Source organism: Chelon labrosus (assembly GCF_963514085.1).
Source record: "Chelon labrosus genome assembly, chromosome: 3".
Taxonomy (NCBI): Eukaryota; Metazoa; Chordata; class Actinopteri; order Mugiliformes; family Mugilidae; genus Chelon; species Chelon labrosus.
This window is the reverse complement of record NC_140339.1, coordinates 19,830,877-20,116,508: the sequence shown is the minus strand read 5'-3', so window position 1 is coordinate 20,116,508 and position 285,632 is coordinate 19,830,877. Positions and strand designations below refer to the sequence as shown.

Here is a 285,632-nt window from a genome sequence, read left to right as displayed (position 1 = left end):
AAGTTAGCATAACCCTGAATATTAACACCTCAGCAAACCACTCTATTTTGGTACAGTGTACTGTGAAATACCTGTGATGTTGCGCTGACAAATGCAGTGATGATAGTCGCACGCATTTATTTACACGTATTATATTAGCACACATTAAAGATGGAATAACGTACCTATGCCAAGCAACGTTTAGGGATAAAAAAATTAAATATCTAGATCACTTTGCCTCGAACATCAAGGATAGAATTAATTAACAGTTTGCAAATACACACCTTTACGTTCCTGCAGCAAGTTGGGCGAGAATATCAACATTCAGGTACTACTGCCAGAGGCTACCAGCAGCTTAGCAGACATATGCTATCACGTCACAAAAAATGACTCCATACAAACTGTTGAACCATCAAGTTCTTGTAACATACATATATACAGTTATCCTTTTTTTTGTATATATTGTGTATTGCTGCTCACATGCGCCTTAAATAAATAAAGTTTTCTGAATCTGAGTCTTTGAGACTTTTTGAACATTTAACTTTGTTACTTTTCCACAAAGCCACGTTAGCTGGTCACCTCCGTACCTTCCTGCTGACCACGTAGTAGCAGTAGCATTTTGCTTGAGTCTCTCTTGCAAGAAAGACACTGAGCATATTTCTGCAAAACAATTGCTATTTTTTGTTAAAAAAAAACAAAACACAGGTGCAACATGTTCTTCTTGCTTGTGCATCGTCTGCACGTGGTTCTTCTCCAAAGGTTACATGCGTTTGATGAGTTGCAGTGACAAAAGAAACTTGGGGGGGAGTGTCTTGAGGAAAAAAGCAGAAAAGTCTCCATTGATTCTCCAAATTTGTGGGATAAATTAAAGGATTATCTTATTTTCGACAGAGGAGCACCTCAAGAGAAACTGCTGTGGTGTTCACAATTAAACAGCATCAGTTTATCTGTGGTAGAAAAGGAGACAGAGGAAGAAGGAGGAGGAGGAGAAGAAGAAGTGTGCAGTTTATGATGAGCAACGGATGTGACATGGTAGTATTAACAGTGGAACATGATTCAGCTAATCTTGATAAAGCTCCCATTAAATAAGAACACATGATGTCTGACCATTGTAAATTTAGATGAATCCATTCATATTGTCTAATCAGGCCACAGAATAAAACCAATAAGGATGATGTTTATAATGGCTGGTTTGTAAATATATGTACTTATACATAACACTTAATAAATACATATCGTACTTATAGATCTGTATTCATGGTGCCTGCAATAGCATTGAGTTTATACGTCACATGACCTTGTGCCTTATATAGTCTAATTCTGCTAATGCATATTCTGCACATCTGACCTCGATGTGGTGGCTGTACATCGCCATCTGTCAGTGCTGTGAATATCCAAGATAGCAGCGCTGTATGCTTTCAAATTCTCCTTCAGACACCAGCACAGCTGAGGACCACCGGCTAAACTCCTTCACAGTGGCATGAAGGAGGACCCAGGTCAAAATGGAATGACCTCTGACCTGGCACAGGCTTATCTCCGCCGCATCCACCTTTACCTCGCCAACGCAAATCCAACCCAGAAGCCTTTTAGAGGGGATTTTCCGAGAAGAGCAGTCTGTTGGCTTTTCTAAAACTGCAAGAGTGGAGCAGACAAGGACCTTGACCTTTTGCACTCCAGGCCATCCACTTGGGTTGTAATGTACGCTTGTGATGTGCACGTTCAATAGCAAAATGCTTGCATAATGAGCGTTAAAAATAATCAGCCAAGCCACTACTACAGTGTTGCCTTTGTCAGCTGTACAAAGATCCTGCTGGAGTGGAGTTGAATGTCTTTTGAAAGCCTGGTGAAGGACATCTTTTTAATGCACCCGTTGTTTGGTCCGTTCACCGCGCTGTCCTGTTTTCTGCGAAAAGGCACAGGTACAATAGCTACATTGAGTCCTCAGAGAGAGGAGCCAACAGACAAAGCTGAGCAGACTAGGTGATTTTAATGTGTTTTTATGAATAAAGACTGACAGTGGCTGATACTAAGCAAACGTTGCCAGACTGATTCAAAAGAGCAACATGCGAAGCAAACAGGATGCATCTTATCCTGCTGTGCTTCTCTTATTCCCCAAACATATCACCTTTTTACGCCTACCAAACCTCCCCTGGGTTTTCTGAAGTTTACCTCGATGTGATAGGATTAGCGCTAAGCCCAGACTCCGTGGATGCCATGGATCCTTGTGGCTCATCTCAGCTGGGCATGGAAAGCATACTGTGTACTATAGCACACTAGAGAGGCTTATTCTCCACTCTGCTTAAAAACACACACACACAAACAGACAAGTGCGTGTGTGTGTGTGTGTGTGTGTGTGTATCATACAAGCCGCTACATCACTATTCCATGTCGAGGCTCATTTATTTTCTCAGTGTCAGGGCCTTAAATAATTCAAAGGAAGTTTGCTTTTTTGCTTCCTTATGGAGATCAATACCACTCCGATGTTTGTGTGTTAGGGCGATGGCCAGTAGCCTGTTAGCTTAGCTTAGCAGGAAGACTGGAAATAGGGAGAAACAGCCTTTCGGACTTTGTCAAGCAGTAAATAAATTTGAGTACCAGCATCTCTGTAATGTACTGATTAATATATCTGATCAGTAAAAATAACATGTTTGGATGATTTATTGGGAGTTACATGCCAGACTATTCAGTGTGTTTGGTTAGTCCAGGGCGGCACAGTGGAGAGGTGGTTAGCACTCTCGAGTTCGTATCCATGCAACCCCGCGACTCTTAACAGGAATAAGCGGTTACAGAAGATGAATGAATGAATGGTTAGTCCAAAAATTATTTACTGCATTAAGTAGAATCGAGTGAATCTAGTTTTTAGGAACATATTTGCAGAGATCAGCTTGTAGACGTGGTTTTAACAGCGGTGCATGATACTGAAATAAAATAAAGGCTTTAATATTTTGCCAACTAGGGCGGCACAGTGGAAAGGAGGTTAGCACTGATGCCTCACAGCAAGAAGGTTGCGGGTTCGAATCCATGGACCGACTGGGCCTGTCTGTGGGGAGTTTGCATGTTCTCCCTGTGTCTGCGTGGGTTCTTTCCGGGTACTCCGACTTCCTCCCACCGTCCAAAGACATGCTGGTTAGGTTAACTGGTGATTCTATATTGGCCGTAGGTGTGCATGTGAGTGTGAATGGTTGTCTGTCTCTCTGTGTTAGCCCTGTGATAGACTGGTGACCTGACCAGGGTGTACCCCCGCCTCTCGCCCGTTGACGGCTGGGATAGGCTCCAGCAGACCCCGCGACCCTTCACAGGACAAGTGGTTACAGAAGATGAATGAATAAATCAATGAATTTTGCCAACGAAACAAGAAGTTTCTACCTGTCTTTGAAAAATCCAGAAGTTTATACAGAGTTTAATTTGCAGTTGTTGAATCAAGTGATGCGAACGATATTAAGCAGTGAGCGTAACTGTAGTATAGCTACATATAAAACGTTGTGTTTTCTTCATTCAGGGTCAGTCATGTTTTGTGCCTCAAATTTCAGACCCGTTTTGTTTGTGGCTGCTGTGACTGTAAAGGTTAAAGACCTCTACCATGACTCATTATCCTAAGCTTAGCCACTGCAACTGAGTGCCTAACCCTAAGCCTAAGTCTAACCCTAACCCAAAGCCTACCCTAAAGTCTAACATGAACCATAAAACCAAGTCCTGACCCTCATAAGGCCCCCACATGGCCAAAATATCCTCACCATCATGGCCAACACACAAACTGATCTTGATGAAGATAAACATACACACACAACTCACTCACACACATTACACACCCCACCTTTGCTGAGTGCTGCATCACATTTGCCACGATCAATACAAAGTTTATATGAGGGCTTTTAAGGTAAGCTAAGCTTTTTCATTTCATAGGGAGTCGAGGGAGTACATATATATATATATATATTTATTTATTTATTTATTTTCAGAAGTGGTGAATATAGACGTGTGCAAGTCTAGGTTGAGTAGAGCTGCTCCTCGGTCCAGACCTTCATGGAGCTGAGGCGTGACTCACAGTTCCCCACGCTGCAGCACACTGTGTAAGAGACCACATAGTGGCTGAGGTCCATCAATAATTCAAAAAGGATAGACTTCCTCTTTCTCTGGTTTTCCCTACCTCTCCCCCCTCTGCGTTCTGCCTCTGTTTCCAGCCAGCCGAATCTTCCTAATACTTTCACAAACAGCTCCCATCTCTGGTCTCCCTCATCCGCCTGTATCTGCGCTGACCCGGGCATCACAAACCACTTAAAACGAGCACTTTCAAATCTAAATCTGAGGCCGAGGGATCTTTGGCTTTTAGGGGATTTTTCTTCTCCGTGGGTAACAAGACATCAAGTCAGCTTTTCGTGATGATCTAAGATTAGAGCTACACAGACTGCTAATCCTGTTGAGGACATTTTATCTCTGATGTGGGCATTGCTGGGTCAAACTTAGAGGTGTGAAATGAGCTGTGTTTCAGTGGATTTCATGAGATGATAGTTTGACCACATGGTAGCTTGGAGGTTAGTGGTTACTATTAACTTACAGTACCTCATTCAGCATGACTGGGGCTTTAATATTATTATTATTTTTTTCTCAGAAATTGATTTTGTCCTTTGCTTAATGTTGATTTTTTATATTCATACATTTTGTAGCAGCACAGCGTTATGGTGACTGCAGCATAACTTGTCAGTGCCGGAGCTTTTTACTGGGATTATCAAGAGGGCTGGCGGAGGTTATTAAAGACTCTCCTAATGTGTTTGCTCAGAGCATTATTCTGCTTTGAGTGAAAGCATCTTCATGTCTGTCCCCTTTTGACCTTTATCTCACATGGTGGCTCCATTTACTGCCTAAAACCATTGATTCCATATGATGAAGAAGGCAGTGGAGACACATGACAGCCTCCATTAAAAGATACATTAGAGGGCATTACACTCCTAATCCTAGGACCTTTAGGAACCTGCTTATCTGGATTATACAGTTTGTATTATTTTATGGCATCAGTTCTCCCCTCAATACCAAGTTATTTAGCTCTCTTTTGCTTTCCTCTTCATCTTAACATTTTGAACCCATGGAAGTGTTTGCTCAGCTCTTGGGTATTGTCACGCCATGTCGTGCCATCACACCAAGTGTGTTCCGATTTCAGGTCAGTCTCGTCTTTCTAATGTTGGCATCATTCGTGTGGTGTCATATACTATAATCCATTTTCTGTAAAAAAGTATTTTGTTGCAGTTTGTAGTTTGAGCTGGGGTTCCGAATGTAAATAGAAACATGCTTCTCCTCAAAGCAGGCAATGTTTTAAAATGCAAATGAGCGTTTGGCTGCCCATCATGACCACGGACATACAGCATCTGGTCCTCTGGTGCCAAACAACAGTCACAAATGCCACGTCAACTTTACTTTAAATGGACGAAGCATTTATAAAGCTATTTGCTAACTTTCTTTGCCGAAATATTCACATCCTTCTGGGCGGTAAGCTTAGAAAGTCAGACACTTGTGTACAATTCACTCAGCATTCAAGGACAAAAACCATGCCATCAAAGGAACACAATGTAGATGTCTATTTTTAAAGTGTTGAGTGCTCCCAGTGGCCTCAGTGACTGGATGGAAGTGAAAAATATAAATGGAGCCAACTGACCATTCACCTAAACTGAAAGGAAATAGGTTGCTGGACAGGCAGGTGACCAGGAACCCAACAGTCACTCCAACAGAGGCCCAGGAGAAGTCCTCTTCAGAGGTGTGAGAAGCTGCTGAAAGGACGACCATCCCAGCAGCACTTGGTCAGTAAAGCCTTATTAAAAGAGCAGCTAGACGGAAGACACATGATAAAAAAGCCAGGAATGCGCCTTAAGAGACAGAGAGCATGAGGAAAACATCCTGATCTGATGAGACAAAACACTGGCAGTTAAATACAGAGAGGACCTGGAAGAAAGTCTCCTCATGAGTCTAACCCGTACCCTAACTCTAGACCGGGTTAACGGTTCATCTTTTAGCACAGCAATGACCAAGTGTACACGTCTTCTTGCCAAAGCCCAGATCAACACCACACACCATCTGTGGATAGACACACGTCATCCAGTCTGAAGATCAGCCACAGTATACAGTATGCAAAAATTGGAAGGGTCTAAATTTCCATTTGTTTAGACAAAAAAGAAAGAAAGAGAGAAAACAGAGACTTCCAGGGAGTCAGCGTAGAAGCAACATTCACATCTCGAGCCTCGCTTCTTACTACTCTTGTGCGTAGCAGCGAACCACGGCAGCCTCTGCACAGGAAATCAGAAATTGAGTTTTCCATGATGTGTTTCACTCTGAGAGCAATCAGACTGCAGCATCTCTGACTCATCCTGACACTTGAACCAAACAGACCAGCTTATCAGAAATCTTATTACAGGACAGCAGACAGACAGACAGGCAGACAGACGGACACCACGGGGCAATTTTACACTCCTGAAATTCTGCTTTCCTACTGTCAGCAGTTCAATGGAAAGGCGATAACGCTGAGAATGACCAGATATAAAGTTGTTTTCTAGAGGCCGTGGGGCTTGTTTGACTGATTGTTGCCATACTTTAAATGCGGGAGAGACTCGCTAAAACTGTGTGAACTTGTGTGAATTCAGTTATCTGTGGGAAGAATGCAGTTAAGCTGTACCTTATCTCTATTTTCGGAAGGAATACACATAATACTCAAAGATCCTCACAAAACTAAACTAATTGTAAATTTTCTTGTGTATCTGTTCTCCAAAATATATATATTTTTTTTTAATTTAAAGGATTTTTTTAATCCAGATGTGAAGATTATCCCGATGATTGGTGGGGATCTGTGATGGGTCTTTTCTTCCCTTCTTTAGGCATAGTTGCTGAACTGAAGGACTCAGCGTTTGTATGTGCGAGCTCCAGCTTGTGTTAGAGTCCCTGCTCTATTTTTACCTTGCAGGACCAGTACACCTTAGCCCTGACCCGAGAGAGACCGCGGTAGCGTAATTGGACAAGGACAGACAAGGTAAGGTGTGTACAAATACACCCCAGTGACTTAAGGTTGTCACGTCGGTCCCTCTCAACCTCATCGAGCCGTTCCAGTAAATGTTGTTGAAGTCCGGCCGCCATTCACGAGCACTGACAAAAGGTGAACTGTTAACTGTGAACGCAAACAATGGTGAGAGATATCTGACAGTAATTGAATACCTTGTGGAAAAATAACTGTGGGGTGCTTGCCAGGAGGTGAGAAGTTGCCATGGAAACATATTTATCAAAGGGAAGAAAATCCATTTGCCAGATCATCTGACTCAACCATGGTGTTTGTTATTAGTCAGACATCACTGGTTTGGCCATCATGGGTTCAAATATATCAACCAGTACAGTATGCATCACAACTCATTTAAAAATGGGACATGAGCAAGGAAGTTTGTTTTCTTCAAATTAGGAATAAATGGAATAGCAATCCCCATACCACAGGAGATGTGACCTACGTAAAGCCAACAATGAATCTCTGCCTCCTCGGGCATCCTCTTCAGTCCATTAGCTTCACACTGTAGTCACTGGATCATTAGGCCCCATCCGCTTCAATAATGCAAAAAGAGCAAAGCAGGCAAACACCACAGGGCCGTATCTGCCTCTCAACACAGCAGGAGCCAAGTAGGTAAACAACACATTATCCTCCAATTCTGTGCGCAACAACTGCCATTAAACTGTGGCCTTAAAGTGTTTCGCAAGCAGGTGTTACGACAGCCCACAAATTATCCCCTTTCACCACACCAATAAAATCGAATGAAGTGAAAAGGGGAAGCACTGAGAACCTGTAGCTCACGGTCACATGGACTCGGTGATCTTGTCATTCATCGCTTCTCTTGTCTCCGAAAACGGTCGCTGACAATAGGCAGGGGATCCTGATGACAAGCAGCACATCGATTAAGGCTTCGTGATTTGACATCCCCGCTGATAGACATCGCAGGTCTGCCCACGCTGCGGGCGGAGCAGCCAATGACGGGACGCATTTAAACCAGACGCCCGTGGGCTCGGACCAATGGGAGCGCTGCTGCTTTGTTTTCCTGTCTGTGTCTGCGCCCGTCCCCGGACCGTGGCTTGTGTTTTGTGCGCACATGTGACCACAGAAGGCGCTTACTGGTGTTTAAAACATCATCGATCGGGTGCTGAAGTGGACAGCTCCCCGCCCAGATAAACAGCCCCAGACCAAAACACAATGGCTCGTCGGTTTTCCCATTGTCCAGGACGGCTCTGAAGCCATTCCTCTTTGTAGCACTCAATGAGGATCTCCGTTTCCCCAGCCGCGCGTCATCTTTGAACATTGACGGACTCCTTTTAAGCCGCCGGAGAGAAACCCTCGGTGTTTTCTGTGCAGTTAGACGGATGTTGTGGCACATGTAGCTGAACCTAGATCACAATCTCTCTCTCTTTTTTCTTTTTTTCTTTTAAAAAAGCGGAGGTTGGGTTGTTTCAGATTTATTCGCACCAGTGCTGCCGGAGAAGCGCTCCGGGGCCGTTTGATCTCCTGAGGGGAAGCGCAAAGGTAACCTAAAGCCATTTAGGCTGTGGACGCATTAATGTCTAAGCCGCTCTCTGTGCCTGCTTGCACACAGGAAGGAGCATGGATAGAGAGGAATTTTCTCTGACTAGTACGTTGAGTGGATTTGTAGAGCGAGGGGTGAGCTCCTGTGGAAACTAAACTGAGGACAGTGGCTAACGCGCCGTCACCAAAAGCTCGCCATTTCTCTCCAAGCTCCCGCTGTGTATTATTTCTTATTTTCTGACGTGGATGCAGATTCTCTTTTAGTCAGTCATGGGGAAAGAGGAGTGCAAAACTATGCTGGACGCTTTGAACAAAGTGACCGCCTGCTACAGGCATTTGGTCATCGCGCTGGGAAGCACCTCGGATTCGCAGAACCTGCGAGAGGAGCTGAAGAGGACCCGCAAAAAGGCCCAGGAGCTGGCCGTGGCCAACAGGACTAAACTGACCACTCTGCTCAAAGACAAGACCATCAGCAAAGAAGACCGGGCCGAGTACGAGCGCCTATGGGTGCTGTTCTCGAGCAGCATGGAGGTCCTGGAGGTGGACATGAAAAGGTCCCTGGAGATAGGGCAGGATTTCCCCCTCAAGGTGCCGACAAGACACCTCATCCAGACAGGGATGACAGGCAGCACCACCGCGGTGGCGGCCCGGGCTATGAGCGTGCAGAACATGAAGTACGAGGCGGACAGCAACATCGACACGGCGGACCTCCGAGAACTGCAGACCGAGATCACCCAGGTGAGCCAGATGATGGAGGAGATGGAGATGAAGGTGCAGGTGGCGCCGTGGGCCGTGGAGGCGAAGCAGGAGGCGGGCGCCGAGCTCAAGTCCAACATGAGCGTGGGGAATTCCTCCGTGGGTGTCATCTCCATCTGCGAAGAGGAGCCCAAAGAGGAAGAAAGTGGAGGAACCAGGGATACTGGTTTCGCGTCCATCTGCGCTGTGGCTGGATTCTTTGTCATCATTACAGTCGCAGTGGTTCTCGGATATTTGGTCGTCAATATGTCCTGAACACCCAGAAGCCCACCCTAATGGACATCCTGCGAGGCTGCCCACGGGAGCGTCAACGTGGGTAAGAGCCAGCAGCTCCACGAGAGAGAGAGAGAGAAAGAAAAGCGTTTTTGGTGGCTTGAGGGGGCTGAAAATATTGTGGACACACGAAGTTGTTAATCTTTCTCGGATCCGTGAATGTATTCAATGGAGTTGAAGAGTTGCACTAGATAAAATGTACTAGAACAATATAGACAGTGTGTGTGAGGATGGATGTGGGGTACAAACAGTATTTTTGAGGGGCCAATGGGTCATGTATTTTTGGAAGAGGGGGAAAAAAAAGTCATAAAATTACGTGACAGTGTCTGGCCATCAGGATGATATAAACTACACGTAATCCAAGTGGATTAGTGGAAAAGCTCAAGCGTAAATGTAGCCTACTGCTAAGTATTCCCCTTGATGGTCTCCTGACTGATGCTTTAAATTCATCATTTCAGTCCTGGGAAGGAAAGCTGTGTTCCAGTGAGCAGGGGGCCATCTAGTCAGAAAGTTAGGGCCATGTCGTTTGGACACAAATAGTGAAGCCTGTTAGTCTTTGCTCTTCAGCACACTGATGGGATGTAATCAAATCTGCACTGTTCTACTCCTGATAGCACAGTTATAATGCATCATAATAACATGTATAGCCAGAGTGTAGTAGGCCTGCATCTAAGTTCACTGCATCAAATCACTACGTGCTTCATGAGAGCCTTGGGACCTATAAGAGACGTCCAGTCTTTTAATAATGCACCCGTTCACTGTAAGCCTGTTCTTGTTCCTTTCAGGGTTTTCTTGCAAACACTATTGAATGTATACACTGCAACATGTGAATAGATGGTTTGTACATACAGTGTACTGCTGTGTCAGATAATGTACATACAATCAAGTATATTTATTATAATAAAACTTTTAAACACACTCGAAAACATGACTGTAGTTTGAAGACACAGCTCCTCGGCTGCGTTTCCACATTGGTTTAAGGAGTCTTTCTGTTACGTGTGAGTGTTTGAGACATTTAATTTCTCCTTATAAATCTGCCGCTATTAGATAAACCAGACCTAGCAGGCCTGCAAAGATATACACAGAGGCATTTTAAGTAGAGGATTATTGTCTTCCACTTAACCACCTTGGCGTTAAAATAGAATTTAAAATGGAACGGAGACTAACGCAGGTGCTTTAACTACTTAATGGTTTTAGTTGTAAGAGTCTTTAAAGGTATTCTGAGAACGGCACATCGGGTGAGCTGGAGGCTGTTAAGTCTGGGTGATAGGACAGCTATCCTCAGCCCTGAGTGAACAAATCAGGATTCAAAAGAATGTGGAACAAATTGAGGGCAGATCAAAAACTAAAAGCAAAAATTAAAAGCATTATCTGAACTGATGATCATTCACACCACAGGAGTGTTATTTAGTGTTCTTTGTAATTTCTTTAAAAAGATTTGTCAGAGGGCAAAAGTATGGATGTTGTGTTTCATACCTCCCTCCCTCCCCTTCATTCAATTTAACTGAATTTAGTTAAACCTCATTTGTGTAGCATCAATTACAGTCCAGATTGTCTCAAGATGCTGAACAGAACCCGGAGCCTGAAAACCTCAGAGCAAGCACCAAGGTGACGGTGACAAGGAAAAACTATTTTTATTTCTTTTTACAGGAAGCAACCTTGAGCACAACTCAGCTCATATGGGGGGTCCTATCTGCTTCAGGCCAGCTTCAAGCGACAGATAAAATACAACCATTTCTTTTTCCTTTGTGTCCGTTAACAAGAAAACAGCTCCAACTGAGATCCAACTGAACAACATTGTTAAACAATATTGTCCAACATCCTGGTAAATTATATTGTTTACACTATTGTATGCGACATTATTAAAAAAAGTGACTAGGAAATGGTGTTCGCTGATGCCAAAGAATTAGGTTGTAGAAATGCAGTGTGAAGCGAAATATTGACCCGAGGATGAACACATTCACCTGTCTATGGGTCACAGATGCATGACATCGACTAGTCCTCCTTTCTCCTCACTGTACAAATACATATATTGATTTAGTGCTTTCACGTTAATTCTGATGACAAGTCAGTTTAATTGCCTGGAGCTCAAGAGTTTCACATCAAATGAGCTGTGAATTGATTCTAATGATCACCTCTCCTCCTCTCAAAGAGGTGGTCCAGTAATTGTATATGGTAAGTAGACCCCTGGCATTTAAAGTCCATTCAGCTTTAGTTGCAGGCTGGAGGTGGTAATCTCAAAGGATCAAATTTAATTACAGCTACCCTCCTCTTCTAAGCAGAGGCCTGACTCCTTGTGGGAGTAATGGATTGTGAGCGGCAAAATTACATTTTGCTCATCTTTTAAAGGCAGAGTATTCAAGATGCAGATTAAAATTGCAGTCTTATGGGACATTAAATGTTAATTTAGAATTCATTTTTGCTGTTTTCCTGCGATTTATCTTTTATTCTGTCTTTCTGTTCTCAACCTATTGAGACTGAAATCATGTAGAGAAACATTAAGAAGACATTGTGCAAGAAAAAAAAGAAAGAAAGAAAGAAAGAAAGAAAGCTAAATAACTTGGCTTCTGAAAGTGCCGTCACAGAACCGGGAGCATTTTTTGGCAGGACCTGGATGCATGAAAATCAGTGGCATGCTTTTCTCTCAGCCGATTCACAGAAGGCTTTCTGACATCTTGTTTATCCTTGCTGTCATTTTTAGCAGAGGCACTAAGCTCTGCTAACAGTGAGTCATGAACCTCGAATCTCTTGAAATTCGTGACGGACTCACATTGTCATCCAGAGATCCCAAAATAAAAAAAGTGATCAATTAATCATGAAGAATGAGAGCAGATTTAAATAGCGGACGACGTACCAGTCTCCTCCAATGCTGCACTATAAAATTTGTCCCCCTATTTATCCAAGGCGAAGAGGGCTGTTCGTGCAACTCAAAGACTCATGTTTCAGGCATCCTGAAATGATTTTGTTGCAATTACAACACAGCAACAACATCAGCATTTTAGACCGCTCCTTTCGGTATTAACACTGACCCTTTGCAGGTGATTAAACTGACTTTCTCTATAGCAGTTTGTAGTTTTTTATTTTTTTATTTGAACCTATGGATGACAGGATCATTTATATCTTTCACTCTGTCGCTTGGAAACAAACCAACTGGTTCTCAGTGAGGTGAGCTACACGCTTGGCACAGGCAGACCACGGCATCATCACTTCAGCTGGACTTAGATGGTGGGTTTCCAAGGCTGTGAGTTGCCATAGAAACCCTCAACAGACTGCAAACAGCACAGAAGGTTGAGCAGCGTTATTTCAACTCGCCCCCTTTCTGCCACCGCCATCCTACTCACACACTGCACAGTGAAGCAGAAGGAGATGCGGTGTGAGGGCGGCGCTGAAAACCAGACAAAAACCTCAGCATCTTTCATCGCGCTGACAGATGAAATATGTCAGAAAGATGAGAATCATATCGAAAGAGACTGACCTGTTTCAGTGTGTCACGTCATTTTAGGAGCGAGGCCAAAGTCACTCAATGCTACCGTTCCTGGCTAAAAAGAGGTAAACAACATCCTGGTGCAAAGATTGTTTAGTGAAGGCTGAGACATGTCAACGGATTTAATCTATAGAACTATCTACAGTTTTATTAAAATAACAAAATAAAAAAAGGATTTTAACACACTGTGAACTATGCTACCTAGTCTGTTGAAGACCGTTGGCCAGATGGATAGAATGTAAATGCACACCACCCATCTGGTGTGCATTTACACAACAGATGGGTGGTGTGCGTCAACACCTACTGCATTTATACATTTAACTTTTAAGGGACAGAGCTTTAGATAGAGCTTCAAATGTGTAAAGCAGCCTCCGACTCTTTATTCTACTTATTTCAACACACTGGCACTGCACAAAACTACTATATGTAGCACAAATCACATCCAGGCAGGGTGAGACGGCACCAGTGAAAAGTTCAGATTAATAATGAATAAACTAATCTGTTTAATAATTAATTGATTTATAAATGGCAGACATAGGCTACAAGCCATTTGACAGAGATTATTTCTAATGATTCATTAATTTGCCATGAAGGACACTGCAGAGAGCAAGGAAGACACCCAAAGGAGAAGGGTGGAAGGCCCACTGAGCCTCCACCATGGACACATTAACTCCTACTGAGGGGGACCACCATAACACGCAGGTCACGTTTCCATCACCACAAAGTACAGACGTACTGTACCCTTAACCCACGACTAAGCCAAGTCTAAATGGCAAATTTAGACTTGGCTTGGTCTTAATAAAAAAAAAAAAAAAAAAACGAATATATAATAGCACACAAAGGCAGCTATAGCCGTCTCCTCCTCCTCCTTTGATATGTTTGTCAGTAAATCTGTGTTACAAGCTAGATCTCGTCAAAAGAAATTGGTTCATTAGTTATTTTTCTTTAATTGCAGGGAAAACTGAAATTTAAAGGTTAAGTCAGACTAAGAAGTTCTTGGAGTAAACTATTTTTTAATTTATTAACATGTTGCACTGCAACAGGTTTGACACAAAAAAAAAACAATAACAAAAAAAGCCACACTATAATCAAATTATTTTATAAATAGAATAATCTGAATGAATCAAATATAGCCCAGCAGTTTAACCTTTCAACAGCAATGAGTGTCTGGCTGAAACCTAAAAAACATATTCCTCTGCATAATAAGGCTTTCATCAATCAATTCATCTTCATCAATTATACATTTATTATATAAAACCAGGGGCAATTCCACAAGTAAACCAGTCCATGCTTATCAAGCAAAAAAGAATATGCTACTGTCATGGGTGGTACATTAGACTGATGTTACAAATAAAACCGTTTTCTGATAAAATAGTTAACAAACCTTGATCTGTGAATTTTCATTACAGGGACACAGGATCAGGGGGAGTTTCTGGTTAAAGCTGACTTTTTGAGTCACGTGACACAGGTGGCTCCACAACAGGGAGCAGGTGTTTGTACTTGGGCATGATGGTGACTTGTAGATTTGTAGTATACGGATCTGAGACTACAATGCGGTGCAGTGCCGAATCCTCCGGAGGATCCTTCAGCTGAGCGTCTGTGCCCTTACCAACCTCACCAGTCTCTCCTGCAGTGTCCACTGGATATAGTTTGTCACCTGTAATAAAGAGAGAGTCCAAGAGAGCAGGAGAAAGCAGGAGAGAGGGTGCATGAGTGATGAAAACTCAATAAGTCCAGTTGTTTTAGTTTTGTTCTTTTAGATATAACATGACCTGGTATATCTTTCTAAAAAAGAGACACTTCACAGACATGTTGACTTTTTGTGAATGTACTATTATCATTTTCAGTTTTCAGTTGCAGTTTGATTGGGTTTTTGAAAATGAATAAAACATCATAACGTATAGATTCACTACAGATAGAATTTAGTTTGAATGTGCATGAGATGAGATCCAGTCAACAATCAGCACCTGGCAGAACTGATACGTAGCGTTCATCTTGTAAGACAACTACGGGCAGCCACTGTTCACAGCCCTCTGTGGCGCGCTGGCGGGAGAAGCTGTGGAGCTCATTCAGCAGAGGGAACTGGCACATGCGGCTGAGCTCGTAGAACTGTGGAGGCGCGATCCATAACTCCCGTGCCTGATAGCTCTGCAGGACCTCTGAGGGTGTGGACCACTGAAACACACAGAGGAGGGGCAAAGTTTAACAACGCTACAAGGGTGTTTTTCTTCGGGTCTCGTACATCAAGCTGCACTAAATGCTGCACTGTCCCTACATTTGACATGCTTTTATAGAAAAGACACCAGCAATTAGGACCATCACAGTTAATTAATTAAAGAAATATCACTCTTTCCATATTGCTTTACATCACTTCATCTTTTCTTCTGCTTTAATTTAATGACAAAAGCGTGATTTAGACAATTGCAATTATTAATCAGATCACCATTCTGACAGCCCTACCAGCACTTTTTAAAATTAGTCTGATTTATTCAAGTTGAGTTATGCACACAGCCTTACACCTTGGTTTTCATGGTCAATGAACCGTGTTTTTAATAATTTTTTTTCCAAATAATTTTTTTTTGCTTAATGTTTGTGTTTGACATCACTGTACAAATACATCTATTGATTTAGTGCTTTCATGTTAATTCTGATGACAAGTCAGTTTAATTGCCTGGAGCTCCAGAGTTTCACATCAAATGAGCTGTAAATTGTTTCTAATGATCACCTCCCCTCCTCTCCAAGAGGTGGTCCAGTAATTGTATATGGTAAGTAGACCCCTGGTATTTAAAGTCCATTCAGCTTTAGTTGCAGGCTGGAGGTGGTAATCTCAAAGGATCAAATTTAATTACAGCTACCCTCCTCTTCTAAGCAGAGGCCTGACTCCTCGTGGGAGTTAATGGATTGTCAGCGGCAAAATTAGTTTTATTCTGTCTATCTGTTCTCAGCCTCTTGAAGATTGAAATCACTGAAATCATTTTTTTTGTGCGTTTCTAAATTATTATTGTTATTTAAATCATTTATTTGCTTAATGTTTGTACTTGTTATGGAAACAAGACGGTTGTGTTGAAATTGTGTGTCTGTCTCTCCACGACCAGCCTCAGATGGGTAAGTCCTTAGGAGCAGGATTCTGGTCAGGATTTCTTCCTGTTTAAAGGGAGTTTTATCCTTTTTTTAACATTGCGTTAGCGCTTTCTCTGGGGATTTGGGGATCTGGGTTCTGTAAAGTGTCTTGAGCCAACTGAACTGTTATCATTCATTCATTCATTCATCTTCTGTAACCGCTTGTTCCTGTTAAGGGCTGCGGGGTCTGCTGGAGCCCATCCCAGCTGTTATCAGGCGAGAGGCGGGGGACACCCTGGACAGGTCGCCAGTGTATCACAGGGCTAACACAGAGACAGACAACCATTCACACTCACATTAACACCTATGGCCAAGTTAGAAACACCAATTAACCTAATGAGCATGTCTTTGGACGGTGGGAGGAAGCCGGAGTACCTGGAGAGAACCCACGCAGACACAGGGAGAACATGCAAACTCCACACAGAAAGGCCCAGTCTGAACTGTTATCTACAATATATAAATAAAATTAAATTGAAATATTGAATTGAGTAATCTCACAGGAAGACTGAACTTGGGAAATTATTGCACAAGTTTTCAGTCGACTATTCAGCAAACCGACCTATTTGTTTACCCTAAAACAAAGCAAAACAAGGCAGTGGACATCTTTTAGAGAGCAAACACAGAGGCTAACGTGGCAAGGAAAAGCAGAGCTCAGCTTAAATGAGGGGGGACCCATCTACTTGAGGTGTCCTGGGTAGAAAGAATGAAAAGAGGGAGGTGGGACAGAAGAGAAGGAGAAATAAACGGATACAGACTCATTCATGCATCTGGATAAATCATGCAAGATTACATGATGGCGATGCATGAAACAATGAAGATTGATAACGGATAAAAAGGATTGATAAACCCAGTAATCAAATGTAGAAAAGCTTAGCAGGTGCACAGTGTGCTCAAAAAGAGGAGCACCGGGGCAGAAAACTATGTCAGTGCATTTAGCGGTTTATACTACATGTGAATAGGTCAGACCTGAATCACTTTCTCTGTGTAAATATCATAACATGACTTATGTGATCACCTGAAAGCGCACAATTTCCTTTTCATCCTGGAGGGTGTGCGGGGTCTCCTGCAAGCAGCAGATGAAGAAAGCTGTGTCAAACCTCGTCACACCGTATCTGCCCGCCGGGGTCAGCCAGTTGCCCCACTCATGCAAAGCCCAGATGTTGGGCAACACCTGCAGCTCTCTGCACATCCTGACGAAGTTGGAGGGGTTCTGGTTCACCAGAGCCCTCCACTTGGAGAGCTCATCTCTGCACAGGTCGTTCACTTTGTAGTGCTCATCACTGACACGCTCACCCTCTAAGCTTTTTAACAGACTCCTCTCCTCCAGTTTAGACACAGCCAGCAGCACACCAGACTCCTCAAAGGTCTCCCTCAGGGCGCATATCCGGAGGGCGACCTCTCCCGGGATAGGGGAGCCCAGTTTCAGCCGGTCTGTGGCAAAGATTGGGGGTCTGGTCTGCACCGGCTGTTTGACACTCCTTAAACCAAAGTTAGGGGAGCTGCTGAAAGATTTGAAAATGTCCAACCAGTCACTCGAAAAGTCCGAAGAGTCCAACATACCGCCAGGAAACACATACGCGTTGGGCATGAATCCGCTTTTACTGCTTCTTTTGAGCAGCAACACGTCGTAATCAAAGCAGGACGCGTGCGGCAGGTGTGAGCGTCCATCGCCGCCGCTGCCCCTCAGTGAACCTGAAGCGGCTGTCTGCGGTGTCCTTGACAACAAAGTGTCCGGGCCGAGGCGGTGTCCCGCGGCTAAAATGAGGGTGGCCGCCTCCTTCCAGTGCTTCAGAGCGGTGTTCATGCTGAACAGACCTGCCTGTTGTCTCAGTTTTCATTCGTGTATGTTTCTGAAAGTTTCTGATACAGCTGCCTCCTCGCGATATTTGTTTTTGATGGAAGTGACGTGATTCCCAAGCGACGCGGGCTGCAGCGCCACCTACAGGCTGGACGTCCTAAAGACACGCTGAGAGCATTGGCTGAGAGGCAGGTGTTTCTCTGAGGTTTCTCTCTCATTTGTTGGTTTCTGTCACAGAAAGTTTTATTGAACAAAAATTAGATAGATTAGTCGATAAACACAGACATATTTTTTTTTTCTGAGTTAACATCTATTTTCTATCTATCCATCCATCCATCCATCCATCAATCAGCCCCATTAAAAGATGTGTTTCATTTCTAAGTTCTGTTTTAGGACTAGGTGAAACAATCCCTTAATGAACCCATATACCTGAGTGGTGCCGATGCAGAGTGCGGAGTGGTTTCAAGGCTGTGTTGTTGTATGGGGTGGTGGGGGAGGGGTGAACAAAAATGAAAAGACAATAAACAACACAGGCATGATATTTGATTTATTGAAATCATTGTTAGTTAGTTTTTACAGTGGAAATAAAAGGTCTTCCTTTCCATTTCCTCAAAATTAAAATTCACCCTAAATTATAACCTGTCCCTCCACATACCAGGGCAACAACAGTAGGAGTGTCCAGGGAATATTTTCAAAATTGATAAATTAAAATGTGATGCTTTCTCTGTTATCTGACATTTCTTTTTAATCATCATCTTGATAAGTCTCCATGATATACTCCATGGATGTCCACTGTATTATTAGATTTATTATTATTATTTCATTTTGTGTTCTACAACCCCACCAATCTCTTGAACATTTGAATTTCAAATCTTCCTGGTGTCTGATAATTCAGTCATATGTGGCTGATTTGTGCTCATGATCAGGTCTATTATTTAGTCTATAATGTTATGTATACAGTCTTTGGGCAGATCTGTTAAACTGAAGGGTATTTTCCTCATTTTTTGGCAGAATATTTTCTTCACTGGTGAACCAAGACAAAATCATGTTGCTGTAAATGCACTTGGTCCAATCTTTAGCCGCCCTGAATACGTCTTATGAATCTTGGTCATAAGTTCTCAGGGTTACTGAGTTCATATGGCAATGTGTTCTTGTGTTAGCAGATTATAACTGTGTCTGCAGCAACTGTTCAAATTCTCCTCCAAGCTTTATAAAAAACATGTCCTTTGTATTTCAGCAAGTGAGCTGCAAAGCAGGAATTCAGAGTTAGAAATCAATAGTGGCTTAGAAAGTTAAACTAAGAGAGTGCCTAAATAAAACAAAACTCAACTGTTATAACAAACATCTACAGTAACCTCTGGCCTGATTAGAGCAATACAACACAGTATTATAAATAGTGCTCTGTGAAAATCTTATTTCTGTTTATTACTGAGGATATATAGAGCTGAAATTTGCATAGTCAGCAAAATATTTGACGTTGAGGTCATTCTTATGTTTGATTTAAAAAAAAGTCAGAGATAAAGCATGTCCTGCTTTTAGAGTACATCTCAGTTTATGCTCAAACCCATTCATTCACAAATCTGCACACTTGTTTAGTCTGAACATACAGACAAACTCCCCTCTCAGTGAGCTCGACCCTCTCATTACAGAGGATCTAACCGTCTGCCGCTTAAGCCGAAGCTTAGACAAATGTGTAGGCAGAAAGAAGTCTGGGCAAACAAAGTGTAAGCTCGACAAGTTAAGACAGGGGATGCAGATGTGGGACGTGTGTAAAATCTAACAATACAGTTAAAAAACAAAAGACTGCCCAGAATCAGAATCAGAATCAGAATCGGAATCAGAATCAGCTTTAATGGCCAAGTATGTGCACATACAAGGAATTTGACTCCGGTAACTTTACTGTCTTGTACATAAACACATAAACTTAAATAAGTGAAAGAAAGTAGTAAAGTAAGAATAACGTTGGAACTTCTGAACAGAAGAGGAAAAGTAGGGGCAGCGCAGATGGGGAATGTTACACAATACCACACAAACACACACACAAATGTACAAGCACGCAGTTTGCAAGGGTGTCATATATCCTTATCAAAGAGGCATTGTGAAGAAAGTCAGGGAAGGTACGCTCAGAGAGGAGGAAGGGTTTTATGTGTGAAACATATATATGTTATATTATATAGTACCTGGGATCTTTATGGAGTTGTTATCTGCAGCAAAATGTCTCGAAATATACTGTAGTAATAAACTGTATCACATGCTTTTCCCACTGTTATGAGGTTTAGTCATAATCTCACTCCTCCTCATTCCTCTTTTCCTCATAGTCAGTATATTTAATGTTATTGAAATTAAATCTATATATGTATGTGCTTTCATTCAGAACTTTGCCACACTCAACTTTCTTGCCTCAACCCATCCCCCTTTCATTCAGGGCTGTCCAGGATGTCCAATCGGATTTGGGAACCTCCCACCAAAGGAGTGAGCTCAGTCTCAGGGAGCCCCCAGGTTTTCATTTGCATCAGACATTCTGGCTCTCCTTCACTTCACTCGGCTTAGCATCATTTGCAGGTTCACATCATCGCACCTGGGTTTTTAAAACAGCTGCGTTTGAGATTCATGGAACATCCCCGAAGTTCTTTCAGTCCGAGCCAAACTGTATGTAAGTGAACAACCTGTTGAATTTATCATGTTTTACATTCAAGACGTTCTGTTTTAACTGCACTTAATATTTGTTACACATTAACATAACAATTTGAAGTTAAACATTATCATGGAGAGTGAGTGTGGTCAACATCCCTTACTTTCGTACTCTATTTCTTAAGGTTTGTTTACTTTCAGAGTTGCCTGTAATCAGGGCTCTATAATACTAATAGTTTTAGATCAAGAGGAGGGGCCTGAAAGTAAAATACATGTGCATGTATGTAGGTAAATCCATTCAAAAGTAATTTGACTGGATGCAATACTACGTAGTGATGTGGGTAAATAGATTGTATTAGTTTGATCCAATCATTGCTGTGATAAAAACACTAATCTGCTTCTCTTACCTAAACCTACACCTTTTAGTATTGCGGTACACATAGACTCAGACACAGACTCACTAAACAGACTCACTAAAGTTAAAAATTCACAAAAACTGAGTTAAAATTTTCCCCCTGTGGTACATTTACAGAAATGTGCAGGGACTTGACTGCGGTGATTTAAAATTTCCACACAAACAAAGATTCATACAAGGTATGTGACTTCCTGAAATTTACATTGTTCTTCTGACAATGATGACGGAAATCTACCATAAATGAGAATAAAACTGTTTTGGTTTTTTTTAGTGGACAAAGTGTTTTTTAAAATGCAAAACTTGTTGGTCTTTACTTGAGCTGCACCACGGTAGTTAGATATTTGATGAGGCTTTATGGGAATGAGGGTTTATGGCTCAGTCGCTGTCCTAGAATGTGGATCTTTGACTCTTCCAGTAATAAAATCATCACTAGATTAGCAAGTCATTCTTAATTTATTAATTTATTTTTGCTTGTGTGTGTGTGAGCCTCATTGTTGCTGCACGTCTACTGGTGGCAGCAGGGCACAGCTTTCCCTGTAAACCTTATCATACCTCCTGCCCTGTGTGATAACCTTTGATAAGGACAACACAAATAGGATTGTTGTACAAGTTAACACAACCGGTGCAAAAATCTGTGCCCTCCTTCGTCTATCCTCATACACCAGCAGACTGACATGGACGGGGACAGCATCAAGAAGAGGAAAGGGTCGCAGAATGGCCACAGTGACCAAATGCAAGACGACCAGAATGTTAAGGCCACTGTGCTTCAAAAAGATGTGAGTGCTGATCTTTTTTTGTCTGTCCATTGTGTGTGTGTGTGGGGGGAGGGGGAGTTCCTGAGAACAAGGCTCGCTAAATGTTCACACCATAGACTTCTATCATTCGTAACTTTTTACAATGTGGGGGCTGGAACTAAGTACCAGGCAGTACCACGACAAGTGTCTCTACATATTAACTCCACAATCATCCAGTTAGTGCTTCCCCCCAGAGCCCCCCTAAGCGCTAAGGTAAATTTAAGTGGACTGAGAAGGTTTCAGAGGATGAAGCTGAAATTTTATTATTTTATTGTATAAGTTTCTCTGCTAATAATAATAATTACTCCTAACTAACTTATCCAATCACCAGGTTAACTGAAAAGGGGGTACATTGTAAAATGCATGAAGTGGGTGTTGCAGGTGAGATAAGAATTTGGGAAATCTCAAGCATACATTCCACAAAAAACAAACAAAAGAACGTGAATCTAATGACATGACAACGCGCTCACAGTGGAAACGCTACACCGATGAGGCATAACATTATGACCACCTTCCTAATATTGTGTAGGTTTCCCTTGTGCCTCCAAAACAGTTGTGACTCATCAGAGAATGGACACGGGCCTTGTGAGGGTGATTTGGCAACAGAATGTTGAATGTTGTTGGTGAGATATAATTACTTTTGTCAGGAGAAAAAGTCAGGTGATTTAAGTATCTTTGGTGATTCACCATAGAAATTTAGGTTCCAATGAACGAATATGTGTTCACAATTTTGTGTCACTTCATGGTGTACATACTTAATCACTAGTGGAACATATGACCTGATGGTGACACTAAATGTCATCACAGGATACATTTCATCACAATCCATTTGATAGCATTTGAGACTTATCTAGATAAATAGACAGCTACTTCATCTTGTGGGTACCAAGAAAAAAAATCCTATTATTCAGTCAAGTAGTACTTCAAGCTGGACTAAAGATGCAGGCAAACCAAGTAATAGAGATTGCCAGAGAGAACAAAAAGTCTTGTTTACGTACAACATCTATCAGACAAGGGTTTCTCTGTCTGAGTCTTGGACTGAGATGATTGACTGAACCAGTCAAGGATATACCACCACTTTCCCCTCAAATCATTTTTTGTTCAGTTCTTTGAATGTGGATGTTAACCAACCCAAACTGAAGCTGAGAAATGTTATTTTAATGTAACGTCCACTATAGTGTTGATGTCCTGAAGAACAAGAGACTGAATTAATGAAATATATATAATATAATGACATGTAGCTTGTCTCTATTGGTTTGCTCAGGTTGGTCTGCTGAGTGGCATCTGTCTGATCGTGGGGACGATGATTGGCTCGGGCATCTTTATTTCCCCTAAGTCTGTTCTGCTGTACTCTGGAGCTGTGGGTCCATGCCTCCTCATCTGGACTGCCTGTGGCGTGTTATCCACTCTGGGTGAGACCAACATTTAAACCCATGCATCACTTTTTTCATCATCAGACTGGTGTTGTTGAATGAGGGATCCAATATCCTTTCCTACACATGTATAGTATGTACATGATGGTAAGCAAAATATAAGGAAAAGTGTTTCCACATAGCACAGACCAACATGAATCCATGAATATCAAATGGTGCGTGTAGTTTATAGAGTGGAGGTGATCAACATAGCATTTTATCAGTTTCATGCAGAACTCACAGCTATGGAGTGTTATTGAAAGGTCACAAGAACATTTATCACCACAGTATTATGAATAAGCCTGCTTTAGAAGGTAGTATTAAGACCTGGCTCTGAAGACGATCAGATCTCATCAAGACTTGCAGAAACTACTGGACACAAATGTCCCATCTAAATCAGTGCATTTCCAAGAGGCCCCGGCTGCATTTGGGTTGAAAAATTCAATTAGAAAATGCCCTTCAGAAAATCTGAAGATGGATCACCTTGTGTTTCATCAAAAAAAAAGGTGAGCACAGCAGCGAGGAATTTCAGTCCTTTTGGTAGGTGCCTCATGTTATGGTGCCACAAACAAATTAGCCATGAGGCACTGACCCTGGAGGAGCCAATGAAATACTTGATTGCCTCTTTCTCACGATAGCAACAAACTGAGTCACTATGGTGACCAAGGTCATTTATGTGGGATTTAAACAGACTTTATCAACACTGTTGACAAAGTCCATGCTTTGTTTTGATGCACAAGTTGGCACGTACATGTTTTTAGTTGACTAAATGGGATTTTAGATGAAATTGCGCAGTAAAGATTTGTCATGCCGTTGTCACTGCTTAGCATCTCCTTATGAAAACTTACCGATGACTTAAGTGTGTACATATAGTCACCACCTCTTCGGAAAACACAAGAACTAGCTCATGTGGGGTTTGATTACAGAAGGTTTTGTTACTCGTTCTTGTAAAGATACCGTAAGCCATCCTTGCAGTGCTTTGACTGAACTGCTGTGCTGGACAGAACCGTGTCTCTGAAAGTACGCACAGAGACACTGCAACAACTCCTTGATAAGAAGGGTGTGGGAGGGTGCTGATGTTAATTTAAGAACTCCTGAAGTGTTGAGTCATAGTGTTACTTATTATTTACCAAAAATAGATGTACTTGCCATAGTATGTGCTATGATGTTGTACAGTTATAAGATATGTTATGATGCTGCATAGCAAAGCAGCTCCGTTGGGACGTGGAATTTGGGGTCAGTGTGTTTGCTTTCTGCAAAAAGATTCACAGGACTTTGTCCTTCAATTTCAAAGGGTTAAATGTTAATGTTTATGGGCGGCATAAATGTTTGGATTGCAAGTTTAAGAAGCAATAGCAACAATAATCACTAACACACTAAAACGTTTAGTGTAATTAAAAATGAGGATCTGTCCTTCGATAGCAGCAGTAAGTCGCATGAATTTATCAACAGATGATGTTGATAAAAGTGGCATACCTGGAAACTGACCTCAATTATTTATATGACATAACATATAAAGACGTGATAATCTGTGGAAAAATTAAGTTTTGCCTTTGCCTCAGCATTTATTATAGCTCACTTTAACAGAAATAACCATAACATGTGAGATTCTTTCATGTGCAAGGTTTTTAAGTTAATAATCATGCTGAGAGGTTCATAGATGTGTATGTCTCCCATAATCTTGCAGCACTCTTTGATATGATGCAGAGTTCATAGTTGAATCGACGGCTGGCAGGTCCCTGAGGCAGCGACAAGTAACATCACTCCACAACATTTGATCTGTCATGTTTTTAAGTTGTATGAAGTCCTCCTGTTCTGGATTACAACTAATACGTTTACCGTTATAACTGACTCTAGACGAATGCACTAAAAAACAAACAGCTGCAAAAGTTATTAGCTGATGATGAAATTCTTTGCTCTTGGCCAGTCCTTGGCCAGACTGGCGGTCATTTGAAGTCCATGTCACCTGTAGATGATATCCCTCACAGCGTACTGATTCATATCCACGCACTTTAATTGCAAATAGAATAGCAGGCCATCACTGTCAGTGATGTTTCAAAAAGACAAGTTCCTCGTGTCACTCTCTAAGGACACTTATGGATATGGATTTTTATGGATTTGATGGTGAGATAAATGTAGCAATGTCAGTAGGTCCCACCCATCTTTTCTGTTTTTATTTATTTCACGTGTCACTGGCTTGAGTTTATGACTTTCTATCTGTAGACAACTTTTCAAAGAGGATCTAATGTTTCCAACAGTTTCAACGGGAGGCATTTTTTACATGTGAACATTAATGCCATGTAAACAAAAAACAAGAAAACAAAAAGGCTTTAAAACTCCCTTCTTATCTGTATCTATGTGTTTGTGGCTACACAGGAGCACTGTGCTATGCTGAGCTTGGCACCATGATCACCAAATCAGGAGGAGAGTATCCGTATCTAATGGAGGCCTTTGGCTCCCTGGTAGCCTACCTTTACTCCTGGACCACTATCATGGTGCTGAAGCCCTCCTCCTTCGCTATCATCACACTGAGCTTTGCAGAATACGCCTCCACTCCCTTCTACCCCGGCTGCACTCCTCCTCTTGTTGTTACCAAATGTCTGGCAGCGGCGGCTATATGTAAGTACATGCTTAAAAGCGGTACCTCAGTAGTAGTCACTGTGGTTGTCACAGATGTCAAATAAGAGAGACATTCAAGACAAAGCAACCTTCAAGCCAGTCAGCTTTTTAAAATTTGCAGTAATGGATAATATAATGATTAACAGAAGACAGATTCCATGAAATGTTACTCTGTATCTGGTTTATGTGTAAATGTGCAACGATATAAGGCAATGATGTGACAGCGTTGTGCTTACATTAAACAGGGTAACACCCATGCAAAGTCCATTGGCTAACAGCAGATTAACTTTGCAATGTGCAAAAAACATTTGCTTTGAAAAACAAAATGAAATGAACAAGAGCTTAACTAGCACTTGCACGGTTTATATTGGTGTTGTGTGAATGAAATGAGAATGAAATAAAGCCTTTCGCTACTTATATTATGATATACTGTCACACAATAATGATTTTAAGCTTATAAACGTGATCTAAGTAGTTATTCTTTAAAAGACACACATGATTTCAAAGGTGCCTTTTGCAAGAATGGGTAATTGTGAATTCCTTGTTTCCCTTTCAGTGTTAATCGTAATCGTAAACTGTTTGAGTGTCAAGCTGGCGAGCTACGTGCAGAACGTCTTCACTGCAGCCAAACTTCTCATCATTGTCGTCATCGTGGTAGCTGGCATGGTTATGTTAGCTCAAGGTGGGCCTCCTTTTTCTTGTCCATGTCTTTGATTCACAACTGCAGCTTTCATGGGTATGTCCTTTTGTATATATTTTTTATAATAACAATGAATATTGTATATTGTGTCTAATGATGTATCGATGTATATTTGTGTCCAGGAAAAACCGAGACTTTGACAAATACCTTTGAAAACGCGGCACCGTCTTTTGGAGCGATTGGACTTGCATTTTACAACGGACTTTGGGCTTATGATGGATGGTAACAGTTCACCTTCACCTCACTTAGGCCTTTTTCAGGCTGTTTTTTGACTGACCACGGGTTTCTTTAAAGTAAAGCACTAAATGGATACTCTCTAAGAGACTCTCTGCTGTAATGACTTTTAATGAGCACCGTGACCCCACTCAGCATTCAGAAGCAATAAAATCCAAACTTTTTCTTCGCGTATGTACGTGCAACAATGAGAAAAAGACCCTTCAAATGAGCTACTACCCTCTTGACCTTTCAATGAATATGTGAATTCAACCCTCAGACGATCTCACTAAGATATCCATTATAGAAACAGCTTATCAGGAGAGCTAAATTCTCTTAGAGCAGATGCCACGCCTCTGGAGCCCTAGTATCTGGGAGTGCAGCAGGCCTTAACGGTGGCGATCATTGGAATCCTTTAAGGTTTAAAGGCACCAGCACCGTCGTTTTTTCCTACAGGTCTTGTGCGAATCAGAGAAATGTAAGGGTGGTTCACCTGGATTTAAAGTAAGAATAACTCAAGCGGAGAGGCTGTGGCCGAGCATTGCTGCTTAGCTGAAATGCTTGACTTTCTGGTGTGTAAGGACAATTTGAGGGGTTCGCTGTAGGTTTGCCACGCTAATGCCTCCGTGTCAGATCTATGCCATAGGTACACCACACCCTATGCCTACCCTACATCATACCTATACCATAGCCTGACATGAACCTCCTCAGAAATATGACTACATGTCACAGTGACACAGACCGCAACAGCCGATTGCATTAGCACAGAATATTCATCCTCCCTCTTCCTCCCAAACGGCATTTACTCAGGCATCTTCTCCTTTTTTGTGCATCATAGTGATTTCAGTAAAAGCAGCTGATCAACATCTAGTAACTCCAACTCCCACATGAGTTGCTCGGATGCAGTCTCCATTGTTTGAAGTACACAGAGAAACTCAACACTGCTGATTAGCGGCTGACTAGCGGCTGACTAGCGGCTGACACAGCAGCACACAAATATAAATGCTTACAATGAAGTTTACTACTCTAGTAGGCCAGGGGATACTTGCTATGTAACCAAGCTTAAGTGTGTGGGGACCTAGAAAGGTGCCAGTTTGTTGGACTCACTGCAGGGGATGCAAGAACCAACAGTGAAGGCAAAGCCTGTGTGAAACACCATAGAAAATGCTGTCATTAACAGTAACGATGCTGAGAAGGGACACAGTGATCTCTTACAGAGGTTCAGCACAGGGTCACCGAAACTGGGCTTTTCTGGGTCACTCAGAGAATACATTTCACAGCTTTTCATGATAATATTTTAAAAAATAAATATATATTTTATTCCATCATTTCCCCAGGAATCAACTGAATTTCATCACAGAGGAGCTGAAAAACCCATTCAGGTAAAAAGCTTTAATTTAGCCGTCCTGGAGTTTAGACAATACATTTCAAAGATCGCTGGACTAGTCAAGTTTGAACTGTAACCAAAGTATATGGCTTGACATGTTGTAGTAGTAAGAATAAGAATAAAGCACCTCTAACAAGGCTGTGCTCCCTTCGAGAGCACTTGAGTTCATACAGGTAGATTGGATAAACAATATGTTCTGCTTTTTAAGATTTTTAATAGAATAAAGCAGATTTTGTTAAAATGAGTATAACATGCAGTGCAGTTTCTTCCCCCTATTAAATATTTTAACTTTAATTTAATCTCAGGAATTTGCCACTGGCAATCATCATTGGGATTCCTCTGGTTACTGTGTGCTACGTGTTGGTGAACGTCTCTTACTTCACTGTCATGTCCACCACCGAGCTGCTGTCGTCTCCAGCTGTTGCCGTGGTAAGCAGAATAGGAAGTTGCCATGGAGAAGCTGAGCACCACTGGGGGCTGAAAATAAGTGTGTAGTGATGACAAATTAAATATTGATCCTCATGAATGACAACTTTCCTAAAGGATCTAATCACCGCTTCACGTGTGACTGCAGTGTGTTTCATTTTCTCATTTATTCCAGAGAACGTTAGATCAAATTTATCCTGCTGTCTTTGCTGAAGGATTTATTTGTGCTTCCTTAGACCTTTGGAGACAGAGTTCTTTATCCTGTGTCTTGGCTCATTCCATTGTTTGTTGTCTTCTCAACATTTGGCTCTGCTAATGGAAGCTGCTTCACTGCTGGCAGGTAAAAGAGACAACTGACTATTTCTGTATGAAATGCAGTAGCTAAAGGATACATAAAAAGTGATGTGCCTCGAAAGACCTTGAGAGACACACTTTTGTTTTTGATTTTTCTCTTTCACTAGATTGGCCTATGTAGCTGGCAGAGAGGGTCACCTGGTCAAGATCTTATCCTTTATTAGTCTGAGGCGCTACACTCCTTTGCCTGCTCTTGTATTCAATGTGAGTTTTTAATGAGTTATTTGCACAATAGGGCGTCACATGATCAACCGACTTCAATTTAATACTTACCATACACCGTGTGGTTCCCTTTCAAGCAAACATGGCATTTTACTGTACACTTTCTCTCTGTTTCAGGGCGTTTTGGGTATTTTCTACATTATCCCAGCAGACATCAACACCCTCATTAACTATTTCAGCTTTGCTCAGTGGGCGTTCTATGGTCTGACATCTCTGGCCCTCATAGTCATGCGTTTCACAAGGAAGGAGTTACACAGACCAGTAAAGGTGGGCTTTTAGTGAAGATAAGATAAGATAAGACATGTTTATTAATCCCACGTACGAAATTCCCTTGTCACAGTAGCACGTAATTTGGCAAAATATATATACAGAAAACAAGTTTTCTGTATATAGTAGTTTAGTTTTAGGCTAATCTGATTTTAAAGTGCACTGAGCAAAAAGTTTTATCTCATGCATTCTAATGCCTGGAGTGGAAATCTGTGTCTTTGCACACATTCAAAAAAATAAAATAAAATACCAGACCACAGTAATGTGTTTCACAGATCGTTTCAAATCAGTGATGTGGATGAGCAGAGAAAGTCTTACAAAACTGTCAACTTGACAGAAATAAACTGTTCAGCTCACCCCAATATAGAGTTCATTTCTGAAAAAAACATTTTAGTCTTTTTGATCTCACAGTGTTTTGCAATAGATAAAGATTTAATCTTATCATTTTTTATTGGTTGTAAATGAAATACAGCCAAGTAAATGTTTGACTGGAATAGATAATGTATTATTGTTTGTTTCTGTTGGAATGGTGCCAGTAGTCTATCCAAAGCAAATACAAATAGGCCTTTGTTCTTGTGTGATCTTTCGAAGGTGCCCATTGTCCTAGCCGTCATAATGGTCATCGTGTCCTGCTACCTTGTCTTGGCCCCAATCATTGACAAGCCAGAACTGGAGTACCTCTACTGTACTATCTTCATCTTCAGTGGACTCCTCCTTTACTACCCGTTTGTCCATGTGAAAGTCAACTGGGCACGAAAAATAATGAGTAGGTTCCTTTTCTGTCATCATTATCAATGAGGAAGAAACTGAGAAATAATGTGATTACAAAATACATTTAAATTACTGAAATGCATAATGTTGTGATGACTTACGAGGACAGACTTTACTGCAGATGTGACCTTGACCTCCTTTCTCCTGTAGGGCCCATCACCCTGCATCTCCAGTTGCTAATGGAAGTTGTTCCTCCTGAAAGAACTGACTGAGAACGGACAACCAGGTTCGCTTTTTCTTTGATTTCCTTCCTATGCTGAGTGGCAAAATCTGTCCTACTTGCTTTTGGAAACAATGGGACGGCGATGAGATGGTCACAGAGGGTCAGAGTCAACAATCAGAGCTCTTTCCTGCTGAAAAGCTGCACGACAAAAGTATAAGTGCTTGTACTATGGACCTGTGTGGTAAGATGAAATCGGAATGTGAGTTTCTTGAGTGTTTCCTAAGGCTATATGTTGGTGGGACATTGTATATAATACAATCCTTGAAAGATCAAATGTAGGCATTTACTTTTTTACTTTAAGCCATTACTAACACTTACATTAAGCAACAACTTTAACACATTCTCATGTAATCAGAGTGTAAAGTTTTATTTGGCCAAAGATCACTTGATGTAGAGCTGCTAAAGGATTTATGTGTATGTGTGAATCTGCACTGCTTCACTGGAGCAAAGGGAATGGTAAAAACTTTAAATGCATTAAGGAAAGAAGCAGATATTGCAACACAATGTGGAAATGATTTTTTGTATTTAGTTTTTTTTTTTTTTTTGCTCTTGCTTCTATTACTTGTAAAAAGAACAATATTCCTTAATGGCATCTTTGCATTTTTTATTAAACCCTGTTTACTTCCCCTTACACTATAAAGATGCCGTATTGTGTCACTTGGTGTTTATTGTAGGGATTAAGTTTGTGGAGTATGAAGTGGTCATGGACAATAAACAATTTGTAATTCCAGCAACTGTGACTTCTGTTTCTTCTGTAACTGATTGCTGTTTCAACACTGTGTAAAACCCACATTCCTTATATTACTGTCCAGTGTTGATAGTATAAGAGCAACATAGTGTTAGTATTAACACTAACCCTAACCCAAATTCTTCTTTTAAAAAATGCAGTTAATGGAAATCATCACTGTTGCTAAATCAGTTAATATATTTTAGGTTTAATGAATGTCAAACAATCATAGTGAGTTTTCATAGCTCCTGGTCAAACCAGCCTTCCGTGTGCAATCTATTTCTACCTAACTGTTATGCATAATTTTCCATTCTGTACATGATACTTAATATATCCCTAAAGTATGCCACAGTGCTGCTTCTTATTCTTATAACTGTAACTTTATGTCCACCCTTTTCTTCTGTCTCAATTCGCCCTTTTTCTTTTCTTTCTCTCTCCAGCCAGCCTTAAGCAGATGGGTCCCCCCATATGAGCTGAGTTTTCCTCCTGGCCACTGTCACCTGAGTGCCTTGTGTAGGGGTATCGGGCTCTGAGCTCTGTAAAGTGTCTTGATAAATAAAATTGAGAAAAACTTACAGAGATACAGTATGGTCACATAGCCCCAGTCTGAATCACTGGTTCATCAGTCTGAAGTGATGCAAAGTTATGAAATGCAGCATTATACATTTTAAAGCATAAGTCAGTATTGCATGCTGCTTTGAGCTGCTGTTCCGTGTTCAGGGTCCAGCTTCCTGACGTCTGCGTGTGTGTGATTAACCTCTTGTCTGTTTATGTACAACCCCCTGTTTCAGCTTGGTTTTCTCCTGTGGCTCCCTGACTCCTCCCCTCAGGGCCGGTTTTTGCTATGGGCAATGTGGGCGACCGCCCAGGGCGCAATCTATGTGAGGGCGCACGAGCGCCCTAAAAAAAAAATAAAAAAAAATAAAAAAAAAAAATTAAAAAAAAATAATAAAAAAAAAAACACTCGCCAGTTTTCTAGACTACCGCTCATTTCCATGTCAAGTTAGTGTAGTGGGCGCTGGGGCGCCCTCATTGTCACGCCAACTTGCTCCTGAGAGTCATACAGGTGTGTGTGTCAGAAGAGGCAAAGGGGAAAGGGGCGGGGGATCAACTTGCGACAGCAGAGGTTGGCAAGGAGGAGGGGGCCGACGGATACTGATCCCAGGCCACACAACACAAACTGCTTCAAATAAATTGTATTTCATTCCTAAAATTAACATAGACCCATACCTACATGTAATAAATTGGGTTATGTGAAAAATGACCAAAAAATAAAGATAAAAAAATCTGTGCAGTCGCAGATGACTGCACGTAACTCCGGTTGATTGACGGGCGAACGGACGGTGTTGGCAAAAAGTAATGCAAAAGTTAATGATGTCGAGTCTTCTTCTTCATCATGGATCAAAGTAAAAGACCAAAGAAGCATCAGGTGCCCAGTTCAGAAAAACAAGAAAAGAAGAAGAGGAGAAACGGGCAAAAGATAAAGGTATGCAGATTTCTATGAGTGACGTGAATGACAGTACTATAGCTATTTATTAGCCTCTTGCTAATATGTTGCTATTATAAGACGACTGTATTTGGTTTTTAGTTTTGCTGAACTAGCAATATTAGAATTGAGGCAATTACCTATTCTCTAACATTAGACGTCTATTAAATGTCCTATACAGCCCGTCCATTAATGATATCCCAGAGGTAGTTGTTTCATTAGACGCTGAAAAAGCGTTTGACCGTGTCGAATGGGATTACCTTTTCTTTACGCTGGAGCAATTTGGTTTTGGGAGGGCGTTCAGGAAATGGATCCAACTTCTCTATTTCTCTCCCCAAGCGTCTGTGGTTACAAATCAATTGCGTTCAGAGAATTTTTCTTTATCAAGGGGCACAAGACAAGGTTGTCCACTTAGTCCACTTTTGTTTACGTTGGCAATTGAACCATTATCCCTCATTTTGAAATCTACACCGTCAATACAAGGTATAAGGAGATTTGGATTGGAAAATAAGTTATCTCTTTATGCTGATGATATGTTGCTTTATATATCTAACCCACTGGTATGCATTGATGAAATCATTGCATTGTTAAATGTTTTTGGACGAATTTCAGGCTACAAACTGAATTTGTCAAAGAGTGAATGTCTTCCAGTAAACAAACTGGCGATCCAACTCCCTGATCATGCATTGCCATTTCATATCTCTAGATCTGGGTTTAAATATTTAGGCATCAATATAACTCCTTCCTTTCAAGAGCTCTTTGATAAAAACTTTACCCCATTGATTTCTAAACTCAAATCTGACCTGCAGAGATGGGATGTCTTGCATCTGACTTTAGCTGGCAGAGTAAATTGTGTTAAAATGAATGTTTTGCCGAGGTTTTTATTTTTATTTCAATGCCTGCCTGTTTTCCTGTCAAAGTCATTTTTCTCTCAGATAGATAAATTGGTTTCAAAATTCATATGGAATGGTAAAAATCCTAGGATTTCAAAAGACTTTCTTCAACGTCAAAGAGCAGAGGGTGGGTTAGCTCTTCCTAATTTTAGAAGTTATTATTGGGCAGCTAACATACACAAACTTACATACTGGATGCAATCCCCAAATACGGATTGGTGTGTCTTCGAGGGTAGGTCATGTGTGTCAACTTCCCTACAGGCCTTAACCACATCTAGCCTCCCAGTTAGGATTTCACAATTTACATCTAACCCAGTTGTAATCTCTACTCTGAAAATATGGAGCCAATTTAGGAAACATACTGACACAAGAAAAACACTCTTACTTCAGAGTCCACTATGTAATAATCATGCTTTTTTGCCAGCTAAATTAGATCAGGCCTTTGCTGTGTGGAATAGGAAAGGGATCCTAAAATTTAGTGACCTCTATATAAATGGTATTTTTGGTAGCTTTAGTGACCTACGTTCTAAATACGATCTTCAGCAGAATGATCTTTTTCGTTATTTCCAGTCTCGCCAATTTGCCAAAAGCCATAGTCCACAATTTCCATCTCTCCCAAGTAAATCCCTTGTGGATTCACTTTTGGAAATTCCTTTTTGGGTGCAGGGGTTTACATCACATTCATACTCATTAATTCTGTCTATGAATAATGATAAGTTAGAGAAAATTAAGACTAAATGGGAAAAAGAACTAGGGATTGAAATGTCTGAAGAAATTTGGACTGAAGCCTTACAAAGGGTAAATAACAGCACCTCCTGTGCGAGATTGGGTCTCATTCAGTTCAAGGTAGTACACCGGTTGCACTGGAGTAGAGCTAAAGTGTCTTCATTCTATCCTGAGGTGGATGGCAGATCTGTTAGATGTAAAACAGATATAGCGGATTTATCTCATATGTTCTGGACATGCCATAAGCTGGCAAATTTCTGGTCAACAATTTTTGAGGTTCTGTCTAATGTTCTTGGGGTGACTATACAGCCTTGTGCTGAGATTGCTATATTTGGTGTACCAGATACAGAAATGAACCTGACAAAAAAACAACTCAATGTCATAGCTTTTGTATCTCTGTTAGCACGTAGAAGAATTTTATTACTTTGGAAATCAAGCATCCCACCTACTGCGGCACAATGGTTACAGGATGTAATGCTTTTTCTACATTTGGAAAAAATTAAATTTACTTTAAGAGGCTCTACCAAATTTTTTTCAGTTTGGGAGCCTTTATTGTCATACTTTGATGGCCTTCAAGAACTGCCCAGTTAACAGGATCATTCATGATCCAAGGAGAGGGCTCACCCCCCAACACAACATAGAAAACCCAACAGTCCATTAAACCATGTTATGCTTGACACTTCAAGGGTCATATTGTCCACATTTCTTTTCTTTTTTTTTTTTTTCATGTATATGTTTTATTTTAATTCATAATGTAATTTGAATTTGTTTTATTGAGAAATTGTATGTACTACATTTTGGGTTATCCTTTTTCAGTAAGTCCAGTCAGGGAGGGAGGGTGAAGGGTTGTTTATATGTTAAGAAAATACAATTGTAGCTGTATTCTTATGTCCTTTTTTTATTTCTATTTGTCAATAAAAAGAAGTTTAAAAAAAAAAAAAAAGAATTGAGGCAATTGCACTTCACACCAGTTGTTAATGTTAATGCCAGTTGTAAACAGGGTGAAAAACCCAGGTTGAAAAATCTGCTACAGTCTGAGCACTGAATTCAGATTATGTTAATTATCTGCGGTTTCTCTACGTACAAAACTGGTGTGTTATCATAACTGGAACTATTCAGATGGTATTAGGATGATGCAAATCAAAACTTGTATGTAAAATACGAAATAGTTGTATTAGTGCAGGAACCTTTTTTTATGTAGTTATTTATTTATTTAGCTTTCTTCAGGGATTTTTCAAGCATGGTTATTAGATCCTGTGATGAAGGATTTGTGCAATTTACATTGGTGTTTATATACTGTATGTCTTGTTACCTTTTTGTATTTAAGATTACATATAATAAAATAATACAAATAATATAATATATTGTTGTGCTGGTGGCATTTTTTATTTTTTATTTTTTTTGGGGGGGGGGGGGCGCCACGGGATGGTTTGCCCAGGGCGTAAATCTAGCCAGGACCGGCTCTGCCTCCCCTGATCCATCTCCCACCTTCATCCATTTGTCTGGAGTCATCTGCCAATCAAGCCGCTGCAATGCCTGTTTAAAGGCTAATTCAAACTGCCAGTCGCACCTTTGATTTTGTAGTGTCCTACAGTTTGTTTAGATCTGGGACAGAGCCACCGTGTTTTGGCGCCCGGGGCAGGTTACAGTTTCCTTTTGTTAGTTTCATATACCTGCCTACACTTGCACCTACACATGGTGGAGACAAAGCAGTCAGAATTATTTCTCAGGAAACAATTATTCATCTTTTGTTTCTGCTGCTTTACGACTGGACCAAATGTGTGACGCCATTGTCTCAGTACAAGTAAGAAATTGAGTGAGCATTGTCCACTAGATGTCAGCACAGCACTGATAGACTACAAAGGCATCGAGGGCCTGTACTGTCACCGTCACCATTTGATACCAATAATATCTGATAATGTTTCGTATTAGTAACTGGTATATAATAGTTTGATCAATAGCAGGCAGAAGCAAATGGTCAAGATGTGGAATAGTAGTCCCTGATCATTACAATAACTGAAAAAACATCTAATAGTGAGAACATTATCTTAGAGAACACACTGTAGAAATCTGAGTAAGGGAAATGATGTTTCTTAGTGAAGCGTGGTTTGTACGAAAGTGACCACACACTCTTACTGAAAAATCCATTTGGTCTTTGTTGCCCTCTAGTGGCAAGCAGTTATCCTACATGCGATTTCCAGGTGTAAAAGTGAAAGTTTTCTGGTGCCAGTAAATGTGAGGTGGGCACTTGCAGAGATGCTGCCAAATCAGTTTGGAACTGCCTGCAGAAGCAGCGTGCCGGTTGTGTAGCCCGCTGTATTTGGCTCTGTTTAAATGTGTGTGGCGTTTTCTTGCTGCAGAATCAACTCAATAGGTTCGTCAAGAATAGAAATACATGCAGGCAATATGCAGGGCTCTCCTGGAAACGGTAAGCCCAAATGCGAGAGATGTGCGTAGACATAAAATAACTGCCCTAGTTTATTCTATCGGTCTCTGCCTCTTAAATTTAGGGTTTTGGTGCTGAAATTCTGAGATGAGAAATTACATTCAGTTTCATCACTTTTTAATGGGCTTTGATTTTAAGTTTTTTTTTCTTTCGGTTAATGGGCAGAAAAAGTAAAACCAGTGTCTTCATGTGGTGTAGGTGCTTCTGAGGTGATGCAAAGCCAGCTCTGCATTCAAAGTAAGTGGAGTTTGACGGCATTACAGATGTAGTCAAGTGAGATTTTTGTTGTAGTTGTAAAACATAATTATTCATGTTCGGAGATCCACACTTAATTCCCTTAGATCATAAGCAGATGTGAGGTCCTGATGGATATGTGTGTAGGCCTATATCTTCTCGAATGACACTGTTCACTTGACCAGATGAAGCACTGTCCATCCGGATGCTGCTGTGTGGGAGCTGGACAGCTGAAGTAGTCAACTTATCAGTTCAGTCATGATTATACGCCTGCTAAATTGTGTTTTACTGCTCTGATACTGTCATTCTGTTGTTTTGGATCACTCATCGTGACACAAGTATTTAGATTAGGAAACAAAACCCCAATGTGAAAATGTAAAAGAAAAAGTGTTATCAACAGCATTTAAAACAAAAATACTTGTTTGACATAATGCATCAGGTAAGAGATATATTATATCCTACATACAATTACACCATCGACTATAATTTGACTGTTGGTTGAGTTGGAGCCTGTTTATCTCCTTTAGATACAATCAAATATTTTTGTCCAGCAGTTTCCAGCTCACCAGCTTGAGTGTGAGACGTCAGTAATATATTTAAACAATTAAAAGTTAATTTTTCCTTTTGTTTTTAAATATTTTGGAAATGCCATCTCTTTGGACTGATACCTAAGAGGGGAGAGGTGGACACGATGAATTGTCTTTTATAATATTAGTAAACTATATCTGTCAAGTAAGTGCAGTAGGGTAAAAGGCATAATGTTATCCACTGAAAGGTAAAAGAGTAGAAGTATTAAAGTGCCACAAAGATTTTGTCAGTCACATCATTTGATTTTGCTAGTCAACATCTATCACCAAATTAAGTAACGCAACGAGAACAGAGTCTATGAGCCTCTGATGAAATCATATGAAAGTCAAGGCATTTATAACAAACTGGGTGTCTGTGGAGACAACCCAGCGCAAAACCACAAGCGGTGCTCGGTTTTTCAGCAGTTATGTTTAGATCTCTGAATTGAGTTGAGTTTGAACCGAGTCCAAAGACACACTTGCACGAGCCACTAAAGAGAACACAACTGTGATGTTTAAAGCACGGTTTATACCTCAGCGGGACATAGGCGGTGTAACCTCTGCACGTAGCCTATGCCGTTGCGAGCCATTTGCGTCAGTCTGGCTCGCTCTGTAAAAACCACCCAAACACCAGTTGCCGCTGCATCTTTTTTGCCAGTTGGATTAATTTTTGTTTCTACTTTCTGCTTCATTTTCAACAGCAGAAACTTTGCCGAAGACAAGTCATACAAATGTTTGTTTCTCCGAACCTCCTGATTTAACCTTTCCTCGATGCGTTGCAAATTTTGGAGATGTTGAAGCAGCTGGAAATACTAAAGCATAAACACGGCACTACCAAGCGGACCAACCACAGAGTCTGCGTTGCCAGGATGCGTAGTTACATTTCCGGGGAGACGTCAGGCTATGAAGCTAGGGTCTGCATATGGCCTGGGCTGTCGCCATAGCTACGGCGTCAAATTGACGCAGAAGTCTAAACCGAGCATCAGCTTTAAGCTTTAAGCAACATGACACGGATAGACTGTATATTTGAGAGAAGTACAAGTACCTCAAAGTTCTTGAGAAAATCACCTTAGTTCTTTCAAACAAGTGCTTCAGATGCCCATTTAGAGTTTTGTTATATGATCCACTTCTAAAAGGTTAAGAGTCAGTCTACATCTAGAAAACAAACAAATGTATTGTTGAGATATTTGGACCCCTATTTGCTGACAGCAAGTAAAACTGTCCCCATAGTGTTAGCTTCCTTTGGACACGCCAACCAACTGGAACCACAGCACCAATAGAAAACTCACACCATTAAACCTCCATGCAGCTGCAGAGAACAATAATTCACCATGTCATACTCAGGTTTTTAGGATGAATATCTTCATTTAAAAACTTCTCCAAAAGGAGAGGCTCTGGTCCAGTAAGCTTGTGGTGATATAATCAAGCGCAGTTGGTTCCCTCTGTTAATTGCTGACTGTGGCATTTCTTAATCAAACTTTGCATTAGCGCAGTGGTAGATTGATTGAACATTAATATGCTAAATATTCTGATGACAGTCCATGCGCGCTCCAACATACACACATTCTCTACGTATGCATGCGGCCGAGCCAGCATGGACACACGAGCACACGCTCACGCATACAGTACGCTCAAATATCTTCTAATTAATGGATAGACAGCTCTGATGAGAACTCATCTGCATATCATTATCATCACATTACTGTGTTTTTCCAATCAGTTACTGAATTAGCATTTGGATTAGAACCTCGCAATCATTCAGCGACCTTTCCAAAAACTGCATTATAATGTGTCACTAATGAACATATGCTCCAAATGAAGTCTGGGCTTGTTCTGATTGTTTTCTGGATTATCAGAAATAATGTTTGAAGACTTCAGGGAGTAAAAAGTGTTTGGTTTCTGAATTGCATTTGAAAAAGTTTCCTGGATGGCTCAGTATCTGACTTGACTTACTCACTATGTTCTCTACTGAGAATATAGTGTTATTAAATTAAACTTAATAGTCAGAACCTAGCGTGTTTTCAGAGTTTTTTTTTTTTTTTTTCCATAAAATCCACTCAGCTCACCTATTTTGGCAGCTGAGGGCAGAGAAAAGTCACGATGACAAATAACATCTTTGTAGAGTCGGAACATAGGTGGGAAATAGAACCACGTTGCACTTGAACATCCAGCAGAGGAGTCTATATTGTCAACATGACCTGTTTTCCTCCATTGGAGGGCACACTCGAATAAGCAGTGGCAGTGAAGGGAGCCAGAGCCATTTCGTGTACATGCTGATCCTTTTACAGTCCAGGATTCACATCCATTTTTCACACATTCCCTAGATTTGTGGCTTATCCCCCACCTGGCACTGCTCCCAGAAATGTCCTGCTTTTCTTGTAAAGAATAATTTTTTAAAAAACGCTCAATTATTAAGGTTTTAAATGGCTGCTTTCTTCAAATGTTTCTTCTTTAATAACATTTGATAGCTTTACTCTTGCCAGCATGAATGTCCGTTGCTTTGTTTTCCATTCAGAAGGTAAACCTATGTCTGATTTTTCCTACTACATAACTTTTGCAATATAATTGTATACACATGGTAAAGAGTGTTAAATCCCATCCCATCCTATCAGTAATGTCATTTACACAAAAAAAGCAGACTGGACTGTGGCAGTGTAGTGAACTGTGCAAAGGTGTGTGTCATGAAAAGATGACTGTGTCCTTGTTCACCCTACAAGCAACACAGCCTGCAACTCTGTCAGCGTGGCCGGCTACTGCCACAAGTGTTGCTCAAATGCTAGTTGACGTAGTTGTTGTTGTCATCCGTTTAAATGTTAACTGGTGAAACAAATGCATATAAATGGTTGACGCGTCACCCCATCAGTGGAGCGACAAAAAAAAGTTGAGCTACCATTGAAAATGTATTGTCACTCTCTCGGCTCATGAATGCGTCGTTTTGTGTTTTAAAACATACATATACTATACTATATAGTAGGCACGCATACATTTCCAGGTAATGTGAGGGAGGAGCTTACAAAACAAAACCAGAAGTGTGAGAACAATTCTGGTGGCTAATGAACAGAGATATTCCACTAATGGAGGCCTTGCACACTCCCCATGAATGGCTGCAGACTCTTTTTTTCCCTCTTTGCTTTGCATCAGTAGCAGACTTGTTCAACCATCCCAAAACAATCTCCGTCTTTCATTCCTTTAACCACTTAAAACTTGTTGATATCAAAGACTTTCATAGTGTATAAAAGTAAAATATCATAACTGAGTATTCCAACGTAATACTCTGTTAGCATGACCCATTTCAAATTCAGGATATGGTCACATTTGTAAAATGGTTGAATATCAGTGTATATAATTTGACCTACTGGTAAAGTAAGTGCTAAATTTGACTCAAAATGACCCTCTTTGTGATTGTTTGAGGCATCTACAGTTGCTGTTTCGTGCCAAGTGTTTTTATTTGCATTATGTTTCACTCAGTTCCAGCTGTGGATGAGAATACCGTTGTTCTTAAATTGTTAATGACATGAGCTGACCTCTATCTTCTCAGCCAGAAAAACAGCGTTACACAATGAAAACACTCATGCATAACTTAGAGACAATTAATTACAACAGAAACTCTCCACCTGCACGATCTATCTCTTCCACTGTCTTCTCTTTGTTAACCTCTTCCCTGTGTTTCCCGTCTCTGCCTCCCCCGTTCTCTCTCTCTCACTCTCTCTCTCTCTCTCTCTCTCTCTCTCTCACACATACTATTCCTCTCTCTCCTGACAGGGTGTTCTCAGTATTCACTTTGATCTTCCTCTTCCTCCCCTCTCCTTGCCCCGTCGAGGATCTTCACTAACTTTAATTGAGCAACTTAGAGATCAGTGGCTGATGCCAACATCAACAGTCACTCACAGGTGAAACCACAGTTCATCAAACCTTGATGTGTACGTGTGCAAAATATTAAGTGTAAGCCGAGTTATTTGCATGATTGTGTTTATACTTCCCAAATTTGTATGCACGTCCATTCACAACTGCGCTGGTGGTGCAGAAATGTCAGAGGTCTGGAGCGGAGTTCAGCGTGTAAAAAAAGAAGTGCTTCTTACTAATTGTGTTGCTGTGCATGCTCCGCCGTTGCACTCGCTGTATCTTCTGACTGTTTAGCTGCTCTTTGATCAGCAGATAGTGAGATGGTGGGGAGGCTGTTTATGCCGGCTTCCCCGCCTGATGCATGGGTGGCTTCACTACACATTCTGCACGCATAGGAAGCCAGACTTTTGGTGTGTGTGTGAGATCTTGCCTCTAATAAGTAGTGAGGGCCAATTTCTTTCATAGAATACTAACGTTGTGGGGACATTTTGTTGCAGTTTTGGTCCTCGCAAAGTTTTAATGGTTGACTTGTTCAGACTTGGCTCGAGGGGAAATGTTACAGTTGGGTTAATGGTTAGAGTTGGGGTTGGGGTAAAGGGCTAGGGAATGCATTATGTCAATGGATGGTCCTCATACAGAACATAGAAACACGTGTGTGTGTGTGTGTGTGTGTGTGTGGAGGAAGAGGTACACAATAAAAAGGAAAAGAATGCGAAAAGTGAGAAAAAATAAGAAGAAAAGGAAGTAATGGGGGGAGGGGGTTCTTGAATGAAAGCATGCACACAGCGTTTACTTGCTGCCTGGCAGGGTCTTCTCTGATGTTTATCCCGACTGTGTGTACTTTTAAACATTGCCTACAGCCACTGCTGCTTCACAGCCAAGTTATGATCTCTCAGCTCCTTGTCAAAGACGGTTTTTCTCATCTGTCAATGAGAATTTGTGAACCTGAAAACAGCCAAAAAAGCATTTGCACTTACAATAGCTGCATTTACATGGGCACTAGTATTCCAATAATAATCCAAATAAAAATGTGTCATGTTACCACCTCAGGACAGACTGGTTGGATCAGCCCTAAGAAGAAGAAACATTCAATCAGACTGAGAGTGATGGTGTAAACCTTTTTAGCATAATTATTTCAATAGAGCCTAACAAGTTGTTTCTCTGATAGAAATAAATACTTTCTTTCTACACATTTTCCCCCCACGTGGGGTAAACATCAAGTGATGTGATGGGTTTCCCAGAGGGACAGAAAGATGGTAGTAGCAAAACGAGATGCTCAGACAAGTGTTTGAGAAGATGAACATCGTCTTCTGTCATATTATTTCGGAGTTGCCAATAAGGTTAGAGAGAAAGAAACCATGTAAATGTATATCTCTTATTGGATCATTTCATTTAGTGTCCATGTAGTCAGTTAGGTTGAAGAAATGTTGTCCATGTAAACGTAGCCAGAGTTCAATTATGCCAAGGGTTTTGTAAATGACATTAGAGTTAGGACTTGAAATTGGGTACATCAGTTTTATCAACTGGGAGAAAAGCTATTGTCTAATTATAAAATAACCCTAAACCCCAAATGTCCTGGTTAGATACATCGTAGAAGAAGCAGTATCCAAACTCCAGACAGTCTGCTTATTCAGATCAATACTGCTATTTTCACAGTTGATTAAACCAGGTAATCTTGTTTTCTGACATCCCCCCTCAGACCAAATCTACAAGCTTGACATGCTTCTTCTTGTCCTCCAGCCACTAACAGCAAGCTTTCTTGTCTGTCAGTGGCATTAAAAGATAACAAAGACTCTCATTTATGGACAAATGTGTTTGCAAAGATTTCCCATACAATCCATCTCTAGCATGTTGTAGAGGTCCTGCCTCTCATGTTAGCAGCCACGAATCAACTCGTCATCGACACATGGGCTAATTGGATGTGTAGTTGGTTAATGAGCATATTCTGTACAGATCAGGATTTGTTACTGTACCCATATAAAAATACACGACCAGACCAGGCACCCCCACCCCATAGCAATGACACTCCTTGATGGCAGCAGCCATCCCCAGCAGGATGCAGCCTGACACAGGTACACACAAATACACACAAATACGATTTAGGAACAACTCAGAAAACATGAAAAAGAGCACAAGGTGTTGATCTGGCCCCCAAATTCACTAGATATCAAACTGATCAAGTATCAAGTATCTGTGGGATGATCCACAGAGGCCCCTCCCCTCAACCCATAGGACCCACAGGCCCCCACTAACAACATTCTGTTTCCAGACACCACAGGACAGCCTCAGAAGGCCTATGTCCATTCTCTGATGAATCACAACTGTTTTGGAGGAACAAGAGAGACCTATGCAATATTAGGAAGGTGGTCATAATGTTGTATAAACTGCATAAACTACAATCAGCATCTGATTTCACTATTGTGGATATCTTGAGTGAGTTACATTTTATAACCCGTGTTTGATCCAGTGTCTAATTAATTCTTTAAGTTCTTGTGTTTATTGCTAGGGAGGGGAGAGAGGGTATACAGCAAGGAGAGGCGATCTGTCTTTGAAGTGGTGTTCGCAAATCTCCAGAGGACGACCAAGCCTGCGGCTGGACTCAGGCTGAGGGGAGGGAAGCAACAACCACTTTTCCACTGCGGGGCCAAAACTGGGGCTTGCCTTGGCCATGTTTGCTACACTGAACTGCCATTGTTATCTTTTTATTTGAAAGAATATGTCCCATCAGAAATATGATGTCTTAAGGCGGCAGAGAGTCAACAAAGAAAAGACTAAAAGTTTGCTTTGATTGAGACTGAGCAGCAAATAACAACTAATCCTTTGCTAGCATTGTTTTGCCCTGCACTGGGACAAAGACTCCTAGCAACACTAAAAAACGGGATTCTGCAATCCTCTGTGGTATACCCCTCCCCGTGTCTAACTAGCTAATGAACTATCAGCTATCTATCTTCATTCCACTCAGGGCCCACTTGTCCTTCCCTGCTGACAGAAGCTACTTCTTGGCAGGTCTTGCTGAGGGGAGTCCAAACCTCCTGGCTCTAAAGTAAAGTGTTGCATTCTTCTGAAAGTCATTTTGAGGTGAAAAACAGAATTCAGTGATGCCATTTCTCTTGTCGCAGGCAACATCATCGGTGTTTGCGAATATAAACAACCCCATTCTCAGGGTATGAAAAACAACTGGCTACTACTGAAAACTGCAGACTGATTTTGTGAAATGTTTGCTTTGGACTTCACAATCTTGGCCTTGAATTGACTTTGAATCACCCTGTACCTGTTGACTATTTTATTTTAGTAACCTTGTTAGGCCAATGTTTAGATAGATTATATCTGGAGTTCATCTCAGAAACCAATCATGGAGATACACAAGTCCTAAAGCATCACCAGTGGTCACCTTATGTCCAGGCAAGATGACAGGCGTTCATGCCCACATATATGCCTAATACATTGTAATAAACATTTTCAGTTGGTGTGGTATACATTTTAATACCAGTGACATGAATGTGGAGAGTCCCAACCATAAATGATGTAATGCATGGATTGCAGTTGCACTTTTATCCATGGTGGAATGAAATAATACTCTACATCTTTAATGAGGAAGCTAATAACAGCCTCTAAAATTAGATTTGTCACCAGGAACAAATCAGCAGACATTCATAATTTCACACTGAAGGGTTTAAAGATGTCTGCTTCTATTACTGTGGGGGGAAAGAAATCTGCTTTAAATGCTTTAAATGTTAGATATTATCAAGCTTACATACTGTATATACTACTGAGGAACAATGGTAATGTGTGATCGGGTGTGGTTCTCTAAATCTGAGAAACTGTTTGAAAGTCAATTAAAATAATTAAATAAATAAAAAACAAAGATAAAAATAGTTGCACATTTGCTAATGGTAAGCTGACTTGCTAAAAGAGACGACATACAGCAGGTACAAACACTTAAAATTAATAATTTTATTTAGGCACTAATTCAGCCTTCAAATAAACTGTATTAATTTATTACACAGCTAGTAGTTACAACATAGGAAGTGAACATAAATTGATTAGCGTTCAAGTGGTAACATCAGTCGTAAGTCGCAAGCACACTGCTGCTAGGCAACTAGCAGCAACTAGGCAACCCGGCAATTAAGTGTAAGAAATGCAAAGGGATAATGAAAGGATGAGGCAGTTGGGAATATAAACATTTTACTCAGAAATGTTATTAAATCTATTCAACTGATATATTAGCTTACCATCCACTGTCATGTCTGTATACGGTGGCAAACACATCACAGCTTGTGAACTCAGAACTTTACTGGACATTTGTAGCAAATCCAGTAAACATGACAGCATAAACAAGGCAATGTAATTGTGCCTTCAAATTAGCTCTTGAGCTTGAGATTAAGTAGACAATAAATGCTTGGTAGCATCAGCTGCAAGTCATGACAACACAGCTGCGAGGTAACTGTTGACATCTAGAAGCCTCCGAGGCTAACATTTTTGCAGGCTAATAAGCGGCTGACGTAATATAGTAAATGCAAAGGCATAATGGAATGCTAATTCTACTGTGTATATTAAAATGTTCCTCGGACATATAATACATTTATAAAGAAAATACCACATGACTCAGTTAACTTACCCACTTCTGCTAGTTCTTGGAATATCAGCACGTCAGAACTCGTGTACCCAGACCATAAACAGAGTTATGAAGTTGTGAATACCACAAGAGTGGACGGCTCATATGTAGTTTGCTCACGAACATGGTAAACATGACACCATTTGAGAGCAGCGTGAGTCTTGACATAGAGGAAGCACAGGCAATACCAGGCCCTGAAACAAGAACATGCACATAAACTGAATACAGCCTTCAAAAAAAGTTATAGACAGGCTACAGAGTTGCTTACTCTAATGTTTAGCATGCTAACAAGAGTGTTAGCATAAATCTACACGATGCTAGGGGCTTACTGAAACTACAGCTGAAACTGAGAAAAATGTAATATCAGTTTCACCTGTCAGTCATGGAGAAATCCTGTCACAGAAGGCCTTTCTCAGTGCACACATTTTGATTTGTCACAGAACTGTAAGAAAAGCAAAGGTGTTACTAATAACATCAAGTCTCTCTTGAATTCGTGAGTGTCGACACCGATCAGGCATAACATTATGACCACCTTCCTAATATTGTGTAGGTCTCCCTTGTGCCTCCAAAACAGTTGTGACTCATCAGAGAACGGACATGGGCCTCCTGAGGGTGTCCTGTGGTGTCTGGCAACAGAATGTTGTTAGTGGGGGCCTTTGGGTCCTACGGTTGGAGGGGAGGGGTCTCTGTGGATCAGGCTTGTTCTAGTGCATCCCACATATACATGATCATTTTGGGATCTAAGGGAATCTGGAGGCCAGGTCAACTTGTTTTTTTTTTTTTTTTTGCTTTTGTTTGTTTTTTTAGTTAAACCCCTTTTGTGTGTGTGCCTGTGTCAGGCAGCATCCTGGCGTGGTCTACGAGGGTGGTACATGTCTAAGTAACATCCACATGTATCCCAGGTCCAAACGTTTCCCAGCATCACAAGATGGCCAATGTTATTTACTTTTCCTGTCACTGGTTTTAATGTTGTGGCTGATTGGTGTAGTAAGCCCATACTTGCCAGTGAGGCAGCATGTACACTACCAGATCCCTAAAAGTAAAATATAAAATTAATTCAGAGGTGTTATCATTGAAATCTCAAATTATCCTACAGTGAAATACAAACATGTGTCCAATGATTAACATTGAGCTGATTAGAATAGGATTTATTTTCCAAAAACAGTCTTCTATAATGTGGGTTTCAGTTTCAAGAAGGTTTCATGAGGGTAAATTAATATGCAAAGAAGGAAGTACTGACCAATTTGCAGATTGAAGTCAGTCATTGCTCAAGGTTTACCGAAGAAAGGGAGTATTTGTATGGGTCATACCATACCATAACGCCCCGAAAACAAGTTGTTGAATTGAATCATATACTGAGTTCGGGACGCATTTTAACATGTGCGACGTTTACAATTATCATGTGTGAATTTAGAATCACTCTCTGTCGATCACAAACAAAAAAGGCTAACTTTGGTCTTTCCACTTCCCCACGCACCTCCCCCCTCCACTAGTGGTTTGGTCCTCACTCCAGCTGATCGGCCCAGGATCCCCGGTGTCTCTGTCTGTCCGTCGTTGGCTTTAACGGCCACAGTGCCTCCGCGTCGACTTAAACTGTTTTAATTTCACGGAGTCAGTGGCCGCTCGTGTCGGCAAATCGTTCATCATACACTGAAACCTCGAAGGACAATCTGCCCCGGGTATTGGCTGCATACTTGTCAAAGCCACGGGGATCTAAACGCAAATACGAGGCCCTCACTTCATCCACGGATTCACCTGCTACGCGGAGAGCCTGACACGGGAGAGCGACATGGGGGACACGGGGAGCGAGGGCAGCAAGCCTCCTAGTAACGTTAACGTTATACCCCCGCGCTGCCCCTGTGGTTTCTGGGGGTAAGCCGAAAAATAACTGTCAAGTGTCTTGCTTTCAAATGCTTTTCTTTCTCTGCCAGGAGCTAGCAGAGTCGATAGCCACTAGCATTAGCAGCTCAAACGGGGATGAGCTGCTTTTCTTGTTATTACCCCCTCCCCATTGTTTTGTAGCATTAGCTGCTAGCTAACACCAGCTGGCCGCGGTAACCTTATCCTTTAGAGGGTGAAAGCGAGGTAGAGGTGCGGGATAAGCCCTCCAGGTAACGTGACATGTGTGGCAGTGCTAATAAACTGGTTAGTTAACGTACTAAGTTCACAATGAGACAGCTGGTTAGAGATGAACTGCTTTGGAAACATGAACCAGGCTGGACGTTCAAGTCTGCTGAAATATGTACAGTATGTGTCAAGAGTGTCACAGGCTGGCTTCAAGGTGTTTACACATTGACACAGCATGTTTGCTTTTGATTTCCAAAGCACATTAAGAGCATTTCATTGTGTCCTGTGGGATACCCAAGATATCGCGAGCTTTTGTAACGTTATAGATATTTAATGGCACGTGCTAAAATAATACAAAAAAACACCCAGAATATACACATAGATATAGACATTTAATTTGTTGGCTAAATTGACGAAGTTTGCTACAAATGCCTGGCCTTACAAACATAGTACTTAAGTTAAATTGAAATAATATAAAGAAAGAAAGTATATAGCTATTCTGAACAATCTCTTTTCTAGACTTTACATTTTCTCTTCAAGGAAGTGAAGTAATGTGTACTAGGCCAGCGAAAACCATGTTCTCTTCCTCTATTATTATTATTGCTAAAGTAGGCCTACCTAAGTCACTACGTGTATATGTTTTAGGAAACGGTCTGTGTTTCCATGACAGTTTGCCCAGTGACTGGTTTGATGAGCATGGAAATGTTGTAAAATGAAAACCATTGCAGTGTCAGCCACCAGATCTCACCAGAGATGATTTTTTTTTCCATGAGTTCAACCTGCTTTTCTCATGAGGTAGTGATGCTCCGTCTGGTCAGATTTCACCGAGCTTTCAAATATCTGTGGAGTTTGCACCAAAATCATGGCATCCCTACTGTCTATGAGGCCACCGGATGGTTTGGGTACAGTTCCAAAACTAAGCACTGAGAGTTTCACATTTTACCGTTTAAATTTAGCTTTTCTCCATTAAACTTGTTTCACATTCACAACGTACAAGTGTGAACATCTGCCCCAGTTTTGCAACTATTCTGACCAAGCTCTGAAATTCCTGGCCCATATTTAATGGACTGTTCCATGGACACACGCTATTTTGTATCCTATCTTTTTCACTAGGCTTTGTCATCAGTCTATCTGACCTCTTTGTGACAAATTATTTGTTGAGGAGTCTGTATTGGGCTTGCCTAACTTTTAGATCAAGCTTTTTATCTAGCATTTTCTCAGTTTATGCTGTATACAGGAAATTTGAGGTATGCTTTTGCATTTACTGAAAATCTGTAGCAGCAAACATGAGTCAAGTTAGTCTAATTAGAGACTAATTGGAGAACTGATACCAGCAGACATGCTGCTTGTGTGCTAATGACGGTGGGTCCTTCAGCTGACACGAAGGCCAAGCTTCCCCTACAGTTTCTCCCCAAATGAGAAGGAGTTTGGTTTTTCTTGCTTATAGACATATTGTGTTTAGACAAGTGTTAGCTAAAGGAATTTGCTGGAATCACCTGAAGCTTATTTCCTCTGCTGCAGTTTCTTCTGCTTTGTGCATAACATCAGGACAGCACTCGTATGTTTCTCCCCAAACATGTCTGAAGTGGCACAATTCGCTGCACCACGAATGGCTGTGATTCGAGCTCCGTGCCTTACAATACATAACTGCATGTTACATTTAGCCAGAGATGCCTTATTAATACTTTAATATGTCTGAGAGCATCTGTCTGGGCTGAAGAAGATTTGCCTTTTTTTGTTTGCCTTTGCTCAACATTGTTGTGTTGTAAAGGTGCCTCTGCATCTGTACAGTGCTTTTGTCTTGAGTTTTAAATGTAGGCTGAGAGAAGTTTTAGTTTATATCAGATAATTCAAAAGCTTTTGGCTTCCAGTAAATACAACAGAAAACATCTGTTGGTACTTAATTTTTTCAGGCCTCAAACAGATATGAGGCAAGTATAATTTATGTTGTTGTTTCAGATGTTACATCCATTTTCCAGACTGTAGGTTATTGGGTTAGTAACTATTGCACAGTAACACATGGTTTCTCTTTATCTCTGCTGTGGTTAGCTGCTCTTGGTTGTTAAGTGATATGTGGCATGATATTTCTGGCGGTGCCTTAAATAGATATTTTTCAGTGTGTGTTATGAATGGATTTAAAAAAGAAGATTTCTAACAATCTAGAGTACTACATCACTAACCTGCTGTCGTGATTTCATATGAGCGCAGACGCTGTGTAATACTCCAAATAATGAGCATTGCTGTTGCCAAAGTTATGGAGAATTGCTGGATTAGTCAAGTAATTGCTTGATCAATTCATTTATTAATTAGTTCTGCATTGCTGTTCATAACAAAAACATTTTAGATCAATACAGGTATTTAATGCATGACTTAAAATAGGTTGCATTTCAGAATTGGCATGATGAAGAAATATAACGACTGTCTCCTTTGGGTCTCAATTTGATTTAAGAATATGTACAACCGCTGATGTTTGTTGGCTTTTCACACCGCAAGGATACAGAGCAAGGTGTGTTATGTTGCTCCGCACAATAATGGAGATATTGCCCCATGTTCAGCATTAAAGTTAACTTCCTATTTGACTTGCCTCACTTTGTGAGAGAAGCCCCTGATCCATTTATTTGTCTATGTTACATGATGACTCCTCAGCTGTATAAGCTGCAAGGATAATGCTAAGTTGCCTTTTATGAAATATCAGTTAAGCTAGTTGTTATAAAACTATTTTCTCTGCGTGTTAGAAAACATTCTGAAAACCTGCATATTTATGTAATTTAGCATGAAGCTGAACTTTAGAATTTCTTTCCAACATGTCCTTCATTGTCTTTGTATTTTTAAAGAATATTGTTTCGTTTGCGATGGTGTTTGACATGGAACTTTGAATATTTGGTGGATGCTCATACTGACCTTCCAGTTTCTATTGAAAAACATTGAGCCACATATGTGTTTCCAGCAAATGTAGAGCTGCAGGCGATTATCGCCACTTCTCCAGTAATATAAAATTCTGTTTAGCTGTTTTCTGAGAATGTTTGATCCCCAGTAACTCCAGATTGTTTTCTATCTACTTCAGCCACATGTGTGGGTGACAGCGTATCTTTGAACAATTTTTAACTGACTTCTATCTGTATCTGTGTTAGTTTTTTATTTTGCTCCTCATGTCAGTTGGATTTAATAGAACCTAATTTCTTCAAAATATTTATCACCTATCACTCTGACTGAATCACCAACCAATCTTCCTGTCTGTCCCAATCACGTATTTTCATTAGTAACAACTATGAAATAGGCAGGTTGTGTGCACTTAATTTTGCATCCACGGAGCCGTTCCTTTCCTGCATAGTTTTAGACACCCTTCCTCATCTTGTGTATTTCCGTAATGAACCTGTGTTTTGATTACCTCTGATTTGTAAGGCTAACAGCAGGATACAAGTTGTTGTTCACTCAGCCGCGGCTTCCTCGCTGCCTGTGTCTCATGATGAGGTTTCTCCTCTAACCCAACTTCTTGCTTCCTACTTTCTCTTTGTACTAAAGACGTCACACCGGCAGACTGACGGACGGCCCTCAGGTTGACTGCAGCTGACCCTACATTTAGAAATGGGGACAAAGGTGTGCAACGGAGCGCCCAAAATAAATAGAATGTGACTGATAGCGGCGACCGTCACGCTCGATGCACAGACAGTGAGGACGGGGGGCTTGAGGGGAAATGAGAGGAGCCTTAGCGGAGGAAAGCAAGTGGAGCCATCTGCTGTGAAAGAGCTGTGCCACTGAAATCAGCAAGGCTTCAATGATCAGATCCATAACAATAGCTATCTTGTATCAAAGCTCTTCATCTGTGATCAAGCTCGGTAGTTTTTCTTTTCTAATCTTCATCAGTTGAGTTGTAATGTCAGCTCAGCCTTTATGTTTTCATTTGAGTGCAACAGACTCTTCACTTAATCAAAGCGATGCTCAAGTGAACCCACACTTCACTGCACAAAACCAAAGTTTTAGTTAATTAAGATATGAAGACAGCCAACCATTGACTTGACCTTTACTTGTACCTATACAATGAATGTATTGATATTACAGATGCCATGGAGGAGAATTCCTTACGGTTAGATATATGCACATGCAAATACTCTCTAAAGAGTCTTTGACTTTTTGGGCATGAACACACAGGGACAGTATGTCATAACACTGGCTTATCAAGGTGTTACAGTTAACATTTGGGAAAATTCAATCTTATTTACTGGTGTACCTGCAGACACGTAAGTATCCATTTGGAACGATCTGTCTGGCTACCTGATGCTTTTAGTTCTAGTTTAGTGAACCAACTCTTGACAACAATAACTGGTTCGTTAGTTTGTAGCAGATGCTCGTTTTTCTTTTTCCGCCAGCCAAGAGTTTTATGTGTGTTGGTGTTTTAGAGTTGCGTTTATGTTATAGTCATAAAGTCATAAAATACATTTTTTTAATCTTTAATTGGAAATGTGTAGTTTGAAATGTGTGTATTTCTTTATGTTCCTTAATGGATTGCAAGGTTAAAAAAGCTCTTAGCAAACGTCACATCTCACCTGATTCATCGTCCTACCTGGTGTGCTACATACTGTATGCTTTGACAGCCTCATATTGTAGAAGGGGAGCTTTGGAACCTGTAAATAATTTAAAACTGTAGCTCGAATCACGTTCCTCATGTTGAATTTATCTTTTCCAGGATCGCAAATGAAAAATAAAGTCTTTGCATCTTGGTGTCATGGAAACGCGTTATTCTTGCTGTGTGGATACCCACCAGCAAAGGATGCTCGCATAATTTTGATTTATTTTTTTTCATAAACTCACAAAGTACTTTATTAACTAACATGCATTTCCTTTTTTTTTTCGTCCTCAGGTCGAGCAAAACCATGAATCTCTGCTCAAAATGTTTTGCAGGTAAGTTCTGCTGTGTGTTTCTTTGGTCGACTTATCTCAACACAGACCTGTGTGCATTTAGGGGGTGATATACTGTCTCCACTGCTGTAGCTGCTCTGGAAAAAAACTTTGACAAAAAGTTCAAGTGACAAAAAAAGGAGAAACTCTTAACAAATATCCAACCAGAATTCAACTTTTTGCTTGAGAAACTTGAGGCAATTACTGCCTCTTTTCACCACTAAGGTGGAAGATCTTTCCTTCTTAATTCATGAAGGGACCCTTGACATTTTCTCTCTCTCTTGCACAATCTCCACCATTTACATACAAATCTCACTTAATCCCTTTTCAGATCTGTCGCTGGAGAAAATGGCTCAAGGTGGTCGATTTAAGACAAATGAAAAGAAATTAAACTGTGTTCATTGCTCTTTCCTTTGCTCAAGATTAGGGTTTTTTTAGTGTAAGGTTCAGTGTCTGTGTGCTGAGCCAAGTTGTGCAACTCAGACACAAGTCTCGCCAGGATATTTTGTCCCATTTCCATCTGTATTCACATTATCTGACAACATTAGTGCTAGAAAAATGAGTCGAAAGTGACACCATTGATATAAACTATGAACAATCCTGTCTCTCTGCGTTACTCCTATCTCAAAAGTGATGGATAGACGGATTAAAAAATGTGCGTACAAATGTGCAAGAATGCAAGATTGTTTTACCGTGTCTCTTTTATTCATAGACATTCAGAAGAAACAGCCAAATGAGGACTGTGCTCCAAAGGCCTCTTCAAGCTCTAGCAACAGTCAAGCAGACATCTTCTGTAATGACACCAACAGCAGCATTAGCCAGTCCCTGATGTCGATGCCAAGCACATCAGAAGACCCTTTGCCCAGAGAGACCGTAGTGACATCTGTACCTGTTCAGGACGGTAAGACACCAGTTATTTAGTGAGTTTAATCTTTGGACCACTCTGATGTGTAGATTATAAAGTCTGTGCAAAGTGGTCTGCTTGGTTTCTAATGCTCACCCTATACGTTGAACAAACGTATGCTTAGTTGGCTGCAAAGTTAGAAGTATGCTTTAATGCACATTCATTCATTTTAGTGGTTAGAGTGAGTAGCTTTTAGTAGAGGGCATCTTCTAGAAGACTGCTACTGGTTTCTGCCTGCCGAAGCAGCACTAGCAGCAGCTGCCCTGGCTATATTTGTCCTCACGACACAGATAGAATGATAGGAAAGGGCATCTATTCAGAAGTGAAGGTTTTAAGAGGACGCCTACAATTGCCACGGCATTTGTCATCGCTGTACAGTGACAAGGTTATTTGTGGAGGCCAATTCAGGACAGGGCAATGAAGTGGCTACCAAAAAGATGTGCAGAGATGGTGAAAAATTGCCACACTAACCTGGTGCTTTGCTACAACGGGGGATATTTTAATAAAAATGCGAGCTGGCACATGATATTGTTAAATTTTAAAAGAAACACCCCATGGAACTGGCTAATTCACTCACAAACTGGCAAAGTAATTCAATAAAATGTGTCAAGAGAGAAACAGATGCTGAAATATGATTTTAATGTTACTTGCTTTATTGCTGCTTTTATTCTGGGGTCCCTGTAGTTGAAAGACAGCTAGAATGTAATTAACGTCAGCTTACTACCTAAGAAAGTAGTTAATGTCTTTCTATGAAATGTCAAAGCATGAATTACAGTATATCAGCCACACCATTAAAACCACTGACAGAAGAAGTAAATAGCATTGACCATCTTGTGACAATTCAATGTTCTGCTGGGAAACGTCTGGACCTGGCGTTCATGTGGATGTTACTTAGACATGTACCACCCACCTAGACCAGACCAGGCACCCCCACCCCATAGCATGGATACTCCTTGATGTCAGCAGCCATCCTCAGCAGGATGCAGACTGACACAGACACACACACAAAAACGGTTTAGGAACAACTCAAAAAACATGAAAAATAGCACAAGGTGTTTACCTGGCCTCCACATTCACTAGATCCCAAACTGATCAAGTATCTGTGGGATGCACTGGAACAAGCCTGATCCACAGAGACCCCTCCCCTCAACCCATAGGACCCAAAGGCCCCCACTAACAACATTCTGTTGCCAGACACCTCAGGACACCCCATGTCCATTCTCTGATGAGTCAGAACCGTTTTGGAGGCACAAAGGAGACCTACATAATACTAGGAAGGTGGTCATAATGTCGATATTTGGCTTAGTTGCATTTCTAGTCGTCCACACCTTTCACCAACTTTTAAAACTGCTTCAGGAACAGGTGGATCATATATCACATATTTGCTACAACTGTAATCCTCCCTCCCCCCACCTCCAGCTAGCCGTCTCTTGGCTGGCTTCAATCTGCACAGATGCACACTGCGATCTCCCCTCCATAGATACCTATCATAACTGCTGGGGGGTGTGGGGGGGGGCTCACAGCATAATAAAGGATTCCAAACAGCCCAGTCACAGTCTTTTCATCCTGCTGCCATGTAGGAAACGGCACCAGAGTATCTGGGCAACCGCTAGGAGATTCTCCGGCAGCTTTTGTCCTCAAGCTCTTACGATTATAAACTCTGGGCCTTTCAGGGTAACCTAACACATGACCAATATCTCAGTCTGTTGCAGCTTATCCATTTTATCCTTTTTCACACAGCTGAGTGACTTCTACATTTCTGAAGACTTTGGAAGAGTGTGGATACACGCTTTAGCACTGTTTTTTTTTAATGTACAGTTGTGTTTTGTCATTTTAACATCGTCTCTTTTTTACGCACTGTCTCTCTCTTTCAGGAGTGTCCAGCACAGACACAGTCTTGGGTTCACTCTCCACTCCTACAAAACGTTCCTTTGAGTCAGGTATGCCTCAGTCCGACGTCTGTTTTGCATTGTGAGCTTGTCATGTCGACTTAAGGAGCTCAGATTTGTGAACGTGGTAGCAATAAACAGTGCTTATTCAAAATGGGTTTGCCTAATTGTTCGAGCAGGAGGAACTGCGGAGGGAAGGATATTGGGGGCGCAATAGAGCGTGTCTGGCAGAGTGTGTGAATGTAAAGGCCAGTCATGCAATTGTTAGAGTGAATGAAGACCACGACTACACACATATACGAATGTAGTGTTTACAAAAAAAGTCACAGCTAGAGGGTCCCATGTTTGATCCTGTAGATAAATTAGACTTGAATTACAGTGACACACTTCTGACAGAGCTTAAACGGGTGCGTGTGCGGAGCTGTGTTAGACTGCACCATTATTGACAGCCTCGATCAAATTAAGCTGGGCGACGCCTAAAAAAAAACTGCAGACTAGATTTCTCTTTATTATGCTTTCACTCTCGGGTCACGCAAACTGGTGCTCTCATACACGTGCACACTCGCACACGACTTGAGACAACTGCAGAGCTCAGCAGTGGTGTGTGAACATGTTGATCCTTTGTCTAATGCAGCTGGATCATGGGAGTACAGCACCGTGGCACACATGCACACACTGCATCCTTTAAACCTTTTGCTGCTGGCTGAGTTGATGTTTGACTTGCCATTGTCTCTCCAAAGAGGAAATCTGTCTTTTGCTTTTACCTTTTTGTGTAACCTATTAATGTCTTAAAGCTCAGTTATCAGTTTATAGTACAAACTATAAAAAAAAAAAAATTGTGAGGCATTGACTCGTAGGTAAATCTAACATGTCAGTCTGTCTAAATTGGCTGCTGAGATGTAGTCGGATAACAGAAGGCAGTCAAGGAGGAAGCAGTTTTCTCACAACATGCCATTGCACATGTGCAGGCACACACACACACACAGACACACAGGGATCGATGGGCAGGCTAGGGGGGGATCTGACTGCTCAGCTTGGCCTAGTTCTCAGAGATTTATTGAGCGCTGATCTGCATTTCGGCCGGGCCAGGGAAAAAGTCTGCAGGATTGATGAGAAAAGCTGAGTCGAAATTCCAGCCGGCCGGCGGAAGCTCGCTGCGTGTTTCTACTGTCGGAGATGTCGGGCTGCTTGTAATCTAATTCAGAAGAAACTATTAATCACTTTTTAGTTTAACAAAATGAGGAGTTTTTCCCAGTGTGACAGCATCTGGTCTCTCCCGGTCACAGAGCAGACTAAATCAGAAAATATCTTGTTGGAGTTCTGAAGCTTTCTCTTGAAAATCCAGTCAGCGCTGCAATCTGGGTTATTTGGGATCATTATGTGCCTGGAGGAATAATAAAAATTGTAGAAGGGTTTTGGCTTCCAGCATATGGGTAGTTTTATTATTTTTAACCATTTGAGAAGGTTATTAGCCTTGACACATATCTGTAACAGAAAACTGATTAGTCTGTGTTGCTGTTATATATCAATTCACATGATTCTTTTTTGGAATATTTTAGAATGTGTAGTTTTTAAAGACAAGATTATGTGTATTTGGGTTGCATGGACAGGTTTAGCTCCAATAGATTAAAAAATAAAGATTCGGAATACCCACTGTTTAGCTATTAAAGTGTTAACTGTATGTCCAGGAACTGCTTAACATGTTCATTGTGAAAAAAGGAATTTAGACTCTGTTTCTTCACTGTGTATATGTGCTTATGTGTCTTCAGCCTCGGAGTCAGAAAGCGACGTTTCTCCCGAGAAGCGAGCAAGAGTGGGTGAGGTCCCCGAGGGCGAGGAGTCTTCATCATCGTCTGCATCGTCATCCTCATCTCGCAGCGGCTCTAAACAGCGGAGCCGCAAACGTTGCCATCGCTGCCAAACCAAACTGGAGCTGGTACAGCAAGAGCTGGGTTCCTGCCGCTGTGGTATGATGATACACCTCTATAAAACATACAATGCACATGAAAATGCATGCATGACCAGACCCACTCACACATAAGAGCATAAACATTGGGTTTATAAGTAGAGGTAGCTATTATTAAAGGCCTAATTTGGGTGCATGCTTATACATACGTTCACTAAATACATTATGGGTTGGTTGGTCATAGTTTTGTGAATTTTACATCCGGTGCACTGAAACGCTTCTATATCCTGGGCATGTGTTTGACAGAAACGTTGAAGACCAGAGAGCTTCTTCTCGCCTTGAGGGACCAATAGTGTTTCACATTGCCCATAAAACATAAGCCAATTACCACAAACACTAATGCAGTTTAAACCAATACTTGGCTTGCTAATCAACTTGTTTGCATACAAATTAAAGTACTTAAAAAGTCAACGCTCTTCACTGCTTAAAGACCAATCTGCTTAAACCAACGCAATAATTTTTAAATTGGAAATTGACTTGCCTTTTTCTCCAGCAGGCACTGGTTAATGCACGGGCCATCCATCCTTAATAGTCCAGCGCTTACTATGAAAACATGCTTTTCACAGACTGAAAGGGGAAATGGTGGCGATTACAGTGATTTCTGACTATTGCAGTAATTGCAGATTACTCTGCTAATGGTTCCGCAGAATGTTCCACGGTGTAAGCCAAGAAGGTCTGATAATGAGTTGAAAGCATGAATGCTTTTCAGATTGCAAATGGGGGGAGAAAGGATAGCTCTGGCAGGGAATCTGATCCAGTGTTGTCACACTCCGTACTATTCTGCTCGTAGACAGTGCCTCTAATATTCATCTTACTTGGAGTTAGAATGACACAGAGCAAAGGCACTGGAATTAAATAGCTAATGAAGTCATATCTTTTGATGTGGAGACCCAAAAGAAAGAGAATTTTTAACATTTTCATTCTCATTCACCTTGCAAGCTAGGGACCTTGAATTTCTAATTATAAAACCGTAACCTGCTTTGTAATACATGTACCTGTGTGGCTACAGATTTAGTTTGTTCCAAATCAGAAGGATCAAACATCAAGATGTAGTCAGACTTGGTCTCAAGATTAATGTTGTTGTTCTCCTCATCCTCTGAACTATCTTATGGAACATAACACAGCACACACACACACAGTGGTAGGGTTGGTGAAAACCACTTAGTGTGAAGGATTAGCCTATTAATTACTGTCTCTAACTACAATAAGTGGTGACCCACTGATTCAGCGTGCCTGCCAATGTCAGGCATAGAGGTTATATTATGAAAGACTTTCACGAGGAAGAGCAGTCGAGGGCCAAGGCTTTGTCCTGGGAGGAAACACAGCGGTGAAGGTCTTAATCCACCATTTTTAACCGCGGGTGGTTGCATGTGTAGGAGAGGGTGCTGAATGTGTCCGAACCAGCACATCAACATCCATGTGAGGACAGAAGCAGAGATGTGAGATATTATTATGTTTCAGCCGCTGGCGTGCGTTCGTATAACTAGTTAGGCTCTCTGTACTCTCTGTACGTGCGTGTGTGCTTTTTAAATTTTAGCTGCATTGGTTATTTAAGACGGCTTGGACTGAAAACTGATTTTTTATTTTAGTTTTAGATTACCCCAAAACATTGTCAATCACTGCATTTCTTCCCAGCCTGTTAATGTTTTAAATAAATAATGTCACCATTTAGTTGCATAATGTCACCAGTGAGTTTGTAGAAAGATCTCCTGTTTGCAGTGTCTGATGGTGGATGATACGTCCAACTCTCTCCCTTCCACTCCATTCATGAATGCTGTAATCATATAGGTTTTAATTGCATAGCAACCAGCCGTCAAACTGGGCTTTTAATCACCACTTATTGAACAGCAGCGGTGTTATTATGTATATTAATGAATGAATTTAAGACGATGAGAGCTAACGACCTTCTCTGAGCTTAACAAGTATCCTGCAGTGGCAGGGCCTTTTGTTGGACGTGCTACAGTATAGACTGAGAGTCAGTGAGAGTGATGAGGGTTCTCTGTTGAATGGAGTCAAAGGAGGAGGCTATCAAGTAGAACGACCTTCTTCCGGTACAAAGACCTTTTGCAAAGACTCGTCTGCAGCAGTGCACATTATTGGTTCTTCAAAAAAATATATATATTTACAGAGACGTTTATCAACCTTTATGTTCGTAGTTCATGCACCAGTGTGTTAGAGTTGGTGGCATCTAGCAGTGAGATTGCAAATTGCAACCAATACCTCAAGCCCACTGGTGGTTACTTGCTCCGTAGATACGATGGGATTATTCGAAGCTAAAAAAACAAAACGAAAACGCAACAGTAACATATTAATGAAAATATATCCTATTTCTGCCTTAATCCTAAATATTGGTCCTTTAGTATTTATTATTAAGGGTATAGATATGTTTCAATAAACTGTAATTTTTTCTTTTTTATGCTTTGAATTACCTTTGTCAGCATGTCAGTTACAACCGCAATATTTATCCATTCACTGAGCACAGCAAATTAACCACTCTCCTTATTCTATGCCCATGAATCCCCCCCACCCACCCTCCAGGTTATGTCTTCTGTATGCTCCATCGGCTTCCAGAGCAACACGACTGTCTGTTTGACCACCTGGGCCGCGGGCGCCAGGAGGCGGTCCTCAAGATGGTTAAGCTCGACCGCAAAGTGGGCCGCTCCTGCCAGCGCATCGGGGAGGAGTGCTCTTGAGCGTCCGTTCCCCCGAAAGAACCTCTGTGTTCAGACGGCGTCCCAGCACTAACAGGGATATGATTTTTTTCTTTTTCATATATATATATATATAATTTTTTTTTTTTTTAGGATTTTTGCAGATTTTTTGGATACAAACCTCCTCAGTTTTTTTTTTCTTTTTAAATAATCCTCTCTCTTTTTAAATTCTCCTTTTAAACCCACATTCTGGTTCGTTCTCGCTTCTGTTGGCTTGATCACATCCCTGCTGCTAAGATGCCTTGTGGAAAAAAAAAAAACAACAAACCCAGGAATGACGGAACAATAAGGCAGTATAAGGAAGTATACAGTTTCTTCACCTTTTTTGCAAGTTCTTGAGTACACGCAGTATGAATGGAATGGGAATAAATAAAAGGATGGAGAGAAGAAATTTAGTGCTGTATGCATACGTCTGTCTTGGAAACCAGACTGTACTCTATACCTCAGAGAAGAAAAGATGAAGAATGGAGTGATGACGATGAGGAGGAGGAGGAGGGGAAGAGGGATGAGAAAGAAATGGTTATCCTTCACGTATACTTTGACTTTGGCGCTGTATATAGACTGTGCTCTTTACCTCAAAATCAGACCAGAGCTGCTTTGTACTCTGCGCCGACGTAGGACTTTGTCAAGCAAACGAGCTAACCAGTCTCAGTTTAAATCAGTGTCTTACCCTGGCCGCCCTCCAACTATAATCCTAAACCTTCAGAAACACAAGCACCTGTTAATCATTCACCTCAGGATACTGAAGCTCAATCTTCCCTCCTCGTCCTCCGCCTCCTTCCAGCTTACATCTTCCCTTCTGCTCTAGAGGACATCATTCACCCCGTTTGTTCCAATGTTTTTGAGGAGGTGTTTCTGCCACTGTGGACGAAATCGTCAGGATACTGTTGGAAGTCCATGTTCAGAACTAGCAGTGTGTGCCGGACTCGGACACACATGCTGGTGGTGGGAACAGCGAACTAATTGTCCTCTGGATTACTCTCAGATCCGTTTTCGATGTTGGAATGTGACTGATGAAGACTTCATTTGTTGAGGATTTTCTCCGTCTTCCCCCATTTGTCTGTCTTTATCTCCTTATCCTCCACGGACCTTCTCATGCCCATAGACTTTTTCAACGAGTGCGTTCTGTCTGCGCCGGATATTTTCAAACATGGGGAGGATGACATTTACAGGACACACGGGGCAACACGTGCTCGCCATTTAAGACTGGACCTGAATGTCTGCATTGTCATATATTACTACACTTTTGCAAATACTTATTATTTGTTATTTGTCATGATATCCTATTTTATGTTCTCAGCTGTTGTTCACATTGAGCACAAACAGGTAAAATCAAGCATTCTGTATTCTTTGGACCGAGGATACAAAAGCAAACTGTTTCCACTTGGGATTACGATTGGCTGTTCAGGTCTTGTAATATTCTAGGCCTTCATTTCAGTTATCCACACTTTAAGGTGAATTTCGGAGCGAGCTTTGAAGCAAGGTTTAATGTCTTTGGTTTTCACTCTTTTTGGCCGTACTTTAATACCCCTTACTACATGTTTTGATTTCCTGCTAGCATGATGAGATCACATGAATCCTCCTTCCCTTCACTTGGGTTGTCTCATCTTTCCCTGTATTGATTGCTCTATTTTTCCTTATTTCGCCCTCTCCGTCTCCCTCCTTCCCTCCCTCCCTCCCTCACCCTTGTTACGCTGCAGATGAGGGAATGGGGCTGGGATGAGGTGAGCAGAGTGCTGAAAGTTAATATCAGCAAATAATTACCTTCCACGCATTTTCCTGGTGGACTGTGGAAGGAACAGAAAATGCATAACGAATGAGTATTGTGTATCTTAAAAAAAAAAAAAAAAAAAACCTTATTTAACCTCTTTTGCGTTTTGGACTTAAGTGTAGAGCTGCGTTTTTGGTTGTAACGTGGTTATAAAATGGAAAGGTGAATGTGGAAAATTTATTTTTGTTTCTTTTGCTTTACATTTTATTTCTCCTTTCCAACTTTTGTTTTGTTTTACTGAGAAAGAATAAACTGGATTAGAAAAAAAAATGTGAGCATCTCTGTTGTACTTACTGACATGGATGGAAAGATTGATTCTTATGTAGAGTTTGTAGCAGTTTCGTGTGTTTTTTCTTTTCTTTTTGCCCAGATTTGATTTTGACATTGGTCACAAAGACAAAACTTGGGATGAACTTTAATATGTTAAATGAAATCATGTCTAACTCTTCTTTCAACATGTTATTGGCTCTCCTGAATGTCCTAACATCCACCTACTGTTTATAGTGATGTAAACGCCTGTTTACTGCTCACAGAGGGCTGCTATAAACCCACTCTCATTAACTTAACAAAATCTGTTTGTGTGTGTGCTTGTGTGTGAACATGTGTGCTTGTTAAATGGGAAATTTTAACTAAACCGGCTTCTGATGGCAGCAGTGAGCCTTGTGGGTTTCTCAACTAATTAAATTTGTGGGGGGGAAAAAAAAAAAACCCCACATGTTGCCATGATCAAAAGATATCCTAAAAATGTTGAAGTCAGGCAGCTGCCAGCCTGAGTGGAATCTCTTAGCCTTCTCCTCACCCGAACTGAAACTGCAGGAGTAACCACTTAAATGTGAAGCCGTTGTGAGAGGTCTCTTTTTCTGTTAAAGTTAAAATCTCACAACCCTGCTGGATGCGAGACACCGTGTAGACTCAAGAAACTCATTGCGTTTTCCCTTGTACAATCTCCATTTACATTATCAGACGCTTGTGTCAGTTTTTGGATGGTATTGCAGGAGATCTCCGAGACTGATGTTTGAGTTGACATTAGTTTGATGTCATTTTTGATAGAAAAAAAAAAAATACTGTATAATCTGTTGCCGATCCAACTAGGACTCCTTCTACCGATCACTTTGCAGTCACAACATTAAAACCACCACCAACCACTAAAGTGAATAACACTCATTGCGATGTAATGTTAGTGGCATTTATGTGGCTGTTACGTTGCTTCACCTGAACATGGTAGTCCAAGCGTCCCCCATGGCACAACAGCAAGATGTATTCCCCGCATCCCGTGCCGTGTGTTCCCTAGCTAATGCTATCTATGTGATGTAATAGAAAACGTGACACCTACAGACCAGGCCACATTCTTCGATTGCTCTTTGGTCCGGTTCTGATGCTCACATGCCCATCGTACACACTCTCGTCAGTCTGCATATATACAAAACACTGTGATATGCTGTGTGTTTTATCACAATCAGCACTAGCCTTTGCTTTCCACGGGCATCAGTGTGCCTCGGTCGCCCATGACCCTGACGCTGGTTCACCCCTTTTCCTTCCACTGTACCACTTTTTAATCTGTGCCGACCACTGCAGACCAGGAACAGTCTACAAGAGCTGAAGATTCGACAATATTCTTACCCAGTTGTCAAGACAAAAGTTGGCCCCTGTCAGATTTGCTCATATCCTTCCCATTTTTCCTTTAATACATCAACTTTGAGGATAACATAATCGCCTGCTGCCTAGTACATCCAACCCACTGACAGGTGCCGTGATGGTGAGATAATCTGTTATCTCCTTAACCAGTAGTTATGACCAGGTGGTCATATTGTTGTGGCCTATCGGTGTATATTCTTTAATAAAAGTATGCCATTGGCTGACACAAAGCATGTAATCAGTGTAAATGCTAAGATCATTTGATGCCGAGTCCATATTTATCTTCAAAATTTGCCTGGAACACAAAGTTGCTTTTCATAATCCTTGAACTCCTTTTCTATGCTTTTTAAAGCCCCCTCTTTGTTTACATTGTCAGTGTTTGTACTCTCCTTTGTGTTTTATGTTTTCTTGATTATACCCTGACACCCAGGATGAAGCACAGTGCCAAGATTGGGTGGCAACAAGGAGCATGAGATCTGTATTTGCTGGAGGCTGCCTAGTGTTAGAGAGGGATTTGGAGGATAAGATGTTGTGGCCAGTGGTAAGTAATCTCCTTAGAGCTTTACAAACAAGGAAGCTTGCCATTCTCTCTGCCTTGATTGGCTTCCATCAGTCGTACACACCGTCCTTGTCTTGAATACTGCCTTGTTAAAGGCTTTGTCTCTCTTGCTCTTCTCTCTGCCGTCATGTCTCGACTGTTTCCACTTTCTCACAGAAACACTCAAACCAGTATTTTGTACCACCTAGGCGAGGGAAGCGCTGGCTTGTTAGTTCCTGCTTTACAAAGGCTTCACCAGTCTGAATCAGAGGTTACAGAGAGAATGATCTCAGACACAGCAGCCAAAATAAACGAGGGATCACTTTCACAGGCTGATGCGTCACAGCCGGTTTTCCAGGCAGAGGTGGTTTTATCCAGCGTAATGGTCAGGTCACTGATTATGTGAAAGCATGTCTGGAATTACATCTGCTTCATTAGATCTACTTCAGCACAGAGGATGTTCCCTTAATTTATCATGCAAATTACACAGACTTGAACAAATGTCACTTTTTGATAATGTCGCATAGCTAATTGATGGTTTTTAGTAATAAGCATTGTGCTTGAGTTTTGTAAGAAATTAATTTAGTCATTGATATACTGTAAAACTGAAAGGCTGTGTCACTTAATGCTTCACTTAATGCTAAATTTGTTCAAGAGAAAGGCACATTATTTCACATATTTAAAGTTGTGCAGGGAGAATTACACCCAGAGAATAAGGGATGAAATTATAAGACCACACTGGAGTTTAAATCTGACTAAATTATATTACAGCCTGCAATCATTTGTGGAAAGTCATATTACTTCAATAAAATATATTTTTTCAAAGCAGGGCTAGGAAAACAATGTATTAAAGTGGTCCTTGCATTGTTCCTTGTATTCTGGACACCAGCTAATAAGCTGTTGTGAAACCAAGTGCCCACATGCACCCTAGATGTGAGTGTAGCTTGAAGAGAAAGCCTGTCCAAGTCAAACACTGAATCAAATGTGAACAATGTGAAAGGTGTTTCTCATAGTTAAGTTTTAAAATATTTAATTGGTCTGCTGTCACTGCCCTCAGCTCAGTGCCAGTGTTGTCAGATATAGCTGATGGTGTTCAGCACCGAAGCTGTTCAAACATCACAAAAAACTCTCACAAAACTGCCCAAAATTTTAACTTTAACCCCTCAGACTACATACACTAGTGTAGTCTATCAAAAAAAGCAATGCAGTCGAAGTATAGAAATCACACATCTGCGAACCCCAGCAGCTACTCACATCTAGCTGCTACCAAGCTGTTTGATGATGTCATGTAGTTCACTGACATTAGAAACAGCAGCTTGAACAATTGTACCAAACACACATACTGTCATGGGAAGAGGAAGTACACTTTGTTTTTTTTTTGTTTGTTTTTTTTCAAATCACCATTTAAAAATGTCATGATGATCCCAAACCAGCTCAAATTCCCAACGCTATATAAATACAAGACAATTTATCATCACCAAAATAAAACCCTAAACTGACCAGTTGGATGTACAGTGTAACCTCCCGATCTGGCAATGCTGGCTAGACGTTGACGGGCTTGCTCAGCAGACCATTAAGCTGATAAAGTGACAAAAACATGTTAAAAGAAGCAAGAAAATTAAACTTTAATCCTGAGTGTCAAACTCATTTTAATCCTGCGGCCACATACAGACCAATTTGATTTCAAGCATGCCAGACCAGTAACATAATAACCTAGAAATAACGACAACTCTAAATTTATTTGCTTTGTACATTTGTACAAGGACGTACATTATGAAAATCTTTACATTTAAGGAACTATCCTTCTAGAAAACATTTTATGAATAACCTGAAAATAAGTGCAAACTCATGTCATGGACCAGATTACACTCTCTGGCGGACCGATATTGGCCCGTGACCCTTATGTTTGACACCCCTGCTTTAATCCATCAGGTATCTACAAACTTGACCTTAAATTAATGCGAATTTTGCTCCATATGTGATGGATTTATAAACTGTTTGCTAACAGATTTACCACCTCAACTAAATACAAAGCACAATGTGTGTTTACAGTATGCATGCAAACCAACTGGGCGGGGGAACTTGTGACATTTGTCCCCCATCTCCTTTGCTGTATGCTGCTACTAAATCCACCATTTATTCTACTGATCTTCAGTAGTTATTAGCATTCATCATGAGTTGAGGTGTATATTTTGATATTCTCTGAGTGTACCTCTATACCCAGAGACTCATAAGCCATAATCCCCTCTCATACCATAGCTAATGAGCACCGATCCATTACCACCCCAACCATCTTCAGCCACCACAAACCGGCACTGTTCTTTACGAGCCCCAAACAAGCGTGCTGCTGACATTTTCGGTCAGGTTTAAGAGGAAATTAGCAGCAACGGTGGAAGATTCAATCCCAATATGGCCATTACTGTCTGTTGGACATTTTTTTTGTTCATGTGACCTTTAAGCAGTGAGCTGACTGCACACTTCTCTTCAGCTGCTGGTAAAGAGTGAGAGGATGAGGCTTTAATGAGGAATTACCGGTGAATGTGGAGGTCTGTATTGCAGTGAGAGCCTGTAATGGATGACAAGCAAGATACGAATGGTTTCAGGTTTCAAATTTCAAACTGATCTCAATCTAAATCAGTCATGCTGAGCCATATATCAAACGCCAGCTTAAATGTCCATCATTGAGGTCAATATCCCAAAGCTATATTTATCCACAACCACACAACAACCTGGAATTTGTCACACGGAATCGCTAAAGAATTGTGCACCACTACTGAATATGTGGAACGGGTTGTAGAAAGACTTGTGTGGCTCCAGAGAGAGATGTATGCAGTCTCTAAATTATTTCAAGTGGTTTGTCTCAGTGTCAGTTGTGGCCAAAGACAACGAATTGGAAGTCTATATCAGCCACCGCTAACACACCCAGACCTGTGGTAGTTGCTATGCATTGTCGGTAGCTACATTCGGTACTACTGTACAGTATTTCAAAAAAGTAAACACAAAAATATATATTTAATTTCTATTTGTATTAGCTTGAAAATTAGAGAAAAGCTTCTTGTCCTTTCTGTTCTTGGGTAAGAGGTTTTTAAAACTTGCTATGCTGTGGCGCAGTGGTAGGTTGCTTAGAAACAACATCATAATAAGGTCTTCTGGATATACATTTCTTATTTATGAAGCAGACATTCTTCTACATGCCTCCTTCTGACTCCACAACTTGGCCACAGCATAACGACCTCCCCCTCCCCACAGCACTTTCTTTATTAATGTGAGGTCATCTTTTGATTTGTGCCGTTGTAAAGCCACCATTATTTGGCCGTCTGGGTGGCCGTCGCTATCGATTTCCTGTTTTCTAGTTCTCTTTAACAGCAGCCAGACTCGGTTGCTTGTCTCATCTCTTGCTCTGTGTTTGCTCGCCTCTTGTTTGTCTCCTTCACCTTTCGCCCTGAACCATCACCTCTTAGCTTTCCTCCGTCTTTCTGACTCGGTGGTGAAATGTTCTGCTCTACTTCTCGGGACTGTTTTCAGACATGCGGGTTAAAACATTTGAATCAGGTCTGGGCTGAAGCGGCCACTGTGATATCTGCAGCACAGTAAAGCATCCTGCTCTCTTTGTGCTTCATTGGATTTAAAAGACTAAAATGTCTCTCCTCCCTTTGTCAGTGTTGTTACATCATATTGCAAGGTTGGTAATTCTCTTGAAATATAAAACTAATCAAAGCTTTTTCAGAAAGCCATGTTGTTAAAAAAGCACTGTAGCCCAATTCAATTGCTAACATCGGGATATTTTGGCCTAATCCATCTAGTAGACATGGAAACATTTCACTAGATGGCAAAGCTTTAGTCAGCTAGAGGCACTAGGAGAGAAGCCCAGCTCTCCAAACTTACACAGAGACTTCATCAGGGGGGCATGGATACCTGTAAAGCATTTTCTGGCTATACAATAGTTGAGGATTGACTATATGTTCCCCTGATTAACTGATAAACACTGCAATGGCTGGAACATCAGCATCAGTATGTGTCGGCATTGGTCACAAACACGTCTAACGGCTCATGGGATCAGAAATGTGGTTTGTGAAAGGCTCTGTACTCGTCTTATCAAGTGAAAATGTGAAGATGATTTCACTTATTTGATTTCTAATGTGTTTGCTGTGCAGTAAAACTTAAAATATCATCAGTTTTCTCAACTCATTCTCTTCCTGGAGTTGCTGCTTCAGACACCAGTGAACATGCTTCACTGTTGGACGATGCGGCCGCCATACTGACTCCAGCACCGGACTCCACATTCACAACCTTGAGCACGAGAGATATTTGAAGGTAAGCTGAGCCACAGCCTTGTTAGAAGAACATTACCATCCCACACCATGTTCTCGGATGTCTCTAAAATAACACCCGTGAATGTCAATGATTTTAAGAATACATCATTCTGTAGCCAGTGTAGCTTTCTTAACTCTCCTTTGCTCATTCTGTGACACAGTAGTTTTACTGCCAAATATAATGCATCTGTTCGTGTATTGCATCTAGACATTAGTTACGGTGTAGTGAACCCAACCAAACATGTGCAATGACTACAAATGTTCTGGAGCAGCTGTTAGTCCCGTAAAGGAGATACAGTACATTTATATTAAAGTAGAGCAATTATAGATCATTACCTGTTAGTGGTAATGATCATATTTGTCATTTCAATGTTTCAATCAGAACATATTACTGTAAAAATGTTTCTCTCTGTCACTATTAATTATTTACCAAGACATGGCTCCACTTTATTTGAGTAGAAACTGTGAACTGAAAGTGTTTGTTGACTTCCAAGGAACAACTCATTCAGCAGAAACATTACTTCCCTCATATTTCACTCATTCGTGTGTGCTTTCTTTGCGAAGATAAAAGCTAGAACTGAACTTCATCTGAAAGAAGACCTTTTCATTTAATTAGTTTTCACCACTTAAGAGTTTTTTCATTTTTCTGTGTGTGTATGTTCTCTTTAGTGCGTCAGGTTTTCTATCTATGATTTACCACAGCTGCACATCAGCAGCCACTGATAAAAACGCATTGAAGTGGATAGAAAGGAATTATTTGTTGTCGTTGCTTTTCGGATGGACAAAAGTAAAACACTTTAAGTCCCCTGATGCAGTCTAGGGTCACTTCATTGTGTAACAAGAAAGACATTTTTGTGTGTTTCTTCCCGGTGTATCCTTTAATCAGTTTTCTATGCACACATGCTCTTTTTTGTCTCTATGTAAAACCTGCACCCATTCACACCTGGTTGCTGCTTCTGTCCAGCTGAGTCCTCCACTCCTCGATTGTTAGCAGCTGAGCGAAGCAGCTGGGGATTCTGCTCTTTAAAAACTCCAACAACAGCAGCTGTGAGAACAGGTAATGTTTCTCAGTCACTTTTCTTTCCTTGCACAAGAGGCAACCCCGTGACCTTTGACGATAGATGCTGTTTTTTTAAAAAAAATAACTTTCTAGTGCAGAAAACACTTATTGTGCAGAAAGATTTTGCAGACATCCAAAACACAAATGCCCTTTATGTCTAAGCTGATCTGATCAGTGTCAGGCAGTCAATGTAGCTAGAGGGACCTTGTTCCTTTTGCAGGAGCACAGAAGGATTTGAAGCTAAACTTGCTGCTGAAAAGAAACAAAGGCATCTTAGTGAAATGAAATGTCTGCATAAGTGTCACAAGCATGAATAATTCATATTCAGCCACATTCAAGTGCCGCGGTGTATTTCACAAACCTGTATTAAATGAGAGGCAGTGAATGGTGATAGATTGAGATCAAAGACCAACCCTGCCAACACTAGCGTCAAATCCAAATTTACCAGCTTTTCTAAACATCTTTCAAATAAGGTTAAAACATTCTTTCTTTCTTCTTGGCAGAACAGTACGAATTATTAGTCCTCTGGTAATTTGCTGGTTCGTGTCGGGGCCACAGCAGTCAAAGCCATGTGTTTGTGCTGCGCAAGACGCTGAAAGCTGAGAATTCTTTTATTTTCTTGTTGAATAATAGCTGTGACTGGATGTTGTTCTTTGACATGCAAGAGTCAGGAAAGTAGCATTCATACTTTTTACTTCTTAAGACAGAAGCTACTAAAGAGCTGAATTTAAGAAATTTATCTTTCACAGTTATTAAACACGGCTACGTCACGTCACGACTCCCTCGGTATCAGCTCAGTCTAAAAGACTTCCATATCCCACCATTTCACTTTCACACACACGCAAACAGAAATGCAGGGTTGGCTACAACAACCACAGACATGGTTTATCAATCAGTGGGCAGCCCTACAGTCCACTTCCTTCGCTTTCTTTCCCCAGTGAATAACCATTCCGTCTGGGGAGGGGAGCATGTCCTGAAACGGGATCTCAGAAATCCTCAATATACCAGTATACAGTGTTAATGTACTTTATGTGTCTCTACATAGCTCTATATGTGTGACTGCATCTAAAGTGCACATGTATGTATTGTATGTGTAGAAATGTCAGCTTGGGGGGGGGGGGGGTTCAATGTTTTCACTGAAGCAGATTTTAGATATTTTATTCTCTGTTAAATAGCCTTAAAAACACACCTCATAAACTTTACACACTCAATTATACACCTGCTCATACGGAGCTAATTTCTGGCCCATTTCCTAACACAAGCACGTTATAAAACTTAACACATCGACTGCAGAGGATGAAACACTCACGTAGCCGCACACACAGTCCCTCTCTCTTCTGTTTGCACTATTCCACCCTCTCCATCTATGTACCCCTTGACATTTCATGTTCACCATAATCTTTCTCACACACTGCTGTCCTTATCTGCAGCTGATCTGGCTACTTTAAAGGACTTTAAACACTAAGTGTGGTATACATTTGAAAACGTGACTCAATTTTATGGCACGGATGATGTCAGTGACATATTTTCTGTCATTAGCTGCCCACACAAGTATTTGAAAATGATTGAGAGTCATAAATATAACCCAAGGAATAAGTCAGTCTTGATGAGCAAGTACCATTTATGACCTTCCATTATCACCAGCATAATAAAGTGCTTTGGCAAAGCATCTATTATTTTCACTGCTATCTTCTAGGATATTTCTAGGATAAGTCCATTCTCTTATTGTTTTAGATCGACATGGTCCAAGTGAGGGAGACAGAGAGGACAAGTCTAACAGAGGATGTGTAAAATGTTAATAAAGGAGATTAAAACTTACTGAAATATAATGATTGGGACTGATTGATAGATTTTTGTCTGTAGTAATGGTTATTTTTATACAGGGACAGAGGAAATCATTTGTCTGTGTCACTTAGCGAACTGGTTTGATAATAGATGTTTATTTAAACATTGAGTAGTTACGACGCAATATTATCATTCACTTGGAGCTGTGTCTCTGGCACTCTGCAATATTCATGGTTTCTGGTCTCTACTAGTTCCTGAGGGAAATATCCGGTTCTCAAGCTGCTCAGTCCTCTGCCGTGCACACCAGCCAGTTGCCAACTGTGTCTGCCTGCTGTTGGGTGCTGAGCAAGTTGTGCACATTGGGGTTTTAGAGCACTTTCTCACAGCTGATTGCTGTGTTGGAACATGACAATAGAGAGCGATGGGAATGAACCAACATGGTAGAGTTGTGGACCGGAGAACTACACTGAAACTCTCTAATGGAATTAAGCAGAGTGGAGCTGATAAGGGTGAAAATCTCATTAATCACTGCAAGTGGCAACTTTTCCCACTGTAACATAGTTTTCACATTGTATTTTGATGGTAAATGGCTTGTATTTATATAGCGGTTTTCTAGCTATTGGTACCATAGACTTTATAAAGTTGGACAGTGGAAATGCTCCTCAAAACTGAAGCCAAAGCAAGTAGAGCTCCCCCTGGTGACTGGCTGCAGTACAGATCATAAACCCCTCCATGTTAGTGGATGGGCCAAATTAAAGGGGAACTACTGTTTTTTACAACCTGGACCTTATTTCTGGCATAAAATACGATCGTTTACTCACCCATATAACTTTTGTGTCATTTGTAGTTGTTAGGGAGATATTTAGATCTGCGTATATCCATATAGTGGGAGTGATTGGGGCGCCGAAACGCAGCCTGGTTTTTTGCAACATGGCTGAACATTTTTCCGATTCTGAGGTTGTGGACGAACCATAGCAGTAGCAAAGTAAACAAGCCGACCATCGCGGGTGCACGTAGCGCTCAGAGATGACGTCATCCAGGTCAGAAGACATCATCCAGGTTCTGTAGGTCAATCTGCAGAAGTTTCGCAGCAGATAATGCATTATTTAGAGGCTGCGTTTCGGTGCCCCAATCACTCCCACTATATGGATATACGCAGATCTAAATATCTCCCAAACGACTACAAATGACACAAAAGTTATATGGGTGAGTAAGCGGTCGTATTGTATGCCAGAAATAAGGTCCAGGTTGTAAAAAACAGTAGTTCCCCTTTAAAACACTAAAGTACACATCCAGTAACATTTTTTCCAGAAGGGTTTCAGTTGTTAGGTAGCTAATATACTGTGGAGTGGAGTATAGAGAAGAGTACAGCCTGAATCTCCCCTCCACTAACTAACAAACCTTCCCAACTAAATGATCAGAGAAAACTCAAGCAAACTTCAGTGCTATTAATCTTTAGAGTACTATCTAGCAGACCATTTGACCAATGGAACTAATTTAAACTGAGAAAAATATTAACTATGCATGCCAAGCACACCCTTATTATAGACTCCAATAAAGGCAAAAGAAAGTCAGTGTCAATTCTGGTCACAAAATAAAGCAGAAAAATTTGCATTTTCTGCTTCCCTGCAGAAAATATGGTAAAATAAAGATTACGTTCTCTTCTAAAATAATATGTAAATGCTAAGTTGATTCATCCTTTGACCAATTGATAATTCAATAGCTCTTTGGAGAGAAAGCTTATCAATTCCCGGAGGCAGAAAAATATATCAGTATCATGCCAGAGCCAGACAGAAAACTGTTACACTTCTCATCATAATCTGATCATTCGTTTTCTTATTAATTAGTTGTCATTTGGTTGTTCTGTTTTTTTTTTTTAAATCTTTTTTTTTTGTCCTGTTACTCACATATACAGAAATCTACACAAATGTATTCAGACAAGGTCATCATGAAACGAATTATAGGTAACTGATTACTGCAATATATTTTTTCGTGAACTTTCATACCACAGTCAAAAAGAGGGAGCAGGAGAACAGGGGATGGGATGGGATGAGGGCGAGGAGGGTCTGCAGGGAAAAGCTCCGCTCGTCTGTCAGGAAGCCCTGACAACACAATCTCTCAGGCCCCTCCCTTCTCTCTCCCAATTCCATTACCCAAGCAGTGATAAAATTTCCCAATGACATCCAGCACCATCGCATCTGCAAGAGGCGCAGACAGCAACATAAATTTAATGCACCAGTGCTGCATGGTGTCTAATTGTTAATTGTTGTAATATCACATTACAAGCAGTGGGTGCTAACAGTTTGCAGAGGCCTGTGGGGCGTGTGTGCATATGGAGAAAGGATTGAGTGATCCATAGTGTCGGACAACCCAGTCCAGGTCGGTTTTCATAGAGGCAGCCCCTATGTTTTTGTGTGTTTATAGATGTGTGTGTATAGGAAGACAGAGGGAGACTTATTTTCCAAAGCAGACGATAAACTGCAGCCAGATATGATTAAATAAATTGCCCTGCATATGTTGTAAAAAAAGAAAAAAAAGAAAACTTATCACAAAACAAAGTGGAGCTCACACACATAATCAAATAGAACAATCAGGCAAAACTGTTTCAAAGTATCATAAACATTTATTGATCCTGGGAAAGTTACCGAGCACACAAACCTTCCTACACGTACCGTATAGCTATATGCAATATCACAGCTGAGAGGTGTTCAGTCTCACCACAGCACTCTGTTGTTTCCCCACTGCAGTGCTACCTTTCAAATCCATGCTCATGGGACAGACAGGAAGAGGAATAGGTAAAGCAATTTAAAAGTTAATTTCAGGTAAACAAGTGATGTAATACCCGCAAGGCGCTTTTGTGTAATAAAACTGTTACAGTTAATCTGACAACACTTTCCCCCGTAAAGGAATTGTGTTTTAACGGGAAGCCAGTGCTGAAATAAGTGGCTAACCTGACCTGACATGCCCACACCCTTTTACATTAGTTTGATAACAATTTAACATCAGTCAGTCAACTTAAAGGCGGCAGCACATTTTCAGGTATTATCTAAATCATAATCTCTAATGCACAATATATAGTACGTTTAATAAACTGTGAAATACTTTGAAAGAAACTGTTATAAGTTGCTTTCTTTCTCTTGCACACACCACTAGTCATGACTCTTTCTGTAAATGTCCTTTCATGTTATAAAAGGAAACCTAAGGGACATACACTGATCAGGCATAACATTATGACCACCTTCCTAATATTGTGTAGGTCTCCCTTGTGCCTCCAGAACAGTTGTTCCTGCAGATCCTGCAGATACATAATACATACATGCGGGGTTTGAACTCCTCCAAACACAAATTAGTTGTGTTTTTAGTCCTTGCCCCCATGTGCATCAGGAATGATTTTGGATGTAGGGGAAGCCTCCATCCGTTTGGAAAGCACATTAATGATCACAAGGCAATGTATGTTTCCCTTACTTTGTGTTAATTTGAATAATTCCCTTTGCAAGTGTTCTCACATCTTCTCTTTTACGTCCACGTATCACACCACACAGATCCTTCCTCTGCTCCACCGCTACCCAGTCAGCTTGCAGATGCTTCTCCAAACAATCCCTCGCCCGATGTCCAATTCTGCTGCACTCAAAACAGACTTCATTACTTCCGCTGCCTCTCCCCTCCTTCTGCAGCCCCTTCCTCATCCTCGAGGACCTGTGCCATTTGCAGCCACTCTTCCATCTGGATGAGTTGAGGGTTTTTCTTTTGCTTTGCCTCTTGCGGGACCCCTTCAGCATCCACAGCCCATCTCCCAGTATCCTCAATGTTTGCACTGTTCTGTGTAAGACCCTGTCCTTTATATTAAGTACTGTAGGTGTGGGGCAGCCTCCTTTAAATAACTTAAAGTCAATAGTCTGTACATCAGCTGCCCCCCCCCCCCCCCCACCCACCCCCCCCACCCCCCCCACCCACCTTCAACCATGGGCAGTGTCGGGTGCGTCCCATAGGAAACCACTCTGTGGCAGATAGACAAGGCACCCCATTGACTTATTGCGCTGGTCTTCTGGGTGGACCTACGTCTAGATCAAGATCTAGTTTACAAAAAACAACAACTTAAAATCACTAATGGATAACACCTGACAACCTTCAGTGCTGCCCTTTACTGTAGACAGAGGAGCAAGTGGACAGTCAAGGCTTCATCTGGTTTTAATAGGTCTTTCAGAGAGGAGTGAGGGCAGTGGGTGAGAGAAATCGGCGTTACAGGCTTCGCTCAAATGCACAATGCAATACGATAAAATTATTACAGACGATGAGTCATCATTAAAAAAAAAAACATTAAAATATATGCTAATTTGATCCTAGTGATAAAGCAATGAATGTTGCCCCCCCCCTCCCCCCCCCCCCCCCCCCACACCTTCAACCATGGGCAGTGTCGGGTGCGTCCCATAGGAAACCACTCTGTGGCAGATAGACAAGGCACCCCATTGACTTATTGCGCTGGTCTTCTGGGTGGACCTACGTCTAGATCAAGATCTAGTTTACTGATACGGAGAGGAGGTTAACGTCTCTCTCCAATCCTTCTATTTCTTTTCCTGATATTTGCTTCTCGTTGCCAACTTGCGAAAATTCTCCACTCTGCCTCACTTACATTTTTGGAGGTTTTCTGACTCCTTAGAACTATAAAGCTGAAAAAGTAATGCAGATCTAGAATAATAAAAGCGTATTTCTATAGGAGAAGAGGACTGTTTTTTTCTGTTTCTTTTAAATGAATAGCCAAAATAGACATGAATTCTGGAGTATCTTTGAAAATGTTCCATTACAGGTCTGAATATTTTCTAAGACAATAGTGATTTGGATGTTTACTTGTTCTTATCTATCAACAATCTGCAGTTGTTCCTTCTGCCAAGCACCTTTGCTTCAGGCTTAAATAACCCTGGTGATCTGCACAGGGGTCATCTTACAGCAGAACACTAGCCAAAACTGAAAAGGTAGTACTTTCTGGGTTTGTGTTAACATCGAGACGCTCTTGCTCTCAACTGTTTCTCTGACATCTCAACCCTCATAAGCATGAGTGAAACTTTTGATCCAGATGCAGAAAACCACATAACCTCATATTTGGTCTTATTATATTATTATTTTTTTGGCATTATTTGTAATACTAATTTAACGTCCACCACTGTGTGATAAGACGTATGTAGATGCACACATGTTAGTCAGATTTCCATCATCCTGTCGGGAGATATGGACGGACTTTTCATTTTCATTGCCAACCGAGGCACTTTTGGATGATATCTTAGAGGAAGCAAGTTTAAGGTTACCTTGGAAACTAAATGACTACCCAAAAAAGAAATCAAGTTTATACCTGCTGCTGTGACCTGCATTTTGTTCTGTTGCTACTCTGTTTTCTTCGGCTCTCAGTGTATGTCTCTTTTTCAGGCTACACACACACACACACACACACAGACAGGCAGGCCTCCATGTTGTCATGTGAGTGTACAGTCAGCAGGGAGTGAGAGGCTGCGTTTGAAAAAAACAACAACTTAAAATCACTAATGGATAACACCTGACAACCTTCAGTGCTGCCCTTTACTGTAGACGGAGGAGCAAGTGGACAGTCGAGGCTTCATCTGGTTTTAATAGGTCTTTCAGAGAGGAGTGAGGGCAGTGGGTGAGAGAAATCGGCGTTACAGGCTTCGCTCAAATGCACAATGCAATACGATAAAATTATTACAGAACAGGACAGTGTGCTGTCCATAGCCCCACACTGACGATGAGTCATCATTAAAAAAAAAAACATTAAAATATATGCTAATTTGATCCTAGTGATAAAGCAATGAATGTTGCATTACTAACATTTGCTTATTAGCACTGCTCACATCACGTTACAACATTACGACCACCTTCAGGCTTGTGCGTCCTACAGATACTTGATCAGTTTGGGATCTAGTGAATTTGGAGGCCAGGTCAACACCTTGTGCTGTTTTTCATGTTTTTTGAGTTGTTCCTAAACTGTTTTTGTGTGTGTGTGGCTATGTCAGGCTGCATCCTGCTGGGGATGGCTGCTGCCATCAAGGAGTGTCATTGCTATAGGGTGGGTTTGCCTGGTCTGGTCTAGGAGGTGGTACATGGTGGTACAGGTGGGTGGCACAGCTTTCCCAGCAGAACATTGTATTATCACAAGATGGTCAATGATATTTACTTCTCCTGTGAGAGCTTTTAGTCTTGTGGCTGATCAGTTTATATTCTAGTACTGTACTCATTAAATCCATCCAAACTACAAGCGTTAATGATAAGGGTTAAAGGATCCTCAGGGTCAGGTTTTAACCTCTGGGGAACACAAAAATCCGTCCAAGAATTAATTTTTATCCATCTCCACTTTTCTAGATCAAAGTGATGGACTCACTGACTGATGGCAATGACATTGATAACTGTATGCAGTCAGGGAGAACCTTAGAGAGGTGTGCCTCGTCATCAACAATGTTAGGGTAAGTGGTGTCAAACTAACATCCACATCGATTCCAGGACCCAAGGTTTCCCAGCGGAATTTTTCACTGTAACAAGTCGACCAATGTTATTAATGTCACCTGTCTGTGGTTTTAATGTTGAAGCTCATTCATTATACCTCAAGATGTGACTGCTCCACCTTACCTGTCTGCCCGGTTGTATCCTCAAGTAAACCCACACATTTTACTACTGTTTCGTGTGTAAGGATTTGGGGTCTTTAAATGGAACTGTGAGACAAACACACCTGCATCTCCAGTTGATACCTACTATTCTCACAATCTCCGGCATATTGTGATCCATTAAGAGTCATCTTATTGTAATGTTTTATTGTAATATTGCTTTGTAATTGTGTCACTCAACACACAAATCAAGCAGTTATATATATCTATCATGACAACTATCCGATGGGAAATGTGTTATTTAAACGTGCAAACACTCGTGGCTCTCGCAGTGCTTGTTTAAGCACTTGTTCCCATGTGCTAATTAACCATGGTGAGATGGCAAAGCAGTTAATATTTAACTTTGGCATAAGCAAATTTTATTTTTTCTTTTAGCACCGATCTAAAAATGATACTCTACACGTAATTATCTCCAAAAGATCAGTGTTAAGGTGACATAGGCTTTGTAGGAGGTATGTAAAATATATTGCATGTACAGTTAGCTAAACATTCAAGATGAAAACCTCTACAAAGCAGCAACAGAACAGAACAGAACAGACTATTTGAGGAGTCAAACAATCAGTGACATTCACCCATTTTCTTGGTGATGTCTGTGGTCTTTATCACTACTTAGAGCGTCGACTATTTGCAGCTGTGCAGTCGTGTTACTGCTTAATATAGCATATTTCATGTGAATATAATCCTAGGAATTTTTATTTTTTAAAAACAGAACAAACGTCACAGCGACAAGACAGGAGTGAGGACAGAACAAATTCGGTCATCCTGGATGACATACACTCTCCATGGAGCCAAATTGTTTACCCTTCAAGTCAAGCAAAAGTAAGAGTTGTCTGAGAATAACACTATATGTGCTTTGTAATTCACCTAGCAGCAGACAATAGCTGCTGGCAGAATGTGTTCGTGGACTCAACGGCGTCCACATCATTTACAGGTCAACAAGAGAAAGAGAGACTATTAAAGTACACAGCAACCTATTCAAAGCAACACCGGCTCCCAGTGGATTCATTCCTCCCTCTCCACAGTCCTAATTGGAGAAGGAGATGTCACACTGTGATTGCTATTGGAAATTGAGACTCTCAGTCGATTCTCATCACTCTCCCATAGCTGATCAACGCCTGAATGGGACAGCCTCATCTGATGCGTGCTTATTCATTGTAGCGTTCAATTAACACATGCTAGCCACAATCTCCCAGGTGGATTTACATGAGTTGTATTTATATTATCCCTAGTCCATCTAGCTGGTTATCCTCTTTCTATTAGGCTTCTTTATTTTGTTTCGTTCAAATATTCACTTCATTATAGAGCAACACTTTTTCACCCGCAGGCTCCCAGAGATGGGCTTTTTAAGAAGTTAATTCAAAACCACTGTCCTAATGTGCACAAACGTAACACGGGGTCAACAAGTAACACAACAGAGCACATAAAATAGAAGCAGGTGAGTTTTGCTTCGTCTGAAATAAAAGGTTAGAGAACGACAAGATGAAAATGATGATGTAAAGAATGATGTCTTAATGGACAGTACTTAAAAACAAAAAGAGATAACTTAAAGACCATTTTAACTATTTGTAAAGCCGTGGCTCTTAATTACCTTCTCTGCTAGTGGCATGCTAACAAATTGCCAAAATATTGTTTAGTAGTGTAGAAAACTCCTTAAATTAAGCATAAGTCTCACCTTTGTGTGACTTTTCTGTGTTTTGCGGTCGTTCATCTTATGCATGTCTGATGGCACATGTAGCTTCCTGTTGTCATCAGTCAAGCTGTCCACACAGCCGGTGGTGGGTGGAGGTGGTTAGTTTTTAGATTAGTACCTTAACATTGTGTTGAGCAGCTAACTAGCTATGTTAGCTCACATTCAGAAATCCCCTAGGCGTCAATGTGACAACTGGACTGCTGCTACTCTCCTGTGCTCAGTTACTAGTGCCAAGCTACGTCGTGATTGTCAGCTTTTTTGTTGTTAGGGAACGAGGGCAGAAAGGGCATCAGAGAAAGGACATGGGTGAAAGCATGGACAGAGGAAAAGGGCATGTTTTGTTACCTCTGACTCCTCTGCTGTCAGTGTGGGCAGAAAAGCAGAAATATCATTTGAGGAGCTAAAGCCGATGCCTCTTTTAACTAGGCTAAAACAGAAATGACTATTATTTAAGAGTAGTTGTTTTTGAGATCCCGAATACGGCACAGAGGTGTTGAGATGGATTGGTCCAATTTACTCTTTCCATCTGCCATCTAAAATGTGACGACAGCCAGCTATGCAGAGGTATAATTTTTAATTACACATTACTGAAAAGGTCATAAAAACATAGTATATTCTAGTGGGTTTGCCTCTACTGTGTAATGTAAGACTGGCTCAAAAAACATGGAGAACAGCACAAGGTGTTGACCTGGCCTCCAAATTCACTAGATCCCAAACTGATGTATCTGTGGGATGCAGTGGAACAAGCCTGATTGACAGAGGCCTCTCCCCTCATCCCATAGGACCCAAAGGCCCCCACTAACTACATTGTATTGCCAGACACCACAGGACTCAGAAGGCCCATGTCTATTCTCTGATGAGTCACAACTGTTTTAGAGGCACAATATCCCACACAATATTAGGAAGGTGGTCATAATGTTACGCATGATCGGTGATAGATAGACTGGCATGATGATCTGGACCAGATGGGAGATGTATCTACAAAACGCTTACAAGCACAGTCACATGCATCTTGGTCTATTTTGATAGCTTGTCAAGGAGTGTGACGAAAGGCATGTTGAGTAGTGTGTTCAAGAAAGCATGAGATATGGTTGGCCCGTGAAGTGGGAGCAAGAAGCTCAACAGGTTTTCTGGGGTTAAGGTAAGAAAGCTTCCTTTTTTTTCCCAACATCAACAACAAAAGCTACTGAGAAATTGTTACACTAAGAGGGCTTAAAGGTAATAGGTTTTTCAAACTCGGTCCCAGGTGGGCGTGGAACAGTGTAACACTAACAGGAACAACTGATGGCTATTTCAGCATCATTTTAATGGTGCCAGTTTAAATGTCAGTGAGTCGCTCCAACCGTAGTCCAGCTGAACCAGAATGTCTTGTTTTTTAACCATACTGAACATCCAGTGGGTGTAATACATCATTTTCCAAGTGTCTCACTCAACTCAGAATATCTTTATTCAGTTTGAAACAAGGGAAAAGGGGGGGGAAATTCTGGTAAGTTGTCTAGTTTTGCTCACATTCCCACATGAAAAGCCTTCCAGAATAATAAATTAGCCAGACCCCCGGGGAAAGATTAAAAAAACTAATTTGGAGCTCCAAGTCTGCAGAAGTGTAACAACCCCTGGGTTATATTATCAACTGGCTATTGTGAGATTAAAGGCAGCCTTGCTAACTTCAATCACAGCTTTGTCCGCGGTCACATCTGATCGAGCAGCTCCAATAGATGATCACTCGTGGTGAAATTAATGGAAAACAAAACGCTCAAATAAATTTTGAATGTGTTCCAAGAGTAAAATGAAAACTTTTCTCCTCACTTGACCTCGCTTCGAGTGTCAATTGCAGACAGGCTCAATATTTGAATTCTTATTATTTCCTCAAAAAAAGAAAAGAAAAAAAAAGAGACATTTCAAGAAGGACATTTATGCCTAACAGACAATCTGGGCAAACAGCCAGCAGCGGCTCGGACTATCTGGAAGACAACCCTCCTTTCTGTGAGGTAATTGACTGTGTGGATGACTATTGCAAGGATGCCATTGACTTGACTACCATCAATAGAGGCATTTTGTGGAAAATACGTCTCCTCTAGTAACCACACACACACATGCATGCACACACACAGAGAGGCTGATGGTGACTGCACATCTAAGAGATGGGAATGTAGAGACCTAGACAGTCTTTGTGGCAAATCATTATTTATTAATGCCCGAGTCATTCGCACACAACATTTGATGTCAGAGTAACTACACTGCTTTGGGGGCGCGACTGCTTTTCAGCCTGTGACTGAGATGATACAGCCAGTGGTTTATCTGTGAGGTCAAAAGACGAGGACAGACGTGTCTCTCTGCTGATGATTTTCTGTGCAAATCCTGCTTTGTGGACGCCCTGCCCTTTAGCAAGCTTATCTCACAATCTGCTGGTTGGCCGGCCAGTCTTTCAGTGAGTCTGTGTGTGTGTGTGTATGTGTGGATGGCAGCATCACACTGGGCTAGATGGATGGAAGAATGCATAGCTAATCAGAACAATCAGTCTCTCTTCTCTCTCTTTCTCATGCTCTGCTCGTTACTATGCAGGATGCAAAGAGCTGACCCTCAACATGCCACAGAACAAGGATTATCCCCTCAGGGGTCGGCCTCTCCAATTTACTGCCTTTTCTTCTCTCCTCCTCTGCCCTGCGAACGGGCCTGTTCGGGGATAGGGAGCATCAGAATAGAACCGTAATTGAAAGGGAGTGAAGAGTGTTGACTGCTTGTTTGTTGTCAGGGGGGGAAAGGGCAAAAAGGGCATCAGAGACAAGGCAGGGGTGAGGGCATCATGAGCAGGAGAAAAGCGACTGTTTTGTTAGCCCAGACTCCTCTGCTGTCGGTGTGGGCAGGAAAACGATTTGAGGAGCTGGAGTCGATGGGGTTCCTTTAAGAATGTCTTTTATATCAACAAAAACAGACATGCTTCATATTTAGGGGTAGATGTTGTAGAGACCCCCCATTCTGTACTCAGCAGTGTTGATATGACCAGTTATCCCGCGATATCATTTTTTAAATTTCCCTTCCCGGTAAAAGTCATAATAATAAGTACTGTGTTTTCTAGTGTGGTTGCCTCTATTGTGTAATGTAAGATTGGTTAAGAACCTTGGATATACTGGCAGGATGATCTGGACTGGACAGAAGATGTATCTACATGACACACACAGACACAGTCACATGTTAATGTGTGTTAACCTAAATGAGCAGAAACTATCACTGAACTCTTGTGCAGGGACAAGAGAGCATGAAAGCTGGCTGGCCCATCCAGAGCGGGAGCAAAGAACTGAGAAATGTTTACGGGCATAAAGGTGAGAAAAGCTTCCTTCTTTTTGTCGTCCAAGACCAAAGATGCTGAGAGTGTGTTTGGTTTGTTACACCAACAAAGACTTAAAGGTAAGAGGTTTTCAAACCTGTCCCCAGGGGGGGTGTGGAACAGTGCAAACACTAACAGGAACAGCTGATGGCTAACTCAGCAATATTTTAATGGTGCCAATTCCCCAAATGAAAGCAAATATTAAACTATGTATAAGCACATCACAGCCTCTCTTGCATACACACAGATACATATACCCACACAACGCACCCTCACACACACCACACACAACCATATGTATAACCTCCTGATCAGTAGGTCTATTTGTATTTTTCCAAATTTTGAAAAAGTAATTACATTAAATAATAGCCATTTTACAAATGGTGTTTGGCATGGCAACACAGGGAAGTAGATGGGGATACTGGAAGTGGATGTAGTGGTTAGTAAGGCTTCTAATAAATACACATCATCTCTGGTAGTTCTAGTTTATGAATTAATACAAAGCCAGTGTTTCTGCATCATTTGTAACAATAACAGATCAGGCTACAGTATGCTCTCAAGCAGATGTTGTGGCATTGCCAGCGTCCTACAGTAGCTGTTCTGCGAGGAGCGTGAACAGCGTTTTGGTATGATGTGGATCTCACACATAGCTGGATTGTTATGTGGGTTGCAGGTGGCTAACACCTCGGCTCGGCTATTTTAAGCTTCAGGTAGCGGGAAAGACTTCACATCTGAGCTGATTCTTGGCCCATTTTCAAAAGGATACGTGTCAAAGAAAACAAAATGACCTCGTCTTAAAAACTGACGAGGAATTCAATTTGGGTTGGTATTCTTCAGCAAACAAGCTCTCACACGCACACACATCTAAAAGGCATCTTAGAATTGGAGTCATGGTGTAGAAACTAAACACAGAAATGAGTCCTTCAGTACTTAAAAATGAAGGCTTTGAAAGGAATAAGACATTTGATCTTCCAGTTGATAGATTGGAGCCGTTTGATGTGGCAAATTATCTTTGTCTAATAGAAACTCGAATTTGGAAAGAGTCAAGGAGAGAGTAAGGAGAGAGAGAGAGAGAGAGAGAAGACATTAGAGCTTGTCTTAGGCCTCTGTTGCAGTAATGAGAGTGTTTGCCGGTGGCCAAACACACAGAGAGCGCCGTGTGTTAGCTGCAAAGAGAGGATAATAGCACAGAGAATTATTAGACAGATCCTAGCAGTGTGTGTTTGAGTCAATTCTTTAGTCTTATTACACACTGCAGGGGTTGGGGGAAGAGGGGGAAGGAGGGAGAGAGATTTAAACAAGTAATACTGCATTACACGCATTAAAGGGTGACAGTAATTACTTATACCACTCAAACCGAGCCACTGAGACAGCAAAACACAAGCTGTGCGCCCACTTTCATCCCTTTTCCTCTTTCCCCTGATTGTTTCCTCCTTTCCCACCTCACTCCTTCCCTTCCTCCTCACTCACCCACCATTTTCCCTAATGCTTTCCTGTGCGCCCCCCTCCCCTCCCTCCCCCCGCTCCTCAGTCTCACCTCATCTCTCCGTGTCTTTCCTCTCTTCCTTATCAGTGGCGGCTGCCTGGGTAATGAGGATCAGTGTTGTTTTAAACATGAAATGGTGAGGGGGCCCGGCGGAGCGGAATCAATAAGAGCCATTACCTCGCCTCTCTAATGATGCAGCCGCCCCCTCCTCTCCTCTCGGCACACATCACCCCTTGTCTCAGCCCATTTCTACTTGCTATCCGATATCGGATGGGAGGAGGTTATGAATTATCGAATCCCAAGGGCAATGTGCCTTGCCGCCAATTACCCAGTGAAAAATGACCCTTTCTTGGATGTAAGTGTGTGTGTTTGCACGCTGATGTGTGGGTATGGGGTGGGTGGAGAGTTTGACACGGACCGGCTGGTGTCGCACAGTTGTGGACAGCCATACCTCGTCTGTCTGTCTCTGTGGCCTCCTTACATCCTGATCCTTTATTTCCTTGTTTGTTTTTCCGTAGGATATGTTGGTGCAACAAATAATCCATCCGCTTTAGAGGACTGCAGAACCTCTGTTATTACTACACACTGAGGAAATCCTTATTTCCTGGCAATTATCAGTTCTGCATAAGACATTATAGCATCAACTGGCAACAGACAAAAGATCACACCGTTCTGTTTGGTAGAAATCGGTTATTAGTCAGTGGTTAACTTTTCTTGGATAAGTTTTGTTGCTACTTTCTGCAGTTTCAAAAAATACCAGATAGTAGTTTGTATCTTCAAAATAGTTTCCCTTAAAAACTGTAATTTGTCTAATCGCCCTCAAGTAAACAGTTGTAGTGGAAGAGGAAACTGGGCCAAAAAGCAGTCAAACAGTACCATTCTCCTGCAAATGATGAATTATCCGGTGTCAATATTCAAAAGCAATGACAGAACTACGGGAGGGTGTCATTGATTTTACTCAGTGAAGTAAGACTGTGAAGGTCTCTGAAGAGTCCCTTGACTTACATAATCTTAACTGCACCGCCATGTGATCACATGTTGTTGAAGGGATCAATGGACTGCACTGGCAGTGAAGGCGCCGGCTGACTGAATGGATTCACCGTTAGCCTTGACACACACAAAACACTGAATGAAGATTATTTGTATGTACTGAACATCCTCTTGTGACAATCCAGTGTTCTGCTGGGAAACTTTTGGACCTGGCATTCATGTGGATGTTACTTAGACATGTACCACCCACCTAGACCGGACCAGGCATCCCCGACCCATAGCAATGACACTCCTTGATGGCAGCAGCCATCCCCAGCAGGATGCAGCCTGACACAGACACACACACACACACAGTTTAGGTCCAAATTCACTAGATCCCAAACTGCTCAAGTATTTGTGGGATCCACTGGAACAAGCCTGATCCACAGAGGCCCCTCCCCTCAACCCATAGGACCCAAAGGCCCCCACTAACATCATTGTGTTACCAGACACCACAGGACACCCTCAGAAGGTCCATGTCCATTCTCTGATGAGTAACAACTGTTTTGGAGGCACAAAGGAGACCTACACAATATTGGGAAGGCAGTCATAATGTTATGCCTGATCAGTGTATATTCTGAACTGAGTGGGCCTACCAATCCTGTGTATTGTGTGGTGTAGATGCAACAATTTATGTGCTTCTAAACACTACATCTTCACAGAACGTTTTATAAGGTATAAGGACAGAAGGTATAAGAACAGACAGTTCAGTCCAATCCCGAATGAATAAAAGGAAAGAAAACAAGTATACAAAAAAACACCCTTTTACAGTACAGTAAACCGAAACACATGTCCCTGTGCCCCTTTGTTGCCCGGTGCCCCAGTCTCCTGCTTTGTTGGATCTGTGCAAATGGCGTTCCTGGATCTTTTTGGCAGCTGTGATCCTATAGCAAGGCTAGTTATGTTAGTTGGTACACTCTTCCTTTTGATGGGACTGTGCTGACAAGTGTAAGATCTCACTGGGCAGTGCAGTGTGATTTGAAATAGAAAAACCCTGCTGAAGTTCCCGGCTCCCTCCTGTGATGTTACATCTCCCCCAGACTGTACTGACTGGGTAAACCTCCTTCTTTTTCTTAAAACTTTTATTCAGTCGTGACAGCCTGCAGGTGGTGTTATCCTATATACACAGTGAGAATTTTTGAAAAAATGCCCCCTTGATCTTTTAAATGTCTGATGTTAGTCTATAATTTGTAACTGAGACGTCGTGCTTCTTATCACATCTGTATTTAACAGAGTTATTTTGCTTATCTGTTGTCCGGTGACTCTGCCCCCCCCCCCCCCCCCCCACCCACCCACTCACTCCCCACCCCCTCCCCACCCCCTCACATATGCACGCACGCACACACACACACACACACACACACATACACAAAATGAAATTATCACCCGTCTCAAGTGTATCTTTTCTGTCCATTTAGCTGTTTTTATGTGGGAAAGTGCTTGGCGCTGATATACAGCACTGTGAGCTCTGATTGAATTACACTGATGGGAACATCAATTGCACAGCATGGTATCAGAAAAAAAAAATTAACCAAGCACCTCAGATCACATTACAGTCTGTGGTGCTTTGATAGGGCGCTAACATAAAAGCCTTGGCAGACAGTAAGCTACTTTTAAAGAGACCAAAAGGGATTTTACTTATTTTGAGATGGTACTAGCAGGAGATGTGTTCATAACACAAGTATTGCATATTTAAGTCCCCCATGTGTATTCCTAACATGATGCACTAGATGGTTTGTTGCACAGACACATTTGAGAAGTTGTCTTTGGAAACTGTTTGGAAAAACACAAAAAAATACTTTCTTTTTATTGTGTGGTTATGCATGACAGGCACTCTTACGTTGTCACACCTACAGCACCTGCAACTGCCGGTAGTTTCTCGCAAGGCAACGATTAGTCTGCACCTCTGTGCACCAGCCACCAACACATATATGCTGTAGATCAAAATCTAGTCCCATGAATGTCAATAAATTATACAGAGTATCAGAATAGCCACCTCCTTGTTAAGTGCTAAACTTCGGTATTCACCACGGTCCTTTTTTGTCCACTGTACAAAGATCGATCAGGCCTATCATTATGACCGGACAGGAGAAGTAAATACCATTGACCATCTTGTGACAATACAATGTTCTGCTGGGAAACTTTTGGAACTGGCATTCATGTGGATGTTACTTAGACATGTACCACCCACCTAGACCAGACCAGGCACCCCCACCCCATAGCAATGACACTCCTTGATGGCAGCAGCCATCCCCAGCAGGATGCAGCCTGACACACATACAAAAGTGGTTTAGGAACAACTAAAAAAACAAACATGAAAAACAGCACATGGTGTTGACCTGGCCTCCAAATTCACTAGATCCCAAACTGATCAAGTATCTGTGGGATGCACTGGAATAAGCCTGAAGGTGGTCATAATGTTGTAACGTGATGTGAGCAGTGCTAATAAGCAAATGTTAGTAATGCAACATTCATTGCTTTATCACTGGGATCATATTGGTGTTGACCTGGCCTCCAAATTCACTAGATCCCGACCCACAGGACCCAAAGGCCCCCACTAACAACATTGTGTTGCCAGACACCACAGGACACCCTCAGAAGCCCTATGTCCATTCTCTGATGAGTCATAACTGTTTGAGAAACCTACACAATATAAGAAGGTGGCCATAATATTATACATGATCTGTTTTATTATTGGTACCTTTCAGTAAGTATTTTTTTGTTTTGGTGCACTTATAAAATCTTGGGAGCTTGGAAATTGCAGCATGCCGACAACCCTCAATTTCCCTTGCTGCTTGTTTTTGCCCTGCACCAGAGTCCTGCAGAAGAACAAATTACACTGTAATTTGAGGCTGCAATATAAAGTTTTACCTGGTTTTATGTAATATGTTGGCTCTTAGGTTATCACTTCTGTGGATTTGTTATTACTGTATATCTGTTAGTTTTGTAGTACAGTTTTTTTGTGTCAGTGGCTGGTTGTCTCTGTATGCAGTCATCTAATGCAGCTCCAGCTTCTGCAGAATCTGAAAAAGATGACACTGTTTTTTGTTGTCACAGTGTTGACCGCGTGTCATGGGCCCCTTAAGCTATTGATTTTATTTGGTTATCCCTTGTGTAGTCGTTTCCAACTTTATGATGAAGAGGAAAATCACTTCTTTGTGCCTTTTTGGATTTCTGAGTTTCATCAGTCTTTTGTGTAAATATATTCCATCATCTTCTGTTGTCAGTCTGTTCTGTTCACTCGAGGTCTTTGCCTGAGTTTTTTTTTTTTTTGTATTATTTTTTATCTGTGCTCTTGTGCCACACATTCTTCTGCTTCCTTTTGTGCCTTGTTTCGCTGTTGGATGTTTATGCCTATCCTGGATTTATGCCTGGATCTACTCCCAGTGTTGTGTTTGCCTAACCATTATCAGCTTTCTAAATAAAGCTCGCTTTTTGTTCTTCTAACATGTGTCCCCCCCGTTTGGCTCCCCTCTGAACGGAGCACTGCGACATACAGACATTCGGCACTCTGTAATGCAACCAATGAATTTCTGAGAGATTACATTTGTTTCTATAAATAACTGGGGCAAATACTGCATTATAATAAAGGAATAATACAAGAAATGGATCAAATTTAAAGAAATATGGCTCATAAAGTGTCTGCAAGAAATAGCAGAAATCCACCAGCAGAGGACTTACTGGTAACTGGAAGACGTGTTTTCCCATAACACATTTAGCCCTTCTCGTGACAAGCTAATCATGCAGCTCCACCAAGATACTAAAAGGTGGGAATCGCATCTGGAAGAACGTGCAGTTGTCAAATTTGTGTATGTATGGCATTTGTTCACTTCTTTGTTGGCTCATTACACCCCTTGCAATTATTGCTTCTCTCAGAATCCATCTGCAGAGTTTCATGTAGTGAGAGGAACGTGTATGCAGTCCAGGAATTACTCATGTTGTGGGGACCTAAATCTTTTTAAAGTCCCCTTACTGGGTGTATTCCTTCCTTATAGAGACATAAATTAAGTTCTATAAATCACTGAATTTGAGGGTGAAGACATGTTTAACGGGGAGGCTTGTGGGCTAAGCTTAGAATATGTCTCCAGTAAATTAATATAAGTCAGGAATACACGTGTGTGTGTGTGTGTGTGTGTATGTGTGCGTTTCTGCATGGCTCCCACCCAAGGTTGTTACTACAACATGTTGTCTTTTGAGATTTATCGCCTTAAGCAGCAATGATGTGCTCTCAGCAAGACATGCCAAGACTGCTGGCTGTAGCCCAAGATGAGGGGCAAAAAGGAACGGAAGGAAAGAAAGAGACAGATACTTGAGCCAGATCCCATGGTTTTGTTTACTCTGAATAAAAGATTCATTTGAATCGAGAGTGATGAGTAATTACTGAGTGTCTTGATTCTGTTTAGGAATGTCAGATGAAAACCCCCAAATGTTTACCGCTCACCGTTGTCCAGAAATGAGTGAAGTGTACAAATGTTGCTGCCACGTTTGGCACAGAGTGATTCGCTTTAAGTTTAGTCTTCCGAAAAACTTCCCTTACCCCCCACCCCCTCAGTGATCATTATGATTCAGCTGAATAACCAGCTTACTTGAATGAACTTTTTCGTGCTGCCAAAATCAGAATCAAGACTGATTTAAAGACCAAGAAGCTTGCAAGCATAGAGAAGTTACACTTCCATTTTTGGAACTTTGTCATCATACAAGCAAGAGTTTCGGATGGCTGGTGCACTGATGCAATAGAGATTATTTGGTAGAAAACATGTTTCAAACTGTCATGTGGGATTAATTAATACTGCGTGCCTCAGCAGGATTATTCGCTGTGTAGAAGGCATTCAGAGTACAGTAGCAGAGACCACTTTGAAGTTTAACATCAGAGACCCAGAAAGACTGCAAATTAGACAGATGGACATTTGACTGGAGGGTTGCTGGTCCCAGTTCCAGATAACCTGTGCAAGTGTGGGCGCCTAAACCAAATGAGAAATGCACTTCGCTGCCTCAACTACCCATGTGCCTCTGAGCAAAACATATCCTCCGCCGCCGCATTGTGGTCCAGCCGGTCATTAAGTTATACTCAGTTACGTACAAGAAATTCAATCAGTTGCAGGGAACGCAATGCAGAAGGTGACTGTAGGCCATGACGATTCATGCTGAACATTAGGAAATCAAGCTCAGATTAGAAATGATACACCACAGACTATCCTTACATTTGACATTAGAAATATATACATATATACATAAACCCTTTTTGTTTATTGTCCCTGCTTTACATTTTCCTTCAGACGCTTACAGAGGTCAGTGGGATATAAGTGTTGAACTGAACTGTGTTTAAGAATCTGCAGTAAAAACACTCCAACACACCCGGCATCCTAAAACTGCAAAATCAACCCACTTGGTGCTTAACAGCAGACCAAAGAAAACATTAACCAAACAGATAATCTTTTGCAATGCATCTCCAAGGTCAAAGTGTGGATCTGTTTCTTTGTCGCACAGTCATTAGACTAAGCAGAGCTAGTCGCATCGTACGAGATAGAGAATCACCCCATCAGGGGCTGAAACACATTTACAGGCTCGCATGCGACTGCTTCTGAGCCTGAAGACTACACCACGACGCCGTCCTTGCCCTTGTTTTAATTGCTTCTGATGGAATCTTGTATGACCACCAAGAGAGTTTATTTTTTGCCTCAGTGTTAACGCTAAAAAAGAAAATAAACTAGAAGAAGCAGTGTCATTGCTGCATTGTATGAAGTTGCAGAAATTAAACCTCTATTGCTTTGTTTCGCTGACAGATTGCTGCTCCTCTCTGATAAGCAGGCTGTTTGATATTTTAAGTGTCTATTCCATTTTATCCAGCTGCACACAGAGGCGCCGCTAATGATAAACCAACATCCTCCGCGGGGAGGCCGGAAATATAAGGGCCCTTCAGGATGCTGATTTCAGACCCTATTACAACAAAGGCATGCACACACACACACACACACACACAAACAGGCACACACATCCTTCAAGGCGGTGTGGAGCTTAAACACGCCCTCCCGTGGCCTCACTGGGAACCTGCAAGAGCAACGCCGCTTGTGAGTGGAGAAACAGAGAGATACAAAGAGGGAGGAAATCTCTCTGTATGCGCACGGGGTTGGGTGGGTTGTTCAACAGTCGGTTTGTTTTTGCTGTCATAAATAATTGCTCCACGCAGAGGACTGCTGGTGTTCGGGGCTCCTCCATTAAGCCAAAGAAAAAACTTTCGGAGCGCCTTTCACCTCTAATTGGCATCGGTGGCACAGCAGCTGGCGAACTCCTCCAAAGAGTCGACAAGAGAGAAAAACACGAAAACCACTGCTGCCCCTGTTAAATAATGTGGTGCCCACAAAAGGAAGGAAAACCTATTTTATGGCGAATGAAAGAGGAGCAGAAAAACAGAGAGAGGGTAGTAGTGGTGTTCTTTTGACAACCTGTTCAGTGTGGCTTGAGCGCATCTATGTGTGAGCCTCTGTCCTCCCCGCCCTCCCTCTCTCCATCCCTCCATCCCTCCCTCTCTCTTCACAGACAGGGGCGGTCGTTCTCAGTCTGCGCACATATTCCACTTGGCCAGCTTCACTTGAGTCCACAGACACAGCGCTGATTGAGCGAGCGGAGGGGAGCTCATTTTCAGAGCGCATGATTGTTAGAGGGGCTTCACTAGACTGTCACCGGCCAGAAGCATAGAGGGAGGGACAGTAAAGCCGTTTCCACCACGCCTTTCAGAGTAAAAAATCTACAAAAGGGGAGTCCGGTGTGTAGGATTTTCCCCCACTAGCCTTGCTTGAGTTTTTCCAAAGGGAAAGTGGTTTGTGTTTTTCATTCTTGGAGAGACGGACTCTGTGGAAATCGACCGCAGACATTCCGCCGGCCGATTCTCTGTGCGTAAAATAAAAGTTTAACACGCCGAGGAGATCATTTAAAAGGTCTGAGAGCACGGCAAACTCCACAATAAATTCCAGGAATTGTAAAGCTCTTTTTTGGACGCCCAGTGGAGGAGGATATATAACTTTTGAACCGGTTCTGTGAAGAGGTACGAAGGCGGGTTGGTCTAACGGAGAGCGGAGGAATCCTCGCTGCAGAGCCGGGAGGAGAGCGCGCAGCGCAGGGTGTCGGACTGACCCAAAGGGCGGCACCGCGGGGATAAGGTACGCGACAGTGATTACACAGACACTCCATTTTTTATTTCTATTCTTATTCTTTTTATTTCTATTATCTATTCACTTTACAGCAGACTACGTATTTGTATAGGTTTTTTTTTAATCAAATGCGCATCCTTAAACCTGGCTGTATTTTAAATTGCACTCTTCAACAGTAGCTATCAAAGTTGACCATCCATCCTACAGCTGTAACACCCCTCACTGCAAAAAGCACTTACATTTTAGGATTACCTTTATTATTTGCACCATATTTCTATTTATGCGCTCAGTGTAATGTTGTACTTACTGCCAGTATTAGTATTAATGCAGCGAATTAACTCGCATGCATCGCGTACCAAAATAAAACTTTGATCACAGCGCACTTCATAAAGCAACCTGTCAATGCAGCCGACCCAGAGCCATCACACAAACGTCGGAGGGAAACCCTCACGTTCGGTCAGTGGAGTCATCTAAAAGAAATAAAAGAAATAATGGCGACATGTGTCGACAGAAGAAATTCAGAATCAAATTCTTTGATGCGGTTAACACGAATGAAATAAAAAAAGTGTGTTTTCCTTTTTCCCTGGCAGCCCATCTATCACCTCCTCCGGTAGACACGCTGTAGAAATAATTCTATTGATCTGAAGAGAAGCCTGTACGCGTGGGTGTTTGGCGTGTAAAGTGCATGACCTCACCTGTTGTAGATAATCCTCCATGAATACCGCAATCTAATCCTCACTTTGCTCCTGTCCTGGGTACACCTGCCCACCCCTGCGCCTCGGCCAGAGGAGGACGGAGGAAGTTTAGTCACGCTAAACGGCAGACATCCACAATCCTGTCAATATCCAATCCTCTAACACAAAGCATCGCTTGTAAGCTTTTTATAATCCACGATTCCTCATTGAATTACCCGCCCTTTAAGTTGAATGAAGCGATGTTGGCTGTGCGGTGGAGGCTAAATTGCTCTGTAATATTATTTTCGTGGCTTAGAGGGTTGGAGGAGGCATTTCGAACACGAGAAAACAATTTTAAGTACCCCTTCTACCTTTTTTTTCATGGTAATTGCTCAGCTGTTCCCCTCCATGCCTCTGTTTTCATCTCTCTCTGTCTCTCTCTCGTGCAGGTTATGAAGGAATTGAGCTGAACATGGAGCTTTTCTGGATTTTGTTATTTTCTAGTCTTTCTCCTCTCACCTGGGGCCAAGGAGTTTACGGTAAGGACTTGATATTTATCCTATAACTACATCAGTACTTAGGCTACTTTATTAGTGCAGACCGATTCAGCTCCATCATTGGCAGTGATGAGAATTAGTTCACTTATTAAACTATAAACTTAACTAATGGCTTCTCTGTGGCCCATGCTGGCCTTCTCAGCTTCTCAGCGCAACACCTTTATAGAAGGCGCTGTAATATCCGGCTTTTAAACCACTGCCAGAATAGCTTCAGGGAGATGGACAGAAAATTATCTTGAAAGGGAGATATTAGCTACTTCTTAGAAGTCACAAGAGGGAAGCTGGGAAAACATCCAACAATAGCAGAGGGGAAACCCACCTACTGTAAATCCAATTTAATTCCATTTTTAGACAGCAATAAAATGTTATTTAATTTTTATGGTCAATGTGGGGCAAGAAGCGGTCTGAATTACACACTGCTTTGTAATAACGTGTGATCAGAGCTGCTTGCGCTTTGTCATTTGAACTGAACAAAGGTCATAGTTGAGCCAGAATTGAAGTCACCGCTAGGTCCGACGCATACTGATCAGCCGCACACACACACACACACACACACACGCGCACTGAAACCCACCGGTTTCAACAAGAGGATGCAATTTGCAGAGCTCTCTGAGACGTGGCTCGCCTTTGTCAGGTTAAACAGGCCGCTCACTCAGTGCTTTTGGGGATAAGGCTGCGATCTGTCCCCTCCGAAGACTGCGGTCTCACTGTATTACAGCGGCTCGGTTTCTTTTTCCACAGGCGCCTGGCCAGATACGCATCCTCCTGTCCCTTCGGGCAAGACAAACACACAAACTGATCTGTCAGCTTTGATACTTTGATTTTGACATGTGAAGGCATGTGGCAGCCATTGAAAACAAGGCCTGTTTAGTCATAGTAGCACAGAGTGCGGTTGTCATAAGCGATCCCGCAGCCCGCCGTCACGCTGAGAAATGCTGACAGTCTGTCATTTGCTGAAGCATATAGGCCCGTGTAAAAGTCCTTGCTAACTAATCAGGCTTGTACCACTCTGATACTTCACACTGCTGCTGACAAGTCAATATTGGTATAAACTACAGCCAGCTTACATGAACCATAACATGTACTACATAGCTGGAACCACCAGTTTAAGTTATTTTGTTTCTTCTTTTTATAGAAGATGTCAAACGTGTGCTTAAAATGACAGATTTTGCTCCTTTTAGTTCCCATATATATGCCGTTATCTTGGATCACTGAACACGCAAAGCTTTCCTGTTTTGAGCGTGCTCTTACATTCAGTTTAAAAAGATACAGTGTCCACATTTTACAACTTTTCTTCAGTGCCAGCTCTCATTTAGTTTGAGTTTGATCAGCTGTCTCCACATCGAGACTCACATCTCCAGTTATTCCTGTGTGCATTCCTCATTTATTTTTTTCATTATAGCCGTTTAAAATAGTTTGGAGTACTCTTCAGGGTGGTATACTGATTGTCATGAAACACTTGTGCCGCTGTGCCTCATGGGCTCTGCCTCAAATATGCAGTGGGTCGAAGCAGATACGCAGACAGTGCCAGTTGTAGAGGCTGCTTTTTTTGAAGGAGTGTGTTTTTATCTATTTTTTTTTTTTTTTTATCATAGTGTTTTTCTCAGTGTTATAGGTAATTTTTCTCGTGTAAAACAGAAGTCTTTCAGCTACTGCTGATAGAAGAAAAGTCCCAAGGGTGTTGTGGGAATTAGACTGGCCAGCATTCACAGGCCGCCCGCACTCCCAAGTGGATGGTGAGGTGGTGCTCAGCTGCGTATATCCGTGTAAGAGCTGTTTCATGTAAGTAAATCATCATCAGTGAAAAGAGCCGTTGCGAAAGAGCAAATGGTTTCACAATTTGCACAATTGCAGTAAACAACACAAGTAGGGAAGATCGGGAAGAGCGCCAACGAGTTTGGCACGCTCTGCATGCAGATATGCATAAAATGGTTTCCGTCACTTTGGAATTGTTTAGCACTTGCTCTAGCAGACAGATGCGACTTACTGTCCGTCGGGAGCCGAACGGTGAGAGCGTGCCTGATTGATGTCAGCGCTTTGGACGGCTGCGAGGTTCATTTACTGTAGCCTTCTCTGGGGTGTGTTTGGACGTGTGCGTTTCGTCAGCTCGAGCCTGTGAATCTGGGCGTGCAGGTGCTCGCGTGCGTGAGAGTGCGAGCCTGTGAGCCTCCGAGCCCGTACGAGGTGTGCGCAAGTGTGGGACGTGTTTGTGCAGCAGACACACTTCTTTTCCCACTGCAACAGTTTGCTGCCTCAGCAGGGACTTGTGGATCAGCCAGTGTTTCTCTTGCAGCAGTGTAGTATTGATTGCACTTCTGTGAATTCTGATAGGCTGTCAGAAAGCTTGTAACACCTGTCCATCATATTGCAATTGAACAGACAAGTGCACTGAGGAAAGGTGATGCGGCGTATCAAAGGAAAAAGGAAAATCTGCACACCATATGCTTTGTCACAGCTTTGTTATGCGAGTCTAATAAGATCATGTATAGTATGACTTGTTTATTCGAGTCCTCTCCTCGCTACTACTTTGCTTTCCCTTGAGGGGATGAGCTTTTTATATGCATTTCCAGACACTAATCACAAACATCCCTCCATGTATACAGTATACAGTATACAGCGAATTTCAAGTTTCATTTAATGTGGATGAACTGTAATCCAAGGGCATTACAAGCATGATGTGGCATTCACATGCGCCAGCTCTCAGCACACTCAAGGATTAGGCGAGGTTCAGAAAATTTTGTTCTGTAGGATGTAGCTCCTCAACTGAAGGATTCAACACAGACAGAGTGTACCAGGAAAAAAAAAAGTGTCTCTCCATCTCTGCGGCACCGCTTCATATCACACTGTGTGAAGCAACAGAGTTCACAGAGACACCAAATCATTGATTGCTTGACAAAGTCACACAAAAGCCATTAGCCGGTGCTGTAGATGGAACCCAAACTGCATTAGCCTGCAATACGATGCTTCATTATGCTCTTGTTAACAGGAAATTTAATGAACTTAAATCAATGGCTTTGCTTTACAGTGCTCTTTTTTAGATTTGAGCAAGGCCCTCGCGGCAGCAGGAGAGGCGAGGCCTCGCCACCAGCCATAGAACAAAGCACGACATGAGATGCAGAAAGTGGAAAAGTTTAACATGCCTAAACTGTGCACAGATCTAACATCACTTTGAAGATGTCGCCGAAGGAAGAATGAAAGTCTTGGAAAACATTTCTCCTTTTTTTTTTTTTTTTTTTTTGTTATTTGCAAAGTGTCTCAATCTGAAACTTTGCACGTAACAGTGATAGAAACCAACCAGAGTACATTTACTCAAATGAGCTGAAGTGAAAATATGATCTACTTGTACCTTAGTTCACAGTTTCAGTTTTCTGTCACTAAATATTTATAAAAAATTTACTTTTTATTCTGCAGATTCATATCAATAATAGCACATTTTTTTTATCAGCTAAGCTAAGACACAGAGGGTGCTACTTAACCAGCAGTTTATGGCTGCAACATTAAAGTCATATACACATTAATGCATGGACATTGCAGTTAAATAAGGGCTTTTATCTCTGTCTTTCTATTATGTGGGATGGCGACCACAGAAGTAACAGATCTGAATCCTTCTTTCGCCACTTGCTGCAGTATATTAGCTTGCCACGGCGCATGGTTGAATGCCAGTGACCTAGAAAAAAAAAATCATTCCAGGTTTAACCGGCCTGGCCACTGGTTCCCCTGTGACTTTAACTCTTCCGCTCCCCACATCAGCACTTTTTGTTTGTGTCTCTTTTATGCCTCTTGCTGCTGAGTTTATTTTGGATGCTGAATATTGCCCTTTTCTAATAAGCATCCATAATTTATTGGTGGCTCTGAGGCAAAGGAGAAAGGAGGAGGGGAGGGGCAGGGGAGGAGAGACAGTGATAAGAGGAGACTGAAGCATTAAGTTAGAGATGGTGATAATCTTTCACCTCCTACAGTCGGACACCTACGACGTTCCTCCAACCGTTTGCCTCCTTGCTTTATTTTTTTGTTTAGTGCATTTATCTGTGTATGTATGCATTTTTGGATTATGGATTCATAATTGTGCACACACACACACACACACACGCCTATAGCTTTTTTTACAATACGTATTGCACTCTCTTTATGTACGCACACACACATACACATTTTTTAGTATTACGTTTTTTTTCATTCCTACACTGGAGCTCAAATGGCATCATTTTGGAAGAAGTCCACTTGACTTGGCCACTATAGATGGCTGAAACATCGCATTAGTAATTCATTTCTACAGAGTAAGGCTGGGAACTATTGTGTTAAATTTTCCAACAACACATGAATGCTGTGTGCGTCAGTCTGTTGAAGGAATAATACCACTTTGAATAGCTTCTGCAAACCAAAAGGTTGTATTTTTCTCAGAAAATACAACCGTAGAACCTATCCTAACTGTCAGTGGCCGAGAGGCGGGGTAGCGACACTCTTGACAGGTAACCAGTTCATCACAAACAACCAGTCATTGGGTTTTCAGCTACGTGGCTCAACTAAAGCAGCCACGCTGGCTGAGTGGTCTTCAAGAAATCGCCTTGTTTCAGATAAAAAACAACTTGAACTTAGCGCCTGCAGCAGTTTTTAAGGCGCCGTTAAATTAATTCAAAACGAAAACTGAGTTTCTGAGGGAAACATTTGGTGCACTTTTAATAACGATAAAAGAAAAAGAAAAGTTGCCCCAACATTTTTAATCTCCTCTTGTTTCTCACCTCTAAACTATATTCTAGATAGACAGACAGACAGATGGATGGAAGAATAACAATTAAGCTTCACAGCAGTAAAGATGTAAGGATGTAAAGAAGCAAGTGGCTGATTCCTTTCCACGTTCACTCTCATCCTTTTTGTCTTCTTGCTCCCTCCCTCTCTTTGTGTCTGTCTCTATTCATCTCTGTCAGTCCCTTTGATCCCATCCTTTCTGCTAAAACTTTTAGTGCATGCGGTGCTTTAATTATCCCTTCTTGCTCTCGTGTCTGTTTCAGTTTAACTGTGTCCATTGTGTAGCATTTTAGCCCTTGCTGCCTTAATACTAAAGGTGATACTTTGAGAAGATGCACATAAACAATACAGTATGTGACAGCCTTGTTTTGATGCTTACTCAGCTGATTTTTTTTGTTTTTGACCCTCATGGCCTTCGTTCCTCTCCTCTCCTCTCCTCTCCTCTCCTCTCATCCTCTTCTCTTCTCTTCTCTTCTCTTCTCTTCTCTTCTCTTCTCTTCTCTTCTCTTCTCTCTGTCTCTCTCCTCTCCCTGTCTCTCTTCTCTCCTGTTTTTCTATACGGCTGACTGGATATTAAAGCTTGACAACATTTCTATTAACCCACAGGTCAGCAGCAGAGCCATGGGCCAATGGCCAAAGTGATATGTTTACTGTGGTTTACACTCGCCTCTCTACCTGGGGGTAAAGGATAAGAGCCCTAAGACAACGTCTTGGGAGGTCTGATTTATCACCCTGCCTCCCACAAATGTGACTCCGAGGTTGTGGTGGGCACAAGGCAGTAGGTAGAGTAGGCGATCTGGCACACGGGGGCCCCGGGTGAGGTTAGATGGTCATATATCTCCTTAGTCTGGCAACTCCTTAGTCTGGCAAGCCTTGGTGTAATATAGAGTATGTGTTTACAGCAGCATATTTTATTTCTTTGCTCAAAGACAGCAAAGAGTCTGGGGTGAGCAAAGACTTGAGGGGCCTAAAAGGACTTTACTTGTCTGCCAAAATACTTCTTTGCAGGGACAGGTAACGTCTTAGGGTCCCTGCTGGTTGCCTGGCAACTGCTCCCAACCAAGAAATTGTCTTGCAGGTTAGCCTCTTTGAAAAAAGTCACGATTTTTGCACGTTTGTAAAGATTAAACACTGTCGATATAAAGTGGTAGATTTTTGAAAACTTTATATCAATTGCACGCATGAGTGTTGCACTAGAGATTGTGAGACATTTCCGTTCAACTTTGACTGGAAAGCCCCTTTGTCAGTCCACGCTGTCACTCAGCCTGGATCATTATCCTCCGAGTGTGTGAATAAATACAGGCTGACAGACTGGTCGTAAATGTTTTCAGTTTTCAAAGTTAAACAAGAAGAAATCAAAGTCAGAAGTTTAATGAGGAGGAGTGAAGTGCTGAGCATCACTGCAGGCTGCGGCAGCGTGTGTCTGTGCCGGAGTGCCATCGGAATTATTCAAATTTTTTTCCTCAAAGATCATCACGCGACCTTCCTCCTATCTGTTCATTTGTGTTTTTTTCCACGTCGCACTTTGCTTTTTCTCTTGGTTGAGCGATTTCTTGCCCACGCACGATTGTCACATTCACCTAAAGACATGCGTGTGCACCAACATCTCTAACTGTGTCTGCCTTTTGCTGAGCTCATAGATCATTACCTCACTCTCACCCACTGTCTCCTGTCTGTGCAGGGATCAGTGTCTCTCACACACAAACACGCACGCACACACACACCTTGTGGATGAGATGTGGTCCAGAGTGTAACAGGACGACGTGGGTGCCCTGTGGGTAGGAAAATCTGTCAGAGAAACTTCACTTTTCTTCTCTGTACTCCTGTCACTCTGTCAGACATTATCAAGCACCTCTTACTGGCTCTGCTTCAGGAGGGAATATACATGGGTGTGTGTGCGTGTGTTTCTGCACAACACACTGCAGCGGAATCAAAAATAACAAAGGTAATAGAGTTCAGCCGTGTTTTGAGATGGTGTTTATGCGTGCCCACTGTCTGATCCCAATGTCTTGAGAGTGAAGGGGGGTGAAGAGCTATAGTGTGTGTGTGTGTGTGTGTGTGTACGTCCACCGACATGTGAGGGAAGCAACATTTGGCGTCTAACTTATTCATAAAGGCGACAGGACGATTGTGAACGGCGCTGAGAACATGGCTTACATCAGAGACCGTCTCTCTCCTCTTGCACTTCTCTCGCACTGTCACTCTCTTTCTTCTTCACTCCTTTCGGTCTCACCCCACTTCCCTTTGTCCTTCTCCAGCACTTACCTCCATCTCCTTTTTAATACTTCAATTTTCAAGTATTCCAATGTATGTTAGGGCATGCACCGTTTTTGGCTAAATCTCAAAGCATCTGTGTATGAAGTTTTTGTTTGTGGAGAAATGATACAATCGCAGTCATCCTAGATGCGTTTTAAGTCTTGCTTTCAGGATTGCATTGCTGCCTGCCACAGTGTTTTTTTCTGTTACTACCACTGTGGGGTTTCACAGTTGGACCTTTTTAAATCCTACTGACAGTGGCTTCAAAGATCCCCCCCTCCACATGTGCTGTAGACGAAAAATTACTGTGCTCAGAATAATAACGTGTGTCTGATATCTACTCTGTCGGCCTTTTTGATTAATTCAGCATCTATGAATAAATTCCCTCCACGTGTTTTACCGCCAGACACAAGACGTCTCGTACGCTTAAATGCAAAGTTCATGACCTGCACGCCGCTTTCAGTTTCCACATCCCACTTTGCTCTGAAGCATTTGCGATGTTACAAAATCATGATCAAATGCTGCATCAGACTCTGGTCCTGCATCATTTATTTGAGTTGAAGGAGATAAAAAAAAAAAAAAAAAAAAGAGATCTGTTCGTCATTTATCAGTTTGACCATTTGATTTGATCTTATTTCTAATATTTGATTGATATTTGCTGCCAGACACTGGGTGGAAATGTCCTTCGGAAGCTTTAAAATATTTGTGATCGTTGACTCAAACTAAACAAGAGGGGTTTCTCATGGTGCAGAGAGTGCTGTGCGTATACAGGCAGCCGTTCTCGCCGTCTGTCGCACACTCAGCGCAGCCATATATATATATATACATCTGTCACTTCACAGAAACCTCGCGCACACACTGACTGCCTGGGAAAGTCTCTATCACACATACAGATGCGCTCTGACTTAAAGAGCGGCAGGAAGCGCACCTCCTGCTAAAACTACACTTTTCCAGGCCGCTCCTCCCACATACGTTCTGCTTTTCCCGGCGGTGCGCGCTGAAAACCCCCGAACAACAACAAAACAACCGCAACTGCTGCAGTTGGTCGTGTCCAACTAAACTTTCTGACAGCAAGAAGGGATCAACAGTGGAAATCTATCTTTTGCTCCAGCACACATCTGGCCTCAATAATTCAGCGATGCGTGCTGCTTGGAGATCTCGCCCTCTCCCTTTTCTTTTCTCGGTTTCACTCAGCGCCTCAGACTCGCTCACTCCCTCAGTGGCAGACTCCCCTTCTCCTCCTCCTTGTCCCCTGCTTATGGCGGGGTTTAGTAAAAAATTTTGGCACTTAAAGGTTTGAAATTGCCACTCGCCGCTCTCACACTTTCCCTTTCTTTTATTTACGTCTCAGCTGGCTCAGAGGAGATGGGGTATAATCTGTTGGATATGTTGAAAAGACCCCATGTTCTCTGTGTTGCAATTTACCTGCCACCAGCTACACACCCTCCTTCCTCGCCGCCTCCTCTTCTCTCATTTTGTCTTTACCAGTCGACTAAACTTTCACCTGTCAAAAAAAAAGATGTTCCTGTCATCTTCCCTTCTCTCCTCCCCCTGATCTTCTTTTCCTTCCAAGTCATCCATATAGCTGCCCTTCGCATGTCAAATAGAATGTACCCAGCTCTGCTTTTCCATCCTCTTTACATCTTAATTCCCTTCCTTCATCCAAACCCTTTCAGCAGACACAACCCTTTAGCTCTCCTCTTTACTCCTCTTCCTTACTTCCTTCCTCCCCCCACCTCACTCCTCCAAAGCTCTGTCATCTTCTCACTATCACCCACCGATTTGGTGGCAAGCATCCACCCACTTCTCCACTTACTGCATATATAGGACATAGCACACACTGTCATTGAAAGGCTGCAGACAGGCTTTTCGGGAAGCAGGGTTGGAGGACTGACACGGGGGAGCACAGACAGCCTGGGCGAGCGGCAACCGCAAGAAATGAGGGCAGAGGGAAAGGTGCATCATAAAGGAAAGGTGGTTGGATTGGGTGGGTGGTTGGAAGTCTGAGCGTGAAGGCAGGCAAATCACACAGGAGGCTGTAATGCGGCAGTCGCTTTCATTGTGAATTCAATTAAATGCTTTTTTATGAGACTGGTGCAATCAATTGATGTTATTCACAGAAACATAAGGAGAAACTGTCAATATTTTTATGCATAAACCACGCTGCACACTGTAGTTCAGAGTTTTTTTGACTGGCGTACCCCCACAGCCTTATCAAACAAGCCGCAAAACTGTTTCATCAACACCACTTGTGGATGAAATTGTGTGCAAATGTGTTCATGTGAGCTGATCACATCCAAACGTGCAATGTGTAGACTTTTTGTCTCTATTGCTCTGGTCAAGTAGAGTCTACTTTAGCCTCCACTGGCATACTACACCCAAAATTACTGACTGTTGGCTGGCACGTTGCATTGTAAGTAACGTGCGAAGGTGCCAGGTTTCGACAAGGAATCAAAGTGCACGGTATGAAAATAAGATTAAAGATCTCAGGTCTTGCTTCATCTATCTAATGTTATACGCAATTGATGAGCCTCTTTTGAGGTGTTACAGCTGATACAGCGTGAATGGTATCCCATCTCATTGCTCTTAGACCTGTTGATGTTTATTTGCCGCCTTTGCTTAATCATTTCTGTTTATATTTGGCATTACTCCACAGTCTTCAATCTTTCTTTGTTCGCTTAATGACCTCAAAGTACCTTCTTAGTTTCAGAGCCCCTGGCTGGGATTCACTTGTTGATAGATGTCAGATGTGGAAACATTGGCAACCACGTTGTCGTTGTTATAAACTCTACTGTTTGGAGATGATCCAAATTTGTGCAAAAAAAAAATAAATAAAAAAAATCAGAAAAAGAGCTCACACTGTCGCTTGTGAAAACTTATTTGATGAGGCTAGAAAGCTACCAAGGTCTGGTATTTCCATATGCATGTACGAGGATATTATTTTGAACTCAATCACTGTGAGGACACGTGAGGACACGTGAGGACACGCTCACCTGCGTAAAAGTAATTTCGCCACAAATCTTTCAGATATTTGGTGCAGGCGCTGTGAGGCAGGACAATATATCAGGTGAAATTCACGCTTTTATGCAAAGTGACCAAGCACGTCCTCTGCAGTATTCTCTTTTTGTCACGGCCAGACTTTTTGAGCACATTTGAGGATTTAAAATGATGTGGAATTAGATCTACGTTGCATACCTTCAAATATGTGAAACTCCACTCGCACTACGCATCTAAACAAAGCTCGCGGAAATCTAATTGAATTTTGACATTTGACGAAATGTCATGGATCCGGCTCAGGAAAGAGGAGAAGGAAGGACACGTGGCAGAGCAAAAGGCACATATTAAAAACAGAGAGAGAGACAGAGGGTGACATTGCAAAGGGCAGGGCCAGATACAGAGCAGCTAAAAGAAGAAAGGCTTCCCCAGAGACAGAGAGGTAGACCGTCAAGGGGCTCAGGAAATGAGACGGAGACAGAGGGAGCGAATCACTGGGAGAGAGTGAGGAAGTGGGAATGAGGGTGAGATCTAAACTTTATTTGGCTTTGAGAAAGAAAAAAAAATGAACGCATATGAACATTTTGCCATTGCATGTGGTTCCTTTGTGGAACCACATACCCTATACATACTATACGAGAGAAAACTTCAGGTTACAGATAGTTGCCATTATCAAGTTTTTCTTGATCAATAGACAACTTTTCCTTATAAATAATCAGGAAAAAAGTTACTTATGAAATTGAATTGCACTTCATATTTCTGTTGTGCAAGTTCTTCAGAGGATTGTTTCACTCCTCCTGAATCATGCCCGCCGCTCGTTCGTCGTTAATCAGATTCTTAATGACACTGGTCTTGTTGGCATAAACTCTAAATATTCAAATAAGTTGCTTTGAACGCTGGACACACAAAATCTCCACTGCAGACTGAAACCAGACTGCAGAGTCGGAGGCAGAGTCCTCTGAGTCGTAGTGCATAGTTGGGAGGTATTCACAGGTTGCAGCAGGAAAATGTTTCAGTGATAGGTGCTGGTAGTGCTGCTGTGACTCTCATCTCTTCTCTTTTCTGCCTCTGCACAGGGAGTCCTTCTCAGTATGTTCTCCGATAGGACAGAATCCTCTCTCGGTTTTCATTATCTCACACTTTCTCACATTATAGGACACACTCTGGAGACCACAAGTGCACAGGGGAGCACGGATGGAGCTAACCTGTCTGCCGTAGATCACATTCCTCTATTTATTCTTCCTCGTCTGTTCTTTTCCACATCACGATTAGTCACAACAGGTTCTCTCCTCGCCTGCAATATTTTATACTTTCATTCTATCTCCGTGTTCAAAGTCTTCATCCATTTCAACTTCATTCTTCATTCCTCCTTGTTTTTAATCTTTCTTCCTCGCCCTCTCTATTCTCGCCTGCAGCGCCCTGCAATGCAAACACAACCTGTTCTGAGGGGAAGTGAATTATTGAAGGCGCTGCTGCCATTCCCTCCGTGCTGAAGTGGGGCGCAGAGGGAGGACGGAGGGAAAGGGGGGAGGAATGAGGGTGGATGAAAGAAATGGAGAGGATGGATTTGTAAGGGGCGAAAGCAGGAGGGGTCCAGGGTGTAAAGAGGCAGAGAAATCTAATCTTGTTTACATGGTGGCTACACGGGACTGTGTTTACAGTAGGGCAGAGGAGTGTGAGTGTGAGTATGTTTGAGGAATAAATTATGCAAATTATGTTCATATGGAACTATTTCAGATATTCATCTACAGAATATTAGCCAGATATGCTTTGGTGGAATGTAAAGCTGGTCTGAATATAAGATGGTGTTTTTTTTTGTTTGGCTGAAATCCAAAGTTGACGCTAGGTGTCATTACACATTCAACAGTGTGTCTGCTTTTCTTTGAGACACTATTGCTGTCTGTGTCATTTTCTGACTTTGCCCTCTCTCTCTTTCTTTTTCTTTCTTTCTTTCTTTCTTTCTCTTTTTCTTTCTCTCTCACTCTCCATTTCTCTTTGTTGTGTGCACTCTCTTTATCTCGCTGCCTTCCCTGTTTTCAAAGCCATACCAGTGCAGTACCTTTTCCTCAGACTGTTCTTGCTGAAGGCCAAAGAAAACTCAAAATGCCTCAAACGTCTTTATATTAATACAATGCAGGTATTGACTCCGGGTTGCGTTGCAAACCGTCAACCTCCAGAAGTCAGGTGGGTCGAGGGGCAGGAGCATTTTATGAAGCACTTGCTGCGCCACTCATTCTTGCTGGAAAAGACTGCAATTGCTTTGAGGAAATGGTAAAATGAGGGAGACTCAGAAAAAACACTTTTATCAACTCCCATCTTCTCTCACCTTCTCCCTGTTTGGTAGCTGGTCAGTAAGGACATTATTGCGTCAGTGAGAAAAAATGTGAAGGTCAAAAATAGGATTGTGAAAAGTGATGTCCCTCCTGTGCTCGGTGCAAATTGCACCCCGTATGTAAGCATAATTGTGCAACACTCTTGTGCACAACACAGTGCTCGAACGCTAACTGCACAGTCTACGAAAATACTTCTTCAACTGGAAATCATACATGCACGATCGTATATGAGTGAATACGGCCTTTGTTCCTTTAATTTTTTTCTCCACAGATAGAACCTGGGCCCAGGGCTTATAAATATAGCAAGTGGAATGGGGGAGTGTGACTGCGTTACCTCTGTCGTTGTTGTACAATGTCAAATTGCTAATGTAAATAATGGCTGAGGTGAACATCAGAGCGTAGGTGTGCGTGCAGCTCATGGATAGACAGCATTTGCGGCGTCAACTGCTTCCCCCCCCCCCCCCCCCGTCTGTCTGTCTTTGTTTTTCTGTAGATGGATGGATCTTGTCCAAGCTTTTAAAACAAGCTGAAAAAATGAAACTGAACAAATAATCTGGTTAATGCTGATTAGTGATGCAAAACTTGGAAGCACAATGTAGTGATATAGACAGGGTCGTAGTTTCAGCTGCTGAAGCTCATTACTGCTTCATTTCACACGGTGTTCGTTTGTGTCGAGCAAATAAATTCTTCCGCACATCTTGCCTGTCTCTGTACATGTACAGGTTTACTTTAGACTGGATAAAAGAAGAAATTTTTATTTCTAGTGTTACTGCACTATAGACGATTACTTTGACACTGTGTAGCTGTGGGTTTCATTTCAAGACTTTGACTAAACCACTCTGAAACCTTTAATTTTAGTCTTCCTGAGCCATTCAGAAGTGACTTCTTTTGCTGCATAACCCTGTCACGCTTGAGATTTTAACTCAGACTTGTGACCTTGCGTTCTCCTTCAGGATTTTCTGTCCGAGTGTGAGCAAGAATTGACGTTTCTCCCAGTTATGGCAAGTCACCCTGGTCCTACACCAAAGCGTCTCTGCAAATTACAGAAGAGGCCTGCAGTTTATTGGAGCTTTTCCTTGAATATTTGGTTGATTCACGAATGAACTGCTGTGCTCGTGGAGGAATTTCCGATGTCTGTCTCTTCAGGGAAAGGTGCGCCAATGTTCCAAAGCTCCTCCATTTCTAGATAATGTCTCTCAGTGTGAATCTGTGAAACATAAGTAGTACCTTTGCAGCCCAAGACTGGATGAATCACCTTCTTCTACATCTATTCTGGACCTTCTTTTGACTGTGGCAGAGTGCGCTACTGGTGCCCCTGAGTGTTTACTCATGGTGAAACCTCTCAGCAAACTTCATGCTTCTGAAAATGGTCTCTTTGAGTGATGACTTGATTGAACAGGGCTGATATATTTTCAGTTTAAGTAACTAAGGGGGTGAATACGTTCTCGCACTGGCCTGCTTGATATTAGATAATATCGAGTTTAAAACTTGTTTTAAAAGTTTGAAGACCTGCAACAATTTAGTATGGACACAAAACTGCACACTGTCTACTTATATTTCTTATTCTAACTTAGTATAAATTGAGAAATCTGCCGCAGTATGAGATGGTACGTTATGATGGGGATGGCTGTTCAAATATCTCAAATCACTTATAGATATAAAACACAACATGCAGCTGTATGGAATTGGAAAACACAAATAAATCATGATTTGATGTCAAAAAAACATAACTATATCTCTATATATCTTACAATTAAGCAAAAAGCCTGACCAAGACAAATATCTTAACGTGGAGAATTAAAGGATGGCATGGTTTGGGTTATTGAGGAACCTGACCAGACTGAGAACATGTCACACGTGAAGGGATCTGATTGCTGTGGTTGGTAACCGTGGGATTTCATGCACTTTCATCTTCCCTTAAGATTCCCACTTTCCTAATTGCTGCTTTTTGTTTGGCAGTGGGAGCTTTGATTCCATGCCCAAGAAAATATGTTTTTTATTGGTGCCAAATTGAATTGAAAATTGTTGATGCAATATAAATGCGCTTCACCACGGCATCGGCTCCCTGCCAGAGTGTTGATGAATGTGCTCTGGCTCGGGTTTGGATGCATATACTGCCCCTTCGATGTTTGCGAGCATCCCGGGTTAACTTGTTATCTTTACCTATTGTCCTTGAGCTTGTCAGGCAGTTTTCAAATGAAGTCTTTCATTAAGGCTCATAAAGGTATGGCAAGGATTTTAGACGTGGAGGCGGGGAGGATGTGTGCATTCAGAGAATATCATTTTAATATGAGATTATTTTATCGGCTGTGTTTTACATGTTCATAGTATCCTCATTAAAAATACTCAATTAACACAACCATTTCACTTCAGCAGTTTAAGGACACTATACAAGGGTTAGTCCATTTATGAGCATGCCACTGAAAGGCTGTCATGGTGATGGATGCTGTTGCTAAACATAATCTCTGACTTTAAGCAAACACTCAACATAAGATGACGTTATTACCATGTCAATCACCAAGGCATCAGGGACTTTCACCTGACTGTAGCTGCATGTTTTGATTGATTTCATTGATGGGTGGACGTGTGTAAGTGAAAAACAGAGACAAATCTTCTGCCGGCTGTGGGTATGTGCGCATGCACGAATGTTTGCCTTGTAACACCTTCTTCTCCTTCTCTGTCACTTTCCTGTTTTTATCTCTCAGTTTTTTCGTCTGGCTGCATATCATGGAGTTTTTATAAATAGTACACCACTTCAAGCTCATGTGCAGTGTAATGGCACACAGTTAAGGCTTTTCGAGCGTTTGTTCGCGTAAGCCATTAAGTGACATGCAAGATAATAGCATAATACCAAGCTGACGGTCGCCTGTTGACCAACGTTGGCCTGTTGGTGAGCGTCTGTGGCCCTAGTTTCCCTAGTGGTCCTGTGTGTCCCGCACAATTAGCACTTGTCAGACCCCTGTCGGTGGCTTTTAGGTCAATTGAGCATGTCGATTAGGCAACGTAGCAAGATGGTTGGAGAGATCAGTCTGATTGGCTGTCCAGCTTAGCAAACCAGTGCACAAGAATGAAAAAATAAGTAAATAAAACTGCAAAAATCCGTACACACACAACGAAAACTCTTTTTTTTTTTTTTACTTCTTTAACATTTTTTCAATGGCGCATGATCTACACGTACTACCTTTGTGATCTACCGGCCGATCGCGATCAACGCATTGGGCACCCCTGGTCTGGAATAAACTGTAGACCAACTATTTAGCATGATTGTAGCTCACCCGAACATCTTCACCTAATAGTAGCTCTTCCAGTTGAATGACAAATACTGACTACTGCCACCTGCTGCTGTGAAGAGTTACTTCCTTTCATGCTAGCACAGAATATAAAGTATGTGCTAGCTTGGCACTAGCTGGAGTATTTTCAGTATGTTCAAGTTCAACTTTTTGGTCCAGACACAGACGACATAAGGGAACGTCCCAGTCGGCTTTTGTTGCCGGTAGTTCTTTGATGTCGGTTTGGTGTGTCCGGGGCTTAAGGACTGAGGAACTCCTATATTCAGCGTGCAATAATACATTACCCATACAGCGTGAGATGTTACACTTATTTATGGTAGGGTGTAAAACGGAAACGTGAAAATCTGTTAAACTAAATATTCAACTCAGTTTGTCTTAAGTGTACAACCTTTGCAATGTGCTAAAAAGTTGTGACAGCTGGGGCGATGTGGCCGTACTAATTTAATGACTCATCAGACTTTGTACTTCCCACAGCAGCAGCAACGGCAGCCTGAAATGAGACAGAGAAAAGTTCAGACGCCTACCTGTGACACTCCAACTGTCTGTCATGGTAAATTGTCTTTGAGGGGGAATTTTCGCTGTGTTCTCACGCTGCTCAGAGCTGGGACGGATGCAAAGCTCACCGGTGAAGGGGCGGGTGGAGGGGAGCAGGGACGTCTTTACACAGGGGAACCGATCACAGAGCAGCCATTATCAGAAGCTTCAGGGGGCAACAAGGTCAGGGAGAGATGTGCTGTCTCCTCAGCTGGCTTAAATATGACTAAGTACCCTTTTCTGATGACTCACAACTACCTCTCAGCAATTTAGTTACGTATGATTCCATTACTGTGATGATCTTTTCTTTCTTTTTTCCGACAGCGTTACATTTCTTGCTTTTTGTCCTGGATTCTGAAACCGTTCATATATGTCCATTACACTCTGTCTACTTCACACTAAGGAAAAGATTTTCATGTAGACAAACACTTTTCTGTATCTCGCTTTGATTGATAGTATGTGAAACCCCCTGAAGGGTCAAACAGAAGCTGCTTAATCTGTCATGAAGTATGCAACAGACCAAACGCTCTATTGTTTTGCACTTGACGTGATTCTTGTTTCTCTTTCCGCCTGTCACACACACTCAAAGACACACTTGTTATGTTTTCCTTATTGGCATGTGTGGCATTTGGCAGCATTGTTTATCAGAAGATGGGGAATGGTTTAGTCTAATTGTGAAGCTTTGTCATTGATCCTAATGAAGGACTATAAAGGGCAATGTCTGATTGTCTTTCACTCTCAAAGAACAATTGGGTGTGTGTGTGTGTGTGTGCATCAAATGGGTAGAGCCTGGAAATAGGACCACATCCATGCCTTATTTTGATTGCTATAGGTCTTGACATTCACGCAGATGTAGCTGTACTTCAGAAAGTGACCTAACTGGAGCATTGGTGCTGGTCCTCCAGAGGGGAGGAGATATTTTAAATTATGGGACGAGGTTACAAATAGGATTCGGCAAAGGTAAAACAAGGCCATGGGTGAGATGTGTTTCCCTGAGTTCATTCTTTAGTGAAGGTGTTTCAGAACGAACGGCTGTCAATAAATGCAAACTTGTGTGGAATAATTGTATAAATATCAGTCGCACAGGCGCACATGCACACAAGTCAGATTTACCAATTCTCCACAGGACTCATTCCATAAAATGAATATTGAATTACCTGTGATGCTCCAGCAGGAGTGTTTCATAGGAGGAAAATAAAGCGCAAAGGTCCATCAGGAATATCGACTAAGAGGATCACACGCGCTACTGTACACGCAGGCACACGAACACACACGCACACACACCCACACACACACACACATTATTGAATAAGAGCAGGCGGTGCTCTGCAGCCTGTTGTGGTTGTAATAGCCTCATTATTCACCATGTGCTCTGCTTCTACACTCAGCAAAGCCAAAAGGAGTAAAACCAGAAGCTATTATACACACATGCGCCAGCGCGCACACACACACACACACACTCATGCACACAAATTGTTCTACATGTCATTTATCACCTGCAGTACATTCACTCCCCAAACTTCCAGATGCCTACCTGTAATCAGTTGCCGGTTTGTTCGGCACATCTAATACATCTAAAACTAATATGGCCCCGTGCAACCGTCCTGCCAAAAAATTCTTAATGAAAATTATCATTTTTGAGAGTTGTCGACTCAGCTGTGCGATCACACTGGAGACTGCAGTTTGTTATGGCGGTGATGAGGCTATATTATATGATACTCACTGGTGGTGCTGTGATTTTGTCCACCCCATATATATTAAACTTTGCCTCATGTTTATTTTTATTGGGCCAAGTATTCAGGATGAATAGATTCCACACGCCACAGCATTTACAATCTAAACTAATTTGCATTGCCCGTCCCTATCTAGAATGGTATGATTGAGGGTAAACACCATAATGCTGCACAGTGGAACAAAACTATAATCTGCAAAGTCCAAAATTAACTTCAGCATAAACTAAACTTCATAATACAGCAAATGCAAAAAGGGATGGGCATCATACACCGATCAGCCACAATATTAAAACCACTGACAGGAGAAGTAAATAACATTGACCATCTTGTGACAATACAATGTTCTGCTGGGAAACTTTTGGACCTGGCATTCATGTGGATGTTACTTAGACATGTATATCCCACATAGACCAGACCATTCACCCCCACCCCATAGCAACGACACTCCTTGATGGCAGCAGCCATCCCCAGCAGGATGCAGCCTGACACAGACACACACACAAAAACGGTTTAGGAACAACTAAAAAAAAACAAAACATGCGCAACAACAACAGCACAAGGTGTTGACCTGGCCTCCAAATTCACTGGATCCCAAACTGATCAAGTACCTGTGGGATGCACTGGAACAAGCCTGACTCACAGAGGCCCCTCCCCTCAACCCACAGGACCCAAAGGAACCCACTAACAAAATGTTGTTACTAGACACCACAGGACACCCTCAGAAGACCCATGTCCATTCTCTGATGAGTCACAACTGTTTTGGAGGCACAAGGGAGACCTACACAATACTAAAAAAGTGGTCTTAATTTTACGCCTGATCAGTGTACACTATACACTAACCAATTTGAAATATAGAACAATCATCGTCGTCATTTTCTGTCAGACATCAACAGTATCTTGTGGGACTGTTAGGAGAAACTTGTGTGTGTGTGTACAAAAAGTTTTTTATAAATTGTATTTTTTTACTCTTTTATAGATCTATGTATGGATTTAGAGCTGCACGGAGCCAGGCTGGCTAGCTGTTTCCCGCCGTCGACGGTCTTTATGCTTAGCTAAGCTAACTGGCTGCTGTCTGCAGCATTATATTTGAGAGCCAGGCTTGAGGGTGGTATTGATTTTCTCTTCAATTTCTTGGCAAAAAGCATTATTTCTCAAAATGTTGAACTATTAATACTAAACCCAAGTCCTGACCCTAAAACAGCAACTCTCTTGTCCTCACTGTGATGATCTATAACTACATATATACAAAGTAGGTAGGTGTACTGAACGCACACGCGTCATGCTCCCATTTAATAATAATAAAATAATGAAGGTGTCTGGGAATACTACTGTAAAAACTTTGTTTTTCTGGGATATGGGGAAATAATACAACCCCAGCTTTCGAGATAAAAGTAAGCCCAAGCTTTAATTAATCCATTTGTCAGTTGAATGATCTCTCTGTGTGAAAGTCATAAGCCTCTTGTGTCTGTGACATTCACAAGTCTTATTAATTGCCATGGCAACGTAGGTCGCTGATACAGTGACTGTTCCAACTAACAGAGTTTGTAGAAGGTGGCAGAAACTTTCTGTGCTGACTCATACAAACAAGAACTGTGAATGCTTGGATACTTTTATGTTGTCGTACGTCATTCCATTTAATGCTCAAGCTCGAGGTTTTGAAAATGCAAAAAAAAAAAGAAAATGCAAATTTCCATCAGTTTTAGTTTGGAGCGAATAAGCAAGGCTGTTGCACCCGACTGAGAGGAAGAAATCTAGGCAATGGAATCATAGCAAAACAAAACTTTTTAAGAACAAGAAGGATCAAAAACAGTCATCATTTGCCTTTACGAGAGAAAAATGGAGCGAGGGAATCAGGAATTCTTGTTTTTTAATATGATTTTCGAATAAGTCCTACGACTCTAATGCACGCTGACAGGATCGTATGATGATGACGGGCAGCACACATAGTAGAGACAAACTCTTCTTTTCTAGGAGAGCTTATCAGTCAGAATTTATGCTTCTCACATTTAGTGTTTTTACTCTTTTTCAAAAAAGGCAAACATCACTTCAGAGGATCACTGTTCAAAATGGGATGTTTCAAAAGGCTTTCATGGAAGTTCAGCTATTGACCAAGGTTATTTTTTTAATCAATGATGAAATGTATTATTTTGTGTTATATTTTCCATATTTTCTCTTGACAACTGCCACAAAAGAACATCTGGAATTGCAGATTTCTGTATGTGCAGGGTGAGAGACCAACACTGAATTAAAGGGGAACTACCGTTTTTTACAACCTGGACCTTATTTCTGGCATAAAATACCATCGTTTACTCATCCATATAACTTTGGTACAATTTTTAGATCCAGATATATTCATATAGTGGGAGTGACCTGGGCACCGCAACGCAGCCTCTAAATAACGCATTATCTTCTGCGAAACGCGTTCATTTCACCAATATTTTGTTATGATACGCTAGTGCTATTCCTCGTTGAGTCCGGAGTTACCTGTTGTCTATTTGCAGTCGTGCAGCGGTTTGGCCTCTCCTGATGTTTCTTCTATCTTTTTTGAATGCATGTTGTGGTTTCACAGCAACACTTTCCAAATGTAAATGGAATCTGTGATTCAGACCCTTCAGATGTTTGACCTGCTTAATTGTTAAAGAAATAATGAAGGAATATGCCACATCTGTCCAAGCAATTGCTTTTCAGTCAACTGCCCTCGCTTTTGGTCATTTGAAAAGGAGGGGCTAAATATTAAAGAGAGCTCATTCTTATATAATTGTAACTTGAACAAAAGGTAAGGACCTTTATTGCAGAGCAGTGTTGCATTTTAGACTTTTCAGATCACTGTCATGGGAGATATTTCAGCTGCTTTTTGAAGACATTTAGCAAAATTGTGTCTCTTATCCTGAAGGGATGACGCCAAACCAAGACATGAAACCACAGAGTACACCATGATGTGAGATTTTTGTGCACAATCTAGTGCACCAGATCCAACTTTGAAAACGTTTTAGGAGACTGGGAGAATATTTCCTGTTGCCCGTTATCCACAGGAATCATGTGGTCGTTTTGATACGTTTGACACTTTGATATACGCACATACTGTAGTTGGTACACATAGTGTAAACATGTTCCCCTCCTTTTTTTCTGTGATTTTGTGACCTTTGCTTTTGAAAGGGCAGTCATTATCAGCACGGCTGCAAGAGGTCTCGTATGAAGAAAATTAAACAGGATATTTAAGCACCGGAACAAGCATCCTGTGCTGTTTTTTTTTTTATTTTATTTTTTTTATGTTGAGCACGGTGTTGTCTGAGCAGCACTCAGACTCCTGGGCTGAATCTAATCAGTTTTGTGCAGGTCAGTCTACTTTTTCTTTTTCATTTCAGAATCAAAACAACCTGACATGTACCGCGAGAGAGGGCCTTGTGTTCTCGTAGGCGCTGATGTTCTCAGTTGCTCTCAAAGAAACCTGATGCTTTTGTCATTGTTGTCTTGACCTTATTCGGTGCATAGACAGTGGGAGCAGAGCAGCTCAGCTAATTAGCGCAGCAAATGGGACTTAATCAGATGCCGAGTGCTCTAATAAAATGAAAGTCATTGGGAAAAAGGTATGCTCCGCTGGGGGATAGGGAGGGATATTTGTGTGTGTGTGTGTCTTTGTGGGAATGCGTGTGAAAAGCCAGAACCCAGTATAACATTTTCCCAGCTACATTAAGGTATACAGTAGAAGATAATCTGTCTGGTCAGATATGAATATAGTCACTGGTGTATCTTTAGAAAGCTACGCAGCTGAACCCAGATGATCTCTGCTGATCAGAACATTGAACCGGTTGGTGCTCATCCGCTCAAATGAACAGCAGCAATTCCAAATGAAAATTTTATATAATTCTCATTATATGTGTTCAAACAAAACTTTCATGTGATGATTTGAAGGTTTTCACAAGGAAAAAACACAGACACAATGCAATTTTCCATTGCAACTTGACGTGAGATGGGTCCAGTTGAAAAGACAGGAGGGATGGCTCTGGCTTGGCGCAGATATATGAGATTGCCTTAGCAGGGATAACCCACCAAAACATGTTTTAAAATGTTAGAAGGCTTGAGATTTAATAAATGTCTCCTACATGCGCCGAGAGCAAAGTGTGCGAGAGCTGCCTCTAGGGGGTGCACGAGATGAATAGTGTAATGGCGGAGAAGAAGTTATCTTCTTCTACACACTTCCACATAGCTTGTGGCCTCTTACGTCATTCATTTCTGCACATATGATCAAATGGCTGAAATCAGGGAAGCTGTCAGGGATACAGTGTTTCAGTTTAATGCAAATGCGAGAGCTCATTGTTGTGATCGTGATTATTTTGTTATATGTGTGTTCTGGCCATTTGAGCATGATTAAACATGCCGCCTTTAATATGGCTATAAAAAAGCTTGTTGTGCAGCCAAAAGAGTTTGGGAACCGCTGAGCTAGAGGATGCTGCCAAAATCTCACATTCAAACTTGCACACGTCAAATCAGAAAATCTAAACATGGTTGCACCGTGTTTTATAAAAATTTGCAACTTTCAAGGTTTTAAACACTATTCAGATTACCATTTCCAAGGCTCCCAGCCTGGAAAACAAATGAATACACGAGAGAACAGTGAGAAATCTAAAAAAGTTTGTTGGAGAAACACTGTGAAAAGAGTGGTGCAGCTGTGAAGAAGAAGAGGCTTCAGCATTTATTTTAAGACTTTCAAGACATTATTCAAGCTTTCAAAAGTTTGTTTTAGTCTTGCAAAACATTGCAAAACCGGCACGATATTGGCCCCATTCAGATCCATTTGGTCTTCATGGAACCTCTTGAAATCCTGTAGTAGAAAAAAATTATTTTCCCTCCACATTCATCTCACTCGTGCCAGTGAAACTATAGTAATTGTTTTTTTTGTTTAATAGTCGTGCGACACGTGATGCAGCTTCAGAATTTGCAATATATTCGAAGCATATTGATGCAAAGAATATCAAAGAGCAAACAACTCATATTAACAAAAGCCGTTAAGATAAATGGCTTTTTTATCTCAGTTGACTATATTAAATGGTTACCGTAGACAGGCAGCTGAAGGGGAAGACTGTTGTAGCTCTAAGCGGTGTGCGGAGTGTTTTATACCAGAATTAATGACCGTTCATTAAGAGACAATGATCTCAGCGATGGCGGTGTTTTCCAGATGAGCTGGGAGAGAAACTAAGCCGGAGAATGAGGAGATTATTGAGTGCAGAGAGTAGATGCAGGTGTAATAACTCTATAGGCGAGGCTATGGCTCGGTGCCTGTGAGGATTCGTGTCGAGCTGAAAAATATATGCTTGAGTAAGTAGATCGTGTGTGCATGTGATTATCTCTCTCCCTCTCTCTTTGCACGTGAATATTTAATCACTCAATGGCGTGTTAAGCGTGTGTTTTGAGTGTAGTAAAGTAAAGAGCTGATGATGCGGTCTGTGCTTCGTTTTCCGCCTTTAGGTCGACCTCCCATCATCTCCCGACTTCACCTCGTTTCGCTTGAAAACTGAAAAACATCTCAAGGTTTCGTGTGTTCGCTACGAATGCAGTGTGAATCTTAAGCTTCATTTTATTGGTCAGAGTGATAACTTCTGATTACTGTGACTCCAACTGTTGTTAAAAGTGTATTTTTGTGCCATGATGATATCAGCAACATTACCAGATATCACAAAACCAGAAGAGAATGAGTGATTTTATCTTCTGCTATTTCAAATCTGATCTATATCCAATCCAATCCAATCCAATTTTATTTATATAGCACAATTTAAATAAACACAAGGTTTCCAAAGTGCTTCACAATAAAATACAATAAATAACACAACAGAAGTACAATAGAACAACGAACACAATGAGGTAAAAGTACGGTAAAACAAAAATAAAGCCAATGAGATAAAAGAGATAACAGATAAAACACAGTAAAAATCCTTAAAATAAAATAAATGAGGTCAACTTCCTACTAGGTGTTAAAAGCCAAGGAGAAGAGGTGGGTCTTTAGGTGGGATTTAAAAACAGACAGAGAGGAGGCCTGTCTGATGTGCTGAGGCAGATTGTTCCAGAGTTTTGGAGCTGCCACAGCGAAGGCACGATCCCCTCTGAGCTTCCGCTTTGTTTTAGGCTCTCTCAGGAGCAGCTGATCAGCTGACCTGAGAGAGCGGGAAGGAGTGTAAAAGTGTAGAAGCTCAGAGAGGTACGGCGGGGCAAGACCATTGAGGGATTTAAAAGCAAATAAAAGAATTTTAAAGTGAACCCTAAAATGTATGGGCAGCCAGTGGAGTGAGGCTAAAATGGGGGTAATGTGCTCATGTTTTCTTGTGCCAGTTAAAAGACGAGCTGCAGCGTTCTGTACCATCTGGAGCCGAGAGATGTCCGACATACTGACCCCCACATATAGTGCGTTGCAGTAATCCAGCCGAGTGGTTACGAAAGCGTGGACTACTGTCTCGAAGTGCTGCCTGGAAAGAATAGGTTTTATTTTGGCCAGCTGCCTCAGGTGAAAGAAACTTGATTTAACGACCGACCTGATCTGGCTCTCAAGTTTAAAATCAGGGTCCATCTTCACCCCCAGGTTTGTAACGGTGGGTTTCATGTACTGGGTTAGGGGACCATCTAAAAAACAATCCCTCCCTGTGTCACTCCCTCCTCACTCTCGTTCCTCTAACGCGCCCCTCTTTTATCTCCTTTCTTATACCACCCTACCCCTCCTCCCTCCCACCCTCCTTTGCCTCACCTCCCCTATTCATAGCTTTGCGTACCTGTTGTACTCACTAACAGCCACCACTGATGCATATTTATTGTCTTTGGCGGTCCTATCTCATCCGGCATGTACGGGCATGGGAGAGTAAATCTTCTTGCTCCCCTGGCTTGCATACCGCCTTGTCTACTGTCGCCGGCAACACAAACACCTATTATTTACTCTGTGATTTATTTATGAATTAAGTCTTTTAACTTTTTGCTTGCATCCATTTCCCAGGGAGGGGAGGATGGCAGGGTTGATTAATCTGCTGTGCCCAGTCGACGCAATGTCCCACACACACAAACACACAGATGCAGACGCATATTCACATTCACAAGAAGGACAATGCGATTGTTGCCCGAGCCTCAGTTTAAGAGCGGTATTCCCTCACAGGGACTGGCCTATGTTAATGTTTAATCTGGCACAGAAGAGCTTACATGCAATTCCCTCCTCTACTGAGACCTGTGTGTGTGTTTGCATTCACAGTATACATATGCCGTGGTTGTGTTGTGAATATACAGTATGTGTATCGTATGTTAAAGTTGCAGCACATACCCCTCCAGCTGGACATCAGTTACTGCCCTTTGTATCAACTTGTGAACCATCTAGAGTTTACACGCGACTTTCCAAAACAACTAGAACATCTCATCATAAAACGAGGGTATGGATTTCCCTGTGGGTTGAACCTTGTGTATCCAGACCAGATGGGGTTGTGGAGGGGGTGACTTTCATGTTCATGCATCATGGGCTGCATGTCATGAGTTAGTGTGCAAGCTAAAAGAGCGGGGAGTCATTTTTCTTTTTTTTGGCGATACCCTGTCCACTTCTCAGTACATCCATGAATCTTGAGCACTTAATGGTTTGAATGGCGCTCTGCAACAATGGAGCTGTACCGCAGCATATGTAGGACGATGATGGATGATTTTATAGGGACCATTCAATTGAATTTCATCGTGGATTCATTTATGGAAGCCGAAAAGAGGAGACACGGGTCACTGGTTAAATTCCCGCTGGAAGAGGAGGGAAAGCGAACGTTAACCTCCAACTACTCTTTGATGGCGATACCAACAAGTCCAAGTAACTACAGAAAAAAAATAAAAATGTCATCCGCCCTCTAGAGCATGACATAGAAGCTTTTTCTGAATATCATCTGTCATCTATGCCCTTCAGACATGACTTATTACTCAATACCTTTTCCTGCACTCTTACTTTTCCAGTATTATATCTGAAAATGACCCTATTCTGAATTTGATATGGAACCATGTCATGAAACCATCTTCCGATTGGGCACTGATCGGTAAATTTCAGATGAATAATATTCACGAGAATTCTGTGGACATGTATTATATCCAGCGTATCTGGAAGATACATCTCAGCTGGGGTTTTTACATCTGTTTCTGCCTTGTACGCAGACCAACCCAAACAATTTGCAGGTAAAGATGCATGCCCAAGGTAGCCGTCGTGCACTTTACCTCCTCATATCTTTCGGAGTGAAGCAAGCAGAACATAAAATGTCCCTATCAGCATGGGGAATTTGGTGGTAAAATAAAAAGTCATTGTGTTTCTGTGTGGTAAAGTTTGATGAACTCTATTTTCTCCCTATGTCCATCAACCCTATCAGTTGCTTCCTTTGGTTGTCGCGTCAGAGTTGTGATTAGCGCACAAGTCTGCCTCCAGCGGCATGTAAATGGAAATATTTGAACGGCTAAGTATGTTTTACGCATGTCAACATGGTGCCTTTATTATGATATAGGGCTGCGATTGTTAAGATCAGGCAAAGGTTAGGCACAGAAATGACTTGTTTTGCCATAGTAATAAGTACATTGTGTTGTGGGCATTTCTGTTGAAAATAGCATTGCACTTAATGGATCTTGTTAAATGAAGGTTAAAAAAAACATGCTGCACTTGTCCACCATTAGTCATACATCTCTAATTCACCCGTCCACCTTTCCACCTTTCCCTGGGACATATTTAAACAGTATATTAACATTCATATGATACATAATATTATAAGCATAACATGTCTTAAATAGGTCATTCACTCTAGAAGGTATTTTCATCTTAAAAATAAAAAAGAGACACATAGTATATGTCATATTTTCACAGAAAAGGGCTTAATATGAAGCTGTATTACATATGCTGTGCAAGTGAACATACACACACAAAGGCCTCTCAAGGGAATGTGTTCTTAAGTACCTATAATGCAGCTGTAAATAAACTCTAAACAATGTGCACACACACACACAGACACACCCACAGCTCCTCTGGATGGGCTCTAACTCTGAGTGCAGGTGAACTCAACTTTCCTCCTTGAGGTTCCCTTTGGAATTTCATTACCTGTACTCGGTGCTTATCGATCCTGTTATATACACTAGGCCAAGCAGCTGCTAAATTATTCACTCTGGTTAAATAGGGCTGTTCCATTATTCAGAAGCGTGGCACAGTGTAATTAATATTGTAGAGATATGTGACAGGCCGGGTGGCATTTCACTCAGTGACAGCACATCGCTCGCTCCCTAACTTTCTCTTCCCCCTCCTTGTCTTTGTCATCGACTTCTCTCTCGCTCTTTTTGCTCCGTCTTCCTCTTTGGTATCGCTTCTTGCTTTCTCCCTGTTGCTCCTTTTTCTCGTTCGATCCCTCTCCGCCGCTCCGTCTCCTTCATCCCAGTCTCTTCTGCCTCCCCCACCCTTTTTTTTCGGCCTCTAGTGGTTGTGTGGAAAAGTTGACTGTGAGACCAAAACGGCGTCTGGGGATTTGTTGCTGCTGTGTGCGGATGTGTGAGCACTTTATTGAGTGTCTTATCTTTTTCACTATGACACATATTTCTCGTCTTCTTCCACAATGACCCATATTGCACTGCACTTGTTAAAATGTGACTGAATACTCAGTGTTGTGACATTCTCTGAAGTCTTAACGTAGATTATCCGCCATATTCAAATCGCTGCGTTGCTGTGCATGCAGTGTACAACATAAAAAGAAAAGAAACTCTTTGTTTCCACTGTGTTCCACATTCACAGCAGTGTCCTTGAGTAAGATCTTGCTATATGTTCACATGCCTTTGAACAGTGTCTGTAGTAATGGCCATTATGGAATCCTGCCCCCATCCTCTCCTATCCCCAATCTGTCCTTCATTAGTACTTCAGAGAAGTACTGCATACTTAGTGCAATGGAATACTGCATTACAGCTACCACTCCAGTTGTAGTAAGTTGATAATTGTGGTATTTGCATAGGCACACTGACACATGTTGCTCAGCGGTTTCCTTTAGCTGTCCAGGATACAGTTGATTCATGAAAAGGAAATTCTGTACGTGGTGCGTTCAATGAATACAAACAATTCTTCCCAGGCGTTTGGTGAGACAGCATTTTGGCAAGAGGAGCTACGGGTACATATGTGGTGAGTTATGGTCACACGGCTGCCGTCGCTCACAGTGAGGAAACATTCTTCGGCTTTGTCCTTCTCTCCTTCATCCGGGCGTCTCCTCTTGCTCTCATCAACACTTCTCCTCCGCTCTTGTCAAAGTTCTCTGACAAAACATGGGAGGGGAGACTTCAAAAGACTCTGTTGTCTTGTTTTTCACACTTTTCTGCAGCCGAAGTGCCAAGTGAAACTGCAGAGATGGCGGGGTTGACAACACGGAGAGCTCCGAAAGCCAGATGCATTGTGCATGCACATAGAGTAATGTTTGCCAGGAGCAAGATTTAAAAAGTTCAGAACCACAGTACAGATACAACACAGATAAACCCCATCATTTCATTTTTTTTCCCTCGTTTTTATATTTATTACAGTCAAATGTTTTTGATACTTACTGTTGTTTGTAGTTTAGTTAACAGCATTTAATTTGCATACATTAATATACGGTAAATGCATTTGAGAGGTGTGTACAACTGCCCCCACACAGAATAACTATTCACAGTAACACACATTCATAGGCTTTAAATAGACTAGCTTTTGCACTCATTCTTCAGCTGTTTCTCTCACACACACACACACAGAACAAATCCTGTTTTGTTAGCAGACAACGTTGTGTTATATGACTTTATTTTTTCATTAACCACTCACCTTTTGAATTATATACACTGGTACTCAGTGTGAGATTTCCCTTTCAGAGAAGTGCGCGCTGTTCCTCATTTTCTATTGGATAAGTTATTAAGAACACAGTGTAATGACTGCGTTTATGAAGCTTTCATGATGATTTAAGCTCATCAAGACTTTAATCACACCATGGATTAACATTTTGGCCATATGTGCCTGCACATAGCACAGGAAATCAATGCCACAAACTATTATTTTTCTTTTTCTGTCTTTATTTTACCATTTGTCCTTTCAGGGACTTTCTCTTCGTCTCGTTATCACACCTTTTTTTTATCTCTCCGTCAATCTGTTATTGTCTTACTATCTGCTCTCCTCGGGGGTTTTGAGTCTGACTGTTTCCAGCTCCTGGTTAATATTTAATCTGCTGTTAAATAACGCATCGTTGATGAGTCACTGTCTGTCTTTCAAATACATTTAGTCGCAGAGCGCGTTTTTGTTGCTGTTATTTCAAACTCTGGGAAATATTGTCTTTCATCCTGTAGAATATGCCTTGGAAAAGTTAAAAAAAAAAAAAAAAAAGACATGTCAGCAGCCTTTTCAAGCTACAGGGATCCTCCGGGTGCTTATTTTCCATCCTGGCTGGGCTTCTGAGCCATACTTTTAAAAAATACACTAAGATGCAAGAACACTCCTGAAATAGTTGGTGCTTTGCTTCTCCTGCTTTGTTCAGAATGATTCTTAATAAGTAAGGCATGTTTGCAAAGATAAAGAGACAGGCAAAATGAAAGCAAAGGTGAAACAACGCAAATGTTGAATTAATATGAAAGCCACTCTTCCAAAGCTACCTTGGACAGAAAGAATGGGCGAACATGTTGTCACAGACCGAGACAGACTGTGTGCTCAATATCACGCAGTCAATTAAGAAGCGCAGATGTCCATTTTTACTTTCGGCTGCTCGTTTTGACTGGAAGCTCTGTTTGGATGCGATCCATCATTCTAGCAATACTTTTTGGGGCTTACTTTCTTGTCAGCTAAGTCTGCATCTGATGCGGTCTCAGTTTGCAAATAATCTGCAGGGACCTTTATGCGCCCTCAGTGTTCTTCTCTCTGTGTGAGATTGCAGTTTGACTGGTATAGATTACATCAAATATGTCATGGAGGACGGAGACATTATCACATAAAAAAGAGATCTAATGTACCTACCGCAGCCAGAGAGACTGAAAACAACACCTCCAAGGAGCGTCAGGCTTCCTTTTCTTGAATTTTTTATTTTGCTCACGTTCTTTTCTCTGTTTCACAATCTTTACTCTGTCTGAAGCAATTTAAGGTATTCCCGGTTACACAGGTTTTTTGCTATCAGAAAATCTGTTTAGAAGTTTTTTTGTCGATACGCTGTATATTTTGAAATATTTAAGCATAACTTAAGGTTTGCGTCAAGATGATACTCTTTAGCTCCACATTCCGCCGTGACCTCCATTCTTCGCGAGGGCAGGAAGAAAGAAATTACATGTCTAGAAAAGACAGGAAATGAACCAAATATTGAGTTCACGGGGGACAAGTTATCTGAGGACCTCATTACTCTAAGGGTGGATATGCATGCATGCACATTGAGAAGTACGACAACGGCAATGTTACAGGGAGACTGATAAAAAAGCTGAAGAAGATCAGTGGTGTAGGAAAGTGATTGCAGATATGCTCTGTTGTGCCTAATTTAAACCTAATGGGACTTTACAGATCAAAAGACAAATAGACAATTACTATTTTTAGCCACTTATGCCCTTTTAAATTTCACCTTGGGGACAAATAAAGTGATTTGAATTTGAAATTTAACTGAATTGAAGACAAATCTACTTCATGTGTTGGCATGATTCCAGTATATACCATTAAAGGCTATGCAATTTGTCTTATTCTACTGACTGTGGACTTTCAGTTGATTTACTTTAATTAAACTTGTCCCTTCTCGTGAGTTCTGAAAGTCAGTAACAAGGTTAAAGCCAGCTAATGTAACGTGTTTTACCAGACGTGTACAATGTGAATGTTTTATTATGTTCGATTATTATTATGAGGAAAGCTAATGACACATAGTAAACTGCAAGGTTAAGAGCAGATGTCAGGAATAATGTCATTATAATCTTAAAACAAACTAGCACACATGCAAGCAAACACATGTAAGCCTGACTTTACTGACGAATAATGATTCATTCATCCATTGTCTGTAACCACTTGTCCTGTGAAGGTTCCCGGGGGGGACTGGAGCCTATCCCAGCTGTCATCGGGGCGAGAGGAGGGCTACACCCTGGACAGGTCTCCAGTCTATTGCTGGTCTAACGCAGAGAGACAGACACGATTCACACTCACATGCACGCCTACGGCCAATTTAGAATCACCAATTAACCTAAGGAGCACCACGTCACTGTGCCGCTGCCGAAAAATCAATTAAAGTCATTTCATAAATCACCATGGGAACAGCAAAAACTTTTTAGAGTGTTGGGCACATTTTTGTCTGTGCTGTTTGGGGTGTTCCTGTCACATTTTCATTTTGTCTTGTGGTGCAGCTTGTCCTTGTATTTGCTGCGTTTCTATGTGTTCTGTATTTGGACTGGCACTGACGCGTGTTGGCAGCGCATATCATTTGACTGTAATCGTGAATGGCACACATCTTTTATACTCAAGATACCATAATTTATAGCTACGTAATCTGCAGATCCAGTAGACCTGACAAATGACATAACGTTGGTTAACCTGTGTAGCCTAGTGGGGTGGCTGACCATAAAGGTTGCCTGGTTACGGACAGGTATTGAGTTAATTCTACATACATAACACTCGTGGCAAGGATTCCTGCCATGCGTCACAATGTGAGAGTTAGTTATAAGATTTTACAGGTTTTTCTTTTGTCTGTGTGAGTCTGTCCACAGGCCAAACGCTGTCCATGTGAACTGGGAATGATCCGTAAGTGTGAATGTGTTTGTTTATACAGTATGTGCTATCTCTGTGACAGACGGATGACCTGCCTCGGCTGTAATCTGCCTCTTGCCTCGATCCTTGCTGCTGCACAGGAGGTCCCGGCGTGCAGAAATCAGAAATCGCTGGTTCTGTTGAGGTGTATTTTAATTCCATCTCGGCAAACATTTCATTTCAAGTTTCCTGCTTCAGATTAACTCGCAGAGCCCGCTTTCTTTCTTTTTTTTCTCCAGTGACCCATCTTTGGCTTTCAAGCCAAACAGCTGCATCAAGGTTATCCTCGTCAAGCTGTCAGGTTTTAATGCGCTGCTTGCTGCTCCAATTTCACCTAAGGACTCATCCAGGGCAGGTCTATAGCTGATAATTCATCATAGCTGATGGCACTAGGTGTTACACGCACACATGTACACACACATACATACGGTTTTGGGTGACTTCCCCCTTTTTTGTTTTTGGTTATTTAGTTTGTCACTTAAACTAAATCACTTTGCTTTCTGAAGTACATTTTATGTATACAGTGTAAAATGCACTGTTAGGAATCGTGTGTGTGTGTGTGTGTGTGTATAACGTGTACACCTGTATGCGTTCTCTATAAGCTTCTTAGCCGATCTTCTCCTCTTACTCATTATCCAGGATACAATTTGCAAAGCGGAGCAAATTGAATTAAATCTCGCGTTTTCCGTTCACTTGCTAAAGAGGTCCCAGACTTGCCGTTATCCTTTGAACCTTTCCCGCCTCTCCTTGCGTCTCCTCCTTCCCCTCCCTCTCCAGCTCGCCGCTCTTTTCCCTCCACAAACTCTGGACATTGCTCACCTCTGGACATCATGCAAAATAAGTGGGACGGCTATTTTTAGAAGGGTTGTGTTTGTTGTGTATTACAAACCACCCGGCCATGTGGTGATTTCCATAACAGTCGTGCTTAGCGAACGCTGCAGCTTGTACGAAGGGCAGAGATTTCTTGCGCGTATTGCCGGCCTGAGCTGTTTTTAGATCAGACAGATTTGCGGTTTCACAAAAACAGTTGTTAACGTCCATTGTCTCCCCCCCCCCCCACCCCTTTCCTCCTCTCCGCTCACACATTCATCGGCTGTAATTATCCTGGCTCGTCTTTGCCAAACGCACCAGATGTTATCCTCCTGTACACCTTAACAGTCTCCCACAGTTGTCTTGCTCTGAATGATAAACAGCAAGCAGTTTGGCAGGGTGTGAAAACAGCATTACATTGCCTTCTTATCATGTCTAAAAATGTAAATACTCTTCTTCAAATAATACGCTATGTTTTACCATATCAGTTTACGTAGTAACTAAACATTGCTCTTATTTGCAGAGTTTCTGTTTATGCCAAGGGAGGGGTCTCTGTAGTTGGTTTTGTTTTGGATCAGACTCCGATTTGTCACGCCCTGCATCCAACAGCATCTTTATTGTGTCTTTAATTCTCAGTTTCTCTTGGATATCCTCTTTCTGACACTTTGATGTGTGCACCCACAGTGACACAATTGCTGGGACGACTGGCTAACTAAACACTGTCAATCGTGTAGATACACTCCACCCGCCGAGGAAACACGTGTCAAATGCAGTTAGCTTCTTGCATGCATCTAGCATGACCCGTCAGACTGGTGCAGGAACTATTTCACCTTAAGATAATGATGAATGCGCCACACATACAGAAAAGAAATTTTAGAGAATTTATTTTGGCGTTAGTGAGCAGGAGTCACATTATATCCACCGTCTGGTTAATACTTGAGCTTCTTCCTTCCCGCTGAGGAGCAAACATTGCCTTCCCTCATGGCCAAAAGGAGAAATGAATTCAGTGAATAAGAATGCTTTGTGTGTTTTTTTTGTTTTTTAAATCTGAGATACTGTATGTTCTCATTCCACATGAAGCTTAAAAATACTTGGTGAGGATTTGAAGATTAAGATACAGGTTTGATCAAATGTCATCAAGCCTCATCCTATTTGTGGCTCATCTTTTAAATTGCATTTGCTTTCAATAGTCTTGGTTTATGTGAAAATAATCCGATGACCAGATATATTTACTCGTCTCTTCCTTACAGGACAGAGTTAAAGCGGTAACCGCTAAGATCTTAATGGTTTTGTGGAGAGCCTTATAGAGAGGACGACATATACATAAGATATGGGATGACAAATTAGAAGCCCCAGTAGCCGCTCTCATCGAACACACACACATTTTTCCCCGTGGGCCCAAAGTTATTGAACTAAAAAAAACTTTTCCTTTGTATCCATCTGTCCATCCACTGATCTCTCCATTCTCTCTGTTGAACATGAAAAAAAAAAAAAATCTCTCTCTCTCTCTACCCTGTTGTTGAGCCCTGCCTTTATTGGGAGCCAGCACTTCATTAAATCCTAATAGCAGCTGAAAAAAAGCCTGTGTGAAATGAAGTGTGACACATTAATGAAGTATTATTTATCAATGAGTGAAATGGCTCCAGCGGTTCAATTGTGAGATTAATATCCGTATCTAAAGTCTGTCTTGCTTTGACAGGCTCACAAGGAGTTCCATTTTAGATGTGAGGTAATTGCTGCCTTTCTTGCGTTTTGTCTCTCACTCTGCCTGGTGTCATCATTTAGTCTGTATCTCTGCCTCCTCTTAATGCTTTCTTCTTTTTCACCTTTTCTTAGTCTCCCTCTCTACGTGATTTACACATCGTGCTTGTTAGGATCCTTGTATCTCTGCCTTTTTTTTTTTTCCCCCTCTTTCTGCCCGGATTGAAATCCGCCTCAGCATTTCCCTGATGGTTACTCTTTGTCTGCGTGCCTCCCTTCTTCTGTAAATTTCAATTTTCCAATTTCCGTCGCTTTATTGGCATGACCGTTAAAACAGATGGAATGCATAATATCGTGCCTCTCCTCCACGTCTCGTCTCGTCTCCGCTCTGCTCATGAGGATCCCCTGCCACACACGCACTCCTTCCTCCCTCCTTACCTCCAGCTCTTACTCTGACCTTTTATTCAAGCGTTTCTTCTCGCTCTCCTCTTTATCGACATCCTTTCTCAGTACCTCCTTCCTTCCTTCCACTTCACCTGGGCTGACCGCTATGCATTGTCGGCTGCTCTGCTGCAGTTTCCTTGGAAATGCACACGTCCATGTGCACACACACACACACACACACACACACACACACACACACACCCACACCCACACACACACACACTTTTTCTTTTGTTCACATCATGCTTGCTTCTTATTTTCTGGTGCTGTTGGTCTGGGCGTTGACGTGCATGTGTGTTTGTTGATTGCCATCAAAAGGAGCTGGAGCATTATGGCTGAATAGAATAGAAAGTTCAGTGTGACTGTCAGTCGATGTGAGGCACAGGAACACCACGCCGCACTGCCCCGTCCACTCCTCTGTTTCCTTCTAAATATCCAGTATAACAGTGAAAACTACAGAGCCGAGATGCTTTCCCTTCTTCTTCCCTGTCCCGCTCCAGAAAGCTACATTGACCAGAATAACCATATGTTACACCCAAGGTGCTTTGTGTGGCATATGTGGTGCAAACACAGAAAGAAGCAACACACACACGCAATGAGAGACGCAAAACCTTTACAGCAGCTTCTAACCCTCACCAGCTGTTACCGGCCCCTCTCTCTCACACACTCTCTTCTCAATGCTCTCATTGCGTTTTCTTGTCTTGACAGATGTTTGTGTCGCTTTGAGAAACACGGAGGTTGGTGGAAATGATGATGATGATGATGTAAGGGCGAAGGGTGAATCTCAAACATCACTTACACTTAGCAGAGACATTACTGAAATTTCTTTATTTTAACATTTATGATAATATTCCTTTGAGTACTGTGAGATGTGACAGGACAGTAAGGATCAAAGAGGGGTACTCAAAAGCTACATAGCAGGGGTTCATAGTTTGCCCACCAGGGTGCCTAATTAAGCTCTGTCTCATATTATTAAAACATTTCAGTGAGGATATTCTCTAAAAAAAAAAAAAATCCCCTTGAGGGAGCTTACAGTTTAAAGTGAGATACATTTCTGTTTGTTAGACAGGTCCGATATGAGCCGAGGCATTGCAGGATTCTTTGTAGATCATTGGAAGAAAAACATTTTATACATGAAGATTTTGTACACTGAGTTCCCATGTTGTCTCATTGTGTTTCTTCATTTATGTCAAAACGTCCAAAATCGTACTTGTGATAATGGTAACTTAATTAGTTAAAAAAAATCTGTGCAAAGACGTGATGTGTTTATGCACCCTCGGGCTGAAAATTAGGCAGTTTTTAGCCGCTCTAAGGTCTACTCAGAGCAATGTGTATGTGTGTGTGTGTGTGTGTGTGTGTGTGTGGATTTGGCGACTGCTGCATCTGAACACTTTAAATCAAGGTCTCATTATGTTCTGTTGTAAAGCCACCTCCATAATTTTACTTGTCAAGATGATTTTAATTGACATATAAAAAGAAGTATATATACACCGATCAGCCACAACATTAAAATCACTGACAGGAGAAGTGAATAACGTTGACTATCTTGTGGTCAAGGTGGACAAGGTGTTGACCTGGCCTCAAAATTCACTAGATCCCAAACTGATCAAGTATCTGTGGGATGCACTGGAACAAGCCTGATCCACAGAGGACCCTCAGAAGGCCCATGTCCACTCTCTAATGAGTCAGAACTGTTTCAGAGGCACAAGGGAGACCTACACAATACACAGTATTATGTCATAATATTACGCCTGATCGATGTATATCTGTTTAATATAATTATGTTTGACATCATAAGTGAGTTCACATCTCAGACTAATGTTAGGAGAAGTGTCTACACTAGCCTTGAGTCTACATCAAGGCTGAAACAACGAGTTCAAATAACCACTAAACCAGTATTAGGTTTCTACTTATTCCTCCTGTAAAATAAATAATAATATAGTCTTACTTATTATTTGTAGTGACTAGTTATGTTTCTCATTAAAATAGTAAATTACTCCTAGTGCTGACTCCTGAAAGTGTTTGTTGTTAGCTGTCCAGTTGTCAGCAGTGATGGAAACAAACTTTGCCCCTCTCAAGGCTCTCCACTTCTGTTTTTTTTTTTTTTTTTTTCCTGTGGCAGCATGACATTGCTCTTCATGGGTATTTTCTCTAAAAAGCGTCAAAATAAGGGGGAGTCATCTGTGGAAACAACATTGGCCTTGTGATATACCCACCTTAACATCCTGTCTGCGTAACATCTCTCCCCAACTGTGTCCTGCTCTCAAATCCAGTTTCTGTTAGTCAGTACATGTATCACTGGCACTAGTGCCCTCACTGGCGTGCGGCCCTATGACAGGTTTCAGTAAATTGTTGCAATTAATTTGTATTTTTCACAGTTGAAATCATTTTGCTCAGCAAAGTTTGCCGCAGATGGCAATGTCCTCAGCATCTTAGTCTGAAATGGCTCATTCAGCTTTTTGCCTCAGAGCAGACATGACATGCCCAAACAAATTATGTTATGTATCATGACTTGGATTAATAATTGTATTAATAGTTTCTCATGAAATCAAATAGGACAGAAATCTGGTGTGAAATAAACTCTCTTCTCTTCTCTTCTCTTCTCTTCTCTTCTCTTCACCCTGTGAATTTCGCCACAGTGTATATTGGATAAGACAGGCTTTGTGAATGGAGCTCCCACAAAGAGAATGCCAGTCACATATTTCTCTTTATTTTCCCCTCTTCTCCGTCCTCCCTCATCCCTCTCCTTACGCTCCGCTGTCCGTCAGTGCCAAACATCTAAGCGGTTTTCATCTCTTTGTCGGAACCCCCCCACCCCTCCTCTCTTTATCTTTTCATCCTGGGAAAGCTCAAGTGCGGCAGACACACTCCTGTTGAGGACTACGAGTCGTGTTTGACCGCGCTCTACAAACCCCCAATCACTTCACATCACCACAGTGGCAATCCTCATGCCCCCACTGCTGACTTGTTGTCTTTTTCCCATGTCTTCCTTTTCACCTCTTTCTGTCTGAATTTCAGAAAGCTTCTGTCATTTAATGCACATATTAGATTCACCTGCATAAACCCTCTGATGTTTTAGTTACATTAAATTTCTGGATTTATTTCTGCTACTGTCTTGGTAGCAAATGCCGTAAGACCAGAAGGGCAAAGAAGTCAATTTTTGGAACCTCTTTGCTACTCTTTTTATTTGTTTTTTTTGCCTCTGCTTGCTTCTGCTCGCCAATGATCCCCTTTTATTAGCTTTTGCTGTCATATGACACTTTTGTTGATCGCACACTCTCCTCTTACAGTAAGTGAGGTGGAAGACACACTCACACGTACAGTGCATGGGTTACCTCAGCAGATGCTGTGCACCATCAAATACACCCTGACGTGCCATTTTCATAATCTTATTAAAGCACTCTACTGGTGTGGATAAAGAAAAACAAAGTTTAATCAGGGATGCATTTCTTGGCTTGCAAACACAGTTCCTTGAATGGTGAGACAGCGGCATTCAGCAGGTAGACGGGCGCAGTGAGGACAAGTTTCTCCTCCATTTTCTTGGTTGCCAGGGTGATGAGTACAGCCCATATTATTGTGTGCCCTGAACATAGACAGTACAAAGATGGACGACGGAACAGCTCCTCAAACGTGAAGCCAAAGCAAGTAGAGCTCCCCCTGGTGACTGGCTGCGGCATAGGTCATAAGCTCCGCCTCCTCCATGTTAGTGGATGGGACTTGCGCCAAGCTAAAACACTGTAATACACGTCAAATCATTTTTTTCAAAGATGATTTAAGTCATTTTATGTAGTTAATATAATGTTGATGCATGTTCAAGTGTCAATTTTCTGGATAGGTTTAATTTTAGTTATTTATTTGACGCTACTATAGAAGGAGGATGTGACATAATGGCGACTACCCATTGCCATGCCAACCGTTCCGTAAAGCGGTCCCGTGGGACAAGTACAGTGTATAATCCCACATTTCCTTGTAACTGGTGGAGGTAGAGAGGTAAAGCAGAGATTAGTATTAATTAAACGAAAACGTGAGTGAGTCTGGCGGAAGTGTGGTCAGGTCATCGATTTCAGAGCTCTCTCGGACCGTACTGCGCCTCCAAACTCGCAAGATGGCGCCGTCCATATCCTCGGGAAAATAGCGTCAGTTTGGCCAGTGCAAGGAAGTGGGGACACGCTGTCCATATTTATATAGTCTATGGCCCTAAAAGTGATCACTAGCAAAGTTAGGAAGGCCATGGAGTGTAGAAGCTGGATGTGGTGCTTTTTCTCTAGGTGGCTGCATCTGATCTCTCCTAAATGGGAATAGTAATTATTATTATTTTAGTGATAGCATTCACTAATGCCACTAATGCCAGATATACTGGCACAAAATATCACGTACTGGCTGTGTTCACTTTAAATTCTATGGTAGCGTAGTTAAATAACTTGACTGCAAATGAAGATCAGCAACATCCAGTTTTGTCCCGTTTTATTTTTAACCTTTAAATCTGCCTGAAGGAAAAGAGGCAACAGCGAGATTTTATACACACGCTCCCCAAGACTAGAATCACATGTCAAGCAGTTTAAAAATGTCAACTTCCTGGTGTTTAGTCAGGCGCGGTCAGGACATGGAAATCTGAATTCAGCACAAATGAAATTCGCGTTCGGATGAAGGACGCAGCTCTTGTTTAAGGCTCACTGTGTCTGTTCAGTGATACAGAGAAATGGGGATTTCTTCTGGCTGCCTTTATGTGAGCGCGTAAGCAGGGAAACAGCAATTTACAGTCTATTGAAAGCGCCAAAGACGATACTGAAGGTTAGTCCTTTCATTTATAACAGCCATTAAATGGTCATGTCAAAAGTTAAATCAATGTCCCCGATGCATTTTGATATCTCGAGCTCCAATCGAGTCAAAATGAAAGGGATGGGGTCATGGCATCGAGCATTTGATCTCCCTCCATCCTGTCCGCAGAGAAGAATCCTGATAAAATGCTGAGGCAATGTGAGTCACTGGACCTTTGGTCATGAGGCTGTTTTTGTGTGTGGAAGGCTGTGTGTGTGTGATTAGTGTTTCTGTGGGTCAAATGAACACTTCCCTCTTTTGCAGTTAATCAATAAATTCTGTGAGTTATCTCTTGGGTACACACTCTCCATTACTTGTTCATCCTTTCCCCCCTTGAGTTTCCTTATCTTCCCTTTCCTTTTCTTATTTTTCCTTTCCTTTCCTTTCCTTTCTCTTGTGACGGCAGGGGAAGGGCCAAAGAATCTAAACGGTCTTTTGTGGGTGAGTTGAATTGAGACAGATCTCATCTGCATGCACGAGCAGCCTCCACAAAGTAACTACGCGTATCAATCATGCTCGGCGTGTTCGACAGGATTCATGACCTTCTGTGGGATTCCTCTTGCAAGATACAGTATGAAGTACATGGACACTCGCGCAGACATGGACGCGAACAAGTATGCACACTCGGTTTTCACAAGCGCGCACCCTCATTCACTCTTTCAGCCACAATCACACACACGCGCACTCCGCTCAGCACTCTGTCAAGCTGTCAGTGCGGTTTGACACCAGCTCTCCTGTCTCATCATTAGTTTTAGTGAGAGATGTCCTGTTCCCTCAACAAAAACAAACATGGCAGCCGGTGACAAATCAATTAATCAGACGGGGCATTTGCCGATAGTTATATTTCACTTACAACTAATGTGCATTGAATGTCTCAGAAAAGTTTCCAATAATGCACAGACAACATTTTCAATCAGCAACCTCCAGAGCCGTTTTGATCGATGAGTCATCAGAGTCAGATAGATTGCTGTCAAAACAGCAGCTCTCTATGACTGATGATCGTCTTCCATGCTGACTAAATTGATGCACCGCTAAGCGCACAACACTGCCTCGTTATTTGCGGTAATAACTTTCCGTGTTTGTGTTTGGACCTCCGGCCTCATTTGTTCGTTCCTGGACTATCGTGTTGCGTTTAAGGATCCCGTCCTTCTGCTGATGACATTTTACTTAGTTGTTTTTCTGCTCTTTATTTTCTTCTCCAGAAAACCCGCTTGCAGGAAATCGCAGAAACAAGATAATATACTTAGAATTTAAATGCTTTCACATATTCTGATACCAGCTGTGTTCAGTATTTGTCATGAGGTGTTTTGAACTCTCAAATGTCAACACAGGATGCTATCAAACGAACAAGTGAAACAACATACAGTAAATACCGCGTATCAGTAAATTGTGTCAGTGCTTTCTCCTGGAGGTATTCAGAAAGTCGGGCTTCAGTCCTATCCTAGATGCGGCAATTTTGCTACTAATCTTGTTGATGGTCCTTTGCATTGTAGCCAAACAACTAAATATACAGTGTATATTTAAAGTATAGATGTTAATTTGTTTTTGTTCTTGGTAGCTGTTGGTTGGGAGTACATTTTTCTTCTTTGAGTATCTGTGCTGCATGTGAGACCAGATCTCTGCAGCGTAACATGTTGAGCCCTCTAGCTTTCTTTGCATCATTCCTTTGCTTTGCTTTTGTCTGCAATGCCCTTCATTGCCCAGAGAGCCTCCCTCCAGCCAACCTCTCTTCACTGGGTCAGTCTGATCTTTGACATTTGCCTGCTCCATTCTACATCTTACACTCGTTGCCATCTACTTCAGTTTCTTCTACCTCTTCGTTCACCTTAAGTGCTTCTTCACATTGATCTATTTTCAATTGCCTTATCAAATCCCTGGTTACAGTAATTTGTCTCCCGTCCCTATTTACCATTCTTATTCTCATTCATTCTGCCCATGCTTTCCTCTGCTGTATGTCTGTCCAACTTCAGTTTTTGCTTCCTTCACTTCCCTGCTGTTCTTCAGTCTCTGCTTTTGTACTTCTCTGTTGTTTTTCTCTCTCCTCCTTGCCTTTTTTTTGCTCTCCCCTTTCTGCCTCTCCCTTGCTTTTCTTTGCTCCCCTTCTCTCGCAGCCTTCCTTTCTTTAGTCGATCAGACAGTTGAAGCAGCCAAGCTGCCGGAGGCGAGAGCAGACAGAGGAGCCGCTCTGTCCGACCTCTCTCCCTCTCCAGAGAGGCAAACTAATGCAGACATGCCAATAAGCTGTAAGGAGACAATTATTCACCATTTATATCAGCCCTGAGATAGTGCAGCACACCTCTGGATCCCAGCTCTGTTATTCCACATTGTTTTTTTAGGCTTTTTTATTTTTATGGGTCGCACTTCCTTTGAATGATCGGTGGAGATTTGCACCGGCAAAGTTTTAGCCTAGAGGTTAAAGCTTGCTTGTTACAGGACGAACCCATTTATTGAAAAGTAAACTAACTGAGAAAATGCCAAAGAAGGAAGATAAATAAGAAATTACATCTAATCCCACAGCACCGGCTATCAATGTGCCCTTCAGCAAGGCATTAACCCTCAACTGCTCCACTGGATCTGCTCAGTGTCCAGCGTACAGCCTGCAATTATACAGAGCTGCTCTGTTGTGTGATTGTAGTTAAGTATGAATTTGACGCATATATTCAAACTTATTCCCAAAATTCCCTCTAAAATACACTCAACCAGACAAAATATATGAGCAGCAGACCCTGTAGAACTGACAACACAGATGTGCTTGTATCTGTCAGGGATAGCTGAGAAAAGAGACTGAAAGGATTTCTTCTAACTGTCAGCTGCACTATAGCGCAGATTCTCTGGTGTTTTCTTAAGTTCTCCACAATACCCACCCACTCTGCATAAGAGGGCTTGTTTTTCATTTCATCACTGGACAAAGGTCCTGGTGTGATTATACATCACAGGGGTTTGTGGGTTAGGACCACTTTGGACCTGCAGACTTGTCTTTTGTGTTTCCGTCCTCTACCTTTTCTTAGAAAAGCAAATAAAAATGTACAAATTTAAGTGGACAGGCGCACTCCGTCTCAGCACCTTAAGCTGTTAACAACTCGAGCTTGTTCTACGAAAGCTAACGTTTAGAGACAGATACAGACCCTCCTTTTACGTTGAACTTGATTTCTGCTGACGACATTTGATTTAGTTGGTTCTTGCTTCTTATTTTCTTCTCCGCTTTCAGGAAATTTACAAACACAAGATAATATTCTTAAAATTGAAATGCTTTCACACATTCTGATACCAGCTGTGTCCGATATTTGTCACACAAAACTAGACATGGGGTGTATCTTGAACTCTCAAATGTCCTACACAGCATCCTATATTCACTCAAAATATCACGGCATTCATCTGGAAGTGAGGAAAAACTAAACATATTCCTAAAGTCACTTGTCGATGATCCTTTGTATTGTAGCCAAACACCTAAATGCACAGTGTATATTTATAGTATATGCCGCATGTTAGTTGGTTTTTGCTGTTAGTAGCTGTTGGTTGGGATTACAGTTTTTCTTCCTGTGCTGCGTGTGAGACCAGATCTCTGCAGCGTAACAGGTTGAGCCCTCTTTCTTTCTTTGCATCATTCCTTTGCTTTGCTTTTGTCTGCAATGTGATTAAATTATAACACAACGATTTGTGCGTTAACCAGCTCAGCTTAGAGGCACAGCCAAAAGTTTGTAATAACCGAATATTTGCGACTGGGACCGAATTGAACCTACAGTCTTTTCTTTTGTATTTCCATCCTCTGCTGTTTCTTCGAAGAGCAAAATTGTCAGTACAAAAGTAAAAATTTAAGTGGACAGGCGCACTCAGTCTCAATACCTTAAGCTGCTAACAACTCGAGCTTGTTCCACGAAATAGAACATTTAGAGACAGATACAGAACCTCCTTTTATGTTCAACTTGATTTCCGTCTCCGGATCACGCCAACTGTTGTTATGTCTGATCGAGCTGAAGTTTAAAGTGAACAGGCCGCCCACTTTCTTCCTGTCCGTTCAATGATAACAGTTGTAGAGCACAGTGAAGATTTGTTCTCCCTGTGAATCGATGCTAATCACATCATTGTGCTCCCTGTCCCCAACGCCTCTCTATGGGGTTTCACACTCCTCTCTGGCCTTTTCCTCCTCACCCGCTGCTTCTCTCGCTCTGTCTCTGTCTCTCCCCTCCTCCCTCATGTCTCCCTTCATCATAGGGGAGGAGAAGGCATCTGAGGCTACTCGCACGCAAAGCCAGCCCTCCGCAAGGGTCAGCGCTGTGCAGACTCAGATATTGTAGTTGTCGCCGGCGCAGAGAGCTCCCATCATGCATTTATCATCCATTATTTCTGCAGCAGCTGTCATATCCTGTTACCTCCTCAGTGTTGTAACGTGGGACTGTGTAAGGAGCAGGGCAATTTGTTGAAGACCATTATGGTGATTTGAGATGAGACCTTACTTTGATTTTGATTATTGCACAAAATAAATGTAGTTTATTTTATATTTATAGTTGAATGAATAATAAATATAAGCACCGATTTGTACAACGGATTGTTATGTGTTCTCTTAATATAAATCTTCTGAGTCACAAGCATCCTCAGAATGCTGTTACATTAGTGATGACTGGTGGTGATATTTGAATTCATCAGCGTTGCTCAGCGCAGCCTCTCAGCTGTCTCGAGGCCACACTGTACAGCTTTGGGGTATCCCAGGTGACAATTAACAATGAAGAGATCGCACTGCGAGACGCATCCACTTCGACCGAATTTAGATCTTTTGGGAGAAGCTGCATTAAACCACCAAAATGTACCAACCAGCTGAACTGATGCAGCCCGCAAAGAGTGCATCAAATGCTACAACTAAAAAATTCACGTGTACCTCAAAATCTGAATAACTCGTTTCTTCTTGTGTCCATTTCTCCCTACATCTGGAGACTGCACATAAGACTATTAGTTCAATCTTGTAATGTGTGACGTGCAACTCACACGGTGTTACCACAAGGCCGATACTGCACAGGACGCAAGCGCTGATCTCCAGACACACAGCGTTGCGTCCTTCCAATATGAGACCATAAAAGTCTGTATCTCTTGTCAAACACTGACGCAGAGAACACCCCATCATTTTCAGGCTTTGTTCATGCAGATGCAGGAGTAATGTGATATATTTATTCATCTGACTCATCAATACTAGCGCTAGTATTACATATACACCCACAGGAAAGTGACCCTTTTTTCCTGCGGCAGAGTGTGTAATTCGTTTTCTCTTTCTCTCTGTTTGTGTCTGCGTGTGTTGTGTATGCCCGTGCGGCTATGTGACTGTTTCCGTCTGTGTGTCCGTCTTGTCACAGCTCCAGCCAATGCCCAGATCGTGCACTCGGGGGCAGCATGTAACGTCAAGGATGATAACATCAGCGAGAGAATCTACACGATCAAAGAAGGAGACACACTAGTGCTTCAGTGCATTGTTAAAGGACACCCACGGCCACAGGTAAGATCCTACACCACCTGCTGACCATTTATTAACGTGCGCTTGCCTATGCGTGCTGATCCTTGCTGAGTGACTGACTTTGAGTGAGTGAGCGGGCAGGTTCTGAGACTCTTGCTCATGGACACCATAGGGGATCCAACAGTTCTGGAGACTCCCAGTGGGTAACCACCTACTAGGAACCTACTAGGCAAAATAGGAACCTTGAGTAATGTAATGTGGGTAACCACCTACTGGGAGTTTCCACAACCCGGGAACTACAACCTTTCAAGGGTCCGTGAAGGTTCTCACTCATGCAGAACATGGTAGATCCAAACATATAAGCAAACAAATAATTAAGGCTGAAACAAAGGCAACTGGAGACGTTTTAGCTTCTTCTTTTTTTTTTAGCATGAACACAATGATTATTTTTTTGGATATACTTTCAAGTTTGCTATTTTTATGTTAGCAGTCACACCGCTAATACAGCTAACAGATCACGTAGCAGTGACACTTTGTTCTGCAAGACATACACAATAAAGTGTGGACAGCCATGTTATTTCCATGTTTTGTTTGGAGCCGAACCAAACACTAAGTTACTCAGAGTTCCTATTTTGCCTGGAAGGTACCTATCCTGTTGTGTAAGATAAAAGAGACTCTAAAAGCAGAGTATTCAGAACAAAGTTTGTATGCAGTTACTCCAAACAAAAGGAGGCACGTCCTCTAGTTATAGAAACTTTCCAGTAGTATGCATTACAAACCTGTTAGACATCCAGCACGCTACACTCTCTGTGATCACGCCACACAGTGAACATGAAAATAATCGATAGATGATGGAGGTTTGTATTGAAGATGAAAGCTTATTTTGTGTGTGTGTTGGGTTAAATCTCATAAATGAAAAAATACAAATGGTTTCACACAATGGTTTATTCAAAATGGCATCATTAAAGAAATCCGAGAAGCAACATGTGATATAAAAAATTCCTGTGGTGTTTTATGTATGAAATAATATAAAATTCTGCTTAGAACTTGCTAAAATAGATCACTTGGTTTCGCTGGTAATTTTTTTTGAAATATGTATGGTAATATAGTTGATCCGAGCCATGTGTCGTTCTGAAAATACTCTTGCAAGTCAGGGATGATTACTTTCTCAGGCATTGGTATAATCACTGAGCTTTGATCGCAAGCAAGAAATTCCAAATTTCCAGACTTGTCTTGCTGGCTTGTTGTGGGTCAGGCTATCTTCTCTATCTTGATATGGGTCCCATTTTCTTGACACTTTTCCTGAGCCCAAGGTCTTATCAGGCCGCTAGTGTTGTTATAACGCATGAACACCTCTTAAAATCTTGCAAAAATTGACTTTGTTTACATGGTGCGGCTGTTTTCATGCAAACACTTTAGGGCAAAACACGCTGTCGGCTGAAAAGACTGCAAACTATGTGGGCGCGTTCCGTGATTAGCATCGGTTGCAAAACATACCCGCCGTGGGTGAGCATAAATTATATGACGTACCCATGAGTCATTACTCATGTTTATGGTGTCAGTGTGCTTCCGCCTGTGCTGAGTCACGTAATCTCTTCCTGAGTCACGTAATCTCTTCCTTTAGTCACCTTACAATGACACTAACTAAAACCATACTCCGCTTCAGCGCTCCCAGTTGGACACTGATGCCAACTGGCTGGCTTTGTCTTGTTAGAGGCGGTGGTATGTGGAAAATATGCTTTGTGACTTAAAGGTCATTGGTTTAATTCCGAAGAACAACTGGTTGGATAAATGTGCTCTGTGCTGTTGCAACTGTTACAATTTAATCATAGTTAATTGCCCTCAGCCAGGCCGACTGCTGATACATAAATATACTGTACGAGACAAAACATTAGTTTAATTATTAAGATAAATAAACAATTAGCATATGATGAATGACAAAATTATTTGATGTCCAGTTCAGTGCACCACTGAATTTCCTTTTGTTGTTGTCAGCTGCATTAGAAAGCAGTGAAGAAGAAAAAGAATGGCAGAAGCGCTATTATACAACAGCTCAGATTGGGTTGAACATGCTACGCTTGAAGTGCACCCAATTAGTGAATGGTGGAAAAAACAGCATTGCTTTATTCTCTCACAAAGGCATATGCTATAGTATGTATGAGAGTATATATATACATATACTATGTGTGTATGTACATGTGAAAAAAAAAAATACATTAACAGTCAAAAATAAGTTCGTAAAGGCACACACAGGGAGAGCCATTTCCGGACACATCTGGTTCCCTGAGTTGAACTCGAGCAAAACATTCTGGACCATGGGTCTCTGCGTGGGCGCGCATGTGTGGCTGGGTGTACGTGAGCGAGCTTACAGAGCTAGATGCAAAATGAACTGAGGTGACTGCGGCCAGGCTGTGTGTGTGTGTGTGTGTGTGTGTGTGTGTGTGTGTGTGTGTATTTGTGTCGGGGTGCGTGAGGTGAGAAAAGCAGTGTTCCTCACGGGTGCATGTCCACTGGCATCACATCAGCATGAATAAAACAGCGCCTGTGTCTGGGACTTGTTTTCTTCTGTTTGTGTTTATGTGTACATCGACTCTGTGTGCGCACGTGTGTGTGTCTGCTTAAGAAGCAGCTTGATTGTGCGACTCCGCAGATGCAAAATAATGTTTTGTTTAAATTTGCAACACCTATTCAAGCTGACCTCACGTGCCTATACAAACTCTAGCTGTCATTCCTCTTTTTTATCCATCCATCTCTCTTTCTCTCTCACATAGAAATGTACATCACATTTACAGGCCATGTGACCAAAAACAATTTTTAACAAAACTTTTACTTCACCAGCGCTGGAATAATAATCATTATACAAAACATATTCTGAAAAATACATACTACATAAGTTCATTCCCCCGGAGCAGTTCAAAGATGGAGGAAATTGCGTCAGTGATTGCTTGTTCCTCGGGTCGGAGGTGGGAGTGGATGGGAGTGTATTTTGAATAATGATCACCTTGGTCCCATTGTCAGAATGTAAAATGTATATATGGTGTGTAAGCAAACAAGACTGACACCGCCTCTGGCAAAGAGACACTGGCTGAGTGAACGTGTGTGCCGGCATATGTGTGCATGTGTGCATGTGTGTGTGTCAGTGAGGAAATGTGTATGTAGACACGCACTAACAAACAAAGGCAGACGAGACAAGGGAACCGATAACAGGCTCTGGTGAGGAGCTGCAGCAGTGAAATGATTTCTTCGTGCCCTCGGACATGAAAACAGAGACAGGGGTAACACATCTTGATTAAATCATTCATGTATGATATTGAAGAGTGAAATATGTATGTAAATATTTTGACATATTCAGAAAGAGATCTCAGAATAGTAGTAGTTGCTTCAGATTCGATCTAAATGTATGTAACTTGATCAAAGTATAACTTAAGATGCATCAAGGCAGAGGAGCTATGGCCTTTTGAAGGTTTTTAATAAATAATTTCTCCAAAGTCCAAAGAAGGAAACAAAAAACAATCCAAAAACATTTCAATACATTTTGCACAACGTCAAATTACCTGTTATCTTCAGATCTTTCACCACCACATCCCAAGTGCACCAATCAGCCATAATATTAAAAACACCGACAGGAAAAGTAAATATCATTGGCCATCTTGGGACAATACAATGTTCTGCTGGGAAACTTTTGGACCTGGTATTCATGTGGATGTTACTTAGACATGTACCACCCACCTAGACCAGACCAGGCATCCCCACCCCATAGCAATGACACTCCTTGATGGCAGCAGCCATCCCCAGCAGGATGCAGCCTGACACAGACACACACACAAAAACGGTTTAGGAACAACTAAAAAAAACATGAAGAACAGCACAAGGTGTTGACCTGGCCTCCAAATTCACTAGATCCCAAAGTGATCAAGTATCCGTGGGATGCACTGGAACAAGCCTGATCCACAGAGGCCCCTCCCCTCAACCCATAGGACCCAAAAGTCCCCACTAACAACATCCTGTTGCCAGACACCACAGGACACCCTCAGAAGGCCCATGTCCATTCTTTGATGAGTCACAACTGTTTTGGAGGCACAAGGTAGACCTACACAGTATTAGGTCATAATGTTATGCCTGATCGGTGTATATCTCAAGTATGCTGTATAGTTTTACAACTATTAGATACCCGAAGGATTTGACTTTTAAACTATAGATACAAAACCCATTAAAGATTAAACACAAAGGAAATTACTTCCTGACACTGAAACATGAACTTTAATTGACCCCTGCCTGCGTGTGCAGGCCGAACACAGATATAGAGAGAGGAAAAGACAGATGAAACAATAACAACAGGATGCAACAGTGTATGGTCAATAAAAGCTAAATTAAATGTTAAAAAGGATATGCTGTCACCAGAGAAATGGGGAAGGATTGAAAAAAATGATGATGCTTATTTGGATATTATGAGTGCCTTAAGTGGGCCAGTACGCTTCTAAATTTGACCTTCTGGTGCACCAGGACTTTTCCCCTCATACTGGGCGTTCTCACAAGTAGAGTCTCCTGTCGATCCATAATGGCCTTTAATCTACATTACCCAGGGGGCCACTGCACGTCACCCGCCTCTTTCTGTTCTCTCTGGCTTTATGTGACGCTCACTTGTTTGCGCTTGTGAATGTGTAAGATCTTGTGCTGTAGAGTTCCTTGTTACAGTACCGGTGCCTTCACTGCTCACCACACAGCAAAAAAAACAAAAACAAAACGGTTTAAAAGATGAGGGGAAACTGGACGTTGGGGATGGTGATGCATAGGTTTTTAATCTGTGTGTAAAATTATTAGCTGATATGGACTGCCTGATACGCATCGACTGATGAATAAGAGGAGTACCCTCACTTATTTTTTCCACTTAGAGCACTGAATGAAGTGGAAGGAAAGGAATAGAAAAATGAATATAATGTATACTGGTAACGCCACCCTCCCCTTTCTCAACACTCTCAGTCCTTCTCTTCTCATCTAGATTAGCAATTTCCTTTGAGATTTGGTATTCTGGCCCATTTTAACAGGATTGCTTCACATGACTTCTGCTGTACAGTAATGCTGCTTTGTTGACTGGGGAGGTCATTGTTCAGGCCATCTATCTGCATGATTTTCTCCACAGCATGGCTGCCACATGATTGGCTGATTAGATAAACAAATCAGTAACATGAAGCTGAACATGTACAACAGGTGTATCATTTTTTATATATATATATATATATATATATATATATATATATATTAGTACTGCGCTAAGCCTTTATAAAGACCACCATGAGAGAAATCACCTTCAGAAGTAAGAATAAAATACCTTGGACTACGAGTCTGTGAAGACAGCAGTAAACAGTGAGTGTGCTGACCTCTGTCTGAGTGCGCTCTGCTAAAGTAGCACACTGCAGCATTCTGCACTGAGTCCCATTGGGGTTACAGAGTTTCCACTGCACTCTATTGGTTATATTGATAACCTGATCCTTGTCACCCCAGCTTCTCCTTCGCCCATCCTTACAGCTTTCCTTGCCTCATCTTCCTTACCCAGATAGATTACCAGTTCGGCCAGTGAACAAAGCAATTTCTGGTGTGTTTTCGAATCGCGTTCCTCTGCCAGTTTGAGTAAAAGTAACAGCTCATAAGGCTTTTTGTTTCTGTCGGTATGCGCTTTACTGCTATTTGCCACAATGATAAAAAAAAAAAAAAAACAGACTACAGTTGCTTACAGCTCATCGTTTTGCAACAAAAACGATACCTGGTAGACAGGTAGACAGGACGTGAGGGAAATGGATGGAGGAGTGAGAGGGGTCAGGGAGATGTATGAAAGGGGTCGAAGGGAAGGGATGAGAGGGGCAGAATCATAGATGGATGACGGTAGAGGAACACAGGGAGTGAAACGCAGGGTGGGCTTCTGGTCCCCATGGTTCCTGTAAGAATAGATGGACGTTGCAGGAAAAAGAGGGATGGGGAGCGTGGGGGTTGAGAACTGAGACGAACAGAAAGGAGAGGGTTAAGACACAAGTTATAATTGGTTGGTTGTCCAACCAATTATAGTGATCTTAAACAAACATGTTGTTGCCATATAGTGATCTTAAACAAACATGTTGTTGCCATTAAAGCCGATGTTGTAAAAAGATTATTACCCAAAAGCAGATTATTTTAAAAGCTGCAAAATGTCTAAATAACATTTCAGCCCAATCATGTGAATCGCTTTTGCTCTCTTAGTTCGGTTTTGTAAAATGTAATGTGCGATAGTGTTCACCTCATTTTGAAACCGCAGTCCTCGTTCACCACGAAGAAGAAACATAACAGCTGAAGAGCCACTGCAGTGAACTGGGGTACATCCCGTTTTTTTCCATCCTCACAGAGAAGTTTGTATTGGCCTCTAGGTGTTGGCAGAAACACAGGATGTTCAAGTGTTCTGGCGGCTTTGTTATTATTTATGGATGCGCTCCACTCGCATGTCCTCATAATCCTCTCTGTATCCGCTCTTCAGAGAAACAATACACTTACAAATTTGTGCTGACAACTTCTTAATACATTTGTTGATGAACGCACCCACTGCAGAGCCGACCACACTGACTCTTTAAAAACATTAGAGCTTTATATTTTATTAATCGGATAAGCTGTTTCGTAGCGCTTCAGAATCTTTTATCTGTGTCTGGTTCCTGGCTTTGGGAGAGAGCTGCTCGTGTCCCACATTTTGATGGGACTATTTAAGATCATAGGAATACGATGCATGAGTCCTGATTGGCAGTGGATTTTCCTACATTCTCAGTCTAAATGCGTTAAGGGTAAAGACTTTTATACTGTGTATTATTTTTTAACACGAGGACCATTTTGTTCGCGCAAAAACTTTAATCCGTGCCTCCTCAGAGTGAGATGATGAAGACTTTCCAATCTACTTTTTCCACCCTTTCTCTCTTCACCTCTGTCAGAAGGAGGAGGATCCAATTTAGCCATGTGAGGCCAGCCCAATAAATAGCTGCTTTACTGAAAATGAGTCTGATTGAGGATTTATCCAATCCTTTATATAGACTGATTGTTTACCTTTGCCTGAGCTATACTGGAATGAAAAGGGGTCTCTCGCCCTGGATCCATACAGAGGAGAGAGAGTCTAATAATTTCTCTCCTCTCTGTGTGTCTTTCATTGTCTACGTCGTTCTTTCTTCCCCTTTTTGTTGCAGCCTTTTCCCTCCCACCGTCTGTGTCTCTGCCTCCCTCGCTTTGTCTTCATCACTCTCACCACCAATCATTCGCTGTTCACGTCCTTCTCATCTTTACTCTTCTTTCATCCTTCTCTGCGCCTCTGAACAGATCTTTTTTCTTCATTCTCACCCCATCTAACTCTCTAGCTTTTCTTATCTCCCCTGGTCTCTTTCTCTCTCTCTCTCTCTCTCGGTTTATTTTAGGCGTTCTCTCCCCTCTATCTCCTCTACACTTCAGATCAACTGGAAAGAAACCATACATCAAGTCAGAAAGAGTTAGTTCACCTGGAGGGGCAGCTTGGTTAGGGAAAATCACATTTTGTGTGCATAGTGTGTTGGAAACAGAACTTGATGCGTTTTGGTGTTTCTTTGTTTCATCACAAACGTGACCTGAGACCACTTTAAGAAATTAGATTTTCAAAACTGTGGGCAACCGAGGGATGCACTGTCAGCCTTCTATACGGTCCTCCTGTCAAGTTTATTGATCATATTCCTGAATATTTTAAGACTCCACAAAGAAAGGATGAAAGGGAAAATGTAAGTATCCACACACACGCGCGCACAAAAAAAGCTTTAGTGTTAGAGGTCACCTACAGGGTGCTTGTAGCATTGCTCATGTTAACTCCAGGGACAGCGGGGCTTTTAGTTAACAAAGCACTGTAGTCTCACTCACAAAGCTTTTCTTGTTACACACACATAGGCCACACGCACACACACTCTCATGGCTTCTTCAAGAACACAATAGGAGAGTAAATGGTTTTTCTGAAAGTGATTCCTACCTCCTTATTATTTATTCATGGGTCTTCTGGTCATTGCAACCTTGAGACTTGCATGAGTGTGTGATGAATTCTATACGGGGAAAAGGTGGAGAGAGCTATAGACGAGAAAAGTGGAGAGGCAGAGAAAAGAAAGAAGAGGGGAAGGGAGGGGGGGTGGTGGGGGAATGGAGGGAGGGAGATGAGGGCCGCGGTCTGGAATAGGGGTTTGGATTTCCGTCCTTGAGGGGGGCAGTGGAAGGCGATCGATAGTTGGGCTGAAAGCAAGGCCGATCGGGTGGCAGCACGAGGCTGCACAGGCACTCAGCGGGAACACGACCTAGACGCAAACAAGGTCACAGCTTGACCCCTAAGTGAATGGAGAGACAGAGCAAAGAAGAGTGGAGAGAAAGGTTGGACCTGCAACTGTAAAACTGCTCATTTCCCTGCTTTTTTTTTTTTTGTTTTACATTGCAGTAAAAGTACAGATCTCTCAATTGGAAGGAAGACATGATCAAGGAGACAAGTTGAAGGAGATAACAAGAAAAAACTTACAGCATCTGTACACATAAAAAGGGTTTCAGAAAGAGAACAAGTAACCTTTGACTAGCTTTGGTGATGCTCCCTTTAAACCTCAAGAAGAAAACGCTTTAATAACTTAAATAAAATCTTCCGAGAAGTTTCACCCTTATTGCTGAGTATATGAAGCATGCCTGTGTTAAGGAGTATGCCCATACATGAGAACATAAGACACAGAAGTGAAAGACATAAGACAGACTAAAAAGAGGCTGATGAATGATGGTGATTGACATTATGTCTTCACCGCTAATAAAGGGTCACGACACAAGGTTGCCAAATTTTGTTTGTCATATTTTCTGTTGCACTCTGGACAACTGGAGTGTTTTTCCCAAACTCAAGAACGGGTAGCTATAAATCTATGAGTATCGCCAGGAAGGGCCTTGGAGGAATTTATGCTTGCAATGGAAGACGAGAAAGAACATCTGCTACATATCTTTGGGCAAATCTGCATCTTGTGTACTTGATGTGCTCCTCACAAAAGCAGCGCTACGCATTTATTCAGTGTTTTGGAGGCCGCTATGTTGTTTAGCTGCATACAGAAATTCACTCAAATCAGAAAGCAGACAGACTCCTTCACATTTTCAACATTTTAATGCGTTGTACATCTTAAATGAATGGGATTGGAATTCTACAGATAATTACAAAGTGAAAGTATGCGGGAAAAACTGCTTATTTTCTAAAGAATAAAAAGAAATAAACTAAAAACTGAAATCTCTCATTTGCAAAAGTATTCAGATCCTCACTTCAGTCCTTTGTACTCTCCCCTTGGCAGCCGTTAAAGCGCTAGGGCTTCTAGGGTAAGTCTCTACAGGCTGTGCAAACCTGGATTTGGACAGTTTACCCCATTCTTCCATGCAGATCTGTACAGGCTCCATCAGTTTGGATGGGAAGCACCTGTGACCTGCCATGAATCCCTGACAGATGAAGTGCTGCTGAGATAGCTGTCCTTCTGGCAGGTTCTCTGTGGCTGCAGAGAACTTCTGAGGCTCTGTTAGAGTGCTTTCCTTGATTAAGGCCCTTCTTGTTAAGTTACTCAATTTTGTCATGCTAAAGAAATGAAGAATGAGATGTAAAGACTGGGGATGTTCTTCTGATGGAGGATCCCAGGGAGTGAGATTTAGTGTGGGGGCTTGTCTCTGGAAGCTTCAGCTTCTTGCCTCCCTTATAGGCAGTTTAGGCCTCTGCTTCGGTGAAATTAAGGCAAAATTTGTGCAAAACTGCTTCCCTTTCTAATTCCTGCATCACTTCTAACAATGGCAACTGAAACTTTCGCCGAAATTTCACAGAAGACGGGTCATACAAATGTTTGTATCTCCGAACTTCCTCAGTTAACCTTTCCTCGATGTGTTCCATCTTTATTGATCCAAAACTATCAATCCGAAAATTGCAGAGATGGCGAAGCAGCTGGAAATACTAAAGCAGAAACACGCTACTACCAAGCGGACCAATTACAGCTCTTGTGGTCTGTGTTGCCGTGACGCGTAGTTGGGGAGATGCACGTCATGCTATGTTGTTAGGGTCTGTGTAGTGTCTACGTAGGCATGGGTAGATGGACTGCATGAGAGGTTGCGTAGTTCCCGAACACAGTTACACTATCTTTATAAAGTGGGGAGGGGTTTCAGTATTCACTTAAGTGACTATACTGTAAAACTGGTTTAGACCGCTTGTGGATCACTTGAGTTTTTATCACTATTTAATGGTGTATATGCTTGAATTAAGACTTGCAATTCTTTTAATTTATTATTTTCTTTGCTGATTCGCTAGTGGTTTGTTCAATAACATGTCAGGAAATTGTGAAAAATGTCCAACTTTGAGCAGATAGACAGTCAAAAATCCAAACATACTGAGACTATCCGTCTAACCCTGACAGAAAAGATTTCACCAAACTTTCTAAACGCAGAAGAATGAATAGTTTATCAAAGTAGTGAATATTATTATTCTGTCGATCCACTGATCGATGAATCGACTGATGCAGCTCTACTTCCATTTCTGTGGCTGGATGTGTGATAACGTTTCAAAGCAGACTAGGAAGGAGGAGGCTAGAGTTTTTGTCATGTCAGGTCTTGAGAGCGTGAGCATACGAGTATTTCCCCGGAGGCGGTCCGAACCAGTGAAAACTCAATTTGTATTGATCCATCTGAAATAACGGCAGAAACTAGTTGTTAGATCATTTTTGACCTACACTAATTAAAAATGCTGCTGCTGTAGCCCTCGCTAAGAACAAAGTGGATCACATCACTCCAGTTCAAACATCTTCACACTGGCTTCCCGTGTGTCAGGGAATTGATTTTTTAAAATACTGCTGTTGTTTTATAAAGCACTGAATAGTTTAGGGCCAAAATCAATTTCTGATCTGCTGCTGTTCAGAACAGTCTCAGATCAGAAACTCCCAGAAAACCAGAGGACGGCTAAAACTCAATTCTTTTAAATCAGTCACTTATCCATTTACTGCTTTTAATTAAAAGAACTGGGACAATTTATTCACATCTTGAACTGACACCAACAGCACTGTTATCTCCCCCGTTCTTTTACCCTTTTTTTTTGTTTGTCTTTTTATTTTACCTCTTGTTTCTTTGTGTCATTTTAAAGCACTCCTTTGCCTTATTGTTTAACAAAAGGTTGTCTTGCCTGTGTCAAAGGATGATCCACTTTTTCTCTGCGGCCTCTGTATCCCACACATCTTTAAAATGTAGCTGTAATGACGTGTCTGGAACATCACCTCTCTAAGTCCCTTTAGAAAACACAAAAGGACCAAGCTGGGTCCTTGTGTGACTACTTGAGGTTGTGAGAGACAACAAAGTCGATCAAATCCAATCTAATCAAATCAAATTAGATCTCAAAACAAGATCACTTGCTCTGATCGTGTCTCTGGGTGTAAGACTCATACTGGACTCCTCTATACCTTTTCTGTATGTTTGAGTGTCTCTGGAGTGTCTGCTGCCGTGGTAACGCACTGTACTTTGTAGACAAGCCCGTCTCTGAGGCTAAAAATAATAAAGACAAGGTCTAAATGTCTGTCTGCACTCACAAACTAAAATGAAACATGGAAAAGAAAGTAGAAAAGAGGACAGAGAGAGAGAGATACAGACCGATAGGCAGATTTTGTATGAAGCATTTGAAAATCATTAAATGCTTATGATGCAGTTTCCCCCAAATAGTGCCTTTTGAATAATCAGTTTTACTATTGCAACTACGAAGTCTAAGTGGAGTCTTTGAGGCTGCATATGTACGAAGATTTTCAGATTTGCATTTCACTGGATCCAAATCTGTGGCCCTTTTACTGTTTTTATTGATCGATTCTCGCAGCCTTTATGGATACCTGTTTGTGTGTCAGACTTTTCTTCACTTTGCTCGTGCATCCCCCTCCTCCCATTTCTCATTTCTCAGCAGCCCGGCGTCACTGTGCCACTCAGCAGTGACATCATCTGCTTTTCACATGCTCACAGGAGGAAAGTGAGGGCTCAAATTTCCCCGCGTGTGATAATTGGCCATTGCTCGTTACGACGAACACATCCAACATGGGCCGGCCGTGTAAGGTAGCAGCTGACACCGCAGCTGTCGGCTGTTGACGCTTTAGAAAGAGGTGCGTGTACCTGCTGAATCTGTCTGCCTCAGTTTGTTCTGACTCAGAGTATCTGCTGTTGAGCGGAACTTTGTGAACTACTGAAAGAGATTTTCTCATTAAACCTATAATTCACTTGTCTCTAAGCAGGAAGCTTCAGATTTTTGGTCTTGTATTAGTCCTAATTTACGTTTACTTTCAAAAAAATAAAATAAAAAATCTGTTCAAATAACTTCACGAATACAAAAAAAATTTAATACTCTTACCAGGATCATGACATTATCGTAAATGCTGATGATTCCTCTGCTTCCTGTAATTTTATCACAGCCATGATCTTATATTACAGAGGCGAACGGAGCGATAAAGGCATTCATATTGTATGACAAGGTTAGAGAGAGAGTGGTGGCGCGTTCAATATCAATGAGTCAGTTTTATTGAACTTTCCCTCCCTGTGTGATCTCTGGACTGAGGCATGGGAGGTATTTCATTGTGATAGACATGCTGTATATGCACCGTGTCCGATATGTATAAACAGGCTGCAGCGGCTATGGCTCAGTTTTATTCAGACACCGAGGATAAATTAAATGACATGTGCGAGAGCTTACTGACAAGCTTATTGACAATAATCAAGTTACGCTATTTGTTTAAGGTAGTCTTGCAAATTAGCAAGGCTATTGATTAAAAGTTTGCTCAGGCAGTCAGTCATAAATGGAGATTACATGATTAAAATGCCATTGGACGCGCTATCGCTATTGATCAATGGATAAACAATTATAAAAAAAAACATATATCATTATAATTTCCTTCTTTTCTAAATCTCCGCTCTGTACTCCTTTTCATTTTCTCCACTTCCTTTAGTAACATTTGGGTTTATTTTTCATTTTCTCATGTTTTCTCCAATTTTTATTTACATTTATTCATAAGGACTTTTCCATTATTAACCTTTTCTTGACCTATCATTTCATTTCCCTACTTTTTCTTAGTTCCCTCTGTCTTCTCTTCATCTTGGATATCCCCCTATGTCTTCTCTCCTTTAAATCTCCCACATTTAAAGAAAAAAAGAGTCCACCCACTCTCATGTGCTCACCTGTTCCTCTACAGGCTAATACCCTGAATCAGCAAAATAACATCATTCAAGCGGCGATGCTTGAAATTATATTTATAACTCACGTGTCTCTTACTCTTTAAAGCATCCATTTATACTCTCTCTCTTCTCAGATGCTTCTCCCTCTGCCTCTGCTCTCTGGTGACGCATAATTAAAATAGATATCTCCAAGCAGCAGCGTGTTTTGTCTTATACTGTATCTCATCCACACCTTGTCACTTTAAGTCATTCAATTTAGCGATTGTTTGTAAAGCAAAACCATGATGATTACTGCACAGTGTTTATCAGTTCAAGCTGTTATCGTCAGCCGCCGCTATTCCTCTATTTTGTCACATTTTCCGTCATTTCTGTTTATTTCTGCTCTTCATCCCCCCACACTTCCCTTCAGATGTTCCATCCTCTGTGTGCTTGTGTGTGCATTCGTGTATGTCTCAGTGCCTCTACGTGGTGTGTGTGGGTCTGCATCCATGCCAAGTAGTATTCCCCGATAACAGGATTACCATCTTAAGCCTATTCACGGTAAGTGAGCCAGTTGGATGGATAAAGCACTGTATCGTCTACTCCGCTGGCGTTACATTAAGAAAAGAGTTAGTAAAATTGTAGAAGGCAGGCCTAGCAGGCTCACTCGGTGGGAATATAAAGGATTCAAATTCTGTAACACCCCAGGAAGCTGCAGTGGTATAGAGACGGGGGAGATGTGCAAGCCAAGCATTGTTTACAGGAACAAGGGAGGATTTAAACTTCCATGGCTGTGGCCATGCTCATGCTAGTGCTGAGGTAAATCGCTTGTAATATGAGCAGTTCTAGATGGCAATCACACATCAAGGGATGGGATGGAGTTAAATTGAGGTATTTTGACATCTATCCCTTAACCATCCATTACATCACAATCACATCCACACCTATCGGCAATTTAGCATCCCCGATTAAGCAAATACGCTTGTCCTTGAATTGTGGGTGGATGCTGAATCAATAGGACAGAAAACTAGAGAACATGCCAACTCCAAAAATTCTTGTTTCAGATAAAGTCATTCCATTCAGCATTAGGGGGTGTATTGATTAGTCGACTTCACTGCTGTGCCATGACGCTTTAAGCAGGAAGTTGACTAGTCGCCGGTCACGTGACAATAACAACACAGACACCTCTGAGAAGACATTTGGGGAGCTCAGTGTCAGTCATTGCAGCAACTAGCAGCGGTTCATTAAGTGTGTGGAAATACTTCACTAAGCCCAGAATGTGTAAGTCCTGAAATACAACTACTGAAGTACTACTGCAATGCACACTCATCTGAAAAAGCATCCGCTAATGCTAGCAGAGGAAAGAGCCAAATCAACGACAGTTAAACAACTTCACCAAACGTCCTGCGGTAATTTGAGGTAATTTGGGAATTCATTCATTCATTCATCTTCTGTAACCGCTTGTTCCTGTTAAGGGTCGCAGGAATTCATTCATTCATTCATCTTCTGTAACCGCTTGTTCCTGTTAAGGGTCGCAGGGTCTGCTGGAGCCTATCCCAGCTGTCATCGGGCTAGAGGCGGGGTACACCCTGGACAGGTCGCCAGTCTATCGCAGGGCTAACACAGAGAGACAGACAACCATTCACACTCACATTCACACCTACGGCCAATTTAGAATCTCCAATCAACCTAATGAGCATGAGCAATGAGCATCTTTGGACGGTGGGAGAAAGCTGGAGTACCCGGAGAGAACCCACGCAGACACAGGGAGAACATGCAAACTCCACACAGAAAGGATTCGAACCCGGGACCTTCTCGCTGTGAGGCATCAGTGCTAACCACCTCGCCACTGTGCCGCCTTTGGTGAATTTCATTGTCTAAAGTTATTAGATCTGTAGCTGCTGTACACGCAAAGGCATCAAAGATATACCGCTTTTTTAAAATTTTTTTATCCTGTCTACATTATCATACAACACGCTGTGAAGTACTAAACATCATGCGGTGGTGATTTATATAAGCTATACGTATCTGCAGTGCACAGTATTGATAAGCTCATGTGTTTATGTTCAGCATTGTGTTCTATTAGTGTCACGCTGATGGAGTTCATGATGTTGACGTGGGCTATGGCCGACAGTAGCCCCTGCAAGCTTCAGTTACCTTGCAGGAGAGCCTCTGTAGCTTCTTTAATGTGAAACACTACAATATGTATTCAGGTCAAGAATATAGATTTCATTCTTGCAAAGCTTTACTTTCTAATGTGTTGTTATGTTTGACTTCATCGACCACATAGTAGTCGACTTTAAAAAAAATCCAATCGCCTTCTATTTTATTTTTTTTATGCTAATTCAGTATTATGGCCTCTCATGTATTGTTGTGTAGTGTTGACAGTTTCCAGTTTGGACAGCCGGGCAAAAAGGTCTGACAGCGATTGGACCATGTCTGCTAGATCCTGTTGATCCTATGTGACGTGTCACTCAGAGGAGTGAAGCGGGAGGCTCCGAGACAGAGTGTAAATGTGAATGTGTGTGTATGTGTGAGAGCGTGAGCGAGAGAGGATGCAAAGCAGATGAGAGATGCGAATGAAGAACAACTTTAGACAGAGGGAAGCAGAGATAAAGAGAGGTAAAAAATTCAGACAACCACACATAGAAGCCGAGAATGCAGAGAGATAGAAGACAGCTGCAGGCCACACCGATCTGTCAGTATGGTTGACACGCATTAGCCCTGGTCTCCCTCATCACCTAAAGAAGCACACATCTTCTCTTCTCTTCTCTTCTCTTCTCTTCTCTTCTGTTCTCTTCTCTTCTCTACTCTTCTCTGTTGTCGCTACATATATCTTGTTTCTTCCCAAGCTTATCTGTTTTAGATCCATATTCATTATGCATAATTAGCACCTAGCCTCCTTCTCTCTTTCCCTCAACAACAACACAAACTTAACACTTAACAGTTTATTCAGGTCTATGTAATACATTACAGTCTAGTACGACGTATCTACAATAAATCCTGCCATGACTTTATGAAGCCCATCATGTCAGAGATATGTGGATTCAACTGTATGCAAAGTTTGGAGGCCGATCATTCAAAGATCACTCAAAGTAAAGCTAGGTTTTATTGCGGGGCTCTGGTATTGGATTTCAGTGGATTTAGCAAGGTGTATGTGCCTAATAAACTTGAACTCGAATATACAGTAAATACCCCCCTCTATAATGGCATAAGAGCACATTCACTGAGGCTGAAGATGCTGCTAGCTGCTCAGTAGATTTGCTTGCTTGTCAAGCGGCAACACATTTGACCACGGCAACGAAGTCTGTTTGTTAGATTCACACAAACAGCAGGAGTCCACTATATATACCACAACAGTTTATCAAAAACGTGGTTGATGCAGTGTGAGCGCCGCTGGAGAAGACTGCTGCTGCATGTGCCAATAATAAGTTATTTAAGCTCAAAGCCCCACATGGGGAGATTGTGTTTCACCTAACCATATTGACGTAAGTCTCCAGGTTTGAATGTTGAACAGCGCAGAAACCGAGTAACACCTTGTTAAGTCTCAAAAATATATTTCAAAATAAAAGCAATACCAGATGCTACGAGTATTAGACTGTGTACTGCTCAGCTCCAACCAGTATGATAGTAGTCTGGAAACCAGCTGGAGACACTGGTCTGGAACGCCTCCGTTGGGAGCTGATTATGCCCTGGCAAAGATGCGCCAATCATATCATTTGGGCAGGCCTTACGTGGTGATGAATCTGGTCAGGCCAAGCCAGTATTTTAGGGCAGTCTTCAAAAATCAAAGTTTGAACAGGACATAACGGCCCTGTCAACCCGCCCTCACATAAAAACACAAAATGGTCCTCGACTTCCTCCCACTAAACTTTGACAAGGCTGTTCTTTTTTTTTATTTTCTCAGTACTGTTTCTGTTCTCACGTTGAAACATCTGTGTCCTAGACAGCACGCGGCTCCCCTGCTGAATAGAGAAACAGCGAACAAAACCTCCTGTATTTCATGTTGAGCTGGTTCCCAGGGGACACCCAAACTTCTCTTCACACTACACTATCTAACCACATGTAAGAGCTATTATTACAAAAGCCTCTGACTCAACAAATGTGTCTTCATCTCCCGGCATGTGCGTTTGGGGAGAAAGTCTGGGGGAATGAACGTGTGTAAATATATTTACACATGAGATCTGTTGACAAGCAAGTGTTTCCTGTATTTCGTACAGAAATAAAGGAAGGGGTAAAGAAAAGGGCCCAGATGTTGATAACATAAAGGAGTGGAAAAAGGACTGAGGGAGATATTCAGACCAATCCTTCAGGACTTGAGCAGAAAGAAAAAAGAACAGCGTCACATGTCTTTTCAAGATGGAAAAGGGAAAGAGGTCAGAGAAAGAGGGAGCGCAGGTGATGGTTTTAAGCTGCTGGTGTCACAGGCAGATAAAGGCTCCTCTGCCGCCGGGCTGTCATCTGCATTGCACACAATATCCCCTTTATTCGCAATATCACCTTTCTCTATTTTGCTTCATCTGCCACCCCGGTGGAGCAACTCCCAGTGTGATGCACTTTTTTCTCTCCCCATCACACAGCTGCCAGCGATACTGTATATATCATTCTCTCTCGTTCTCAATCCTACGTGCTCTCACACGCTGAAAAAAAACAAAAAAACAACCTATACTTACACATGCAGTTTCTCACACGCATACCTTCCGTATTCCTCACCAACTCATAGTGCTTTTCTTCACATTTCGTCTCTGCTTTGACACATGCATTCTACCCGGAGATCTGCTTATCGAACAGTGTTCTCAGTAGTATTATTAATGTAACCTCACATGTTGCTTCCATCTCCACTGGCTCTCTGTTTTATATCGAGTGCAATACGTAATCCTGATTTATTGTTCATCTCTGTTTTTACTCATAAAATTTCACTATGCACACAAGAGAGACATCAGCAAGTGCACGGCTACAGTTTGAACTGAAATGCTGTGTTATTTCTCTTCCTCTGTATTCCAAAAAGCCTTATCGTATAATCTTGTCATTAGAATCCTTCTTAACCTGAGCCTAATCTTAATGTTCTTGAGCTCTAATCCTATGAATAACATGCTCCCTCTCCAAAGTTGCAACAAAATGTCCATAATTTGGAAGATTTTCACTCATCTTTTAATCCTTGAATGGAAAAGGATGAAAAGCAAGAGAACAGAGACGAGCACTTCATGCTCACTTTCACGTCGTCCGTTCTACCGTGCCCCTCACAAAGGTTCGCAAACACACATGCGAGCACGAAAACCTGGAGTCACTAAACCGTGGAGAGACGGGGGTTTGGTTCATTGCTCACCTTGGCGGGTTTGATCAATGGCAGTCTGCCTCCACCAAATCCCTCCCACAAACAGAGCTGAACAAACAGACAGAGAGCATTTACACAGTCCCTGATAATCCCCTAATCCATATAACCTGCTTTCTAATCAACACACACACTCACATGCATGCAGGAGTGAATATGTACACCGCTACCCCGTACATATCCGGGAACACAAGCAGACAAGCGTGCACCAGAGGAACACACACTTCTACACACAAGCATTTGCATGCATGCACACGCACATCCCGTATCAGTGACTTTTGCCTATTATCCTCCCTGACCTCCTCAACAGGACATGGCTGATAGTCTCTTTGAGGTTGATAACAGAAAGACGGGTTAATAGGGATTAATGGAGTGTATACACACAGTGCGCACGCACACATTTCAGTGCTTGTGTGTGTGTGTATGTTTGTGCATTTGATTACTCGGTATCATGTAGCTGTCGGCGATGCAGCACTCCCACGGCTTGATGGGATAATTGAAGCGTGGAAAAGCCATATAGAGTTTGTCAAAACTCTTAATGGTCTGAGCGCCATGGACAACATGAGCGCGCCGCTTAGTGTCATTAAGTGTCTTCCACTCTATGGAGCAGACTGAGATTTTATCACTGGCGGAAAAATGATAGCTACATTTATATAATTCTGATCAGTTATTCAGACAATTTAATGACCTGCTCAAGACTCTTCCTGGCTGTCTCACTAATGCACTTTATCTTTTTATCACCTAATTTGTTTCATGTATTAGACATGCAATTTGCGGCAACTTTATGGACTCTCATATCTCAGAAAATATCTTTATGCACGCTGTAATTAAAAATAATAAGCATAACAGCATAACATTTTTTTTAGTTTTTGTGGAGAATTTGGTGGGTGGCCAACCACCTGTTCATTGAGCCTTTTTCAATTAAAAACAAAAAAGATAAAAACACACAAAATTAGAGCGCTACCACAACTAACTGAAAATATAAAACCTCTATAGGCCTACAGAAGCTCATAGGTACAGCTTTCCAGTTTCTCTGTTGTAATCATAAACTGTGTAAAGATGGATGGCGGTACAGCTTCTTAAATGTGAAGCCAAAGCAAGTAGAGCTCCCCCTGGTGACTGGCTGCAGTATAGATCATGAGCTCCACCCCCTCCATGTTAGTGAATGGGACTTGGGCCAAACTAACACACAACAGTACACATCAAATAATTTTTTAATTTTAGGTAGTTAATATGATACTGATACATATTCAAGTGTCTGAGAAGTTTTGTTTTAGCTCGTTATTTGATGCTATAGAAACAGGTCGTGACATCAAGAAGGCTGCAAGTTGCTATGCCAACCGCTCCATGAAGTGGTCCTGTAGGATTGCGTTGGAGAAAAAAAAAAAATATATATATATAATCCAACATTTCCTTGTAAGTGGTGGAGGTAGAGCAGAGCGTAGTATTAATTAAATGAAAACGCGAGTGGCGGAAGTGTCCCTCCATCCATTGATGATGATATTTAATCGCAATCAATCACATGATATCTACAGCTCTCATTTACCACAAATTTTTTAAAAATCTGTTCTAAATGTACTTTAAGAGACTTTTTTTTTCTTACTCTTATCGACCTGGTAGTGGACACATATGCTTGCTTAATGCAGTCCAACACAAGACAAATACGGTCGAGAATATTCTCCTGAATAACTTCAAAGCTACTGTATGCTCCAAAAATATACAGTGTCTCCTTTGCATTTAACCTGCTGGGTCGACCTTTGGCAAGGTGGAGGAGGGCTCTCTGCTCTCAGCTAAATGTTTGACCAACAAGCTTTCTTTATGAGTTTCTGCTTGTGTGTCTCTGGCCTTGAAGCCATACCAACATTACTGCCCACAAATTATTTGTGGGGGAAAGTTGGTCTGGAATCATTAATTTGGGAACTGATTATATGCTCTGGCAAATATCCGATGAAATAGTTTGGGTGGTCTTTATGAGATGATGGACAGAAGAGTGCTGACACGAGAGACAGAATAGCAGTCAGTGCCAATTCAGTTGCATGCAGAGGTATTATTCTCTGTATCAGTTGAAACTTACAATAATTTAATATTTTATATTTTAAATATTCAAATATATTTTAAAATAAAAAGTCCAAGTAAAGCAAATCAGATGTCAAAATTTCTGTCAGAGACTTTTGCTCTGTAGCTCTGCCTGTTTTCTTCCATTGCCCTTAGATTCTGTCCTTTGGTACGTCTCCCTTTCCCAGACAGCATCCCTGTCTCCTCAACATCTTCTCTTGTCCCCCCTTTTTCTTCAGGTACGGTGGACGAAGACAGCCGGCAGTGCCAGCGACAAGTTCCAGGAGACATCCATCTACAATGAGACGCTGCGCATTGATGGCATCCAGAGGTTTCAGGGGGGTCGCTACTACTGCAAAGCTGACAACGGGGTGGGGGTGGCTGCCATCAAGTCCATCCGCGTAGATGTGCAATGTAAGTGGGCAGGGAGAAAGAGGACAGAAAAAAAAAAGAAAAAACCCTTCCACTTCTAGACCACAGCTGACTTTAACCGCAGCCATTCCCACTGTTAGAGAGGACCAAGATGGGTGAGAGATGGAAAGATTGCAAGACGTAATATGAAAGACTGATTGGACGGATGATGAGATTTCAGGTGGGAATGGTTTCCAAGAGTATCTGATAAATTATGGTGGAGTGGATTAAAAGTATGGTGGGAGGATTATGGGGAGGTGGGTCGATCAAATCTGTTGTGCTGTAGATAAGAAGATTAAAAACTAAAAAAACTAAAATTTCATTGAGATGTTGGCCATTTGTTGAGTGTATACACCGGGATAATGCACTATATATAGTTTACTCCACCAATAAGTGTAATAAGCAGGGGGTGCGGGGGTGTTTTGTCAGATACTCCTGGGAGAAGGTGAAGTCTGTGGAATATATCGAGAGATTTAAAACAGTTAGTCCAGGCAGTACGGGCTCCCTAACACACTGTTTCTCAACTGTCCCATGTCATTATGGACTGCAAAAAAGACGAAAGTTGAAAAATAACAAAATCAGAGCTTGACCGTTTAGGCTGAAACGACCTCAGAGTTACTTTTAGCTCTGTCACATCCTCTGCCAGCCACAATTAGAATGTAAATTACCATTCGTCTAATAATTGAGAGGTTATGTTTCCTGTTCGGACCTCATTTGACCTGTCTCTGTAGCCTGGGGCCCTGCAATGAGCCTGTTGTTGTTGCCTGTAAAACAAAAAGGTACCAGATTATATTACAAGGCTCTTTTATCTTGGACAGGCACCAGTAATTTCCCTGAGAGACACTCCACACTGAAGAGTTTTGACCTACACCAATGTAAGCATCTGACACTGGTGTTGCTAACAACAGCTTCAGAATCTGCTTTGGCAAATTAAAAGAAATATCCTCTGAGAATGATGGCAGAAAACAACAACAACAAAAAAATCATGTGCAAGGCTATGCACTGCCAGGACAGCTTGCTATTTGTGCAGCTGTGGTAGCTGACTAAATAGTCTGTTGAGATACGACACAATTCGGTTGCCTTGGCTCATGTTCCATCATCAGTTCATACAAAAAGGTAATGATCTCACACAGTCAAGGGTAGTGTCAAAGCTTCAGTGTGGCTCCCCCAGGATTTGAGGTTAACAGTATTTAGTAACATTTATTACAAACTGAATGATATTTAGGCATGCTGACAATCATGAAAACAGATAAAATTACAGTATGATTTAGAAACTTCTCTTTTGGTATCTGTGTAATGAATTGCACCCACGCCCACCGTGTTGAGAAGCAGCATTGTGTTGTAGGGGTCCCGTGCTGCTGCTTGTTTCACTGCCCCACTGTCCCAGTGAGTCAGGGGCCAGGTCATGGCGACAGGTTGATTCACACGCAAACATACACCCCGCTCATCAATACCACTGCACACGCTGATTTAATTCCCGGCACCCTAAAATCCTCATCCATTTCTTAAAACTGCTTATTGTGTAACTAGTTCCTTCCCTTATTGATTCAATCATTTTAATGGTGAGTTTATAGACTAATAGAAACAGGCAGATTTTTCAAGGGCCCTATAACACTAAACGTCCGTTACCTTTCTTTCATTTGCTAAATTTATCTCTTCTTTTACTCTGTGTTAAGTAGGACACCATAGCGTGCTTCCTTTAGCATCAAATCTCAGAAACCATACTATTTCACCTTTGCACTCACAAGCAGTACACACATCTGCACACAACACACAAATGCTCCCACCATGCATGTCCCTCCAGGATTTGTCACTTGCGCACCACCCTGCCTCAGCCTCTTAATGGGGCTCTCTCTCCCTCGTACTTCTGCCTCCCTTTCTTCTGATAGTGTTAGTTCTCCCCAGGCGCTAGCTTGGCCCCTGCTGGGGAGCTGGTAATTGCAGGGGGCCTGGGTAGTAAACAGGTTGCATTGTGAGTGTAGTTGTGACAGGAGCTCTGTGAAGCTAACCAGCTCTGACGGCCAATGCTTGTTCAATTCCCCTTCCCCCATGCTGCGTTAGACCCAGCGGCGATCAGCCACGCTTCCTACACAGGGCGACTTCAGTGCTAGAACGATGTAACAATTATCCAAGGCTACCAGGGAAAAAGAGAGGGAGAGAGACAGAGAGAGATGAATATGGAGGGGAAGATGGATGGGAGAGTGAAGGAAGAGATGTTGGAACAGGGAGGGAGGAAGAGGGAGAAGTAGGAAGTAGTGACCAACAAGGATTAGCGTTCAATGGATAGTAAGAGATCAACAGGCGAGGCCACCAAATAATTTCTTAAAGTACAGATATACTAAGTTAATGTAAGTTAATGTACAAATGTGTAACAGATAGGAGCGACATTTGACTGACAAACGATGCCAAGATAGAGGTCCCCAAATGTTTAGAAAAAGGAGTCACTGACCATCAAATTTTACATGCTGATAGCAGTCGGTGACATCCATTCATACATACCAGATCCTGGAATACCCAGTAGCAATCAACTGTCAGCTACAAAGCAATGGGCTTCAAATCTGCCCTAAGATGGCATGACTGTGAGTGCCACAGTAAATGAATCATGTTACATTTTTTAGTTATTTGACCACTCACTGACCAGTTATCTCCTATAGAAGCAAGACTGGATCAGCCTGATCTCACCAGAGAAACCATACCAGTGAACCGTTTAACCAACGTTTACATAGGCAGCCTAGATCTTAGAGGCAAAAAGACTCATCTTCCATGACTTTTTGGACCTGTGACTGCTCCTCGCTTGGCCAAAATCAGCTCCGTTCGGTTTTGCCAAAATGTAGCTTTACTGGCTTTAAACAGTTGACAAGATAGCAGTTGGTGGTAAACACAGGCTCTGGGCTCCAAAAGACCCTGTCAAAAACCAATGGGAGATTTCACAGATGAAATGCCCGTGTTTTTTTCCACAGAGATGGCACGCAAGAAATAGACGAATGTGTGTAGTTCAACCAAGAATGTGCAAGGGAGGAAATGTGGAGAAAGAAAAGGCAATGTTACATTTTTTGTATTATTTTTTTTTTTAACACTACCATGCAGTGTGAGGTGGGAAAACAGAACACACACACAGAATCTATGTGAAGGTTGACCTGAATCTGTCGATCGGATGTGCAGGTCAGACTGTAGTTACCTAAAGAGCACTTGACCTTTCACGGAAAAGCTGAACAGCGAGTTTAGGAAAAAGCTGAAGTAATGGTGATTGATTGTGGCTGAATAGATTGTAGTATTGAGGTAGCTGAAAATTCCACTCAACAAAGTAGAGAATTGAGGGACGAAGAGAGAAAAGGAGAGGGAGAGGAAATAGATGGAAGAGAGCGGCCAAAAGACAAATGAAGACGGTGAAAAGAGAGATGGAATATGGGGAGGGAAATGAGAGCGAGAGGACGATGCACATAATAAGGCACTGTAGATGCACTCATGCTTTTCAATTTGGACGCCTCCAACAGACCAGTTATTGGACTAGAGGGCAGACCACGCTGCTACCTGCACAGGGTACAAACAGGAGTTTCAGCGCTCCCTCTCTGCTTCTCTCAATCACACAATTCTCCTTTTCATGTCGAAGGCTTTTTACACCGAAATGATCAAGCACTGGACTCTATTCACTCTTTATTTTACCCATCTTCTACTTCATCCCCTCGTTCCTCCATCGTTCATGTTTTTTTCCACATCCTCCATTATTTTCCTCCTATCTCCTGCATCCTTTTGGCCTTCCTTTCTCAAACACACACTGTTGAGGGATGAAGCGGTGTAGCTGTGCATGTGTGCACATGAACAGATTCAGCTGGGGTCTTTCTCCTCTCAGCTGTGAGGCTCGACCACAGCAGTGTCTGGCTGTAGGTCATCTGTCCTGCCAATGGATTTAACTTTGCCGTCATACAATCGCACGGAAACAGGCACACTCATTTTAATGCAGCGCACACGTCTTCTTTACTTACATACGCAGGAGCGTGCACACGGATGCATACAGTAACATGGACACACCCGCAGGTATACACATATGAGTTCAAATGCACACATGCTCACTCATAGTGTGAGAGTGAGAGCGGCAGAAGGGGGAAATGAGGGAGCGAGAGGCAGAATGATAGATGGAAACGGAAAAGACAGCAGGGGAAATGAGTGGAGAGTTTCAGGAACGGCGCGAAGGCACATATTCAATATTCTACTTAAAATAAAAGGCACATACAACAAAAGTCTCTCCCATACTCCTATAGCTGACACCCTGTTTCTCCCTCTCAGTCATTCATTCTCTTCCTTTTATCTATTTGTCTTTTCTACCTGCAACATTCCCGACTATACACTGTAACGTATCCCTCCTTAACCCACTCTGTACACTCACTCCTTAGCTATACTCTGAGTCCAGTTATTAATTCAGAATGTATTTGCTTATTAATTATAGGACTGATTTGAATTAATCCATTAGTACAAAAGCCTCGGTGCTTGTTCTCTGTATGACTCTACTTATGGGGCCTTCAGTCAACCAGTTATAAAGTCTATATTCTTGATCCTATATGCATGTGGAGCAGGGCTATTCCTTTTTTTCTGACAATCTTCCCTTCCCCACTTCCACAGAAAATGCATACAACAGCCTTTCCATTAATTTACTGCCACTTAGATTGGCTTCACTAATGCTTTCCACTCAAAAATATCCCATCCACCCATCAGCCATCACAGCAAACAACTTTCTTGCCCTGTCAGACCCACATCACACAGTGTTCATCGATATCAAACTGCTGACTTAATGACCTGGCACTCTAACCACTGAGGCAGTGGGACAGTGAGCAGGCGGGGTTTAACTTTGAGTAGCCTCTACTGGTGGGATGGACTTGGTTCAGAAACCCAACTAGCGATGTGCAAATCAGGAAAATGGTTGATCTGTTTAAAAAATAAAACAGCACCATTTGGTTAAATCAACTAGTTCAGATCACATCCTCTGTGGAGTCATTACTCTCTTCAGGACACAACAAGGTAAGTGGAAAAGTGATGGGGGGTAATCATGATGATGCTCATAGCAACTCCGGTGCTGATTGCATTAATGATGTTAATGTTAAAGGCGATGTCATGACAGTGGGGAAGATGATGCCTTCACAGGGCAGGAGTTCTTCTTTCTGGTTTCAGTTGTTTCTTGTCACTTGGAAGCTCATATTGAGCACTCCCTCGCCTGATGGCAGCTGACTCCGGACTATTATCCATCCTCATCCTTCTCGATCTGAGTGCAGCCTTCGACACCATCTCCCACACCACCCTCATTGACAGATTAGTATCTATTGGCATCTCTGACACACCCCTGGACTGGTTTAAATCTTATCTCTCTGGCCGCACTCAGTTCATCCAGTTGAAAACATTCACATCCCAACCATCTCCCCTCTCCTCTGGTGTTCCCCAAGGCTCTGTACTAGGCCCTATTCTGTTTATCATCTATCTCCTCCCCCTTGGTCAGATCCTCCGTAAATTCAACATCCACTTCCACTGTTATGCGGACGACACCCAGCTCTACCTTTCTTCAAAACCCACCTCCACATTCCCGCCCTCCTCCCTCTGTGACTGTTTACAAGAAATTAAAACCTGGTTCTCTTCCAATTTCCTGAAACTCAACAGTGATAAAACAGAGGTTCTCCTCATTGGTTCCAAGTCCACTCTCACTAAAACTCCAAGTTTCACCATCCCCATTGATAACTCCTCTGTTTGCCCCTCCCCGCAGGTTAAGAGTTTGGGTGTCGTCCTTGATGGTACTCTTTCATTCCAAAGCCACATCAATAACATTACTCGGTCAGCGTATTACCATCTACGCAACATCAACCGTCTCCGCCCATCCCTCACTCCCAACTCCACTGCCATCCTAGTCCACACCCTGGTCACATCTCGGCTGGACTATTGCAACTCCCTTCTCTTTGGTCTTCCCCACAAGTACATCCATAAACTCCAATTGGTTCAGAATTCTGCTGCCCGCATCATCACCAGGATCCCATCCATCAATCACATCACACCTGTTCTGCAACAGCTTCACTGGCTTCCGGTCAAATTTCGTGTGGACTTCAAGATTCTGCTCCACACCTTCAAGGCCATTCATAACCTCTCTCCCCCATACATATCTGACCTTCTCCACATCAACACTCCTTCCCGGACACTCAGATCTGCCTCATCTATCAGCCTCATTGTGCCTCCTGCCCGTCTGACCACCATGGGGGCCAGAGCCTTCAGCCGCTCTGCCCCCGGTCTCTGGAATTCTCTCCCACCAAGCATCAGGAACATTGACACACTCTCCACCTTCAAATCACATCTGAAAACCCACCTTTTTAAACAGGCGTACTCCCTTTAACATTCTTTTAGTGATTTAGTATTTTATTATTTTATCTGTTGTTGTTATTGTTTGTTGCTGTAAGGTGTCCTTGAGTGCCATGAAAGGCGCCCCAAATAAAATGTATTATTATTATTATTATTACTAATTTCTGCCAATTTAATGTGTCTTTTGGGGATTTCTGCTGCTGAACATTGAAAATGACAGAAACAATTACATTGTTTGAGTTACTTATACACAAACTTTGCCGCAAAGTGTTTCATTGTGCTTCATTTTAAAGTGGTTACAAATGAAGTTTTAACCAAAAGTTACATCCCCATAGTTATCGCAACGGGATTTTCTAAGCAGTTGGCGTAGGGAAGTAAGAAAAGCACGTACAAATACAGATACACAAACGTGGAGGAAAACGTGGAATGTGTAATGTGCTCGCTGACATACATTGTATAATTTTTTATTATAACAAGAAGGTGTCCTAATCAGTATAAAACCACAAATTTCCAAATGTACACACGCCCTTTTACAGCTTAGGCAGTTATCACCCTAACTGCCACAGACTATGGAAGTCAGGAAGTATAATCTATTATTCCAGCAGTGTCTTCAAAAGGGGTCTCAACACAGTAATACACGATCTCAGTGTTTGTGACAGTAGCATGTACACACACACTTTCACACCCATAAACAGTAGGCTAGGTGGCATTTAGATTGTCCCTGTTGGCCAGAGTCTTCTGTCACAACATGGGCTCTGTGCTTCAGGGTGACACCAGTCCTGGCTGGAGCAAGAGAAATGGGCGGTTGCTCTGCTGGTGATGAATGGAAGCAAAGCACACACACACACACACGGACACACGCAAATATATATTCAGTACAGGTTGCACTCACAAACTTTTACACAGGAAAAAGTAAACTGCAGTTTAGACAGTGAAGTGAAGAGAGAGGCAGAAACAGGTAGTTTAAAAGAAGCTTTGACCTTTCAGTGGGATCGAGGTTGAAGCCTCAGGGTGAATCATTGGGCCACCACGCCACTGTCTGAGTCACAGAGTGCGGTAAAAGCTCACACAAACTTTCTTCCCTTTGCTCGCCATCTCTTTCATATTCCTCTCCATGTATTTCTCTTGTCCAAACTTTCGATGCCCCCTCCAACACCACTCAGTGTGTTGCTTCAGGTTGCTCTTTCCGTATATATTTCTGTTGGTGCGTGCTTCGTAAATCCGTCGGCCTGTTTTTTTTATCACTCAGCCCTGTTGGATTTGTATCTCCCTCGTGTCCTTTTGCTGAAGTTATTCTGTATCCGCCTCTCTCGAAAGGAATCGTATTTTTTTCCCCTGCTCTGGACTGCTATTGAAGGAGTGTATTTTGAAATATACTTTATAATGTTGTTGATTTTTTTCATTCCAACTCCTCCAACTATTCCGAGACTTGATTTGATCTGCAGCACATAGTTAGAACAAGTACATTAGAAATGTACCAGATCACATCGGTTCCTGATAATTCAAAAAACTCCCCTTGGCCAGAATAAAAATCTAACTAGAGAAAAGTAGTTTAAAGAACACAAGGAGACTGCAAGGTATTTAGGAAAGCTGGCATAAATGTGTGAAATTCTCAGTGTTAGAGATTTTTTTTTTATTCTGTTTGTCTTTGGTGGCCAACACCAACAATTTGCCGACCACCTGTTTATTCGAAGCAAAGTGCCGTACCACACTACAATCTGTGTAGCAGGATGTTGTATTTTTCAGGAAATGGTGTCCTCATTAGTGCGGCAAATTGGGAAGTTATTCAGTCTTTGTTGTGATATTTGAGTTAACAAAATAAGCTTCAGATGGTACTGTTTCAGTCCAACGTTGGTTGGAACCATTCATTGATTTTTGTTAGTGGACTCCAGGCTAAATCTGACTTCACATGTTTGACTTATGTGACATGGTGTGCAATATATGAGTACATTAAGTGGGTTATCAAATGTTAAGGTAAACAGTTTCCATTCTTAAAGAAGAGCACAACATCAGTACATTTTTATCTGGGAGATTACCAGGCTGCTCTACTCTGCCATGACACACGTTCTTATGCCACTCCCAGATATGCTGTGTGTGTGTGTGCATCTGTTCTATTTACGAGTGTGTGTTGATCCAGAGGTATGTATATGGATACAATTCTCAGCAAAGTCAGCAGGGATAAATTACTGTTAATATAATTTCTTTAGCAACAATACATCTAGGAAGCACCACTTTATAATAATGGCTGAACATTCATAGTTTGCAACACTGTTATAAATAGTGACTGCAAAATAGATACAAAAATACGGGGCTACAAAACCTTTGTCTTGTAAAGCTGCAGACATTTATCTTCCCCCTGTGTATTTCATTGCATCTGCATTTTTATCCAACATCCCATTTCTCTCAAACTGTCGTAACCTGGGATTCCAGTGTGTGTATACAGATGCTGAACAATGAGTAGGAAAAGGCAAAAGTTTATGTTTTTTTCGCTTTAAAAATTGTTCATAATCAAGTTAAAAACACAATATGTTCAAAATACAATAATTCAAGCATTCATTGGAAAATACTGATCATAAAAGATGAACTACTCACTGCCAAGAACAGTTTAACGTTTGCTTGTTGCTATTTGGAGGGGACAGCAATGGTGCAACTGTCATTAACCAAAATGTAAGTCCACAGACAAAATCCTGTAGGCGACCTGATGCCGTGCTCTGAGTTTTTCAGGTTTACAATAAATGCAGATCGATATGCAAATTCTCTTTTCACAGGAAAAATAGGCGGAAAATGCTTGCACTGAAAAAGGTATGTTGACAGGAATAGTCTCACCTAAGAAATATCTGTAGCACACATTAATGGTATGTGTGAGATGCAGCTGTAACATTTTCACTTAGCATTATATGTGGGAGGCTTTTGACCCAGAGTTACTACTGTTTTTGCTTTAAAAATATGTGTAAATACACATGAATACTCATACACTCATAAAGCTCACCTGCAGGAGTGCAGAAGCAGCAATATCACAATTTTAAATTATTCCGTTACAAGTGGAAATCTTATATCCCAAATCCTTACACAAGTCTTATCAGTGTAATGTATTTCAAGTATATAGTAAAAGACAGGTAAAAGCATGTCTATCAGTGTTATACTTATTGGATTATTATTACAAATGCAATGAAATGCAAGCAGCATTTAAATATTTTAGCAGACTGAGGTAGAGCTAATTTTGCTCATTTTATACATTTTATATTCCGTCAACTGCCTTAATTTAGTGTATAAAAAGTCATTGTATTTTATATCATTTATATAAGATGATGTATCATAAATTGCTCATTCTTGTTATCTTCCTTCCTTCCTTCTTTCTTTCTGATACTCTTGGCATTACTCTGGTTGAGGAAAATACTTTAGTCAACCATAATACTTTCATAGCAGCATATACTTAGTAAGGAGGACACACTCCATCCAAGGTTATTACACTCACCTCACAGCAATACGATTTGAACTTATGTTCTTCTGCACTGATAGAAATGAGGGTCAAATGAACTGGATGCTCACAGATGAGATTAATCCAAAAGAAAACAGAGTGGGAAACCTTAAGATGAGAGGTTACATGTTATTTTATCTTTTCATGAGTTGAACGGTCCATGAAGGTTGATAAAACTGCTCACTTGAGTGTTTTTATATATTTATTTTGAAGCTCTTTTATGGTTCTTATTACACTTCTTTTCCTTTGCCATTGCTATGGGTCAGTGTGCGCATTCTGTGGTACTTGTGACCTTTGTTTTTAGTTTGTTTGTTGTATTTAAACCTTGGATTTGTCAGAGTACAGGTGTAGAGCACAGAGCAGACAACCCGCGCAAGGACTCTTGGCCATGCAGCTAGCAACACTGAAGCGAGGTATTAATTAAAAATAATCATCATCTTACTGGCAGACAACACAACGTCTGGCACGGAGTAGGAGAACAGGACACATATGAGGGAATTATTGGGAAATATGCAAAGGTCATCAGGTGGATGAAACTGGCAAAATAAATAGGACTAAAGCAGAAATCATGACCATGTAGTTGTTTTTTCATTCCCACAAGACCAACTGTGTATGAGACAGATCAGTGAGATTTAGTAGACTCCTTAAAAGCCTAAAAACAATGCAGATCTTTAATGAAATGTGTGCATTGTGGTATTCAAGTGAAAATGCTTTCAGACTGTAAAGGCAGGGTGTAGTGTATGTGCATAAATTCCATTCACTGAATACTATACATTCTGAATCATGGTCTTAGATGTTATATTACTAGTTTACTTCAAACAAAAAAGAAAAAAATAAATAAGTCCAGGTCAAAGCAGCACCCACAGCTGAATAACTGGACTGAACATTTACATTGTGAGCTGTCAGATTTCTGGGGCAGTCAGTACCAAAGGCTACGCGCTTAAAAGTAAAAATGTTCCACTTTAGTGATATATGGTGCGTCTGTACAGTAGCTCAGTGAGTTTAATATGGTGCTAACACTGTCAGGGTTGGGGCTCTAGTTCCCACTGGGCCTATCTGCCAGAAATTTAAGCACTTACGGTATATAGCACGACAGCACTTTGGATTAAACCATATACCCAACTGCAGTGGGTATGCAGTGATAGAACTCTATACTGAATAATTTTGCTTTAATTTAAATTACAATTGTGTAGTAGAGTTAAGTATGTAAATTGATCTTTGTATGTAAAAAGGATGTTACCTAAAGAGATTTGGACTCGCGCATGGCAGCGGACCTGCAAAACGGTTGTATAATGAATTGTTTTTGTGGCAGTTTTGCCAAATACCATCCCATCCTCTTATCTGCTGTAAAAGCACAAAAGTCCCTACGGTGCAGCAACAGTTTTTGCCAATACTAGTTAAACTAGTTGCTGTGACATTGCAACATGGCGGTATTAAGTTAAGTGAAATGCCTCCGCAGCATCCGTGTACTGTCGGTGATGTTCATTGTTTAAAACTAAAAATAAATAACGTTCAAAACATTAAATCACAAGAACAAAAAATAGCTTCCATTGCTTAGCTCTAGTCAGTATCGATTTTAATCTGCATTTATTCCTGTATCATAATGACCCATTTAGAGTGTTTTTAGGTTGATAATATTAAAACAGATTTGGCCATCCCTCCATATGACACCAGTGAGTTTTTACCTGGAGCATCACAGTCACACTTATACGGTGCATAAAATCTCACTCTAATATGCAAGGTCATTTATGTCTCTTATTATATTACTGCCACATCAAGTGGTAGTAGAGTGGCTCATGTGCAGGTAGGCCTGTACATACATTACACATAAGTGTATTCCTAAGCAGCAGCTCAGTCACTAAGATTTAAATGCAGTTTGTCTCTTTTCCTATGCCATCTAATAAAGGAACTCAGGGTAAAGGTGTAAATGAAGTTAACATGACCCTACATAATAATTAATAAAGTAGCGCAGTGGAAGAAGAGCTGTGTAGTTTTTCTATAACATCATCTGGTTGAGAATGCAGAGTAATTGACAGGCCTCTCGGTCATGTTCTTAGCGCTCTCTGTGGTTTAAAAAAAAAAAAAGATTCTCATTACCACTCACTCACCTCCAGTCAAATATGTAAATGAAATTATTTGATTCGGAGTAAGAAGGAATAATAGATCTGCGCCATATGGAGCCAGCCTAGTCTCTCTAGAGTTCTCATTTGATCTTTGCAACTCGGAGAATACGATTATTATCACCTCCGCTGCCACCACATTATCATCATATCGCTATCAGGTTCACTTCACAACTAATACAAGCGAAGATTTCATAACCAGTCACGTGTGCTCTCACTTTCAAATGAACGAACTTGACTTATAATGTGCGTATGTTGTTGTGTGTGTGGATCTGGGTTTGTTAAGGAAAGAGGCAGCCTGTCTATTAATGTTTCCAGAAAAACTGAATTTGTACAGTATATGTGCACTAGTAAGTGTGTCTGACAGTGTGTGTGCTAAGCAGCGACAGGAGGATTATTGTCATAGGAAAATAATACACTGCTCTTTCTATCAAATCTAATTTAGTCCCACTGTGCACTGTATTTTTTTTTATTCAATAGGCAAAAGATGTTCCAGAGATATATACGGAGAGGTATGAAAAAGTGAAGCAGCTATTGTCCTGCTCCTCATGAATACATATTTTTGATTAAGTTCATCTCTCTGATATTTAACGTCCTCTGGGGTAGAGGCAGAGGAAAGAGACATTGTCAACATTCAGTTTCAAGGTTTCTCTCATTTCGGCTTTATTAACGGTTTTGGTCAGCATTTGTTTGACCTTCATGTGTTGGTATGGCTCAGCGCACAGTACACAAATGAATAAAGCACTTGATTTCTGATGGTTAGATTAATGTTGTCTTGCTTTCAAGTTACTCGCAGACTTAGAGAAAAATTAGCAACAGGTTGAAGTCTGTGCAACCTTCTTGTCACCTAAAAACAGAACTAAAACAAAACTTTAACACAGTCATGACAGCGGTGCAGTTACCACAGGAGTCGGTCCCGTGTCAGTACTGCTGTATCATCTTTCCTGTCAGCTATCCAGGCTAGGTCCATAACGCCCCAAATGCTACAGTGAAGCTGCGTGGTGGTAATGTGGGTTTACTGACCATGTGTATCAGGGCATTGCTGAAAAATAGCATGCAGAGTCAGCAAAGCTTGGCGGCTAAATTAAGGGCAAAAAAGCTACTTCGCTTGACCAGAAATAGCCTCTGAAACACCAGTGATGCATTGCCTTGTGTCTCCTACAAGGAACAAACAGAGCAGACAATCCCACCATTGTCTGACATTAGGCCTAATTAATTAGCACTTTGCTATGGTATAAATCGCTAATAGAAGCTCGACGTCTTTGGAGTTATTTTCAGTTCTCGGCAAATCTCATGGGTGTGTTTATAATAAAAGCATCTTCTGCATTATGATTAGCGTTGCAGCGCATGCTGGTTTGTGTGTTAGCGTGTGTATGGGTAGATTGAGTTTAAGTCTGACATTAGGTAACACATACAGGCCTGTATCACATCAACAACAGTTTGATGTTTATCTATATAAAATGAATCTCCCTCTCATCTCTGCAATGTGGGGGCCTCTGGTACAGAAAAAGCCTCTGGTCCTCCTCTTCCAGAGGCCTGGGAGTTTGAGGGCTCTGTCAAGTATTTTTGTTGTTACCAGGGCTATGCTCTTCTGAACCGAGACCACAGATGTTGTAGCTGGAATCTTTCCGCAGCAACTCCCCCAGCTTCCCATCAGAATGCTGTTATAGTTTGATAACCTTTTCCAGTAGAAGGCATTGTCTAACTGCAGTTTCTGTCTGTCAGTTTTAAATCGCTATATTGCCTGCGTAAACATGTGGGTAAGACAGCACGGCACCCTGATTCCTTCTTAGTAATTGTTAGCATGTGTAGAGGTTTCCAAAAGAAGAAACTGATGAGTCATCCTGAAAAGGGGAAGCCATCTTCCTCCGAAATAATACCCGTTGCTTCTATTTGTTTGTTAGATGCACCAGTTTGGAGACGCATTGGACAATATTACATTTTCAATTTTTGTCTTGCAGCCCTCTACCAGTAAATGAAGCATAGGGAAAAGAGAAGCGCGTTCCTGTTGAGTTCTGTGTGCCCTGCTCATCAGTCCCTAGTTACCGTTGTAAAGACAGACTGTAATGTGTAAAATCTGTCACTAATGGATCTTTATGCTTCAGACAGCCGCCGCGGCCTAATTATTTTCTCTTGCTGCCAGGCGCCGAGTGTGGGAGCATGCATCTGTAGAGAGGGCGGGTGTGATTGAGTCTTTAGCTGAACCTTTGCCTTCGAGCAAAAAGCATCTTTTACGATCTGACGTGTGCATTTCCTGACAAGTGTGTTGGTGTCACCTTGACGGAAGAACATACAGAGACATCGAGGAAGCCCCAACTGCAGATAATGGCTTCTCTGTGTCCACGAGAGTATGGATCAAACCAAACAGGGAAAAGCACTTAAATGTGTCCCACAATTCTTTTTATCAGCAAAGAGAACCAACCAAGTCTTTCTTCTTTATAAAACCTTAAATTGTTGATCATGTGTGAGAGGTATTTCTCGCTCCTTGTATCCTGTTAGTAGTAGAATTTTTGTCAGACTATGTCTAAGATGACAATATCCACTTAAAAGAATGAGCTTATGGTCCCTTTCTATTGTCCTTACATTTCTCCAGAGAGCAGCGTTTAGCTAAATGCTTGCCATGTGAAATATTTAATAGGGAAGATGTCTGTGAAAGAAGAAGCTTTCATTCAGATCATACCCCTTACACTTATACAAAGGTAGTCTAAATGATCTACTGCATCTTCTATTTACAAAGCATTCTTGTGTGTTATGTTTTTTTCATCCAGTTGTATGGTTCATCAGTAACATTCCTCTACCAGGGAGAGCAGAGTTTATGTATCAGATGTGATGGTTTAGGTTATTTCATATTCGTTTTTAAGAAATTACACATGTGGGTATCGTGATCCGTTTGCCTGATTGAAGTTATATAATTACTGATATCAATTTTAAACATTTAAAGGCTCTAATTCTTACAGCTTAAATCTGGTTCACATAAAAGCTGCTACTGATATAAAGCCATGCTTACAAATGAGACCGATTTGCATAATGGGCCTGCCGTAGGTCAAACCTTTAAAGGTACGCTGTTAATTTTCAACCTCATTTCCACTGAGTCTCTGGCGCCAAAATGGACTCATCTTGTTTTCGTCCTCGTTTTTTTATTTTTTTATTTTTGGTTGTTTTCATTACATGTTTTATCTCAGTCCATTAAGTACTTTTTGTAATGGTCTGAACCAACTCTTTGTTGGTTAATAATAGTCGGTGACTTCTTGTGAACGGCTTAAAACATCTGACGCACATGGAGGAATTGGTCTCTAGGTGAAGTGTTTCTAAATGAGAAGCCTCCACAAACACATACAGTGATCGGACCGTATTAGTAGCTCCCTCCCTTTGACATCATGCTGTCACAGTGGTGTTGCTTTGGTCCCATTACTTAGTTCATTATGCAAGAAATGATGTCCTCTCTCCTACCGGTGCAATACCCCCTCTGTTCTAAAAGGTCATTAGGTTTCCCTGAAGGACCGTTTAAATGAGACAATTATGTAGCAGTTAGTCACACTGGGCTTCAGGAAAGAAAAGACAGGATTGGAAGCCCCGGTGTAGCAGCTTTTCCACATAGCATGCATTATTTATTTATTTTTTTATCTTTTAAAGTAATTGCCTGTTGTATTGCTTTTGGACAGGACTTGCAGTAAAGGGTTAATTATCCTAAAAGGTGAACAGTCGGCCATGTGTTGGAATAATGTTAAGCAAAGGCACTGTTTCAAGAGGCTTTTATTGTAAATGCAGCTGATTTTACCTGTTTTGAGCTGTATTGATTGACCACCGACAGGCTGGGAGTGAGCAGCTTGAAAAACAGCCGTGCAGACACCGCTGTAATTAGCTTGGTGCCATGTCCTCCATAAACAGCACGACATAAAGTGGTAAGAGCATCACCAGCTTCTCTTAAGAATATTAAGGTAAACGGTTTGCCTCAGCTCCTGGATGGAAGCGTCTGTTCTACAGAACAGTGTTTTGATTAGTCATTGTACTGAGAAACTGTTCACTCTGACTGCTATGAGATGATTGAAGTCTCTGTTCGAAATGGTTCTTTTAGTTTTGTGGTCTTGTTTTGTTTTTTAATCAGAATCAATAATGTGTTTTGTCCCATCTTATGCAAGCAGACTGCACAAAAGATCTTTAAGCAGTTTCACAAAAAAGTAATGGTGACATTCCTATTTTTTTCCTGCGGCTGCTCCAGTTTGTTTCAGAAGAAAAGCATTCCTAAGACTAGGCTGCCTTTGATCTGAAAGAAATTTTTCAAGGAGAAGAAATTGTAGAAGTCCATCAGTTGTTTCCCAGAGGACCATTGTGATATCAGTGAAGCAAGCGTTGGAGAAAGCGTTGACGATTAACTATTTCTACTGCGTTGTTGAATTTAGTCCACAGCAGGAGTAACGCCAGCATGGTAGCGCATGCATCAATTAGGTCATTTAAACACAGCCTGATCGGAGGCCCCCAATTAGTGCAACTTGAGAATTTTCATAGTTTTCTTGCAAATCAGCTGTATTTGTCAAGACAGATGGATGAGCAGATGGAGGTGATGAACACAAACCACAATCAGCCTGCCATTACTTCCCAGCCATATGCTTAATATGACATGTTACAATTACGCTGTCACAATGGAGCCTCATTTATCCGAATTTCAGGCCCCATCTAGTTGTGTCATATTGCTTTGACACAGCAGAATCTTACTGATCCGAATTTTAGATATCACTTATATTGCTCCGATGGCCTCTCTTAATAGTTCTTTGGATTTCCGTTGTATTCACGGTCTGTGGATTTTCTGGCGTTGCATTTCAGCAAACATGGCATATCTGATCATGACGGCACGACTCAATTTCCACTGTGGCGGAAACCATGACCTAGCATTGCGCAGCTTATTAATGACAGTATTTGAAAAGTATTGTTTTCCTTTCGTTGAGATAATGTTTAGGGATGGCTCGATCCAACTTTTTCATGTCCGATACCGATACTGCAATTTGGAGTATCTGCCGATACCGATATCAGTCCGATACCTTCTTTTCTCCTCTGTTAAGTTGTTTATGATACATATAGTTTGTATAGATGTACTTTGCTTAATATGGACATCTAAAAACACCATGTTCAAACTGTGCAACAAATATTCTGCTCCCCTAAGGGAAGAAATAAAATAGCCTACGATGTGCCTCAAGCCATAAGCACTTTATTTAATCTTCAAATCAGTGCAAACTGCAAACTTGAATGTTTCTTCTTTCACATGTAACCTCTGGGGTTGAACTGTATGTAAAACACCCATATCAAACTAGATATAGAATGGACTTAGTAATGTTCCATTGAAGACTATAGGACAGAGGTGCCCACACTTCTTTGGCTTGCGAGCTGCTTTTACAATGACCAAGTCAAAGTGATCTACCTATCCTAAGTCATATTGATTGTTGCTACAGTGTTAAAAGCTCTATCCATCTTTGTTTTTATTTTTATCAAGAAAAATTGGTGCACTGCACCTTCAGAAAAATAGCGCTGTCTCTTAAAGAAAGACGGTAGTCTTGAGTTGTTGTGGTTGAAGTTGTGCGTGGCTGTAGATGTGTGCCGCTGAACTGAGGGCATGTTGCAAATATAAAGTAAAATAAATAAAGATGAACGTTGTCTTGCTGTTTGTTTTGGAGGTGCAACAGTTAGTTGTTAAGCCAGACTAACATCTAAAACATTTTATTTTTTTCAATGGCACGCGATCTACCCGCACCGGTCGATCGCGATCTACGTAATGGGCACCCCTGCTATAGGACATATAGCTGCTTTAAGTGACTGCTAACTTTAAATAACTGTCACAAACACTTGAGATACTCACGTTGCACAAGTTGCATTCGGCTGTTTTGCCTTTGTCTTCCTTGCGTGCAAAGTAACTCCACACAGCTGACATGATAAGAGCGCTAGGCTAATTCACTGTCACGAGGTTCTGTTTACACACGCTTGCAGCAGCTGCTCTCTGTTTACGGCATGTCGCGCAAAGTTAAGTTGAGCATTTGGGTATCGGATCGGACGGGCTATAGTTATTTTTTTCGATATTCGATCCTGAAATTTTGACCAATATCGGGCCGATACCGATACCGAAGTATCGGATCGGGCCATCCCTAATAATGTTCTGTTAATATGTTGAATGCAGACTTGGTGCCTGCAGGAAGTGGGTCACCATAATTTCTTACGTTGGAGATTCACACTGTTTTTATCATGAAGACATCTAGAGTTGCTGTGTGTGGTTGATGGTTGGTGTGTGTGTACACTACATAGGTAACTGAATGTAATGTTTCCAAAAAGATACAGGGTCCCACAAAGTTGACCCTTTAAACATGGGTTAAGACTTGGTTTTAAGGCATTGTGTCAATGCCATGTGCCTAGGATGACAATAAGGGTGCCTTCTCACCTAGTTTAAAAAGCTGAAACAAGGACAACTGGACTTGTACAGTTTCTTGAAGACACTCATCCTGCTTTTTTTCTACAATTCAATTATTCATTCAAGAACGAAAACAGGATGTCTTGTTTGAGCTTTTTATTTTTATTTTCGAATAGCTAGCTCATTGTTCTGAAAATAGGCCATGTTTTCCTACCACGGCGCTTCATTTGGGCTTGTGTAAACACACCAATCGCAATCTATTCTGGAACAAATCCAACAAGTTGCGTCAGAGCTGAGAAGGTGGTTTCAGTCCGCTTGCAATTTGTCCTTGGAGCGATTCGTTTGCAGTGAGAACACACATTACCCACGGACCGACATGACTACTCCCCATTGTATATTTTATATAACCAGGCCGGTTACCTGATGTGTCTTTGGATGAGAAACTGTCAGGTGAATAGGTCTTGGTGTGCCTCAAAAGCGCGTCTGCTTAATGTGTCTGACAGCAGCGGTGCGCCTTCTCAGCATATACATTAAAATGTTGTTTTCTACGCGGAGCCTACAGAGGCTCGATCAGACTGAACATGTTGTACACAACACTGGTACACGAACCACAGAACAGCATGAAATGGCACGCGCTGCTGATGCTCCATCTTCAGTTTGACTAATTCTTGATTTGGTGAAATTCAAATTTCCCACAAAATGATCACCAATCATAAAACAGTTTGCAAGCTCGTTGTAGTGAGGGGTTTGTCAAAACTTGTCTTTGTTTCAACCGACAGGTGAACACAAACTGAATCACCGTTAAATGCAACATTGTATTGTCTCACTTGCTCCCGGAGTCAGAGTGGTATAGGTGTGAAAGCACCCTCAGATATGGATTTGGTTGCATGTAGGTGTGCACATGTATTTCAATTTGTCTTGATAGAATGAGTTTAAGTAACTATAAGTATTCATTCATTCATCTATCCACAGACAACACTGTGTGCTTTCCCCGGTACAGTTTCCTTACCTCAGGTTCCTGGTGGTGGAGCGTGGTGAGTCACAGATAGCATGTGACATGGGTTTCCATGACAGTTTGGGGTCGCCTATGTTCCCACCCCTCCACACTGAAATACTACATAACAGTTAACTCTTTCAAGAGCGGCGCTATGTGAAGGTTTTGTGTAAACAGGTGGAGGCGTAGAGGGGGAGGAGGGCAGGTTTGAAAGGAGATGAAGGAGGAGAGAGTGTAGGTGTGAAGAGGAAACAAGGAAGGAAGGGAGGGAGGAAGGAAGGAAGCTCAGGAATATAGTGAAATGTGGAGCACAGCTGCAGAGTGGAAAAAAAAAAAAAAATGGGGGGGAAAAAAAACAGTGAAATTGTAAAATCATGTGGGCCATTGTGACGTTGTAAGCATCATACCATAGCTTTAGACATTACGGATGTCCAGGAGGAATTTATGGCAGTTTGCCAGTGTCTCATACATAGTCAAGTAAGGTGGGTCTTTTATATCATTTTGCTGGGCGAGGACAAGATAAGAAAACTGTGTTTTGCTGATCAAAAAGGCTGACTGTCAGACAATGATGGAGAGACAGGGCGAGGCAGAGTGACATAAAAGAATATATCAGTGAGAGATACCCAGACAGACAGGAATACCTGTGTGTAAATGTATTAAATCCAGTGAGTTTGACCGAGAACAAAATACAGGAAGAGTCAGAATATCGCTATTTTTCTCTTCTTTTTTTCATATATAGATAAACAGCAAATATATTTTTGTTTGACACAAGAGTAGTTTCTTCTTGTTGGAGGCACCCAAAAAAGAAGATTGAAGCATTTAGGAGCAAGACCACCACCGCTCGACACACACACAGCGAGAATGAAGTATGGTTTCGCTATAAGCTGCCACGCAGACCATGAGGAGATAAGACCGCTCCACTTGTCCCCATCATTTGGCCAGTTTTATCTAAAATGTGTTTTTTTTCCCCCCTCTTTGTTTTTCCATCGTTTATTTATTGACTCTCTCTTCTCTATGAAGGTTATACAATACAGTGCAAGCTTGAAATTATCTTGACCTTACCTCCAGCTCGTGTAGCACGCACGGCTATTTTTCTCTGGGAAAATAACCGTTACACTGGCATGAAGAATAAATCAAGAGGTTCATGGAGGGTTTTTCTGTGGAGCTGACAACGCCAGAGAAAGACTGGCAGTCATGAAAGAAAGGAACTGAATAATAGTCATGTAGAAAAGTGGGAAATTTTACTAAGTATACAGTATGTAAGGAACAGCGAGAAGTATAGGGTGCAACAATGGCATCTCAAGAGCAAATGTAGATGCTGGACAGAATCATTTTGTTAGATAAATACTAAAATACATTGCAGTGGTTCAGAAATACTGTAATTTACTGTAACAACAAGATAAAATAAAATAATCCTTTAATTATCCCACAGTGGGGAAATTACACATGTGGCTTTTCAGGCTCAGTATACAGTCAAAGGTTTGGACACACCTTCTCATTCAGTGGCTTTTGTTCATTTTTATTAATTTAATAATACAATTTTCATAATCTACAAGATAAATACTGAAGGCATGAAAACTATGAGGAACACATTTCAAAACCTTTTCAGGAGACAACCTCATGAAGCTGACTGGGACAATGCCATGGGTGTGAAAAGCTGTCATCAAATCAAAGGGTGGCTACTTTGAAGAATATAAAATATAAAACATTTTGTCACTTCTGAAGACTTTCGTGTCTTCGCTGTTAACCTACAGTGCAAAAAAACTTAAGGTTTGTCTTATTTTGTGACTAGTATTATACAACAAAATCAGACATTCACTAGAAAAGGCTAGATTACATGAGCTATTTCACTCCTCCTCTACAGAATAATTTTTTCTACTTTTGGCAGTCAGAAATTATACCATTGATTTTTGTTGAGAGGAATTAAGGATCGGATGGTTTGCTGAAGGCCGTCTCTAAATCCAGTTCAAATGTGATAAAATGGCATTACCATGACACTGCAGTAATTAAGATATCCAGCTGTCTTTTCAATATCCTTCAGTCAATATAGCTGATCAGATTTCTGCTGGTCCCTGTTCCCTCAGCTGTCATCAATTTGGCAGTATTCATGGCCCCTGCGGGCCAATTATTGACAGCGTGATGGAGGAGGATGAGGGTAAAATAAGCTCTGGTTTCACTGTACAAGGTTGAGAGGTTTGAGTCTCGCTATACGTTATATTTGTTTAAAGCAGCAGTGGGTGCCTTTCTGCTCTGGTTTGTAGTACATTGTAGGGATATTAAGAATAAATCACACATAGCTAACTCCCCTGCTGCCGGCTATTTTTAGTGAGTGGATCTTCCGACTGACACCTAAACCCACTATGAGATGGAAATGTGGGGCTATAAACTAAACAACTGACAGTGAACCTTTCATTTCATTTCCTTTAATATTTTTTACCACTCTCAGAGGTGGAATGGCTGTTCAAATTAGCTAGTTCCCCCTAGCCAAAGACCCCGCTGGGCAGCATCTGTATTCATCAATGCCATAAGGCCAGACCAATTCTAATATTATTTTATGGCGATGGCATTTTTCATCCAGCCAGTCTCCAATAACTTCCAACTTGGATTTTTATAGCTTTGCTCTTCCACTCTTTTTTTCCCTCTCCTGTTTCCATCTATCCTTGCATACTTCCTGCTCTTACCCACTCTGACTCTCTCTTTCTCGCTCTCTTCCCCTACTGTCTTTTCACAATTGACTCATTGTGTAGATTTTGACCCTTTTCTCTTCATTCCTATACTTCTTCCTTTACCTTTCTCCTCCCATTCCTCCTCCCACATCTTAATTTTTTTTTTCATTTATGACCCGCTGCAGCCGGCTGGGTAATGAAGGCAGTGTTATAAAGTATGGGACGTGCCTCGGGGCAGGCTCACAGCCTGTGTGTCGGCAGATAGAAAAATTGAAATAGGATGAGGATGGAGACAGAGACGCAGAGACTGCAGGATAAGAACGTCATGAAACAATTCAGAAAAAATATTTCGGCTACGAGGAATAGCACTGCCGGTATTGTAACGACTTTCTTCATTGCCGTCAGCCTTTGCATAAGACCTACCATCGACTAACTTTATGTTATGGGGAGGGAACGAGCAAGAAAACAACAAGATATGATGGTAGATAACTATTCAATGCAGAAAATAAACCAATACTGACATCGCCAGAGGAAACACTTATTTACTGTGTTTGTTTTCTATCAGTTGCAAGCAGAGGCTGTCACTATCTCCGTGTCCGCTATATTCTGTGTCCAGCTTGGGATGAGACAGACTTGAAATAGTGATGAGTTTCAGAGATTAAAAAAAAAGAAAAAAGACAGGAATGGGAATCACCATTGGGAATCACCTCATTTGAATATTTTCTGACATATCTTAGTATAGACATAAGACATAAGACATGTTTATTGATCCCACGTATGGGAAATTACCCTGTCATATATATATATACACCTATATATATACTAACAATCAACACATAAACATAATGACTGAAGATAGAAATTGAGTAATTTTGTTATTACTGAATATAAGATTCAAAAGCAACTCAAACATATCACAACTTTAAATTTTTTAGTTGAGGAAAGAAAATGTTTCCTTATATTGGGTAATACTTATTTGTGCTAACACGGAAATAATATAAGGCTCCAAAGTGAATCATGGCACAGCACTTTTACTTTAAGTTTTGTAAGTTTTCCAGCATGGGGAAATAAACTTAGTGGGAAAGGTATCAAAGGACTGAAAAATCTGAGACTCAAACAGATAAAGATGTAAAGAAAGCAGCAAATAAACCAGAGAATAGCACCAGCAAAAATCTCAAATGGGTATCTGGACTACCATAAAACCAATGTGTTATATTTTGTTAAGAGCAGGCTAGCTCAGCACTTTCTGAGTGCAGGCAGAGCTGGTGGCGGCAAGTGCCACACAAATCAGTCTGGAGAGTAGGCAATAACCATCACAGCCACAGGCAGGTGGGGTTACTCTCTCCCAAAGCATTGGCTAATAAGCTCTGTGAAGAGTTTCTCTCTCTGGACAATTTCTGAAATAACACTTGGGCTGTTGGTGGTTGGAAAAGCTATATTTTGGTTTCGAGTAGATCCTTGATGATTCAGAGAGGGGGGTCAGTTTTGTCCTTTTTCTGAGGTCGATCTCATGTAGAGCTTCCTACACTCTCTTGATATAAAAATATGCGGCCAGCTGACAGATGTTTCTATTCCAACGCTGCTTGGTGGCGGCATGTCTCCGCCAACTCGTCAAGCTTCAGTTTATATCATGTAATATATGAAGAGATAAGGAAGGGATTTATATCTAGAAGGTCTATACAGTCACCACAGTTTCAAGGAGGGCACCACAAATTAAGATCACCAACTCGGTACCCAACCAAATGAGGTGAACATGGTCTCTACTTATTTCCTGAGCTATAGCAGGGAAGTGACATTTGCCTTTGACTGTCATCCTTTCATGATTTTATCCTACTAGAAATCATCATAATTAGAGCATTAATTCTTTATGGCCATTAATTGGTTATGGCCAGAATCAAGTTTTTGTGTTTTTTTAACCAAAGTCTGATGAGTCTAATTGATGTCTGTGCTTGATGTATTTAATTTGAGTATTCCTGATATGTTACACTCACAAGAACGGCATGGATGTGAGGTCACAGTGACCTTGACCTTTGACCTTTCATAACCAAATTCTTGTCCGGCCAAACATTTGTGACAAATTTAAAGAAATTTCCTCAAGGATATTGCGGCCACTAGAATGGATGGATGGGCAACCCACAAACATAATGCCTCTGGCCTCAGCTGTATGATGAGTTTTAATTTAATCATTTCATCAAACATAATCACTGTAATCTACCGTCTTTGGTGTCCTTGTGTATTGCACCAATTTATATACAGTATTTCATATGTTTTTGTCAAGTCTGTTGGGATCTGACACAAGCATCCACAGCTCAGCCCATTATATTTTATCACCGTGAAAACCTTCCCTGTGACCTCTGACCCTGTAAAACTGGGAAGGCCGTAAATGCCACATGTGGAACCCCTTATGTCCACCGGAAATAAATCAGTCGTGTGATTGCCATATAGTGAAAATACACGCGGAGACACTTGTACAAATGCCTTCTCTCTTCTAATGGTCCCCTAATGATCCATATGTGGCAACAAGGACTACGAAGGTCAAAAACATTAGATGAAATAACCTCCTCAGATTTCTCCTGTGACGTGCTCTAGGCCTACTGTATCTGTTGTGTTTGGAGTAACAATATAAGGCAGACTTTCCCGTATCCCTGTTGTTTAAAAATTAAAGTGTACATTTATTAGCCGGAGCAGTTTATCAACTGAGCAAATGCGTTATCTGTGTTTGGCTTGGGGCTTTTTGGCAGGATTTGTTATTAGCTCCTCCTGACAAACCGCTGAACCTTTGACCTGTCACTTATTGGATGCTATAGATGTATCAGGTAATTCCCCTTTTCTAGGTGGTGAAGAACTAATGGTGAGGGGATGGCAACATAGGACATATCCATCCAATTGTATTTGTGACGACAAGCATTTATTGGGATATTCACCAACCTCTCATCATAGGTCATTTTTTTCAATAATTGTTTTATAATAGTCTATGATGTACTGTAAATCTGATGCACAACACAATTTTTACTATTACGCTTACTTGGCATGAGGTCTAGCGAAAATAGAGTAAATAGAGTAAATAGAGTAAAATGTATGTTAGACACTAACTCTCTAGGTTTATTATGAGAAAATAGGTGCAACAGATCGAGATTTGTTAATGGGTGGTTTCATTCAGCCTTCAAGGAGAAGCCAAGGATTCGGTCGTTCTGCTTGTTGTCTGAAAGTTCTTAACAGATGAGTGTCCTCTTTTTATAGTAACCTCCATAGCTTTGTAAGGTCAGCTAATGGGCCCGGTACAAAAATACACACACAGAAATTTAGCCTGTAATGAAGTAGAATAAAAATGTGCAAATAAAAAAATAAGATGCTTTGTGGTCAGTGAAGAGCAAGCCTAATGAGATTGCTGGAGATTTATTTATTTTTTAATAAACCTTCTGTCCTCTGTGATCGTTTTTTTTTACACAACATGATGCGACATTGCCTAACTTCTGGAAAACTTTTTTCTTATCTTCTAAATTGTGTATCACAAAGTCAACGAAGTGATAAAAAGTATCCCAACTTCTCTCACCGACCGGTGATGAGACTGTATTTCCAGGCCCAGTGTTATCTTGGGAGTCTCCTCGCTCTTTCTTATTTATTTGTTCACTGTCTCCTATAAAACCAGAAAACAATGGAAGCGAAGCAGTGCCAGAATACCACTTTAGTATCCGAACAGGAATCCACAGCCGAGGTCCGGAGTTGTTTTAATAAAGGCTCTGTGCAGATTGCCCCTGAGCCTCGTGCTCGTCCCACAACACAATAAAACACAAGCAATTTAATAATTTTAATAGCAACAACAGCCTATAACACTAGGTGTATGTCTATATGTGTTCCCCTTGCATATTATTGCCATGGCCCAAAGAGTCCTGCATGCCACAGAGTTTATTAAATATGCAACAACCCAAAAGTGTTGGATAGCATCCTGCATATACCTGCACCCTTGCACAAGTGACCAAGAAGCTGCACATTTCTTTGCCACCTGTAAAGAGAAGTTACATGTAACTCGCTATGCGTGGATTACGGCTATTACACCACGACCCACACATCCACCGGAACAAGGGAGAAGCATGAAGGGCATTCTTTATCCACTCTGCTCCCCATAGATGACTTCAGAAGCCACTTACAGAGACACAGAAGGGCTTTCTTGTTTTTGCCCTAAGGGGCTGCAACAGGGGAGCTGGGATCCATGTGTTATTTTAGCCCCGAGGATTTTGTGTGTGTGTTTGTTGGTGAGTGCGTACTTGTGCGAAGGCATATGCACTCCCGCATTGTGTTAACATTTTATTGCGCAAATGTGCGTGTCACTGTGCGACTTATTTTGTGCGAGTGCGCGTGTGTGGGGGTTATTTAAGCCCAGAGGCTGAGTGAATGTACTATGCCTGCGTGTCCCTTAACACCTTCTTTGCTGTCACCGCCACTGCGCAGCTACACTGTTACACTCACAGTAAATAACCGTGCCCAAATTAGTCTTTTTATGGCCTGAAATAATGGAGTTACACCATCATGAATGTTTAATACCTTTTCCCAGGCTCTTTGCTGACAAAAGCATAATTAAGGCTTGTACATAAGGCGCTGGCTCGACGAAAATGCGCCATTTTCAGCACAGTGCTGGATGTTAGTTTTTTTTCAGAAGGCTCATTGTGTAATTCCTCTTAACACACATTCCTATGCTCCACTGTTAACTGCATAACATCTACACAAGATGCCACATAGTTAGGCTGCACTGTTCTACATTTTCTATTCAGGAAGCACTACAGTAAAAAAAAAGAGATTTCCTTTGCGTGCATGACTCAAACAGAAGAAAATGCCAAATGATACTTGATGATGTGTGTTTGCGTGTGTAAAACAAGCTCACCGGAGTCATTAAAAAAATTACAGGAACTACAAAAAGTCATTTTTTTTTATCTGCAGTGAAGCCCATAACAGTTTTTCCTCCATCATCATTATTATTCTTTTTAACATTGTAATAATTGTCAGTGTTACAACTGCTTTACTGATAAGCCAGAGCTTAATTTACATTCAAAATGAGTGAGTTCTTCCGTTAAACAGCTGTTAGTTGTGGCATGTTTTGTTTGTCCTCTGTAATATGCCCCTATCCACATTGCTGTTGTAGAAATCTATGGCAACATAGATCAAATTCCTGTGACTGTATATGATATTGATATTAACAGTCTCACCATTGCTTCATCTATCTTTTCAAGCCCCTTTTAATATGGGCGCCAATGAAGCGTAAGGGAGAGACACAAATGCTCGATTAGTGTGGTTAAAAAGCACAACAAAACTGTGACTTCTGTTATGCTTTATTCGCAGAAAAAAAAAAAAAGTCAGCCTAAATCAATCTTTACTTCTAAACATTGCATTTTAAACACAGGCAATGTTCTCGTTATTTCCAAATGTGGGCCTCGTGCATGTTTAATGCCCTCTTTAAGGCGATGTCTATGAGCAGAATGCTGAATAATTGACGAGACGCGAAGCTGGATCAAACGGCAAGTCTGCCTCTGTTTGTGCCTCTCTGTATGCACAGACTTTTCTCTGTGTGTGAGAGTGTTTGTATGTGTGGTCGACAGTCTATAAGAATGTTTTCGGTCTCTCCGTGTGTGTTCACGTTCACATGTGTGTGTGCAACAGAAATGAAGGCGGTTGTTGTTTTGTTTTTTCTCCTGCGACCACATATTACTGCAGAATATTTATCAGCTGTCATGCATCAGTGTTACTACATCTAAGTGGTTGCCAGTCAGAAATCTAGGATTGGTTTTTGATGATCATTTTATGAATTTAACATCACTAAGCTGCTGTTTTTGCTGATAATAGGGATACTGCAGCTGTGTACGCAATCCCCAAATCGACAGACAACAAAAACTAAATCTGAAGAAGTCTGCCTATGAGTAGTCTGCTCAGAAATGTCTTGCTCAGTGTACACATAGTTTTCCTAAGATTGTGTTTGATAATATTGTATTTTATGGTGTTAAACACATTGATATTTCATTGGTGGGATACAGTCAGTCCAACTTGACACTTACAAATAGCAACAACAAGTTTAACGTTTGCGTAAAGACGCTTCACTCAAAGCCAAAGATGTTACATTGCTAACATTGCCATAAAATATTACCACTCATTACCCATCTGGATAAGTTACTTTGACTGTTTGCTAATTAACTGGTCTAAATGTCAGTTTGTCAAGTGGTTTAACATTGCAAAACCACTGCAACTCAGCCCCACACGTACTTTTTGGTATGTGCAGTTTGACAGATTTTAGCCTGGTAACACTAGGACGTTGAACATGGGAACATTTTCCATGCCAAACATCGGCATGTTAGCCATTAGGAAATGGAGAAAGCAGCTCAAACATCTCAAAACTGATAATATTTTGGAGAACTGCAGATTTTAAACATATTATTGTCAAGGATTTGTTCTGGTTCAGGTGTTAGAGCTGTTTGTTCAGTAGCTGCAGCGCTGGTGCTTTAATCCCAGTCCATTTATGTGATCAGCTCTGTTGCTACGGAAGCATGCAGTGCCACCCATTTAGCTGTTTATTCTGTTATAACATCTGTTATGAAGGAGAGTCTGTTAAGCTTGAGTAGTTTCTCTCTTTCTTTCTTTGGTACATATAGTCCAGGCACAGTTTCTTTATGTCTTATTTTTCAGATACATAATAGATTCTGTACTGACCTTCAGTGGTGGCTGTGATTACAGTTTCATTTATTGGGGATAATACAGTAGCAGTCCTATGTTGTACAATAGGTGCTGAACCTATTACTGCCACAATCACATTCGCTCACTCAAGCGCACACGCGCTAACACACACATACCACACCTCCTCCACTGCACGCTCACACTCAATTGAACCTGTCATCTTCTCTTTGGTCCCTTAATGGCCGTCTAGTCGTAGAGAGCTAGAGTACAGGACATGTTATTGGAAATCAAAGAGGATTTGGAGTCCAGGGCGTCCTCCTGCCGGGGGAAAGTACCCAGCAGAGGTCAACTTGTTACAAAAACACACTCAGTCAACTCTGACCACCTGGATGGATCGCCTCTGAGTAAATCTCTGTTTCCATCATTGCTATTGTAACCGAGGTTATTTCAAAGAGATTATCTGGGTTAGAAGTGTAAAAACCTGATGGCATGCAGACCCTGCTTGGGGCGAGAGTCAAACATGTAGGTGTGATGTTGTGAGATTACATAATTGCCATTGTCGCTCAGTGTTTACCATTGTTCTGGTTTCATGGTCAAAGGGTTTGCAGCAGGATGTGAGAGACTTCAAACTACAGGATGGATGAGTGGATAAATGCATTATTGGCACTTGGTGTCAATCGCTGGTTACATAGATGTTCAATAGATAATTTGAAGTTAAAAAAAGTCTGGACTGGGCCGTTTCTTCATGGTAATCATTCACCCTGAAATGTATATTAAAACAACACACATCCAAGAGCAAACTTAATTGGAATGCCAGGGCAAAACTGCACCCTGCCTAAACCTTCAGGGAATACCTCAAGCAAGTTGGGTAATTTTGAAGCACACTCATTTACAGGCTGGTGCACTGTTTTAATATGAATACAAATTGGGTATGAGGATATTCTGAGCGGAGAGAAGAGAAATACTTGACAGTTTATTTTTTTTATTTTTTGTAATCATAAGGGAATTTCATTAACATGCATCTGGTTGCTTGATCAAAACTGAGACACTACGTTGAACTGTCCCTTTTGAATTCATACGTGTAAACCAGATAAGTGTGTTTGCTGGAGATGTGCGTTTCATAATTTTTCTCATCCAAAATGCACATGAAGGAAAATCTATTCAAGAGGAGGATTTTAACTGATATGTTAAACATTATGTTAACAAGTTTTAATGGCAGCGGCAGGTTTCATCGACACAGCTCAGTTTTTCATTTTATAGCTGCTGGCTGTTCCAGCTGTCTAAGCTCAAAACAGTATTCAAGGATATAGGTAACTGGAGAACTCCATTACTGTGACCCTGTAGATATCAATCAAAGGGCTTTCAATCGTGTGTGCAGCTATTATTTTTCTCCTGTGCCTTTCCAGTCTTTTCTATTGCAGACAGTTGCGCTGTAGAATAAAGCTCAAAGAGTAAATTCTGTGTACACTTTTGTGTAATCCTCAGGTCAGCCATCTGCTTGTAAGTATATGTTTACAGTGTAAAGTTTAAACTTGTACACTGCTTGCATTTCACCAAAAGTATAAGACTTGTATTTTGAGACTTAGGATGTAAGACTGTGACTCACTTAAAGCTCTATTTACTGAGAATTTGTGTTTGAAGCCCAGACATAGTAAATCACAAATCAATCTTTTGTCACATTCTGTTGAAGTTATAATTAACAGCATTTCTTAATTGCTGTTTTTAAACACAACATCCAATGTTTCTACCACTTCCCCAGCTCAGGAGAGAGAGATAGAGAAAGAGGGAGAGCTAGCTGTGTTGGTCAAGTGAGTTAGAAATTGCATGAAGAGAGGGAGAGGCATTACCCGCCCTAAAGGTATCAGCCCAGAAAAAATCCCAGACTCAACAAAATAAGAAGACAATATGCATTTACAGGCCGAGCGCGGGGTCTGTGCTAAAAAGTGCACCTCCTCACACTACCATTTTGTTGTTGTTGAATTACAGGTTGTTAATTTTCTATGACACCACGCGCTGCGTTTTAAAGGAAATACCTGCTTGTACCTGTAACTTCATTTAAAAAGTGCTTTGTGTCTATGTAAATGCTCAGGCTAAGGGCCAACTAAAGTGTCTTTGTGTCAGCACCACTGTGTGGTGTCTAAGCAAAAAAACAATGCCAGACCCCCAGAGCAGCAACCTCGAAATTTGGAAGTATGTACATTAAAAGCTTCGGCAAACAAAAACAGTGCAGTGGAATTGATCTGAGCTGTGTGCAAAGGCAGGACTTTGGGGAAATCAGAAGCTTCATTAAAGTTTCATATTGTATTTTCTGTACACTAGCAGTTTCTTCTTATGTCTCCCATTTACTTAAGGGTCCAAACTGTGTAAAGTTAGACTCACCTTGGGAGTTTGCATTACAAAAGCTTTAACAACACAATTCACATTAATGTGGAAAAAAGCTGCTCACCTCCCTGAAGGAACTGAAACAGTAAGGCCAGTAAGGCTTTTGTGTTTATGAAATGGTTGTGTAATATCAGCTTTGTTGGTTGTGTACCAGCGTAAAGTGTGGCGCACCGAGTGACTCTACAGACGTCATTTACAGTTGTTTGATGTTCTTGAGAATCCACCTGCCTGAACTGCTTCGGTCTGCTTTCGACTTTCTTCACAATCAAACAGCAAGTCACCAGATAAACAGCAGATAGTCACACTCACACCCACACCCCGACACACACACACAAACGCACAGCACTGGGTCATTAGTCATCTAGGATCCCCCCTGTGCTGCAAATGATCTGTGAAAACCATACAGAAATCCTGTGCCAGGTTTGAGCAAATACCCACATAAACACACACGCACAACACACGTGTGCATTTACGTAGTCACAAATTCAAGTATACAAAGGTGCTTGCTCTTTTGCCAAATCTCTTTCACACACACATGCACACGTGGCAGAAGCAGGAGGCAGGTATCTTTGATGCCCAGGTCTGTAGGCCTGGTGCTGGCAGAGGCGATTATACAGACTGGTTGCACCTCACTGTCGAGTCCCTGCTGGGCCTTTTGTTCCAATTTGTGGGATTTTTATTTCATAAATAACAGTGTCCACGGGAAGATGAGAGCAATGGAAACAGGTGAACACTCCACAGAGCACACAGCTAAACTCCAAAATACACAGATACACAAAAGTACTGCATTAAAGTAAGCAGCTTAGCCGGCTCAAACAGTGTATGAATTTGATTTGATTACATTTTTTTTAAGACTTTTTTTTCCCCCGACGGCTTTTGTCTGAAAAGCATTTGAATGAAATTCTTATAACATGAAACAAGATTAAGAGTCGGCAGCCACTGCACATTATATACGCCCACGATCCACCTCAGCCAACCGCACTGACTCTTGCGCGGTCCATAAATGTAGCACTTTATTCGTTTAACATAATCCGGCCCCATTGATTACGTCCACCTCAACAACATAATCAGGAGAACAATGTAATGGTTTGTAATTACAATGTTTGCTCTTTGCTATTCAATGCATTTCAGAGCAGTTTTCAAGGTGAATGCAAGGTCTCGTCTAGTTTTATATGTCATATACAGTATTGCTTTTTTGTGCATGTATCACTTCATTTGAATACTCAAATAGGGTGAACAGGAAAAAAGCTGTGAAGATAATTTGACAAAATAACTTATTTCCCACATTCAGGCAGGGATTCTGCATGCCATGCTGCTGCTTTGAAGCGTGCATTCCTGCGATTTAGTAAACCTCCTCATGACCCTGTGGCTCACCTTTCATTTGAAAAAGAAGTCTCATGCAATGTTTGGTTTGTTTGTAGCCACCTCAATGAGCTTAAGTTGCCTCTCCGTGTTTTTGTGCCAGTCTGTCTGGGAGCACTAACCTTCAAGCCACAAAAGTGCTCTGATGCAATGCTGAGGCCGCACACACTTTGATGTAGTCCAAGATGTGAGCGTGCGTGCGTGCACGTGCGTGCGTGCCTGCGTGAGTGAGGCACAGCCCTCATGTGACAGCTGCGCCCTTTTCAACGGCACACTCAAAAATCAAGCATACTTATCCACACATTGTTTTCTCTCTAAAGTCTCCAACCACGGATACTATACAGCATACTGTATGCAAAAAAAATTCCTCTCCTTCCTCCTTCACATGGGTTCTGCTACGCTCTAGTTTGACGTTGTCGAGGAGCACAGCGGCTACGCTCACATCTCACCCCTTTCCTATAGCTTGCACCGTGGCTTGCTGATAACTGTACAGCAGGTGACTTGAGTTGACACAGTAGAAAGGAGGCGAGGGACAGGAACAGGCAGGAGAAAGGGAAGGAGGAGAGCGGGGAAGGAGAGGGGTAAAATGTCAAGGCAGAAAAAGGGTGGCGTTGGTAGAAATTGTTTCCATAGCGTTTGAAGTCTGCAACAGTCCAATTAGGCTGCAAAGAATCGGGATTACACACACATACACAACCCTGCCCTGCAAGAGATAGAGGCAAAGAGCGAGGAGGAAAGGATAGAAAGGGGAGGGATGGTGATGTGGAGTGAAAGTGGCAGTGAGTTTCGGGGAAATGGCAGAAACCAGGGGTGAGCAGCCTCCATGCTCGTGACAGCAGCTGAAATCCTATCCACTGGAGGAAAAGGGAGACGACACTCCCATGAAGGAAATGCACAGGGAAAATGAGGCAAGTGGGGGGAAAGAGATAAATGTGTCAGAAAATATACACAAATACAGTGTGCGCAAGTACGGAGTCACAGAGAGGGGGAGAGAAATGGCAAAACACACAGATTGTTGGGACATTTGCTTGTTAGAAGCCATGATAAATAGGCGACTGTTTGGATGGATTTGGTCAGTGTGGGTGGGCAGTTCAATCAACAAACTACACAGTTTGCCCTCATTTATAGCTGTGTCCCAGTTCCCAAATCCCATCCTTGCCACAAATAATACTGCCAATGTTTTACAAAGAAGAGAGATGCCATTATCATTCAAATGAAAAGCAGTTTTAACTAACCATAAAACTGTAAGGGCACAAATCTCACGGAATAACTTATAATTTCTGTTTGCTGTTTCCCTGTTTTTTCCAGACCTTGACATACCAGTCCTGACGGTGCACCAAACCATCAGTGACGTGCGCGGAAACTACTACCAGGAGAAGACGGTGTTCCTGCGCTGCACGGTCAACTCCAACCCTCCCGCAAGATTCATCTGGAAACGCGGGGATACGCTCATCGAACAGAGCAAGGACAACGGAGTAGACATCTACGAGCCTCTCTACACTCAGGTACACATAAACACCTGTGCGGCACAGACTCACGGCACAGGTGTGCAGTCAGTCCCTGCTGTCTGCTCCGGCCTTCAAAGTGCGCCTCACTAAATCCCTCCCCACTGAATCGAATCTTCCTTTCTCTTAAGTTTGTCTTTGGAAAAAAAAAACAACAACATTTAACTCTCTTGATTTTGTTGAGTTTCTGTCCAACATTCAGTGTTTACATGATCATTGAGTCATAGCCCTCCCACGGACATCAATTCTGAGCCCAGTACCTTTAACCTTAACTCTGCAGAGAAGAAATCTCGAGCTGTGAATTTCTTCACAATGCTCTCATGTTGTGTATAAGGCACCATTCAGAGGGATGCTCTACATGACATGACAGACATGTAATTTTTTTGTTATGCTCTCTAAAGCGGCACATATAAAGACACAAACGTAAGGAATTGAAGAATTTATGTGGTTGTATGCTCTGATTATATACCATCATTAGCATGTTCAGCTATTTAAGGCCAAGAAGCGTTTCATGCTATATTAGTCTGTGAAGTTACAGGTTACTGTTCTTTATTGGATTTGAGGGAAAGTTTATCCTCCGACTATCCCAGCCCCAAACATTTTTAAATATACACTAGATAACGTCACATTTGCCAAACCCATTAGTCCTCATCCTGAAAAGCATTTTAGGTTCAGCCTGAGACTTTTAACAAAATATCTCAATCAGAGGTTGCGCTAGACTTTTTTGTTGTCTGCCATTTTGACTGACAGGGTCATAAAAACGTCCGTACTTTTAGTTGCCGTTAGCCGCATAGACATATATACATATATATGTCTATATATAGACATATATATGTCTATATATATACACATATATGTCTATGGTTAGCCGAGCTCTGACGTTTACATCAATGTATTGGTGTACCAGGAAATCGTGCACCGACAAAAGTTCCGCGATGTTTGGAATGCAAACTGAGATTAGAGACAAGAGACAATTAATAACATCACTCGCCACCAAGTGGCCAGGGGTGTGAATTGCAATCCTGAATGACAGATGGCCTTCAGATTTTTCCGTCACAGTTTTAAAAAAACGGTCAGTGACGGAAAATATTCAGTTAACGCGACCCCTGATCTCAGTTCACCTTCTCTTTTAGCATTTTCAACCAACTCGTGGACATTATCTGTATTAACTAGCAAGATGCAGCTGATTAAATCCATAGACACAGGATTATAATGAGAATCTTGCCGCTAACAAATCATTTGCCCATAAATATGAGGATAAACTGTCTTGTGTAATTACTGTAAACGGCATTATGTGCCATGTGGCTGGCATAGCAACTGAAGGGGACATGGTTTAATTAATGTTAATGCTCAACTGGCTTTTTACAATGTTGTTGAAATGGAAGAAATTCTCTGTAAAGACGATAAGTTGCTAAAACTCTGAAAATACGAATTACATACACACAAATTGGCTCCAAGCGCAAAGACATGTATATTTATGTGGCTTGGTGAAGTGTCATGAGATCGCTCGGCCCTCTCTGTCAACAGGAACAAAGACGAGCTTTCAATCGAGTGAACCGCCCAATCAGTCGGTCAGTTACTTGTTCAGTTAGCCAGCAATAACCAGCAAGTCAACAAAGTCACAGAATAAACTGCCTCTAAGTCTGATCCCCAGGCTTAGCCCAGCTTCTCCCTTTTTCTCCGCTTATCAAAGCATCGGCCAGCCACAAAGCAAAGCCCCTGGAGTTCAATTAACCAGACAGCATAGCTCTTCCCAGGGCTGCCTAAGACTCCGTTAGCCCATCGCGTACAGTATCGAGCACAAAGCCTCCAACTGAAAAATCATCAGTGACGCTGCAAGAGATGTGTGACTGCTTTGGTGGGTCCAAGACAGCGTGTTTAAGTCCAGAGAAAGCTGTGAGATAGTAAGAGGCATGGTTTCATGAGTAGGGAGAGGTTGCATTTGTTTTTATTTTTGCACTCACAATCGGATCGCTCTCATTTTCCTGACGGTCTCATGCGGAAGCCATGTGGAATGTATCATTCATAAAACTCCACATGTATCTCAGAAATGCTTCAGTTGATAATCAGGCCACGCCAGCCATACCAGCTCAGTGTGTGATTTTGCGCATGCGTGCGTTTGTGTTAATATGTGCGTTGATCTCAGTGTGTATTCGACCCTGTTTATCACTCTGCAGCTCATTAAAAATTTAAATGACTTTTACACAATCTCACAACCCAGTTTAGAAAAGACAGAAATAAAATCTTTGAGCTTTCTCGTTGATGTAATCTAATATGTAATCCAATAGAAATGCCATATGAGGTTTATGGTTGGATTAACATTTACAGCATCCTCTATGTGCCCTGTGGATGAATCACGCCACAACTGATTATGTGGTAAAATATTATGTTGCCGTGTGTGTTGTTTGTCCCACCTAGGGCGAGACGAAGGTGCTGAAGCTGAAAAACCTAAGACCCAAGGACTTCGCTGATTACACCTGCCAGGTGTCTGTCCGCAACGTGTGTAACATTGACGACAAGTCGGTCACTTTCAGACTCACAAATGCCACATGTAAGTTCTCTGAGTTCAGTTTCCCCTTTTTCTTTTAAACCACGCCAAAGACAAACATGCGCTTACAATGCTACATGCACAAACTTGTACATGCCTTCACAACGCTCTAGCCTTTGCCATCAATGTCTTTAACTTTTGCACTTTTTTTTCTCTTCTGTGATATTCCTATCTCAACTGATTTTTGTTTTTTCTCTGCCTGCTCACTGTGTCTTTGCTTAGGAAGGTCTCGCTCTCTCTGTCTATTTCTCTCATTGTTAAAAGGTCTCCCATCTTTGCTTGTGCAGGAAATAGCGTTCTCCTTTTTCCCCTTGTTTTCTCATTTCCTTTAATATACTAAATATCTATCTCTGTCTTCCTGTCTTTCCATGGATTTTTTTCTTATCTTTGACTGCACTCTCTCTCCATGGTCCCGCCTCCCTTCCAGCGTGCCATATTGTCTATCTGTCTTGTTTTTCTGTTGCTGAGAGCTCATCTCAGGGCCGTCAGCTGTAATTCAGTTGTCGCGCTCCCTGTTATCTCCAATTCACTCAGCACCGCTCTGTCCATCTCCATGCCACCGCCTGGCAACTCTGTTACTTAACAACAACATTGTTGCCGTTGACAACCCTGTCAGGTTTGTTACGGTCAGACAGATCCACCGCTACAAGGCAAAGGCCTCTTGTGTGTGTGTGTGTGTGTGTGTGTGTGTGTGTGTGTGTGTGTGTGTGTGTGTGTGTGTGTGTGTGTGTGTGTGTGTGTGTGTTTTCTAGCCTTGTTTAGCTGCACTCAGTTCTTATCTGGTTGCAACTAATACTCCTGCACGCAATGGATATTCTAATAGCAATCAGAGCCATTTTGTAGTAAACCAAATTAACACAACTCTTCTGTCAATCGCTGCATAAAGCATCATGAATTCCAAACGGAGCAACTCTAAATCAAAACAGCAAGCGCCAAACGTATGCAGGGCAAGGGCTTTATACAATATTATGTTAGTGTTGTTCAAATACATTATCAGTTATTTTTCATTCCTTTTAGTGATTTGAGTGTAATCATTTGAAAAGAAGATCCTTGTCAAATTTAATGGATCATGTTCCTATTAGACAAGAGTATGAGGTCTGTTGTCGACGTACTCAAGAGCCATTTGAGGATAAGAGGACTGTTCAGGGCTTTTTGTCTCAACTGTAGCGTTCTTCCAGCCCCATTCAGAGCGGCCGTGCTGTATATATATGCGCTGCAAACGTGGAAAAGCGATGTTGCAATGATTGCTTTAACTGAAAGGAAGCTGTTTGCTAGAAATGCAGCCTTGCATCCAAAGTGTACTTTCTTTAAAGCATCAAACGTGTTGTAAAACTGAAAGATTAATACTCCCTACAAGCAATAGTTCAGCATTTTGGGTTATGCACTTAAAAAAAAAACTAAAAAACTATTTTTTTTCCAAGTTAGATGAAAAGGTCTATATCACGCTAAGGTTTTTTAGTTAAATATAAAGCTACCGCCAGCAGAAAGCAAGCATGCCCTCTCTTTGATCAACGGCAACAAAATCCACATGCCATCACCTCTAATAATTAAAGCATTACAGTGCTTAAGTGCATGTATACGAAATTCTTCGCGTATAAACAGCAAGTTACAAAGTCATAACCATGAGGTTACCAGGCAACTACAAGTGGACACAACGGGAAGTGACTGATCATGACCAAGATGTAGTCTGGCTCATAACCCTGGTAGTAGCCTCATATTTACCCGACATGAGGGTGGTATCGATCTTCTCTTCTAACTCTCAGCAGAAGTCAGTACACATTTCCTAGGATGTAAAACTACTTCTTTAGCGTCATGAGCTCAAGATAGCTGGATGGAAAGTCAGCAGGAAGGGGAGGGAATAAACCTGAAAATGAGAGCTGGACGTGCAGTGCTAATGAATCTGGCTCAGGTGAATGTGCTGTGGCTCACAGACATGCTATCAATTAGAGCAGACAACACACTGGCCCAGGGATGGTAATTGGTGGTAGACGAGAAATGATGGGGAACAGTGAAAGAGTTTAAAATACCTGCACATTTTTAACTCCTAATGTAAAGTCATGCTGTCTGTGTAATGGTTCCAATTTATAATAAATTAAATATTTCTTCAGTCATTTTTAAAAGTTGTATAATTTAGCAGTTTTGGTCATTATTGGCTCACGAGTAAGTCCTTTTTAAAAAACGGAAAATTTCCAGTGCTAAAATCAACAGGGGCTAAATGAACACAAACCGGTACCTGCCTTGTGTGATAGGTGTTCGCCACTCTTATTGCTTTGGCCTTCCTCTGTTCCCCTCCTTGGTTCCTGTGGCTGAGATCAATTGTATCCCCACGGCACAGTCAACACACACACACAGCTACACAGAAGCCACAACAATAAGCGTCTGCCTGGTCCTGGCATCGGGGCTCAGAGACTTGCCAAAACAGCCAATCTGTCTGGACCTCACAGCCTCACTGAGTGATGGAAAACACACTGGTTTCTGTGTGTGTTACGGAAGAAAACAGAGAAAATGTGAAGGAAGACAAAAGAAGACGGAAGTCTGAGTCTGTGTGAGTCGCCACTTCAGGAAAAATATGTTTTTCACTGATTAGACACCTTTCTTAAAATGAACCCCACGTTAGTAATCGCTTTAAGACATTCCGTAGCTCACTGCACATCACATGTTCCCTGCAAACTGGTGTCAGTTCAAAATCACCTCCAGCTACCTGACATGCACTAACCTGGTGTAGCCTGATTCCATTCCATTCTTACCAGAATATGAGTAAATCCGGTATATATTTCATTATGTGACGTTCAGCCGATAGAGAGTTACAATTACCTTTGCACAATGCAAATGGCTAGTCGTAGATGACGTTAATGCCTATGTTTCTGTTACTTTTCTGTCCATTACCCCATAAGTCTTACCCCAGTGATTAGATGGATCCAGCAGATCAGTTCCCAATAGAGCAGTTCCAGACCAACTTTCTGACTACAAAAAAAAAAAATTGGGGGCACGGAAGTTGTAGAAAAAGTTGTATTTCTGGCACGACTTCATCTGCTACCAAGGTGAACGGAGAAGGAAAATAAATTGTAGAAAGATCAAAAACTCCAGCAGAGCTTATAGTAAATGCAACAACTTGATTTGACCGCCGTGATTTGTTTCAGCTTGTGGCCCCCATCAGGGTCATCAAGAAACACCACTGCAAAGACAGTTTAGATAATGTATGAAGTACAAAAATGTGTCATTTTAAATGGAAACAACTAATCATGTACATGCTCATTAAATATAAGCCAAATATGGTACCTGCAAGCACCTGAGCTTGGTCGGGCCAACCAGTCACATACCTCGTGTATGGGTGTGAGCGTGTGTGTGTGCGGAACTTGGTCAGGCTTCCAGGCTAAACATGCACATGACAGTGTCAATGCATTTATTTATAAAGCACATTTAAAAAGAACATATCATTGTTTACTGCTGCCTCTGAAAAATTTTACTTTGACGGTGATGATATACAGTATATGAGTTCATCCAAACAGAGGAGATATACTAAATACAGCAAAAATATAAACAGGTAAAGAGGGAATAAATGTAATATAGGATCACAAAATAAAAAAAATCTACGATCACAGTGATCTACGAAAAGTGAAAAAACCAGCCCCTTTCAGACAAGTGTAAACGTAATGATGTTATCTCAGAAAATTACATCTCTAGACTCAGATCTCCGAAATAACCACAGTGACAGACGGAGAAACATGAAAACGAAAAACTTTCAAACAAGATAAAGAACCGAGAAACACACAGGGAGCAGAGGGAGTCGGGGAAATAAGCAGATGGACGTAGAGTCAGAGATGGACAGATTGTAAAAGAGGAAAACAAACAGGGAATTGCTTTGTTTTTTACCCTCCATAATATTTGTCTAATGAGCATATTTTGTTATTCCCCGCTGAGCTCCCCGTTTGTCCTTGTGGCGTCAGTCACCGCTTAGACTAGATTCATCCAACTAGGTCACGCCGTCGCTGCTGATTCACCGCACTGGGACAAGGGGATTGATTGATTTTTATATCATAATCCCAGCCTGGGATTTGAGTACGGGGCTCCGTGCCCTCCAGTAACCGTCAGCGGCGGCCAAATCCTCTTCCTTTGCCTCGCATGTAAAAGAACATGGGGGCAACGCTCTCGAGCTTGTCACGTTATTTAAAGTGGCAGAGTAGAGGGGTGGAGGGGTTAATAGAACAAGGACAGGATGTGTGGAAAGAGGGAGTAAAACAGCAGAGTGCATAAGATTGACTTCTCCCATGACTAAAAACTAGACTTTGGATTTTGTGACATATTGCTTGATGAGAAAAAAATAAATATATATATATATATATATATATATATATATATATACATATATACATATATATATATATATATATATATATATAGGAAAATGTGCATGAAGTAATACAAGAAAAAAAAATCGTGCCACCATGGGATAAATTAAAGGATTATGTTATCTTAATGTATCTTACAGACAGAAGGTGATAATTTGTTTTACCAAATTCATTTGAAGCTAATAACTTTCATCAAAAAGTAAACTATTAACCTCACTCCAAATGTTTTGTGGTAGGGAGCTCCAGACTGTTCATAATAAAATCATAAAACATCAGTTATCTCTGTATGTGTGTAATCACTGCGGTGAGATAGAACAGCACGAAAAGCAAAATATAAAATAAAACAAAAGCAGAAGCACGAAACCAATGATCATAAAAGTAACTGCCAGGTTTAGTTTAATAATTTACAGTTAAAACACATCAGAGGCTTTGTGACATTTCTAAGTGTCATGCCTTTGATTAACTTGGAAAGTTCTTAGTAATTATGCAGCTCCAGGTGTCATAATACGATAGGTAATTATTCTGAAACACTGAAGATTTTTCTGCTGCTCTGAAAAATTAAATGGTTCTACAATATGTACACACACATATATATATATGTCAATGATGGGTATGGATGATAGAAACACACACACTGCCTCTGAGTGGACTGTTAGGCAGTAAATCTGAAAAACGGGTGAGTTGATTCAGTGTTTTACTGATTATTGTAACTCTTGCTACAGTATACATTCACAATAATATGACAGTTGCACAAGCGCGTAATATATATGAATAGATCAATAGGTTGCAAATCCTACAGCAAATGAATCCCCCCTTGAAAAGCTGAAGATCAATGGGCAATCTGCAGTAATCCTTAGCACAGTAAAACTGATGGGACATTGTATTGCATCTGTGCAGTTTTTTTTTTATTTTTTTAATGTAAGGCTATAATCCATGCCTAAGAGGGGTTATGCGAAAAAGAGAGAGAATCTGAAGGGGGAAAAAGAAAAAAGAAACACACAAGGTTTAAAACACCACAGATTGATGTAAAACTTGCTTGTGCATGTGTCATAGTTCTTACTGTCATAATCGTGTGTGTCGGGGCAGGACAGGTGTAGGTCAAAGGCGTTCCCTTAAGAGGTTTGATTTTTTATTATTTTTTTTTCACACTGCACATTTCATAAACTTCTCTGACATTTCTTCATCGCTCTCAAATCCGGTCTAGAAAGGGGATCATGGTGGAGATATACGGCCACACCAAAAGCAAGAATCAATTTGCTTGTACGGCTGCTTTGATCATTTTTTTGTGTGAAGTCATTGGTTGGGGCTGTAGGAGTTGCTGAAGTTCAGTTCTGTGCTCTCCGAGTTTGACCTTTGCGGTTTTATATATACTGTTTTAATTATACAAGGGATTTGGAATGTGCACACAGACTCTTTTCAAAAGAGTGACACTAATGCCTTCTCACATTTACACCCACGCGCAGCACTGTTCATTTTTGAACATACTGTACAAGTCAACCTGCGTAAACTGCAGCCTAATACGGCCTGCATTTTCAGTCCATAAAATACTGCGTTCAAACTGACAAGGTTTGATGGTGTTTAGTGTACCAATCACCTTCTTTCGCGTCATCATGGTTTGTATTTTTCTGCAGTTACTGTTTGCAAGAATGACAGATGTGCACACTTACATTAAAATCCAGATAAAGAGGAAGTAGGTGAATACACACAAAGGCACATATCCACCATGTTCAGTATTTATGAGTGTAAATACAAAAATAATATTTAACTAATATATTCAACTAAACAAACTACGTCATGTCGTGTAATTTATTCCTACTTTCCGTTTTCATGACGTCTTTCTCGACACTCCACATGGCTTGGTTGTACTGATGATGCTATTACAGTCTTTTACATTCATTCATTCATTTTCTGTAACCGCATGTCCTCTGGAGGGTTGCAGGGGGGCTGGACCCTATCCCAGCTGTCATTGGGGGAGAGGCGGGGTACAACCTGGACAGGTCGCCAGTCCATCACAGGGCTAACACAGAGAGACAGACAACCACACTCACACCTACGGCCAATTTAGAATCACCAATCAACCTAACATGAATGTGTTTGGAGGGTGGGAGGAAGCTGGAGCACCTGGAGAGAACCTGCGCAGACACAGGGAGAACATGCAAACTCTGTGAGGCATCAGTGCTAACCACCACACCACTGTGCCACCCCCAAAACTGCATACTATTCCTAAATAAGCAGAGCAAATTAAATCCAGAACACATAGTTGACCACAGTGATGTGCACTTGCTTGTGGCTACATGTCCTCACCCCGCCTCAGGGCATTTTTCTGTGGTAATAACTACGCTCTCCCCAGCTTCCAAATCACCTGGAGCTTTTCCTCCTGTTGGCACCAAAGTTCAACACAAAGCTGTTATTGCTAGTCAATCTCTCCACCTCTTGGCCAACCTAAGACTCTGCCATATACTTGACTGACATACTGGTCACCAGCTCTATTCCAGGCTACAAACTACCAGCAACAGCTCTTGTCAGTACACACACCTGTCTAAACCTTTAAGCTTTCATTTCCAGCAGATTCCTCACCAATAACCCCGGTGCCTTAACTTCACAGATGAATTAAATCTCAAATGTGTCCCACCGCACGATAGTGAGGGAAGAAGCCAGTTACAGAGAGAATAAAAAATGCAGAAAAGGTGGAAAGATGAGGCCCAGGTATAGAGATGAGACGAAGTAAAAAGACAGATATTGAAGATACAGAGGTGACAAAGAGACAGAGAGAAAAGGTAGATAGCAAGCATGAGCGTGGAAGAGAGAGGCATTTGTTACCTGGTTGTAAACCGCTGTGCTGCACATAAATCCCATTACTTTGGGAAGAGCGCTGGCTGATCCCACCGCTACCGTCACCCACGCATCCCCAGGAAATTGAAGCTATAATTTTCAAATCCTCTCTTCCTCCCCCTTGCTTTGCAGTCTCATTTTTTTTCTTCTTCTCAGAAATTCTTTGTACTATACTTTTGTTTTTTGTTTTTTTCCTTTTTAGACTTACCTGTTTAAATTGTTTAGTTTTATTTTTTATTTTTTTACCGATTAGTGGTGGAGCTTTTAAATGGTCTGAAAAAAAATAAAAATAAAAAATCTGCAGAAATATGCTTAGTGCTTGCTGGCGACTAAACCACAGTAATAATCCGATTCATAGATTCAAATGCTTGACTTTTTGAATACATTATCATAAAGGCTTCTCTCCAGTCTGAAATCCACTGTGCTGTCAGGCAGGCAATACATTAATACACAGTTGCTCAATTCCTATCTTTAATGCCTCTGAATCTAGCCGTGAGAGAATTAATGACGGTCAAGTGTCCTACCATACCGTCCTCTGTTAACAAAAAATTCTTTCCGTCTTTCTTTGTCACATAACATTTTGCATCCCCTAAAACTCCAACAAAAATATCAGTAAGATCACCAGCTGCAGTCCGCAGATGGCCTGAACCCATGTTTGTCAGATATTAGGGTTGATAATTTAACAGTTTAAAATCTATGTGAGATTAAACCAACTTTAGCACACAAAGGGCTCAGTCACAAGGCAATAACTTATTAAATACATAAATAAAAATAACATACTAAGTTTACCTTATAGCCCATCTCCACTCACATGTCTTTTAAATATATGTCATGGGGGGACATTTTCGGGGCACAAGCAACACACAGGTGGTTCAATGTAGTGCGTGTAACCTTAAAATTAAAAGCATTAATCAGTTATGACAACATGCGAGCCCGTGCTACAACATATCTCCAATTAGCCCAACACTTTATTTAAGTGTTACTATATTTATCGAACAGAGCAACAACCAAGCAAATCCGTTTCCACCGGGGTTCTGTCCAGTGCTTCCAAAGCTTTGCAGGCCCACAGGGTTTGCTTTCCTGGTGCTGTGATTTGATACAATGGGAGTAGACAGTGCTATTTATGTGCTGATTGCAGCTGTTACACCAGTGAAATTTCTTGTCAGCTTTGGAGCCATCACTAGCGAGGTTAGCTAAAGAGATATCCCATTAGCGTGTGTGTGTGTGTGTTTTTGCATGCGCTTTTTTTTTTTCTGTCACCCCGTTAAAAGCACAGACGCACCTGCGTGTGCGTGCGGCATCCTGCGCGTTCACGTTTTAGTGGAAAACATGCATCTGTAAACTAGTTTGTCGAGCCTCCGTGCACCTCTTTCATTACGGCGATTGCAATCTGTTAAAAAAGAGATTAGATGATAGGATGTACTGCATAAAGTCTATTAGGTGAATGAATTGCTTCTAGTACTCTGTTGGGTCGGTCTCTCACTGAGGATTAACTCTCTCTCAGGTTGATAAAAGCCTGAATTCTCCTCCTCCTTGTCCTCGAGAGCCCATTTCGCAAACATGTCAAGTATATTTATTCAGAATATTCAAATGTGAATATTTAAAACTTAAATAAACATAAAATTATCATATATTTTTTTTAGTAAGAGTACACAGTCATTCTTAAAAAATACTCTATTAATCAGAAATAGGTTCATGAACTACTCACTATGTCCGGCCCTCCCTGATACGCATTTTTACATATAGGTTGCCAGGAACAACCACAGCCTGACCTGTTGGCCACTGAACATTACGCAATATTATAGAGGATTAACTGTTAAGCACAACAGCACTTCAGTGCAAATGAACTGAATGAATCATGAATAAGTTAATTATTCAAGAAGTGATATTATTAACCTTTAATGGATTCTCATTTACAGGCCAGTAATAAATATATTGATCAACATACATTATCGAGGAATTAGCACATATGGAGCTGTTTTGGACGTTCAGTTGTCTTATATATAAAACAATGTGCATGCATGACGGTGCGTGCACGTTCATAAACAGATGCACAATTCTCAAGTATATTGGCATCACATTCATTGGATCCTGACAGGTTGAACATAGTTTACATGAGTTGTACTACAAAAAAAATAAAGGCATGCAATCACATATTTCTCACCAATAAACTTGTCTGAAATTGTATTGAATATTAATAACGAAAAGACTGAAAAGGTAATAAGATGTTCTTACAAAAAAATATAATTTTTTTCCCCCATTTAAAAAACTATGCAAACCTTGACCGCCTATCATCTGCTTCCCAATCTGCTGACAACAGAGCCAAGAAATGAAATCTGTCAGATCCCGCAGTGGCAATGATTAAATAGAAACAGGGAAAAAAGCAGGACAACCTGGCCCACCTGCACGTTCTACACCTGAATACATTCTCTGTATTCTGTGTTTGAGTTGTATCTCTGTAATGTGTATAGGAAATGACACTGAAGTGACCAGAACTTGTCAAGGCCCTTTTATTTTCTTCAGCAAAAATTGAAATTATTGCAAATGGTAGAGGTGATGACAGATGGCCCATGCTGCTGCACATAATTATTACTTGGGTTGCTGTGGATACACCTGATTCTGACTCTGAGGATGGATCCAGTGTCTAAACCTGTTAGAGAGTGTAAGCCTCTTTCATCTTTCTTCATGCACAGAGCTGGAATGAATTCATTCTGGCTCCAGCTATTTAGGAGCGTGCGTCTGTGTGTCTGTGTGTGTGTGCGTCTCAATGAATTAATAAGCAGAATAAATGGGAGAAAACTGTGTAACAACATTAGAAGCCAAGTTCAATGTCTGCCTTAGTTCTAGCCTCATAATGACCCCAGAAACATTTTAATGATTCATTATGCCTCCACATACTAAACAACACAGACTTATTACCTGCTTCAGTTGTAGTTTCACGGGCATGCTCAAGAAGGAGGACCATTACAATCCCATGTGATTCCGATTTGATAAAGAATTCATAATTCTGAGAGACAGGCTGACTGAGCAAACACAGCGACCTGTTTCTTTCTATTTTTTTGTGCTATAATTCAGCCAGATTGTTACAAAGAGTCTTAGAGTTACTCACACGTAGACGAATTCACAGCAGAGAGCACCGCAGTACAGCTACAGATTAGTAACTCGTGGCCAGTGAAGCTGCTCCAGCAGAGAAACCGGGGGAGTGACTGCTTTGCCCCGGGGTGTTTTTACTGTAGCTGAATCGGATGGTGGGAAACTTTCTGCACCAAAAAGACTTCTGTAGCCAATCAAGAGACATTTTTGGTCTCAAGCCAATTTCTCTCAGTATATGAGACAAGTTTTGCAAAAACCTATCACAAGATGTTGCAGATAGAACTGCTACCTACATCATCTGGAGCTCTTTGAATCCTTTCAAATCACACGAATTAGGCATTTCCACATCACTAGACTGTGTTTAAAACAGTGGAACGCTGACATTGACCTACTGAGATCCTTATTTTACAAAAAGCTTTTTTGCTGCAAGTGCATCTTTTGAAATATTATGATCAGTGGATGTGACTGAAAAACCATTTTGTTTTAGATAAACCAAAAAACTGTAACAACCACGTGCAAGCAGGTCATAGTGTAGTTAAACAGACATAAATAAATAAATAAAATCCTTTTTAATTTTTTCCTTTTGGTAACGGTGTAAATAGAGCACATTGCCTGGTGTGTGTGTGTGTGTGTGTTATTGTTTCACTGCCACTTTGGGTGTATTCTTTTCTCCCTCTCTCCAAACTTCCTCTCAGATGATTAATAACCTTTTTTTTTTCCTTTTTGCCCTTTTCCCCTCTACCGCTTCTGTCCTGTCGTTTATCCCCTTCCTTCCTCTCAGTTGTTGCACCGTGTAGTATATGTGTCCCCTCCCTCCCACCGCTCTGCCCTTTTTTAGTATTTGAAACTGCTGGGGTCCGATCGATCTCTGTCTGTGGCAGCAGGATTCTTTCTTTCTTTATTTTTTTTTCGCAATTGCATTTTGGGTCATCTGGTACTTTTTTTTTTTTTTACTTTTAGGTCAGTCATAGGAAATGGACCGGGTGATGATACGAAAGCAGGGAGAACGGGGCCACGAATTACCTTTGGTATTCTGATTAGTGTGTAATGAGAAAAGGCTCCAAATTCAAACACGGAGGCTCGGAGGCTCACAGGCACACACACATGTAACACGCCCTCAGCGGGAAACAAATACGCTCAGGCACATATTTACACACGCTACATCATATTTGTAGTCGGAACAAAATTAAAAAGCGCTGCTGTGTGCTGATTTGGTTGGAGTTTTTGCTTGGCTTTACACAGTGAAGTGGCGATCCCCCGTAGACAGCTGTGGCTGCCTCCTCTGAAACATCCATCAACTGATTCTCGAATTTTTGAGTGCGTTGCTGCTCAAAATGTATTCATCCATCTGCGTTACACAGTTATGGAGATGTTATTTGTACTTTGGCCAGCAAAGCAAGTATTTTAGAAAAAAAATACATTTACATTTTGGGTTATTGAGGAGAAACTGTGGTGTTTATATCAACCTATTTATAAAATATTAATTTCTAATAGTAATTAAAACTGTTAAGAATATGTTTAAGTTGTTGTAGCCACAGAGAAAGTGATTTCCTCTCTTCTCCCATCCTCCCCTGTGTCTCTCTCTCAGCCCCCCCAATGATCCGCCTGTCAGTCAACGAAACCGTGGTGGTGGACCCCGGTCAGGACGTGCTCCTGACTTGTGAGGTGACGGCGGGATTCCCCCAGCCTAAAGTGACTTGGTCGCGTTATCCCGACTCTCTTCCCCTCAGCGCCTATGTTCGAGGGCCGACGCTGATCTTGCGAGCTGTCACGCCGGCGGACGCAGGCTCCTACAACTGCACGGCTGTCAACAATGTGGGCAACCCTGCGCGCAAGAATGTCAATCTGGTTGTCAGGAGTAAGTAACTCATGAGTGTGCTTGTGTCCTGGGAAGATACCGGCTAAAACTGAGAGATGTATAGGTTGGAACAGTGTGTTTGGACAGTGTGTGTTTGCCATGGGATGGGAAATACTTTGTCCAAACTAGCACCAGTTTTAGGTTCTGGTGTATTTCCTTTGTCACAAAAACCAGAAGATCAGCTGACAACAGTGATGCTTAATCTGAAAGTATCTTCTGAATTCTCAAACACACTTAATTACTCTTATTTTGACCATGGCAAACAATGTTTTAGTTTCTGTTTAAAAGAAACATACACTGATCAGGTATAACATTAAGACCACCGTCCTAATATTGTGTAGGTCATCATGTGCCTCCAAAACATTTGTGACTCATCAGAGAATGAACATGGGCCTTCTGAGAGTGTCCTGTGGTGTCTGGGAACATAATGTTGTTAGTCGGGGCCTTTGGGTCCTATGGGTTGAGGGGAGGGGCCTCTGTGGATCATCCCACAGATACTTGATCAGTTTGGGATCTAGTGAATTTGGGGGTCAGGTCAGCACCTTGTGCTGTTTTTCATGTTTTTTTGAGTTGTTCCTAAAGCGTTTTTGTGTGGGTGTCTGGCTGCATCCTGCTGGGGATGGCTGTTCCCATCAAGGAGTGTCATTGCTATGGGGTGGGGGTGCCTGGTCTGGTCTAGGTGGGTGGTATATCTATGTAACATCCACATGAATCCAAGGTCCAAAAGTTTCCCAGCAGAACATTGTATAGTCACAAGATGGCCGATGTTATTTACTACTCGTATCAGTGTTTTCTCTTAGGATGACACAGTTAGAACTGCTGCCTCACAACAAGAAGTTTCTGGGTTTAAACCTGATGAACTGGCGTCTTGTGGAGTTTTCATGTTCTCCCTGTATCTGTATGGGTATTCTCAGAGTGCTTTGGCTTCATCTCACAATCCAGAGACTAGTTGGTGTTTCTAAAGCCCTGCGATGGACTAGAGACGTGCATTTATTTATTTTGATTGCCACGGGTACTGTAAACAGCTGATCATGAAAGCACATTTACTTTCTCTTTTATTAGTTTTTATAAATCAAAACACACACACACACACAGAATGTCAGGTTAATCTATATTTTTCACTTTTATCACGTTAGTCCTCCGTTCCTAATAAAATAAAATGCTTCAAGATAAATTATTTTCCCATACTGAAAAGAAGTCTGCCCAGTCCTCACTAACTTCATTCACTGACTGTAATTTGGGATTGTGTAAATACACTTGTGTGTGTGTGCTGTGTGTGGAGTGAGTATTTGATCCATCATTACAGAGAGCTGATGTAAATCATGTCAGAATAGACGGGTTAAGTATAGTACTGTTTTTGTAATTTCCCTGCCGTTTAAGCGGGAGCCTTCCACTCCTCCTCCCCCCCGGCTATTTTTAGCCCCTTTAATCATCTTTATTCACTCCAATTAGTTAGACTGGAGTGGAAGCAATTAGCGACAGTCTCTTCTGTTAGTTAACACTGTAGAGAACGTATGCTGGATGGCTTTCTCCTGTTAGCTTAATGGACCTGAACGCATTGTCACACCAGCGCAGGTGGCAAGACGCTGGAAGAGACACACACGTATAGTCGGCGAGTGTATAGAGATAGAAGTCTGCAGGTAGGCAGGAGACACGTGCGCATGAATGTACACACAGCCACGGGCTTCCACCTTCATACACACACATACACACACTAGTCAGGTAAACAATCAGGTGAAGTTGCAGGTTCATGTTAACCATATGGTCACTGTCTCATCTCCATGACTCCACCCAAGTATCTTGTTAACAAGCTAGAAAGGAGTCTGAATCAAGCTCCCCTCTCCTCCTCTCCGCCTGTCGCTCCCCTTAGTGGGGAAACCGAGAGCTGTTTTGTATTCAACATGCAAATCTGTTGGGGAAACGCAGCCTTTGAAACTGAAAATTAAATGTGACAGTGTGAGAGTTACTATTTGTCCTTGATTTTGTTTCCCCCCCCTCCTCTTTATCCCCCACCGTTATTTTATTCTGTATCTGGATCCTTTTGTCTCGCCCTCCTTCACAATTTGCTTCTTCCACTCTCTCTCTGTTTCTTTCTTCTCCAATTTCCGTTGTCCTTTGTTTTTTTTTGTCGTACTGCCCCATTTGTGCCTCACACCCAATGTCGCACACTCTATCTACCCTTCTGTATTAGCCACCTTCCTCCACCCCATTAACACTTCTGTGTCAATCCCCCATTTTTCTGTCATTTTTAAATGTATTCTTCTAATTTTGTCACTCCTTTCATTTTTAATTCAGATTTTCGTATATTCTTGATTCAGTTTCAGTCTACATAAATAAAATTGTATTCATATAGTTTGTCACTAGTTATCCATTATTAAAAGACGCTTTGTAAAACACAGAGGCGGAAACCTTAATGAACTTAAATTTATTGCCATGGATTAAAGTCAGGATTAAAGTACTCGCCACGGACATGTTGTAAAGCGAACACTTGACCCTCTTCAAAATATTGCTTTTTAATAAAGGTGCAAACAAATGGCAAATTGATATTTTGGCATTTTTATAACTATATAAAAAATCTGATTATTGATTCATTCATTTATCTTTTGTAACCGCTTATTCCTGTGAAGGGTCGTGGGGTCTGCTGGAGCCTATCCCAACTGTCATCGGGCGAGAGACAGGGTACACCCAGGACAGGTCGCCAGTCTATCGCAGGGCTTAAAATCTGATTAATTATAAATAAAAATTAAGCACATTTATCACAATGTTAAATCTCTAAAAAGCTCTCGAATGGCTGCGACACACCAGGCAACACAGTCGTCCATTTGCTGTTGTCAGGCTGTCGGTGAGTGTCTGTGGCTCTGCATAGTTTTTGCAGTTTGTACACTGGCAGTAGTCAGAACAATGTCGGCACCTGATCAGTAGGATTCAGGACAGGCCAGCTCTTTACAAAGGTTTGTAGCACTGCCTGACCTCCTAGCTGATAGTAGCTCTTAAAGTTTACCAGGAGGAGTTAATGTTTTTGTGTTAGCGTTTGTGGCATCCGGCCGTTGGCAGTAACCTTTGCAGTGTGTTCAAGTGCAAATTTTTGGTGCAGACACAGGCGATGTGAGGTGGCCTTTGTTGGCGGTAGTTGTTTGATGTTGGTTTTGGTGTATTTGTACCGTATGGCCTTCAGGAAAAAACATTGCGGATGCCTATGAGTCTGGCAAGGGATTTAAAAAAAATGTCCAAATTATAAATTAATCATTCCAGTGTGAACCAAAAAAAAAACTACTCTAGATTTATCCAGAGCAAATTGAACCAAAGAGCAGGTTATTTGTTGCATTTTTTTTTTGTCTCTGCTCTGCAGGAGCTCATGAATCTGTCAGTGCAAACATGAGTGCGAATCAGAAAGGGACTGAGTAAATTTGACCTGCATGGGAAGCATGCCAGAAAAAAAAAAAGCCTTTTCTGTCCAAAAAGAATGGACAGACTGTGGACGCATGAATCAAAAATGGAATTGTTGGTCCACAATAACACTAGACATGTTTGGCACAAATGAAAGGCAGCTTTTATAGGAGAAGAACTTCACACTAAGAAATGGAGAATTATGGAATTACCTTGTCCACTGAAATGTGTGTTTGTGTGGGTATGCAGCACATGTAATGAAACATCTTGAAACTGAAGGAATTTGTAATGGGTAGGAACTGGTGGAAAATTAGATAAAATGCCTACAAGATGTTAAATGGGCCAAAGGTGTACTTTCCCTCTCCCACAAAGAATATCACATCTATTCATATTCACCTTTATCTGTAAGTACTATATAATGTTAAGTCCTATATATGTAACCAAGCGTCTTTCGTCTTTTTTACCCTCACATATAGCCATGGGCAACCTGACCTACCAAATTACCCCAGACTCCAACAAGGACAGCGAGACCATCCAAATGGGTCGTGACCTGAAGCTGTCGTGCCACGTGGATGCCACCCCGCAGGACAAAGTCAACTACACCTGGTACAAGAACGGCGCACCGGTCTTCAACTCGGACAGCCTGATTTTACTGCGCAGTGATCCAGACATGGCACCGGGCACCAGCAGCTTGGAGATCGTGGACATGAAATTCAGAGACTTGGCGACCTACAGCTGCATGGCGAACTTCCCAGGCAGCAGGGTGCCGGAGCTTCGCGTGGATGTCAACATCTCCCAGAACAGTGGTGAGATTATCCTTTTCCTTTTTATTTATGTTTTTTATTTATGTTTCTTATCTCTGTCAGACTGAGACTAATTATCATGGGCTTCTAAGCATCTGTCAGCTGTAGTTCAACTAACTCAAACTGCCAAAAGGAATAAAATAAACCCTTTGATTAGCCAATGCATATCTCTGTATTTAGACCATTAGCAATAACGGATCCAAATGTGCTAGTTAGCGCTACACACAGCCTTGTTTCTGACCGCTGATCAGTAGCATCGTTAGAAGGTATTTGGTGGCAGCTACAGTGTGGAGGTTAATCAGATGCTGTTAGTGGAGGAAACAAGTATATAAAACAGAAATAAGACATGGTTTTCAAAACATTTTTCAAGATGAGTCCTTTCAAAAACGCCTGAAAAATAAAATGTTTGTATTATTCAGCCTCCATTGATAAACCACATACTGCCACCCATTTTACAGTACTAAGGACAGTACTAATACACAGTAAATGTAGAGCCTAATAATACTGTATACAGGAAATACAATACTGTCAAGGTATATTGGCCATACCTTTATCTGGGATTATTTCAATCTGCAGTGTCGCCCCAATGCTTGCTCACATTACCGAATTGTTTGTTTGGTGTCATATTGCTATTATTTATTTGTTTATTTGTTTATGTATTTTCATTTAGCGGTAGGAGAATCACGGTGCCACAGTTTAGCTCCTCAGAGTGTGCAACGGTTTGAATAGCTTGTCCGTCTCACACTGGACTCTAATGCACAGCCTAATGGAGTTGTAATGTGAGACCTGAACAGATCTCTAGCAGACTATTTTTTTTTTCTAAATTCAGATGGTTTGGGCAAATTCTGTCGACGCTGATATAACTCTTATTGTATATGCCCCCTTTATCTCCATTCTCTGTGTGCACCAGGCCTTGCTGCTCTGTTGGCATTGTGCAAAGAATGAAGAGTTTTGTAGCGTGGGCCCAGTCTGTGCTTTCTTGTGCGTGGTTAACCCTAATGTTAACACTTAATACTGAGCAGTAATTATTATTATTCTTCAGTGTTCCCATCTTTCATTCAAACTGTGTGACCGTCAAATAAAATTAGCCTTGTAAAAGTCGGCGTCTGTCCATAACATTTATTATCTGCCTGCATCTGTTATCCAGTTTCTCCTTTTGCGCCATTTTGTTGTTAAATAAAAACATAAAATCGGTCTTTCAGTTCTGCTACCATGTGTGCTCACGCTTAGATTTACCATCTTTTTACAACAGTTTATTTTTTAATACTTCCCAAGGTTTTTTTTTTTATTTTGCATACATATGTACAGTATTTGTTTTTTAATAGTGTTATTCTGAAAGGTGGACATTTTCTATCCTTTTTCATGGGCACTTACGAGCCACAGTACGTCACATTTTCAATAATTTTTCATTTCTGCGAAGAAAAGTAATATTCGAATCAAGGTTAAAGCTTTTCTTTTCCCTACTCCTTTTGTCTTTCCTTCCTTCCAGTCTATCCTCCAGTGCTGTCAGTTCCGCCGGGAGGTCAGGTTGTAAATGTGCGCGAGGGCGGTAACACGGAGCTGGTGTGCCTCGTGGTAGACGGCAAACCACGTCCACCTGTGCTGTGGTCACGGACAGAAAAGGACCTGCTGATGCCGTCGGGGAGGACCGTGGTGGAGACGCCGGATGGCCGCCTGAGGCTGAGGAACGTCAGCCGGGACATGATGGGGATGTACCGGTGCCAGACTGCCCCGTACAACGGCCTTAATATCAAACGCAGGGAGGCGCAGGTCCAGCTCAATGTACAGTGTAAGTGGGGTTTGGATTATTTTTACCTGGGACCTTACAGGCGGCACACATTGAGAGAACCTGTACCACATGTTGCAGAGCAGTTTGGTGGGTTTCTGCTTATAATTATTGATTATTGATAATTCAGTGAAACACTAGCAAAGACAAATGGGTTATATGTCTAAATAACACGAGAGCAGTGTGTCAAATGAAGTACTTAGTGTAAAAATGTTTCTTTTGTCCCATCCTCAGTAATGGAACAGTCTTCACACTACTTACCCTAAAGATAGATTAAAAAAATACAGTAATGTAAAGAGTGTAAAGGGGGAGAGTGAAAGAAAATGAGGACACACCTCTGTGGCATAAAGGCTGCTTTATCTAAACTCACCCCCTTTACCTCTGTGAGCACTCCGCCGGGGTTTATCATTATAAAAGTCCCGGAGGATGAGCTTTGGGAAAGAAATAGGATCTGTCTTGCTTGAAGTAACACATAATTTCAACACTTCTCCCTCTCCCACGAGGTTACCTACCTTTCCTTTTGCTTTAATATTGGCAGCACTCACTATGTGTTTAAAACTGAGCAAGCTTTTCTCTAAACTACCAACTATTTTCGGCCACAGCTACATGTGTCCTTGGTTCTTGTTATTGTATTTCACAACGTGGTCGGGAAAGTTACTTGTTTCGCCTTTCAAAGTAACACAGGATGGGCTCTGTTTGTGTCGGCCAGCATCTGCAAACCATGTCAAATTTGTCAGCTGCAGCAGAGATACAGAATCCCCTGTGGTTTTTCTTATGTGAATGAGAGCGCTGTACAGTACATCACGCAGCACAGTGTTAGTGAATGGCAGAGAAAATAATACTTACAGACTGACAACAGTCTTGGCGCTCATCCTCGAGGCTGCTTCATCAGTTCTGAAATGAGACATCGAGTGTCTGGTGTTTGCTAAAAATATTCATTAGTTGAGAGTGTTTCTAGATGGATCACATCAATCACTGTGTAGGCCGAGGTCCGCTTTCCTGCACAGCATTTGTAAGTGTTTGGTTTAATCCAGTTAATTTGGGTTAATTGGAATTCAGTTTGCAATTCGACTTTTTCTCTGTGCCCTCCCACTATGCCCTCCGTTCAAGGTCAATTTAGAAAGGCTACTGTTGGCTCGGACTGATGAATCGAACGGCTAAACAGCAGGACGCAGAGAACACTCACTGGGTCCGGAAAAAAAAAAAAAAAAGGAGAGGAAAAATGAAAAGCCAAATTTTCAAAATTCAGAGACTGACACAGTTTAGTCCACAGCCTCTGTATCGCAACATTTGATCAAACCTAAAGAAGTAAAAGTGAAGGTTGAAGGCATCACAGTTGTTGGTGCATTTATTCGTTGCCAATCACACAAAGTAGTTGTTTATTTCAGTTCATTCAGCACAGACAATAAAAACAAGTTAGGCTATGAATTGGTCAGTAAGTACAGTATCTGACCAATCTCCCATCCTGACACACCTGATAAATACGGGCCCAATTTAGTCTCCTCTCTTCTCCTCTCCTCTGAAAGAAGGATTTAGTGGGCTTGCTAATGCAGGCGGGGTGGAAGGGCAACACTCTGTGAGCTCTGCTGTCCACTCTGGCCCGCTGATTAATGGACCAGGTGGCCACCCCACTATGGCAAAAGAAAGGAACAGAGCAATGAGACAGATACATGAGCAGGACTGAGAATGAGAGAAGCGGGGTTAAGAGAGAGCCTGGAAGGTGGAAGCGGGGCTCGGGTTTTCGGAAGCGGGTAGGGGGGCATGACGAGGTGCTAACAAAAACAGAGAGAAAGAGAAAGAGGTTGGCAGAGAGGAACCAGCTCCAGCCAACAAAAGTGTGGAAAAACAGATCTTTCCTCTCCATGTTCCGCCGCCCCTTTTCATGCCCCATTTTATCCATTCCTTTATTTTATCCTGTTTGTTTTTCCTTCCCCCGTTTGTCACTGTTGATCGATGTGAGGGAAGCGTGCCAGCATTCTTTATGGCAGTTATAATTAAGAGGATACTCAGATTCTTGCCACTCTCGGCTCTTCCTCTTTCGCCTTGCATCACTTCTTTGCTTGCCCAGTCCTCTTCTTTTCTTTTTTTCTCTCTCTCTGCTCCGAGAGAGGTGGCTGTTCTTCCTCATTGCCATTCTCATCATCATCAATCAGTTAACCGCTGGCCATGAGAGAAGACCTCTCTCCGTCTTGTCATTCCCTTTCTGCATCCTGCATTCTCTCGTTCGCTCCCCACCTCCCATACTCAATCACTGACTCAACTCACTTCCACACCTCACTTTGCCTGTCATTTGTCTTCTTCATTGTGTTCTTCTTTTTAAGAGCAGTTTCTCTCTTCCTTCGTCCCACCTTACCCCTCACACAGATGCTGCCCCCCTCCTCTCTCTATCTCTCTGTTTCTCTCTGTCTCATGTAAATTGATTTTCTTTTTCAGTTCTGTAAATATTTGGCTTGGTCAGTGTTGCATTCCCGGATGGAATCCATTTTGCTTTCGATAAGGCAGATAGCGATGGTGTGTTTACATGGATTATGGTCTTCTGACTATGAAACATTGCAGTGTGCTGCCATGAGCCCCGAATGAGGAACAAATGAATGCAGAAACAAAGCTCTGGAGAAATCGGAAAGTTGAGTCAGAATTTGACATGGCCCAACAGCTTGAAGAACTGGAACTTACTCCAGAAACTTTTGTAATTGCTGAAATGGTCCGGACAGATAAGGGACTGTGAATAACTTGCCGCCAAAAATCCTGGTGAGGATGGAATGATTTATAAACTGCTCACAAACCAGCTTACAACCAACCTCCTCCTTTTTCCCCACCTCCTCCCTACTTGTGTCCCCATTGCGCCGCAGTTTTTTTTTTTTTTTTTTACCCTTGTCCCCTGTTTCCAAAGTCAGCCATCAGTATGCGTGTCTGTCTATAGGTGGGAGCAGCATATGTGACCATACACTAATCAGCACAGAGGATTACACTTTAACCTTTGACCAGTCACACATCCTTCAGCTCTATCACATACCCGTAGCTGCAAGAAGTTCAGCGGCTCCAAGAGATCGCACAGAAACAATAACGACTGACTGCAACAGGAAAAAAAAAGATAATTTTGACGATATACTTTGCTAAAAAGAAACTAGGAAGCAGTTGCACGCACACGCTGAGGGTCTCGCCTAACAACCGACTGGCAACATTGTAGAAGTTAAATGCTGTGGTGGCTTCCAGGCTTTTTAGCATTCAGGGTCTCACCCATGTTCCTCTGAGTGGAGTGCAAGCACAGAATAGTAAACTGAGTCCAAACAAGAATTTGTTTTTGCCATGTATACCTGTCTACGGCCAAAATAAAAAAATAAATGCATTAAAAGCTTTAGTGAAGGTAGTTTATTTATTTATTTATTTTTTATAAGCCCTTAAGGTTTCTCATATGTGGGAGGTAGGTTTCATTTATATTCAATTCAGCTGGGTTAAAATGTGGAAGCTCTCCATAAACTTGCTATAACAATGAGACTGCAATTCAAAATGCTTGAAATATATATAATAAAATATAATTACACATGCAAAACGTGTAAAACTATTTGCAGACTGCTTAAAATCAATAGATAGCAGAGGCTCAGTAGGTCGAGGGGGTCGTCCACGAAGCGGCGGGTTAGCTGTTCGATCCTCGGAACATGGCGCACGCCCAGTTGTGTGTGCTTGTGTGAGTGAACGGGTACTTTGAGCACCGATAGGTACAAAAGCACTGTATGAAAATCACACCATCTACCATTCCACAACTTAGAAATAAATGAAGAACAGAAAAATAATGAAATGCTGTGAGGTATTTTAGGTTTATGTTAAAATATATGAACGCTGGGTGGCCAAGACTCCACAGACACCATAAAATGTCATAATTATGCATTATCTTTCTCTCTGTCTCCTTTTCCTCCCCACACCGCAGCTCATTCTGCCGCCATATCAGTCTAAATTACAGGCATAACATAGATTAGACTATAATTACACATCTGTGTCTGATAAACTTGATTCATAAGGGGCTGTAGTCATGCTGCCTCACCTCTGGGCGCCTTAACATCAGATCTCATCACCGTTAGTACGGCGGCACCACCATTAGCATCTTGTCTATTATCTACATGATTAGCCAGGGGTGAGCTAGCTGGCTCGTGATTTGCGGCGGTGCAATTTGGCCGTGTTGTGTCTTGACTGACCCCAGGTCGACAGTGGCCGGTCAGTCATTAACCGCAGCGCCACAGATCGCAGCTGACAGGTTAATTGCGACTGGTTAGGATAGGTTAGCAGCGGGGAGGGAACTGTGCCTCGTATTGGTTGATCCCTCGTGGCAATAACAGTTGTTCTGTGTCAGATGATCTGTCATAAGCCATGTTTTCTGGCGCTCTGAAGAAATTCACTCTGGAGGGAACAAAAGGATGAGCAGGGAGAGAAATGAGACATGGATGATAGTGATGTATACGCTCTACCAATGCAGGCCATTTGGCACTGTCCACATGTCAAAGCAAAATCTCTAAGCTTCAGACTTCTAATCTTCATTAGTTTATCTCAGTTTTTAATTATGATGGAAATATATGGAAATGGGAACTGATTAGGAATAATGTACGTGGAATCCCCTCATTGCTGTGGTTAATCTTTTTGTAAAGATTTTTGTATGAGACTGGATAAAGTTCTGAAACCAAATACATGTCGAGTAACTTTGAATAAGTTAGAAGTTAAAATATGCACTGTCTGCAACCTTTAAAAGCAAAAGTTTATGGTGTGGCAATTTAAGCAGCTTCTTAAAACTTTAGTAAAGAAAGGCTTTGGATAGACTAATTGAAAGTCTGTCGTCTCCGTAGACCCTCCCATCCTGGACCCGGTCTTGCAGGACGTGCGCTCGAGGAACTATCAGACGGTGACCCTGAGGTGTACGGTCCTGCGGTCGAACCCTCCTCGACTCACAGACATCCGCTGGTACCGAAATGGCGACTTGATCCGTATGCTGGACCTGAAGGACACGCCGGAGCTGAAGTTCAAACTGGAGCCCACCAACAATGGCTCCTATGAGTGCCGAGTCAGCAATAGTGCAGGAACATCAACATGCACATTTAATGTCTCTGGTGAGTGAAAAGGAATTAACCTTTGCTTTGTCAGCCATTTAAGTGATAACAGTCTGTATTATGTTTCTTTCATCCACATTATCTCCCTCCCTCCTTCTGCCTCTTCTGTCTAATAGCACAACCTTACAATGCTGAGTTTTACTTCGATACACCCAACCCAGTCCGGATTCTGAAAGGAAACAATTATTCCTACAACCTGCAGTGGACGCAGAAAGATCCCGAGGCCACGGACCGTATCATAGGCTACTGGATTAATGTCAGAAAGGTAAGGTATTGCCACACTGAGACTTTAAGAAGGCACATTTATTGCTATGCATCGACACACACACAGACCTATGTGCACTATATTCACGCTCTGGCGGATTCAGTTGATCTGGATAACAGGCACGGGTACACGGTTCGACAAACAGTCACTCTGACGCTGTCTATCAAATACTCGTGGGGCCGGTATTGATCAGTCTGGCTTAGACCAAGGCAAACTTTGGTCACCTGTCTCCATTTGGAAGTATCACCTTGAGTGAGCAGGCTCGTAGCTTGTATTGATGAGAACATGCATGTAGAGAAGTTTGCATGCTAAGTAAACAGGCGGCTTTATGAGCTTGGGGAGTGTCAGGCATCTGTAGCCAATCGATAGACACATGAACTGAATGAACAAAACTCCTCTCCTCTCCTCTCCTCTCCTCTCCTCTTCTTCTTGAAACAGATCTGATTCTGATCACTTTGATGTGATGTGTGCCCAAAAGTTACTTTCCCATATTCACAGTTAACGATGTCCTCTTAAAGGGAGCAAGTTTAAAGAAAAGAGAGCAAAGACAAGTTATCCTCTGATTCCAACTGAGTGAGCAACAGAATCGTTCCACTACATTTACCTTTGTCGCTTGGAGTTTTAATTTGAGGTTATCCAGCTGACATCTGTTGTTTCATATTAAAAATAACTACAAATAGAATTTTTTTTTTTTTTTTTTTTTTTTTTTTTTTAAATCCGCCCTCCGGGTTTCTCTTTTTTTGTTTTGTTTTAATTCCTTCTCACCTTATCCCTCCTCGGGGATAATCATCACATCCCATTCTATAGTCAGCTCACATCACTCATCTCTATCAAACAAAGGCTTCGCTTTCAACTTTCTGGGGCTCAGAGATGTGAAAATGAGGGGCCAGCTCTAAAGGGCTGCGCCTGTGTTCACAGAAGGGTACGATGTCTAACATTGTTTCAGACCACATACAATTACTTTGCTGCCCTGATCTGAGTGCCAGACAGGAAATAATGTGTTTGTTCCCAATGTTGAAACCAAAATTTAACAAGCCCAGGCCTCCGTCGCCAACCTCTTTCATTTCAGCTGCGTTTCAGTCCTGACACAATAAAGAAAGTGCACGTTTAATTATGTTCTCATGTTTTAGCTTGTCCTCAAATGATTGGCTTTGCATTGATGCGACTTGATTTTCACATGCCTGTGAGGGGTGTTAAATTAATGTTGCAGACGCAAACTTGAATTGAATTAAAATAAGCACTTACTGAAATAACCTCTTGGGGTCTTAACTCTTACCTTCCCCTTAGATTTGGAGAAAGAAAACCAACTAGATATGCTCAGAGATACATGATTTGTTCTTTTCTACACATTTTCATGAACCTCACAGGCTTTTCATCTGATTCCAGACAACCTCCAGTACTTTAGGAACCCTCTAATGGGCCCCACATCTGAAGTTTAGAACCTCTCTCTACGATAGGAGGGAAACCTCATGGCGACCTCTTGTTCTGCTTCAAGCATCTATTCATACATTACCGGGCCTGAGTCACAAGACAGAATGGATGATGGTGAATTATACACAACTGGCTGGGGCTGGGGTTGCGTATGCATGTGTGTGAGAGAGACACTGAAACAGAGGGAATGCAAGGTCTGCCAGCTTGCTTTTGTGCGGATGAATAGCTAATTCCCCTTCTACTTTAAGACTTGGCTGCTTACCTTATTAAGTAAGGCTCTTTGGGGAGACAGAAAATGAACACTGGTCTTCCTAAGATGCGCATTAGATTGCATGCCTAAGCTCTCTGAAAACTCTTACTCTACCTCTCTTTTGTCGTCTCCTCCTCTCCACTTCTCCCTCTAACTCACTTTCAGTCTCTTTTCTTCCTCTTTCTTTACCACTTCTCACTCTGCTCTGTTTCCACATATGCATTTATCTCTCTCTTTCTTTCTTTCTCTGTATTCCATGCTTCCATTTCATTTTTCCTTCCCGAGGTGCTGTTAAAACTCCAAACCTAATGGCATTTAACGTTAGGTGAACCGTTGCGCTGATAAATAGTTGCTGCAAGTTGTTATGCTGACAGTTTTAAAATAATGAGTTGCATTAAGTGGCAGTTTAGGACGTCTTAGATGTTGTTAAGCTTTAATTTAATTTCAAGCATTTTACCTGCATCTTTTTAAAGCGTGCATTAGAGAGCGACCGAAATGAAATAAATAAAAGATTAAAAAGACGTGCAGAGCGCGAGAGGGGAGTACGGGAGTAAATGAAAGGGTGCGAATGAGAGAAATATGATGCAAATTAAAGAAAAACAGCAAATCTCACTGGTCCTCTTGACTATTAAATAGAGTATGAGAACATTCAGATGTAATACCATCTCAATTTCACAACCCATCTATTCCTGCAACACTTTCTCCGGCTCATCCTTTTAACACCTTAACACTCTTTCTTTTTAGCACATACAAAATGATGTGGGGGTCTCAGGAGATATGCAGACACGGAGTGAATGCAAGAGGACTCAGATCAGTTCATGTAGAGCAGTGCTCTTTAGTGTAGGTCTGAAAGTTACACGACTGTAACTTTGGCTTCCACTTTCATCTCAGCGATGTGAGGTGTTTAATGTGAGTTTCTGCACATTAATGCCAAAAGTATATACAATATAATTGTCTCTTATGTACTTACTTGCATGTGCAGAGTATGTCCGTTCCTGTGTGTGCGTCAGTCTACAAGGTTTGTACCTTGTATGATTCTTGGGCAGGCTGTGAAATCCCTATTTACAGCTCTTAATTTAGTTTGGTCCTCGCTGCAGGGGGTTTCACTGGGTAGGATCAACAGGGTTGACAGGCCCTCCTTTTTTCATCAAGCTGCCCCTAACACCCTTTTTCCTCACACCACGCAGTTAATTTGCAAGACATAATTAATCTGTGATAATTTAACCTTTTTGCGACAAGGTAGGCAAATTTCCTAAACCTTCGGTTGCAAACAGTTTATGGAGTCCCATCTAATTTATAAATGCAGATCTTTTCTCCGGTGCATATGCATTTATTTTGATTCATATTTGTGTTGATGCATCTGTGCATCCTCACCAGCCAAATGCGCATCTAAGTGCACCTTCCCATGGTGCAACTTTCATGGTTTATAAAATTTGCCTGAATGAGTGGTCCATATGTTGCATTTCATGACTTGCGGCAACTAATTGGTATTTTTATGTACATAAATTTGGTGCTTACAGTAGGCATATTCTTTTATTGGCGTTTGAAATTCGTTCAGCTACAGATTTGCAGAACTGCAGAAATTCAACAAGCAACAAAATAAACACACAAAAAGTACAAAACTGTGAACCAGTTGACCTCAACAGTAAAATCTTGTCTCTGGAAAAGAAAAGAAAAGAAAACCATGAGCAGTAGCCATTAATAAATCTGAAATCTGATCCTTTTTACAAACTAAGATGGTTCAGAAGGCGGTCATGGAACTTGATAATCCAGTAAACATTTATATCTTCTTCAACTCCCTCATTGTGCATTCGGACAGAAAGCAAAATGAATTTTTTGCTTCACTTCAGTTGTGCATAGTTGGGCACTGGACTGCTGAACTGTTTCATGCTCCACTCCAAACAGCCAATGTGTTCCAACTGTACCGATGATCACTTGCTAGCGATGGATGCCCTGACTGTCTGTGTGTGGGAGTGTGTCAGCATGTGTGTTTACGTTCAGCTTAGCCTCTGACTGAACTATGTTATTTCCCTTCTGTCTCTCCTCTTTTTCTTCCCGGCTCTGCACGTTTATGAAGCAGATTCATAAAGCCCGGGGAAAAAGCACACGTTTTTCTCTCTGGGTGAACTATTCTGAACTTTTGCTGATGCATCTAAGCATACTAACCTGCCAAAGGCACATCTAAGAACACCTTTACATAAACTTTAATGAACTCTAAAATATTCTTAAAAATTCAGCCGTACATATGTTGCATTTCCAGCAAACAGCTGCCTTTTGTTAGCCTGGCAGACAGACCAACTTCCCTGCCTACAAATTTTTTGTGTTAGAACGTTGGTCTGGAATTATGCTCTGGCAAAGATCTGCTGGGTCACTCAAATACACGAGAAGCGAGAAATTTGTACTTGTTCTCGAGGTGAGGAAGAACAAGAAAAAGGTTCGTTCTGGCCAGGTCATTTATACTTCACGAGAAGCTCAAATGCGGAACTCCGGGGAAGTCCTCATAGGACCCTCCCACCACAGCATACGTCACACACGATGAGCATTGTGGGAGATGTGGGAGATAGGCGACCAGAGGCACTTTTCTTATTATTATCGTATGTTGGCCAGTCGTTTTGACAGCCATGTCTGTCGGATCACGCCGCTCATTCAGCATGCACCCACACACAGTCTCTACGCAGGAGAGATCAGAGGTCATTCCGCAAGTGTTAGCATCTAGGAGCTCACAGAGTGGCCGCTAGCATTTCCGCTTTTCTGCATTAACCACTCCACTTTCTGACCAATCACAGAATAATTGCTGGACACCCCACAAGAAAAAAGTTCTACCCTGTTGATGTGTCAAGAACAAGCTACGAGAACTCCCAAATGAGGACTGCAAGAATAAAATGACATAATTTTGAGAACAAATTTCTCACTTCTAGCAGAGTATGTGACAGACTTTACTCATCTTCTGAGCGCCATGGAGTTTAATTTGTAAACTAAATGTCTGTCGCCAGAGAAGCAAGGTGTTTACAGTCTGCTGTTGCATCCATTGTAAAAGAAACTGACAGCAAAATAACTTAAAAGACAAACAGGGATTGAGGCATTTGTCAAGAATGCCTTCGATGCTTAATGTTACATACTTTGTTGCTGTGATTGGTCGGCTACCCAGTTCCGTGCAAAAGTATTTTTTTCTCTGTATCGGTTAAAATACAGGCCATACCATGATGAAATCTCAGCGGCCTATTTTTATTTATTTTTTTATTGTATTTTAATGCAAAGAATAGGTATATTCTTTTGGTACGTGTTTGGTTCTGTTATAGTCTCTGGCTATCCCAGTGCAAACATGTAATTATTATAGCAATGTGTAACACATCACACCTGCTTTACACATACAGTATACCATATTAATACCAAGTGCAGAAAGGGCTTTAGTCACTGCAGGGAATTCCCTTGGCAGAATACATATACAGCAGTATGCGCATGTGTTTCTTTTAAAGCCCACTTCTTTGTTGTAGCTTCTTTCCTTATCGGCATCTTTCCACCTCGCCTCAAATTCCACCAGTCTCCTACTCTCGGCGAAAAAGTTGTATGCACCGATCAAGCATAACATTAAAACCACTGACAGGACAAGTAAATAACATTGACCATCTTGTGACAATTTAATGTTCTGCTGGGAAACTGTTGGACCTGGCATTCATGTGGATGCTACTTAGACATGTACCATCCACCTAGACCAGACCAGGCACCCCCACCCCATAGCAATGACGCTCCTTGATAGCAGCAGCCATCCCCAGCAGGATGCAGCCTGACACAGGCACACACACAAAACCGCTTTAGGAACAACTAAAAAAATATGAAAAACAGCACGAGGTGCTGGCCTGGCCTCCTACTTCATTAGATCCCAAACTGATCACGTATCTGTGCAAGTCTGATCCACAGAGGACCCTCCCCTCAACCGATAGGACCCAAAGGCCCCCACTAACAACATTCTGTTGCCAGACACCACAGGACAAGGCCCATGTCCATTCTCTGATGAGTCACAACTGTTTTGGAGATGGTCATAATGTTATGCCTGATCGGTATATCTCTGAAGTTGTGCAACTATAGCAACTGACCTGCCCTCACACGACAACTGCGTTCGGGTTCCCTCTCTGCACTCCAGGATAGCGTCACACACAGTCACTCTTCTGCAAACACACATCCACACATTACCATATATATGAGAAATTAAAAAATATTCATGATGAGTTGTACATCAAATCAAATATAATTTATGTACATAACGAGCCTAGTTATCAGATATACTTGTATATTCAGATGTGAGCCAACAAAGGAGAGAGCACGTGGACCTGTGCAAGCATAAAGACTATACAGACACAGTGCACACTCAGAGTTTTTTTTTTTTTTTTGCTGGATCTGTCATAAAAGAGTCCCATTTATAGAGGATAATAGAAAAATTAACCTCACACTCCTTATTGTTTGAAGAAGCCGCCTCCCTCACATGCTGTCAATCCGGATTTTTCTCACACACACACACATCACTCTCTGTCTTTGTTTCTGTTTTGGTGGCTGCTCCTCTGCTCTCACCCTCTTTCACACATTCTTTGACTTGTTGTGTCATTGTTGACAGTCCGATAGAGACACAGCTGAAAACACTGGCTGGAAATCCTGACACAATTTAAGTGCCGTAGACACACGGATGAACCCACAGATACTCACACACACACACACACGTGTCAAGAGAGGTATTTGGACTTCCCTATCAGTCTATCAACCAACCATCTCTCTGCCTCTTTAAATATGTCACTCACTCACTCCTGTCAATTTGCCCGTCTCCCTGTGTTGATCCCCTTAGTGCACACTGGGTATCTTTTCCACTCTCCAGCTTTTCCCTTTTCCTGTCACTTAGACACACACATTATGTCCACTGACCTACGGGGGGAAGCAGACAGGAACAGAGGAAAGGAGGCAGAGACTTTAACCTGAAGTAGGAGCAGCTGTATTCCTCTGAGTCACACTTCAGCACGCCATTGATCCAGAGTGTGTTCTGAGAGTCACACAGCATGTGTGTGCATACTTGTCATTTTTATGTCATCTTTGTCCTGCGTACTGTAAAAAGGATTAAGACAAGTTCGTGTAAACCCCGCTCACTCACCAAAATGGCACATTCCACTTATTTTTAAAGCTCAGTCTCCTCAGAATGAATAACGCGTCTTCTTCTACTAACACACACTCTATGCATATTACATGAGCATAGCTTTTCTTTCCCGCTATGTTCCACATAATTATGCATATGCCGCATGAGCAGTGTGTAAATGTTTATATGGCTGAATGTGAGCATCAGTTGGTGCTAAAAGGGCACGATTCATTTCGCTTCATTTAACTGCTGCAGAGTTGAGCATTATGAGGATGTGAAAGACTCAGTTGTCAACTGAACAAATACTGGAGTAAATCACGTACACTGCAGATGCATTTGTAGCTTATTACTGTATATGTCACCAGTAAACACTGTGCTGAGCAATGCACTGAATCAATAAACTACTCACTTGAGATAACACCTCTTCTAATGCAATATAACATATTGTCAAGACCAAATCACCCAACTATTTGGCTTGAGATCTCCTGTAAAATTGTGTGTGTTTTATGAGTTTTTTGCTGTTCCACCAAAGAGCCAAGAAGACAGATGTCTCAAATTCTTGCATGGTTTTTACTTGTTCTTGTGCAAAAATTATGATATTTCCTTCCTTTCAACTCCATTGATCAAACAATTCATCTTATGTGCACTTAGCCTGATTTGGAAACAACTACACAACTATCACTCTGTACGTAACGAAGTATATACAGTTAGTCTGGTCTACCTTGAGTCGCTACAGCAGCACAGTGAATAACGATTTAATAATCTAATCCGAGTCAGATTTTGCTGCAGATCAATGTCACCTCATGTGATTCTATTGAATTAGGACTTGGATGTACAGTTTTTCTTGTAATGAAATATTTATAAATTGTTGCGCTCATGCTTTTACTATGATCAAATATTTCAAAACTTCTTCCACCATGGAATGTACTTTTTACAATTTACATTTCCATCTGGAAAACCCAGATGTCTCTATTTTCCATTTCTCCTCTCAGTCACAGGTGCACAGAATACGCTCAGTGTATTCACATTATTTGTACAAAAGCTCCATTTTGCACTGATATTACACATTTTCCTAACATAAACACTCGAATCAAAACCTGTGACCCTTCCTCGATGTACATGAAAATATCACTTTGATGCATTTCCATTAGGGGCATCTTGTTTCACAACATCCTGCCACTAAGTCCTGTTCAAGCCTTATCTCTCTTCTGTATTATACATAGTTCAATAGAATGAAGTGTGGTCTACGGTTAGAAAAAGGGAGAGGGATATTCCACGACTGGCAAGACAGGGTGAAATGTTGGAGCAAGTGAAACGGCAACCGCTAGAATGGCGCAGCAGAGAAAAGGAGATTGAAAGCCTATTAATGGCACAGTGCCTGGTGTGGAGGAAAAGACGTGAATCCAAGCATGTTGCCGAGCACACATTTGGAGGGATTGGGATGTGGCTTCTGTGAGGGACTAGCACAGTAATTGGAGTTGTGCCAAACTCTTGGCAGTCCTGGCAGGAGTTGCTGTGGTCTTGTCAATGAAAATGATCAGCTCAGCCTGGCTGAGTTTGAATTTGTGTTGGTGAGTAGGCATCCAACGGCACACCTCAGCTTGAGTGTCAGAGGACAGGAGGGAGAGCAGAGAGGGGATGTCAGAGCATACAGCACTGTAGTAATAATAGGGAAGGTTATGGGATGCATCGGTGCCTCTGTGATTTTGCATTGGATGGGCTGAATGGAAGCAGAACAATCACATTAGACCATTTTCATCTATGTAACTAAACGGCACATCAACATTTTAGATAAATGAATCAGTCAACAAGTAGGTAATGCCACATCCATTAGGTCCTAAAACTGTCTCCATGTTGGAGGACAGAAAATGTGTCTTTGCACATATCACGTGTTCAAAACACTGATTGCTGACCATTTGAGAGATCTCCATTGTCGAAATTTACCATGAACACACAACCACATGCACACTCCAAAACGCACACAATACACACGTACGCAGTCCTCTGCTGCATGAGTTACCTGTTAATGGCATGCTGTGGGTGTACTAAGTTGTTATGGTGGAGTGGCTGACCTAATGCATTAGATTGAGCTCACTGTCAGGTCTTTAAGTAGCTGGGATCAGAAGCAGATACACAGCTAATGGATCCTTCTCTCTGTGGGTGGAATAATACAGCAATAGCTCTATTAAATGCAGCGCTGGGGAAAAAAAAATTCTAACTTACCTTGAAAAAAAGTGGAGACAACAATTGGATTAGCTTAACACCATTTTCATTATCATTTTTTATTATGCCGGCCTGTCCAGTTTTTTGGATTTTATGTGTAAGTGCTTCCTAAAAAGCATAAATGACAGAATATGGTAAATAGTTAAAGAAATATGTCTTTCATTCCTGCTATTGAAATGACTGTTAGAGGGTCTTTGTTGTCGCTGCAGTGGTGGAAATCATTCCAGCAACTTTCTTAGTGCACTAAAACTGTGCTGCTGAAAGCAGAAGTTGGACTACGAAAAGACTTCTGTACTAGTGCTGTCTTTGTTGGCCTTGGAAGAATTTAGTGATAAGATATTGTAGCAGGGCAGATATTTTACATTGTTCTGAAAAATTTATGCGACCGAAGACATATCCAACATTGTTAAAGAAATGCAACTTGTAGTGTTTCTTGACGACGTTTTGCCACTCATCCGAGTAGCTTAGGACTGGTGGGGAGTTGAGGTTTAAATAGAAACATCTGTGGGTGTAGCCCATCACAAACTTTCTTGAGTGCCTGTTAACGACCAGATGCTGGCACGACTTGCGTCTCTTAACGGCTAGTTACTTAGCTGTCGTTGTCCCTGTCCTCTTTCCTTTCTGATGGGCTACACCCACAGATGTTCCTATTTAAACCTCGACTCCCCACCAGTCCCTTAGAACTGAAGAAGCTACTCAGATGAGTGTCAAAACGTCTTCAAGAAAAGTCCAGTTGCCTTAACGTTTTTGGATATACCATGACCTGGATGACGGAGAACCTTCACAGATGATCCAAGACATGTTCTATCCTGGTAATGAGCTACTATATGTTAAATGATTGTATGCCCAGAAAGGCTGACTGTACTTACTTTCTGTCATTTCCACATTAGAAAATATCTGTACTATCTCAACATGTTTGCATGTTCTCTGCTTCTGTGTATGAATGTAGAACAAGCAGAACGTGCTGTCCAATCAGACAGACCTCAGGGGCAAGGAGCCGGAAAAGGGAGTGTTGATGTCCTACACAATATCCAACCTGAGGATCCCTCTGTCCTACGAGGTCCGGCTGGCCCCCATCACCACCTACAGCACCGGGGACTACGTCAGTCGAATCATCCAGTACTCAGAGCGTGAGTCTTTTTCAAAGCCCTTGATCTTTGTCTGAATTCATTATGATCAGTGTTTCTACAGAGCATGCAATAGGTGGATTGTGCATACCTGAGTGGTAATCAATATTATTGTAACTTTCTTCCAGCCTACACCTACCCAAGACCTTCAGGTGAGACTCTATTTCCATCCTCTGTCCTTCTGCATTTTATAGTTTTGAACTTGCTGTTGTGACCCAATTGATGTAGGGTGGTGAGTGTTAGGAAGGCACATTGAATATTGATGAAAGCTAATTTAGCATGTTTGCTGCAAGCTATGTCAGCACAAGTTTGTCAAGGTAAAGTTTGCCGTGCCCCAGCCTTGGCTGTTATTATCTTGTTCCTCAAGAAAACAGGCCGGTAAACAGTACAAGTAGTGAGTAAGCAGCTGATGGCTGAGAGCAGGTCTGTGCAACTGTAAATGTCATAAAAGATTGGTTGTGATTGGAGCATACAAGGCTGTTTATGGTGATGTGATCGGATAAAAGCTTTGAAAATATTCCATACGGGCCATATGGTTTGAACTCACTTGATGAAACTAAAACGACGATGTTACATCTCACCATACCTTTGTGCCTCCTTTTTCTCCCTGATAGCCCCATCTCTCTCTCTCTCTCTCTCTCTCTCTCTCTCTCATTATCTGTCACTCTCTCTTACTACTGCTCTCTCCATGCCTCTCATCCTCTCTCTTGTCATCCCTCTCTCTTTCTCAGTCAATTGCATCTTGTCTATTTTCTTCATTAAGAGACACGCAGCATTTTTCTGGCAGGAGTGGCAGTTGGCTCAGCCAGGGTGAGGCAATTAAAACAACAGCAGATTGGAACAGACTGCGAGAACAACAGTGCAAATTGAAAGGAGCGCATGTAGTGGAGCAGGGTGTGAATAGTAATAGATTAGCTCCCTGAAACAAAGAAGCACACACGACCCACCCTCATGGGAAACACAAGCCGTGCACATCTGCAGCGCACTGTGTGCGCGTACGCGAGGCTTTCACTGATGCCGTCAGCTTGGACGGCTTTAGATGGCTGTTGTTACTCTCTTGGCTCGATTTTCATTTGTTTAGTGAGTCTCTGATAATGGCAAGCCCTCCAGATGGGCTAATGAAGGTGACAACACCATGGAGAGAAGCCCCTTTATCTTGCTTAACAAGAGACATTGAAATCAAGCACCACGAGAGGTCTTTTTCTAAATACGCTTTTTTGCCGGCCGTGATCTTTCTGGCACTATTAGAACGTAACTCAAAACCATATGAATGTGGAAAAATGAAAAGAGTCCCAGATAGACTTACTTCAGTTTACTTAAACTGGCTGTTCAATGGATACTCTCTCTCTTATTGTTGCAGTGGTGTATTTGGATTCTTGTGACTGGACAACTTAACAAATGCTTCACTGAAACACTGAATAAAGAGCAAATAATATGGAACACAGTTTAGCAGACGTCTGTATCTTCAGGCTACATATCTTGTTTTTGACAGAAATCTTGTGTCTTCAAACAGTGAAACATTTTAACGGTGCTTTGTTTTTGACATAACCTGACCCAATCATAGATGCTTTTAAATGTTACACATATTGGAGATGGAGACACACATCACAATATGCATAATATGTTGAATCCACTTAGAGTTTTCATGTTACTGTATATACCCTCCTCCTACATTCTACCTATCACTTTGTCAGTAATTGCCTGGATGTCTGATTTCAAGTGCATATTGCAGAGGTCATGATAGACCTATTTTGTTGCCATTTATTTCCTGGGAGAGGTGGGTGAAAAAAAAAACAGTAGGTTATGCCACTTGCAGTTTGTAATGTCACCTACCTGACATGCCACTGGTTTAATGTGTTTTTCACTCTTGATTTATCTCCCCACACACACACACACACACACACACATACATCCCAGATCATGTGTGCGGTTTTGAGGACGAGCGGATCTGCGGTTTCTCTCAAGATCGGAGTGACACCTTCGACTGGACGAGGCAGAATCACCTGACGCAGAATCCCAAGCGATCCGCCAACACCGGCCCAGAAACCGACCGCAGTGGGACAAAGGAGGGTGAGGAAACCAGGGGATTAGATACAGGTTTAAGTCTGTGTGTCGGACTGCATTATGTTGGAGTAGAAAAGAAAAACAGTGGCATTTTTTTGTTGTTGTTCTAACAACAAGTAGAAATAAAATAACGGATGCAAGATTAAAATGTCCAGCCTGACTGATAAAGTAAGGGTTCAAAAGTGACTGTATGGTTTACTGCAAAATGTTTCTTGGTCAGCCGTGTTAGTTAATCTACAAAAGGGATCACACGTAGCTCAGAGTGCACTGAAATTTGAGCGTTATCATTAGACTGAGGTGGAACCATCTGTCAGTAGGAGTGGCAACGAGTTGACCATTGAAGATAATACTGCACATCAAAGAGGCATATTGTAGATAGCTGGTTGGATTCTCTCTCAAAAAAAAAAAACGTTCTTTTACTTTTCTGGTACTGGTATTATAAATAAAAAAAAAAATCTATTTCCAAACTGGAAAGAAAATGGAAATTCCAAATGTATTCAAATACTTTTGGTCTGCACTTTCAACTGCATCATGCAGTAGGAGTTTAGTGGTTATTGAAAGCTTCTTCCTTTTCTTTCTCTTCTATTCCATTCTTATGTCTTCTTGTTGGTTCCAGGCTATTACATGTACATCGAGGCATCGCGACCGCGCGTCCAGGGGGACAAGGCTCGTCTACTTTCTCCACTTTTTAACGTGTCGTCAGTCAGGGGCCCCAAGGGCTCCGGCAGAGTCCCGTACTGCGTCTCATTCTACTACCACATGAAGGGCAAACACATTGGTGAGTTTTGGAGGAAAGAGTAATGCACACACACATCATCTTCTACCATATGAGAGTATTAGCACACACCAGCGCGGAGAGCATGCTGACACTCAGCGCTATCAGGGTTCTCATATCGCTGGACTAGTGTGAGAAGCTAAAGTCTGTGCTTGACCCATGCTCCGAGGGCTTGTCAGACACAACATTGTAGATGTGTGTGTGTGTGTGTGTCTGTGAGAGAAAAGAGAGAGGGAGGGAGAAGGGTGTGTTCAGGATGTTACAAAAGTTCTGTTTGTATGTTGCTGCTTGTGCCTCAGAGTGTGTGTACATGTGAGTGTGTTAGTGTGTTTGAAGGTGGTTGAAGGGGGCAGTGGGTGTGTGATTTATGGCAGTGGCAAGACACAATCAGTCATTTGGGGGAGCTGTTCATCATAATATGCTCTGTCACACAGCTAGAATGCATATGTCTTGGAGCCTATACACCTGGCCTGCACACTTACACACTTGCAAACATGCTTAAACACACACACACAAACATACACATGTGTGTGTTTGCCGGTGTGAGTGTGGATGTGTGTTTTTTTTTTTTTTTTTTATGGGTTCCTACGAAAATGGTAAAACTAGCAAATACCTTAAGGCAAACCCACAGTTATTCACTCACGCACACACACACATACTCACAATATTGATTTATGTGTCCATAGCCCAACATACATGCTTCAATGTGACAATTGTATCCTCGCTGACCTCCCCTGTCTCCTAAGGATGTGTATGGTTTAGAAGGGCACTAAGTGGGACATTTTTCGGTTTGGGTTTTAGGCTTATTATTATTATTATTATTATAGCAGTATGTTATTGCGTATATGTTTGGACGAGCTTTCAAGTTTTCGATTGCTTCTCATGTTTGTGGCAGGTTCATAACTTAACACCCAATACTAATTCCTCCAAGCACTTCAGACTAACCCAGGCCAGCGCTTTTCGATGATATGCAGATGACACACAACTTGATGGTGATCCATCTCTTGATGACACTGGACCAAGCTATGCATCCAAGTTGTTCCTGATTTGTTTAAATATCAGTGCCTTGATGTTACAAAACTGTTCATATTCAAAATATTGAGGCAGAATATCTAATTTGTGCAGTTGAGTCAAAGGTATTGTAGATGTGCCACAACAAAGCAGATGTTACAGGACAAAGCAACATCAGTCGCACTGGCTTGCTTACGATTAGTACAGCCTGTACCCAGCTACAAGCCATCCCTCAGTTTCCACTGATCTCCCTGTCTGTTGCTGTAATTGCCTTACCTTGGCAGAGCTAACGTTATTGCCAGGGAGCGACAGAGTGATTATTTATGAAGAAAAAGAACAGGATGAGCATAAGACAGAGATAGTGGAGAGGAGATGAGAAGAGAGAGGGGGCGATGAGGGTCGGCCAGCCTTGGGGAAAAACGGTAGAGGGTGAGGGTGAAGATGGTAGGAAAAACAGAGCACGACCAGAAAATACACAGTACAAAAAGAAAATAGAGGCACTACATCAACTTGTTGATGTTCAGAAGTAGTGAGAGGAGGCTGAACTGTAAGTAGTTTAAATTGTACTTGGCTGTGCAGTTTTAAAGTGCTGCAAAGTGTTAAAAGGTCTTTATACGTTGAAAGCATTTAGGCACTTGGACGTATGACAGTTTTTAGAAAGACTGTTCAAACGTTGCCCTTTTCCGACCCACATGTAGGTTAGCTCTTTTATAATCCTACGGGTTTGAGGATATAATGCACGGAAAGGTGTCTTTTGTTGGAAGGAAGCATGATGCTCTTTGCTTAGTTTGGATTTCAGGTTTGGAGGTGGGCTGCGCCGCAAATTAAGACCTCCTCGGGTGACGTGTTTTGCTGTTCACCTTAATGTGTTTCTCTCTGGGATCGCTGGCAGCAACAATAAACAACATTTAATTAGTTTTGTTTGGCATTGGGTAGTATTTTAGACTGGCTTGGGTTTACAGGGTGCCACTGGCAAGCTTACTTGGAATCACTGGATTATTTTCACTTCAGAGTGATGAAAGACAAATTAGAGCTGGGGGTCTTTGAATGATGTACTTCTTGTATGTTGTTTGGATGACACTTTCATTAAGTAAAACTTTAAATAAGAACATTTACGAATATGCACGGAAGAAAAATGACTAGTACATAATTTAGCATGGCTTTTGACATACTTAAAGAGGTTGTTTTATACTATACTTTTTGGCATAAGCACAAGTTTTAAAGCCTTTTTTTAGGTTTAGATACCTTTATATCTAATTTATTGTCAAGTTTTGATTAGGAAAAAAAAAAGAAAAGAAAGAAAATAACATGTATCTAAGCCAAGATTTGTTGTTTCTTGTGCACCTGAACTGGGTACTGAAGATTTTTGAATACCACTGTTTGACAGAAGCCCCAATTCCCAATTTTATCTGGCTGTTTAGCATAGTTTTGTTTCCGAGGCAAACCGGCAGCAGAGGCATGCATAGGACTTGAGCCTTATTTAGAAGGCGATGAGGGACAGAGGGAGGGAAGAACCAACGCAGGCATGCCTACTTTCAGTTATCAAAAGAAAAATAACTCATTTGAGTTCAAGTGCAGCAGCGCATTTCCGTCTGTGTGTGCAACGGTGTAGCTCTTTTGTCTTACCCTCTCACGATTCTACAGACAAGTAGCCCTGACAGAGCTGTGATTTCTCCCCTGCCTCTTTGACACTCTTACCAATACACTCTGCCTTACCTCAGTCCAATCAATAGACTGCTTATCAGAGTCCTCTTTCCTCCCGCCTGTCTTGTGTGTGCATGTGTAGGTGGAGATGGTAAGAGGAGGAGAGAGAGAGGGAACGGGAAAGAAACGATGAGGCTCAGATACGTGAAGAGGGCTACATCGAAATTAGCCAGTGTATCTCTCCTTGAAATAACTTCAGTGTCCTTTCAAATGTAACGTGATGGACAGTCAAATACAACACTTATGTTCTTTATGTTTACTACGAGCATTCTGCTGTGTACCTGTGTGTAGTGTGATCCACATTATAAACAACCATGCAACATTGTCATACCGTTAGAGTTTGCACCGTTGAGACATATGCTTATTTCTTTTCCTGCTCACAGTAAGATGGTAACAGAAGTTGAAGCCAGGTGTTGGTTTGCTCTGCTTGACATAAACCGGTGAAAACAGCTTGCCTGGCCAGTTCATCTACCAGCGCTTCTAAAGGTCACCAATTAACCTGTTGTATCTTTTTGACTTAATTCACACCAAGTCCAAAGAGTAAAAACAACAAGTTGTTGTTTTACGGGGGTTATATTTGGGAATGTGTGTGGGTTATTTGTTTGCACTGGCTTCCTGGACATACCGTTGGTTGCTTGGTGAAGACGGCACATCTTTGAGTTGATGCGGTTTGCATGAGTCATGTTTAATTAAACCAATATACAGTACGTGGTAACTCTAAATGTCACTCCTTTATTTGTCAATCTCTAGATGCTAGAAGGCTAATTAAACACTGTGTTTATCATAGATGAGGCTGGCTTGACAGTTTCCTTCCCATTACCTCTATATGTACATCAACTCGTTGCCTAACTTTCCTGTTTGTTGCGTTTGCACACCATACCCTTGCCCTAATAACACCTCTTCTGTGGCACAGGCTATTAGTACTAGCCTGCTACCTTTCTCAAGGCTTGAAGAACATTATAAATATACAGTCACACAACAAAATTATATATCCACCTACGTCAGCATACTTCTGCATACCACATGCACACACATCTAGATACAGTATATAGCACAGATACTGTGCCCCCTGCTTGTGTATTTGTTTAAGAGACTGGTGGTTGGTTAATGTTCCAATTAGGAGCTGGCTGGGGATCATTAAGAAGATGAATGATTCTCTTACACCTTATAGACCTGAGAGAGAAAGGGAGAAGAAAAAGAGAGAAGGAGACCATTTGGATTAGTTCTCCGTGGCTTGTATAGTCTCATTTTTAACCAGTGACGTATATATTGTACATGCTAATCAAAAATGGTCCATTGTTAAAATCTTTATCAATACTTTCTTTTCTTACAGCCTCGCTCCATCACTTCTCTGCCTTTATTTTTGTCTGACATTATCTCTCTTAGTCATTGCTGTGGTCCCTTTGCTCCACTGCTATGTCAGTATGAAATAAAACAAGCCACTGGACCATCCAGAGTTCAGAGTGTATCGCATATTATCCAGTGGGCTTCACACATCTAATTTTCACTTAAATGTCATCCACGTACAGTATCTGACCATAGAGCTTCACCCTAGTGTATACGATACGCAATGCAATCTTTCTATTTCCTATACAAGTTAAGTGAGTCCATGGCACGCCCATGTTTTTGACTATACAGTGTGGAGCTGGGTAACATTTTGGTTGTCTTACGCCTACCATACTCTGATAGATTTTTAATTTTAAGCTTTAAAATGTTTAGCTTGCTAGCTTTTGTAGACCCTGCATGTATAGCCATGTTGATAAGTGTATAGATATGATAAAGGCGACTGAATCACTAGTTCTCTTGAGTTTATGTAGAGAAAAAAATACGACTGACTGAATTGATTTTGAGCCTTGCTGTGCGCCGTGCTGTTCAGAGTTTGGTCGCCTGGATTTTGTGGAGAAAATCCTCTTTTGTGACGCTGGCAATGAGAAAGCACCTAGATATTTAATAATCTTGGGATAACATTGTATGCTCCTTGCTGGAAAAGTATATTAGTTGGGATAAAGGCGCCAGTTACAATCAGTGACCTTCTCCATCCCTTGTGATTGAAAACAACCCATTACATTTTTGTAAGTGTGCATGGACCAATAATTACTCGTCCACTTGCAGTATCCTAGCAGATAAAGAGGAAGCCCAACATGATTCTTAGGCCAATTACTGATAGATTAACCGTTCACTAACAGTTCCTAATGACCTGTATGTATGTGTGTGTGTGTGTGCGTGCTTGAATGCATGTGTGCGATCTCTTCACAGGCACTCTCAATGTACTTCTGAGAGTGAGAAGCATTGCCTCTGTGGACTCTGTGGTGTGGACAAAGTCTGGTTCTCAGGGCGCCGACTGGAAGAAGGCGTTCTTTGACATCAGCCCCAGTGGACCCTTCCAGGTAAGGGCTGGCGATAATCTTTTTTCACAACGTACTGTACGTACGTTTAGAAACAATAACATAGCACTGAATAAAGTGCAAAACTCTCACACTTCAACCAGTATATGCACTTTAGAATTATTTTACAAAAATTTTTGCCTTCATAGACGAGAGGAGTTGTACTACTGTATGTGCTTAGTAAGTAATGACCCTCGCTCCACCTCTCCAGCCTTACATTGAGCAACTGAGAGACACCGCATGCAGATTTAGTAACTGACCTGCAGGTATGACCCGGTCATCAGTTGAAGCCAAACATGCAGTGTGCTCTGTACTGCCAATGTGATGTTTAAAAGAACTCAACCTCTGAACTGAAATCTGCCTCCAGTGCTTGCATCTTGATTTTCATCACGTGCCAACTCGATTGTCAGGTCTGCTTTAGCTTATTCTGAGGAGAAGAAAACAGGATTCTCTTTTTCTTGTAGTTCCTCTCATCTCTGAGGCATCTCCTCTACAGCAACCATTTCCTCTCTACCGCGTCTTTCCCCGGAGGAAGGCGTCCACCGCAGCCTCGATAGAACGGGGGGGATTTTATACCCTGGTGGCAGTTCCATTGAAATGGGGGAATTGCACAAAGAGTTGAAACTCTGCTTGGAACCTGACGAATCTTTCTAAGTACAGTCTCCACGCTGACATTTAAAGCTCCGAAGAACCACAGAAAGCCATCAGTTTCCCCAAATTTACTCAGAGAATCACTGCCAAATCATGCACGGTGATGCTGGAGTTAACCTAAGGTTCCTCTTTTTTTTTTTCTTGGTCAAGACAAAATATTAGCTAGATTTATTTAGTTTTATTAAAGCAAGTTGGCGACAAGGTTAGATGAAGAACTCAAAGTTCTCAAGGATTTGCCCTTTTAGTGCACCTGTCAGCACACGGGTCATTGCAGCTGATTACATTCTCACAATATATGCAATGTGAGAGTCTGCCCATTGGAATCAATATCGCAAGACATTATTATTTATCAAGCTGTACAAAAAGCAGTACTAATGAAGGTAATGAAAAAATATGATGAAAATAAATTGACCTTAGGGTTTTTATATGAAGGGCCGCTGTGCATTTTCCATTTATTAAATAAATGTGGGTACATCATTTTGACATTTTAGTACTGAGGGGAGTATTGATAAATGAAGGCCTTTTGAGTGAACATTCAGCTCATTTTCTTCTGAATGTCAGCAGCGCCGCTGTCCACCCAGTAACCAGAGAAGTATTCGGATCTCAGGGCTGGATGCAAGGTCTTGCTCTGAAAGATCTAGATGGCGTACACGTGTACAGTAGCTACTCACTGCCACACCCTCCGACTGAAATAAACAGATTAAAAAAATGTTAATAAAAGACACAAACAAAACACTTAATTAATTACACTGATCACCACATATGGCTACCGTATTACAATAGTATAATATAATCACATTGGAGTATGAAACCGGTTTTGATCCAGTCCTGTTTGCCTGCATTACCAGATAAACTTAAGGATTCAAGGAGACAGAGACAATAAAAATGATAAAAAATAGAATAAAATTAGCTACATAAGTATAAAATAGCAATATAGAAAATCTAGACCGTAAAAACAGTATAAACACTATAGCAAACACTATAGTAATCAGTAGTCAGCACTTCCTGTAAGCATTTCAAATTAAAAGCACCTATACATTTCTTTCATTCATTCATTCATTTCTTGTAAACGCTTGTCCTTTGGAGCCTATCCAGTCCCAGCTGTCATTGGGCAGCAAGTGGCAGGGTACACGCTGGACTGGAGAGACAGACAACCATTCACACTCACACCTAAAGCCAATTTAGAATCACCAATGAACCTAACAAGCATGTCTTTGGACGATGGGAGGAAGCCGGAGTACCATGTTACCATGTAACATGCAAGCTCTGCACAGAAAGGCCCCAGTCGGCTGATGGATCTGTCAATTTAATGCGTCCTTTCATTTCTTAAAATGACTTTTATTGTGAAACATATGCAGGGATGTGATATGCAACAATAGCCATATACATGTATAGGATGACTTTAGAATTAGGATCTGAAGTCTTATTCAAAATGGCATGATTATATTGCTCACTTTTTCAAATTAAAGCAGTGGAACTGTATATTTTGCTCATTAGTACATAGTGCTACAGAAACAAGTTTACCAGTTAACCACCTGCATTAAGTGGTTATTTGTGTAAAATGCGTCATAGACCTGGTTTTTACCTGACCACAAATATTTTTTTGAAGAGATTTAGCAATGATGAAACTGACGTATATTTATTTTCACTCAAAAAGGTGTATATATGAAGAAAGAAACATGTAGTATCCAATCAGTTTTCTGTAATGACCAAGAAGAAGTGCATATGGTCTTTGTCGAGAGTTCGGCTTTCTTAATCACATTCATGTATGAGAAGCAGCAGGTCGAACTAAAACTGTCTTAAAATGCAACTTTGCGAGTTAAAGACCTAGCACAAAGGGCACATGCTTTGAGCTGTACAGTCATTTCCGTCAGTTAACTGTGCACATTCAGTCAATAGTGGAAGAAAATAGTCATAGAGACGTGAAAGAAGAAACGCCTGTGTTTGAGCGCTGTCTGTTGATACACTACTGAGGTCCCTTTGGCTCCTTGGCAGCTGTGCTTGCAGTTAACGCTTCCCTGTTGGCATGTGTAAACTAGATGACTCAGTCCTCCTTTCTGACTGGACATGATGCCTCCTCCCTCCCTCCCTCACTTTCCCACCCGTTCTTTCTCTGTGTGTCTATTTGTGAGTGTGTGTGTCTGTGTCTGCCTCGGTAACTTTATAAAGGTGAGCAGAGGAGAAAAAAGGGAGGGCAAAAATGAAGATGATTTTGTTTTGACTCTATCCTCCCGTGTGTGTTTCTCGATCTCTTTTTATTTTTTTTTTATTTTCTTTCTCTATACTTATCACTCTCTCTGGCCCAGTGCTGGGACAGGGGAACCAACTTGGTCGATTCTTGCCATGGTCCGCTTCACACTCTCCTGCCTCAAGGCTGATGACTAATGGCTCTAAAATCAACAAACTCAGGAAAGAGTCTTCAGCTATCCGTGTCTTCATACCCCCACACGCACTCCCTGCATTTATCCGTCTACATTCTTTTTACACACAAATAAAATTGCTTGCATAAACACTGTGTTAGATTCGGATATATGCACACACACAGATAAACTATTTTTCACACACACACACCAGTCTCCTATCCCCTCCAGCAATTAGCTATGACAGGTCAATTAACGGGCTTATTTATGAGCAGGGGATGCCTGCTAGTTGTGTTGTAATGATTCCAGATACTCTCTGTACGTGCATGGGGGAAATTGAATTCATGATGAATGTGGGCTGAGGGCCTTAGCTGGGGGCTGCATTTGCTCTTCATTAACTGTGCCTTTGCAACACCATGTTTCTTTCACCATTAGAGGGAAAATTAAGTCTGAAACAGTGGGCATGGTGTATGTTTCAAGGCTCCTCTCTGATGCCGGACAGCACCACAGCCTTTATCATATTTGCATGTTAACAAGTGCCTGAGACAAAAGTTTTAAACTGCGGCACACATTCCCAGTGTACAGTATAATCCTTTTGTCCTCCTGTGGCTAATTTGAAGCTCTTAACCTTTAAACACCCGCCTCCAGCCACTTCAAGTAAACCAGAATTAATCATATATTAACATCATACGGTTTGTAAACTTTTGAGTGTATTAGCAAATACAAAGAAACAAAACTGCATTTGTGCTTTTTATGAATAGTTTGCGATCATTTATATAGGTATATATAGCAAGCTTGTGGTTATGGCTCCCATTGGGCACTGCTCCACTGCTTCGCGGGCGAGCGTGGATGGACAGATACGGCACTCCCGGAATTTTTGTAGAAGTCATTCAGCCAAAGCAGTTCTGTCTCTGGACAAACAAAGACTTTAGAAGTCATGGCAGCTCTTTCCTTTTCCCCAGCCACAACAGCTAGAGGCCGACCTTTTCCGGGAGTGCTCGTTTTTGACATCTTTTCTTTGTCCTTCAGAATTACTCGCGCTCTTATCGGCGAGGCAGTTCAGGAATGTCACATGAGATCCCGTGATCAACACCTGCTGCGACTGTTAATCAGGCATGTCTTTACTGTTGAGTCATTCACGTACAATATGAAAAATGTTCCGCCTCAATGGTTCCATTATTCTCTGCCATTAAATGAGCTGATTCATGAATGACAAAAATAATGTCCTTATCATCAGGTAGGCCAGATCTCCATCTGCAGAGCTCTTGTCATCAAACCCCCTTTAATTTATAATGAAAACATTTGTCTGCACTAGACTTGTAACCAGCTGGCGCACCATGTGTTAGTTTGAAAACAAGCTATTATAGCAGGCTTTGTCCTAACTTGAGTCTCTATTAGTTCATAATAACATACTAAAAATGTGCTTACGATGTCAGACAACTGCTGGCATGTGACATCTCATTTAGAAACCTTCGTGTCATGATCAGTCCTCTAAAATTTTAAGGGAAGGTTAATCAGATAAATTAATTAGACAGAGTGTAATAGGAGAGTGAAAGAGATCCATGCATTAAAGTATTGACCAGTCACAATTTGTGGCCCACTCTTTTTGTGTCCACTATGCCACAATGCAACTCTAATTATGACCCAAACTGCATACAAAATCCCATCCCGCAAACACCATGTCCAACTTTTTATTCTGATTATTTTCTGCTTTATTAGCCGCCATACTGGCGTTTAAAGACAAGTGTCTAAGATGGGAAACAGTGGCCTCCTTGTCCAGTGAGAACCAAGGCAAAATTCACGTTAATGACCAACTGGGAAAAGAAAAAAATTCATAAACCATCAAAAGTCTGAAAATATTAAGCCAAAGAGATTGACATGGAACAAAGACATATCAACATAAGTGCACAGTCACCACGCAAACACGTGCACACACTCTACCACAGAGGCAGAACACAGGGATAGCCCTATCCGTTCCGCAACAAGAGGGAATGAGCCATGTGATTTTGTGTTTATGCCATCAATAAAGCACTTAATGCAGCTTAAATATTCATACCACCATTTGTTTCGTGACTCGGGCAAAGGTAGCTGAGGCAGGATGGATGAATGCACGCGAGAGAGGGGTTGTCTCCTTGGCAACTGATGGTTGCCTTGTGTAATGCTGTTTCCTCTTGCCTCTCCTTTCTGTGTGTGCACTTGCTCATGTGCTCACGTGCACCATTTGCCCACTCCATCACACGGGTTAGGGATATGAGTGTGACTTCCATCACATTTGTGTGTGTCCTTGCTCATGCATGACCCGGGAACTTGTTGACTCCATTAGGAAATTGTAGCGGTTCTCAATCATGCTCCAACGAGGTCGGCGGTTATCACACTGTGGTGATACACTTTTACCCCCGTGAAACTTCCACAGCTTCCGCAACTTAAAGCCACGCTTAACCTGTGTAGTACAAAGTCAGAAATGTACCTTGAAATATTTATGCAATGCTGAGTAAAACATCTCAGAATTCAGTAAGTTTATTTTTTTGTGTAATTATTTGAAGTTTCGGCACATGATTTATTTGCAGTTAATCCACTGAGCTGTCATGCATTTGCAAACAGTATTGTTTTTTACCTTTACAACAACTTTAACAGATTTAACGGATTCCGTTCTTCGGTACACCTCTCTGCTCCGCTCGTACATGCGAACCACTGCTGGGTAACAAAATAGAGTTGTTAAATAATGTAGGAAGCATGCAGCCTTGATCCCAGCTCCAGCAAGAGGAGATGAGCTGATAAACATACTTGTTTCTCTCTCTCATACTTTTCCTCATTTCTTTAGACTTTCTGTTACGTGTCAAGCTCTCCAAGGGCCTGATGAAATGAAATATGAACCCCATACGCGTCGGTCTCTGTTCTTCTGACTTGATTTCAGCTTAATGCCTCTGTTACCATGAAGGCTGGATTAGCAATTGGACAACAGGGTCCAAAAGCTCCAGAGTCACTCCATGTCACATTTGAGAGATCTTGAACCAAAATCTAGTTTTAAAACCCAAATAATTTAGGTTTATAATGTGCTTGTCTGCTTCAAGTTTTACTTAAGAACATATTCAAGTAGGCCTATTTATGAGACAGGAACTCAGGCATGGTCACATTATTCCAACGCAGAACTTCCACAGAAGTACTATTTCCAATAATAAAAATAAGCGTCATGGTCAATTATACCAAACCCTTATTTTCTACCCGATTGCCCAGCATAATAAATGTTAGGAAATACTTTAAGTGTCCATCATTTTTAACATATTCTTGCTTTCAAATACTTATGATATGATTTAATAATATTATCATATCATATGATTAACTAGGGCGGCACAGTGTTGTGGTGGTTAGCACTGTTGCCTCACAGCAAGAAGGTTCCGGGTTTGAATCCATGGGCCTTTCTGTGTGGAGTTTCCATGTTCTCCCTGTGTCTGCATGGGTTCTCTCCAGGTACTACGGCTTCCTCCCACAAGACATGCTGGTTAGGTTCAGTGGTGATTCTAAATTGGCCGTAGGTGTGCATGAGAGTGTGAATCGTTGTCTGTCTCTCTGTGTTAGCCCTGAGATAGACTGGCGACCTGTCCAGGGTGTACCCCCGCCTCTCGCCCGATGACAGCTGGGATGGGCTCCAGCAGACCCCGCGACCCTTCACAGGAACAAGCAGTTACAGAAGAAGATGAAGATGATTAACCACTTAAAGAAATATAAATTACTTTTCCATTAACCAATTCATTGATGGTCAACTAGATTGTGGGGTGCAAATAATAATGTACAGATGGGGTCAACAACAAATTTTCACCCACTACCACCCTAGGGGGTCAGTCTAGCCCTCCAAGTTGCTGTTGTTCCTCCAACATTGCTGTCTTCCCCCACTCTCATCCTCTCTCACCGTCTGTCTCTGGAGAGTGCTGGTTTCCTCACAATCGATATTAATGATTGAGCTGTCTGTTGTTGACAGTGGGAATTACCTGACACAATTGGTGCCGTTAAGCTGGTGTTTAGCTTCTTTTCTACAAGTTGAAATTGTGAAGAATGACTCTGTTAAGTTTATTTTGCCGATTGCCATCGTCTTGACTGCTCGGTAAGCTCAGGGCAGCGGCGTGTACAAAGGAGGAAGCGACCGCTAAAGGTGATGTGTGCATTGTTTGTTGTTTATTTTTGGCAGTATCTGGGCATTGCTGTGCTTCACAAGGATATGATGCAAGGACTGGCAGCCTTTGGCAACTTTATCCAAACAGAGTCCGTTTTTATTTTCAGTGCAAAATAAGTCTGCTCCAAGTACTGGTCAGGTGCATTTGTTGTTTAAAGACTCTAAGTTTATGCAACTTGAGGGAAAGCAAACTTGCAAATGGATGAGGAACTGACTCTCACAGCTTTTTTCTTATAAAGACTTCCCATATTTTGACTTCAGCCTGCAGTTTTATGTTTGCCTCTCAGATGGAGATCATATTGTTTTATTGTACTTCTTTTGTTTCAGTGTCGTTGCTGTCCTTTAGTTTTTCTATTCAGTTTGGTCTCTCTCTCTGTTGAGTGTCTCTAGTATACATTTTTCCACAGCAGACGTCTTAAATACTCACAGTGGGGAAAGCACAGGTGTGATCACGATGGCTGCGTTCCAATTAGGGGGACATCCTGCTTTTGTTCATTCTGGTTCAGTGTTATTATTTACTGGGATGCTTAGTGGAGCACTGCTTATCCCCCTTGTTTCCCTCTTGGATTTCAGTCCCATCCTCTCTACATATGTTATCTCACTGTGTCTAACTCTTAAGATCTTCAGAGAAGTTGTGATGTCGGATAAATGTTAATATCAGTTACAAAAAAAAATAATATTTCCCATTGCTAATTAAAACAGAGTGGGATCAGTTTAGTTCTGAAGAGGCTTGTGAATCTGCTGAACTGTAGACTGTAGTACTATCTATGTCTGTTCCTGTCACTTTGCATTTAAGTGTTAATTCTTCTTCTCTACAGAAGAAACCATTAATCTGTTTAATAAAGAAAATTAAAGCGTATTGGCCGCGTTTAGTCCATTATCATGTCAGATTTTCCCTCTGAGCAACATTTATATTATTTTCCAGTTCACTTGAACTCCAAGTGGTGGCTGTTGAAGTAGATGTTATTTGTTTCCGCATGAGTGCAGGAGCGGCTGCATATTGGCGCTCGTTTAATTCCCGCTTCGTGTTAGGAGCATGTCCGTGGAGAACACAAACTTTCTAGCCCCGCGCACAGCTCACTGACTGCGCACACCGCAGGCCTTTGAGGTGCTGCCACTCGTCTCCGCATTTCTTCTTTGTGCTCCATCCAACAAAAGTAATGATGTCTGTGAGAACAGCTTTCCTTCCTGCTTCTCTAAAGCAAGCAGCAGCGGCGGCGGCAGCAGCTCAGCCATTGGCTAGCATTTTATAACAAGGCTTTTATTGTAAACAGTGGCAGAGCTAACCGATAAGAAAGCATTAGAATTTAAATTGTTTACAGCCTGCTGGCCATGATTATTACTGGCTGAGTATATCCAAGTCATAAATTCGTGTAATGTGAACTTTCATTTTAGGAGCTTTGCTGCTCTTTATTCGGAGACATTACATAAAAACTCTGATGATGGCCACATACATAAAAAACTCTTCATATTTGTATAATAATTGCTCCCTTTTATTGTGTTTGTGTCACCTCAGAAAGCTTGCAATCACATTACTCTGAATTGATCTTGATGCATGTTGTTCATTGTTACCAACAGGATACAGAGATAATGTGTAAACACAAAATCAATGGAGTAACAAGACAAGGTAACATGTTGTAGCAGATTATTTGTGTTCCCACTCACCCCTCTGCGGATTACCTAGAGGCCATCTGTGCTCCTCGCAGTGTCTCGATACCTGGGGGGCTTGTTGGAAACCAGGCCAACCCACATTCATGTGCCTCACACTACACCATCTTCTTTCTGTGCTGGTATTTCAAAGCCGTGTCTGCACGTCTCTCTCTCTCACACACATGGCCGTGTCCCCTCTGGTATGTGGATAGCACATCAATGGGAACATTAAAGGTTACAAGCCTCGACAAAACGACACACTCACAACTCCGGCCTGACACTTTACTGTACACCCTTTGATCCTGCAGTCACACATACACACGTCTGTTTAAGTCAGGGTTCTTCTCACCCACTCCCTGCGTCACACACTGCGCAGCGTCGTGACGAGACCTGGGAATTGAGAGGTTTCTACCCAGCTTCTCAAAAGGTGATTTTTGTAGTTCATCTTTCTGAAACAGAGTGAGGCCATTTTGGAGTATTTGGTTAATGGTAAATGTCAAAGTTAAATATCACATGCATTATACAGTATATAACAAGAGCCTTTTAGGGCCCATGACCCCATTTTTACATCTCACAATCTCATGACCCCAGCACTTAAAAAGTTGTCCAAATTGTTTTATGTGGAATTACAAAAGCATCTGTTGAGTGCGTTATATAAAAAGATGGAATAAATTGTCCTCTAGATATTTTATTTTATGACGAATATTCAGTGCCGTACTAAGATCAGTACACTGTAGTCCTAAAAATATTCAGAGGTTGTGAATCTAGCAACCTTGCCGCTCTCAAGGTTGAGAACCTCTGAGATATTCTTCACCTCAGCACAGTGCCTAGCCGTGAAGTGTGTTGGTGCAGGCGACTCACACTTCAGCCTGCTCGTTCAGCAGTGGAACATTCAGTTAAAGGGCACAGGCCTATTCGTCTGAGCCTCTTCCAGAAAAATAAACACATGAAATCATTATTTTTACATTATATTGTATCTATTGTATTGCTTGGTGCAATTGGTCCATCAATTCAGATTGATGTCGTTGAGGAAACTATTGTGTTCTGTGTTTTTGTGTGTCAAGGCCAGAATTAGTGTCTGGGTTTCCTTCCCTCAATTATTTTTCTCATTGCCTCTAATTACACAACAAGCTGGTGTCTTGTTCACTGCAGGTACACTCGCAGGTATACATGTGAGGTGTGTTTGTACGCATTTGTGAAAATTGCCATCCTATAGCGTGCACCTAAAAAAGTGCTTCTTTCCACACTGTGAAGAAACGGCATCGCAGCGTTTATAAATTAGAGGACCATGGCCTTTTGACCAATTAGCCTCTTCCCTCCACCACCTCTGAATTTCCCCTCACAGCTCCCACTCCTCCTAACAAATCAAATAACCTCTTCCCACAAATGAGCCGGCCGGCTAAACCCGTCCCACTTGTGCTGCTGGATTTTCTTTTCGTTTTCCCTCAACACCAGACAATCTGCTTCAAGGTTTCTCCTAATAATTGTATTTATTCATTCAAAGAAGACCGCTCATTCTGGGACTAAATTAGAAAGTAAATGGAGGAGAGATGGTACTGCTCTTGTGTTTCCATCCCCTTTGTGAATGTAATTGAATGGACTTTGTGTTTGGAGAGGAGGGAAAGAAAATAGTTTAGAGTGCCTGTATATATATTGCAAGAACTTAGGAGAAGAGTCGGGCAACATCTTAAGTTATAACATGCTAGTATTGAATAGTGAGCAGTTAATAAATGTTGATTCATTCATTCGTTTTCTGTAATCCCTTGTCCTCTGAAGGGTCACAGAGGGACTGGAGCCTATCCCAGCTGTCACTGGGTGAGAGGCAGGGTACACCCTGGACAGGTCTCCAGTCTATCGCAGGGCTAACACAGAGAGACGGACAACCATTCACTCTCGCATTCACACCTACGGCCAATTTAGAATCACCAATTAACCTAATGAGCATGTCTTTGGATTTTGGGAGGAAGCCGGAGTACCCGGAGAGAACCCACGCAGACACATCGGTGCTAACCACCACACCACTGTGCCGCCCCTAACAAATGTTCAGCGACCCTCAATTAGGACATATAGCAAATTATGTCAAAGATTGATCAAATTAAATGAGGGACCTTTTCAATGTCTTCTTAAATGCAGTGCTGAGGTGAACCAAAGAAATGACATCACATGCTAATAGCCATGCTGCCCCTTGTCTATGCCAATAAATAGGCTCTGGTATGTCCCCCGTGGATTTCTGTTTGATACTTCAACTTGACATTGCTGTTGGGCACAATCAGGACAACACTGAGGGATTAGAACACAGGTAATGGAATGCCCCAGCGAACAGATACGGTTGCCACAGCGTTTGCTCCACCATTCTCCACCTCTCATTTACTCAGAGAACATATGGGGTCGGGTCAGGCTTTTCTTCTTGGTGGGTCAGAACTGGGTTAATCGAACCCACTCTTGCTCCGGCTGGATATATTTACACACAAATTGATGGCCGCGCCGCTCTGCTAATACTCTAACCACAGCATGTTGGCGTTAACAGATGGAGGTTTTTAACGTCAGGCCAGTCATGCGTATTTGCCACCCCTCCACGCTTGCACCTGCTCGCTCTCGTTAACCGGTAGGTATACAGACATAGTATGCAGGCCGAGTGCAGGCACTTTATCCATCAGCATGCATGCACACAGGAGCACATGCTCCCCCTCTCTGTTCTTTTGGATTTAACTAAAGGGTTAAATGCCTTGCTGAAAGGCTTCTTGGCAGATGGAGCAGAGAATATTGCTGCATGTACGAGGACATGTTGGAAGCACTTAACAGATCAAATACTGCACTGTTACCGTCAAATTGACAGTCCCTCAGACATGATTACATGGCAAGCACTCTGGCTAGCATATCTGGAACTAAGCGTCATGAAGCACCAGCTGCAGTCGTGAGAGTTGCTTTCGTTGTTATTTTGAAGCCACAAAGTTTCCCTGTTTATTTGCTTTCCCCCTCTTCAGATGCCCGACAGAATACGCTTGGTTTTTGATTAGCTAGGTGCAGTGGGCTTTTGGTGCCTTGGTACACCACAGTAATTAGGCTGTCAGTCAAAACCAGATGGCTGGTGGCTAAAATGGGGAAGCCGCCTGCAAAGTTTTCAGATGAGTCCCCTGTTTAGTTTAGCTGACGTGGTCTACAAATGATTACGGGACAAGGACTACTATTACTACTACTAAATATATAAATATATAAAAGAATACTAAAGAAAACTATAATATGCATGTAGGTTTTTTGTGTTGTTTGTGCATAAATCTGTGTGTGTAATCTATCCGTCGGCATTATGGGTTATATTATTCATTTATTCATTTGATGCGTTTTTAAATTAGTTTATTACTACACATCTTCTTGCTTACAGGACTTGACAACTGCATTTTTATTAGAAGTAAAATTCCTCATTCATTTTAGTTCCAGTGGAGCTCTGGCTGTGTTTCCTGCATCAAACGCGCTCACCCAGTATCTATGCGTCTCTGTCCTTGTTTCCCTAACAGATTGTTTTCGAAGGAATGCGAGGCCAGGGTTATGAAGGGGATATTGCCATTGATGACGTATCCATCACCCTAGGGAAGTGCAAACAAGAGAACACTGTAGCCAACGCAGGTAAGACAGGTAAGATAGAATATGGCAATCTGTGTGTGTGGAAATGCACGTTAACAGCCAGGACAACAAATAGAAAGGTCTGTGAATTACGTCCTCTGTGTGTGAAGAACTGAAATCAAAATCAAAATCCTTAAAGGTTTTTTTTTTTAGTTTTCGGCAAACATGTCAATAAAACACTTGCAAAGAAGCTGAAGCAGAGATAAATTGAGTAGAGCTGAATTGATTTCAGCTGACAATAAATTATTTCGGGGGGGTCGGGCAGCAGAGAAGGGAATCACTGTAGAGACCATATTTTCAAAGCGCTATGAGGATGAGAACGAAACGTCGATTAGGTTTCGTGTTTGGGAGGATCGGGAATATAACACAGAGAAAATATTGTGTTTGCGGGGGCTGCACAGAGACATGTGGACACCACGGGGCACCGGCATGGAGGCGGGCTGGAAGCCGCGTCGTCATTTGTGGTCCTTCCTCTGCCCTCTGTTGTTTCATTAACTTCACTTTCCCCTCTGTAGTTTCACTCTCTAACTTGCCACACCACACCCCCGCTGCTGCCTCCTTCACACACACCTTCATTATATCCTCTCTTTTCCTTTTACTTTCTGTTCTCATCCACCATTTATTACCCGTGTACCACCGGACTCTCTCCGTTGTCGTTAAAAGCTTCTGTTATTTACTCTCTTTAGAGAGAGAGAGAGAGAGAGAGGGCGATGTAACAGAAAACGTGTGCGATATGAACATTTTAGAGAAAAAGAGCATGAGTGCCGGAAAATCAGCGACGTAAGGAGAACAGGGGATGATGTTTACGCGCCATAAACTACAACAAATTTCTCCATACCACTTGTGCTTGCATGCTAATTCACCCGGATGCAATTTGCTTACTTACATATACTATTTTTCAGGGGCCACTTTGCCTTGAAGGTGATCCTGACAGAAAGAAATTATTGGTTTGGTGTGTGTGTGTGTGTGTGTGTGTGTGACAGAGAGAGAGAGGGAGAGAGAGAGAGAGAGAGAGAGAGAGAGAGAGAGACGGAGGGAAAGAGATGGATAGAAATGGATTCAAGAACCAAATGAGTATCCAAGAACCTGCCAGCAGTTTAGGAATAGTGAGAGCTGCCTTCTGCAAGCCAAGCTGTCCACATCCACATCACACACACACACACACACACACACACACAAGCATATTGACATCATTAACTTCTCGTATTAGTTTTCATTACATTCTCTTGTTGTTGTACATGAAACATGCGAAAAACTAAAAGCGTGTAACTGAATAAGAATCAGACATGTGCAACAGCGTGGGTGGATTGGACAACCAGTGGGTTTGACTTCCTGTTATTTATTTATTTTACTGTATAATGTCGTCATTTTGAGTACGTCGAAGTTTTGGATTTGTACTGATTTGGGACACAGTTTGCTGTCATCCTCGAAAATTTGCATCAAATGACTTTACCGTGTATTTGCTACAGCAACATTAATTCAGAAAAACAAGTGACAAGACGTAGGGAAAAAGCAAACAAACAAGAAAAAACTCACAGAGCGAAACAGGAGGGAAACAGCACACAGAACATGCCATACATGCGTTGCAGAGACTATTAGCACAACACGTTAGGCTTTATGATTGTCATGATAAGTTTTGCAAGGATTTAGCACAAAGAAAATATTAGAGCTGTGAAAACAACACAAAACAGCAAAAAAAAAAAAAAAAACGCGTTGAATTATTAACAGCCTTCTTTTACCTCCTCAAAACCCCAATGTGGGATGCCTGCGCTTGGATGTGTGGTGCAATTTCACACATATATGCATGCAACAACACTGACGGATGGAGTGAATAATGGATGAAGGCATAAACAGGAAGAGGAAAGCTCTTGAGCTTCCCGGGTGTGCGCGTGTGCACGTGTGTCCTGCAGGTTTTGTGCAGGCAGAGGCATACAGCGCAGACAGATGTGTAATTATCAGGCAGGCGACTGAACAGAAACATAATGCATCTGTCTTGAGTACAGATTTTCTTCTTCATGCGTTTGGTGAGGTAAACTGATGATCAGAGAAGGATTACAACAATTAAATTGAATCAAATAAATTGAATTCAAGGTGCACATGATCTCATACAGTATAACAGTGTCCTACAAGGACATTTTTTACACAGGTGTAATTTTAGAAAGGCTAGAATCACTATGATTTGCTGCGGCTCCTTGCGGCTCCTTGCGCCTCGCTGATGTGGAAGAAGGCAGGTGCCAGCACCACATCCATGCATCTCTCTCATAAAAATACACAAAGTGCACACACACTCTCTGATACACACAGCATGTGCACCCATGCGCAAGTATCTTCAGTGGATATTTACCGAACGTGTAACACCTTACAGTATATGCATGCAGGGATGCACACAAGTTTTTGACTAGCACTTGCAGCAGAACCATTCTCACGTACACATGTGCACACATTTACTCCGGGTTAACTATGTGCACGCACATGGGGACTGGTATCCTAAATGAAGGATGATTGCCTCCGACGTGTTTGGTGCAGCTCCACCTGCACAAATCACAGAGCCGCACCTGGCTCAAATGTGTGTTTGCAGGAGAGGAAAGGAGGAGGTGGAAGGTGTGCTTGTCTCGTACTGTTTTGTGTCCTCTTTACTTCTCTTCTGTCACGCTGAGCCCTTGCTTCATATTATGTGAACCACAGAGACGGAGCATGGAGTATGAAACAGAGAAGTGAGAAAAAGATAGAAGGACAAAAAAACAAAAAATAAATGGAGGTGTTCAGCCTCCACGTGCTGCCAGAATTAGGCTTTCAGTTCTATAAACTGAAAGTCTAATTCTGTAAAGCTTGGAAACTGTATTGAAGGCTCTTCCAAAAGCTACACGTGTCATATCTTGTGTTTAGATGATGATGCACAACACGTTGGTCCAAAATTTCCAGTGCCTGCAAATCACATCATTTTCATACTCATCAGCCGTGTAGTACCCTATGAATAGGCTATTGTGATCATGAAAGACATGTTTCAACACATAACAACTCTGCATTGATCTGCATTAACCTTCCCTCAAAGGGGACACAAACTGTGCAGGCAAAATGCCCCCACAGACACCAGATCCCCTCACATCCCTCTGTCACCCATCTGTAGCTTAATCTGTTTTATTTACATACAACCAGCTCAAATGTAAGTCCAAGCGTAGCTCAGAAGGATCTGATGGGTATTGGCGTGGACAGTCAGAAACTGAGATTGATCCCGGTTTCACTGAAATGAGCGTAAATTTGTAAAAAAGTTGCTGCAAAAAGGTGAGTTTCACAGATCATCTGCTGGGGCCGTTGTGTACACGTACACTTGATAATGGCTGACAAGGAACAAGCTTTTTGCCCACCCTTGTTTTCACTTCCAGAAGGGTGGTTTGGACAACACGTAAAAACCTACTTGCTCGACTTACTTAATAATACTTAGTGGATTTGCAGCAACCTGGTTAGTGAAATGTTGTAAAGCTTTATCAGCTGTAATAAAAGCAGGTGGAGGCAGGTTGCAAGGCCTTTTTTAAATGGTGCAGTTTCACAGACAGTGATTTGTTGTTTGTTCGATCCCATGTGCGGCACAGAGAACCAGATTCAGAAGCTCAGGGAGTAGATTAAAATGGATGTCCGTGTTATTACAGGCACGGAACCGGCCACAACAAAGCATGCACACACAACGTGACTGCTTGTCCGTTGCAGCAATCCATTATTTCATTTAACCCCATCTTGATTCCATGAGAGAACAGATGATGTATAGGAGCCTGTATTTACACATCAGCTGAAATAAACCTACTAGCTGCTACTGCTGCACAGGACCTTGTGCGTGTGGAGAGAGTGAACGAATGAGTGCGAGCGAGAAAGAGCAGGGAGGGTTGGACAGGACAGACACAGTAAGGCAGACAGAGATATGTAAAACAGGATGTTCCATTTCAATTTGCTGCCAGCGTACTGTACCACTGAAATGTGTATGTGTGTGTAGGTCTGCAGCATTCAGATCCAAGCTTTGTTATAAATATTGATTTTCTGCCTGGAGGAAGGACCCTTGATATGAAATCATATTGATCTATTTAATACAATACCTACTTTTTTATTTATGAGACAGTGTTTGAGCAGCTTGCATTTGTAATTTCTGCGAGAGAGTACACTGTGCCCATGCAAAAGAGGAGGACGGGTGTGTTTTCATACGCCGCTTATTTAAGAGAGTGTAGTTTTTGAAGTATGCAAAGTGCCAGTTTTCACCTGCAAATGAGTTCTAAACAATCCAATTACGCCATGTAAGAGATGCGTATCTGCTGTATCTTCCAGCTGCGGATGAACAGCCGTAATAAAACTGCACAAAATAAATAAATAAATAAATCCATCAGATATTGGTGATGACATCAATCGTAACTTTTTTCCCTCATTAAAATTTCAAAGCTGTCACGGCAACGTGTGGGATCTCAATGGCGAATATCTTGTTTACTCATCCGCCCCCTCATCCACGGCTCTATCTGTATCCTCATCTTTTCTTTTCCACACAACCTGTTCTTTCCTCCCTGACAGTCTCTTTTTCATTTCTCCGTGTGAAACCATAAGATGCAACATTGGTAACGTGGTCTGACATTGTTCAAATGGTGTTTCTCGTTAAGAAACTCCCTTTTCTCTGCTGACACAATTAAAACAGGCTCAGGCCAAATGGATAAAAAAACACAGAGCACATGCATTTACTTATTCTGTGCTTTAGGATCATGGCTGACTTTTATAAACGGATGGGACATTTAAAAAGTCATCTTTTAGACCTTCGATGGCTGAGTTGAATGCATTTTTTATTGTCAGGCCATGGGTGTTATCAATAATAAATGGATTACTATATCAAGTGTCCACTTAGGTTTTTAAATTCGAGTGAGTGGCCTCTTTCCCTCTCAGCTGTTTATTCAACCCTGAACAACTTCTGAACCCTGACATCCATACAGTACGTGCAAAGCGAGATATCACTGGCAGCAATATTTTTCATTTCCCGCCCGCAGGCTGAGGAAAATAAGTCATGAGTAAAAAAAAAATAATAATAATTGCCACTGCTAGACTTTCGCACAGCGTGACACTAATTATAGGACTGTACTACAAAGCCACATCTGGTATAGAGTGAGTAATCTACATGTGCTGTAACTGCTGATCAAGGACTGGCGTCTGTGCAAAGTAATGGTTCACATCAATAAATGAATCGCAGAAAAAAATGTCTGTGAGTACATATTGCTTGTACATGAACTAATATGGCTGTCTTTTGTTTCCGTAGTGCTGATTGGAGGGTCGCACTCGCTCCCGTTGGCCACCTGGCTGACCTTTGGCCTCTCCTGCCTCCTCTTGCTACTGTACAGATGATGAGCACTTCCCACGGCGACACCGCCTGTCTGCGCTGACAGACACTGCCCTGACTTGCGCTCTTTTACTTCTCTCTCAACCCGTCTCCCTGTTGTTTCTTCTGGGTACCTGTCTCCTCACCTGTCTGTCCTCTTCACTTATTGTCTTTCTATCCTCCGTGCATCGATTCCATGTCCCTCGCTTAGGTAAAAAGAGGCACGAAGTTGTTGGCGAGTTTCTCGTCCTCTGCTTTCTTTGAATACCCCCCCTCCCATTTCAAACACTCAGTGTAACCAGCTGATGCTGTATTTAAGGTTAACCTACTTAATCATCTATGGCAGTCAAACTTGACAGCCTCTCCTTTGTCACGTGTCACGCCCCTTCCCTCTTCTTCTTCATCAACCTCCCCCCGTCCATGCGTGCACCCTTCGTGTATCTCCACTCCCCTGAACCGCTATCCTTGACGGCCCCTCCACCCTATTCCCCAGACACACCAAAGTGTCGGACACTCTACCAAAGATGACAAAGGACCTGAGGGAATAAAATGAGGGAGCAGGGATTCCAGGAAGAAAGTGAACGAGGGAAAGAGAAAGGAAAGACACACAGAGAGACAGGAAGTGGTAAAGAAATAAGGAGAACTTTTTCGCAAAGACCGTCTCGTCTCCTTCCCGTCCCAGCCTTTGGGACCCTGGGAGCTGCGGAATGACAAAGACAGATGAAATGAACTGATGAATGAATGAATGAATAAACAAATGAATGGTCGGCGAAAGGACGACCCAGAAACGGAGGATAAAAGAAGGTTGCCCCTGGTAGCCTCTCTGCTTGCCACAAGAGACGAACCTCAGTGCGGAGTATACGTGTACATTTATCTCTCTACATATATATATATATATATATATATATTAAATATAACAAAGTTTAAACTAAAACACAACTAGGACAGTGGAGAACTTTACAAAGTGAAATTAAAGAAGCACAACGTTTATACAACCTCTGCTGTTCCTTTGGGTTTTATTCTACTTATTATGTGATGTTGCGATTTGTCAGACCTATTCAATGTTTTTGATATTTTAAATTTTTTTGTTCCATTATGGCGTCACATGGGTCAAGGGCAGTGGGTAATAAAGTATTACTATTTATGACAGGCAGAGGGGGCGATTTGTGATCTGGAACCTGAGCATAGCATGTGGAGGGTAATGCAAAGATGACCCCAGCCATTTGGGCAGAAACCTCAACTTATCTTCACACACACAATACTGAACAAACAAACAAAAAACATATGACATATACAAACTCATCGCTGGCACCTGTGAGCCCCTCAGCTCGCCCACTGCCTGAATAACACAAGGGGGGAGCCATGGATGGTAGATGCATCTTCCACATATCTGCCCCCATTTGCAGAAACTTCCTGTCACTTGACATGAGACTCAGATGTCAGATAGGACAGCCAGGCCTGTCTCAGTCATGGGGTGGTACGGTAAGCAGAAAAGCGCCTGGAGTAAGTTTCAGCACTTTTCTCTCCACAGGTTACTGAATGTCACGTATGGATTTCCCATACGCCGCTGAGCGAAAGACGATTGTCAGTGTCTGCCATGTGTGCAGTGTGGGTCGCATATCAGATTCGTTGTCATTGTTTGATTATTGTTGAATGTCCGTCATGTAAACCGCATCCATAACCCCGTAGATATGATTGTTAAAGCTAAGCAATACTCATATCTATAGATCTAGTTACATTTGTTTTTGATTGCATTTAAGAAAGGAGTTCATGCAGTGAAGAAAAAACAACACAGTGTCCATAACATGTCATAATGGGTGCTTGACTCATCTCTTATTAGTTCTCAGTGCTATCCCTGTTCATGTACGTCGCAGAATTCCTGCTCTAATCAGTTAAATATGTTTCGCATTTTGTTGCATAATGCTTTCCAAAAACAACTCACTGACCAGTCACACTGCTTCCAATTTGCTTATGTACACAGCTCCCCTTCATTACCATGTATTACATCTAAATCACTTTTTGTCTGTGCCATGTCACATTGAGTTGATTGTTGTATTTTTCCGTTTCATGTTTATTTTCTGTATTGTAGTCAGTACAAATTGTATTGTTGTTTCTATTCAATCATTAGTAGTACATGACATGCAGACATGATGTGCCTATTTGACTTGCCCGGTCCGGTGTGGGTGTTAAGTGACATGCCTGCGCAGGTTATGTGTTGAACATCTCTAATTGCTGCAAAGTTGTGCAAAGTGTGTTGGACAAATCTGTGAAAAGCCACATAACGGTAGAGCATCGTACGAACCTGGAAACGTACCGCAAGCAAACCTTTAAAATTGCAAGAACGCTCCCTGTATCTTAGCTTTATCCCTGTCGTACATTTTCTTTGATATGATAAGCGCACCTGATGGGAGGCTACACATGGACGTATTCTAGTGACATGCTCTCATGTAAATTGTTAAGTCTGCAGGAGGCCTGCAATATTTCAGCTTCTAATAATGTCTTCAAAATGGCCGTCATTTCCCGACAAACACAGTATAGTAAAACGTGTTTGTTTTTTTAGACATTGATCGCTATGCCTCCAGTCCCTGCACCCTTATGACTAAGGGAAGTGGCGACGTGTGGTACTTATATCAGCTTAAGTTGTACAATATCATACGCATTAACCTGCATAACAGCAGTGCACCTTAGGTCACTACCCATGCAGTAGTAATACATTTTAGAAATATTATTAAGCATTGATGTGCATGGCATTTCATCATGCTGACTGTCAGATCATCTCTCGTATTGCTTCATATTTCAATGGCAGGTGCAACGCTCCCATTGTCATCATTGGATATGAACATGTGAACATCCGCAAATGAAGAATGGGAATCTTACAAAGCACTGTGTGTACCTTTGTCATAATTCTCACAAAGACACTTCTGTACTTTTTCATTTGTCGTTGTACGACGACTCATACGTCAAGTTTAAAGGAGAACACAGTATATTAATGCGCTCAGATAAGAACAGACTGTCTAAGAACAACATATATGTGCAAATACAATCCTTCTGACCCATCACTAAGCTTTAGCATTGTCATTTAAAATCTATACTGTTTCCATATACTCTTATATGGCAGTGAAATATTTGATAATCCAAACATTCATTAACACAATAATTTTTCCGAAGTGGCATACTACAACAATCGACTTAATCACGTAATCACGAGCAGTTCTTGAATATAATGCCTTCCAAATGGGAAGCGTTGCGTTTAACAGAATGTAAATGAAGGCTTTGTCATTTATTTTCGATCTGTCTCAATAGAAACCATTTCAGCAAAGGTTCTGATGTATTCACAACTGTAGCAACAAGTTCTTTTGGTCATATCGTATCTAGGACAGATACAAAGTAAGGTCTGCATATATCTTCCATAATAAAGTCACATGCTGAAGGTATCACTTACAATTCGAGTGATTTTCAATACAGTATAACAGCTTTATTTGTTCCTAACATCTGTCAATAAAATGAGAATTGAAGCAAAGAGAAGCATTTTCTGAATAAGCATCTGTCCTAGGTAACAAACCGACATATGAAACATGCTGGTCATCATACAGATGGTGAGATTGTGTGTTAGAACACAATCATCTAGAATTGTGGGTGACTTACTGTCAGCACCAGATTTCTGATGAACCTTCGAATGTTAAAGGTCCATCAAAACATATTTGACCTTAACATTTAAATTCAACTTCAGTACAGTCATTAGTAGCAGCCTTGTTATTTGGCTGTAGCAGATTTGAGAACGTGATGCTGTCTCAGGATGGTGATGGGTTGTCTAAATGGAAAAAGCAGTGTAACAGTGTAGAAGTCTCAAGTTGTTTTCATAAAACCAAACCAAAGACAACCAATCAAATGTTTACCACGTGAACTCGTGATGAAAATTGTTTGAACAACTTAATCTGACCAGGCAGTATCTAAAAGTATCTGAGTCCATTCCAAAATCTATTTCAAGTGCAGCTCTCTGACGTAGTGTAGGTTCGAGGCAGTGAAACACCAGAGTAGTCTTCCTAAGATTACATAGCAGTGTTGCCAGATATACGATAATTATTGTATTTATTTGATAGCTTCAGGGCCTATACGATATAAAAGGGCAAATATACAATAGTTTGTCATTTGACTTGATAATGAATAAAGCAGCTGCTTCATTCAAATGGCCAAGCCTCCGTGTTTATTCCTTAGGTTAATGCAGTTCCATGCACATAGAATAGCTTTGATTTCAAGTGCACTGTATTAGTCTGTGCTTTTTTTCAAGTTGTGTTAGTGCATATTATAGTTTGGGTCAAAATATGATCATTTTAATGCGACAGTACGATATTTCTTCAATTCCCATCTGGTAACACTCTTACAGAGTTTTAGCGTCTTGTTTGTGTGAATTAAATGTTCATTTCCACTTGGTGTTCGCAGCGTTCACATTCATCTGTTTACCATCGCAGAGCTGAACATGTACCACACAGACAGACAGACAGACAGACAGACAGCCGCTCACACAGAGATCCCTGTGACTATATGCAGAAAAATAATAACAAACTGGAATGACAAACTGACTGTTAATCTTCCACCTCCTGTACACTTTCTCTTTTGTCTTGAAATTAAAAGGGAAGGGATTGAATGTGAAGTACTCAGCCTCTGTGCCCCCCCTCAACCTTAACTGTAAAAGCTGCCAGTGCGCAGAGCAACTGGGTGGCGATAGTTTTCCTCCTGGAAACAGAAAATAAAGTGAAGCATACATTCGGAAGTTGTTTTCTTTTTTTATGGGAATGACAATATGAAGCAGTCAGCATCTGAGTGGTGCTGGTAACACTCCAGAGTAACTCTTTCCTTGTTGTAATGTTTTAATGTTACTTAAAACATTATGAGGCTATTCAGTTTTTGGTTCACAAACCAGAATGAACTTTATCCACTGAATACTGTGGCCCTTGTCTGATTCCTCAAGAGACGGTGTTAATTTGCTTTACTCAAACTCTTGGTTGAATATGCGGTCTTACAAAAATCAACAAATCAGAACTGATCAACATCTTGCTGACGCACACATCTTGGAGGTGCACTAGTTCCTGAATCCCAGTGGACTTTCTGATATGTGTAGTTTCCTGTGGCAGCACAGCAAGCAGCTTCAAAGCGCTGAGCCTTATAATCTTATAAGTTACCTTTATAGGAATCACCTGACTGTTGTAACCCAACCGTGACAACCATTGTCTTCTCATTAAGTGAGTTTTGGGAAATAGTGCACCGTTCACAGTGGTAGTACACGTGTTGACCGTCAGGATTTACAGCAGGCAACATATTGATCCCTTTTCAGAACAAAAGGTGTGAAAGACCGGGGAGAAGGGTAGCAAACAGCACTGTGTGTTGTACATTTCTGTCATGTATTTTAGAGAAAAATATGTTTGAAATACGAGTCTGAAAGGTATAAATAAACATGAATGAAACAAATAGGTGTACTCATCATCATTCGTTGCTTCCGTGGCTCTTGAATGTAAAGGGAATATACTTTAAAGAAATAGTCAGGACAGATTTATTAGAGATGAAATAATAATTTTAAATAAAAAATAACGATTTTATCCATTCAGTAGTGAAACAAAAATGCCAGCATGCTCTGATAACTGATATCTGAAATACAGGAAACGTATAAATAGGGCTATGCTTTACGCTAATTTTGAAGCTAAATCTCACATCTGGTTTGTCAATTCTAGCAAATAGTCATTTGCTGGTAGGCAGATTCCCCTCTTGACGTAGAACCCAGCTGGCCTTTTCCTCCTGTTTCGGGACTAATAACCTTTCAATTTTCTCTGCAAATTCTCAGCAAGACAACCCCATTGCAAAGTGAATGCCTATGTGAAGATGTGGAAACGCCCACAAGCTCAAGAAACTAAAACCTTTTATAAACCTTGGTCTCACCCCGCCTCTCGCCCAATGACAGCAGGGATAAACTCCCCCTCCCCGCGACCCCTCACAGGACAAGCAGTTACTGCAGATGAATGAATGAATGAAACCTTGGTCTCTTTAAGATAAGAAATCAGCTTGAGTGTATGCATGGCACTGGCTTTGAAAGTGGTGTTTTTCTAGTGCTTTTCAGTCAAAACGTAATAAATAATATATTTCATGCTGGAAAACAAAAGCATTCTTTTATGCTCAGTTACGGCGATTTAATCCCTGTAGATTACAATCTCTGTGTGATTTACAGTACTGCAAAATCCGATTTTATACTGAGCCTGGCTTGTGTCACCCTTTTTTTTTTTACTAGAAAATATATCACAACAGCAGGGGGTTAATTACAGGAGTGTTACAGGTGCCTAAAGACACTAATAACACGCGCTCTGTCACTCCTTACGTGTGATTAATAGACCAACATCGTTTATCATGCTTAACAAAGATGCACAAAGAAACATAGTTTTGCATTCATAAATTAAACTGTGTGTCTACCAACCCCCCTCTGTTATAGTAATGCAGCACAGTCACCCACCTGTCCGAACAGACACAGAGCTGCTCTAAATAATTTGACTGTGTGCTGAAGAGGAATATGACAAGATAACGATATAATTACAGTTTTGGATGACGCATAGTTTAATAGTTTGTTTTTGATGGATTTCGTCTTGATTTGACCCTCGCTGCAGGCGTGATGGATTGCGCAAATGGTAGATGCAACATACGCAGTAATTACTGGAATTGCCGGAATTCTTAGGAATTACTATTAAACAACTTTCAGCACTTTGCTAATGACTTTACTGTCAAGGCTGCCAAGTTATGCATGCCTAATTTGCAAGATTTGTCTAAAAGTGCACTGAAGTGACACAAATGGCTTTCTCCCATCTTTCAGCACCTCAGACTAGGATGTCGTCGCAAAGTCATAGCATCACAACGAACGCAGTAATCAGAGCTCATTTGCACCCCAAGGGTGTATTATCTTTTCACTTGCAGTGACATTATTGCTGTCTCTAAATGCATTTTGCAAATGCTGTGTGTTTCTACCCATTTGTTTTTGTCTTTTTCATAATGCCTTTTGTCATTTTTTTCTTGCTGCACTGGCTCGCATTTCTCACAATTAAAAAACATAAAGGTCAAAATTATACAGTGAGCCTGGTTTTGACCCGCCTGTAATAGACTGTTCCTGTTTAGCTTAGCTGGGAAAAGTGATAGGTGTCATATAGTTGAGGATTTCAGTTTTTGTTTTTTTTTTAAGTTTGACCTTTGACTTTACGGTAGGAGAAAAGAACTTTGTCCTCTCATAAGACTGAGACACGGCTATTCTTTCTCTCTCTCCCGCTCTCTCCCTCTCTCTCTCTCTCTCTCTCTCTCTCTCTCTCTCTCTCTCTCTCTCTCTCACACACACACACAGACATACAAGCCATTTTCGGTTTTTCTCTCTCTTACATTTAAATTCAATCTTAAATGTCTTAAACTTAGCAGGAAAGAAGCGTCTGTGGTGTCAGCTTAAATACAGTATCAGCCTCTGCATACAGCTCTTTGTACTTTCTCTCCACCAATCCTCTCTGTCTCAACTGAGCAAGGCAGAGATGTACAGATTGAAGTCTAATTAATGTGTGCTTTCTACTCTGAGCTGCCTCTTAGTGGAGCACTAGGTGGAGGAGTCTGGGTTGAATGGTTCAGAGCTGTGCTGTTCTCCTTCATTTATTGTCTGTGACACTGGGGAGGTGGGATTTGTTACTGAGCCTGTGACTGCAGTTGTCTCACTCTTCTATGAGGACGAAGAAGGGCTTTGTTGCTGTCCCAGCTTGATTGAAAGATTACCTAGAGTTCATTATTGATAGTTCCAAGCTATGCTTCTGAGAAATCCCTCGGGAACTTAGTGAGAAACCAGATCTTTACGAATTAACAATGGTTCTAGGTTACCATCCCAATCTGAGTTTCTTTTCTCCCTACTTACTCATAACGTATCTGCAACCAGTCCAATACCGATAATGTATTAATATGCCAAAAATAAAATAAAACACCAATGATGAAACAACAAAAAGATTAAATACACAAACACCGGACAGAGGATCCCTACATACCAATGTTAATCCCTGTCTGATCTTGCTGTTGATTTCTCTCCTTGAGTTTCTTCATTTGGAATATTAGAAACTTTTCTTGGGCACTGTCAAGACTCTATTTCATTTTTCCCAGATCCCACGTTATTCTCCGATGTCGGCAACTATTTGCCAATTTCCCAATCTGGCTACCGTTGCCCCTCTCTACAGGCAGACCTTCCAGAACAAACCAGCTGAGCCAAGACCGGTTGAAGAAGGTAGTCTCATCCAGCTAATCGCTCCCCAGGGCAGAGGGAACACACCTTACCCAAGAATTGTTACATCCTACTATTTATAATTTTATAATTATAAAACCAAGCGGTTTAACTGGTGCACTGTTAGAAGACAAACTGTCTGGTGATTATGTATGTCCCTCCAGAGTACGCCTTCTCCTTCTGAGGTGTCTGTCAGCAGCTGTGCACCTTCTCAGCATATATACATATATTTGAATAGTGTTTAATAGCGTCTATGTGCACCTTAGATGCTCGCTCAAACTGAACATGCTGTTCATATACAGATTACTGGTAAATGGATCATAGAGCTTCCTGAACCAGAACGAGATATGAAATCAGCCTAAATATTCCGTCTTAACTATATGTGAATATGGAAAATATGCTGTTCTACATGTTTCCCTCAAAATTTAGCCATCTACAATATATTTGCAAAAATCAGCGCATTAGTAAGTTCTTGCATGTTAAGTTGTAGTCATGTCTTTTATGTTTCTTACCTCAGTCCTTTCTCTCTTCCAGAGAAACCCAATGCATCTCATGGATGAGAGCTTCATTTTAAACACACATCTCACCCATTGCTCTCAAAGGAGAGATAAACTTACAGAGGAAACATTCTGTTATGCTTGAGAAGTGAATGCCACTTGTTTGATATTCAGCCACCAGAGAGCTTATGTGCTTTATTCTAGACACCGAGCAGAGTGGGAAGAAAGTTCTACATCCTTACGATTGTCCTCTTTACATTATTCATCAATTGCTGCTCTTCTGAGGCTCCTTTAAATGCTTCCTCAGTGGCAGAAATCTGAAGGTAAAATGTTGAAGTGCTCTGATAAATGTTTCAGGGTCTCCTGAGAACAGTTCACTACAGAAGGTTCCAAATGATCTGAATATCCAGCAAAGGTCACGTCTCCCTTTTGTCCTTCCACCCTTCTGAGTGTTTGCACATCATAATCTATATAATTAGAAATGTATGTCTAGGCTAAAGTAGTAATACCTTTCTATTATGTTCTATACCCTACTCATGAATGTCCCCTACATAAATAATAAATAAAAATCTATCGCTATGGAAACACTATGGAAAAATGGGCAGAAAATTGTGAACTTAGGCAGCACATTTCTAATCTCAATGTCAATGCAACAAATGTAATTAACAAGTTGTCGACAGCTATGTTGACTACTACGATCTCACCTTATCCTTATTACAAACTGAAAGTAGGCAATTAATTCAGTATGAAGAGAATTTAAGGAACTACGTTCTATGAGAAAATATGAGTTTTCTGCAATAAAAGGATAATGGCTTAGTTGATTTCAACGAGGATGACCTCGAAGAACATTATATTATATAAATACATGTTTTTTCTACAAATAACAGGATCGTAGTAAAGTTGCCGAAATAGTTTTCAAATATTATCTTGAATGCCCAACATGCCAGCATTCTGGCCTTACACTGTTTGCACACACTGAACTCAATCAAAATTTGCAAGAGGTGGATGGGGTGGATGGTGGGTGGGTAAAGCACAGAGCTCTCCCATCAGAGACCAGGTTTTGCGCTAGGATCCATTCTTTGGTCAGTTAATTTCTGTCTTACATCTTGGAGAACCTTTGCGCTCAGATAAAAACAAAAAAAAATGTAAGAACGGTAGTTCACAGGGGGAAACAGCTTATCAAGATTTTTGAAGTTCATTCAAGTCCTGGTTCTGGTTGTCGTGGTACAGATGTGCATGTTTTTATGGAACAGTCTCTCAGTTGGTTGGTCAGTACACAGTCCACTTTGATCCTCACTCTTTTACCACAGTGTGCTACTGAAATGCTCTAGTTAGTTAGCTGGTTGTTATTCATCATACCTGTTAAACATAAAAGCATAGCGTAGACTTTTCTTATGTGATAAATAGTACTGTATCTCCAATAATTCCATGTTAAGTGTAACTTAAATTGTCTTGCATGCTTTCCATACTATTCAAAATATTAATGCAAGTGGAAAACAAACAACGGTTAAATAATCGATGCAGTCATATTTAAAATGGGGAAAAGCCAAGGACTGTGACCTGTCTTCATGAATACTGATGTTCCTTGGCATCTAGATGGAATCAAAGTGACTCACTATGCTGTAATAATCACAGCTATTGATTGGTCTGTGCCGCATAGACAAGGTCAAGCAGGAATTCTCTGACAAAGAATAACAGAGACAAACAATGGCTGCAGCACAGGAAGCAGGTTGAATCGCATCTAGATTTACAAGTCAAAGCCATTATCAATCCATTTTGGATTTAGTTCAAATGGTTCATTTTGAAATAATACATTTTAAAGGTGTCCTTGACGGTAATTATGTTTGGAAAAAGTGTTGCTGCTTCAGGTTTTAACTTATTCAGGTACATGCTTAACAATGAGCATTTATATTGTTGCAGCTGTACTGTCCATTCACTCACAGAATACAATAAGGAACTGGCAATCAGTGAAAGATGGAAGACACTGACTAAGGTGAACAAGCCAAGGTTGCTGCTGAGCAATGTTTTCATGGGAACACATGATAAAGGAACTCCTTCATTCAGGTATCAGCCATCTCACAGGCTTAAGGAGGCATTCAGTCATGGAGGAAATAGGAAGAAGTTGTTTTAACGGACTCTTATTGAATCGGGTTTGAAAACAAAATAATTATAAAGTTGTTAGTTTCCTTTATGACCTTCTTGTTTTATCAAAATTAGTAGTTATGTTGCTCAAAACTATTTTAAAATGCAGTTGTGTTTTTGAATATATTCAAACTGTGTTTAAATACAAGCATACTTACTGAGCTCCATGCATTACGATGTATAGTCCCTGAAATCATTGCTTTGATTTTCTATTATCCAATTATCTTTAAATAGGCCATTCCACAAAGTATGTTGTGTGTGTGTTTGTGTGGTAAAGATAAATATATATATACAGCTGGAGGTTTGTAGGAGAAGCTGTGAAGCACATCTAGACTACCCAGAGCTGCAGGAAGAGGTTCATCTTTTCACAAAACTACAATTTACCTTTCATAAAAGTAATGACAGGCATTGAATGGCACATTAATCTTGACATTTGTATCTTCCTAAATGCTTTTCTTTACTTTTTTCCATTTTGTCCTATTCTGCTTTATCTATCCATCTTCTCTGTTGCCTGTAGCAAGTTCAGATATGAGAGAATCTCAGCCACTAGAAATGCATTTTGAAAGGGATTTTAAAAGCCTAGGATGCACTCTAAGAATAGATGAGATCTCAGTGGTCTCAGCAGGCAGGACGCTGAATGTTCTATTAATGAGAAATAAAACAGCCTCCAATTATATGCTGTGTCAGTGCACTGTGAAGTGCTTTATTTGGAAATGAATGCTCTGAGGCTGCTTTCACAGCTTGAGACTGCTTGAGGACTACTTTCTTCAAGGTTTCATTTATTTAGAGAAATTGACCAACGGTAAATAAGCATGTGCGTAAATGATGCAGTCAGAGGAAGGTACTTCATTATCAGAGGTGTGTTCAGAAGTTTGGAAACCTTTAGTTTTAAGTATTCTGATTAACTATGGAATTGACTATGGAATACGAATTGAAGCTTTGAAGATAAAACAGATTCAAATATAAAAATAAAAAATAAATTCAAATGCAGTTGCAAAAGTGTACAAGAGGCACTTAGAAAATCTCCCAGTGGATCGCTGACGTTGAATCAGAAGAACTGTGACAGAGGTCAGACAAAATAAGTACAAAATAGTTCTAGCAATGTTTTACACCTCCATTCCTTTATTTAAGAGTTATTCTTCTACCACTCACCTGCAACCTTCTTATCTGTCTGAGCAACAATAAACCCAAAATTTTGTGAATGTCAGCCGGTATTTTTTTATTTTTTATTCCCATTCACCACAAAGTGGTCAATCAAACGAAGCAAGTGAAGCAATTCTTTTTTTTGGTTTGGTTGTTCAGCCGTATCCCCTTGACAGAACACTTATCGATATTTTACATAAACAGCAGTTCAAATGACAGCAGCATCAACTTTGGATAAGTGGCAAAAATGGGATTTCCCTCCATGTCACTCATAGGTTTTGTGACGCTCTGTGTGGTGACTCTGGCAGGACCTGACTTGACCTGACTCCTCGCTAATTCAGAGATTGGCTAAGAGGTGGAAAGTAAGTGGAGCAAGGACACGTGGGTCATGTCTGTGCATTTTAATTCACAACCAGGCATAACATCATGACCACCTTCCTAATATTGTGTAGGTCTCCCTTGTGCCTCCAAAACAGCTGTGACTCATCAGAGAATGGACATGGGCCTTCTGAGGGTGTCCTGTGGTGTCTGGCAACAGAATGTTGTTAGTGGGGGCCTTTGGGTCCTATGGGTTGAGGGGAGGGGCCTCTGTGGATCAGACTTGTTCCAGTACATCCCACAGATACTTGATCAGTTTGAGATCTAGTGAATTTAGAGGCCAGGTCAACACCTTGTGCTGTTCTTCATGTTTTTTGAGTTGTTCCTAAACACGTTTTTTGTCTGCATCCTGCTGGGGATGGTTGCTGCCATCAAGGAGTGTCATTGCTATGGGGTGGGGGCGCCTGGTCTGGTCTAAGAGGGTGGTACATGTCTAAGTAACATCCACACGAATGCCTGACTGTTGTGATGTGCGGTTTATGGAGACTGACTCATTTTTGGAACCAGCCTCAAGAGGCCATTGCGTGTACGTTGCTGACCTTGTGCAGATTTTTCCAGCATTGTGGCTTCTGTAATTAAGCCAGTGGTTTCATTACTGGCCAATTAGTCTCATCGTCACTCTCACTGAATCGCCTGCTTATCTGTTCCCGTGTTTGCACACTCTCTGCATAAACGTGCTCTCTCTCACACACAATCAGCATAAGCTGTGCATTCTGTGTCGCCATGGACCAGATAGAGAGCATTGCACTAAGTATGTTTGCTCTCCAATGGTGCTAACAGCTAGATAACATTTAATATAATCGCCAATGTGACTGGCCTATCTCTTAGCTCTGTTACTGAAAAGTTGCTGGAAAAGTTTGACAGTTAAACTATAGCCACTGAAAGACCAGAAACTCTGCCACATGGGAAACTTAATCAGCAGTGATGAAACTAAATTATCAACAGGTCATCACAAAAAGAGCATGTTTCGAAACGTGAAAGCATTTCTGGATCAAAGCCTAAATCTTTATTTCCTTTCTCTGTTTTTGTTACTTGGTTTCTTGTGGGCTCTTTCTCTTTCCGTCTCAGCTTTGCTCCCTTGCATGTTCTGGTCTATCGGTCTCTTTTTCAGAGTGCTGGCTCTCACTCAGCTTCACACCGGCTCTGTTTCTCTCTTTTTCTCTGTCTTTCATGTTCTCCTTTCTCAGAACTTTATTAGGTGCGATGTGGTTTGCCAGACCACAGCAGAGGCTAAGGCCTGACTAGTTTTTGACAAGGTCATGGTGCTACAAGCGTTCTCCTCCTCCTCTCTTGGTCGACTTTACTAAAACATCTGTTTGCTACTGCCCCTGCTGATAAAACTGCAGCAACAAAATTCAGCAGCTCTGTGAGACTCCTTTGGTCCCTCTCTGCGTGTTCTTTTTGTCGCTGTCCTAGTTTATTTTTCTTTTAATGAAAGGTCGTGAGGAATAAAAGATACTAAGAAATCTCCCACAGTTTATATTCTGTTGCTCGTAATGACTAAGTGGTAATTTTCTTTTCATTTAATCAGCCTTTGATTTGTGTTGAAAAAAAAATATTTTTGCACAGTTTCTTGAGTGAAATAGGTATTTTATTGTGAAATAATCTGTGTGAAATTTTACCCCAAAAATACGAAAAATAGAGCTCAAGAGGCCACCACCGCAGAGATTCACTGCAGATGGTGAGGATGCTGAAGGCCCCACATGGATGAGGCACTGACGGTCTAACAAGACCCCAGAGTTTTGGTTTGGTGAATGGAGACAACGATTAAAATGCTCTGTGTGTTACATAATCATACTTTGTGTGGCTCTCCTTGGATGAAGTCAAAGAAAGAACAAAGAAATAACACAGGTTGAATTTAATGTTCTCACTATATTGCCTTTCCTCTCTCTGTGGAACTTTGAAACAGATTATTTGGGTTTCTGAATTGGGTGGTTTGTTCAAATTTATTGACGGAAATTGTGGGGAGGAGAAAAGGGAGCTGGAGGTGATATTAAAAACATTATTCTTACCTGAAGCAGGGGCATGCTGTGGATTGTGGAAGAAAGCAATAAATCTATACACGCCAGATCTGTGGGCAGAGAGGTGAAACCTACATTAATTATTTTGTATTTCCTTGTGACATTAGACAAAATACATTTGGGATGCATTATTCAATTTAGGCAAACCCCTGTTGTTATAAGAACACAGGAGCCATTCTGTTAATTTCAATTTTTTTCTGTATTTCTGTTATACTTCTGAGTCCTCAAGCAGTCGCAAGTGCTCACCTCCTAAGTTGAAGTGCCTCATACATGGGAAGTGATGCAAGTTACAGTCCCCACGTTGCGTCTTGATGGCACCGGTAACATTACACTTACAATTACAGGACATTAAAACAACTGCATCATTTTAAATATTTATTCTGCATAAATTCTAAGCAACACTGACCAATGAACTAAAATTAGAAAAGTAAAATTATATTAGGAAAGATGGCTACACTGTAAAACATTTCAAGTCAGTAAAACCTGCCTTAGAAATATCGGACGGTATTTAGATCCGCGTATATCCATATAGTGGGAGTAACTGGGGCATAGATAATGCGTTATTTAGAGGCTGCGTTGCGGTGCCCCAGTCACTCCCACTTTATATATATACATACGCGGATCTAAATATCGTCTGAATGACAAAAAAGAAATAAGGTCCAGGTTGTAAAAAAATGGCAGTTCCCCTTTAAGTTGAGAGCACTAATGTTTTTTTTCTACTTAAACTTTAAACTTGACATTAGTCATCAAGATGAGAAATCTATGTAAACTTCAGACAGATTCAACTCACATCTTGCCAGAAATTTAACATTTTATTTAGGCGGTTTAGAGAGGAGGACATTAAACTTTGATCAACCAAAAACAGCCACTTTGGAATGCATTCCTGGCAGGGGAAATGGCTTCTACAATCCACCCATCTATACGCTAATGGTGCCAATATTTCCGCTGACGTTGTAATTCCGTGGTTTAATCTTCTTTTTGTCGAGCCTTGTTTCAAAGGTATCGCCATTTTACAGTAATCGTTCTATCTAATTAAAAATGTGCGAAAATGGCGGCAGCCTCTGTGTTTCCCAGTATTCAAATCATATCACCCTTCCTCCTCCCCCATTGTTTATTTTTTCAACTCAAAACTTAAAGACATGAGTTAAATGAACTTTGACCCCACAGACAAAACTCACAACAAGTCAAGACAATGGATTAGTTTAAGATTAAGTTTAGAAAACGTATGACATCAAGTTCAATATCAAAAACTTGATACTGAAGAGAAGAAATACGTTACAATCAACTTAAGGTAATTGTAAATGTTTTACAATGTTTAAGTTTGACATACTGCACCAACAATCCCTTGTGTGGTCAAAAAAATTTTTTTACAACTGTCAACGAGTATTGGGAGACTTGCCATTAAAGTAGTTTCAGACATTCATGTAAACCACCGGATGATTTGCTATCAGTCACCGTCGTTCTATGCTTCAGTTTATTAACAAATACCTGAAAAACCCAGCCTCAGATGCATTTTGTGTGTACAGCTGCTTGCCAAATGCTGGCATGCTAATACTTGATGAATATGGTATCGACTTGTACAACAGCATGTTAGCAAATAAGTGTACGACTGTTAGCACAGTTGTATTAGCAGATACCTAACCAGCAGAGGCCATAGCTTGGCCACTCAATCATAGAAAAACAATCAATAGCCAAATATGCCTACCTTATTTTACATTACTATTATATAGTGTTTTTTAATACAAATGATTAAAAAACGTTGTTAGTACAGAGGATTATACCGGAGTTCTGCCAGAAATCTTGCTAACAAGCTACTTTGATTTATCATTCTCATTTTATAAGGTGTAGGTAAAGAGGCCACACAGACTAACCAATATGGAACACTTATTTGCTGAATCAGATTGTTTATTAGGCCTGTTGTGTATTGTCACACAGTAAACAAGTTGTGGTCGTGCTTGTTTTAGTAGGGTGCGTTAGTATGGAGCAAATGAATTGAAAGAACTCTGTTGGGTCGTGTTTCTTTAGCAAAGCAAAATCAACTCCACACACACACACACACACACACACACACACACACACAGCGGAGAGCATAGAGGACCCAGGCTCAATATTAGAGGTTCAGACACAAAGTCATGCTCACTGCAACACTCCGCTGTGTAAGAGTAGGGAAAGACACACAGAGATGAAGAGTGGGAAGAGGGTGAAAAAAAACAGGCATCCGCCACTTTAATTTGCAGCCCCTCTCAAAGAAAACCTGGCTTAATGAATTGGAAATGGTATCATCCACAGAGGAACACGATCGTAAACACAGCAGAGGCTCGAGGTGAGCACTGCATGGAAAGTAAAGCCATTCTCTGGACCAGCATGCTGGACTACAAATGAGATGTGGAATCTATATTGTTTGAAATGTTTCCAGACAAGAGTAAACAATAAAAACATAGTGAGAGTGTACTGCGCTGGTGACTGTCAGTACAACTGCTTAGATGCATGAGTTTTCTAGATGTGTAGTGGACAGTGTCCTTTGCGCTATCTGCCATTTTCCCTCTACTCTAGAAATGTCCCTGGAACAGGGGTGTGCAGTACATCAGGATTAATTGAGCATATTTGGCCTGGAAGCCAAGTAAAGAGAAACTCTCGTCCTGTGCCCTGCAGCAGTGCTGCTGCTCGCTGGCATTGACCAGCCTCAGAACCAATTTCTGGCTCCTGATCCAACATCAGATATACCCTGAGGTTCTGTGTTTACTCTGCACTTATTGCTTCATTCAGGCTTTTCAAGCAAAAGGCCAAGGCAGCAGTAATCGATCAACCCATCAATCCATCAATATGTTTGTCTGGTATGAAAGGCTCGCCTACCACCTCAAAGAGTCAGAGGAGCCTGTACGTAGGTCAGATCTGCAGACTCAACCTGATGGTCGGCATTGTTCAAAAACTTTTTCTTCTAAAATAATTAGTATGAGCGCCCTGCTGCTAATTGTAGTTCAGAAGTGTCCAATTTCTCTAAAGCTTGACACAGTATCTGCCCAGCTTTTCTGAAACATGCACAAGTGATTTGACTGTAAACAACTAGTACCTTATAAACATTGTTCCATTGTTGAACACATTTGATGTGATGTGTCGGTACATATAGCCACCACAGGGATTTCCACTCCAGTTTATAAAGAAATGAAGAATTTGAAACATATCCTGATAAATTAAACATTGAGGCATGATATAATATAAAAACCCTTTGTATAATATTTTTTTTTAATGCTAGGAAGCAAAGGGAAAAGAAAATTATTTATTTTTTAAACTGCAGAATAGGATGTTAAACAGTACTGCAAAATTATAGAACACATCTCTTGTGATTTACTTCAATGAAACACTTAAAAACTGCTGTGCATTTCAAGAAAAGGACCCAAAAAAACATATACACTGATCAGGCATAACATTATGACCACCTTCCTAATACTGTGTAGGTCTCCCTTGTGCCTCCAAAACAGTTGTGACTCATCAGAGAATGGACATGGGCCTTCTGATGGTGTCCTGTGGTGTCTGTCAACAGAATGCTGTTAGTGGGGGCCTCTGGGTACTATGGGTTGAGGGGAGGGGCCTCTGTGGATCATCCCACACATACTTTGATCAGTTTGGGATCTAGTGAATTTGGAGGCCAGGTGTGTGTCTGTGTCAGGCTGTATCCTGCTGAGGATGGCTGCTGCCATCAAGGAGTGTCATTGCTATGGGATGGGGGTGCCTGGTCTGGTCTAGGTGGGTGCTACATGTCTAAGGAACATCCACACGAATGCCAGGTCCCAAGGTTTCCCAGCAGAACACTGTATTGTCACAAGATGGTCAATGTTATTTACTTCCCCTGGCTGATCAGTGGGGCCTACAATAAAGTCCAAAAATGAATTGTGTATTAAAGAGTGAGTGAGAGGAAATGAGACCTTTGCAAATCTGCAGCCCTCCAGTTTAGGCTCTGATGTGTGTTTGTGTGAATGAAAGGAAGTGCAGTAAACTGGGGAAGGGAGAAGAAAGGAACAGGAGACTTGTATGATGAAAGGGGAAAATAGAAGAGAAGAGGGCTTGAGAAGGTAGAAAAAAGGCAAAGTGGAATAAAAAGTAAATGGAGGGAATAGAAAGAAAAATAGAATAGGAGGAAAAAATAAACCCAGACCATTTGGAATGGACGATCTAACAGTGTTTCATTGTCTGTACAGTTGGTTGATATTAGAAGCAACTGTAAATGTATCACAAGTAACTGGCTTGAAATTTGTCTCCAAATCAACCCTGATTGAAAAAAAACAACAACAACGAAATACTTCAAGAAAAAAACACTGCCCTTTTATTCTTCAGCGTCACCATTCACCGTGGCCTATCGGGCCAGTTTGTAAAACCACATTCATTTGTTAAAAGACTCACGTTCCTCAAGCAGTTCACTCTGTAGCTCTTGAACTACATTTGTATTTCTTCACTTCCTCTCTCCATCCCCTTTATTAGGGGACCAAATAGCGTTTGGTGGGTGAACTCTGATTTGTATTCCTTCAGCTCTAATTAAATTTGTTCTGGTAATACAAAAGCGAAAACCCATCAATAACAACGGCAAACAAACAAGTGGGGTGCATGCATAAAACACGATGAACAAATCTGCTTTGGGGCTGATTGTGTTCAGATGTGCTTGATAAAAAAAGAAAAAAAAAGAAAAAAAAAGAAAAAAAAACTGTGCAGTAAAAAAGAGTAAATGAAGAGATTTGATTCCAGTTTGTGTGTTTTTTCTTCTTCTACTTGTAACGCTGTTGTGTTAGATTAACAGCAAAAAGAAGGAAGGAAATTTAGATAATATTGCAAATGAACACTGGCAGATTGTAGTTTGACGAGAGAGCACTAATTGGAGATGTTTATGAGATCAAGACAAAGTTAGGGTTATTTTTTTTTCTGGTGCATTTTCCACTAATTACAGTTTGAAAATTTAACAGTGAAACAGTCATTATTTATTGCAGACCAAATCTTTCCGAGTAGGAGGGATATTTTTTTTTAACAGAAGTTATTCTGCTCACGGGGAACTTTGTGCCTGTCATAGATTTATGACATTTCCATGCCATTCATCAAAATTAAAGACTGGTTATGAGGCTTTTAGCCCTTTCTTAATAAAAGGAGGGACATATTTTTCAGTTTCTACTGAAATGTGTCACGCTCCGAGGTTATGCAGAACCCTAAATAAAGCTTGACGTTTGTTATTATTCATGTGATGGCTTGAGTGAGCAGATTTAAAGGACACACTGTGTTCAGAGCCAGGCGTGAAATTTTGGTGACTACAGAAAAATACAAACCCGACTTATCACAGCACAAGTTCATTTAACAAAACAACAACTGCACTTTATATATGTGTCTATGTGTATGTACCACATATGCACTGTATGTACCATGTGTATATATATATGTGTGTGTGTATATACCGAGACATTATGACCACTGACAGAAGAAGTAAATAACATTAACCATCTTGTGACAATTCAATGTTCTGCTGGAAACTTACAGACCTGGCATTAATGTGGATGTTCCTTAGTCATGTAGCACCCACCTAGACCAGACTAGGCACCCCCACCCCATAGCAATGACACTCCTTGATGGCAGCAGCCATCCCCAGCAGGATGCAGCCTGACACAGGCACACACACGAAAATGGTTTAAGAACAACAAGGTGCTGACCTGGCCTCCAAATTCATTAGATCCCAAACTGATCAATTATCTGTGGGATGACCCACAGAGGCCCCTCCCTTCAACCCATAGGACCCAAAGGCCCCCACTAACAACATTGTGTTGCCAGAAACCACAGGACACCCTCAGAAGACCCTTGTCCATTCTCTGATGAGTCACAACTGTTTAAGAGACACAAGGGAGACCTACACAATATTAGGAAGCAGCAACTGTTCTAAAGAGTTTCATTGAGATTGGTTCTACAATTGTGCAATACATCCTATTCCGCAGTTTAAAAAACCAAACCATTTTCTTTTCCCTTTGCTTCTTAGCATAGGTTTTTATTTTGTATCATGCCTCAACGTTTAATTTATCAGGATATGTCAAGGCAAATTCTTCATTTATTTATATACTGGGGTGGAAATCCACATGGTGGCTATATGTGTTGACACATCACATCAAATGTGTTTAACAGTGGAACAATGTGATGATGATGGCGGCAGGCATCCCCAGCAGGATACAGCCTGACTCAGACACACACACAAAAGTGGTTTAACTAAAAAAACATGAAAAACAGCACAAGGTGTTGACCTGGCCTCCAAATCCCAAACTGATCATGTATCTGTGGGATGCAGAGGAACAAACCCGATCCACAGAGAAAAAAAATCACCGCGTAAAGCCCACACAAACAACTCAATTGGCCTGGAAGATCTTAGACTGAGTGTAATCAGTTCCCAACAAAGCAACTCCAGATCAGCTTTCCACTGCAAAGATTTTGTGGGAGGGAGAATTTGGGCTGGCATCCAGGGAAATTATGTACACTATGTATGTAGGTATTCTCATATATATTAGTATGACTATTTTTGCATGTATATGTATGTGCTGTATTTAAGATCTGACCAAAATTACATCATTAAACTACAGCATTGTCTTTTTAGGTGGACCAAAGTGGATGCTAAAATTCAGACACAGCACCTGTTTCTTCAGCTCCTGACCTAATAGGCTTAGGTACTCAGCCGCGGTTAATGGAGACTTCATTTGAGCCCATGCTGACAGCTCCGAATTCAAGTCAACCTGAAAACCTTGGTGAGACCTGTACACAGTGGGATTCATTTGATCTCGCTCTACATCTCACTGGTGGACATGAGGAAAAGAAAGTGGTCTCTATTAGGGATGAAGCAGAAAATGAAGAAAACTCCTGCTCACACCATGCTCTGTCAATAAGTACACACAGAAGTGAATGGGTACAGTTTGAAAATAAAGAAGTGCACAAAGAGAAAAAAGTGTGTTTGCGTGTGCACACTTAGGATAATGTGCACAGGTATATGTACTCTTTGCAAAGTAACTTACGACTATTATGTTCCAAAACTAAATGAACATAGTATGTGTAGATTATTACATCTGGTGTGCCATTCAGGCAGTAAGGAACTGCCCACAGGTATAGGTTTGTATTGCATATCAATAGTCTCGACATCAGCTGCACAAGTGTGATAAAATAAAATAATCTGTACATTGGGTTATTTTAATTTGTCACATTCATGTAGGCAGGGAACCAACAGAAAGTCAGCCACCTGGCCACTAATACAAATCCTCTAAGGGGCAAAGAAACACGGATGCACAAGGAAGGCAAAGACATTTTTCGACTCATGCACCATTAAGTAGTTTCATGGGAAGGAACGCGCTGTCATCTCTGAACACTGTACTGTATCCAGTTCTCCTTAACAGACCTGTGCTCTACAGTGTAAAAGCACTAACTAACTTCCTCATTTGTGACCGTCATATTTACGTGTAACCCTACCCTCTCAACCCACTGGATCCTATGACACACAGGTACAACATAAGCTTGTTACTAAAAAAAAAACCTGATCAACAAAATGAATTTTAGTGCCTCCAGGTTATCTCATTTATACTCATTTGGAGCCAAGAATGCGTTTTGCTGACACTTTTGAGGCATGTAGCTGTGCTCGCACAAGCACTGGAGGTCAAAAACTACAACAACAACAAAAAAAACAGCAGCACAACTGTGGATTTTAATAAGCTGCCCGCACAAACAACCTGTGGGGTTTTCTTTTATGGGAGAACTGTCCCTTGCTTTCATCAAGACTCTCGTCACTGCTCTCATCTCCTCCCTTTCCTCCACATCCCTCTCCGCTTCATCTGGTTTTTAGCCGCACTATACGAGCTAATCAGTGTCTAATCTCGCTTTTAATTCTCTTCCTATTAACCTCTTGATATCGTTTGTTTTACCATTACCCCTCCACACACACACACAGGCTGAAATTGCCTTCGGAGCTAAATTGCGGTTTATTTCCACATCACGACGGAGATATGCTGAGTTAATTATGGGGTGCAAATGGACATCACAGTAATCGGGGGAGGCAAAGGGAAGAAATGATTGGGTATTGGACGCAGAGGACAGCTAATACTGTCATCTAATATTATTTCCATGTGATATCAGGATTGGTGCCAATTCATTTGAATGCCTGTCTTGCATATCACTTATCATCTTTTATTAAAACCAAGGAATGTATACAGTCCAGTGAGAAAACCCTATGTATGTATGTTGAGCAGTGATGATGGGGGCACAGTAAGAAGTCAGGTAACAGTGTTATAAGACCTTTTTTTTTATGCCCTAAACCAAATAACATATTTTGTATAACATTGTCATATCATAAAATAGTTGTTTATTATTCAACTGAGGGTCAGTGAGCGGGGCCAAATGTCATGATATGATTGTTAAGGCTAAAAAAACTCAAAAGCTGACACATCTTTTCACACTATGGATACACTCATCCTTCATGGAAAAGGAAACATATACATATTACTGCATACTGTTCCGGGCACATCAGGAAATTTATGAGCACTTCTTCTTTCTTGCCCTTCAGCCCTATTAATAATGAAATACCGCAGGAGGTAGTTGGCTCTCCATTTTAAATAACATTACATAATGAACACATTCAAGGTTCATAAAGACTGACAATGTTATCGTTTTCTGATCTGCCTAATTATATTCAGATGAAAACACTGACTTTATGCTCAATGCTACATGCAGTAGACGCAGACACAAACATCAACACTGATAAATCGAGGTCATGATAAAATAACTGCAGCATTCCTTTATGTTATTACTAATAGTGAGATGTAGTTTTTCAAGACATACAACGTACTCATAAAGAAGTGAAGGTGTTACTTCTCTCTTTGCATGGTGGGATTTGGAGGGGTCATATTATATCCATGTAACACGTTGACATTAGCAGCTCAAGGATACAAAACCGAAGCTTTGCCTAAAACATCAGTTAGAACTTCAATAAGACAACATAAAACCTGGGAATTCTGATAGTATGTTACATGACAGAATACAAATAGCTTTTAAAGATGCTAGGCAGCACTGAGCTCTGCACAACTGCTGCGATTAAAACCATGGCAACTATAATGATGGTCCATCGTAATTTTACAGTGACTGAATTATGCTAAATTAATATTTAAAATACAAATTCTTATTTTTATGTTTCACTGTGTATCTGAAATACGTACATGTTAAAGAGTTTTACTCTTTTTTTCACATCAGACACATTATGTTGGAAGAAGTTAATGCACTAGCAAATGTGCAGAGATATACAACAATACATGAGGTGGTGTTGTTCCAGAAACAAACAATACATATCTGTCCAAAACAGGCCCACTCAATTTCAAGAGCAAGGATGAGTAAATCCATGATTATCAGATTGTTCCACCTTTTCATCTCCTGTACCTAGGAGGAACTAGAGGCAGCACAATAGATAGCTAGAGCTAGAGCTATATCAAGTATATAAAAAACTATCTCTGTCTCTTTATTGAGAACATACAGTAGTATTTTGTATCAAAGGGAGGTGTTTAATTCTCCAGGTTCAAATGAGCATTAAGACAAAAGGAAAATTAATACAACCGAGAACAGGCCACCACAGAATGAAAAAGACTATTGTTTTTAGGCCGCTGAGGCCTATTTGCAATTTTCCTTACTTCAGTTCACAGTTCTACAGAGGCACAGTGTAGATCAATAAAATACGCCTACATACTTACTTGACCGCATAACACATTTCATCATTTATCTCACCTTATATGTGTTTACAATGAGCTGAAGTAGCAATGGTCCGTTCTGGACAAATGGAATTCCAATTTATTCTCAGGGGAGACGATTAAAATTCTGGAGGTTGTGTCTCAACCTTCCCTCAGCACTTAACTGCAATTTACTTGTGAATGTTTTAGTATTCAAGGGGTTAAGATCGGTGTGATGTTACCATTCCCATGCATGGCCTAGGATTTTGCACCATTAGACTCCTGATTGCAGATGACTGTGCAATGACAAGCCTAGGTGACAAGATATTTATTAATCTCACATGATGAAGAAGCGACAGTTTTCTGCAGGGGTTGTGTAATTTTTACTCTTTAAACACCAGATAAGACGCACATCAGAAGCCCAATATGTCTAACAGCAAGCGGAGACCTGAAGAGACTATCCGCCCTCTGTCGCCTGGGGAAAACCATCTACCTTATTTTCATTTCCAATGACTGTTAGAGGAGGAAGGCAGGGCTTTGGGGGAACAAGAAGCTTAATTGGCTGAGCTGATGGCATCACACTTAAAGTTAGAAGTGCAAGAGGCATAGATCGTAGACCTGGGCCAGTTCCCAGGTGAGGACTCTGCTAGAGGAGCTTTATAAGTCTCAGAGCAATTTGCTGAGAATGGAGAGAGGAATATAAAGAGGGGAGCGGGAGACGGTGTGTGTAAAGCACAGCGTACCGTGTTCTCTGTTATCTATTTGCTCGCAACTTCCACCCTTTTCAAATTATTTTTCCTTTTCTGTCTCACCCAAGGCCAGACTACCAAATGGAAGATAATTAGCCCACACTGTGTGAGGTCCTACAAACTGTATATACAGTGTACTTTGATAGTCTCTTTAGTTTGGCAATCTGTTTGGCAAAAAAATATCATTGCAACATCCTTTTTCAGGTGGTTTTACAACATTTTAAATGATCTGACTCAGACCGCTTTCACATGTGTGACCTTACAGCTCTCATGTGATCTCTTTCATGTACCATCAAGGTGTGAATGACCCATGGTGGTTTAAATGCCTCATGCATCATGGATGAGAAATGTCCACAGTATGGTGCCTTATACTCTACATCTTTGCAGACCCAAAGGCTTTTGAAATGCTTTGTTGCTCTTCCAGTGGCACCAAAGTCTGTAGGAATCATCCTCTGTGGACCACAAATGTCTAAGTTTAACCTTTCATAGGGCACTCATTGAAATACTTGGAAATTCTAAATTTCAACCCTGGGGTGTTACTGTAGGGCATAAGAAGACTTTTTTACTTTTGTGACATTTTTCAAAAATTTTAATTTTCATGTAGGAAATCGAGGACAATGAAGTTACCATATGTGGTTCCTTGCCCTTAAGTGGTAAACAAATGTGTATTTAGACCATTAGAACATACAGTATGTGCTGATTCAGGCACTTGTCAACATACACATTATCACTTTAGACAACATTATTCCACTTCTTCATGGTACCTAATAAAGCAGTTATGCTCAGCGTTCAAGCAGAGATGGACCTTGTAGACCAGTTTTGACCCTGATTTGACCTGAGAATATTGCCTTGATCTTCACTGATTGGCTGGATGAAAACCACATGCTTCTAAAGCTCACTGAGAGACACAGGGATGCAATTTAAAATATGTGTGGAAGTTACCAAATATGGTTCTACTCCCCTTAAAGGGTTAATGGCAATTGCTTCATTTCAGACTGGGCGTTGGCTAAAAACAAGCTAGAAGACGCTAAACAGCCAGTGATCAGGTAATGGCCTATTGCACAATATGTCAAAATACACAATGTTATACAGATCAGTTATATTCTGCAACTGAGTGCTTTGTTTTAATGTTTGTATTTAAGGTTCTTATTTCTATAAAGAAATACTGCCTCATCAAATGCTAAATGCTATGTGGGAGGATGGTGTTTCACAGCAAAAATTTAAGTTTGCGCAACTTGCCCTTGGCAGAGCAGACTTACCTTACATAGGACTGTGATGGTGAATCTGAAAAGAAAAAAAAAATGATCCAGGTAGTGATTTATTTTTTTTTTTATTTTTTGGTGGTGAAGTCAGAGGAGGAAATATATAACCTACAAAAAGAAGAATGAAACCCTTTGGTGTTTCTCCACGAACCATGTATCATTTCAAATAATGTTCCTCTTTGAAGTCATGAATGAAAAAAAAAAAAAAAACAGCACCCAAGGTTCCCTGCACCATCACATAGTGTGCCAAGTTTGTGTCTATGTAATGCAAAATATTCACCATTTTGTCATCATCTGAAAAACACAGACTTTGACTGAACTGTTTCTGCACATATTGGCTGAGGTCTGCTTGGACAATCTTCCTCCCACATCCGTTGTCATTGCTCAAACTATGGGAAATCAAGTGGTTCGTATCTTTTCATCACAACGTAGTTCTGCCTCTCACAGCTTCTTTGTACGACTGCATCAGATGTTCATGACTCATGTTTGTGCCAGAAATTGTGGAGGAAATCCAGCTCTTCATTGATGCGATGAGGTCTGCTCGGTGTGGAAATGATTCAGTGAGTGTTGCTGAGGAATGCTTGTTATGTAACTCGAGGCACATTACCACATGTGGCCTGTTCTTCAGCTATATGGCTTTTAAACTTGTGTTTCTTTTAATGTGACTTGAAGGTGGAATCAACGTCAATGCTGAACCAACATACCACTTACTTTAGTGCTCTCTCAGAAGGTTGCGACCCCACAATTCAAAGACACGCACTATACAAGAAAAATCTAACGACACGGCAAGTAATAGAACTGATGTTGAGTAGTTAGTGGATTAACAAACTCCTGCTACAGTATAACAGCTTCGGACCACAAAACACATAACTTTTACAACGCATATCTTGGTTTTATCAAGCATAGCAAAACCAATGCTGCCCACCTATAAAGAATAAACGGCCACCTCTGCATCTGTCTTAAATCATTTCAGTGTAGTAGCATTAGTTAGATTTCCCGTCCATCTTCTTCTTCTAATGAATTCCCGTCACGCTTACGCTGCTTCCTTTTTCCCCGCTCTCATTCTTGCCTTCACTGACCTTTACAAAAACAATTATACTTTTCTGAATTGCCTTTATTTTGACTGCCTGCTGATAATTTAATTTCCATTTGCAGAGTTTGTCCTTTCAATTCCAAACACAATTTAAAATACTTTGCTTCAGTTTGTTGTCTCACACTGACAAGCCAGACCTGACACTCCCTTGGGACAATCACCTGGCCATATAGCACGAAAATTTGGATTATTCTAAGTTCCATTGCGGCTGCACTTAAAGATAGGTTTGAATTTAATTATTGAATTGTTTACTGAGTTAACTGGCCTTCCGGCTGGCTGGGCTGTTTAACCCTGTATGAAACTATTGTAATGTCTCAGTGGTACTCGGGTGGTAAATTATACATAAACCAGATGTTACGTGATGCCTCCTAGACCTTCCATGCATCGGGAAGGCCACAGAACAGGATGTACTGAGCAATTTCTCAAGAAAATAAGTCTGTTCCTCTCATTCATATTCTCCTGACCCTCGTCGTTTGTCTCTATTGAAGAGCTCCCTATTGAACAAGAAGAATCATTTTTCAAAGCACGTCTATTTATATAGCTCAAAATCAAAACGAAGAGTTGGGGAAAATCCACTTGGATGATGGAACATCTTCAAGAAAACTCCAGTTGCCTGTGCTTTAACTTGGTTTTTGCTTTTATTTTTTGTTTTATTTGATATGCCATGACCTTGGGTGACTGAGGACCTTCTCAGACACATACAGTACATAGATACACACATGCATGCATGCAAACAGACATAAATAGGATTTAAATTGCAAACAAGTATCAAACACTCGTATACTGCTCCAGAATAAGAAAATGCCCTAAAGCCTGCATGTAATTTCTGCACAGCGAGGATCCATAGTAGTCTCGCAGTCTGTAATCACATGTGATGGCTGAAGCATGTCAGCCAGGCAAAAAGCTGGGCAGCCTTTTTAGTATTTTAAAGTTAATTCACACCATGCTGACAGACTCATCTTATCTGATCGCTCCGATATGCAGATATTCTATCACAAAGACATGACCACCGGGAATGAAAAAAAAATGTAGACCAACTGAACAGCGTGCTTCAGGAGCCCAGCCCCATACTACAGTATGTAGCTCTTCCAAGTTTACCAGCTAATCCTTTTTGAATGATGATGACAGACCACTGCTACTCACTGTAATCGAGAATTTTTTTTCCAAACAATGGGCTTGCCATTGTCGTTGTATGGGAAACAGAAAATTGAATTTAACTGCCCAACACACAGTGAAGAGACCAAAGCGATGTAGATTTAGAGTTTGTCGTTTTAGACTTTTTCTTTTGCGAGGCGGATATCCCTCACACCTACACCCATTTGTCTTGAACAAAACACTACGACTCCGGATCATGTTTTGTACCCGACAGATCAAACAGCCATCGCTGGAAGCCTCATATACAGACAAAGAAGCTTCACTGAACTTGGGAGAGGAAAAGAGCTGCTGAGATTTTCTTTCCCTGGTAAAGCAAAACAGCAAAAAGTTACCATCAGGAGTGTTTTGCTGGTGTGTTTGTTAAGCATGTCCTGGAGCTGTACTGAGCAGTGTTCTGGGAAAACGGTGCATTATGGAAGAAGTGAGGGTGGGAAGTGGCAGAAAGGAGGGAGGGAGATCTTTGATGAGGCCCCGGGAGTGTCTCTAATGAGAAGCGATGTGAGGGAGCTGCTTCTTTCTTCCACTGCAAACAGAGCTGTGGCACACTGTTATAATCAAGCCAAAGTTATAACCAACGGCCGTAATTAAAAATCACAAAATCACCATTCTGCTTCATGCCTTCAGAAACTGCAGCAGGGGAGACGACGTTATCAAAGGCTTGTTTTGACAGCGTGATTTATACTGCACCCGGAAACTGAGATTAGCAATTTACTCTGTGATAAGTCATTTTTGGAAACGGATCAGAAAGGCCAACAATAAGGTATTAAAGTATTGTATTTCTACATTTGTCGGAAAACCCTAACTGGACCTTTTTCCTTTAGTTAAAAAAATGTGATTTTGCACTGTGACACATCTGTGGACACTTTCCTAATCCATCCATGAAAAATATTAAATGCTAATATGGGGAGGCAACTGTATGAGAGTGGGGGGTGGGGGTGGGGGGATAACAAACTGTCTAAGTGTCAGGGATTTGTCAACATTTAAACAGACCGACGCCGCTTTCTGTCACTGTTTCTCACTGTCTGTCTCCCCGCACACACGGTGCATCTCCACCAAACAATTTTCCAGCTGACTGCACTTGCACATGTACTTATTTGTACGCGCATGTTTATGTATGTTCATCTGTTTGTCTTAATCTGAATGTGCGCATCTCGTATGTATTTGTGTGTGTGTATGGAGATTAGAAAAGGGCCCTTTTTGCGCTCTTCTTCAATTGCGTTGCGACTGGAAAGCACAGATTACCATAACCTATTTGCAGTGTTAAACAGTGCAGTAAATATATTAAACTGTTCAGTCCATCAGCGTCCTCACACACTAACTTGCCCTTGCAAATCTGCACTGTGGAATAAATTAATGTATGTGTGTCTCTGTGTGTGTGTGTGTGTGTAGCAAAGTGTACAGGTGTGTAAGAGAAAACAGAAAATCATTTTCATTTAATAATTCTACTTTAGTAGAAACAGTTAGTCATCCTCTCGTCAGTGCTGTTATCATCATGAGCAAAACTAAGCAGTCACCCTTTTCTAAATAAAATCACTGCGTAGCCCTCTCCCCTTGTCCTCCCCAAATAAAGCTATCAAGCGGGACAGATTCATTTACATTCAACCATTACCCAAAGCATTT

The 285,632-nt window shown here is 41.5% G+C and overlaps 5 protein-coding genes across 5 annotated transcripts; 4 read left to right on the top strand and 1 right to left on the bottom strand.

The window, feature by feature from the left end:
• Positions 1-8,782: 8,782 nt before the first annotated feature.
• LOC311509678 (regulator of G-protein signaling 9-binding protein) lies at positions 8,783-9,523 on the top strand (the record flags this gene model as incomplete). The annotated part of the gene is made up of 1 exon (XM_084574895.1): positions 8,783-9,523. The coding sequence occupies one exon, from the start codon at positions 8,783-8,785 to the stop codon at positions 9,521-9,523; it is 741 nt and encodes a 246-aa protein (XP_084431021.1).
• A 4,615-nt stretch (positions 9,524-14,138) lies between these two features.
• nudt19 (nudix (nucleoside diphosphate linked moiety X)-type motif 19) lies at positions 14,139-18,044 on the bottom strand. The gene is made up of 3 exons (XM_084574814.1): positions 17,161-18,044; positions 14,993-15,200; positions 14,139-14,682 (listed from the first exon to the last, which is right to left on the bottom strand). The coding sequence occupies exons 1-3, from the start codon at positions 17,947-17,949 to the stop codon at positions 14,462-14,464; spliced, it is 1,218 nt and encodes a 405-aa protein (XP_084430940.1). The 5' UTR covers positions 17,950-18,044; the 3' UTR covers positions 14,139-14,461.
• Positions 18,045-19,987: 1,943 nt separating this feature from the next.
• LOC311486138 (b(0,+)-type amino acid transporter 1-like) lies at positions 19,988-30,366 on the top strand (the record flags this gene model as incomplete). Its single annotated transcript, XM_084541900.1, is given in 17 exon segments — positions 19,988-20,060; positions 20,262-20,290; positions 20,293-20,326; positions 20,329-20,543; positions 20,549-20,593; positions 21,658-21,765; positions 23,048-23,195; positions 25,572-25,814; positions 26,371-26,496; positions 26,637-26,736; positions 28,065-28,109; positions 28,420-28,543; positions 28,777-28,880; positions 29,002-29,098; positions 29,234-29,383; positions 29,975-30,149; positions 30,305-30,366. Coding segments are annotated over 17 exon segments (1,878 nt in total).
• Positions 30,367-47,452: 17,086 nt separating this feature from the next.
• zfand3 (zinc finger, AN1-type domain 3) lies at positions 47,453-62,823 on the top strand. Its single transcript, XM_084541437.1, has 6 exons — positions 47,453-47,785; positions 52,839-52,879; positions 53,589-53,777; positions 55,655-55,720; positions 57,439-57,636; positions 60,174-62,823. Exons 1-6 carry the CDS (start codon positions 47,703-47,705, stop codon positions 60,326-60,328), a joined length of 732 nt encoding a protein of 243 aa, XP_084397563.1. The 5' UTR covers positions 47,453-47,702; the 3' UTR covers positions 60,329-62,823.
• Positions 62,824-92,270: 29,447 nt separating this feature from the next.
• mdga1 (MAM domain containing glycosylphosphatidylinositol anchor 1) lies at positions 92,271-255,616 on the top strand (the record flags this gene model as incomplete). The annotated part of the gene is made up of 18 exons (XM_084541498.1): positions 92,271-92,800; positions 93,915-94,004; positions 138,753-138,892; positions 159,650-159,824; positions 193,510-193,706; positions 196,125-196,257; positions 208,117-208,386; positions 212,250-212,579; positions 214,066-214,365; positions 219,195-219,455; positions 219,572-219,720; positions 229,690-229,870; positions 229,996-230,019; positions 231,785-231,937; positions 232,548-232,709; positions 237,678-237,808; positions 250,147-250,255; positions 255,531-255,616. Exons 2-18 carry the CDS (start codon positions 93,938-93,940, stop codon positions 255,614-255,616), a joined length of 2,868 nt encoding a protein of 955 aa, XP_084397624.1. The 5' UTR covers positions 92,271-92,800; positions 93,915-93,937.
• Between the last annotated feature and the right edge of the window lie 30,016 nt (positions 255,617-285,632).

Excerpts from the sequence above, each read along its gene's own strand:
- zfand3 (XM_084541437.1), top strand. The coding sequence starts at position 47,703 with ATGGGGGACACGGGGAGCGAGGGCAGCAAGCCTCCTAGTAACGTTAAC. Across the intron at positions 52,880-53,588 it reads CTGCTCAAAATGTTTTGCAG|ACATTCAGAAGAAACAGCCA; the intron begins GTAAGTTCTGCT and ends TTTTATTCATAG. Across the intron at positions 55,721-57,438 it reads AAAACGTTCCTTTGAGTCAG|CCTCGGAGTCAGAAAGCGAC; the intron begins GTATGCCTCAGT and ends ATGTGTCTTCAG.
- nudt19 (XM_084574814.1), bottom strand. The coding sequence starts at position 17,949 with ATGAACACCGCTCTGAAGCACTGGAAGGAGGCGGCCACCCTCATTTTA. Across the intron at positions 15,201-17,160 it reads AGGAAATTGTGCGCTTTCAG|TGGTCCACACCCTCAGAGGT; the intron begins GTGATCACATAA and ends TGTGTGTTTCAG. Across the intron at positions 14,683-14,992 it reads CTACGTATCAGTTCTGCCAG|GTGACAAACTATATCCAGTG; the intron begins GTGCTGATTGTT and ends TCTTTATTACAG.